The 239,841-nt window shown below is 45.8% G+C and overlaps 1 protein-coding gene across 1 annotated transcript; it reads left to right on the plus strand.

Annotated features, from left to right (window-relative positions):
• The first annotated feature begins 15,856 nt into the window (after positions 1–15,856).
• FOXK2 (forkhead box K2) lies at positions 15,857–232,371 on the plus strand. The gene is made up of 9 exons (XM_030208025.1): positions 15,857–16,494; positions 56,342–56,536; positions 89,479–89,626; positions 96,070–96,216; positions 143,204–143,397; positions 184,204–184,379; positions 196,363–196,659; positions 207,326–207,535; positions 230,665–232,371. The coding sequence occupies exons 1-9, from the start codon at positions 16,178–16,180 to the stop codon at positions 230,841–230,843; spliced, it is 1,863 nt and encodes a 620-aa protein (XP_030063885.1). The 5' UTR covers positions 15,857–16,177; the 3' UTR covers positions 230,844–232,371.
• Positions 232,372–239,841: the final 7,470 nt, after the last annotated feature.

Here is a 239,841-nt window from a genome sequence, read left to right on the forward strand (position 1 = left end):
ACAGCAAGAGGAGGACAGTGGTTGGAAGTCATGCTATGTCCTCCCCCTCTGTCTTCCTAGGCCTGATTGTTAACTTGAACCGGGCAACCAAGGAGAAGGCTGCTCGCTGCCTGGGTATGGTGCAGATACCTTTGTTATTTTAAAAATAGAGATCTGCACCATACCAGGCATGTGAGATGTGAGAGCTAAGGCCATCATCAGACAAAGCAGGAGACACCCTGTCAATTTCCACCATCCTATCTCCTTCTCTATCCCATTCAAGCTGGCTCCCCCCCCTCCCAAGTTGTTAATCTCCCCCATCCTTCCTCTGGAGGCTTGCTTGTGGTGCCACCTATTCAAGTTTCTCTCATCACCATATAGCTCACAGTGAGTTTGAACTGCATGGTGCTCTGTGGGATTTGGGCAGCACACAGATATTACTTTATGGAGGTATGCCAGCAGCAAGTCTAAGGGAAAAGTGAGGGGAGAATGTGCACTGGGGAATGAGTCAGGGGGCCACACTTAGGGCTGATGGGGGTGAACATTGGTCCCCAGGCTTTGCAATAAAGGACACTGGTATAGAGAGCAAACTGGGGTGTGTGCCTGAAGATAATAAAGTGGAAGGGGGCGGCTGGAATTTGTAAAATAAAGCTGTGGGAAATATTTCCTCAATTATTACTTTAAAAGGAGTGAAGCCTGTGAAAACTGGGATTACTTTAATCAGTGGGATTTGAATTAGAGACTTAAGTATATGTATTGTTAAATAATTTCTGGTTTTTAAAAGAGAAAGAATGTAATCAGATGTATTATTTCTAACTAATATTGGACAATAAGTATGTTTTCAATTAAATGATTTGACTATACACCGTATTGGCCTTGAAGAAGCCAACCAGATGATCAATGTGGAATAATGAATTAGATGAGTAATATCTGGGGATAATCAGGTTAATAACACTTTTTTTTCTGTTTACTGTTTAATTGATCTCCTTGTCTTGTTTCACTCTTCCTATTTAGTGGTCTAAGGAAGAGAATAGAATTACCTGACTGAAATAATTCCTATATATTACTTTCTCTGTATTTCTGGCAAGTTGTTTTACCACTTGTAAAATGGTTATAAATAAATTTAAAAAATAGCTGTGGGTGAATGTGTGTGGGGGGAGAATGACAGCTCAGGCCAAGAGCCTGGAAGGGGGAAAATAAGGGCTGGGAAGTTTGGTGCAGAGAAGATGCAGAAGGTGAAAATGCGACCTAGAAGATTGAGAGAACTGGGAACAGGATTGAGAGTGCTGAGATGGGTAGGGAGAGAGAGGAAGTTGAAGAATGGAGGGTGCTAAGGGTCTTGCTAGGGCCTCCCACTTAGCCATCTATCCCCCCTTCAATCCATTCAGAACTCTTCTGCACGTCTTATCTTCCACCTAGACCGATATGCTCATATCACCCCTCTCCTCAAGTCACTTCACTGGCTTCCGATCAGGTACCACATACAGTTCAAGCTTCTCCTACTAACCTACAAATGCACTCATTCTGCAGCCCCTCACTACCTCTCTACCCTTATCTCCCCGTACGCTCCTACCCAAAACCTCTGCTCACAGGACAAATCCCTCCTCTCTGTTCCCTTCTCCACCATCGCCAACTCCAGGCTCCGTCCTTTCTGCCTTGCCTCTCCCTATGCTTGGAACAAACTTCCTGAACCCATACACCAAGCCCCCTTCCCTGCCCATCTTTAAATCCTTGCTCAAAGCCCATCTCTTCAATGTCACCTTCGGGACCTAACCATTTCACCTCTATCCAGGAAATCTAGACTGCCCCAATTTGACTGTCTTTACATGTTGTCCATTAGATTGTAAGATGACTGCACATGTTGTCCTTTAGATTGTAAGCTCCTTTGAGCAGGGACTGTCCTTCTTTGTTAAACTGTACAGCGCTGCGTAACCCTAGTAGCGCTTTAGAAATGTTAAGTAGTAGTAGTATGATGGGAGAGGGGGGGGGGGGGAGAACAAATTAGAGAGCAGAGTGGTAAAGGTGGCAGGTGGAACCTGACAGTAATATGCTGGCGAGGGCCCAACCTCAGGAGGGAAAATTTGGCGCTGGGAAGGTGTCAGGTAGTATATTCCAGACACTTTAGATGGGGGAAATCCTACAGGAAAACAAATACAAAATATGGGCAATTTTAAAATACTGTACACCTCTTTAACATGATTGTATTAAGCGGTATATCAAATAAATCCAATCCACAGAATTTTCTTTTTTTTTGGGGGGGGGGGGGGGTAAGAGCAAGGTTAAAAATGATAAAAACTACGGTTACCATATTGCTCCAGAAAAAAGGGCAGCTTGAGCCAGGCCAGGTTTTACTTCCATAATTGCTTTTATATGCTGGCATACGGTAACCCTACTAAAACTCCATCACCAAGCTGCCTCCGGATGTATAAAATACCATAGACCACAGCAAAACATGCGCAAGTATAAAGAAAATGGCCTCCCGCATAGGAAATTACAGTGTTGGAACTGCAGTGCTGCTGCCTAGGCAGCGGCGCAGCGCACGAGAGCACAGCGTCACTTCTGTGCCCCACCCCTACTCCTCCCGTCCCTCAATGTTTACAAACAAAGCTGCTGCCTCGCTCAAGTGCCCGGAAGCTAGTATGACGTCATCGCTGAAGCACGTGTCTCTCCTCCGCTGCGCTGCCTCAGTCAGTCAAGCCTTGACTTGTGGGAAGGAGTGAATGGCGCGTGATGTTGGATCTCAAGGAGGTTTTATGATCAACCTCCTTGTTGGCTCTGCACCTTCTCTCCGTGATATACGCTACCCCGAGACTCGCTCCGATCGCGGCGGGACGACTCCCAGAAGGAGTTGGACGCCGGAGCATGCTGGGAAGCCGGGAAACAGGGGCTTGTGGAAAACCGACTGCAGGCATTTGTGTTGGAAACAAAGGTGGCCTGGAGTGTTTAGGTCCCTGGATTGGAGTTTTTCCTGAAGCGATGCAACTATCTGTCAGCGCTTTCTGATGCAGTTTTTTTTTTTTTTTTTTGGAAATGTGCTGCTTGATTGTCACACGTTAGTTTTAAGGCAGGACACTCTCCCTTCTTTTATTAAAATCATGTTTATTTTCTAATTACCCAATTCTAAAATGTCAGAGACACCAGGGGTGGCTCATCCCCAGGCTGGAGATTTACCACCTCAGTGCTTGAGTTTTATGGCCAGTGAGTGACGTTTTTCTCACGGACCCCAGGCATTTCTAACACCAGCTCCAACAGATGTACATTCCAGAAATTGCAATATTCTAGTTACTAAATATGATATAAAATTATTTTTTTTCCATTTTCTGGTCATTTATTTTATTTTGTGGTCTTTTTATTTTCTTATTGTGTTTGTCCCAGTCTCTGGTTTCTGGCTTCCTCTATCTTCTGCTTGGTCTCAGTGTCCATTTGGCATTTCTTCTCTCTCCATGTCTACCATCCATCATCCCTCTGTGCCCTATCCACTTTGTCCAGCATCTCCCTTATGTCCCTACCCCAGTCCTTCTGCAATGGTATCTCCCCTCTCTGTGTTCCTGTTTTTGACGTCCAGCATTGTTCTTCTACATCCATATCTTCTTCAGGTGTCTGACATCACCCCTCTCTATCCCTATCCCCCCCCCCCCCCCCGCCTCCCCAACAAATCCAGCAACACACCTCTGTGTTCCTCTCCCCATGTCCAGCTTTTCCTCTGGACCACTACCCTCCCTTCTGGGGTCAGCATCTGTCCCTCTCTCTTCCTTCTGCTCTCCTAATATTACCCCCCCCCCCCCATGTGGTCCTTTAAAATTGCCATCGGTTGCTGGCTGTGGCAGCACTCAATACAGGTTGCCAAGTTAAAAGTCAGGGAAATAAAACAGCAGAAACACACTGATCCCTACTTTTAAGATAGCAAAGATATCTGCACCGTACTCAGGAGGCCTTTCCTCTATCGTGTCTGGCCCGCTGGAAACAGGAAGTTGCTTCAGAGGGTTGCGATGTTGCAGAAGGAAGGCCCCATGGGCCAGCTGGAGGTAGCCTGTCTTCAACACTGCTACTGCCAACAACTTACAGCAAGTTTAAAGGACCACCCAGGGATGAAGTGATGCCAGGACTAAGGAAATGATGCTGGTATCTGTGGAAGAAAGAGGGAGAGATACTTGCAAGGTGCGGGGGGGGGGGGGGGGGGGGGGGGGAAGAAGAGAGAGAGAAAAACCTTTCTGGATTTCCATGAATGGAAGCAGGAGGAAGGGAAGAGAGAGAAATGCTAGTGAGCCAATGTGTGAGAGGAGGGTAGTTTGCAATGTCAGCTACAGAGAATGGTGCCTAATGCGTGTGACTTGGCATGTCTGAAATGCTTATTGTCTTTTAAGAAGATTAACATATAAACAGAAAATGATGGCAGATAAAGACCATACAGCCTATCTGTAACAACTACTAAGCTCTGTTATCCCTTCCTCTCTTTTAGAGATCCCCTATGCTTGTCCCATGCTTTCTTGTATTCAGATACAGTTCTCTCCATCACCTCCATTGAGAGACTGTTGAGTGTATCGTCTTTCACCTTCATCCTATGCCCTCTGGTTCCAGAGCTTCCTTTCAATTGAAAGAGGCCTGTCTGCTATGCATTTATGCCAAAGAGATATTTAAATGTCTCTATCATATCTCCCCTCTTCTGTCTTTATTCCAGAATGTACATATTAAGATCTTTAAGCTTGTCTCTATACACTTTATGATGAAGACCACTGATCATTTTTGTAGCCACTCTCTGGATTGACGCCATCCTATTTATATCTTTTTGAAGTTGAGGTCTCCATAACTGTACACACATCTCTAAATGGGTCTTACCAGAAGCCTATAGAAGAGCAATACTGCTTCCTTTTTCCTGCTGGCCATTCCTCTCCTTATCGACCCAAGTATTCTTTTGGCTTTTGCTGTCGCAACCTGTTTGGCAACCAAATAGCAAGGGGGCATGTTGTGGGCCCAACATTAGGACAGCCAACAGCAATAATCTTATCTTAGGGCCTTTTTTATCAAGCTGCACTAGCGACTTCTGGTGCGGTAATACCAACAAAGCCTATTCACTTTGGGCTCCGTTGGCATTGCCGCACGGGAACTGCTAGCACGGCTTGATAAAAGAGGCCCATAGTTCTTATAGCTCACAGAATACCTATTCAACTCATCGCGGATAACAAACTAAAAGGAACTAGGACTAAAACAGCCCTGAAAATTACAAGATACTTTAGTTCTTTCAATAAACCAAAAGCAGATCAAGGCTTTGACAACAGATGCTTTTTGTGAGCTTTTGTTGTGGAAAGAGTATAGGGTAGTAGTGTAAAAACTTAGGAGTCAGCAGGGAACATCTCTTTTGCCATGTCTTCCTCCCTACCATGTCTCCACCAGCATGTAGGCGGGAGGGGCATCTCAATTTACTAAGGCTGTTTCCCATTCTAAGGTAAGGTGCAAAAGCTTAATACATTGGGCCCTTAATGTGAAACTGCACATCACTGGAAGCTAGCAACAGTGTCCCTTGCCCCCCCCAAATAAAAATAAAAAGTGTGCTGTCAGCAGGCTATGATCATCCCCCTGATAGCTCTGCCCAAGATGTTTTGCCTCTTTGCTTCATCTATCACTGTGGCCTAGGCCCTGTCAGTTTATCTGTGAGTCCCTCTCCCATGCCCCCCACTCTGTCCTCAACCAGTCTGTCTGTCACCCCCTCTCCCAGCCTCAGATGGTTTGCTCTCTCAGTCATCCCCTCTGCCCTCAGCCAGTCTGTTTCTATCATTCAGCTCTACCCCCTCAACTTAGTATTCCCAGTCCCTTTTGCCCCCTCCTCCTACCATTTTGAAACAGAGAAGTGTGGTAGCCGTGTTAGTCCACTCTTAAAGGTTATCAATTTCCGATCTGACGAAGAAGGGCAACCTTCAAAAGCCAATCAAGAAATGTATTAAGTTATGTCCAATAAAAAAGGTATCATCTTATTTTCTTTTCCATGTTTTATTTTGTTTGATTTCTATTGATAACATTTTGAAACAGGAAATGGAGCTTGGAAGACTGGGCATCCAGATGGCAGCTGAAATTTAAGGTGGTCAAATAATCTTAATCATAGTTACTTGAGGTTCCCCTTTAAGAGTCACCACCCAAGAAAAAAATCTAGAAGTCATCATGGACAGTGCGTTGAAATCTTCTGCTCAGTGTGCGACAGTGGCCAAAAATGCAAATAGAATGCTAGGAATTATTAGGAAAAGTATAGAAAATAAGACAAACAATATTTTAATGCCTCTGTTTCACTCCATGCTGCGACCTCACCTTGAGTATTGTGTGCAATTCTGGTTGGTGTATCTAACAAAAGATTTGGTGGAATTTAGAAAAGGTTCAAAGAAGGGCAACCAAAATGATTAAGGGGATGAAACTCCTCTCATATGAGGAAAGACTTAAAAGGTTAGTTCTCTTGAGCTTGGAAAACGTGGCTGAGGGGGGATATGACAGATAGACAGATAAATGTGAACTATTGTTTTCTGTTTCAAGAAGTACAAAGATGAGGGGACAGTCCACATTGTCACATGTTTACATTTTTTTAAATGAATAGGAAAACATTTTTTTTTTACGCAATGAATAGTTCTGGAACTCATTGCTAGAAGATATGGTAACAGCAGTTAGCATATCTGAGTTTAGAAAAAGGTTTGGACAAGTTCCTGGAAGAAAAGTCCATAATCAGCTATTAAGATAGATATGGGTAGTATGGAATCTTGCTACTCTGAGATTCTGCCAGGTACTTGTGATGTGGATTGGCCACTGTTAGAAGCAGGATACTGGGCTAGGTGGACCATCGATCTGACTCAGTATGACTATTCTTATATTCCTGTGTTCTAAGTGTAACATAGTAAGTGATGGCAAATAAAGACCTAAACGGTCCATCCAGTCTGCCCAGCAGTCACATTCATTATCGATTCATGATTAAATCAACAATAAATTAGATATATGCTTTATCACGAGTCTTTCTTTGGCATTTCTGGGACATAGACCGTAGAAGTCCACCCAGCTCTATCCTTATGTTCCACCTATTGGAGTTGCCACCAAAGCCCACTCCAAATCCGTCTTGTCATTTGCAGGACCCTGACCATAAAAGTCTGCCCAACATTGTCCTTGGTTTCAGCTACTGAAGTTGCCATTGAAGCCCTTTCCAGCTTATCCTAAACAGGATTGCCATATACAGACAGACGTACAAAGTCTGCCTGGCACTGGCCTTAGTTTTTTTACAGCCAGAGTAGCCGTCCAAGCGTCACTTGCACATCCACCCCCTGCAGCCATTTAATTTTTTTTTATTTTTGTTTTCTACCATCTATTTTCTAAATAGAGGATCTCTCTCTGTGTTCATCCCACACCTTTTTGCATTCCATCACTGTTTTTGTCTCTACCATCTCCCTCGGGAGGGCATGCCAGGCATCGACCTCCCTCCTCTTCCCTTTTGATGCAGCAATGCATCCTTCTGGCTATGGCCACTGCTTTGTCACACTGTTCACTTTAAAGTCCTCGGACACCATCACCCCAGGGTCCCTCTCCCTTTGAGCTCAAGCGCCCTCCCTGTGCCAGTAGATGGAAAAAGGGGCAGAAAGAATTGGCAGTACTGAGCATATTGCAAGTCCTTGCAACCCAGAAGGAAGCACTGTAGTCCACTGTCTCACCTGCCCCATCCCTTACCCCAGATTCTGCCAATGAGCCACCAGCAGCAGGGTGTGGATTGCCCTTCTCTCCTTAGTACCTACTGCAGGTGGCACTGCCACTGCTATTTTTGTGCTTCTTAACCAACAAAAAGGGAAGCAGCTGCTGCAGGAACATATTGGAGAGTACTTGCTGCCACCCTCAAAAATTGGTCATCTGAAGCAACTGCCTCACTGTGCCTAATGATAGAGCTGGTCCTAGACAGATGTGGTTGGCAACATTGTGGAGGCGGGGTGCTTGGTGTGGGGAGATAGGCAACTGTTGCTACTGTTTCACCCCTCTCATTCAGAACGTTATGGAATAGCCGTAATAGTGGAATAACAAATGTCTCTGGTACCCAGTTGCCAATGTTTGTATGTGCATCCTTCCCTCCCCTGCAGCCACCCAATCGCAGCTGGTGACATGTCTGGCCTAGTGCTTCTCTAATTTGCTCTTCCCATGTGGTTCACAACTTAATAAGCTGTTTGGCCTGCATGATGCTCCATAGATTTCTACAGCATATCCTATGATTTAAACAACTTTGACCAATGCAGGAAAGGCACTGGCTACAAGAAGGGTGAGTTAACACATTTGGCCCAACATGTCATTTATGTAAGGTTGCCAACTGGTCAGTTCTTAGCTGGCCTAGTCAGTTTTTCAATGGCCTGGTGAGCTGTTAGCAGACCCCAGAAACTGGCAAAACAAAAGCTTTTTTTTTTTGTCCCTGACATTGTGGCCCTTCTCTATCCACCTCCTGGGTCCAGCCAGCATGTCTCTCTCTCTCTCTCTTTTCCCCTTGTCCCATCTACTCCTCCCCCATTACCAAGTATAGTGTTTCTCTCCCCTCTTTACGAGTACAGTGCCTCTCCATAGCACATACCCTCCCTCCGGGTTGTCCAGGCTTTCTTTGATTTCCAGCAGCAGCGGTGGCGATTAGGACAGCCTGCCTCTGGCCAGCTTCAGGACTTTCCATTTGCTGCACCCTGTCTCTTTGAATGCAACTTCTGTTTCCACATGGGTGGGATGTGGCAGAGGGAAGGCCCTGATGCTGGTCAGAGACTGTCGTAATCGCTGCCACGGCTTCTGGTGAGTGAGGAAAGTTTGGAGGATCAGGGGAAGTGATGGAGAGATGCTAGACTCATGGTGAGGAACACAGAGGGGTGATGCTGATCATAGGAGAAAGAATAGGGGCACAGAGGGGGAGATGCTGAACAGGGCAAAATAGGGACACAGAAATACTGAATTTAAGGAGCGGATAGGGACACTGAGAGGGGCAGATGCTGAACATGAGTGGAGGACAGAGGAGGGATGCTGGGCAGAATGCAGAGGGAAGGTGGACATGGAGAGAAGAAATGTCAAATGGACAGGAGACACAGGAAAAGCAGAGAAATGCAGAAGAGACACTTGGACCAAATCAAATGGAAAAATAAAATGCACAGTCTACAAAGGTAGAAAAAAGTATTTTATTTTTAATTTATTAATTGAAACATGTTAGCTTTGGGAAATGTGCATTTCTATCTTGCATTTAAATTTTCTGTTTCTCTAGTATTTCTGTATATGCAAGTCTGACTTTTTGAGGTTTACAGGTTTTTTTTGCCCTCTCTATTACTGATGTGCTCCCGTGTTTTATATTTGCTGAGGGGCTGTCTGTGCTTTGCGTTTGTGAACAAGGAATAGTATTCTGCTAGGCTGTAGTTTCTGTGTAGATATCTGTAGCAGTCCTGTTTTTTTTTTTTCACATGATGGTGTGTTGGTGTTTTAGTGTCTGGTGTAATACTTACAGTGGTACCTGCTCACGGGTAAGTTTGTTGCTCTTTGAGTCCTGAGAGTTAATGCTGTCCTGGTATAATAAGGTTCTGAGTGTGTTTTTGCACAATTTTATGCTTAGTGTTTTCCAGTGGAGGGATTGTGTGTTGGCCTTACTGAGGGTACATTAAAACTTTATATTAATTTTAGTTTGTCATAACATTAGACAGGGTTTGTGAAATAATCATAGAATATACATACATTGTGTGCAGTGTTATCAGCTAATTTATTTATTAGGATTTATTTACTGCCTTTTTGAAGGAATTCACTCAAGGCAGTGTACAGTAAGAATAGATCAAACATAAGCAATAGGCAATTACAGCAGTAACAATAAAAATATGGCATGGTATACTACTTGCATTGACAACACAATATGTAATAGAACATTATAATTGGTAGTGAAGGGTAAGGCAAAGTTGTAACATAGATGAGTAAGAAGGTAGGAAGAATTTGAAAGTAAGGTGACTGATTTGAAGAAAGTTGCACATGAGGTCAGAGAGATGGTTAAATATTATCTCAGTTAGGCTATGAGTGGATAAACAATTTAGCAACTTGAGATGTCCTTGCTGAGACCACTATTGGATACTGAGCACCATATTCAAAATTATATTCAAGCAATTAAAGGTTTATTTAATATTTTGTTTAGGTTAGTTTTATTTATTGCTTTTGACTTATTTTTGTTTTCTCATCTATAAGCAAGGGGGCAGAGGAATTGCTAGGTACTTAAAGGAGCCAGGGTTGAGGAAATCAGGGATGACCCCCCCCCTTACTCCCCCAGTGGTCACTGAGTGCCTCCCACCTCCCAAAAATGTGAATAAAAATAGTACTTATCAGCTTCTATGACAGGTTCAGATGTTATGGCCAGGTCTATTAGAACAACAAGCAGGTCCCTGGAGTAGAATAGTGGTCAGTGTGGTGCATTGTTGAGAAGAGGACAGGCCCATATTGCCCTCTACCTTTTACACTTGTGGAAAGTGTGAGCCCCCAAAACCCTACTGTACCCACATCTAGGTGACCCTTTCACCCATAAGGGCTAATGTAGTGGTATACAGTCGGGGGCAGTGGGTTTTGGAGGGCTCAGGAGACAAGATAAGGGAGCAAAATTGAGAGGTATACCTGGGAGCATTTATATAAATTTCACAGCAGTGCCCCCAAGGGTGCCCCATTGTTCGCCTGGGATGTCTGTGTAACCAGTCCACTAAAAATGTTGACTCCTCCTACATCCCAATGGCTTGATTTTCTCTGTTTTTCACTTGTACTTTTTTTTTTTTTCAGAAATGGCCCAAAAAGATAAATGCACAAAGCACAAAAAGATGTTACGTTATTTTCAGGGGGAAAAAAAAGATAGGTGTTTTCCTTTTTGAATTTGGGACGTTTAGCACAAAACCTCCCAAAGTCCAACTTAGACGTCATATTGAAAATGCTCCTCTCTATATAATAAACACTTACTGTAAGTCACACATTTTGCAGTTTTTTGCTCCAGTTGTACAATTTTTGAGTCCAAACTACAATGTAGAACATTTCACCAATACTGCTTTACACACTGAAGCACCAAATAGTGTATGTAATTTAAGATAGCATACAATTAGCTCCAGGAATTAGTCCAATCTTTTTGTAAACTCAGCCACACTTACTGCTTTTATCACATGCTCTAGCATTCAGTTCAGTAACTTAATTGTGTATTGAGTGAAAAAAATGTTCTCTAATTTGTTTTAAATATGCTACATGGAGGGGCAGTTTCAATATGCTGTCTAAATCTGATTTTGGACATTTTGCGGAAAATGTCCAAAACTTCAGTAGCAAACATGGGCATTTTCAAACCAGAAAAGCGTCCAACTTTTTGTTTTGAAAATGGTCATTTGCTAGATGTTTTTGTGCTCAGTGTGTCTATCTTTTTGGACCATTTTCTAAAAAATAAAAAAAAAAACCTCCAAAACATTCAAGGGAAAACAGCTCAAAAACAAGTTATTGGGTTGTGTGGAGGGCCAGCATTCTTGGTAGACTAGCCACACAGAGATGTCAGCAGAGCAGTGGTGCACCCTAGGGGGTACTGCAGTGCACTTCACATAAAAGGTCCCAGGTACATATCTCACAGTTACCCCTTATATTGTATGGGCACAAAAGCATCAGATTTTGTTGCTTTGTGATAATTGTGCTGCACACAGTGATGATGTCAGGCTAACGTCAAGGTGGTCTTCCTGCCACCAAACACTACCTCTCTGATCCGACCTATGGATCAGGGCATAATAGCCAATTTCAGAAAACATTATCGGGCTCTTGTGCTACGTCATCTGATGAGCGTTATGGATGACCAGACTGGCAAGGATAAACATGCTGTTGAACTGGCTTGTAATCTATCACAGTTGGATTCCCTACATATGTAGAAAGAAGCCTGGAATCATGTTACACAGGCAACCATTGTGAACTGCTACAAGCGGGCAAGCTTTGTTAGGGATGTGGAGTGGGACGAAACAGATGCAGCTGTTGCAAACGCGTCAGATGAACAGGCTATTGACATCCCAGCCTGTGTTACTGAAAAGGAGTTTCATCACTACGTAGCTGTTGATTACGATCTACAAACAGCTGACAACAGCACTGATGTCCAGATATGCGCCTACACGCAGGCAACGGCTGATGATGAAACATGATAAAATGAGCAGCGAGGCACATGCTGACGAAATTCAACAACCTCCTGTCACTTTTGCAAGAGCGCTGGAGAGTCTCAACACTGTGCGGGCCTATCTGGAGGCCACTGGATGTCAGTGCTATGACAGTTTTACCGTCTGGCAGACATAGTCTATGGAACTCACAGACACAAGATTGTACAGAGGACTATGATTACTTCAAGTAAGCCTAACGTCAGTTAATGGAGACTGTATACTGTACGTATAATAAACAGTACTGTACATACGTTTATCAGATGTCAAGCTTCTTTGGGTCACAACGGTTCAGTGCACACTCCGGTTAACTGCATGTATTTCTTTGGTCCCAGACCCTTGCACTTAAGCGGATTGCACTCTATATAAATTTCAGTGGTGGACTCGCCACACAACTGTAAGCAGATATTCAGGTCGGAAAATGTATAAGTTCCACTACTGGCAGAGCCAGTGCAAAGGTTTGAGATGCCCTAGGTAAACCTTCAACTTTGTGCCCCCTTTAATTAACTTTCAGACCCCAGGTCCCCTCCCAGGAGAATTTGTTAATTAAACAGCAGTCTTGATCACCCTAACAACACTCCTCCCAGAATAAATTTGGAAAAAGGAATAAACTGAACGTCAAATTTTAAGTATCAAACTAGGAGCCGTGTTTACCAAGCTACACTAGATGCACATTAGCGTTTTTAGCGCATGCTAAGCATTAGCGCTCGCTAACTGAGTAGACGCTCATAATAGTGGGCATCTACACAGCGCTTGCAAATTTTGCTACACGGTTAGCGTGTGCTAATTTTTAGCGCTTGCTAAAAATGCTTGTTCACCTTAGTAAACAAGGCCCTATGTTTCATACATACAGTATATACATAAATGGGGGCGGGGCAATTTCCAAAAGCTATTTACCCAGATAAATAAACTATAAGAAAATTAGCCCTTTTTCCTGCTAGTCCTTTGTTATGGTGATTGTTAGGACCTAATGTATTGCATTGCTTGCTGCTGCTCTTTGTTGCCTCTTAGAAGCTGCCATCCTAGACAACCACCTAGTCTTGTGCAATGGTCACTCCAGCCCTGTCTTCTGAAAATGCTTGTATAACTTAGAAATGGGATTCTTATCTATTTTGTTTTGTCAAATAACTTTATAAAAATATATAAGTTTTAAAAAGTAATCATTAGATATGTTGTCTATACAGTAATCACAGCTCATTTACAATACATGGTTACATTCAATTGACATTGTTACTTTTCTAAGGAACATATTTAAGCATTTTAAATACATTGCATATGTTTTATATGTCCTAGGTGTTGCAAGGTAGTCTTGATTGGTTTCTGGGATATTGTAGCCTGTTGGTATTAATGCAGTTATCCCCTCTGCCAGCCTAATAAACCCAATTAGTTTTGGAGTGTTCTAGTCTGCCAGTACCAACCCAGCTCCCCTGTGGCTTGCAGTGTCCCTGACTAGAGAAAGTCCTACATCCTCATGATCTCTCCAATCTTTCAGTGATGGTATAATCCCCGAGCACATACTATGGATCAGTTTGCATCAGCCCTGGATGCTTCCCTTTAGACCAACAGTCAGGTTCTAGTGAAGAGAAGCAAAAAAAGAGAGCAGAAGTATCCCCCTAACAACAAGACACAAGCAACCAAAATAAAAGAAGAAGGGGGTAGACCAGTGTGGTTCCAAAACAAATGTTTTGTTGACGATAAAAATAACTTGGCGCAGTCCTGCATTTCGGTGCCACATGCACCTGCTTCAGGAGTCATACAGATTATCTCAGCCACTGATGTAAATTGCAAATCTAAGGGCTAGAACATCCAAAAGTATAGAATCTAATAGTATAGCATCCAGATTGCTGACAAGCAGAGTGCCAAAGTGAAAAACACTTGTCTATTACAACATGTGTTTTTCGATTTGGCACTCTGCTTGTCAGCAATCTGGATGCTGTACTATTAGATGCTCTAGCCCTTACATTTGCAATTTACATCAGCAGCTGAGATAATTTGTATGACTCCTGAAGCAGGTGCATGTGGTGCCGAAATGCAGGACTGCGTCAATTCATTTTTATCTTCAATAAACCATCTGTTTTGGAACCACACTAGTCTACCCCGTTCTTCTTTTATTTTGGGTTCTAGTGAAGAGAAGGCATCTTTGATGCATCAGAACAGGACCAATGGAACAATTTTGGATTAGAAGGGCCACAAAAACCAACCTCTGGACCAACCGCCAAGGTACCTAGTTATTGATGATGTGTTGGGCAAAACTTTGGTCAGACCTTGGTCCCAGTGGCCCACTCCATTTTGCTGCCTAAGCATCAGAGGAGCCTCAAAGTATTTTGAATAGCTCCCATGGTGTGCTTTAGAGTAGTCTATATCATTCTGCTTGATGGGAGATATGTCTCCTTGAGATGCAGTCTTTAAATTCCTCATTTAGGGGGTAATTCCATAAAGTAAGCACTAACATTTCTGCACCAGTCATGTGTGTAAATGTTTAGAATAGTAGTATATATGCCTGTATGTGTGCACATGTGTATGTTAATGCCAGATGTGTGTTTAAGCGCTATTCTCTAACTGTGCATATCTTCAGTACTGTATAGTTTGCACATGGATGTCTGGGCTGAGCATTAGTGGAGCAGAAATATGTAACTTATATAATTTAAGTTACGCACATATCTTTGGAATAGAGGCACACACAACACCACCTGTATGCATCAATCAGGTGCCGTGTCAGAGAATTATCCCCATATTGTCTTCAGTTGTTTTTGTGCAAAGGGGCACTACCGGAATAGGTGATAGGATGACAGGTTTTTTTCTTCTGTTGTGCAGTTCTTCAGGTAATTTCTGTGTCTGCATGTATATCCTTGGAGGTTGTCTTCCATGATGTATGGCCATCTAGGTGCTGCCGTTGTGCAGGTCTGTCAGCTTTCTGGAGATATTTTGCTGTAACATAATACAGGTGGCTTCTGGAAGATTTATTACAAGTTATATGATGTCCTTTGCCTCAATCAACTTATAAATGTTCGTTGGTGCCCAGCAGGCCAGTGTGCTGGACACCAGGTATGATGGGATTGCTTGTGTTTTTTCTATTTTGGGCAATGATGAAATTTTGCTTGGGACAGTTAATATGAAAGTAAAATCTGAGATTGTATTATTTTCCCAGGTGATCAGTCATAATTTTAGAGCATGGCTGCTAGAACTCCACCTGCAGGCACTTGGATAACATAAACATAAAGGGTGGAATTTGTGACTGCTGCACATTATCATAATTTTTCTGCTCGGTTCCAGTGTTATGTAACAGATTTATTTTCATACTGTGGTGATAATATAGGAAGCACTGCCTCAGGTAAATGTAAATAAATAAATAACACATAGCCAGACCTCGGGTAGGGAGCATCTTGGCTAGGGGAAACGGTATAAGTGAAAGAGCTTGCAAGCTAGCTTCCTACACTCTGTAATAATGTATTGTAATACCCACATAAATGTTTTGTTCACTTGCAGTAATAAAAGATAGTTAAAGTATTGCAGCACACTTCACATTCCGCCGCCGGAACCCATTTTGTGTCTAGTCGTTCGACTCCATTCCCCCTTCTCTCGCGATGAGCATCTGTTCCGGGATTTCAGTCTCACCTCAAATCTGTCTTGTTCTTGCGCGGTGCAACCAACCCTCCTTTCCCCTCCACCTCGGAGCTGAGCATAGAGCCTCTTCTGACAGGCCACAGTTTCATAGCTCTACTACTGTCTGTGTTTCCCATTGGCAGTGTTCTGCCGTCCATCAGGTAGAGCCCGCGGCCGGGTGTCGGTCAGGCTAGGCTGCAGCCTTTCCCCTTCCTTTTCTTTCGCTGTGTCTGTGGCGGCTGCGGGTCGGTCGGAGCCGCCAGCGCTGGTGGAGCTCGTTGGCCTCGGCTTCGCCCCGCTCCGCCACCACCCCGTTCCCTGTTAGGCCTGGGGGCGGGGGACTGTTGCAACAGCGCCCGGCTTCTTGCAGCTCGAGCTGTGGGAGCGCCGGTGTGGGAGACGCAGCGTTCTTCAGCAACCCCCCACCCCCCCCCAAAAAAAAGATGGCGGCAGGAACAGGACCAGCAGCGACGGTGAGCGGGGTACCAGTTTCTGCTGTGGCCCGGCTGGAGGGCCGGGAGTTCGAGTACCTAATGAAAAAGCGCTCAGTAACTATTGGCCGCAACTCATCCCAGGGATCAGTGGATGTCAGCATGGGCCACTCCAGCTTCATCTCCCGCCGCCACCTGGAGATCTTCACGGCCGGCGAGGAGGGCGAAGGTGGCGGCGACTTCTACCTGCGCTGCCTCGGCAAGAACGGCGTGTTCGTAGATGGAGTATTCCAGCGGAGAGGGGCCCCCCCGCTGCAGCTGCCCAGAGTGTGAGTATTCCGCGGGGATCGGGGGCCCCCAGACCAAAGCACCTAAGTGTAATATTAACTAATAATCATCTTGTGCAGCAGCAATAGTACTGCAGAGGACGGCGTGTTAGCGCTTATATATATGTGTGTGTTATTGTTTTCTTTTTTAAATCCCAATTCCTGTTCTGTATTCCTCTCGCCGTGCACGAGGCGGAATCAAATGAGCATTAAATGTGCCGGAGACTTGCAAGAGTGTAGGGACCAGTCCTAGGGGAGGCTACAGACGTGGAACCGAATGCTGCAGGTGGTGGGCAGCTCAACCGTGGTCCCATTTACCTTCCCGAGAGCCCGAAGCTCTTTGCATGCCCGGATCGCTGTAAGAAGGCAGGGCATGTGTTGATGTTTGTGGTTGACACATGCTGTAGTGTTTGGGCGGCCCTTAAGGGAAGCGCTTTTACTGTCAGTGTTTAACTAGAGGAATGAGCTGGACGCGCTCTAGGCTGAAAGGATTGTATTCTGAGCTGCTTTGGGTTTTTACTGCATGTTGAATTTTTTTTTTTAATGATTGAAAGCACCGTGCTTTGATGTAAGGTGAACAGTGAATGTTGGAAATACTTTGTGTTCAGTGACTTTATTGTTGGAGTGCTTGAGTGGATTTGTTAGCTAAAATCATTCTTAAAAGGAAATGTGCTACTGCTTTAAACATTCACCTTAGCTGTCAAGCGCGAGTAAGTAGTTTGAAGGAGAAAATGTTTTCTTATCGTAGTATATAGAACACTGGATAAATAAAGCAACGTATGTCTATTGACTTCTTTCAAGATCTGATGTAACTAGAGAATGCTTTTAAAAGCACGAAGTTTACATCATCAGCTTTACCAATGGTCCCAAATTAACCATGTCCTCTATGGAATCAGGTGGGTTAACCCTCCATATTGTACAGATTCTCAGTTTATACCAAAATATTCAGATGCTACACTTGAAACTTTGTCCAAAGGAGAGATTTATGAAATTGCTTCTGTCACATAATAGAAATCATACAGTCATAAATATAGGTACATAATCTCTTATAATTCTTGAGTCCAGGCACATTTTGGGTTTTGGAACATTTCAGAATGATAGTCAAGAAGATTGCACAATTTATCAGTACTAATGGATAAATATTGTTTATTTTCTGTTTCTCATTGTTATCCATTGGGGAATCAGCAGCTTGGGTTAGATGTGTGTTGCATTAGTACCAAATGTGAACACTGGTGTATAAACAACCTCCATGAAAAAAAACTTCTGTTTTCAGAATATTGGATAAGATATTGTGTACCTGTATTGGCAAAACCCCTCCCTAAATGGTGGTGTTGGGGAAGAGATATTGTTAGTAGTTGTATTAAGGACTACTGCTTGGAAAGAAAATAAGGCCTCCCTTCTTCCCATAAGATGCATTGAATGTGCTTTTGCTTCTTTAATGAGACATCTGGGAAAACCAGACTTCCCTTGAGTAAGCTACTTGCTCTGTTCTGCATGTAAAACAATTAGGCTCCCCCTTTCTGGTGTGTTTTCTGATACCCTTTGCCCTACAACCTAATACCTTTTTGTTTTTCCTTTTACCGTCCTATTCAGAACTGGTGTTCTTTTCTATATTCGATATTTTAAATGTACATCACATTATTGCCTAAGGTGTACACAGAGTCATTATGAAGGTTAAGTATCTTGCACATAAACAAGAAATAATTGCTTTTTGTACTTAAAAATCCTGCATTGTTCTTGTATGCTCTTTAGGCATCATGCCTCATCCATATTCCCCCCCCCCCCCCCCCCATTTTGTTCATTTATCTTATTTATGCGTTATACTTCATACCACTTCTTTCATAAAGGCACAAGCATTTGAAATTCTAGGTAACATTGGTCAATATAGTTATGGCCAGAAATAGGTAGAATAGTTGATTACAAACCTAATATTTACATCCTCCTTAAACTGAGTTTTGTTGTTTTTTTTGCTGGCAGTTCAGAAGTAATAGTGATAGTATGTTTTCACTCTGTATTTCAGCAGCTTAAAAGTTAGAATGGCAATTGATCTCCATGATATAATGCAAAAAGAAAAAGGCCAAGCTGTTAAATAATAGAAACCTGTGTAATAAAATATTAACTGTGAAATAGAAAAAAAATGGACTTGCAGGTATATATTTTATTTTCTTTGAAAAAGGGAGAAAAACATGTTTTAAGTTTAGCACTGGGCAAAAATGTTTTTTTTTTTTTTTTTTTTCTGTTTGTGCTAAAAAGTCTGCATTTACCAGTTAGGGTCTATAACTGACTGTGATTACTTTACATACATCTGGTCCCAAGGATTTTGAATAAGAGATTGTGTACCTGTATGGATTTTTATTACTAGTGCATAGTTGTTTTAATTTTGTTGTTGGCTTTTTCTTCCATTTTAGTGCATATAAACAACACGCATTAAAACTCCCTAAACCACGCCAAAATAGAAAACTTAAATTTTTTGCTTTTTTATTTAATTTTGTAAGAGACAGACCAAGTTTTGTTTGCATTTTCAAATGAAAGCATATCTTAGAATTGAAAGTCTGGGTGTGTTCCTTGTTTCCTACAGGTTGAGTTAAGAAAATGCTAAACTTTGAAATTAGAAAGCTTTGCAATTTAAATTCTCTACGCTTGTAGTGTTAATCTATACTCGATGAAATACAGTTATATGCTTTTTGCTTTTCATCCCTTGTATGTTTAGTTTAAGTTGCTTGTTTTCTTGAGTCGGGTATTTACTGTTCAAAATTATAGTATTTGCTACTGTTATGAAAAGTCACAGGTTGACTGATATTTTTTTGTTTGAATAATCTTTATCATAAGCCACTAACAAAATACAAACAGCTGAAGAATGTAGCCCACTTGCCAAAAATTACAAAATCACAAATTACTGTCATGTGGAGGGGCATAATCGAACGGGGCGCCCATGTTTTCCTTGGGCTGTCCTCACAGGACGGCCCCGTGAAGGGCGTGGAAACCCGTATTATCGAAAGAAGATGGGCGTCCATCTTTCGTTTCGATAATACGGTCGGGGACACCCAAATCTCAACATTTAGGTTGACCTTAGAGATGGTCGTCCCTGGTTTTCGGCAATAATGGAAACTGAGGACGCCCATCTCAGAAACGACCAAATCCGAGCCATTTGGTCGTGGGAGGAGCCAGCATTCGTAGTGTACTGGTCCCCCTGACATGCCAGGACACCAACCAGGCACCCTAGGGGGCACTGCAGTGGACTTCAGAAATTGCTCCCAGGTGCATACCTCCCTTACCTCGGGTGCTGAGCCCCCCCACCCCCCAAAAAACCCCACTCCCCACAACTGTACACCACTACCTAAGGGGTGAAGGGGGGCACCTACATGTGGGTACAGTGGGTTTTGAAGGGCGCACATTTACCACCACAAGTGTAACAGGTGGGGGGGGGGGGATGGTCCTGGGTCCACCTGCCTGAAGTGCACTGCACCCACTAAAACTGCTCCAGGGACCTGCATACTGCTGTCATGGAGCTGGGTATGACTTTTTAGGCTGGCATAGAGGCTGGCAAACAATCTTTTAAAAGTTTTTTTTTTTTAGGGTGGGAGGGGGTTGGTGACCACTAGGGGAGTAAGGGGAGGTCATCCCCGATTCCCTCCGGTGGTCATCTGGTCAGTTTGGGCACCTTTTTGAGGCTTGGTCACAAGAAAAAATGGACCAAGTAAAGTCGCCCAAACGCTCGTTAGGGACGCCCTTCTTTTTTCCATTATCGGCCGAAGACGCCCATCTCTTAAGCACGCCCCAGTCCCGCCTTCGCTATGCTTCCGACACGCCCCCATGAACTTTGGTCATCCCCATGACGGAAAGCAGTTGAGGGTGCCCAAAATCAGCTTTTGATTATGCCGATTTGGGCGACCCTGAGAGAAGGACACCCATCTCCTGATTTGTTTCGGAAGATGGGCACCCTTCTCTTTCAAAAATAATCCTGATAGTAGTATTTTTTAGATATAACCCCCCCCCCCCACACACACACACACGCTCCCACAATGAACAGACAATCCATTCAGCATCCAGATCTCCTGTGTTGACTCTTCACAGTGATCCAGACCTAATGTCCACAGCCAGTAACACATTCAGTCCCTCCCTCGCCCCCCAAAAGGGGGGGGGGGTGCGCTCCAGGTCACAAATTCAGCAGATAACTACGTACGTGAGGTGATAGCAGGGATCATACCTGTTGAAACGGCTGTTGCACTTTCAGAGATCGCCAGTTGCATCCAGTCACTTCAGCTTCTTAAGATAATAGCTCATTGATCCAAGCAGTCACAGAATGTGCAGTGTCCTGATGCCAACACTGTAGTGTACACTTATGGGCCGGAAAAAAAACCTTATGTAATAAAATACTCAGACCCAATCTGAGGCCCAGAGAGACAAATTAGGAAACAGGCTGTCAGTCTGAACAGGCAGGCTTTTACCCAAGATCGAGGTCAAATAGGCCAGCTCCCTCACCCAAGACAGCTTTATTAGTGCACATGTCCAAAACATATGTAACAAAGTGACAGGTACAATCCCACAGCGCGGTCAAGCAGAAGTGGGCACTGTACTGGCCAAATAGGCCCTTGAGGTGAGAGATACAATTAAGCAAAAATTTATACTTTTGTTCCTGAAAAACCCTGGAGCGAGTAAGTTGTTAAGATGTTTTCATTAACAAATAGAGGCTATTCCCCGTTACCTGTTCCTCAGCCCACAAACCCTCAGTTCAGGCACTGGCCATAGTTTCATAGTCCCATGGGGGCACCATGCTATGCAAACTGAGCTGATAAAAGGTGAGCCCCACCTTAGTTTGCTTGGTCAAAATTGAAGTTTCAGTAAGCAGATGCGCTGCATTCTCATTTAAAGTTGTAGCATCAAAGGAAGCAATGTAATGATGAACCTGGCAATAAGCAAAGTTGTAGCATCAAGGGAAGCAATGTAATGATGAACCTGGCGATAAGCAAACCAATCAGATCTTGAGCTATCCTCCATCTGGAGAGTCGCAAATGATTTTATGGTGCCCTTCTTAGTTACCAACTACCCCAACATAGGTCAGGCCCTTCTGAGACCATCTCTTCAAGTAGCATTTTGTTCTGTCAGGATCCAAGTTGTTATTACCCCACAATGGGAGTAACATGATAACATGAGAAGAGAGCTTAAGTTGCTTACAAATCCAACACCAGCTCTGTCATATTGTTTTTCAAATCGGATGTGCTTTGGTTGTCACAATATGAGTAGGCTACTTAGCATGCAAATAAAAAAAAGCAGATGGGTAGGCGCAATTAGTAGTTCCAAATTAAACAGAATAAAGTAAGTGGTTTCCTTTAATCCAGTCTGCTAAATGTCTCATTATACAGGCCACATAATAACGGTTCAAGTTAGGTAAAGCCAGGCCTCCCCGGCAAAGAGGTAAAGAAGGCTCTTGTAAAGAAACTCTCGGCCTTTTTTTATTCCACAAAAACTTATGCAAGCTTATCTGAAAAAATTGAAATCACGGTTAGTGAGGTACATTGGAAAGGTCTCTAACGCATACAACCATGTGGGAAATAACACTATTTTATATACACAATACACGCACTAAGAGACAATGATAAAGATATCCAAAGGGCTAGAACATAGTAACATAGTAGATGACGGCAGAAAAAGACCTGCATGGTACATCCAGTCTGCCCAACAAGATAAACTCATAAGTGCTACTTTTGTGTATACCTTACCTTGATTTGTACCTGTCCTTTTCAGGGCACAGACTGTGTAAGTCTGCCCAGCACTATCCCCGCCTCTCACCACTGGCTCTGGCACTGACCGTATAAGTCTGCCCAGCACTATCCCCGCCTCCCGCCACCGGCTGTGCCACCCAATCTCGGCTAAGCTCCTTAGGATCTATTCCTTCTGAACAGGATTTCTTTATGTGTTATCCCACGCGTGCTTGAATTCTGTTACCGTTTTCATTTCCACCACCTCCCACGGGATTCCAAACATCCACCACTCTCTCCGTGAAAAATACTTCCTGACATTTTTCTTGAGCCTGCCCCCCTTCAATCTCATTTCATGTCCTCTCGTTCTACCTCCTTCGCATCTCTGGAAAAGGTTCGTTTGCGGATTAATACTTTTCAAATATTTGAAACGTCTGTATCATATCACCCCTGTTTCTCCTTTCTTCCAGAGTATACATGTTCAGGTCATCAAGTCTCTCCTCATACGTCTTGTAACGCAATTCCCTTACCATTCTCGTAGCTTTTTCTTTGCACCGCTTCAATTCTTTTTACATCCTTCGCAAGGTATGGCCTCCAAAACTGAACACATACTCCAGGTGGGGCCTCACCACGACTTATACAGGGGCAATCAACACCCCATTCTTCTGCTTGTCACACCTCTCTCTATACAGCCCAACAACCTTCTAGCTACGGCCACCGCCTTGTCACATTGTTTCGTTGCCTTCAGATCCTTAGATACTATCACCCAAAGATCCCTCTCCCCGTCCGTTCCTATCAGACTCTCCCCACCTAACACATATGTCTCCCGAGGATTTCTATTCCCTAAGTGCATCACTTTTGCATTTCTTCGCATTGATTTTAATTGCCAAACCTTAGACCATTCTTCTAGCTTCCTCAGATCCTTTTTCATGTTTTCCACTCCCTCCCGGATGTCCACTCTATTACAGATCTTAGTATCATCCGCAAATAGGCAAACTTTACCTTCTAACCCTTCGGCAATGTCACTCACAAATATATTGAACCAAATTCGGTCCCAGCACCGATCCTTGAGGCACACCACTACTCACCTTCCCTCCTCCGAGCGAATTCCATTCACCACCAACCTCTGGCTTCTGTCCGTCAACCAGTTCCTAATCAGTTCACCACTTCGGGTCCTATCTTAAGCCCATCCAGTTTATTTAAGAGCTCCTGTGGGGAACCGTGTCAAAAGGTTTGCTGAAATCTAAGTAGATTACATCCATAGCTCATCCCTGATTCAATTCTCCAGTCACCCAATCAAAGAATTCAATGAGATTCGTTTGGCACGATTTCCCTTTGGTAAAAACCATGTTGTCTCGGATCTTGCAACTTATTGGCTTTCAGGAAATTCACTATCCTTTTCCTTCAGCATCGCTTCCATTACTTTTCCAATAACCGAAGTGAGGCTTACCGGCCTGTAGTTTCCAGCTTCTTCCCTATCACCACTTTGTGAGAGGGACCACCTCCGCCGTTCTCCAATCCCTCGGAACCTCTCCCGTCTGCAAGGATATATTAAACAAATCTTTAAGAGGACTCGCCAGAACCTCTCTGAGCTCCCTCAATATCCTGGGGTGGATCCCATCCGGTCCCATGGCTTTGTCCACCTTTAGCTTTTCAAGTTGTTCATATACACTCTCTTTCCGTGAACGGTGCTCTATTCACTTCAATCTCATTGTACTTTGCACTCCATCGCGGTCCTTCTCCAGGATTTTCTTCTGTGAAAACAGAACAAAAGTATCTATTTAGCAGATTTGCTTTTTCTTCGTCGTTATCCACATAGCGGTTCGCAGTATCTTTTAGTCTCACAATTCCCTTTTTAGTCATTCTTCTTTCACTAATATACCTGAAGAAATTTTTGTCACCCCTTCTTACATTTCTAGCCATTTGTTCTTCCGCTTGCGCTTTCGCCAGACGTATCTCTCTCTTGGCTTCTTTCATTTTCATCCGGTATTTCTCCTCGTATTCCTTTTCTTGAGTTTTTTTCGTATTTCTGGAACGTCAACTCTTTAGCCTTTATTTTCTCAGCCACTTGCTTGGAGAACCATATCAGTTTCCTTTTTCTCTTGCTTTTATTTACTTTCCTTACATAAAGGTTCGTGGCCCTATTTATAGCTTCCTTCAGCCTGGACCACTGTCCTTCCACTTCTTGTATTTCCTCCCAGCCCATCATCTCCTTCCTCAGGTATTCCCCCATTTTGCTAAAGTCAGCACGCTTGAAATCCAGGACATTGAGTTTTGAGTGGCCGCTCTCCACTTTAGCTGTAATATCAAACAAAACCGTTTGGTCACTGCCGCCCAGGTGGGCACCCACTCGGATATTTGACATGCTATCCCCATTCGTGAGCACCAGATCCAGCGTCGCTCCCTCCGTCGTGGGTTCCGTCACCATTTGTCTGAGCAAACCGCTTTGGAAAGCATCCACGATCTCTCTACTTCTTTCCGATTCCGCAGACGGAACCTTCCAATCTACATCCGGCAGATTGAAATCTCCCAGCAACAGCACCTCTCTCTTGTTTCCCAACTTTTGAATATCTGCGATCAGGTCTTTATCTAATTCCTCCAGTTGTTTCGGAGGTCTGTAGACAACACCCTCGTGTACAGAGGTTCTAGCCTCTCGTTTTAAGGTAATCCATATCGCTTCTTCTTCTTTCCCCAGGTCCCGGTCATTTTGGTCGCCGTGATATCATTTCTCACATATAGAGCTGCTACTCCACCTTTAACGATTCTCTCTATCCTTCCTAAATACATTATAGCCTGGTATGTTTGCATCCCATTCATGGGAACCATTTAGCCACGTCTCTGTGATTGCAACAGGTCTAAGTCTGCCTCCCAACATCAGGGCTTGAAGGTCATGAACTTTATTGCTTAGACTGCGAGCATTTGTGGCCATCGCTTCCATGTACATTTCCTGGTATGTGCTTCAACATAGAGAATGTCATGGGGACAAAGGTTGTCCCCGCCCCATCTCTTTATGCAGAAGCCTTGAACACGTGATTTTATATTTAAATCTTTTATTAAAGTATAAAAAGGAACATATGCTGTGTAACTGTTTATAAATCACAAATAGAACACAATAATAACAACAACAAGTAACTATAATAACCCCTACCACCATCACCACCCTTTACCCTTCCAGTTCCACATAGCTGACTTCTACTACCCCAAGGAATCCTAATCCACCCTGTTAAAATGTCCAGGGGTACAAAATACAAACCAGCTCATATGGTTTATTGCTTATTGTCAACAATGCTGCATTGCATCCTCCACTGCCCCAGTCTGGTGCTGCACTTCATCCACCTCCAGACCCATAATGTCCAAGCACTCATATGCATTATCTATCCGTCTATCCGATCAAAAAACTGCTGGAGTGCTTTATTTTTTTTTTTAATCGATAGCTGCTTCTCCAACTGCCTTCTTCTCCATGATGATCTCCACGTCCGTTCCGAGCGACCATGGGGCTTGTCGGGCTTGAGCTCGATGCCATCTTATATGCTGCGGGTTTACCCTCATCTCGCTCCTTGTGCAGAGATTTTGTGACCATAACAGAAGGAACAGCGCGCCAAACCTGTCACTCAGCAAGAGACAGTCCTGATAAGAAACAGCAACTGGTTGGGGCAAAACAACATTGGTACTTGCAAGCTTTTAGAAGGGAGACAAAGAACAGTGCAAATCTGCAACCTCTCAGCCTCATGGTTCCACCTGAAGTTGGTTGGCTGACATTTAAATTTGTATTGAAATACATAGATTGAAAGCTCTGTTTATGGTGCATAAATAGGTCATTGAAGACCTAACCTCAAAAGATTGTCTAATTATTGCGATGTTCCACTATCTAAATTCCCCAATCTCTTCCAGCAGTGTGCATATTAATACTCAGTAGTCCTGTTAGAAATAGGTTTCTGTGTCCTAATCAATGGACAGTTCTGGGATGCCATACAAAATCTATTGTCTCCTTGAAGTCTCAATCAGGAGAATAAAATGTAAGACAATATCAATAAAGTGGGTGTGTGGGTATATGTGCGTATATATCTAAGTCTTAAAAAATATATAGTTGCCAGTGGCAACAGGCATGAATAACAGAAGAGTGATAGTGTACACAGTGGGGACATTGTAAGCCTGTGAGCACACTCTTTCCCATCCCTACAGCAGTTCTACTTTTGACCTCCTCATGGTGCACTTTATAAGCCCTGTGTATTTTGCTGCTTGCACCTGAGTGAGATTGATTAAGAGGAGCTGAAAAAGAATAATGGAGGTAGGAAAGGACAGTTTTTGCTGAGAGGGAGATGGAGAAACTCAGGCAGGGAGATACAGGGTTTGATGCCAGCAAAATGAAGAAGGAGAAACAGAGAAAGGAGATGAAGCATAAAAGTAAAATGGAAAGAAAATCAGGAAAATTATTCATAAGGAAGTAAAAGATTACATTCTGTGTGATAAAAGAAACCCTGCAGATGACACAAGTAGAAAATATTTGGCAATGGTTCCAATATGTAGCATTAAGATGTTAATATCTTAAACAACTAAAAGGTATATGTAATGTTGAGACATTTCTTGATATAAGACACAGCTTTAAGTGGCCCTTTTACCAAGCTAAGGGAAAATGTGTCCTGTGCTGGTAGCGGGGGCTGTTTTTCCAGTGCGGCAGGGCCCTTTTTACTGCAGCAGGTAAAAAAAAAAAAAAAAAAGCCCCCAGCACACATGGCCATGCGATAGGGAGCCCTTACCGCCACCTGGCGATAAGGGCTCCCACAGTAATTGGGCAGCACTACCCACATTGGGCTTACTGCCACTCTGTAAAAGGTACCACAAGTTTGTAGCACCCTGTTTTAATGGGCAATTAGAAAATCTGCTGGTTCCTTCCTTTGGAAAGTAGGATAACATTTTAGTAATCCGAGATCAATGTGTGTATATTTATAAGTCCTCAGCCCTACTTCAGCACTGATAACGTTTGCATTTTTTCTTATCAACGTCAAATTTTCAGGACATGTCAGGGAGTCCAAGAGGGATCCTGGTCTGACTTGATCTACCGATCTTTGATTCCTTGTCATCAGCAGCAGATGAATCCATTACGAATGGATTGTGTCCACCTACCAGCAGGGGGAGATAGAGAACACTGAAAACCATAGTGCCTCTAGGACGGCTAGCTCCATCTGCCTCTCAGTATTTCTCTATCTCCCAGCAAGGTAGGACGCAGCTTGTTCAACTCCTTGAAAATGTCTGCCTGGGGAGGCTCCTGTGCTTGGCCAGTTGAGCTGGGGTGTTGTGGCTGGTGGTGCTCACTTTAAAGGCACATAGGTTTGCCCTTTTACCCATTGTGGATGTAGGCATATAGGTTTGCCCTTTCCCTGCCTTACCCATTGTGGATGTAGGCATATAGGTTCGCCCTGTCCCTGCTTTTCCCACCCTCTACTGCCTCCGGAGTACCTCTGTAGCTGTTTGCCTCTAACTTTCCTCACAGCGTTAAAAAAAAACGTGCTTTTTATGCGCTGCTATTCTGAGGCTTTTATTGACGTGCAGCGTGACCGGAGCTTGGTAGACTCGGTCCTTTGAGGTAAGAGCAGTACTCAGCTTCTCCGGGAAGGGCCCGCGGACGGCGTTCCGATCGGGGTGATTTTGGCGCGAAGCCGTCATTTTGTATTTTATTCCACCGTTTTTTGGCGATGGCTGCTGAGGGAGTTAAGCGCTGTTCCTGTTGTGGCAAGCGCAGATCAGCGGGGCTCTGTAAAACGTGCTGTATAGACGGTAGAGCCAGTACGAGCATGGCGAGCGATGAGTCTTCCCGCTCAATGGAGCTGGCAGCGGGCGCCATCTTGGAAGTGCCGCATGGCTCGACCCCCGCGGTTGCGGAGGAGTCTGTGAGCAGAGGGGCGCCTCGGGCCGAGGCTACCAGAGGAGCTCCATTCCCCGTAGCTCCTAATTCGGAGACAGGAGGTCAGGCTGAGTTATTCTCCCCTGAGTTTGTGCTTATTTTACATAAAGCCTTCATGCTGAAAAGAGCTCTGCCTCAGGTGTCTGACACTGCGTTGCTACCTGGTCTCCCTCCGACTGATGATGGCCCAGGGCAGATGTCAGAAGTGGATGTCCCTGAGCATTGGATGCACGCTAAACATAGACGGGTAAATTCCCCATCGGAGAGTGGCGCATCTCCCTTTCCCCCCCCCCCCCCCATGGTTAGGCTATGAGGACTGTGAGGGATCTGGCAGGCCTTCGTGGTCTGAGGAGCCAGAGGAAAGGTGCCGGTTTGCCACTGGATCTGGATGATCCCACTGCGGTTCGGATTTTCCACCGCGATGAGCTGCCAGCGCTTATCTCTGATGCCTTACAGGCCCTCTCTATTGATGATCCTTTTCAAGGCGAGGCCTCCCTCTGGCAATCCGAGGATGGCGAGTACTAAGAAGCCTGCTCGAGCCTTTCCTTTGCATGACTCCATCCAAGAGCTTATTTTTGCTTGATGGGCTGACCCAGAGGGGCCCTTGAAAGTGGCCAGGGCGATGGGGCATCTTTACCCTCTGAGTGAGGAGCACTTGGCCTGTTTTGGGATGCCTAAAGTGGATGCCTTATTCACGTCTGTGACAAAAAATACCACCCTCCCAGTAGAGGGAGAGGTCGCCCTGAAGGACATTCAGAACCGGCGACTGGAATCAGCACTAAAACGGTCCTTCGAGATTTTGGGCCTAGCCTTAAGGGCGTCTGTTTGCAGTTCTTATGCTGCTCAAGCCTGCCTTTCTTGGTTACAACAGGCAGTGAAACAGCTCGTGGATGGTACAGAGTCCCTCGCTGAGGTTGCACCACGCATGGAGTCGGCCTTGTCATTTTTAGCTGATGCCCTCTATGATCTGGTCAGAGCTTCGGCTAAACAGATGTCTGTGGCGGTGTCCGCCCGCCGCCTTCTATGGCTACGGCATTGGGCAGCTGACATGGCCTCTAAGCAAAGGCTGGTGAAGTTGCCCTTTCGGGGACTTCTGTTATTTGGAGAGGATTGTTAAAGACCTGGGGAATGCTAAACCCCAGCGGTTACCTGAGGATAGGCCACGGCCTTCTTCCAAGGGTCAGGTGGTTCCCTCCTCCTCTAGACCTCGCTTCCGTGAAGCTAGAAGGTATCGCCCGGGGTGCTCTGCTGGGTTTACTCAATGTGCCCGTTTTCAGCAGAAGAACTCCTTTCGCTTGGACAAGCGATCCGCAGCGACCGGTGCTAGGCCTGGAGTTCAAGGGCGACCCTCTCAATGATGGTGCGCCGGTCCACTCCTACTTTACAGCTGTAGGAGGACGCCTTTCCCTCTTTCTAGAGGAGTGAACCAAGATTACCTCGGATCAGTGGGTCCTGGACCTGATCATAGAAGGTTACCGATTGGAATTCAATGCCCCGGTGAGAGACATATTTTTGGAGTCCCGATGCGGTACTGCCGTCAAACGGGCGGCGGTAGAGGAGACCCTACAAGTCTTGTTGTACCTTGGGGTGGTCATCTCTGTGCCTCCCGCCGAACACGGCTGCGGTCATTACTCCATTTACCTTGTGGTGGTGCGAAAAGGCTGGTCTTTTCGGCCCATTCTCGACTTGAAGGAAGTCAACAAGTCTTTGAGAGTGCGGCATTTTCACATGGAAACCCTGCGCTGCATCATTGCGGCGGTACAGCCAGGAGAGTTCTTCATGTCTCTGGACCTAAAAGAAGCTTACTTGCACGTACCTATTTGGCCCCCGCACCAACGGTTCCTCCGATTTGCAGTGTTGGGAAGACATTTCCAGTTTCGGGCCTTGCCTTTTGGCCTCGCCACAGCTCCTCGAACCTTTTCAAAGGTAATGGTGGTAGTAGCTGCCTTTCTCAGGCTAGAGGGTATCCGGGTTCACCCGTACCTCAACGACTGGCTCATCAGAGCAGACTAGGCAAAAGAGAGTCATCATGTCACACCCGTAATGGATCTTATGGCGTCAAGCACAAATGCCAAAGTCCCGTCCTTTTTCAGCAGATGGAGAGATCCTTGCTCGGCGGGGTTGGATGCCTTGACTCAACCCTGGCCTCCGGGCCTCTTGTATGTGTTCCCTCCTTGGCGCTTGATAGGGCGGCTCCTCCTGCGAATTCGGCTACATCAAGGAGTGGTGATCCTCATTGCCCCGGATTGGCTCAGGCGGCCTTGGTATGCGGACCTCCGGCGGATGCTGGTGGAGGCTCCCCTTCCCTTGTCTCTGGTTCCGAACCTGTCGACGCAGGGCCCGGTGACCATGGAGGATCCATGCCGCTTTGGTCTTACGGTATGGCTATTGAGAGGGCGCAATTGAGAGACACGGGCTATTCTAACAAGGTCATCTCCACTCTCTTGCAGGCCCGCAAGCGTTCCACTTCCGTTGCCTATGCTTGGATCTGGTGCCAGTTTGAGGCTTGGTGTGCTTCTAAAGCGATCACACTTTTGTGGGCTTCTGTCTCGCCGATACTTGACTTTCTGCAGGATGGTTTACAAAAGGCTTGGCCTATAATTCCCTGCGTATTCAAGTGGCAGCATTGTCATGCTTTCGGGGGTTTGCCCTTCGAGCCGCTGAAGTGAGCTTTGGAGAAGGATGTGACTCTAAAGACGGTCTTTTTGGTGGCCATTGCATCGACGAGACGGGTATCTGAGCTCCAGGCGCTGTCCTGTCAAGACCCTTTTCTGCAATTCTCAGAGTCCGGAGTAATGGTACATACGGTGCATTCCTTCATGCCTAAGGTGGTTTCAGCGTTTTACCTAAACCAGCCTATCTATTTGCCCTACTTTTACTAGGGAGGAGTTTCCAGAATCCTTTGGGCAGTTGCACCTCCTGGATGTGCGCCGGGCTCTGTTGCAGTATCTGCAGATGTCAAATGCTTTCAGGACCTCTGATCACCTTTTTGTATTGTTGTCAGGTCCTCGCAGAGGGTCTCCAGCGTCTAAAGCCACTATAGCCCGTTGGCTTAAGGAAGCCATTTTTTCTGCCTATGTGCTATCTGGCCGGCCTCCGCCTGACGCCTTTGGCACATTCCACAAGAGCGATTTCTTCCTCTTGGGCTGAGACGGAAGCACTGTCTCTTCAAGAGATACGTAGTGCAGCTACTTGGGCTTCTAAGCTCTCTTTTGCCTGTCATTACAGGCTGGATGTGGCTGCCAGGAGGGACGCGCTTTTTGGAGCACAAGTGTTTGTGCATGGTGTGGCTTGTTCCCGCCCTATCTAGGTATTGCTTTGATACATCCCATTCGTAATGGATTCATCTTCTGCTGATGACAAGGAAGGGAAAATTTCTTTCCTTTAGTCACAGCAGATGAATCCATGATCCCTCCCTGATTGACTGTTTTGTGTTCAGTTTTTCCTGCAGACATGTTCCCTCATTGGGAGAAGTTGGAAAACAGTCTTCAGAATTTCTGTTCTACTACAGGAGGGTGAGTTCGTCCCGCCTTTGTGTTATTGCTCCTGTTCTGGGGCGTTTGTTCGCTGTGAGTAAAGTTCACGTTATGCTACTTTGCGGTTTAACACTGCTTTGGAAGCTTCAAAATACTGAGAGGCAGATGGAGCTAGCCGTCCAGGAGGCACTATGGTTTTCAGTGTTCTCTACGTCCCCCTGCTGGTAGGTGGACACAACCCATTCGTAATGGATTCATCTGCTGTGACTAAAGGAAAGAAAATTACCAAGGTAAGAACCTAATTTTCCTGTGGCCTCCCTATAAGTCAATTGTATAGTAGTCAGCTGCTCTTCTAAGTGTGCATTTCCCTCTTTTATTGCCCGCAGAATCCAGAGAGCTACCTAAGGGTCCCGGTCCGTTGTCTGATGAGGTGCTACTAGTTGGTGTGCCTGGAGTAGATGCACCTTCTAGCATGGGCACACCGTCTTGCTTCCCTAGGTACTTGAGCATGGTGGTCTGCTTGGTATGCTTCAGTTTTTGCTGTGATTTCCATCGCTTTTCTGGTCTCTTTTTTTGTGTTAAAGCTGGGAGGCATACAAAGTTAGGACTGAGAAACTATGAGGTAAGACAGTTTTCGAGGGGCTAGATGATTTATGTTCAGGCTGCCGAGAGATCTTCCAGAATTTGTCCTTACTCAGCCATTAGTATCACATGACCATGCATGCTTGATCCTGATCTGTCTTTGGCATTTTTGGGACATAGACCATAGAAGTCTGCCCAATACTGGCCTTACTCCCCAAATGCTAGAATTGCTGTATAAGTCGGGACTGGTCCTGCCAGGTGAATATACTGTTGTGGTATTATAGAAAGAGAGAAGAAAAATGAAGGCAGATAAAAACCATATGGCCTATCCAGTTTGCCCTTCCATACCATCTACTGGCCCTTCTTCTCCCTTAAAGATCCTATGCACTTGTCCCAGACGTTCTTGAATTCAGATACAGTCTGACTCCACTACCTTTACTGGGAGGCTGTTCCACACGTTTTACCACCCTCCCACACATTTACTACTCTTCCCATGAAGTATTTTCTTAGGTTACTCCAGGGTCTGTCCCCTTTTATTTTCATCCTATTGTAGGAATAAAAAAATCACTACCTAGTGGCAGCACAGAGGTGTAAATTGGAATTATGCACTCTGGAAGTTCATATAATGTTCACACCTCCTAATGAGCAGTCCATGAGTTGTAACTGCTTCTAATCTATGTTTATACTTCATAAAGAGATAACTATTTTTACAAATGAATAAGGCAGAAATATAAGTAAAGTTTGAACATTCTAACAAAAAGCAAAATGTCAGTTTAAAACTACTGGAATATATACTAATCAGACATTAGTTTAAAAAAATGCACAACTCCTTAGACACAATACATGTCACCTGCTTGTTATTCCAAAATGATAACAGATTTTTTGACTATACAACCTGTGTATAGCGCCAGTCTCGCTCCCCAGGATGACTTGAATACCAGATGTTGGTGCTTGCTCTGTGCTCAGGTGTTCAATGAATTGAGTTGATATCAGATGAAAGTTGTAGATCTGTCATTTGATGCTTATGCTTATCTTTTATATCATTTTGTTGTTAGCCATGTCTGATGATCTGATGATATCTCAGAAGGTGATTGGCTTGAGAAACCATAGGAATATATTGAATGTTCTGGATGCGTTCTGGGCTGCAGAGGTCTGGCGGTCAACATGGCTGAAATTCCTTCACATTTCCTGCATTCCTTTGCCTAGCAACAACCAGATAACAGGATCACAGTTCCTTTTCAGACAAGCATGTTTGGACATATTTCCAATAACCCAAGTGTGCAGCAGTCTTTGCTCTGTTCGAGTATGCAGAAGTCTGTCTTTAAAGCAGGCATAGCCAGGGTATCTATATTGGATCATTGCGCACTGCAGGTTTAGTGATCTGAATCAACAGGTATGGCATGGCAACTTCTGTAAATACACTTACTATTTATGGCAGGGGCTGTTATCCCTACACTATGTCCTCTCATTCCTGAGCTTCCTTTCAGTTAAAAGAGACTTGCTTTCTGTGCATTTATGCCACAGAGGTATTTAAACATCTCTATCGTAGCTCCCCTCTCCTGCCTTTCTTCCAGAGTATACATTTTGAAATCTTTTAAGTCTGTCCCCATGAGCTTCATAGCAAAGACCACTGGCCATTTTAGTATCAGCCCTCTAGATAGACTTCGTCCTGTTTATATCTTTTGAAGGTGCTGTCTCCAAAACTGTACACAGGACTTACACAAAGGCATTATCACCTTTTTTTTTTTCCTGCTGGACATTCCTCTCCCTGTACACTCAAGCATCCTTCTGGCTTTTGCTGTTGCCTTTTTTTTTTAACTGTTGATCACCTTAAGATAATCACATATGATCACCCTGCCCCCCCCCCAAAAAAAATTTTTTTTTTCCATTTTTCTTTAATATATAGAAGGACTTCATCCCCTAAACTGTACCTCTCATTTGATATTTTATAGCCCAAATTCATGATCCTGAATTTTGTTTCACATTAAGTCTTAGATGTCAAATTCTGGACCATTGATCAAACTTCACTAAGTCCTTCCTCATGGTATTCCACAGCATCTGGGGTTTCTTCCGTATTGCAGATTTTGGTATCATCCACGAAGAGACAAATCTTACCAGAGAGCCCTTCTGCGATGTCACTTAAAAAATGGTGACCCAGATCAAGCCCCAATACTTGCAGCATTCCACTTTTGACATCCCTTTCTGAATTTAAGCAAGTTTGGTACAAGTGCATAGGATCTCTAAGGGAGAGGAAGGAATAGCAGATGGCATGGATGGGCAGGTTAGATAGGCCTTAGGGTCTTTATCTGCCTTCATTTTTCTATGTATGCTTCCTTAGAGTGAGCCCAGAACAGAAGAGGACAAACCAACCCTACTTAAACAATCCAATCCCTACTTTTTTTTTTCCCCTTAGAGTTAGCTCAATTTACCTCTACCCTTTGTTGCCTTTCACTCCACCAGTTCTTAACTCAGTCACTCACTTTATAAAGAGAGATCCATGGTCTCATTGGAGCCTATTCCCCCACCCCTATTACTGGAGTCTTATATACCAATTTGAGCTATTGGGAACATAATGGGCTAATATAGAGGGGAGTTGTAGATGGATGACTGCTTAGATGTTATTAGACCAGGGGTTCTCATGAGAGATTTCCATACAATGGGGGTGTAATGCATGCAATGCATATTCATTGTGGGTATCCTAAAAACCTGACTGGCTGGGTGTGCCTTGAAGACTAGATTTGAAAACTCATGCACAGGACTGTTGGAGGTCTCTAAGTTGGAGTAGAGGGATGCCTTTTTGGTATCCAGTGCTTTGGAAAATAAGATATGGACATTTACAGCTAGTGGGGGTGATGCACAAAACTCCAGTGTTGTACACAACAGCATCGGAAAACACTGGCTGAACAAGTTGGAATTACTAACAGCATGCACTGGGCAGGGGCTGGGTGCTGCCATTTTGACGAGGGTGGGCCCAAAGGCAGGAGGGAGTAGATGTTCTTCCTGCCTCTGACAAAGGTATGTAGGGGGGTCTTGGGATTTTACTAGAACACCAGGGTCAGTGTTCACTAGAGGGTTGGACTTGGCCCAGCCTGGGGCTCTCCGGGGTTGGGTTGATGGGCCTGCTGGACCACCAGGATATTTTTTAAAGTTAGGGGGTCGGGTCAGGAGGGGGTCCACTAGACCTCCGTGGATTTTCTTTTGTTGTTGTTGGAGAGTTGGGGAATGGTTTTGGGGTAAGGGGCAGTGCCTGGACTTTCCTGTTGGTGCCTGAGCCAATCAGCACTCAGGCAGTGACAGGAAGCACCAGACACTCGGTAGTTTCTAGTCGTTAGGGCAGGTGTTTTGCTATTTCTCTGTGCATTGCACAGAATCGCTAATGAGCTCATTTTAATACTAGCAAGCTTATTAGCATGGACTTTCCATCACTGCTTTGTGCACACTATAGTAGTGGCCGAAAGCTTATCTGCATTACATGCAAAAAAAAGTTTAATTTAGATTGGCTAAAACCAGTCTAAATGAAACATTGCAAGCCCGATTTGCTTTGAGCATTGGGCTCAGAGTTACTAATGTGCACTACCACATCATTCCCCAAGTTATTTTACTGTAGGTCCTGTTTTATTCAGTGGGGCCTAGTTGCAATAATGCACGTTAATGCAGTAGTGCACATTAGTAACTTCAGCTATAAGTTTGTTTAAATGTAGGAATTGCTGTAGTTTTTTTTTTTTTAAATCTTTGTTTATTTTGGATATTTCTTAGGGGTACGATCTTTCTAAATGAGAATCACTAAGTACTTTCCTTTGGTCATAATGTTGCAATTTAACCACATAAAACAAGGAAAATAGAGGATGGACAGAGAGTTTTTTTTTTATGGCCCTAAACATTTACAGAATTTTAGATTATGGGCTCCTTTTACAAAGTGACACTGCGCACTAATCGATATTGCCGCTTTGTAAAAAGAGCCCTATATTAGGTTAATTTTGTTCTCTGTGGGGTATACTGGCTTGTTTGAGGAGGAGGATAGTTAGGCATTTGTCCTTGAGTGATGCCCCTGTATTTGTCACCGCATCTCGAAAAGATAGAATGGAATTAGAAAAGGAACAGAGAAGGGCAACAAAAATGATAAAGGGGATGGGACGACTTCCCTTTGAGGAAAGGCTTATCAGCTAGGGCTCTTAAACTTGGAGGACAGACAGCTGAGGGGAGATATGATAGAGGTTTATAAAATACTGAGTGGAGCGGAACAGGTAGATGTGAATCGCTTGTTTACTCTTTCCAAAAATAGTAGGACTAGGGGCTTGCAAAGAAGCTACTAAGTAGTAAATTTAAGACGAATCAGAAAAAAATATTTCTTCACTCAATGAGTAACTAAACTCTGGAGTTGCCAGAGAATGTGGTAAAAGCAGTTAGCTTAGCAGGGTTTAAAAAAGGTTTGGATAATTTTCCTACAAGAAAAGTCCATTAGCCTTTATTAAGATGCACTTGGGGAAATCCACTGCATATTCTAGGATAAGCAGCATAAAATCTGTTTTGCTGTTTTGGGATCTTGCCAGGTACTTGTGAACTGGATTGGCCACTGTTGGAAACAGGATACTGGGCTTGATGGACCTTCACTTTGTCCCAGTATGGTAATGCTTATGTTCTTATGTTCCCTCTCATGTGTTTACTAACTACTACTACTTATCATTTCTATAGCGCTACCGGATGTACGCAGCGCTTCACACTTGAACATGGAGAGACAGTCCCTGCTCGATAGAGCTTACAATCTAATTATGACAGACAGACATGACAAGTAAGGGATAAGGGTTAGGACAGACAGGACATATCAGGGATAGGGGACAGTTGAAGGGTTAGGTTTAGGAGTTAAAAGCAGCATCGAAGAGGTGGGTTTTTAACATAGATTTGAAGATGGCCAGAGATGAGGCTTGGCGTACCAGCTCAGGAAGTTTATTGCAGGCATATGGTGCAGCAAGATAGAAGGAATGGAGTCTGGAGTTACCAGTGGAGGAGAAGGGTGCAGATAAGAGAGATTTGCCCATTGAGCGGAGTTCCCGGGGAGGAGTGTAGGGAGAGATGAGAGTGACGAGGTACTGAGGAGCTGCAGAGTGAATGCATTTGTAAGTCAGTAAGAGGAGTTTGAACTGAATGCGGAAACGGATAGGGAGCCAATGAAGTGACTTGAGGAGAGAGCTAATATGAGCATAACGACACTGGCGGAATATTAGTCGTGCAGCAGAATTTTGAACAGATTGAAGAGGAGAGAGATGGCTCAGTGGGAGACCTGTGAGAAGCAAGTTGCAGTAGTCTAAGCGGGAGTTGGTAAGAGTGTGGATGAGGGTTCTGGTTGCATACTCAGAAAGGAAAGGGCGGATTTTGGTGATGAAGAAACGACAGGTTTTAGCAGTCTGTTGAATATGTGAAGCGAAGGAGAGGGAGGAGTCTAAGATAACCCCAAGGTTACGTGCTGATGAGACGGGAAGGATGAGCGTATTATCCACAGAAATAGAGAAAGGGGGGAGAGGAGAGGTCGGTTTAAGTGGAAAGATAAGAAGCTCAGTCTTGGTCATGTTTAGCTTCAGATAGCGGTGAAACATCCAGGCAGCAATGTCAGACAGGCATGCTGAAACTTTGGCCTGGATGCCTGCTGAGATTTCTGGTGTAGAGAGGTAGATCAGAGAGTCGTCGGCGTAAAGATGATACTGAAAACCATGGGATGAGATCAGAGTACCAAGCGAAGAAGTATAGATGGAGAAGAGTAGAGGTCCCAGGACAGATCCCTGAGGTACACCAACTGACAGCGGGATAGAAGAGGAGGAGGATCCACCAGAGTATACGCTAAAAGTACGTTTGGAGAGAGAAGAAGAAAACCAAGAAAGAACAGAGCCTTGAAAACCAAGCGAGGATAGCGTATCGAGGAGTAAGCTGTGATCTACTGTGTCAAAAGCAGCAGATCAAGAAGGATGAGGATAGAATAAAGCCCTTTGGATCTGGCCTGGAGCAGGTCGTTGGAGACTTTAGTAAGCGCCGTTTTGGTTGAATGACGGGGGCGAAAACCAGATTGAAGTGGATCAAGAATTGCTTTAGATGATAGGAAGTCGAGGCAACGATGGTGAACAGCACGTTCAAGCATCTTGGATAGGAAAGGGAGGAGGGAGATGGGGCGATAGTTGGAGGGACAGGTAGGGTCCAATGAGGGTTTTTTTAGGAGTGGTGTTACTGCGGCATGTTTGAAGGCATTAGGAACAGTCGCAGTGGAAAGTGAAAGATTGAGGATATGACAGATGAAAGGGATGACAGTGGATGAGATAGTGTTGAGTAGATGAGTGGGAATAGGGTCAGAGGAGCAGGTGGTTAGTTTTGAGGAGGAGAGAAGGAGTGTAGTTTCGTCTTCAGTGATTTCAGGAAAGGAAGAAAAGGAGGCGGGGGTTGGGGGGTTGAGAGAATGGACTAAGGGAGGGAGAGGTGGGGGTGAACTGGTTTAGAATTCAAGTTTAATCTTGACCTTTTCGTGGAAGTACTCAGCTAGAGTCTTCGGAGAAAGTGAGGGGGGAGTTGGAGGAGAAGGCACTTTGAGGAGAGAGTTGAGAGTGGTGAAGAGGCGTCGAGGGTTTGAGCCAAGAGAGTTTGTCAACTGGATGTAATAGTCCTGTTTGGCGAGGAAAAGAGCAGACTAACAATATGACTGCTTATTCTTGTTCATATGGAATGTATTCCTTTTTTTGTTTGAGGCAACACATGTCCGTTTTTTGGTTTGTTTGTTTTTTTAATTTATATTGTTAGTGGCATAAAGAGAATTGAAAGAAAAAAAAAAACTTGGAAGTTGAATTCAGTTACTGTTTTGATTCATTAGGAATTTGAGGAGCCAAAGTGGAAATCAAGGCAATGACCATTGTACTCTAACATTGTTCTGTCTCTCTTGTTTGTTATGCCTCCGACGTTGGGTGTCACATTAGAAACCTCACTAGCTGTTTTCTAATCTTCTGTACTTTTATTTTAATGTCAGAACTAAATTTTGTTGCTATTTTGCTGAGAGAAGAAGTATAGTACAAGCCTACATTTGCTTTTATAAATGTCTTTGTGTTGGCGATGTCTTTGTAGTTTGGTGTTGAAATGTTCTTCTGACCCTTTAGCATATCACTGGTTGCTTTTATACATATCAAAGAAATGAAAACGCAAACTTAAATCTTGTAGCCCACATACCAGATTGCAGGTATAACTGCAGAGTTCATGATTAATGGTAGAAAACACATTTAGTTTTATTTTCTTTTAATAGCAAATGCTGCTTTATATTCAGAAGCTGAGGAGCCTCAAATTCAGAAACATTACATGAATGGTTTTAATGAATCAGTGTCTGGTTTTCCTGCAGTAGATGTGACAAGCAGCTTTATAAGCTTCCATTCGATAACTGCTTTCCAACTCTTTTATGCATTTGTTCTGCTTAGGAGTAAAAACAAAAAGGTGTAGAGCTAGTTTCTACAGTAACTGGAGCCTACATCCTGTTGTTGATTTCATTTCCATTTAAGGTATAAAGTTCTTTGGATTTTCGTTACTTTCCATGTTTTATTTAACATTGTTGGCAACAGGTTTTGTTTTAAAAATTCCACATGGCAAATTCAGTTTTTTGATTATAGTATTCATTTCAAAATTCCCATTTGTACTGGTCAAGCTGGAGAGCAGTCAGAATACTTGTGTATTTATTTTTTGATAGGGAGAAATAAAAAAATTGTTTTCAAGGATATTAATCATTATATCTTCATATCAGAATGTGAGATTCATGCAATGTGAACATAATTCTGAGTTGGGAGAGCTGAAGTGCAGAACCTGAAATGAATCAAATTTAATATAGTAAAAATAGGCAAGGAATGGTCCTCTAGCACTGTCAGTGACATAGTGAACAAGACTTCAAAATCAAGCCTTCTGTCTATTGTTAGTAGGCCTTAGTACCTCCATAGATGAGATGTGCTAACGGCAACTTGCAGAAGAGTGATACTAAGCAATGTAATCATACAACACTTCACTGTTAAAGATCGTATTGGACACTTTTACCTCAACCCAACTTGATTGAATTTTATCTTCCCTATCCCAATACAACATTTTGTACCTATCCCGTCACAGTATTATGTAAGCCACATTGAGCCTGCAAATATGTGGGAAAATGTGGGATACAAATGTAATTTCGAAAAATGTACAGGAATAGAAATATATTTAAACAATGTTTGTCTTTAATTGATATCACATTTCTCCACTAACATATGAAATCTATTATCTTAATACTAAACACAATATTAAACATATTATATCTACATACTACAATTTCCTCTCATAAAATGTCCATATGTTCTTGAAATATCATGTTGAAACTCATCTGTTAGGTAGGTATTCCTTATAATCAACGTCTCAATTATTTAGTCCCATCATGTCATATTGGATTACTTCATAATAATGATAATCCTTCTCCAGCCTAAAACCGCTGGTCGATTTAAATGTTTACTTGATGATATTCATACACTTGTTTCAGTGATTTTATATATGAAACAACAGTTCGCAGCTCTATACAGTGCTGTGTTTCGCCATTGACATCCTCAGGAGCTGTTCATAATTCGCTGTATTAGCGATATATCAATCGTGAATAATCCATTACATTTTTTCAGTGATGGTAGATTATGACGATATTCATCTTAATTTCTCACTGACACATTCCTTCAGACAGGAGACCTATCTTTGTAGGTTCATCTTGTATTCATACATTCAGTGAAAACAAATGTAACAAATAGAGTAGAATCTCCTAGCTGTTTGCTAGTAAGGAAACTTGAGTTAACTGGGCATGCTGCCCGGAAGGAAAAATTCTTATATGATGATTTTCTTTCCTTTAGTCCTAGCGGACTAGGCCAGAACAAATGGGTTAAGTCCATCCACCAGTAGAAGGAGCCAGAACAAATGGGTTAAGTCCATCCACCAGTAGAAGGAGCCAGAACAAAATAGTCACAAGTGAATCGTCCCTTAAGGGAGTAGTGCAGCCATAGAATGTTCAGTATTATGAATAGCCTAGCAGTGGTGTTTATAGATCATACTGCATAGCCCAAAGTAACTTGCATATTCAATACGTATTTATAGCAACATGCAAGGTAAATGTTCAGCTGACATGCAAGTATTTCACTGATTCAGGTACTGCTTGAAAAGGAGTGTGTTAGAAATTTCTGAAAACTGAAGCAGAGGAGTCTGGAAGGAAATAACCAGGAAAAATATGTAGGTATCACATTGGAAATAAATACAATGAGGGAGGTTTGCTGGACTGGTCTGGTAGGACTAAAGAAAAGAAAATTATCAGGTAAGACATAATTTTTCCTCCCTTTTCGTCCATACCTAAACCAGTCCAGAACGAATGGGATGTAGCAAAGCAATGTCCCTAGAAAAGAGAAGGGTGGGGGGGGGGGGGGGGGGGACAAAAACAATGAGTAAAAGAACCTGCAAACCATGGGAGAAACTGACTACAATTTGAAGTGAAGGTGTCATGTATAGACTGTTCTTCTTAACTTGATGTTTAATTCTCCTAGCTCTGGATGGCTTCTATGTCATTACATCTGTATTTAGCCATTTTTCCTCAACTTTTCATGGTACAAATGTAATGACATAGAAGCCATCCAGAGCTAGGAGAATTAAACATCAAGGTAAGAAGAACAGAGTACAAGGTCATAAAGAGGGGCATTTTCGAAAGGGACATCCAAGTTTTGATGAGGACGTCCTTGCAAAACGTCCCCATCCAGGGGCGGGAAAACCCATATTTTCAAAACAAGATGGACATCCATCTTTAGTTTCGATAATACAGTCAGGGACGCCCAAATCCTGAAATTTGGTCATCCTTAGAGATGGTCGTCCCTAGACTTGGTCGTTTCTGATTTTTGGCGATAATCAAAACCAAGGACGCCCATCTCAGAAACTACCAAATGCAAGCCATTTGGTCGTGGGAGGAGCCAACATTTGTAGTGCACTGGTCCCCCTAACATGCCAGGACACCAACCGGGCACCCTAGGGGGCACTGCAGTGGACTTCATAAATTTCTCCCAGGTACTTAGCTCCCTTATCTTGTGTGCTGAGCCCCCCAACCCCCCCCCTAAAACCCACTACCCACAACTGTACACCACTACCATAGCCCTTACAGGTGAAGGGGGGCACCTAGATGTGGGTACAGTGGGTTTGTGGTGGGTTTTGGAAGGCTCGCTGCTTCCTCCAAAAATGTAACAGGTGGGGGGGGGGGGGGGGGGATGGGGCTGGGTCCGCCTGCCTGAAGTGCACTTCACCCACTAAAACTGCTCCAGGGACCTGCATACTGCTATGATGGACCTGAGTAACATCTGAGGCTGGCAATCAATATTTTAAAGATGTTTTTTGAGAGTGGCAGAGGGTTAGTGACCACTGGGGGGGGGGGGGAGTAAGGGGAGGTCATCCCCAATTCTCTCCAGTGGTCATCTGGTCATTTTGGGCACTTTTTTGTGCCTTGGTCGTAAGAAAAACATGACCAGGTAAAGTCGTCCAAGTGTTCATCAGGGACATCCTTGTTTCTTTCAATCATGGGTTGAGGACGTCCTAGTGTTAGGCACGCTCAAGTCCCGCCTTTGCTACGCCTCCAATACGCCCCTTGAACTTTGGCCATCCTTGCGACGGAAAGCAGTTGGGGACATCCAAAACGGGCTTTCGATTATAACGATTGGATGACCCTGTAAGAAGGATGTCCATCTTCCGATTTATGTCGAAAGATGGGTGTCCTTCTCTTTTGAAAATGAGCCCAAAAGTATGCCTCTGAAGTCCAAGACAATGAGGAGATGCCACTAGTTTCGCAATAATAAGAAGACTCTGATTTGAAGACAAGGCCATGTCATTGGATGGTAAATGCCACTGTATTGAAAAAAGGGAGCTGTACCAAGGCATTAAACCAGGAATAGACCGAATAGGAATCTTTTGCCACTGAATGATTATGGTAGATTTGCAAAGCCTGTCAAAGAATTGACCAGAGAGGCGAGAGCATAGGAGCTGGCGCTGTGGGTGCTTGAGCACCCCCAATATTGAGAAAATTCCTTGTACAGGGAGAGGTTATTTCCATTGGACTTAGCACCCCCACTAATTTTGAAAAGTTGGATCCTATGGGCAAGAGAATCCGCTACTGTAATTAAGTACAGATTAGTGAAACTGACATCCTGTTAACAAAAATGGAAGAGCCTAAAACAACTGGAGGTATACCAGTGGAAGATGCCACCAAGGAGCAACAGGCTGCCAACAAAGAAGGCAGCCAGAAGCAATTTTGTAGTCTGTACCCAAACAGCTGCAGTTGCTGAAGGTAATTATGCAGCGAGTGAAACTAGAGCCATCAGGGTTGACTGCTAATATAATATGAAGACCACTGTAGTAGGTAGGTCCAAACAAATAACTTTTTTTTTTTTTATCAGCCGAAGCCTCAAATGGTGAGCATGGCAATTGGTGCTAAACATTAAAGTATGCCCTACAGGCAGTCACAATAGACTATGCTGAAGGTGAAGTTCTTGATGGTGCAGGTGATGCAATTTTTATAGCAACAGGTGGTATACTAGCAGTTGCTGATGCATAGCAAACCAAATAAAGCAACAAGTGTATAGGCAGGTGCTGTTGCATAATATGGAGTGTGCCCCTGAAGCTGTTGCCCAAGGAAGTACTCTGAGGTTGCAGTAGGTATTGCAGTAGGTAAAGCTAAGTCTGAGGCTGCTAGAATTGAAGCCTATCCAAATGAACCTCTGAAGATGAAACATTACGGCTCTTCTTAGGATGCTGGAACAGGCAGGTCTTACTACAAAGTGATAACTGCAAGCACTGCCCTGAGACACATTGGCAGGGTCATCCAAGAGACCAGTGTAACCAGAGCATTAAGGAGGGAATTCAATAAATGGTGCCAAAAACTTGAGCTCTAAGCGCTATTCTATAAAAGGAGCGCACCATTTATAGAATAGTATTCAGCATGGATCCCACGCCGGGCATCGTACTTTTGCCTGCTAAAAGCAGGTGTAAATGCCAGTGCCCAACTTGGGTGTGCTTCAGACTTCTATAAATCTGTGTGCAACTTTTTAAGTTAAAAGAAAATGTAAAGCTTTTCATAAGATACAGGGACTAATTTTCAACATCCAAAAAGTGGCATAAATCTGCATTTGGACATTTTTCTTGCATGAACATCCAAATTAGTATTTTTGAAACCAATTTTTAGATGTTTTTCTATGAAGTCCATCAGAAGTGCTTTAAAATCACAAGGGGTCGTGTTAAGGGTGAGATCTGGGCTTTCCTAGCACTTGGATGTTTTTCTGCTGTAATGGAACAAAAAAGCCCCATCCAGGGCTACTTGGACATTTTGTTCTAGACCTGTTTTATTAACGAATAAGCCAGAAAAAAAGTGCCCTAAATGACCAGATGGCCACTGGAAGGAATCAGTGATGACCTCCCCTTACTCCTTCAGTGGTCACTAACCCCCCTCCCTTCAATCACATGCAAAAATGTGATTGAAAACTGCTTACCAGTCCGTATGTGAGCCTCCAGATGTTATACTTGCGTCCATTAGAGCAGCATGCAGGTCCCTGGTATAGTCTAGGGATAGGTGCAGTGCACTGCAGACAGGTGAGCCCAGGCATATACCTCCCCCCCCCCCCCCCGCCTGTTACACTTGTAACAAATTTGGGTGTGTGATGGTAGTCAATTAATATATCATTATTACAAAGCTGATGTTTGAAGGCGGGGAAAGAAAATTTTCAATCAAAGTTTGACTAATGATCAGCTTTCATTGTATAAATATGGCTGAAACTGGTGTTAATAGGGCAGAAATATTTCATTTTAGCATTTAAAAAGGATTAATACAGGCCAAATAATGAATAACTACTGCAAACTCATGAGCATTATAATTACAAGTGGAAACTGTGAGCCCTTCAAAACCCACTATACCCACATTTAGGTTCCCCTTTCACCCATAAGGGCTATTGTAGTGGTGTACAGTTGGGTTAGTGGGTTTTCGGGGGAGGGGCCTCAACAGACAAGGGAGCAATGATACGTGTACCTGGGAGCATTTATTTGAAGTCCACTGCAGTGCCCCCTAGGGTGTCCCATTACTCTCCTGGGATATCTGTGGCCAGTGTACTAAGAATGCTGGCTCCTCCTACATCCCACTGGCTTGATTTTCTGTGTTTTTCGCATGGATGTTTTTTGTTTTTTCAAAAATAGATCAAAAAGATAAATGCACAGAGCACAAAAACATCTAGCTTTACACAAAAACATTGCATAAGTAATGCCACACTGGGAAAGACCAAGGGTTCATCGAGCCCAGCATCCTGTCCACGACAGCGGCCAATCCAGGCGAAGGGCACCTGGCAAGCTTCCCAAATGTACAAACATTCTATGCATGTTATTCCTGGAATTGTGGATTTTTCCCAAGTCCATTTAGTAGTGGTTTATGGACTTGTCCTTTAGGAAACTGTCTAACCCCTTTTTAAACTCTGCTAAGCTAACCGCCTTCACCATGTTCTCCGGCAACAAATTCCAGAGTTTAATTATGCGTTGGGTGAAGAAATATTTTCTCTGATTTGTTTTAAATTTACTACACTGTAGTTTCTTCGCATGCCCCCTAGTCCTAGTATTTTTGGAAAGCGTGAACAGACGCGTCACATCCACCTGTTCCACTCCACTCAATATTTTATATACCTCTATCATGTCTCCCCTCAGCTGTCTCTTCTCCAAACTGAAAAGTCCTAGCCTCCTTAGTCTTTCTTCATAGGGAAGTTGTCCCATCCCCGCTATCATTTTAGTCGCCCTTCGCTGCACCTTTTCCAATTCTACTATATCTTTCTTGAGATGCGGCGACCAGAATTGAACACAATACTCAAGGTGCGATCGCACCATGGAGCGATACAATGGCATTATAACATCCTCACACCTGTTTTCCATACCTTTCCTAATAATACCCAACATTCTATTTGCTTTCCTAGCCGCGGCAGCACACTGAGCAGAAGGTTTCAGTGTATTATCAACGACAACACCCAGATCCCTTTCTTGGTCCGTAACTCCTAACATGGAACTTTGCATAACGTAGCTATAATTCGGGTTCTTTTTTCCCACATGCATCACCTTGCACTTGCTCACATTAAACGTCATCTGCCATTTAGGTCCTCTTGTAATTTTTCACAATCCTGTTGCGATTTAACGACTTTGAATAACTTTGTGTCATCAGTGCATGGTATGCGATGTATACCTGAGTTTGATTTGTCCTTGCCACTTTCAGGGCACAGACCTGCCCACCACTGTTCTTGTACTAAGATTTCTGAAGCTAACATCGAAGCCCCTTAAAATGTACAATCCAGCCCATCCATCGCTCCATATTGTGACCGCACCTTGAGTATTGATTTCAGTTCTGGTCATCGTATCTCAAAGAGAAAAGGTTCAAAGAAGGGCAACCAAAATGATAAAGGGAATGAAACTCCTCTCGTATGAGGAAAGGCTAAAGAGTTTAGGACTCTTCAGCTTGGAATAAAGACGGATGAGGGGAGATATAATTTAGGTCTACAAAATCCTGAGTGGTGTAGAAAGAGTACAAATTGATTTTTTTTACTCGTTCCAAAAGTACAACGACTAGGGGACACTCAAGGAAGTTACATGGAAATACTTTTAAAACAAATAGGGGGAAATATTTTTTCACTCAACAAAGAGTTAAGCTCTGGAACTCTTTGCAGGAGGATGTGGTAACAGCAGGTAGCGTATCTGGGTTTGAAAAAGGTTTGGACAAGTTCCTGGAGGAAAAGCCCATAGTCCGCTATTGAGATGGACATGGGGAAGCCACTGCTTGCCCTGGGATTTGTAGCATAGAATATTGCTACTATTTGGGTTTCTGCCAGGTACTTGTGACCTGGCTTGGCCACTGTTGGAAAAAGGATACTGGGCTAGATGGACCATTGGTCTGATCCAGTATGGCTACTCTTATGTTCTTATGTAGCAACTAGCCATTTTTGGGAACCCCCCCCCCCCCCCCCCCCAGATGTTGGTCTTAAGGTGTCGTATTGAAAATGCCCCTCACAGAAAACTAATAAAAGTATGACATGCTCTCCAAAATGTAACATATTTCAGCCGTAAACCTCTTCCTCTAAAGCTCCTCCCCCCCCCCCCACCCACACACACAATTCATTGTCCACAACTTTAGGAATGCTTTAAAACGGACTGATCCAAATAAGACTATATTCTGGGCCAAAAATGACAAGTCTGTATCCCAGGCTTCTTGAGAGCATCAAATGCTCCATGAGTAAGGCATGTTTGTTTTTGGTGCCATCTCTTGGTTGGCAAAGACACGGTATGATTCCAAGCTGTGGAAATAACAGACCTGATTGCGCAAACACAGCACTTCAGAAGAATGCATAATTCAAGTCTAAATCCACATTCCTCGGCAAACTGTTCAAGAGGCATAAATCTCTAGTAAAATTGATGTCCACTCCCACAATTCCAGTGAATTCTAGTTTGACAGGACCAAAAAAAACCCCCACCACTTCCAGACATTCTCACCAAATGTGTAAAAATGATCTGACTTTACCACATTGTCTCTAACATGTCAGATTTGCCCTAAGGCCTCTCTTAAACAGAAATTTGTGGAGTTATATACCAATGCATTAATAATTTTAGTCCATTTTCTTTAAGCAAAGCTGAAATTGAAAAGTTAGTAGTTTTAACAATATCAATCCAGTCACTATCAGGTAAAGTCACTTCCAGATCCTGTTTTCATGCATGCAAACTTATGTTTTTTCTTATAACTTTATATAATCTAGAGATAGCCCCTTAGATCCCCACTGGAAGAACTTTGGTCTCTGCTGGATTCCTCTGTCTCTTGTAACCACTGCTTTATACAACTCGGATGACGAACAATGTCAAACACAAAAATGTAAAAAATAAAAATCAGAAGGAGGTAGCTGAAACTCAGATTTTAAAAGGTTAAAAGACATCAACCGCCCTTCATTAAACAGTTGCTCTAAGTAGCGAAGCCCTCTATCCTCCCACAAAGATGGGTCATATTTGGGAACATTACCACCTAACATTAGAGAAATAAGCGTGTACCATGACCTTCACTGCCTCTCAAACCCCCCAGAAACAGTGAGAAACCATAATTTCACAATGTGTTTTAAAAAGGGATTGGTGAGATTCAGACATGAAGTATGCCAAGAGCACCAGTGAATCCCACAAAGTGGCACTCTTCCTACATATATCTGTTCAATCTGCCCAAATGATTTCAGTTGCTCCCATGGTTTCCTAATAGGATCTCAATAGAAATCAAACAAAATAAAACATGGTAAAGAAAATAAGATGATATCTCTTTTATTGGACATAACTTAATACATTTCTTCATTAGCTTTCGAAGGTTGCCCTTCTTCGTCAGATCGGAAATAAGCAAATGTGCTAGCTGACAGTGTATATAAGTGAAAACATTCAAGCATTACTATGACAGTCTGACAGGGTGGGTAGGAGGTATGCATGGGGACATCAAAGCATATCATTGATATTCTAACAGGATGAGTGTGGATAGGTGAGGGGTGGGGTGATCAACAGAGACATACAGCTTTATGGTTTATAATGGGCTAGGAACCCCAGATCCTTGTTAAGTCCTTTCTGTTGGGTGTTAAAATATTCATTCATTCTGACTTCAAAGGTCTTACGTTCTTGTATGGTTTTAAAGTTACCTTTCAGGATTCTCACTGTGAAGTCACTGGTACAGTGTCCTGGTCCTGTAAAATGCTGACCAACAGGCGTGGGAGCCCTACTGGCACCAGTATTGTTCATGTGATGTCATCCACAAAGGAAAGATATTCAACATAAAGGGATCTTTCACTTGCTTATCTTCCAATGTGGTAAATATCATTCAGTGTAAAAAATGTAACGAAGGATGCTATATTGGAGAAACAGGCCAGATGCTTAAGACAAGATTCAATTTACATAGACACCATAGTCCATTGTCGGACCCTCCGACACCATAGTCCATTGTTGGAAGAGTGTGGCACACAGTGGTGAAATGCTTTTTTTTTTTTATGCAATCCGGCCCAGTGGCTTCCAAACAGGGGGAAAGGGAGAGCTAACACAGCAAGCTTACCGATGACAAGGTGGCAGCGCTTTCAAGCCTTGTGGGCTCTACTGTCAGCTCTACGTGGGTGGCGGAGTTACCTCCAAAGTTACAATGGCGATGGAATCTGTTTTGGAGAGGAGACTACTCCCATTAGATACTAAACTTGAGGAGCTGGGTAAAGAAATTGCAACTGCACAGTAGCACACAGGTGAGCTGGTTGACCAGGTTATTTTGGTGGAAGACTCATAGGCCCAGCTTCTCTGGCAGATCACTCTGACAAACTGGAGGACCTTGAGAAACAACCTGAGGTTAGTCGGGTTGTCCGAGTCCCTTGGAGACAGATTTAAGGGGGGTTTTGGAGAACTGGCTGGCTCAATCTCTGTCTGTTCTGACTTGGCCAGACCTCAAGTGGTTATACTTAAGAGTTTTGCTCATAAAACCGTTATGCTACAGGTTCTCCATGGAGGGAAATCTTTGATCTATGATGATTAATAAAATTTTATGTTTTCAAGATTTTCCCACTCAAGTAGCCTCACAGAGAAGTTGTTTTGTTCCGATCTGTAACAAACTGAACGGAAGATTCGGTTTGCTTTAATCTACCGTGCCAGATTAAGGGTCACGTATAATGTCTCCACTCAAGTTTATGAATCTGTCTGCTGCCCAAGACTTCATTAGACAGGTACTGGATGGAGAATCTAATGGTGAGGCAGCCAGACACTGAAGTGGATTGTGGGTGCTTGATCTCAACATTGGATTAGATTTGGCGCATATGCTTGGTGCTAGATTATGATCTGATTGTGCACAAGGTCCCTCAGTTCTGCTCCAGGCTCGAATCACACAGCAGACTAGTGTCAGATGCTTTTCTCCAACGTTGGTGAAGAGGACTTCTGTATGCATATCCTTGTAAACCTCTAATAGAGAAGACCTTGTTGAAACTCTGGCAAGACCGAGGCACCATTTTACTAATCACTCATTGACAGCAACAGATATGGTTCCCTCCTCTTCTGGAGTTGTCTTCAGAAGATCTGTGGAGATTGGACTGTTTTCTGACCATAACATACATACAGAAATATCGATGTAGAAATTTTCTGGACTCAAGGTCTTTCCTGTATCGATACAGTGGAGAAAAAAAGTTTTCAGTATACACTGGAAACACCCTATTTGAAAGATAAACCTTCATAAGTGTAGGGGTCTCTTCCTAATCATCAGTCATTAAAAATAACTCCACGTTTGTTTCATTATTCTTTTTCAAAACCCGCAAAAACAACCTTTTCAGATACAGAATCGGGTGAAAAACAACTTCAAAGTTCCCAACAATTATAGCTTGATACTTACCTTGGACGTTCAAGTCTTAATTTTCTTGTGTGTTGTCACTGTTCAAATGATTCCGTATTACAAATCCCAGCAGGGATCACCTTACTAGGTTGCGTCAGGGGAAAAAATATTTTGAATAGAGTCCTTTCAGTAGTAGCAACCCCCCGCCCCGCAACTTTCACAGATAAATTCAGCTACTGGCTCTAACAAAATGGTGGCTGGCTTTCTTGAAACGCCAAGATTTTATACCTCTACGTTGAATCATGACGTCTAGAATGTAATGACGTATTATCCTGTGGTTGTCACAAACAAGCCTTCCATTCAATGGAAACATTTAAACCTTTAGGTATCACTGTATTCAAAGCAAATATCTATTTCTGCTTGTTCTGACGAAGCAGTTTTTGTGCATCCCCTCTTCTTTCTGTAACTCTTATCTGTTCCAACACTGTACATCGTAAATCAGTGAAAACATGGTGTTTCTCCACGAAATGTGTGACCAAAGGTTCATGAAATTTCTGCACCTGGATACAGTGTCTGTGTTCTATTAATCGCTTCTTTAAGGATTAAGAAGTTTGTCCAATATAGTATAATTTACATGGGCACATTAATAGATATATCACATTCTTGGATGAACAAAATGGTTTGTGTATGAAGTAGATATACTTGTATGCATATCTATAAACTGTTTGATGTCCCACATAATAGAACATAGCAAACAAAATTCACATACTTTGATACCCCATGCCCTTCTCAAACTCGTTTCGATTCCATGTTTCTGCTGTACACAATATGTCATTTAAATTGCTATTACGCTGATATGCAAACAAAAATCTAATTTGCTGAAAACAAGGATAAACTCTGATCATTGAAATATGTTTTTTAACCACTCTTACAAATCTTTTAGTATGAACATTATCTTTCGTTACAAAAGTTAAAACTTCTTCTTTCATCTTCTGTTCAGTTTTTAGGCGTAACAGCTACTCTCTGTGATTATAGAGAGCTCTTTTTTTGGCCTTCTCTATTAACTTCTCAGGGTATGCCCTACTGATTAGTTTTTTAGACAAAACTGTTGCCTGATGTTTAAATTCTCCAGTAGAACAGATTTTACGATATCTCAAGAACTGGGCAAACGGAATGTTGGACTTGCTATCCCATGGATGCATGCTGGTATATTGCAGTAGGGTGTTCCTATCTGTAGGTTTAACATATATACAGACGTGTCCAGATGTCCATTTCTACAGGTGATCCAGATGTCTAAAAAAGAGATCTCCATGTGACTACTTTGTATATCACATTTAATGGTATTGTGACAACTGTTCAAATAATTCACAAAGTGCATTAAATCATCTTGGGTGCCTCTCCAGAGCATAAAAAAGTTGTCTATATAACGCCACCAACATCTAGCAGATCAAAACCATTCAGAGGTATATATCCATTTTGTTTCAAAATCTGCCATAAATAAATTGTGTATGGTGGGGGAAAATGCTGCTCCCATAGATTTGTAAACGTACAAATTTCACCTTTTTTTTTTTTTTTTACAAATAGCAAAGATACGTACCGGTAGCTGGTGTTCTCAGATCCCGTTGTTTGCAACATGTAAAATCTTTTGTCCAGGACAGTTCTCATTTTTTAAGAATGTTGGAATCATTACCAGAAGATTTGGATACTTGAAGCCATGTATGTGTTGAAAAAGGTTCTTGAAGAGAGGCAACACTCACACTTGGTACGCACAGAATTTATTCTAGCCTTGGTCAAAGTGGCTCTTACCCAGAATTATTTTACTTGTGACCATAAATATTATATTCAAAAATCAGGATCTATGGGAGCAGCGTTTTCCCCCAAATGAGTTTCACAAATCGGACAAACTGTTTACTTTTTGGTAAACAGATGCTTGGCCTCATGGCTTCCAAGCCACAATTGCTAGATGGCTGATGGAAACTATCGCATCAGTTTATTTGCTTGCGGGGAAGCAGGCTCCTCGGGTCTTGCAAGCTTGTTCTATGAGGAGGGTGGAGACTAACTTACTGTCTCCGGAAGATATTTGCTAGGCGGCGATGTTTGAAACACTTTTGCCAAGCACCATAGGTTGGATGTTGTGGGGTGCTCGGAACCTAGTTTTGGGCTTCGGTCCTCAGGGTGGTGGCAGCTCCAGGATACCACCCACTCTAGGGATTTGTTTTGAACATCCTGCAGGTTCTGGAATAGTGGGAAACTACATAATGGAAGGAGAAATTAGGTCTTACCTGATAATTTCTTACATTAGTTCTTCCCAATATTCCAAAGGCCCACCCAAGGTTTCTGAGATGTTTAGTTGGTTTGAAGTAATAGGTCAAATAACTGTCACCTTGCATGGTGCTTCCTTCTTATCTCTTGTTCTGCAAGTTGTCCAGAGATGAGAGGTCCACACGTTTGCTGGTGTGGTTTGTGTTAGGTTAACAAATTGTTTAAGGTGGTTGTGTTTGTTCTGTGTTTCTCCATACTGCTTGCCTATGTAAATACTGAGGTGCTGGTCTGGATGCTAAGATAGAGGTGCCTCTGCTCAGTTTTCAGTTCTCTATCTCCACCTGCTGGTTTATTTGTATATTTAAAAACTTAATGTACTGCTCACCTTTACCAGACCAGAGCGGTTTACAAAACAAATATAAAAATCAAATAAAGAAAAAAAAGGAACTACATAAAAAAAACACACACACTCCCAAGATTGCATTCAAAATCCAACATTTAAAGTAAAAAGAGAACAAGTATAAGGTATAAAACAGAGGATATGCCTGTCTTCCCTGCACTCAAGACTACAGATTAAATGCAAGCTTACATAAATGAGTCTTTAATAGTCTTAAACCTTTTATAATTGGCTTCTGCACAGATTTCTTTTGGCAAGTCGTTCCAAAGAGTTGGAGCCAGCCAAAAGAAAGCCCTTTCCCTGTGACTGCCCAATGTGTTCTAGAAAGGGAGGGCACTGACAGCCTATAATGATCTAAGGTATCTCACATGTGTGTACAGCACTGTCCACTTAAATACAGTGGTTCCTGCTCCCATAATGTATAGAAGGGATCTTAAATCTATTCCCGAAAAGTGTGGATAGCCAATGATATTGAATGAACAATGGGGTGACATGGGCAAACAGGGCATTCCCAAGAAGTCTGATAGCAGTATTTTGTAATATTTGATGGGCACAACTATTGCACAGGTTCTGGAATATTGGGAAAGACTAATGAAATGAAAATTATCAGGTAAGACCTAATTTCTCCATAAGGACCTAATAAGCACGTGCATAGTTTTACTTTGTCACTGTTTTTCAAAAGTCACTTTTGTGATTAGGGTTTTTATACAAAGGTATGTACAGTGATATGTTTATACTAGTAAAAAAAGGCCCGTTTCTGGCACAAATGAAACGGGCGCTAGCAAGGTTTTCCTCGGAGTGTGTATGTTTGAGAGAGTGTATGTGAGAGTGACTGTGTGTGAGAGAGAGTGAATGTGCGTGTGTGAGAGAGAGAGTGAGTCTGGGTGCGAGTGTGTCTGTGAGAGTGTGTGTGTGAGAATGAGAGTGTGTGCAAGTGCGTATGTGACACAGTGTGAGAGAGAGAGTGTGTTTCACACAGATACAGTGTGTGCGAGAGAGAGTGTGTGTGAGACACAGACTCTGTGAGACTGAGTGTATGAGACAGAGAGTGAATGTGATACAGTGTGAGACATAGAGTGTGTGAGAGACAGTGTGTGAGAGTGAGAAAGAGAGAGAAAGACATTGACTGTGTGAGAGAGAGAGAGTGTGTGTGTGACAGAGATACTCCCCCCCCCCCCCTCTTGTGTCTGAGCGTTGCTGTGTAGGACGCTGAGCTCTGGCTGTGCTTCAAGGAACTGACCAATCCTATTTTAATAGAATGCACCTCCAACATTCTGAAGCCGAGAAACCTCGTGTGGTTGGTCACTTTTGCTTGTGACGAACCCGGAAGTACGTGATGTCAATTCAGGAGATGGATACAGAGAGCAGGAATGCCTCAGCCATGCAGTCAGCTTCAGAGAGCAGGAATGCCTCAGCCATGCAGTCAGCTTCAGAATTCAAACACGCTTGGGATAAACATAAAGGAATCCTGTTCAGAAGGAATGGATCCTAAGGAGCTTAGCCGGGATTGGGTGGCGGAGGCGGGGATAGTGCTGGGCAGACTTATATGGTCTGTGCCAGAGCCGGTGGTGGGAGGCGGGGACAATGCTGGGCAGACTTACACGGTCTGTGCCCTGAAAAGGACAGGTACAAATCAAGGTAAGGTATACACAAAAAGTAGCACATATGAGTTTATCTTGTTGGGCAGACTGGATGGACCGTGCAGGTCTTTTTCTGCCATCATTTACTATGTTACTATGTTGGAGGTGCGTTTTATTATATAGGATATATTTTTTGGTATCCAAGGATAAGAATACGTCTTTGTTAAAAAAAAAAAAAAAGTTTATAATTAACTTCCTTCAGATATGTCAGCTTCACTATTTCGTCCTTTAAAAAATAGTGTGTGCCCATTGTGTTTAATGGTCAGTGTTGCTCAGTTTGTCATCTGGCAGCTTCTGTGGCTACTTGTGAGCACTAGGGAACATTCAGTTATAGACTAAACTTTTAAACTTATTACTCTTATTTTTCTGTACATGCATTTACAATTAGCTTCAGAAATGAGTCATTTTTAATATAGGTCATGCGTGCATCCAGTGATACATAAACATATATTCCATCAATATATACTGCATGCTCCCAGTGGTTTATGGATCACTGGGCACATGCATGACCTGGTTAATGCTTTTTATAGCAATGACACTATTCACTTACAGGAATGACTGTATAAATGCTGTGCTTGGATTTTGATATTTATTATTTATCTTGTATGTTTCTAATTATTTTTATATACCACATCAGAGGGTTACCACAAAATTTGTACATGTATTTGTTTTTGTGATGACTTATGTTTTTATGATTTTGTATTTTATATATTTTTAGTTTGGATTTATAACTAATTTATATGCTGCATTTGTAAATACATCCCTGAAGCAACGTGGACCACGTTGGGTAATTTCATTAATAATATTTTAAAACTATATAAGAGGATTGGAGAGCAATAGAAAAGGACTGGATGGCACTGCACTGCATAACAATGTCTATGGTGGTAGGTCTTGTGCTCAAAGTGGACTTCTGTTATACGCAGGGTCTGGGGCAACTTTCCTTGTCCTGTAATAAGCTCCGGGTTTGTGCATACAAACCATTTGCTAATATATTTTATTTTTTACCGTATAGGGGGCCTGTCTGGGGGGGTGGAGAGTGAGCGTTCCTGCAGTAATTGGTGCAGCAATGTTAGCACATGAGCCGTTACCGCCTACAAATTTTCACACACTAATCTTTTTTAATGCAACATTAGCAGGTGGCAATTAGTACAATAATTTGAAAATCTACCATTTTAGTGCTACTACATAGGAAAGACCTGTGTAAGGGTGTGCTATAACACTATTTAGGACTCTTTTGTGAAATGGGCCTCTAAGTGTATTGGTGATGAGGTAAAAAGTTTTTTTGTATTGAGATTCCAAGTATGATCAGACTTGGCTTCATTATCTCAATCAGTTACAAAAACAGTATAATTGTGTTTCTAAAGCTTTGGCTTTGAAAAACATTACTGTAGCTATCTGTAAAATCTTATAATTTGCAACGGTAGTAAAGAGGGAATACATTTTTGCAATGTTATGATTTATGCAAATGCAGTCAGTACTTTACGTCCTTCGTAAGTATGTTCTGATGTAGCTTTTTCTTTTGCAGATGCACTTTTAGGTTTCCCAGCACAAACATCAAGATAACGTTCACTGCTCTGTCCAATGAAAAGAAAGAAAAACAGGAGTCCCCAGAGTCCCCAGTGAAGCCTGTGCAGCCACAGATCTCTCCCTTAACAATACACATTCCAGACAACATGGCCCACCTGATCAGCCCTCTTCCTTCCCCCACAGGTACCATCAGGTAAGTGCTTCTTCTGACACAGCTGAATTGCTGAATTGCAAGGTAAGATCTTACCTTGAAGGGATGGGGGTGTGTGTGTTTCAGAAGCATTCTGGAGATCCTCCAATTTACAGGAAAGGTTTTGCCAAAGGACTTGCTGTCATTGCCTTGACACCAGCAGAAAGTCTCGGGGGACTTATGACTTTTGTTTTTTTCTTCCTCCTAGCTGCACATTTCATATTGTTGAAAGTAGCAGGGTCAGATGGCTTGTTAAATATTACTGTAGTAAGGAGTTAATGAGATCAGTTAGAGAATGACACTGGGATAAAATTAGTCCCCGCCCTGTCCCCATGGGTTCTGTCTCCGTCCCCATCCCCGTGGGCTCTGTTCTCATCTTAAGAAGTCTTGAACACTTCTGATTTTATATTTAAATCTTTTTATTAACGTATAAAAAGGAACAATATGCTGTGCAATTATGTATAAATTACAAATAGACAAAAATAATAATGAGCAGCTATAATAAACCCTCCCACCACCGTCCTCTACCCTTCCAACCCCAACAATAGCTGACTTCTACTACCCCAAGGATTCCTAATCTACCCTGTTAAAATGTCCAGGGGTACAAAATACAACCCGTTCTGTATGCCCTAGAGGGCAGAAATATGCCCTATGAAGCATTGTTACGATTTTTTAATCTGTGGATGAATAAGGAGTCATCAACAATCTCCGGATTCAGTCTTCTTCTGTCTTCCACAGTCCCTCCTGCAATAGAAGTTGTCTTCTTAGAAGATGTTCTGGTAACAGGATGTACAGAATACCCCATGTAAATTTTGCTAGCTGTGTCCAGCATGTTTGCTTGTTTTTCCAAAAAATAAAAACATTGTCGTCTGCATCAATCAAACATAAATAACAGTCCAGTTCATTAACAGGCTTCAAAGTAGAAAGTGACACTGGGACAAAGTTTGTCTCTGTCCCCGCCCCCGTGGGGTTTGTCCCCATCCCCGCAGTTACCACAGATCCCCGCGTCATTTTCTAAGATTAGTTGTGCTATTTGAGGACTGCAGGGGTGGCTAGTTGATTCTTTAGTTTTTCATTTCGGTGCCGATGATCAAAAGTAAATGCAGACACTAGAGGCCATTAGTGCTGTACTAGCGCCCGCATTTAACAGAGGGGTGTAGCCCAGATCTTAGTGCAGATAGCATGCAAATGTAGTCAAGCTCATTTACAAAAGGTCATTTTGTATTTCTCCCCAGTAATCAGAAAAGACCATCCGAAATAACGGTGCCTTCCATAGCATCCCGCAGATCAATCCAGAGACTTGTGAGTTATGTCCTTCTGCCAGCAGGTGGAGATAGAGAGAACTTCAGAGTTTTACTATATATGGTCATATGCAGCCACCTTAACCTCGGTATTCTCTCTATTTAGCAGGTGGATGGTCATAATTGTGTAGCTCTGGACTGCTTAGCTCCTGGCCTGGTCCCCCTGGTTCAGTAGAGCTTTTGGGGTTAAGGCGGCCTAAGCTTAGGGTCTAGGTGTACATCTGGTGGCACCAGGTCCTTCCCTTCCTCCCCCCATCGGTTCCCTCCTAGTCTACCTCGAGGTACCTTGACTGAGATTTGCTCTGGCTCCCTCTCCTGCTTATTTAAAAAAAAAAAAAAAAAAAGGCATCTCGCAGCCTGCTCACGTTAGCACAGTGGGCTCATGCCAGTTTATAGTCCCAGCTGTGGTGTGAGGGGTCAAACATGCCTCCAGTAGCAGATTCATGAAGGAGGGGTTAGTATTTTTATGATGGCGGTACCATCATTTCCACTGTGCCACATGGCGAGGCTGAGGTGCCCGGCACTCAATGAAGAGCCAGGTTTGACTGCGATGCTGGCAGTTTTGAGTGCTGGCCATTCTGAAGCTGCGGCTCAGGGAGTAGGGGTAGATTCCTCCCACCCCCCCCCCCCCCCCCCCCACTTGCTCCAGATTTGGTACCTTTGCGGAGTACTGCCTTTCTGATGAAGAGGCCTGAGGGACTCGCAGACCCCTTCCTGTCAGAAGACTCCATTTGGAGTCCTCGGGTCTCCTGCAGCTTCCCAAGCAGCTTCAGCACTGGGGATCGTGAGACTGCTCTGTGGCTTCCCCAAGCTTAATGACTGCAGTTTGGCAAGTAATGATTCCCCGAGGACAAGCAGGCTGCTTGTTCTCACAAATGGGTGACGTCCACGGCAGCCCCTCCGATCGGAGATCTTCCTAGCAACAGTTTGCGCTAGTTCTCACGCGCGCCGCGATGCGCGCACGCGCGGCTGTCTTCCCGCCCGAAATCGCTCGTGTTCGCTAGTCTCCTTTTTTTCCGCGGCTCGGGATGGCTGTTTTTTTTGTCGCTCCGCGCCCCTAGGAGATCCCTCGCGATTCGCGGTCTTTTTTCTCTTTTAAATTTTACCTCTATTTCTAGTGTTGGCCCGTAAGTTTTCTTTCGTGGTCGAGTGTGGCTTTTTTCGCCACCCGTTCGTTTTTTGGTGAGTTTTGGTGCCTTTTTCACCATCGCGGATTTCGATTTTTCCGCCCATGTCATCGAAGTCTTCCAGCGGCTTCAAACCGTGCACCCTGTGTGGCCGGATAATCTCCCTCACTGATAGGCACACTTCTTGCCTTCAGTGTCTGGGGGCTGGGCACCGTCCTCAGGCCTGTAATCTCTGTCTTCTTTTGAAGAGGAGAACTCAGACGGCGAGATTAGCCCAGTGGAACACTTTGTTCGGGGCATCATCCAGCGCGTCGACATTGTCCGTTCAGCGGTCCTCGGCATCGGAGCCTTCGGTACCGCGCCCATCATCGACCTCGGTACCGCGTTCATCGGTACCGGCATAGACATCGAGGCCTTCGGTATCGAAGTCATCATCTGGTGCAGCTGCGAGGCAGGGATCGTCCCGCGTGAGGATGTCGTCGGAGGGTGCTTCGATGTCTGGAGTGCAGGTGAGGGCTGTCCATTCCTCTGCTGGTGGCGGTGAGCCCATGAGCAGGTCTTCACCTGTCTCGAGGGCTCCCACGGTACAGCCCCCCCCCCCCCCCCCGGGATCGACCCTCTTCGGACCCGGACCCGAGGGGACGTTTGGATTCAACGTCTTCCTCTTCATTACCGGGGGGGGGGGGGGGGGTACCGATGCTGTGCGTCGTGCTAAGGCAAAGAAGCACCAGCATCGGTCACCCTCGAAGCGTGGTACCGAGAGCTCTGGGTCGCCGGTACCACCGGCACCCAAGCGTCTACATCGGGAGGACCGCTCACCCTCCATTCAGGAGGTGTCGATGCGCTCCCCTGTGGACAGCCCGGTACCGCCTCCATCCCCAGAACGGATTCGCAGCTCGTCGCCGGTACCGGCCCCACCGCCTTTCTTCGCAGCCTCTCTGAACGAGAGCCTCAGGGCCGTCATTCCGGGGATCCTGGAGGAGCTGTTTCGCCCTTCTCCGGTACCGGGGGTGCTTGCGCCATTGGTGCCGTCGAGTGAGGCGACGGCTGGGCCCTCGTCTGCGGTGAGGACGCCCGCCCCGGTAGCGCTTGCGGTGCCGGCCGCCTCCCAGGAGGGCTCCCCGACGACGTTGATGGAGGGAGCTCCATCGTCTCCACTACGAGAGTTCTCTTCTCGACGCTCCCACCGTGGCCGTGTTTCCACAGAGTCGAGGCGGGCGCAGCTTCGGACCGAAGTCCACCAGCTGGTGTCCGAGACTGATGAGGAGGCCTCATGGGAAGCAGAGGAAGGCGTCGGATATTTCTCTGACGAGGAGTCTGACGGTTTTCCTTCTGATCCTACTCCCTTGCCTGAAAGACAGCTTTCTCCTCCGGAGAGTCTCTCTTTCGCGGCCTTTGTCCGGGAAATGTCTACGGCAATTCACTTTCCCGTGGTCACGGAGGATGAGCCGAGAGCTGAGATGCTGGAGCTCTTGGACTATCCTTCGCCACCTAAGGAATCGTCCACAGTACCATGCATCATGTCTTCAAGAAGACATTGCTGGCGAACTGGGCGAAACCCTTAACTACGCCCCACATCCCCAAGAAGATCGAATCCCAATATCGGATCCATGGGGACCCGAAGTTGATGCGGACTCAGTTGCCACACGACTCTGGTGTGGTGGATCTGGCACTCAAGAAGGCCAAGAGTTCTAGAGAGTATGCTTCGGCGCCCCCGGGCAAAGACTCTAGAACCTTGGACTCATTTGGGCGGAAGGCCTACCATTCTGCAATGCTCATCACCAAAATCCAGTCCTACCAGCTCCACACGAGCATACACATGCGGAACAATGTGCGGCCATTGGCGGACTTGGTGGACAAGCTCCCTTCTGAGCAGGCCAAGCCCTTTCAGCAGGTGGTCAGGCAGCTGAAGGCGTGTAGGAAATTCCTGGCCAGGGGGGTCTTTGACTCTTTTGATGTTGCATCCAGGGCCGCTGCTCAGGGTGTGGTGATGCGCAGGCTGTCATGGCTGCGCACCTCCGACCTGGAAAATCGAATCCAGCAGCGGATTGCGGATGCCCCTTGCCGGGGGGGATAATGTTTTTGGGGTCAAGGTCAAACAGCTGGTTGAACAGCTCCACCAGCGGGATACCGCTTTCGACAAGTTCTCCCGCCGGCCGCCTTCAGCCTCTACCTCTTCGGGTAGACGTTTTTATGGGGGAAGGAGGACGGTTCCCTATTCTTCCGGTAAGCGTAGGTACAATCCTCCTTCCCACCAGCCTGCTGCTCAAGCTAAACCCCAGCGTGCTCGCTCTCGTCAGCAGCGCACGCCTCAGGCCCCTGCGGCTCCCCAGCAAAAGTCAGGGGCGGGCTTTTGACTGGCTCCTGCAGAGCATAGCCGACGTTCCAGTGTCTGTGCCGGACGGCCTGCCGGTCGGGGGGAGGTTAAAATGTTTTCACCAAAGGTGGCTTCTTGTAACCTCCGATCAGTGGGTTCTTCAAATAGTCCGGCTGGGTACTCTCTCAATTTGACCTCAAAGCCTCCAAATTGCCCACCGGGAGCTCAGTCCTTCAGCTTCCAGCACAAGCAGGTACTTGCAGAGGAACTCTCCGCCCTTCTCAGCGCCAATGCGGTTGAGCCCGTGCCACCCGGGCAAGAGGGGCTGGGATTCTATTCCAGGTACTTCCTTGTGGAAAAGAAAACAGGGGGGATGCGTCCCATCCTAGACCTAAGGGCCCTGAACAAATATCTGGTCCGAGAAAAGTTCAGAATGCTTTCCCTGGGCACCCTTCTTCCCATGATTCAACAGGACGATTGGCTATGCTCTTTGGACTTAAAGGATGCCTATACGCACATCCTGATTCTGCCAGCTCACAGGCAGTATCTTCGATTTCGTCTGGGAACACGGCATTTTCAGTACTGTGTGCTACCCTTTGGGCTCGCCTCCGCGCCCAGGGTATTCACCAAATGCCTAGCCGTAGTAGCGGCTTCTCTGCGCAGGCTGGGAGTGCATGTGTTCCCTTACCTCGACGTTTGGCTTGTAAAGAACACCTCCGAGGCAGCAGCTCAGCAGTCCATGCAGGTGACTATTCTACTCCTGGAGCTGCTAGGGTTTGTGATAAATTATCCAAAGTCCCACCTTCTTCCAGTTCAGAAACTCGAATTCATAGGAGCTCTACTGGATTCTCAGACGGCCTGTGCCTACCTTCCAGAGACCAGGGCCGACAATCTGCTGACCCTTGTCTCCTTGGTGCGGGCGTCTCAGCAGATCACAGCTCGGCAGATGTTGAGATTGCTCGGCCACATGGCCTCCACGGTTCACGTGACTCCCATGGCCCGCCTTTTTATGAGATCGGCTCAATGGACCCTAGCCTCCCAGTGGTGCCAGGCTGCTGGGAGCTTAGAGGATGTGGTCCGTTTGTCCACGAGGTTTCTCCTCTCCCTTCATTGGTGGACAATTCGATCCAATTTGACCCTGGGACGTCCCTTCCAGATTCCTCAGCCGCAAAAGGTGCAGACCATGGACGCGTCACTCCTGGGGTGGGGAGCGCATGTCGATGGGCTCCACACGCAGGGGACTTGGTCCGTCCAGGAACAAGGTCTACAGATCAACCTCCTGGAGTTGCGAGCGGTCTGGAACGCTCTGAAGGCTTTCAGAGATCGGCTGTCCCATCAAATTATCCAAATTCAGACAGACAACCAAGTTGCTATGTATTACATCAACAAGCAGGGGGGCACCGGATCTCGCCCCCTATGTCAGGAAGCCTTCAGCTTGTGGCATTGGGCACGCTGGTTCGGCATGTGGCTCCAGGCCACGTATCTGGCAGGCGTAAACAACAGTCTGGCCGACAGATTGAGCAGGATCATGCAACTGCACGAGTGGTTGCTCAGTTCCAGAGTGGTTCGCGAGATCTTCCAAGTGTGGGGCACCCCCTTGGTGGACCTCTGCCACTCAGACCAATCACAAGGTCCCTCAGTTCTGTTCCAGACTGCAGGCCCACGGCAGACTGGCGTCGGATGCTTTCCTTCTGTTTTGGGGAGAAGGTCTCCTGTACGCGTATCCTCCCATCCCTCTGATAGGGAGGACTTTGCTGAAACTCAAGCAAGACAGGGGAACCATGATTTTGATTGCTCCTTTTTGGCCTCGTCAGATCTGGTTCTCTCTTCTTCTGGAGTTGTCTTCCGAAGAACCGTGGAGATTGGACTGCTTTCCAACTCTCATCACGCAGAACGAGGGGGCGCTTCTCCATCCCAACCTCTGGTCTCTGGCCCTCACAGCCTGGATGTTGAGAGCATAGACTTCGCCTCCTTGGGTCTGTCAGAGGGTGTCTCCCGAGTCTTGCTTGCTTCCAGGAAAGATTCTACCAAGAGGAGTTATTTTTTCCTCTGGCGACTGTTTGCTTTGTGGTGTGATGGCAAGGCCTTAGATCCTCGTTCTTGTCCTACACAGACCCTGCTTGAATACCTTCTACATTTATCGGAGTCTGGTCTTAAAACCAACTCTGTAAGGGTTCACCTTAGTGCGATTAGTGCATACCATTACCATGTGGAAGGTAAGCCGATCTCGGGACAGCCTTTAGTTGTTCGCTTCATGAGAGGTTTGCTTTTGTCTAAGCCCCCAGTTAAACCTCCTACAGGGTCATGGGATCTCAGTGTCGTCCTCACCCAGCTGATGAAACCTCCTTTTGAGCCACTGAATTCCTGACATCTGAAGTACTTGACTTGGAAGGTCATTTTCTTGGTGGCTGTTACTTCGGCTTGCAGAGTCAGTGAGCTTCAAGCCTTGGTAGCTCATGCTCCTTATACCAAATTTCATCATAACAGAGTAGTCCTCCGCACTCACCCTAAGTTCTTGCCGAAGGTGGTGTCGGAGTTCTATCTGAACCAGTCAATTGTCTTGCCAACATTCTTTCCCCGTCCTCATACCCGCCCTGCTGAATGTCAGCTGCACACATTGGACTGCAAGCGAGCATTGGCCTTCTATCTGGAGCGGACAAGCCCCCACAGACAATCCGCCCAACTTTTTTGTTTCTTTTGATCCCAACAGGAGGGGAGTGGCTGTCGGGAAACGCACCATATCCAATTGGCTAGCAGATTGCATTTCTTTCACTTACGCCCAGGCTGGGCTAACTCTTGAGGGTCATGTCACGGCTCATAGTGTTCGAGCCATGGCGGCATCAGTGGCCCACTTGAAGTCAGCCACTATTGAAGAGATTTGCAAGGCTGCAACGTGGTCTTCTGTCCACACATTCACATCTCACTACTGCCTTCAGCAGGATACCCGACGCGACAGTCGGTTCGGGCAATCGGTGCTGCAGAATCTGTTCGGGGTTTAGAATCCAACTCCACCCCCCTAGGCCCATGTTTATTCTGTTCCAGGCTGCACTCTCAGTTAGTTGGATAAGTTGTTAGGTCAATCTCAGTTATGTCCTCGCCGTTGCGAGGCCCAATTGACCATGGTTGTTGTTTTGAGTGAGCCTGGGGGCTAGGGATACCCCATTTGTGAGAACAAGCAGCCTGCTTGTCCTCGGAGAAAGCGAATGCTACATACCTGTAGAGGGTATTCTCCGAGGACAGCAGGCTGATTGTTCTCACCTACCCGCCTGCCTCCCCTTTGGAGTTGTCTTCCCTTGTTTTGTTTTTGCTTGATACGGGACTAGCGAACACGAGCGATTTCGGGCGGGAAGACGGCCGCGCATCGCGGCGCGCGCGAGAACTAGCAAACTCTGTTGCTAGGAAAATCTCCAATCGGAGGGGCTGCCGTGGACGTCACCCATTTGTGAGAACAAGCAGCCATTTGTGAGTACAATCAGCCTGCTGTCCTTGGAGAATACCCTCTACAGGTATGTAGCATTCGCTTTATACTGTGAGTGTATTATTAAGGACAATGACTGTGCAGCCTCTTGCAGTTGGGCACTAAGAATATTTCTATTGATTTACCTCTGCTTGGTACCCTCCTCGAGGTGGTTTATGGTGTGTGTGCAACATAAAAGAAAGAGATCAGGTCCTCCCCTAGGTTTTTCACTCTTAACCTCTCTCAGAGCATGGCAGTACACATAGGGGCTCATTTCCAAAGCACTTAGTCTTCCAAAGTTCCATAGAAAAGATATGGAACTTTGGAAGGCTAAGTGTTTTGAAAATATGCCTCATGGTGGTCAGTTTAGTCAGGCTTAGTGCTGTTGATTCCATGTTTCAGGGAGAAATGTTACATTTTGAGTTAATTTCTGAGGGTAGTGCATTCCTCCCAGGTGCACCTTCCCGCAGAAGAACATTATCAATTTATGACCATGTCTTTCGTCTTTTCCACATTACCAAGGACATTTTTTCAAGGTCATGGTGGTAGTGGCAGCTTTCCTTCGTGAGGATGGATTGCAGGTTCCTTGTCATCAAGCAGATGAATCCATTACGAATGGGTTGTGTCCATCAACCAGAAGGAGGAGGTAAAGAGCACTGAAAAACCATAGTGTCTCATGGCCAACCAGCTCCATCTGCCTCTTCAGTATTCTCTATCTCCCCAGCAGGGTGGTCGCAGCTTATTCAGCTCCTTCACAAAAATCTGCTTGGGGTGGCTCCTGTGCTTTGGCCACTGGTAGCAGAGGTTTAGGGGGCTATTGCAGCTCCACTTTAAAGGCACATAGGTTCGCCCTTTCCCTGCCTTACCCTGCCCACGATGTGGATGTAGACACAGGTTTGCCCTGTCCCTGTCTTTTCCCACACTCTCCTTTGTGGATGCAGGCACATTGGTTCGTCCTTTCCCCGCCTTTCCCACTCTACTGATCCTCCGGAGTTGGTAATTTGCCTCTATTGCTGTTACCTCTAACTTTCCTCACACCGTTAAAAAAAAAAAAAAAAATGTTGCGTCGCGCTTTAGTACTGCGATTCCAGAAAAGAGGTTTTCTTCTGATTGTGCAGCGTGACCGGAGCTCTGGGACTCAGTCTGGTGAGGTAAGAGTGTTTTGTAGCTCCTCCGGGGAGGGCCCGCAATCGGGACGTTTTTGGCGCGAATCCACCATTTTGAATTTTCCGCCGTTTTCGGCGATGGCTGCGGAGGTTGTTAAGCACAGTTCCCGTTGTGGCAAGCGCAGATCTGCAGCAGGGCTCTGTAAATCATGCTCTTCAGACGTCAGAGCCGGCATGAGCATGGCGAGCGATGTTTCTTCCCGCTCAGTGGAGCTGGCAGCAGGCGCCATTTTGGACGCACCGCATGGTGCGACCCCCGCAGAAGCGGAGGGGTTTGAAACTGGAGGGGAGTCTCGTGTGGAGGCTAACAGGGGAGCTTCTATCCCCGGACTAGAACCGGGAAGCCAGGGTGAGCCCTTCTCCCCTGAGTTTGTGTTGCTGCTGCATAAAGCATTCATGTTAAGAAGAGCTCTCCCGCAGGGGTCTCATTCTACCCTGCTAACTGATCCCCCTCCAGTGGAGCCTGGCCTAGGATTGCCATCAGGCGCGTTTTCCCCTGACAGCTAGCCGCAAGACAAGCGCAGAAGGGTTAATTCCCCTTCAGAGAGTGGCACACCCCCTTCTTCCCCCCCATCCCCCCCCCCCCCCCCCCCCCCCCCCCCCCCATGGTCAGGATGTGAGGATTCTGAGGGTTCTGGCAGGCCCTTGTGATCTGAAGAGACAAGAAGGTGCAGGATTGCCACTGGATCCAGATGATCCTTCCACGGTGAGGATTTTCCACCGCGACGAGCTGGCAGCACTTATTTCTGATGCCTTGCAGGTCCTCTCTATTGAAGATCCTGGGAGTGGCGAAGCCTCCTCTGTTAATCCGAGGATGGCAAGTACTAAGAAACCTGCTTGAGCCTTTCCTTTGCATGAATCCATCCAAGAGCTTATTTCTGCTCAATGGGCTGACCCCGAGGGGCCTTTGAAAGTCGCCAGGGCAATGGGGCAATTATACCCTCTAAGTGAGGAGCATTTGATGCACCTAGCAGTGCCTAAAGTGGATGCCCTAGTCACGGCTGTGACAAAGAGGACTACCCTCCCAGTTGAAGGAGGAGTCGCCCTGAAGGACATGCAGGACCGACGCCTGGAATCAGCTCTGAAACGGTCCTTTGAAATTTCAGGCCTATCCTTACGGGCGTCTGCATGCAGCTGCTATGCTGCCCGAGCCTGCCTCGCTTGGTTGCAACAGGCAGTGGAACAGCCCGGGGATGGAGCGGAGACCTTATCTGTAGTGGCTCCGCAGATGGAGTCGGCCTTGTCTTTCTTGGCTGACGCCCTTTATGATCTGGTCAGAGCATCGGCTAAACAGATGTCTGTGGCGGTGGCGGCTCGCCACCTTCTATGGCTATGGCATTGGGCGGCTGACATGGTCTCTAAGCAAAGGTTGGTGAAGTTGCCCTTCGAAGGCCTTCTCCTATTTGGTGAGGAGTTGGAGAAAATTTTTAAAGGCCTCGGGGATGCTAAACCCCATCGCTTACCCGAGGATAGGCCGAAGCCTCCCTCCAAGGGTCAGGCGGTTCTCTCCTCTTACAGACCTCACTTCCGTGAAGCTAGAAGGTACCACCCGGGGCGTTCTGCTGGGTTCACTTCTCGTGCCCGCTTTCAGCAGAGGAACTCCTTTCGTTCGGACAAACGTTCCGCAGCGACCGGCTCAAGGCCTGGAGTTCAAGGGCGACCCTCTCAATGATGGTGCGCTGGCCCTCTCCTCGATTCCTGCAATAGGAGGACGGCTTTCCCTCTTTCTCGAGGAGTGGGTCAAGATTTCCTCAGATCAGTGGGTTTTGGACCTGATCAGAGATGGCTACAGAATAGAATTCAATGCCCCAGTAAGAGACATGTTTGTGGAGTCCCGATGCGGTTCTGCCGTCAAACAGGCGGCGGTAGAGGAGTCCTTGCAAGGCTTGATTCACCTAGGAGCGGTATCCCCAGTGCCTCCCGCCGAACACAGCTCCGGCCGTTACTCCATTTACTTTGTGGTGCCGCGAAAAGGTGGGTCTTTTCAGCTTATCCTCGACTTAAAAGAAGTCAACAAGTCTCTAAGAGTGCGGCATTTTCACATGGAAACCCTGCGCTCCGTCATTGCGGCGGTACAGCCAGGAGAGTTTCTCACGTCTCTGGACCTGAAAGAAGCTTACTTGCACATTCCTATTTGGCCCCCACACCAAAGGTTTCTTCGGTTTGCGGTGATGGGAAAACATTTCCACTTTCGGGCCTTGCCTTTTGGCCTTGCCACAGCTCCCCGAACCTTTTCCAAGGTAATGGTGGTAGTAGCTGCTTTTGTCAGGCGAGAGGGTATTCGGGTTCACCTGTACCTCGACGACTGGCTCATCAGAGCAGACTCGACAGAGGAGAGTCATCAAGTTACAGCCAGAGTGGTCTCAGTACTTCAGTCTCTGGGCTGGGTCGTCAATATGGCCAAAAGTCACCTGACCCCCTCTCAATCTCTAGAATATTTGGGGGTCCGGTTCAACACAGCTTCGAGGTTTGTTTTTCTCCCCGAGCAAAGGCGGTGCAAGCTTCAGAACCAGGTCCGTCTGCTCCTGAGGATGCCTCGCCCCCGCGCTTGGGACATTGTCCAGCTGTTAGGGTCGATGATGGCCACCTTGGAAGTGGTGCCCTGGGCAAGAGCACACCTGAGACCTCTGCAGTGCTCCCTGCTTCAACGATGGCCTCCAATTTCTCAGGATTATCAGTGCAGACTCACATGGCTCCCTGCGGCCCGGCTCAGTATGACGTGGTGGCTCTCAGACAGCATGCTGCGGCGAGGAATGCCGCTAGCGCTCCCTGATTGGTGCCTGGTGGTAACAGATGCCAGCCTGAAGGGCTGGAGTGCACACTGCCAGGGAAGACATGCCCAGGGTCCCTGGACACCCGAGGAGTCGGAGTGGTCCATCAATCGCTTGGAGTTGAAAATGATTTTCCAGGCTCTTCTGGCCTTTCACTCGACCCTGGAAGGATTGGCTGTCAGAGTTGTCGGACAACACGACAGCAGTGGCCTACATAAATCGACAAGGTGGCACTCGGTGCAGTGCACTGGCCGCGCAGATTTGCCACTGGGCTGAGCTACATCCACAGTTTCTGTCAGCAGCTTACATTGCAGGTCAGAGCAACGTGCAAGCCGATTATCTAAGCAGGCATCAAATCGACCCAGCGGAGTGGGAACTGGCAGACGAAGTGTTTCTTCAGATCTGTGCCAAGTGGGGGACGCCTGTAGCGGATCTTATGGCCTCGGGCGCAAATGCCAAAGTCCCGTGCTTTTACAGCAGACGGAGAGATCCTCGCTCAGCGGAGTTGGATGCCTTGGCTCAATCCTGGCCTCAGGGCCTCATATATGTGTTCCCTCCGTGGCCCTTGATAGGGCGAGTACTCCTACGGATTTGGCTACATCAAGGAGAGGTGGTTCTCATTGCCCCGGATTGGCCCAGGAGGCCGTGGTATGCGGACCTCCGGCGGATGCTGGTAGAGGCTCCCCTTCCTTTGCCTCTGGTACCGAATCTGTTGTCACAGGGACCGGTGACCATGGAGGACGCCTGCCGCTTTGGTCTTACGGCATGGCTATTGAGAGGGCGCAATTGAGAGACAAGGGTTATTCTAGTAAAGTCATTTTCACTCTCCTACAGGCTCGCAAGCGTTCCACTTCCGTGGCTTAGGCCAGGATTTGGTGCCAATTTGAGGCTTGGTGTGCTTCTAAAGCGATTACACCTATGCGGGCGTCTGTCTCTCCGATACTTGACTTTTTGCAGGATGGTTTACAAAAAGGCCTTGCTTATAATACCCTGCGTGTTCAAGTGGCAGCCTTAGCATGTTTTCGAGGGAAGGTCGCTGGCCTCTCTCTGGCTGCTTATCCGGATGTGGCCCGGTTTCTTAGAGGGGTGCTTCGGCTCCGTTCTCCCGTGCGGGCTCCGTGTCCAGCCTCGAACCTGGGGTTAGTTTTAAAGGCCCTTCAGTGTTCGCCCTTCGAGCTGCTAAGGCGAGCTTCAGAGAAGGATGTGACCCTAAAGACGGTCTTTTTGGTGGCCATTACTTCGGCGAGACGGGTGTCTGAGCTCCAGGCGCTGTGCTGTCGAGACTCTTTTCTGCAGTTCTCAGAGTCCGGAGTTATGGTACGTACGGTGCCTTCCTTCCTGCCTAAGGTGGTTTCAGCGTGTCACCTAAACCAGCCTATTTTCCAGCCTTCCTTTTCTAGAGAGGAGTTTCTGGAAGCCTTTGGGCAATTGCACCTTCTAGATGTGCGAAGGGCTCTGTTGCAGTATCTGCGCATGTCAAATGCTTTTAGGACCTCTGATCATCTTTTTGTCCTGTTATCAGGTCCGTGCAGAGGGTCTGCAGCGTCTAAAGCCACTATAGTCCGTTGGCTCAAGGAAGCTATTTTTTCAGCCTATCTGCTATCTGACCAGCCTCCACCTGAAGCCTTTAAGGCACATTCCACAAGAGCGATTTCCTCTTCTTGGGCTGAAACTGGAGCACTCTCTCTGCAAGAGATATGCAGTGCAGCGAAAAGGGCTTCTAAGCTCTCTTTTGCCCGACATTACAGGCTGGATGTGGCTGCCAGAAGAAACGCGCATTTTGGAGCACAAGTGCTGGCACGTGGTGTGGCTTGTTCCCACCCTATCCTAGGGATTGCTTTGATACATCCCATTCGTAATGGATTCATCTGCTTGATGACAAGGAAGGGAAAATTAGGTTCTTATCTTGGTAATTTTCTTTCCTTTAGTCATAGCAGATGAATCCATGAGCCCTCCCTCAGTGATACATTGTGTGATTGATGTTGTTTTATGTTCAGTTCTTCTTGTAGATATGTTCCCTCATTGGGAGAAGTTGGAAAACAGTCTTCTGGATTTCTGTTCTGGTACAGGAGGTTGAGTTCGTCCCTCCTTTGTGTTAATTGCTCCTGTTCTGGGGCGTTCATCCGCTGTGAGGAAAGTTCATGTTATGCTACTTCGTGGTGCAACACTGCTTTGGAAGCTTCAAATACTGAAGAGGCAGATGGAGCTAGCTGACCATGAGGCACTATGGTTTTTCAGTGCTCTCTGTCTCCCCCTGCTGGTTGATGGACACAACCCATTTGTAATGGATTCATCTGCTATGACTAAAGGAAAGAAAATTACCAAGGTAAGAACCTAATTTTCCCTTCATCCATACCTCGTGATTGACTGATTTGCATTTCTCTGTCATAAGTACATAAGTATTGCCATACTGGGAAAGACCAAAGGTCCATCAAGGCCAGCATCCTGTTTCCAACAGTGGCCAACCCAGGTCACAAATACCTGGCAAGATCCCAAAAAAGTACAAAACATTCTATACTGCTAATACCAGAAATAGTGGATTCTCCCCAAGTCCATTTAATAATAGTCTATGGACCTTTTCTTTAGGAAGCCGTCCAAACCTTTTTTAAACTCTGCTAAATTAACTGCCTTTACCACATTCTCTCTCTGGCAACGAATTCCCTTCTGCCTCGCTTCACCTTATGCCTGGAACAGACTTCCCGAGCCCATACGCCATGCACCCTCCCTGCCCATTTTCAAGTCCTTACTCAAAGCCCATCTCTTCTCCCTTGCTTTTGGCACCTAGCCACTCTACACTGACTACATAGCTTGTTACCTTTAGATTGTAAGCTCTCTTGAGCAGGGACCATCCTTCCCCATGTTTAAACTTGTACAGCGCTGCATAACCCTGGCAGCGCTATAGAAATGCTAAGTAGTAGTAGTAGTTAATTACATGTTGAGTGAAGAAATGTTTTCTCCGATTCATTTTAAATTTACTACATTGTAGCTTCATCGCATGCCCCCTAGTCCTAACATTTTTGGAAAGCGTAAACAGACGCTTCACATCTACCCGTTCCACTCCACTCATTATTTTAGAGACCTCTATCATATCTCCCCTCAGCCACTTTTTCTCCAAGCTGAAGCGCCCTAGCCGCTTTAGCCTTTCCTCATAGGGAAGTCGTCTTATCCCCTTTATCATTTTCGTCGCCCTTCTCTGCTCCTTTTCTAATTCCACTATATCTTTTTTGAGATACAGCGACCAGAATTGAACACAATATTCGAAGTGTGGTCGCACCATGGAGCGATACAAAGGCATTATAACATCCTCATTTTTGTTTTCCTTTCCTAATAATACCTAACATTCTATTTGCTTTCTTAGCCGCAGCAGCACACTGAGCAGACGTCGTATCATCAACGACGGCATCTAGATCCCTTTCTTGGTCCGTGACTTCGAACGTGGAACCTTTCATGACGTAGCTATAATTCGGGTTCCTCTTTCCCACATGCATCACTTTGCACTTGCTCACATTAAACGTCATCTGCCATTTAGACTCCCAGTCTCATAAGGTCCTCTTGTAATTTTTCACAATCCTCCCGCGATTTAACAACTTTGAATAACTTTGTGTCATCAACATTTAATTACCTCACTAGTTACTCCCATCTCTAGGTCATTTATAAATATGTTAAAAAGCAGCGGTCCCAGCACAGAGCCCTGGGGAACCCCACTAACTACCCTTCTTCATTGAGAATACTGACCATTTAACCCTACTCTCTGTTTTCTATCTTTTAACCAGTTTTTAATCTACAATAGAACACTACCTCCTATCCCATGACTCTCCAATTTCCTCTGGAGTCTTTCATGAGGTACTTTGTCAAACGCCTTCTGAAAATCCAGATAGAAAATTGACTAGCATCCTGCATCCAGTTCTGTTATGAACAAATTGATACTCATGTAGCCACTAAAGCCAGACCTCACCAAATCAGAGCCACAGCACCTACTTTAGTGGTCTTGAAATCTACTTTGCTGGACAAACATATGCAAAGCAGCAACTTGGTCCTTGTTTCATGTCTTCACTTCTCACTGGTACGTGGACAATCCAAAATTGGAGATGGTGCATTTGACTAGTTTTGCTTTCCAGCCAATCTATATAATTGTCTCTCATTTCTCCCTGTGACCAGGCTGTAACCGGACAATGCACATTCTGTAAATAAACAGAACAACCTTAAGCTTGGAGTTGACAACTCAGATGCCTGACTTGGTCCTGCTTGTCAATGGATAAAGCATTGTTTTTCCACAGGTGTTTTCCATAGATACCAGGCTTGATATTTCAGAGTTGTATTCATTCTTGAACTATGGAATAAAGGGCTTGAAGAGACTGCTGCGTTTGGGAAGGGCATGCATGCTCACAACTATAAATTGGTTCTGAATATAGAGAGTGCTTCTGTCTCAGTATCCTCAGATTCTTTTTTTCCACATTGCCCACTTGTGTGCCTGGTTAAGTGTAAAATACTTACTAAAGGTATGAAACAATGTTTTATGTGGCTAAATTTTCATACCACCCTGTACTTCATAGGGAGGTCAACTATGGCCTCTGGTGTGCTGGTAAATTTTTAACAATGGGCTCTCTCTCCAGGCATAGCCGGCCCTGAAATTGGGGGGGGGGGGGGGGGGGGAATACATGCCTCTCTCTCCCCTCCCTTGTGCGGGCACACTAGGAATACCTTTGCCGAGCCCCACCAGCCAATAAATGGACTGCCACCATTCTCTGCTGCTTGTTTCTGGCTCTGAGCAGCATGATGGAACCTTCTTGTGCTTGCATGAAAAGTCCCAGCCTGATGCTCAGAGTCAGAAACAAGGAGCAGGGAGCAGCAGTAGTCTATTTACTTGGCTAGTGGGGCCAACATCATTGCCATCAAAGTAAAAGAGAATTCAGGAGGGGGCCCAAGCCCACATTTTGGGAGTCAGTTGTTAAAGTAGCCATGGGGAGGCCTACTTTAACAACCGGCTCCCAAAATTCTTAAAAACTTAACAAACGGCTCTCGCGAGCCCGTGAGAGCCCACTCCAGCACACCACTGACTATGGCCCACCCCAGGAAGATATTTAATTCAGCCTGCCCATACTTAAAAATAAAAGTTTCAAGTCTGCTGTTCTGTAGCTTTGTGGCTTCCCCTGTTAACTACAGTACCAAAATATGGAGTTTGCAGGTGTTTCATATCAACAGGAATAATCATGGTTTCCTTAGCATCCCTCCGGACCGGACCAGGATTGGACTGATGGGTTGTGTTCGCCTACCAGCAGGTGGAGACTGAGAAAAAACTCTGACTCTAGAGAGCCAATAGGAGCCCTGGCCATGTGACCTTAGCCTCAGTATTTTCTCAGTCTCCCAGCAGGTAGGAAGTGAGCCCATTAGTCTCTCTCCTTTTCTCTTTAGATATTACAGATATTTGTGATAATTCTTCTGTGCCTGGAATCTTATTTAGAGGCTTGACAGGGTTTCCTTTCTCTTCTTTCTTTGACAGCCTCGGGGGTGTTAAACTCGGGTGTCTCGAGTCCACCCCCCTTCCTCCCCATCTCCATGGCTTAGCAGGGAAGGGCCGTCCCTTTCTCTGGAAAGGTGTACCGTCTTTGGGAGAGGCAGCTGCTTTAAAAGAATTAAATCAAATAAAAGGAAATTCAAAGAAGCAGCCTTTCTTTCCCCAGACTTCTAACGAGCAGGCAGCTCCAGTGTTTTATTATAATTGAGGGGTTATAAAAAAAAAAAAAGAAGAAAATAATTCAGTGTCTGAGACTTTAAACAGCGATTTTTCTCGTCAGATTTAATTTCCTCCATTTTCTTGCGTTTTGGCGGCGGCAGTTTAAACAAATGAAAAAAAAAAAAAAAAAGAAAGGTGCGAACCGCGTAAGCGCGGCCACCTGTTTTTTCCGATATGGCTTAAAAGTTCAAACAGCTGCTGTCGGTCAGCGTCGCGCAGTTCACGCAGCCGGAACGTGTAAATTTTGCTCTCCCTTCTAGGTTTCTTCGGGTCCGGTGCTGCCTCCGGTTTTTTCGGGGCCTTTTTCGCCGGCTGTTGTTTTTTCGCCGTTCCACTGGGCTCCGCTTGTTCGTGCCACGGGGCCAGTGGCGCGAACGGCGGCCATTTTGTTTCTCCCTCCATCTTATCAGTCGGGGATCTCTCTGCTGAAGGTAAGGCTGCAGTTCATAGAGCAGTTCGGCTCCAAGATGTGTACACTTTTGTATGTGCTGAACGGCGTATTCTAAAATGCTCTTCACATCAGCAGGCAATATTTGGTTGAAAGGGGGCTCCTTTCATATATAGATATATAACAAGCTTTTCTTCTTTTAAATTTCTATGTATCACGGGGCTGTTAACACTAGTTTTTTCTGGTGCTCGGTCATTTTTCATTGCCTGGTGGAAAATCTACATCTTATCATAATATCATAATTCATTTCAAGCATTTTCCTCAATAGCTGTAGTATTATACAGTGTTTTAAGAACTTTAGAAACTTTCTCTATAGGCATAGAGTAAATTTCTGTCTTTCTCATTCCCTGGTGAATAGGACTACATTGTCTAAGAGTCAATTGATTGGTACTTTGCAATTCTGACCATAATATCTTAGTTCCTTTCAAGCATTTTACTCCATGCCTATGATGTTATATAGTGTTTTAAGAACTTAACAGACAATCACTCTCAATGGCTGTAGTGTTATACAGTGTTTTCTTTTTCCGACTTTAAGAAGCCTTCTCTAGAGGCTTACAGTATATTGTTCAGATGCCATGGGGATATATCAGCTCTTTCATATTCTCTGAGGGACAGTTCTGTCTACCAAGCTCCCAATCACTCAGCTGCCTTAGCAGGCATGCTTTATTCATGTCTTCCCTTCTTTTCCAACTGCCTTGAAGCCTCTCATATTTCATTTTAGCTTTCTTCTGGTTTTTACGGGACATATGGTCACTTAGAGAATAAAGTCATCCTTTCACTTAAAGATAGTGGACGGTCCTCAAACCATCTACTCGTGTTTGTCTCTACTCTATCAGTTCAGCATTGGCAGATTATAAACATCCTGGTTTGGTCCAGTATGCCTATACATACCATCTGCTATCTCTTCCTCTTCCTTAGAGACCTGATGTTATATCAAGCTTTCTTGAATTCAGATACAGTCTTGTCTACACTGCCTTCACCAAGTGGCTGTGGCACAACTTCACTTTTTTCGTTACAGGTAATTTCCAAGTTTGTCCTTTGGAGTGAAGGCGCATAGAATGAAAATGAGTGTTCTTTCAATTGGAAGGGGATTCACTCACTTCCTGTGTATTTATGCCATAGGTACATAAGTATGGTTATGCTGGGTAAGGCCTAAAGTCCATCAAGTCCAGCATTCATATCTAATGGGCATAGGTACATAAGTTTTGCCATACTGGGGAAGCTCAAATGTCCACCTTTCTACAGCCAGAACAGCATTAGAGAAAAAAAAAAAAAAAAAAAACCTCTCACGAGAGTATCGAACAGAAATCTCTGCTCCAAAAGCAAAGCTTTGCAGTAATTCTGCAAACTAACGCATACAATATTTGCCATGGCTGTTCACCACTAGGAACACCGGGGACCCTGGGCCTAGGTTCGGTGTTTTAACCTGAAACAAGCTCAACATTCATATCTATTGGGTGTGAGTCTGGTACTACTACTACTACTTAACATTTCTAGAGCGCTACTAGGGTTATGCAGCGCTGTACAAATTAACAAAGAAGGACGTTCTCTGCTCAAAGGAGCTTACAATCTACATCTCAGTGAGGGAGGACGCATGACCGTGGTACGTGGATTACTGGTATGTGGATTAAGAAATTACGTTCATACTGGGACAATTTTTTTCTGTCCGGAGCGTACTACCATAGCATCTATATTCAGAACTTACCCAACTATGGAACGCCATAGAGATAGGGTTGGAGTTTGTAGCCCTATTTAACTGGTGTCCTTGGTCACCCTTCCTCTTCTCCTCAGGATCCAGAGAATGGCTAGTTTTTTGCTTATGCATTAACCGGTCATTTTCAGCAGTACTCTCTCTTCTGTTCTTTTATAGATCTAAGAGGATGTTCATTGCGCTCTTAGGGTCATTTTATTCTTACCTAGACGACTACCTAATTGGAGAAAGTCTTATCAGCAGAGTTCTCAGGTCACGCACCGGGTGTTGCATTTCTTACAGTCTCTAGGTTGGGTGGTGATTGTAGCCAGGCCTCTCATTTGATCTCTCATTTGATCTCTCATCAGATATCTCTGATTTTCTCTTTGTTTAGTCAGGTTGGCACACAGTCTTTTGTCTCCTCTGCAAACATCCCAGTTTATATTTTTCTTGGTGACCTTGGGCCTTCGGCCATTTCCTCGCTCTATTCTGCAGAATGCAATTTTACTTTCTAATGCCCAAGAAGGAATTTTCCTTCATCCTATTGCGAATCTCAGGGTCATCAATCGCGCTATTTAAGTGTCATCTAGTTATCTCAAGAACCTTAGTTCTGGCATTGGGATGCTTCGTGCAGTACACTTTTTGGCAGAAGCTTGTTTGTATATATTTTTTTTCTGGGGGACCTCAGCAATTCGTTTTACCTTCAGGTGAATTTTGTTTTCCCTACTGACAAACAAGGCGGAGAGAGCTATGTTGGTCCTTGCCATGGCAATGGGTTAGGTCATCCGCCAAGTAGGAGTTAAGAGTATACTCTTGAGTTTGTACTCATTTTTTCTTAGTTGTGTCACCCTGCATTTAGGTGAATGGACTCTTTTTTTCAGCCTTACTTCCTCACTGCGACACTTCAGGGCTATCTTTTTTTTGCCTTCAGGCTCACGAACATTTCTTGCTTCTTCCGTTCAGCAACAGTCTTGACGGAGACAGGGACAGATGCCAACGTCCAGCAGGGTTTGTCAACCTTCTTTATGCGTTTCTTCCGTCATCTCACTAGGTGTTTACGCAGAACCAAGGCACCCTTCTACATCCGGACCCCCAGTCACTCAAACTTATGGCGTGGTTACTGGGTCCGCAACATCTTTGATATTTTCGCAGGAAGTACTTCAAGTTTTAATTGCTTCCAGACAGAAATCTACATTAAAGTCCTATGAATCAAAGTGGCGACGGTTCACTCTGTGGTGCTCCTCTCGCCACTTCATTCCACAAACCGTATCCATTTTGCATGTTTTGGAATATCTTCTGCATCTTGCGAAATCTTGTCTGTCTTACTCATCCATTAGAGTTCATTTGGCAGCTCTATCAGTGATGCATGATACTGTTGACAACCGCACGCTTATGCAGCATCCACTGTCAAAGCGGTTTCTTAAAGGAGTCCTGCACCTGTACCCCCCGCTTCGTCCATCAGCTAGGTGAACTAGGTGAACAGACTCTTAAAGTTCTGTTTTCTAGTAGCCATAACTTTTTCTATAAAGTTTTCCTCTTCAAGCAGTGTTTCCTAGTAGCCATTGCAGCAAGTAGATCTATGTGTGGAATACTTCTACGGTTGGTAACTTCTTTTCGGTCTGCTGTAGTTTAAAGTTTTCACCTTTCCCAATCGGTTTTTTCTTATTGGTTTTGTCCTTCTAGCCAGTAGGCGTAAAAGTTTTTCATTGTTTCTAACCTGCTATATCGCGAAGGATCAAGGAAATGAGAATGTCTATTTCTCTTCTCGCTGAGAGGGCAGTTCCACAGCGTATTACAATATATTCCACAACTTCAGAAGTGGGCTCTATTCTTACTACGGCGATTTTTGGTGCACATTGGTAAGTTGGCAACTTAGTCCTAGTTTCATTTTATTTTGCTCATTGGGACACACTACATGTTAGTTGTCGCCAGGTGGACTATGCAGCATGAACATTTCTCTGCAGTTTTCATAGGGTCCCTCCCTTCAGATTACTGCTTTGGTACTTCCCATCAGTCCAATCCTGGTCCGGTCCGGAGGGATGCTAAGGAAGGAGAAATTAGATCTTACCTGCTAATTTGCTTTCCTTTAGTCCCTCCGGACCGGACCAGGCCCCTCCCATGTTCTCTCTACTCTTTAGCTTCTTTTATTAAGTAGGAAGTGTATTCAGTAGGAAGTGTATTCATTCCTTTACGATTCGTGGAACAATACTATATATATACAGAACTTTACGTGGTCTATACCACTTCTCTGGTGGTTGCTGGTGAGCTCAATTGTTGGAATCTATCTATAAAACCTTAAATACGCCATACCACTTCTCTGGTGAGAGTTGTGGCTGAGCTCAGTTGCTGGAATATCTATAAAACCTTAAATATGATTTACCACTTTTCTGGTGAGAGTTGCTGGTAAGCTCAGTTGATGGAATATATATAAAATCTTAAGTGGGCCATACCACTTCTCTGGTGAGAGTTGCTGGTGAGCTATAAGACAAGTGAGCCATACCACTTCTCTAGTGAGAGTTGCGGGTGAGCTATATTATACGTGAGCCATACCACTTCTCTGGGGAGAGTAGCTGGTGAGCTATATTACATGTGAGCCATATCGCTTCTCTGGTGAGAGTTGCTGGTGAGCTATAGTACAAGTGAGCCATACCACTTCTTTGGTGAGAGTTGCTGGTGAGCTGTAATACATATCGGGCCATACCACTTCTCTGGTGAGAGTTGCTGGTGAGCTCTGATACTTGGCATTGCCGAGTGCTTTGTGGCTGCTAGGATTCCATACGGCACAGAAGGTCTTTCTTTCTTTCCTGCTTTGTTATTCAAATACTGAGGCTAAGGTCACATGGCCAGGGCTCCTATTGGCTCTCTAGAGTCAGAGTTTTTTCTCAGTCTCCACCTGCTGGTAGGCGAACACAACCCATCAGTCCAATCCTGGTCCGGTCCGGAGGGACTAAAGGAAAGCAAATTAGCAGGTAAGATCTAATTTCTCCTTCCTCATTTTCCCATATGGTGGAAAGTAGCGTTGGCCGTTGCCTGCAAAGATAGAGAGAAATGCATGTGATAGCTGTAGGGAGGAAAGAATAACCATGGCTGCAGAGGCAGGCAATAGAGGAGATGGCTGTAGCAGTAACCTGCAGTAGCTCACTGTGGTGCAGGAGAAAGTCACAAATGTGGTCCAGCATAATAAGTTTGCCTAACTTTGCTGTGCACTGAAGAAAAGGCATTAATTAACACAGCTGTTCTATGTACTTTTACTGCAGATGTTGCAGGGAGTAATTTTAGAACATATTTAACGTAACACACCCCAAAAAGGTACCAGTATTAAGCCTATTTTGTAGAGGCAGCATAGGTGCTTATGTGACTTTATAAAATAGGCTTCCAGAGCCAGTCCAATAGCACGCAGTGCTCATGCACAAGTTTATATTGACTCTGGAAAAAGGTGTGAATGTGTACATGCATACTTTTATAAAATGCGCTTATATATTGCAATTCCACCCAAACTATGCTACCCAGAAATGCCTAAGTGAAGGTCACACAAAAGCGGGTTCACTTTATGTGCTTCTACATGTTATACATGCATGCAGTTGCACAATTTTATTAAATCCCTTTTCTGCAAGTAAAATTATTTTATAAAGATTTTTACATGCAGCAAAAATTATCAGGTTAACTGGGTTTCAGCTATTCTGTGTTTCCATTTAAATTATAGAATAATAAGTTTATAAAATAAATGCCTTGAATCTATCTTGGGGTTCCATTCTTTTCTTTGGGAGTTAATTAGGCACTACATAAATGACAGCCTTGGTTTCTGGGAGAATAAGAATTTGAAAATCTGGAAGAAAAAGCAGGAGAATCTTGACAGTGGATCCTTAAGTATTTTAACCTGACATCACCGCGGAGACCCAGGCATCGGCCTGTTTATCCGACATTGCGGCATGGATGTCCAACCGTCACCTTAAACTGAACATGTCCGATTCTTCCAGAGGGAGGGAGGAGTCAAGATGGCGCCGACACGCTGAACGCTGTAAACCTGCTCAGAACAATTCGCTGCTGAACTTGATTTTCCCCCCCAAAAAATAATGCCCCATAAGCAAAAAGGGTTGGTGAGAGCCTTACCTTCTCAGGCTCTTACGTCCTCCCCGATGCAGCGAACTCTGGACGAATTTGCAATTCGGCGTCCACCAGGTGATTCGGGAGGAGGAAACCCGCTTGACGCCAGTGCAGGGGCTCAGACGTCGCTGGAAGTTGAGACCTCTTTGTCTCCCCCGACTGTTGGTACGCCACTCTGCCCAGCCGCAATTCGGGAAGGGGTTGCTGAACTACAAGCTCCGGAAGTCGGAGGCGGTGTGGCCAGCGGAGAGGGCCCCCTCCCAGAGTTGGAGTCGGCTGTTGAAGGTAAAACGACGCGGGAGATCCCGCCAAGAGTGGTAACGCTTGACATGCTTTGGCAGTCAATGCAAAAAATGCAAGATTTAATAATAAATTCTACTCAAGAGACCAAAAAACTTGCTAATACTGTAGGCCAGCTATCTCAATCTTTGGATAAGCTGAAGCAAGATTTAAAAGATCAGGAAAAACACTCTCAGGAAGAAGCTGTAAAAACTAATGAAAAATTTATTGCAGTGATGAAAGATAATATGTCTATGCGTCAAAGGATTCTCCGAGGACAAGCAGGCTGCTTGTTCTCACTGATGGGTGACGTCCACGGCAGCCCCTCCAATCGGAAACTTCACTAGCAAAGTCCTTTGCTAGCCCTCGCGCGCCCGCGCGCACCGCGCATGCGCGGCCGTCTTCCCGCCCGAAACCGGCTCGAGCCGGCCAGTCTTCTTTTGTCCGCACTCGGTACGGTCGTGTTTCGCCGTGTCGGGCCCCGGAAAGTTGACCTCGCGCGTCCAAATTGTTTTTTGAGCGTGTTTTTTCTTCGGAAAAGCTTTTCTAAAGTCGGGAAGTGCTCCGGAAACCCTCCACCGGGTTTCGTGTCAATCCTCCCCGTACTTCCAGCTTTTTGCCCCGGTAAGTTTTCTTTCGTCGTCGGGGTAGGCCTCTTTTTGGCCTCGGTCGAGATTTTTCTCCCTCTAAATTTTGGTGCTTCAATTTTCGCCATTTCGGCTTTTGATTTCGCCGGCGTGATTTTTCCGCCCATGACATCGAAGTCTTCCAGCGGCTTCAAGAAGTGCACCCAGTGCGCCCGGGTTATCTCGCTCACTGATCGACACTCGTCGTGTCTTCAGTGTCTGGGGGCCGAGCACCGCCCTCAGAACTGCAGTCTGTGTTCCCTGCTTCAAAGGCGGACTCAGGTAGCGAGACTAGCCCAGTGGAACGTGTTGTTCTCGGGCTCTTCGTCGGCATCGGCACCGGGATCTTCGAGTGCATCGACGTCGTCAGCGTCCAGACCATCTTCCTCGGCCGCCCTTGCATCGAGCGCATCGAGGCATCGGGCCTCTGCATCGGCGCCGAGACATCGGATAGCTGCATCGACGTCGGTGGTACCAGGACCTCGTCTGCTGATGTCGTCGGACGGTGGTGCATCGGGTGGAGTGCAGGTGAGGGCTGTCCATTCCCCTGCTGGTGGCGGTGAGCCCTCGGGTGGGTCTCCTCCTACCCTGAGGGCTCCTGCGGTACAGCCCCCCCGAGATCGACCCTCTTCGGTCTCGGCCCCGAGGAAGCGACGGGTGGATTCGACGTCCTCCTCGTCGGTGCCGGGGAGCTCCGGTGACATGCTTCGGAAGAAGTCGAAGAAGCATCGACACCGGTCCCCTCCCCGCGTCGGCACCGAGAGCTCTGGGTCGCCGAGGGAGTCGGCACCCAGCAGGCATCAGCACCGAGAGGACCGCTCACCCTCTGTTCAGGAGGTGTCGATGCGCTCCGCTCTGGACAGCCCGGAACAGCCTCCACGCCCGGAACAGGTACTGACGTCGACGCCTGCATCGACCTCCATGCCTTTCTCTGCAGCCGCTCTGAACGAGAGCCTCCGGGCCGTTCTCCCAGAGATTCTGGGGGAGCTGTTGCGCCCTACCCCTCCGGTACCGGCGGTGCTTGCGCCTCCGGTACCGTCGAGCGTGGCGCCGGCTGGCCCATCGCCCGGGGTGAGGTCCCCGACGTCGGTACCGCGTGCGGTGCCGACTGCGGCCACCTCCTAGGAGGGCTCCCCGACTACGTCGGCGGAGGGAGCTTCGCCGATGCGGGCGAGGGAGTCTACCTCTCGACGCCCCCATCGTGGACGTGGCTCCACGGAGTCGAGCCGGGCCCGGTTGCAGACGCAGGTCCGTGAACTTGTGTCTGACACCGAGGGTGAGGCCTCGTGGGAAGAAGAAGAAGATCCCAGATATTTCTCTGACGAGGAGTCTGAGGGTCTTCCTTCTGATCCCACTCCCTCTCCTGAAAGACAGCTTTCTCCTCCTGAGAGTCTGTCTTTTGCTTCCTTTGTCCGGGAGATGTCTACGGCCATCCCCTTCCCGGTGGTTGTGGAGGACGAGCCCAGGGCTGAAATGTTTGAGCTCCTGGACTATCCTTCTCCACCTAAGGAAGCGTCCACTGTTCCCTTGCATCATGTCCTAAAAAAGACATTGCTTGCGAACTGGACGAAACCTCTAACTAATCCCCACATCCCCAAGAAGATCGAGTCCCAGTACCGGATCCATGGGGACCCAGAGCTGATGCGCACCCAGTTGCCTCACGACTCTGGAGTTGTGGATCTGGCCCTAAAGAAGGCTAAGAGTTCTAGAGAGCATGCTTCGGCGCCCCCGGGCAAAGACTCTAGAACCTTAGACTCCTTTGGGAGGAAGGCCTACCATTCCTCTATGCTCGTGTCCAAGATCCAGTCTTACCAGCTCTACACGAGCATCCACATGCGGAACAATGTGCGGCAGTTGGCGGGCTTGGTTGATGCTCTTCCCCCTGAGCAAGCCAAGCCTTTTCAGGAGGTGGTCAGGCAGCTGAAGGCGTGCAGAAAATTCCTGGCCAGAGGAGTTTATGACACTTTTGATGTTGCGTCCAGGGCCGCTGCTCAAGGTGTGGTGATGCGCAGGCTCTCATGGCTGCGTGCCGCCGACCTGGAGAATAGAATCCAGCAGCGGATTGCGGACTCGCCTTGCCGTGCGGATAACATTTTTGGCGAAAAAGTCGAACAGGTGGTAGAGTCTCTCCACCAGCGGGACACCGCATTCGACAAATTCGCCCGCCGGCAGCCTTCAGCTTCTACCTCTACAGGTAGACGATTTTTCGGGGGAAGGAAGACTGTTCCCTATACTTCTGGCAAGCGTAGGTACAATCCTCCTTCCCGACAGCCTGCGGCCCAGGCTAAGCCCCAGCGCGCTCGCTCTCGTCAGCAGCGTGCGGCTCCCCAGCAAAAGCAAGGGGCGAGCTTTTGACTGGCTCCAGCAGAGCATAGCCGACATCCAAGTGTCAGTGCCGGGCGACCTGCCAGTCGGGGGGAGGTTGAAAGCTTTTCACCAAAGGTGGCCTCTCATAACCTCCGATCAGTGGGTTCTCCAAATAGTCCGGCAAGGATACACCCTCAATTTGGCCTCAAAACCTCCAAATTGTCCACCGGGAGCTCAGTCTTACAGCTTCCAGCACAAGCAGGTACTTGCAGAGGAACTCTCCGCTCTTCTCAGCGCCAATGCGGTCGAGCCCGTGCCATCCGGGCAAGAAGGGCTGGGATTCTATTCCAGGTACTTCCTTGTGGAAAAGAAAACAGGGGGGATGCGTCCCATCCTAGACCTAAGGGCCCTGAACAAGTATCTCGTAAAAGAAAAGTTCAGGATGCTTTCCCTGGGCACCCTTCTCCCCATGATTCAGCAAAACGATTGGCTATGCTCTCTGGACTTGAAGGATGCCTATACACACATCCCGATACTGCCAGCTCACAGACAGTATCTGCGATTTCAGCTGGGCACACGCCACTTCCAGTACTGTGTGCTACCCTTTGGGCTCGCCTCTGCACCCAGGGTGTTCACAAAGTGCCTAGCTGTGGTAGCAGCGGCGCTTCGCAGGCTGGGGGTGCACGTGTTCCCATATCTCGACGATTGGCTGGTGAAGAACACATCCGAGGCAGGAGCCCTGCAGTCCATGCAGATGACTATTCGCCTCCTGGAGCTACTGGGGTTTGTGATAAATTACCCAAAGTCCCATCTTCTCCCAGTGCAGAAACTCGAATTCATCGGAGCCCTGCTGGATTCTCGGACGGCTCGCGCCTATCTCCCAGAGACGAGAGCCAACAACTTGTTGTCCCTCGTCTCGCGGGTGCGAGCGTCCCAGCAGATCACAGCTCGGCAGATGTTGAGATTGCTGGGCCACATGGCCTCCACAGTTCATGTGACTCCCATGGCCCGCCTTCACATGAGATCTGCTCAATGGACCCTAGCCTCCCAGTGGTATCAGGCCGCTGGGGGTCTAGAGGACGTGATCCACCTGTCCACGAGTTTTCTCGAATCCCTGTTTTGGTGGACGATTTGCTCCAATTTGACTCTGGGACGTCCCTTCCAAATTCCTCAGCCACAAAAAGTGCTGACCACGGATGCGTCTCTCCTGGGATGGGGAGCTCATGTCGATGGGCTTCACACCCAAGGAAGTTGGTCCCTCCAAGAACGCGATCTACAGATCAATCTTCTGGAGTTGCGAGCGATCTGGAACGCTCTGAAGGCTTTCAGAGATCGGCTGTCCCACCAAATTATCCAAATTCAGACAGACAATCAGGTTGCCATGTACTATGTCAACAAGCAGGGGGGCACCGGATCTCGCCCCCTGTGTCAGGAAGCCGTCAGCATGTGGCTCTGGGCTCGCCGTCAGGGCATGGTGCTCCAAGCCACATATCTGGCAGGCGTAAACAACAGTCTGGCCGACAGGTTGAGCAGGATTATGCAACCTCACGAGTGGTCGCTCAATTCCCGTGTGGTGCGACAGATCTTCCAGGCGTGGGGCACCCCCCTGGTGGATCTCTTCGCATCTCAAGTGAACCACAAGGTCCCTCAGTTCTGTTCCAGGCTTCAGGCCCACGGCAGACTGGCGTCGGATGCCTTCCTCCTGGATTGGGGGGAAGGTCTGCTGTATGCTTATCCTCCCATACCTCTGGTGGGGAAGACTTTGTTGAAACTCAAGCAAGACCGAGGCACCATGATTCTGATTGCTCCCTTTTGGCCGCGTCAGATCTGGTTCCCTCTTCTTCTGGAGTTATCCTCCGAAGAACCGTGGAGATTGGAGTGTTTTCCGACCCTCATCACGCAGGACGACGGGGCCCTTCTGCATCCCAACCTCCAGTCCCTGGCTCTCACTGGCCTGGATGTTGAGGGCGTAGACTTTGCCTCTTTGGGTCTGCCAGAGGGTGTCTCCCGCATCTTGCTTGCTTCCAGGAAAGACTCCACTAAGAGAAGTTACTTCTTTCATTGGAGGAGGTTTGCCGTCTGGTGTGACAGCAAGGCCCTAGATCCTCGCTCTTGTCCTACACAGACCCTGCTTGAATACCTTCTGCACTTGTCTGAGTCTGGTCTCAAGACCAACTCCGTAAGGGTTCACCTTAGTGCAATCAGTGCATACCATTACCAAGTGGAAGGTAAGCCGATCTCAGGACAGCCTTTAGTTGTTCGCTTCATGAGAGGTTTGCTTTTGTCAAAGCCCCCTGTCAAGCCTCCTACAGTGTCATGGGATCTCAATGTCGTTCTCACCCAGCTGATGAAACCTCCTTTTGAGCCACTGAATTCCTGCCATCCGAAGTACTTGACCTGGAAGGTCATTTTCTTGGTGGCAGTTACTTCGGCTCGTAGAGTCAGTGAGCTTCAGGCCCTGGTAGCCCAGGCCCCTTACACCAAATTTCATCACAACAGAGTAGTCCTCCGCACTCACCCTAAGTTTCTGCCAAAGGTCGTGTCGGAGTTCCATCTGAACCAGTCAATTGTCTTGCCAACATTCTTTCCCCGTCCTCATTCCTGCCCTGCTGAACGTCAGCTGCACACATTGGACTGCAAGAGAGCATTGGCCTTCTACCTGGAGCGGACACAGCCCACCAGACAGTCCGCCCAATTGTTTGTTTCTTTTGACCCCAATAGGAGGGGAGTGGCTGTAGGGAAACGCACCATATCCAATTGGCTAGCAGATTGCATTTCCTTCACTTACGCCCAGGCGGGGCTGGCTCTTGAGGGTCATGTCACGGCTCATAATGTTAGAGCCATGGCTGCGTCGGTAGCCCACTTGAAGTCAGCCTCCATTGAAGAAATTTGCAAAGCTGCGACGTGGTCATCTGTCCACACATTCACATCTCATTACTGCCTGCAGCAGGATACCCGACGCGACAGTCGGTTCGGGCAGTCAGTTCTTCAGAACCTGTTTGGGCTTTAGGATCCAACTCCACCCCCCGAGGGCCCTGTTTGTTCTGTTCCAGGCTGCACTCTCAGTTAGTTGGTAAATATTTTAGGTCAATCTCAGTTATGTCCTCGCCGTTGCGAGGCCCAATTGACCATGGTTGTTGTTTTGAGTGAGCCTGGGGGCTAGGGATACCCCATCAGTGAGAACAAGCAGCCTGCTTGTCCTCGGAGAAAGCGAATGCTACATACCTGTAGAAGGTATTCTCCGAGGACAGCAGGCTGATTGTTCTCACAAACCCGCCCGCCTCCCCTTTGGAGTTGTGTCTTCCCTTGAAGTGTATTGTCTTGCTACATACTGGACTGGCCGGCTCGAGCCGGTTTCGGGCGGGAAGACGGCCGCGCATGCGCGGTGCGCGCGGGCGCGCGAGGGCTAGCAAAGGACTTTGCTAGTGAAGTTTCCGATTGGAGGGGCTGCCGTGGACGTCACCCATCAGTGAGAACAATCAGCCTGCTGTCCTCGGAGAATACCTTCTACAGGTATGTAGCATTCGCTTTGAACAAATAGAAAACTATAATAGGCGATTGAACATGCGAATTCTTAATTTTCCCAAACCAGTAGGAATGTTACCATATGATTTGTTCAAAAAGTTTCTTGTGGAGAACTTAAAATTTTCAGCTCAAAATATTCTGCCGATAAACAAGATTTATTTCTTACCTACAAAAAAAAAGATCGAGAAGGTGTTTTGGAGGAAGCTGAAGAATTGAATGATATTTCACAGATATTGGAGGACTCTTTGTCCGAGGTGGTAACTAGAGCTACCCTTCTTGTATCCTTTGTATTTGAACAAGACTTTGACGCTGTATTAAAACTTTATTTTAAAAATACACAGCAACAATTTTGTGGACAGAAATTGTGGATATTTCCTGACGTGACTAAAATCACTCAAGAAAGAAGCAAACAGTTTCTGGAAATGAGAGAGGAAACCAGGTCTTTAGGGGCAACTTTCTTACTTGCTTATCTTTGCAAGTGTGTTATAAAATATCTAAATATAAAGTATGTGTTTTTTGTACCAACACAATTAAGAGAATTTATAAATATGGAAAAGCTTGTCAAATGATAAAACCAACATAAAGTATTGTATGGTGGTATTTAGGGCTAGGCCTTTCCTTATATATTTTTCTTCCTTTTATGTTCCCCTGAACAGTTTTGACTCCTTCCTCTTTAATTGTGGTCAAAGGAAGATATGGTGAAATATTAATGATTTTCTTTAGTTAATTTTGTTTCCACTTGAATGTTATGTATTAATCATATCTGTATTTCATGTCGCAAGTATAATGCTTGTAAAATTATGAAAATTTTCAATAAAAAAAAAAAACTGAACATGTCCAAGACCGAGCTCCTCGTCTTTCCTCCTAAACCCACTTCTCCTCTTCCTCCACTCTCTATCTGTTGATAACACCCTCATCCTCCCCGATCCCATCTGCCTGCAACCTCGGAGTCATCTTAGACTCCTCCCTCTCCTTCTCTGCGCATATCCAACAGACTGCCAAGACCTGTCGCTTCTTCCTCTTCAACATCAGCAAAATTCGCCCTTTCCTCTCTGAGCACACCACCAGAACTCTCGTCCACGCTCTCATTACCTCTCGCCTTGACTACTGCAACTTACTCCTCACCGGCCTCCCACTCAGCCATCTATCCCCCCTTCAATCCGTTCAGAACGCTGCCGCACGTCTTATATTCCGCCAGAACCGATATACTCATATCACCCCTCTCCTCAAATCACTTCATTGGCTTCCGATCAGATATCGCATACAATTCAAGCTCCTCCTCCTTACCTACAAATGCACTCAGTCTGCGGCTCCTCACTACCTCTCCACCCTCATCTCCCCCTATGTTCCCGCCCGTAACCTCCGCTCACAGGATAAAGCCCTTCTCTCAGTACCCTTCTCCACCACTGCCAACTCCAGGCTCCGCTCATTCTGCTTTGCCTCACCCTATGCCTGGAATAATCTTCCTTTACCCATACGCCATGCCCCCTCCCTACCCATCTTCAAATCTCTGCTTAAAACTCACCTCTTCAATGCTGCCTTCGGCGCCTAACGGCTTGAGAAATATAGAATGCCCCAGTCTATCCACCCTATCAGATTAACTGTTCACTCGTCCTCTAGATTGTACACTTGTCTTTAGATTGTTCTCTTGTCTTTTAGATTGTAAGCTCTTTGAGCAGGGACTGTCCTTCTATGTTTAAAGTGTACAGCGCTGCGTAACCCTAGTAGCGCTTTAGAAATGTTAGTAGTTAGTTAGTTAACTAGAAAATAATATGTATACATTTATTTTTAGATGTGGTAAATCTTATGGATAAAGGACCTTTATAAATAGCAAATTCACTCCAACCCTATATATATCTTTAATAGTTTAGTTAATATATTTGGTACCAGTTCTTAAGGGAAAAAAGTATGCAAAACCAATTTGTGCGCTATGCACATCACGCCTTTTTTCAAACTGATAACGTGCAGCAGGTCTCCATTGTTGCTGTGTACTTTCAAATGCCCTAAGTTACATCACAGTGAAGAGATGATCTAGGTTTCTTAATATTAGATAACGTACATTTAAAATATTGGAACATCTCTTTATATTACAGTGCTGCAAACTCTTGTCCATCTAGTCCCCGTGGCGCAGGCTCTTCAGGATACAAAGTGAGCCGTGTAATCTCATCTGAACTGCATTTAATGGCTGACAATTCACAGTCAGAAAATGACAAGGAAGCTTCGGGTGGAGATAGTCCAAAGGTAACGTTCACCAAATCAGAACAAGAATTAAAACATGGAGCCAAATGTAGCATTGTCTTGAGAAAAAGCAGTGTTATATTGCCACAAGCCCAAAGAGGAATAATTGACGTGTAAGCTTTTAGGAGTTTCATGTCTGTTAATATTTTTGTTTAAATCTTTGTATGAAATGCTCCTACACCTGTGTTTTCCAGCCTATATTTATCAATAACTGAATGCTTAAATCTGTCTTTAAACTTCTAATTGTATTTATTTACATACATAGGTCCTGGTTTTAAATATGTATCCTTATCCTGCTAGACCAGCTTAAACTAGGGGGGTTATGTCTCTTTAACAGCGGCCTGAACGGTCATTTAGTGGCTCATTTTCAGAGCACTCAGACATACAAAGTACCATAATAACCTATGGTACTTTGTGTGTCAAAGTGCTTTGAAAATGAGCCCCTAAATGACCATTGAATGGTGCTTCCTGGACCACATATGGCACAATTGGAGAGTACCAGACATAGTGTATTTTATTTTGCGGCACTAGCTCTTTGGCATACTATGCCTCTTACTACTCGTGGTGAGAATTCTCTGAAAAATGTTAAGGTCTTATTAGAAACTTGGTTATTTAGGCAGAACTACAATCTCAGGTAACGGGATTGTGGTTTCTGGCCTCCAACAGCATTAATGGATTTGTGACTCTTGGCCCTTTTATGATGGATGTTTGCCTTTCCTATCTTTTTATTGTAGATCCTTTTCAGTTTTATTAGTATGTGCACTGCCTTGTCCTACAAGTCAAGGCACTATAGCAAATTCTGAGTAAATAACAATAAATATACAAAATGGAGGAAGAGAAAAGAAATAAAAGATTCTGATGACATCACCAGTATAATAGGTGGTGCAGCCAGGATCCTCTTCGTGTTCACTGCCTCTAACAGATAGTGCAGGTTGGACTGGCACAGCATGGTTTTTATGATAACGGTCCTGATTTCCTGTGCAAACTAAGGCTAAGGCTTATGTCCAGTGGTTCAGGAGCTGAATTACAATCCTTCTCTTAGTTGAGCCTGGAGGAATTTGCCCCCCCCCCCCCCTTCTGTAGCCCCAAGCCTTGGCCAAAGGTTTTCACTCGACATAGGTTCCTGTGAGGCCTTGCCAGATGGGGTACCTCTCCCACTTTCCTCCCTCTGCAAAAAAAAAAAAAGTTTAAACAAAATAAAATCCCTTAACTTTTCCCTGGCTATTTGGAATAAAGTTATTTAAAAATAGTTTGTCAGGCTGAGGGATTAAATTACATCAGCAACTGTATCTGCCAAATTAAGAACCAGTGAATTCTCTGGCTCTGTTGCAGTACAAGGAGAGAGCTACCTGAAGCGGTAGATAATTCTAGTCATCCTCTCAAGTGGCAGCATTAATGAGAGGCCACTGTGATGCCTCAGTTTTCAATGGGAACAGTAGCCATTTTGTCAGCAGACCAGGATTATTTCATCGGGTTCAAGGAGGATCACATTCCACTTCTTATGGGATTGGAGGCTGCTCCCCCCCCCCCTTCTCTGTGGGAGGTCAATCCCATGGGAAGGGACTCCAGGGAATCCATGAGATGACTCTCAATTGTTTCAGGGCCATAATTCTGTCAGGTACTCATGGAGTGGCTTAGGTGAGTTCTTTCTGGACTCCAGGCCCCTTCCCTCTGTGGGGCATCTAAGCCTTGAGGTTCTTAGAGTTTGACTGAGGCCCAAGATGAAGAACATAAGATTCCTTAGCAACAGATGAATCCAGAGACTAGTGGATTGTGACCATTTACCAGCAGGTGGAGATAGAGCACTGACTTGAAGTGCCTTATGGGACGGAATGCTTCTTGGCCAGTCAGTGTTCTCTATCTCCAGTAGGTGGATGAACGGTCTCTCCCATGCTCCTGGCTTCTTCGGCTGCTAGCTCCTGGCCTGTTCTTGGTCAGTGTAGCTCTGGGGTATGCTGCTGAGTGGTTCCGTCTTTAGGGGGTACACCTGCTCACCCCAGGTCCCTCCACCCCCTGCCACTCTCCTGCCCGAACTCCTTTCTCCTTCCTCACTGAGAGGCAGTTACACAACTTAGTTTTAAAAAAATTAAAAAAAATATTTTAAAAACCTACTTGGATTTCAGCAGAGTGCTGGTTGTCTCTGTCAGTGGGATCAGTCTCTGACTGTTCACTGACCAGTCGGCTGAAGCATACAGTTTACTGTTTTGGAGCAGGAGAGTGCTTGTGGGCACCTTTGCAGCACTTCCACAAGCCACCAGGCAGGACTCCTGACTTAAGTCACTGTGGGATGAGTGTGGCTTTACATTTCCCTCTGACGTCGAGCCATGGTTTTACTTTCACGTTTTTCTGTTTTCATGGCCGTGGAACTTGTGAAGCATTATGGGAAGTGGAAAGCAGCGTCAGGCCAGTGTCCATGGGGTTGTGTCGGCTCCAAGATTTTGGATGAAACCAGGGTTGGTGAAACGACATGAGTTTCCCGCTCGCCTTTTCCTTCTTTCCAGTGCCTGATGTGGCCATTTTGCAGCGCGAGTCAGGGACCTTGCTGACATCCTGGCCCAGACATTTTGTCGAACCATGTGTCATCTTTCTCTGAGGGGCCATGGGATTTTTCTGGGACAGAGGTAGTTGAGCCCTTTTCCCCTGAGTTCATGTTATTAAAGGCATCAAGTCGCAGATCAAATGCCACTCTAGAGCAGACAGCCTTTTCATTGGTGGGTCTGTCCCAGCTGGAACCTGCCCCCAAGCAGCACCATTGCGATTTTGTATCTGAGGAGAGATCTGTAACCCCTCATCCCCTTCTGCTTCTGAAGGGGTTCTTGCAGGTTCTTCTGCTTCTCAGGAGCTGATTGAGGAGGGAGAGCTTTTTTGGAGGAGGCTTATGACCTCACTGTAGGACACACTCTTGGAAGACTGAAAGTTTTGGGTTATCCTTGATTCTTACCTACTTCTGCTTTACTAGCTGCTGCTTTGTAAATAGTTTTGATTGACATTTAGAAATGACACTGGAGGGGAATTCAAAAGTTGAGGACATAGTGAGGCATATTTTCAAAGCACTTTGGGAGGCTAAGTTCCATAGGTTTCTATGGAACTTTGGGAGGCTAAGTGCTTTGAAAATGAGCCTCATAGCATCCTTATAATATTTTACAAGAGGCTGTGCAAATGTAAAATAGCAGTGCTGTACATCCCTCCAAGTCCAGAGGAAATGGCAATTTCAGGAAGCTGGACATGGGGAAAACAAATGTTCCCCCTCCCACATAGATTTGGGAGCAAGTTTCTTAAAGTGCAGCTTCCTCTGCAAAGGTCCTGATCCCATTCACCATTGGCAGCTTCCCCACCCAGCAGCACTCTCCAACCACTTTGACTGCACCCAATCTCTTCCCTCTCCCCCCCCCCCCCAACACATTGAGCCTCTTGGCCAGACTAACCCCCGCCTCCCTGGGGCTCAAGGCCCTCTGAACTGGCTCTTGGTCCACATGTTCTCTCTCCCCCCCCAACGATCCAGTCCCTGGGCTTACTTGAGGATCCCTGGTGTCTAGTGGGGCAGATGTGATGTCCACTCACTGTTGCCTTGTGGCCACCCTGACCTAAAACGCCCATCGAGACCTCTAGTGGTAATACCCATATATGGAAGCCTAACCTTTAGCTGTAATATCGCTCATTCCCTACCCTCCCTATGCCCCCTTGCCATCTGGACACATTGGCTTCCTGACATCTGAAAAACTCCCATTCCAAAATGACATTTAAACACTGGACCTCTCCCAGTGTTTAAATGCTGCTAATCAAAAATCAAAATGCTTATAAAATAAAGGCCTTTTATGTTTTGCAGAGCTGTCTTGGAAAGCTTTTTTGTTTTCTCATCTGTTTCTCCTACTGTGGAGGAGTAGCCTAGTGGTTGGTGCAGTGGACTTTGCTCCTGGGGAACTGGGTTTGATTCCCACTGCAGCTCCTTGTGACTGGGCAAGTCACTTAACCCTCCATTGCACCAGGTACAAATAAGTGCCTTTATATGCTATGTAAACCACTGCTTTGAATGTAGTTGCAAAAACCACAGAAAGGCAGAATATCGAGTCCCATTCCCTTCCCTTCCTCATTGGCATTAGCATTTTTGGCAGATACATGGCTTAGAATGTTCAGGGGTTTTGTTTTTTTTTTCCCTCTACTCCCATCTGGACTGGTATGGCAGGATTCAAGGAAAGGAAATATCAAGTAAGAATTCAGTTCTACCGTAAGCTGAAGGAGTTTTTACATTGTGTATGCAGTATACAGGGCTCCTAAGCTGCACATGTCAAGATATTACTACCATCAGACTCCAAATCATGAACTGTATTGCCTAAGTAAAAAGTATCATCACCCTAAGACAAGTTCTCCTTCCCTCTTCCCTTTAGTCTGATTACTTCTTTCCTCCTCATGCCATGACAGTACAATACCATTATGGCTCAGAAGGGATATTAATTTCCTGTATTCACTTAATTTTTATGCTTTGTTCAGGATCTCAGGATTCTATTAATAGCATCAATATCAAGGTTCAGTGTTCACTTCTAAATACTGCAGCCATGTTATAGGTTTAGAGATTTCTCCCAGGTTGGTGATATAGAAGTCTTAACTAAATAAAATACAGGCCTGTTTACTCACCTAGTGTGGGCCTCATATAAAACTAAAGGATAATACCACTTGTAAAAAGACTGGACTGATATGTGATCATCTCTGAGAAAAGGTAACTAAAGTAGCTGATCCAAAATGTTCAGAATGGGTGACCAAAAAAAAATAAATAAATGCCATTGGTTCATAAGCATTTTGCAAAAGATACATGTTTGAACTTCTGTAACTTTTTAAAAACTTTTTCACATAAAAGGATGAGGGGTTGACTGTTATGTTACAAACTATTTGCGGTAACAGAATTCATTTAAAACCTAATTTTGAAAAAGATTTCTGGTGACTTTTCCCAGATATAGTCACATATAGTGGGTCTCCAGTTTGGCTCCCTGCTATGTCTAGGGTTGGAGATGCTGCAGAGGCATCATTCATAGCCTCAACCCCCCCCCCCCCCCCCACAAAAAAAAAAAAAAAAAGGGAATTGGCAGGTGGGAGTCATGATCATCATTCAAGAGTGACATCTCAGCCCCTGATTGCAGAGCTTTGGAAGGAACCTGGTACCTGACCCCCTTGCCTAGTTCTGAGTCTGCAGTGGTCAGGCTAGGTAGGTAATTTGACAGGGGTAGGGGAAATATCCCTGGGCAGTTATGGATGAAGGCTTATGGTGCCAGGCTCCCTGTCCTGGTTCTGTCCTTGTTCCTATTGGTCTGAAGGTCCAATGAGTAAGAGGATACTGCTGGGCCAAGAAAAAATACTATTGCTTTAGCTAGGTGTTCCTTTTATCCCCTCTAGTTTTTATGTATACATTTATTTAATAAACTTTTATTGGCACTTGCTTGCTCAAGAGGGAATTTTCCGCAGGGTATTCCTTTTGCCTTTTTCTTAAGCTGAGAGGTTCGTATGTTTGTTGTACACTCTGAATGCATTCTAGTACTGTTGCCTCACTTTTCCAATTTTGGGTCTTGGAAATCTGAATCCTTAATACAAAATCGCTGTGTGTTTAATCGCATACACACACACAGTGACGTAGGAAGGGGGGGCGGTCCGCCCCAGGTGCACGCGCTGGGGGGGGGGGGGGGGGGGTTGTCGGCTCGCTGGTTCCCTGCTCTTTCTGCCCCGGAACAGGAAGTAACCTGTTCCGGGGCAGAGAAAGCAGGGAAGCAGCAGAGCCGAAGCAGCTCCCAGTGACGTGCACTGGGGGCGGATCGGACCTCCCGCCTGCCCCCCGCTGAAAGGTAGGGTGCGTTTCGGGGGGGGGGGGTGCACTCTGGAGGGGGGGGGGCGCCGTGCCCTGCACCCGGGGAGGGGGGGGGGGGTGCGCAGCGGCGACCCGCCCCGGGTGTCAGGCACCCTCACTATGGCACTGCACACACATTGAATGTGAGTTCTTATTTCCAACTCCCTTGATAGTCGTATTCCTTAGTGATATTTACATTTTTTTTTCATATAGAAAACAATGCGCACACAGGCAGTGCCATCAATGTATGTGTGGGTTGAGATCAGGGATATGCAGCTGAGGGTCGCAACCAGTTGGATTTGAATATACATGAGAACTATTTGTATACAATGGAAGCAATACATGCAAATTAATTTCATACATATTCAATCTCATGCACATTCATTGTGGAAATCTTGAAAACTTGATTGGGTTGTGGCCCTCGAGGACCGTTGTTAACCACACCTGGTCTAGATAGCTGGGAATCCAACTTAGGACATGAAGCATTGTTTTTCTATGTGAAAGAAAGCCTGATCTTTTAAATTGAGCTGTGAGAGTTTAGTAGAGTAATTGGCTAAACTATGATTCTGCAAATGTGTAAAACATGTTTTTGTTTTTTTTTACCCCTTTCATATAGGATGATTCAAAACCTCCATATTCCTATGCACAATTAATAGTACAGGCAATTACGATGGCACCTGATAAACAGCTTACATTGAATGGAATTTATACACATATAACGAAAAACTATCCCTACTACAGGACAGCAGACAAGGGCTGGCAGGTTAGTATCACTATTTTAGACATACTAATATTTATTATAGTTTTTGCCTTTATATATCAGATTTGTAGACAAAATGAGCTTCATCTAGGAATCGGGGACTAGTCATTTCTGGTAGTGTATCCCAATATGATCCCAGGCAAATCAAGTACATTTTATTCTTCTTCAGTTTACTTAGATTTATTTAGATAATAGGATTAACTACTTTACCTGCCTCCTAAAATTTTCATATGGTATCTTTGTGCTGGCTAAAGATGCGGCTATGACATTTCCTACAGAAGCAGCTGCTTATTATGGGTAGAAAGTGATGGCAAATCATATTTTGTATCCTGTTTTGAAAAGGAATTGTAGAACATATTATGTTAAGGGTCTGCTATAAAAGTGAACATGGTAAAAGTCTGAAGATTTCATTTAATTTATTCAGTTTTCAGTTTTTCCAAAAATGCTCCAAATGGTTACAAAGCAAATTGTAGAACAAAAAAAAGATGTTCTTAATGCGCAGAATATTTTATGGTTAAATTATTTTTATTGCGTTAAAGAAAATATGAACCACATAAACACCAATACAGCCAATAAACAAATACATCAATATATACAGGTTGGTGACCCCCCACCGCACCTCCCCCCAAATCTAAAGATCACCGCAAACATACAGTAGAAATCCTGAGCTCATATGGTCCCCCACTAAGATTAACAACTGTCAACAACCAAACCTTCCCCCCCACCCCCACCTGAGTAGAATATTTTAAAAAGTCAAATTTTTATAAGGTAAATCTATACTTCATGAATTTAGTAGGGATTATTTTGCCCCTAGAAAACCACCTGGAGTTCATCCTAAGCTTACAGTGCTTCAAGTCTCTTATTGTGTATCACACACCGAGAAGTGTGACCAGTACAACGAAATTGTAGTAGTGGACTGATGGGGATGGCTTAGATGATTTAAGAAAAAATCAGTTTGAAAAGTTAGGTCTTCAGTTGGGAGTAAAAGGTGAAACAATTTGGTGATCCTTAAGTCTCAGGAGACTTACCTCAGACTTATGGGGCTATCAGAGCAGAAAAGAACATTGAAGAGGCTTGTTTTGGGCACAGTAAGTAGAGGCATGATGGAGTGGAGGAGTGCCTAGTGGTTGGTGCAGCGAGCTTTGATCCAGGGGAATTGGGTTTGTTTCCCACTGCAGCTCCTTGTGACTCTGGGCAAGTCACTTAACCCTCCATTACCCCAGGTACAAAATAAGTACCTGTATATAATATCTAAACCGCAGAAAGGCGGTGTATCAAGTCCCATCCCCTTCTTCTCTAGTGTGTGCATATCAAACATATAGTTGGCAGTGTTTTTCTTACTCTCCCTGATGAGATTTTCCTTCCATTCTCTAGGTGGTAGGCAGAACTGGCCTCAGGCTCCCTAGAAGATTTTTGCTCAAGCCTCTGATTCCTCTCTGCCTTTCTAGCAGGTAGAATGGCAGCAGCCCCTCCTTTTTCTTCATTATGAACATTGTGGAACAAGCTGGAAATCGATTGTGAGACTAAGCATACAGAAAAAAATGTTTTGAGTTGTAGGGTAGTCCATATATCATCACTAGCACGTTATTTCTTAAGTTACAGGATCTGAGTCAATACGGCTTGTGTTGTGCATTCTAGTAGTAAAAAAAAAATGTACATTCCAGTTTGGCAAGCTAAAACTGTCAAGTTCCCCATGTTTGAGATTTTATCCTAATCTGGCCTTTTCAATTAAAATGTATTTATTCTGCCTTTCTCTAAGGACAAGCAGGCCAAATAATAGTCTCACACATGCATGACGTCATCTGACAGAGCCTGAAGCGAGTGCTGCCTTGCATGAATTTAGACAGTTCTAGCAGCGTCCCACTGCTCATACGTGGGTGTCTTCCTTCTTCCCGCCTAACGTGCAAGTGTAGATCCATCAGTCTGTTTTCCATGAAGCTAGGAGGACACATATTTGCAGTCTCCCCTTAGTGTGTTTTTTTTCCCCTCAACTTTTCGAGTGCCTTCCCATGCAGAGTTTACCCCTTTCTTGCTTATTTTTCTCAACATTTTCTTTTCAGTACCTTTCCCTATTAGAGCTATGTTATTTTCAGCCCTTCAAGTTTTGTTTTTTTCTCATGGCTGTTTAGGCCCACTTAGGCCTGAGCATGGCCTCAATTTGAGTCTAGCTCCTTTTTACTCTCAAAATTGAGGAGTTTAAGTTGGCCACTATTCATTTCTCGATGTCTAAGATGACCCCCAGAGGCTTCAAAAAGTCACCCAACGTAATTGGATGATTTCTATCATGGACCTGCACAATTGGTACTCTCAAAATTGAGGTGTTTAATTTGGCCACTATTCATTTCTCAATGCCTAAGATGACCCCCAGAGGCTTCAAAAAGTCACCCAATGTAATTGGATGATTTATATCATGGACCTGCACAGTTGGTATGTGATGTGCCTAGGGCCTACTCACCAGGCTGACTCTTGTTTTCTCTGTTTGAAAATGCATTTGAGGATACAAAGTGCATCAGGTCCAGCAGGAGAAGCATCAAACTCGATGGCTGCCCATACTACATCCACTATTGGGGGAGTGTACTTGCATTGATGAGGTCTCCACCTCATCAACATCGGGCGCTGATGGCAAGCTCCATTACCACTCAGCATTGGACCAGACACCGAGGACACATATGGATTCACCATTCTCTTTCGCATTCAGGGACCACGATGCCAAGCCTTGAGGGAAGCTTGAGAAGTATTAGCATTGGTCCTCTTCAAAGCACGGTGCTGGGAGCACTGGGGCATCAGCGTTGCTGGTACCCAAAAAGCTTTGGTGCCGAGAAGACCACTTCCTCTCTTTAGTGAAGTGCTGGTGTGCCAGGAGGGTGCTGGTGTACCAGTCTCTGGGCAGTCAGGTTCCCACTTCTAGTTCGACACCAAACTCTTCCTTGGGCTCTCTCTGAACCAGCTTCCCAGCCTTTGCCAATGCCTGCCCTCAGTGAACAGTACCGGGTCAGTTACAGGGAGGAGCTGGTGCAGATGTTCCAACTGCACCCTGCTTAGGCATCGAGGGTGCTTGCGCCAGCTGCAGCTGAACCCTCAGCTTCTTCCTGAGGCCCAGACTCTGCCTGTGGAGCGGTCTTTGATGCTGGGGCCTTGTTGGGCATCAACCCATGCAGTGCCGCTCTCAACATCTGGTGAGGAAGCTTCCTCATAGTCTGAGGGTAGTGCTGTATCTCGGCGCCCTCTGGGGTGTGTGCACAATCCACTGAGCTGGGGCAGACATAAACTTCAGAGTACTCTGAAGAGTCTGATCTGGACCGTTCATGGGAGTCAGAAGAGGATCCACATTACTTCTTGGAGGAGGAGTCCTATGGTATCCCTTCTGATCCTTCCCCACCACAGGAGAGGTGTAAATCTCACCTGAAGGTCTCTTTCACTGGTTTTGTTGAGGAGATGGCTTCTGCCATCCAGTTTATTTTGGAGCCCACAGTTGAAATGCTATTAGTTTTGTACTATGAATTTCCTCCCAAGGAAGAGGTCATAGTTCCATTACACCCTATTCTGAAGGGCATGCTGATGAAGAACTGGGAATGTCCCCCCCTTAGTGCATGTCATACTAAAGAAGGCAAATACAAAATACTGTATCCAGAAGTATTTGAAAGGGTACAACTGCCTCACCACTCCTTGGTAGTCAAATCCATTCTCAAATGGGCGAGAAGTTCCAGGACATACCTCAGCTCTTCCAGGTAGAGAGGCCCAGACTCTGGACTAGTTTGGGAGGGAAGGTTATCAGGCCTCTGCGCATCCAGACCAGCGCTAAATGAGCATTTGCTGAAGTCTCTGACACACAGTGTGCTCAGTCTTGTGGGCACTGTCAATCAGGAGCTGGCCTCAGAGCATCACCAGCTGACGAATAAGCAGCTGGAGTGCAGGACGTATCTGGCTATGGGCACCTATGACACTTTTGATATTGCATCCAGGCTGTCTGCTATGGATGTGGACTCTCTTTTATGGCTACGTGTCTCCGACATGGAACCAGTGGTTCAAGAGAGATTGGCGGACGTACCTTGCTGAGGTGACAACCTTTATGGGGATAAGATGGAAGAGGTTGCTGACATCCATTAAAAAACATACTGATAACATGCACTCCCTCTCTTGGCAGTCTCCAGCTTCATCTTCCTCAAATAGGAGGTTCTCGAGTGGGCCTAGGTGGAGACCCTACTACTTTCAAAAGGTGTAGGTTTCCACCACCTTCCCGCTCTACCCAGTAGTCTCAACCTTGTCAGCCACGGACCCAAAAGTCTCAGCTGGCTCCCCAGTCAAAGTCAGGGATGAGGTTTTGTCTGGCTCTAGGAGAGCATAAGCTGCAGTCCAAGTAACTGTCCTAGATGGCCTTACCAGTAGGGGAGGAGGCTGAATTATTTTTACATCAAAAGTGGTCCTTCATAATTTCCAACTGGTTAGTTGTTCAAATAGTCCATCTCGATTATGCACTAAATTGGGGATAGGATTTGATATACCACCTTTCTGTGGTTACAATCAAAGCGATTTACATATTATATACAGGCACTTATTTTGTACCTGGGGCAATAGAGGGTTAAGTGACTTGCACAAAGTCACAAGAAACTGCAGTGGGAATTGAACCTGGTTCTCAGGCCAATGCACTAACCATTAGGCTACTCCTCAACACATTGGAAGCCACCAACTTGCCCACCGAGAGCATTGTTCATCAGCTTTCAGCACAAACAGCTACTTGTAAAGGAAATCTCTGCCCTTCTACAGGTCAATGCAGTCAAACCTGTACCACCATGGGAAGAAGGGAAAGGATTCCATTTCGTTCCATCCTAGACCTGAGGGCCCTGAACAAATTCTTAGTCAAAAGTTGAGGATGATTTCCATGGGCACCCTTCTCCCCATGATTCAGGAAAAAGATTGGATATGCTCTCTGGTTTAAAGGATGCCTATACCCACATTTCAATGCTTAAGTATCTTGTATTTTAAGCAGGGAAATGCCACTACTAGTATCGCGTTCTTTCTTTTGGCCTCATGTCAGCTCTCAGAGTCTTTACCAAGTGCCTAGCAGTAGTCGCAGCATTGCTATGCAGATGGGAGCGTTTGTGTGTTCCCCTACTTGGACGATTGGCTAGTCAAGAGCACATCACAGGAGGGGGGCACAGGAATCCATGCAGTTAATTATTTGAGTACTGGAGCTACTATGGTGTGTTATTAAACTACCCCATGTCCTACCTGCACCCAGTACAGAATTGGAGTACATAGGCGCCATGCTAGCTACAGTGCAAGTTTGGGCTTTCCTGCCACAAGTAAGGGAGTCTGCCTTGGTTGCGCTTGCCTCACAGGCCGCAGCAGCAAGCAAGTCATAGTTTGGAAGATGTTGAGATTGCTAGGCCACTTGGAGGGACATAATCGAAAGGGATGTCCAAGTTTTGATGAGGACGTCCTCGCTAATTGTCCCCATCCAGGGGCTGGGAAACCCATATTTTTGAAACAAGATGGACGTCCATCTTTCATTTCGATAATACGATCAGGGATGCCCAAATCCTGAAATTTGGTCGTCCTTAGAGATGGTCGTCCCTAGTCTTGGTCATTTCTGATTTTCGGCAATAATGGAAACCAAGGACATCCATCTCAGAAATGACCAAATGCAAGCCATTTGGTCATGGGAGGAGCCAGCATTTGTAGTGCACTGGTCCCCCTAACATGCCAGGACACCAACCGGGCACCCTAGGGGGCACTGCAGTGGACTTCATAAATTGCTGCCAGGTACATAGCTCCCTTAACCTTGTGTGCTGCCCCCCCCCCCCCCCCCAAACCCACTAGCCACAACTGTACACCATTACCATAGCCCTTATGGGTGAAGGGGAGCACCTAGATGTAGGTACAGTGAGTTTTGGAGGACTCGCTGTTTCCTCCACTAACATAACAGGTAGGGGGGGATGGGGCTGGGTCCGCCTGCCTGAAGTGCACTGCACCCACTAAAACTGCTCCAGGTACCTGCATACTGCTGTGATGGACCTGAGTATGACATCTGAAGCTGGCATAGAGGCTGGCAATAAATATTATTAAAGATGTTTTTTGAGGGTGGGAGGGGGTTAGTGACCACTGGGGGAGTAAGGGGAGGTCATCCCCGATTCTCTCCCGTGGTCATCTGGTCAGTTCTGGCACCTTTTTGTGCCTTGGTCATAAGAAAAACACGACCAGGTAAAGTCGTCCAAGTGTTTGTCGGGGACGTCCTTGTTTCTTTCAATTATGGGACAAGGACTTCCTAGTGTTAGGCATGCCCAGGTCCTGCCTTCGCTACGCCCCCTTGAACTTTGGCCGTCCCTGCGACGGAGTGCAGTTGGGGACGTCCAAAATCGGCTTTTGATTATACTGATTTGGACGACCCTGTGAGAAGGACGCCCATCTTCCGATTTATGTCGAAAGATGGGCGTTCTTCTCTTTCGAAGATGAGCCCATTGGTCTCCACAGTGCATGTCATGCCCATGACACATCTCCATTTGAGGGCGGCCCAATAGAGACCATAGGTTCTCAGTGGTATGAGGCCACAGGGATCCTGGTGGATGTCACCTGCGTCTTTCTAGATCTAATTCGCTCCCTACTCTGGTGGACAATTTGGCTGAATTTGATCATGGGACTACAATTCCAAATTCCACAGCCTCAGAAGGCATTGACAGAGAATGCATCCGACCCCGGGTAGATGGGCTTCACATCCAAGAGACATGGTCTGCTCAGGAGACAGGTCTTCACATAAACTTCCTGAAGCTAAGGGCCATTTGGAATGCTCTAAAGGTATTCAGAGATTGGTTGCTGAAGCAAAGTCTGACCTCATAGGTTGCAATGTACTATGTGAACAAGCAGGTGTCGGGAAGCAGTGGGGATATGGCAGTGGGCCAACCTTCACGGGATGGTTCTGCAGGCCATGTACCTGACTGGCAAGGAGAACAGCCTGGGGAATAGCCTGAGCAGGGTGATGCAACTTCACAAGTGGTCTTTCAGCATAGGCATAACCCACAAGATTTCAGAGTGTGGGGCACCCCCTCAGTGGATCTTTTTACCACTCATCTAAACAACAAAGTCCCTCAGTTCTGTTCCTGGCTCAGATCGTTTGGCAGACTAGCATCAGATGCTTCTCTCCTTCTTTGAGAGGAAGGGTCTGTATACGTATCCTCCCATACTTCTCATAGAGAACGTTGTTGAAACTCAAGCAGTTTCGGGGAACTATGATCCCCATTGCCCCCTGTTGTCCAAGACAGATCTGGTTCCCACTTCTTCTGGAGTTGTCCTCTGACGAACTGGGTAGATTGGAGTGTTTTCCAAACCTTATTTCGTAGAACGATGGGTCTGTTGCACCCCAAACTCCTGTCTCTGGACTTTATGGCCTGGATGTTGAGCGCATAAAATTTCAGACTATGAATCTGCCTGAGGGTGTCTCCAGAATCTTGCTTTCTTCCAGGAAAGATTCCACTGAGATGATATTCTTTTAACTGGAGGAAGTTTACCGCCTTGTGCGAGGGGAAGGCCCTAGAGCCTCTTACTTGCCCTACAGAAAAAGTGCTTGAATACCTCCTATACCTCTCTAAATCTGGTTTGAAAATCAACTCTATGAATGCTTACCATCTCCGTGTAGGCAGTATGCCCATCTCTGTACAGCCTCTAATTGTTTGAGTCATAAGGGGCTTGCTATTGACAAAGCCTCCTGTTAAACCTCCTACTGTGGCATGAGGTCTTATTGTTGAGCCACCTAACTCCTATCATCTGAAATATCTGACCTAGAAAGTTGTGTTTTTGGTGGCAGTCACTTCAGCTCACAGAGTTAGCGAGCTTCAGGCCCTAGTAGATTCATCTTAAACAGTTTCATCACCATAGAGTTGTTCTTCACATGCACCCTAAGTTCCTTCCTAAGGTAGTGTCGAGCTCCATCTTAACCAGTCAGTTGTTCTGCCAGCATCTTTCCCTAAACTTCATGTCCATCCTGGCAAAAGTGCACCTTCTATCTGGAGCAGACTAAAGTCCATACAGTCCACCCAGCTTCTTGTTTGTTTGATCTAAATAGGATGGGGATATCCATCAGCAAACGCACACTTTCCACTTGGCTAGCAGATTGTATCTTCGCTTATGCCCAGGCCGCGCTGACTCTTGAGGGTTATGTCATGGCTCATAATGTCAGAGGCATTATATTCATTGGTAGATCACTTGAGAATGGCTTCCATCAAGGATATTTGCAAAGCTGCAACGTGATCTTCAGTCCACACGTTGACATCACACTGCTGCCTTGAGCAGGATAACACGATATGACAGCCAGTTTGGTCACACAGTCCTGCAGAATTTGTTTTGTGTCTAGAATACAATCCACCCTCCTAGGTCTGGTTTGTTCTGTTCCAGGCTTCACCTTCACAACCAGTTTGTAAATAGTTTCAGGTTAACTGGCTTCAAGGCCTCAATGTTTTGAGTCTCTGTTGTCCTGGCATTGTTGTTTTCATTGAGCCTGGTAGCTAGGGAGTCCTACATATGAGAATACATCTGGCATGTTTGTCCTTGGAGAAGGCAAAGTTACTCACCTGTAGCATGCGTTCTCTGAGAACAGCAAGCCAAGTATTCTCATATACCCTCCCACCTCCCCTAGGAGTTTCCTTCTTAAGTTATGTCTTTTGACTGATGGGGCTTATGCGTTGGGCAGGAAGATACCCGTGCATGCATGGTGGGACGGTGCTAGGACTTTCTAAAAGCAATAACTTCTAGGCAGCATCTGCATTGGGCTTCGTTGGATGACGTCATCCACATTTGAAAATACTTGGCCTGCTATCCTCCGAGAACACCTGCTGCAGGTGTATAATTTACTTTTCCCAAGGGTAAAGCAGATAATGTAAAATATGACGTGTACTCTATAGAAGAATAATGCATACATAATTAGAGAAATACACTGAGAATAGGTATGAGTCAAGAACTCTGCATAAAATGATTGTATGTAAAAGATGAGGGGTACATTGAGTGCAAGAACGATGCAAGATACATCGAGCACCAAAATAGGAGGAGGCGAGGACAGCATATAGAGGTAAACCTCTGGGAAGAAACTCTGGTTTCAGAAGTTGGAGGCAGACAGATTAGAGTCTAGGGAATGACCTGGTTAAGTAAGGTAACAAGTTTCTGTGCATAATTTTAGAAATGTGTTTTTAACTGCCTTGCACCTGGAATATGTATGCACGTAACCTTGTATGTTTTGCCAGTGCTGGTGATGGGAAGGACAGAAAGCCAGCTGGGTAAAGTGTGTATGAACGTAATTTCGGTTGGTCTTTATGCTTCAGAGTTATCAAAAATGGAATTACGCTATCTTCTGTTCTCAACTCATTAGGCCCTCTTGAGGAACCAAAATAGTAACTTAGGGAAGATGGCTATAGTATGCTGAGTTAAGTGTGCTTTGCACATCATGACTGAAGAATGGGCAAGTAGAAGGAGGACATTTGTATGGGACTTCAGAAGTCCCTGAAATTGCCTGTTAACAGCAGAGTTCTATGCCAGAGCTGTTAGGCTATGTACTTGCCTTGTGGCTACTGGAGTCCAGTGCAGCCTTTGATTGATTGATTTAAACATTTCTAAACCACACTATCCAATTGTCCTAGGCAGTGTACATCTGGAACATACACAGTGAAAGACACAAAAAACATAGCAGAATACACACAACTACTACAAAGAATCACTAAATGAACTCATCTTTACCAAGACTATCTTGCGGCAGTAAGTAAACTACTCAGGATGATAAAGCCTGAGCAAAAAAAATGATTTTATTTATTTGATACTTGTATGCTACATTATCCAAATACAATTGTTCAGCTCTGTGTGACTTACATAATAGTACACGTTAATGTATAATATGTGTTATGAAAACTGTAAGAGTTAAACATTCTTGAAAAATTAGTGGCAAGGAGAAAGATCTTGGCTATAGCCGATTTCAACGTCTAGTGATGGAATTTATTGGAAAGAAAAGCCTTCAAGAATTTGCAAAAGGTCAGATAGTTACTGAGTTGTCTTCAGTCCTTCAGTTTAGGAAACAGATATCACAACTAAGCTCGCAGGCGAAGTATTCCAAATAGCCTCTCACACACAATCTGAAGCATTGCTGAATGGTTAGCTTCAAGCCTAACGCACTTGAAGGAATGTCCAATAAAAGTTTATCCGAAGAATGCAGACTAGAGATGGCTGATACATATGGAAATGATTATGAATGTAATTCTTGTAAACTGCCAGAAAAGTAGATGGTGTGGGTTATACATTTTATAAATAAAATCTTAAAGATGAAGCTAAAGCCAGGGGTGCATCATTGTTCAAGGCCTTAAAATATCAAGGTCAACACCTTAAACTTAATTTGCCAAAATACAGGAAGCCAGTGCAATTCCTTCAAAGCCAAAGTAATGTGATCAAATTTCAGTAGTCCTGTCAGAAGCTTAGCAGCAGCATTTTGCACAAGCTGAAGAGATTGAATCATCGATTTATAAAGGCCCAAGTACAATGAATTATAATAATCTTCTACCGATAATACCAAAGCTTGCAAAATTGTCAGGAAATTCACCTCAGATAACAATTTCTTCAAACACCTTAATCTGAACCTGAAGAAGACCTTCCTGATGATGTTTAAATTGAAAATTAGCTTCAGAGTGTAGGTATCTTGGGGTTCTATTAGACTCTATCTCAGTATCTGCAAAGCTTACCACACCAGGGCCAACACCCAAGATTTGATTGTTTCAACAAAAACAATATCTGCCTTTTCCCTACAGTCAACCTCAGCCATTTGGTGGTAAACCAGGATCCTAATCAGTGGCGTACCTACATGGGGGCCTGGGCCCCCACCAAACTGGATCTGTGCCCCTGGTTGCTGGCAGGGGTTCCCAACCCCCCTGCCAGCTGAAGTTTTTTTTTCCAGCACTAGTCTCCGGCACCACTGCATTTCCTGCCCTGCTCTCTCTTCCCCTCACCCCAGCCAGCCAAGACATGTGCGGTGGCAGCGGTGCTTCAGCTGGCGGGGGTTGAGGACACCCACCAGCCAAGGTATATGTGCAGCAGCGGCGGCAGTGAGTGGGTGGGGGGGGGGGGGGCGGCAAGGCGTTGGTGGGTGGGGGTGGTGGGGAGGCAGACCAAAATGTGTCCCCTCACTTTGGGTTCTGGCCCCCTCCCACCTCGAGGTCTCACTACGCCCCTGATCCTAATGTCTGCGAGCACATCTTCAAAAAAGACATCACAATTACAATCTAGGTCTCAACTCTATAATTAGTTACACATTATTTTAGATTATATTACAAATTACTCTCTAGTAACTGTTTAACATTTTAAAATATATTTCTTTATTAATAGATCAATACAATTATCCTAAAATAAAATCCATTCCCTTAACCCATAGTTATTAACCAATCCATACACCAATACATTTAAAACCAAACAGTTCTCCACAATACTCTTTCAATACACATTCAAATAGCATATATCTGGCAATCTTTTACATCAATGTGTGATCATAGCTCTTTAGTCATGTGTTAATCCACTGCTCCAGAGTCTCCCACAAGATTCATTCTTGCTTCAAATCAGACTCATTGAATCACCAACTTGTAAAATAGTTCTGTCCTTTTTTTCCAACAAACCGTTGTAACGTTAGTGATAAATCTTGAGCAACCATTGATGATGTCAATCAGCAACATCCAAACTGTCCATTTTCACTATTAGCAGTATCATATGTTCCAGATATATTTTTTGAAAATGTTGTTACATTTGTATTAGAGTTTCAATCTCTCCTGTTCTTATAGTATTCCACCATACGACCAGGACCCAAAAAAGACATCAGAGACAGAACACGTTACTAAGAAAAAAAAAAACTGAATATCATCAGTATAAAGTCGATATTGAACACTCAGACTATAGAGAACACAACAAATCGGGACCAAATAGTATTAGAGTATAGCCGAGAGGGTGGACCCTTGTGGCACACCCGTAGTAATAGGAATCCAAGCTCAGTTTTCTTCACCTAAACAAAAAAAATAATGCTCTGAGAGAAATGAATGGGACCACTCTAAAACTGTACCCTGAATCCCCAATGAATATAATCTACTTAGTAAAATTGTATCAAAGGCCATGAAAATATCCAAGAAAATCGTTAAATATTCCTCACCTCTATCAAATCCAGGATGTATTAAATCAAATACAGATAACAACAACATTTCAGTTGAATGTTTAGATGTAAAACCATATAGAGCCATATCAAGCAAATCATTCAGATCAAGGAAATTGTGCAGTTGATCCAACACAAGCCTTTCCAAAATTTTTGCCAAGAACTTCAGGGTTGAGAGAAGACAATCGCTGAAGGGCGAATAGTTCACAACTTGTTTAGGATCAAGTGCATCGTTCTTCAGCAAAGGACAAACAGATGCGTTTTTCAAAGTCCCAGGGACAATCCCTTCAGATAGCGACTTGTTCATGATAGTAGTTGAAGGGAATCACAAGATGAGAGTTCTGCTGGATGTGTAGATAAAGTCTCAATGAGAGGACTGCTCTCCCATTCTGGTGATAGCTGAGATCAAGTGTAGTGTAGATGTCCCTCTAGAGTTGACCATCCATGAGCCCTGTCAGGAAGTGTAGTGAAGGATGTGGCAGACCTTGGAGATGCTAAGAAGTTTGATAGTTTGGGATCTGCCAGCTAAGGAGGGGGAAAAGTGAAGGAAGACTCTTGTGTGGCGGGGGGCTGGTGAGGCGTTCTGGAGTAGTAGTTTCTGTCTTAGGACGGGTTTCACAATTATTGTTGAAATTCCAGTTGTAGTGGGAAAGTTATGTATAATATCTCCTTTGAAGAAGCCTGCTTTTTTCTCCTTGAGAGTATTTGGCATGCTCTGACTATACTGAAATTGTCTTGTCTTTATTGGGGTTGGTTACTATTAATGTAGGATGCAAGCTCAAGGGACTTGCATGTTGACCTAGTAAGAGGTTCACTAACTTAGAACAGTTTGCATCTCAACTGACATCTGTGCAGATTGGTTTAATTCAAAACAAGAATATTGTGTGCTGTAAGAGATTTGTTTGTGAAGACAAGCAACTTTTCACATCATTATTAGTCTATCTTGGCATTTAGCCTAGATTACTGTTTTCACGTTACTTAGCTCTTTAAACCCCAGCATTAACTTTTACTTTTGAGATCAAGACTTTCTACTCTGTATTGTAGACTGAATGTTTAGTGACTGATGCACATTTATATTTTGAGTTATCACCGTACACCATTATTGTGGAGCCCATTGATATTATTGTAGCTAGAGCATATTATAACTGCTCTGGTTTGGAGTTGTTGGCTACAGATATTGCTCTGGGTTTGGGGGGGGGTGACCATATGCTATATGTACCTTAGTATAGCAGTTAGTTCGCATGCTGTTATTTATAATAGGAATGTACATGCTATTTTATGTAATGTTTTGCCCAAGAAGACCAGAAGAAACCTGGAATCCGTAAACAGTGCAGTCTTTCGATAACATGTGCATTCACACCTGATAGTATGATAGCATTTGGAGTGACTAAAAGGCTCTAGATCCCCTATTACAAGTGCACTAGTTGAGTTCTCCGAGGACAAGCAGGCTGCTTGTTCTCACGACTGGGTGACGTCCGCGGCAGCCCCCACCAACCGGAAGAAGCTTCGCGGGCGGTCCGCACGCAGGGCACGCCCACCGCGCATGCGCGGCCGTCTTCCCGCCAGTCTTTTCTTTTCCGCGCTGCAGAGAGTCGTGCGTCGCCGCTCTCTCTTAGTCAGCCCCGGAAAACGGTCGCGTTGTCCGCGAATTCGCTAATTTTCTGTTTTTTGTTGCCGCGCGCTTCAAACCTTTTTTTTCCTTTCCAAAAAAAAAAAAAAGAAGAGAACGCGCTGAATTTTTCCCTCGTTTTCTAGCGGGGGCGTCGCGTTGCGGCCTTGTGGCCGCGCGGTCGATTTATTTTTCGAGGTGTGATTTACCGCCACCATCGACGACTTTAACTTCGCCGACACGATTTTTCCGTCGATGTCCTCGAAGGTCCCGAGTGGATTTAAGAAGTGTGGTCGGTGCGGCCGGCCTATCTCGCAGACCGACACCCACGCTTGGTGCCTCCAGTGCCTCGGGCCGGAGCACAATATCAAGTCGTGTTCTTTGTGTCTTGGTCTCCGGAAACGGACTCAGGTTGCGAGGCAAGTTCTTCGGGACCGTCTTTTTGGAACTTGCGCCGGCCCCTCGACGTCGACCTCGATGGCATTGGTATCGACGGCCGGTTCTTCGGTACCGGTATCGATGTCCGCGAAATCGGCACCGATGGCATCGACCCCAGGAGTACAGGACCCATCGGCCCGCCGGTCCTCCGGTGACGGTAGGGGTGAGAGGCCGCGTGGGCAATCGGCCCCGGTCACTCCCTGTACTCATGGCCCTCGGGACCGAACCCTGTCCGACCCGGCCCCTCGAGATCGAGGGGGATCGACCTCCTCCTCTCCGTTCCACCTGGCGCCGATGACGGGCACCGCAAAAAACAGAAGAAGCACCGTCATCGGTCCCCATCGATGCGCCCGGCCCTCGGTGCCGGAGAGGAGTCGACACCGAAGCGTCCACTTCGAGAGGAAAGGTCCCCCTCGGTAGTGGAGGTACCGACGTGTCAGGGTCCCAGCACTTCGGTGCAGTCTCCTGGACCCGAGCAGCTTCCGGCACCGATGCCTCTACCGGCCCCCCCCCGTCTTTCCCGACAGCGGGCCTGGACGAGTGCCTCCGAGCCATCCTTCCGGGGATCCTGGAAGGGCTGATGCGCCAGGCTGTGCCGGCGCCGGGGGTGCTTACGCCCTCGGCGCCGTTGACTGTGGCGCCGGCGAGCTCTAGCCCGGTGCTGAGGCCTTCGACATCACCCGCCGCTTGCGGCGCCGGTCTCGACCGCCACGCAGGTGGAGTCCCCGTCGATGGAGGGAGCTTTGTCCCCGACGGGCGCGGGAGTCCACCGCTCGACGACACCGAGGCCTCGGTGCCTCGACGTCGAGCCGGGCCCGGTTGAGGACTCAGTTACATGAGCTTATGTCCGATACCGAGGAAGAGGCCTCGTGGGGGGAAGAGGAGGACCCCAGATATTTCTCCTCAGAGGAGTCTGTGGGCCTTCCCTCTGACCCCACGCCTTCACCGGAGAGGAAGCTCTCGCCTCCTGAGAGCCTCTCCTTTGCCTCCTTTGTCAGGGACATGTCTATTTGCATTCCCTTCCCCGTGGTCTCTGTGGATGAGCCGAGGGCTGAGATGCTCGAGGTCCTCGACTATCCATCACCATCTAGAGAGTCCTCCACGGTGCCGCTGCATAATGTCCTTAAGGAGACACTGCTTCGGAACTGGATGCGACCGTTATCTAATCCCACCATCCCCAAGAAAGCAGAGTCCCAGTACAGAATTCACTCGGACCCAGAGTTAATGCGGCCCCAATTGCCTCATGACTCGGCGGTCGTGGATTCTGCTCTCAAGAGGGCACGGAGTTCGAGGGATACCGCCTCGGCGCCCCCGGGGCGGGAGTCTCGCACTCTGGACTCGTTTGGGAGGAAGGCCTACCAATCTTCCATGCTCGTGACCCGCATCCAATCTTACCAGCTCTACACGAGCATCCACATGCGGAACAATGTGAAGCAACTGGCGGACCTGGTTGACAAGCTCCCGCCGGAGCAGTCCAGGTCTTATCAGGAGGTGGTCAGGCAGCTGAAGGCGTGCAGAAAGTTCCTGTCCAGGGGTATCTATGACACCTGTGACGTGGCATCTCGTGCTGCGGCCCAAGGTATAGTGATGCGCAGGCTCTCATGGCTGCGTGCCTCTGACCTGGACAACCGCACCCAGCAGAGACTGGCCGACGTTCCTTGCCGGGGGGATAATATTTTTGGTGAGAAGGTCGAGCAGCTGGTGGACCAACTGCATCAGCGGAAAACCGCCCTCGACAAGCTCTCCCACCGGGCACCTTCAGCATCCACCTCAGTAAGTGGACGTTTTTCCCGGGCCCGGCAGGCTGTGCCCTATTCTTTTGCCAAGCGTAGGTACACCCAGCCGGCCCGAAGGCCTCGTCAGGCACAGGGACAGCCCCAGCGCGCTCGTTCTCGTCAACAGCGTGCGCCTAAGCAGCCCCCTGCGCCTCCACAGCAAAAGCCGGGGACGGGCTTTTGACTGGATCCACGGGAACATAGCCGCCCTCAAAGTGTCCGTACCGGACGATCTGCCGGTCGGAGGGAGGTTAAAATTTTTTTCACCAAAGGTGGCCTCTCATAACCTCCGACCAGTGGGTTCTCCAAATAGTGCGGTGCGGATACGCCCTGAATTTGGCCTCCCTGCCACCAAATTGTCCTCCGGGAGCTCAATCCTTCAGCTCCCATCACAAGCAGGTACTTGCAGAGGAACTCTCCGCCCTTCTCAGCGCCAATGCGGTCGAGCCCGTACCACCCGGGCAGGAAGGGCAGGGATTCTATTCCAGGTACTTCCTTGTGGAAAAGAAAACAGGGGGGATGCGTCCCATCCTAGACCTGAGAGGCCTGAACAAATTCCTGGTCAAAGAAAAGTTCAGGATGCTTTCCTTGGGCACCCTTCTGCCAATGATTCAGAAAAACGATTGGCTATGTTCCCTGGATTTAAAGGACGCATACACTCACATCCCGATACTGCCAGCTCACAGACAGTATCTCAGATTCCACCTGGGCGCACGGCACTTTCAGTATTGTGTGCTGCCCTTTGGGCTCGCCTCTGCCCCACGGGTGTTTACAAAGTGCCTCGTGGTGGTAGCGGCGTATCTACGCAAGCTGGGAGTGCACGTGTTCCCATATCTCGACGATTGGCTGGTCAAGAACACCTCGGAGGCAGGAGCCCTCCGGTCCATGCAGTGCACTATTCAACTCCTGGAGCTGCTGGGGTTTGTGATAAATTACCCAAAGTCCCATCTCCAGCCAACCCAATCTCTGGAATTCATAGGAGCTCTGCTGAATACCCAGACGGCTCAGGCCTTCCTTCCCGAAGCGAGGGCCAACAACCTCCTGTCCCTGGCTTCGCGGACCAGAGCGTCTCAGCAGGTCACAGCTCGGCAGATGTTGAGACTTCTGGGTCATATGGCCTCCACGGTCCATGTGACTCCCATGGCTCGTCTTCACATGAGATCTGCTCAAAGGACCCTAGCTTCCCAGTGGTTCCAAGCCACCGGAAATCTAGAAGATGTCATCCGCCTCTCCACCAGTTGCCGCACTTCGCTGCTCTGGTGGACCATTCGGACCAATTTGACCCTGGGACGTCCATTCCAAATTCCTCAGCCCACGAAAGTGCTGACGACGGATGCATCTTGCCTGGGGTGGGGAGCTCATGTCGATGGGCTTCACACCCAGGGTCTGTGGTCCCTCCAGGAAAAGGAGCTGCAGATCAACCTCCTGGAGCTCCGAGCGATCTGGAACGCACTGAAGGCTTTCAGAGATCGGCTGTCCTGCCAAATTATCCAAATTCGGACAGACAATCAGGTTGCAATGTATTACACCATCAAGCAGGGGGGCACCGGATCTCGCCCCTTGTGTCAGGAAGCCGTCGGGATGTGGCGTTGGGCTTGCCAGTTCGGCATGCTCCTCCAAGCCACATACCTGGCAGGTGTAAACAACAGTCTGGCCGACAGACTGAGCAGAGTCATGCAACCGCACGAGTGGTCGCTTCATTCCAGAGTGGTACGCAAGATCTTCCGAGAGTGGGGCACCCCCTCGGTGGACCTTTTCGCCTCTCAGACCAACCACAAGCTGCCTCTGTTCTGTTCCAGACTTCAGGCACACGGCAGGCTAGCGTCGGATGCCTTTCTCCTCCTTTGGTGGGGAAGACCTTACTGAAGCTCAAGCGAGACCACGGCACCATGATTCTGATCGCGCCCTTTTGGCCCCGTCAGATCTGGTTCCCTCTTCTTCTGGAGTTGTCCTCTGAAGAACCGTGGACATTGGAGTGTTTTCCAACTCTCATTTCGCAGAACGATGGAGCGCTTCTGCACCCCAACCTTCAGTCTCTGGCTCTCACGGCCTGGATGTTGAGGGCTTAGAATTTGCTTCACTGGTTCTGTCTGAGGGAGTCTCCCGTGTCTTGCTTGCCTCTAGAAAGGATTCCACTAAAAAGAGTTACCTTTTCAAGTGGAGGAGGTTTGTTGTTTGGTGTGAGAGCAAGGCCCTAGAACCTCGTTCTTGTCCTGCACAGAACCTGCTTGAATACCTTCTACACTTATCAGAGTCTGGTCTCAAGACCAACTCAGTAAGGAATCACCATAGTGCAATTAGTGCTTACCATTATCGTGTAGAGGGTAAAGCCATCTCTGGAGAGCCTTTAGTAGTTCGATTCATGAGAGGCTTGCTTTTGTCAAAGCCCCCTATCAAGCCTCCTGCAGTGTCATGGGATCTCAACGTCATCCTCACCCAGCTGATGAAACCTCCTTTTGAGCCACTGAATTCATGCCATCTGAAGTACTTGACCTGGAAGGTCATTTTCTTGGTGGCAGTTACTTCAGCTCGTAGAGTCAGTGAGCTTCAAGCCCTGGTAGCCCATGCTCCGAATGCTAAATTTTATCGTAACAGAGTAGTCCTCCGCACTCACCCTAAGTTCCTGCCAAAGGTGGTGTCGGAGTTCCATCTTAACCAGTCAATCGTCTTGCCAACATTCTTTCCCAGACCGCATACCCGCCCTGCTGAACGTCAGTTGCACACATTGGCCTTCTATCTGGAGCGGACACAGCCCCACAGACAATCCGCCCAATTGTTTGTTTCTTTCGACCCCAATAGGAAAGGGGTCGCTGTTGGGAAACGCACCATCTCCAGTTGGCTAGCAGATTGCATTTCCTTCACTTACTCCCAGGCTGGGCTGGCTCTTGAGGGTCATGTCACGGCTCATAGTGTTAGAGCCATGGCAGCGTCGGTGGCCCACTTGAAGTCAGCCACTATTGAAGAGATTTGCAAGGCTGCGACGTGGTCATCGGTCCACACATTCACATCACATTACTGCCTCCAGCAGGATACCCGACGCGACAGTCGGTTCGGGCAGTCGGTGCTGCAGAATCTGTTTGGGGTTTGAATCCAACTCCATCCTCCTTTATTCTGTTCAGGCTGCACTCTCAGTTAGTTGTTCTTCGTAGGTCAATTTCTGTTATGCCCTCGCCGTTGCGAGGTTCAATTGACCTGGGTTCTTGTTTTGAGTGAGCCTGAGAGCTAGGGATACCCCAGTCGTGAGAACAAGCAGCCTGCTTGTCCTCTGAGAAAGCGAATGATACATACCTGTAGCAGGTGTTCTCCGAGGACAAGCAGGCTGCTTGTTCTCACGACTGGGGTGACGTCCGTGGCAGCCCCCACCAACCGGAAAAGGCTTCGCGGGACGGTCGGCACGCAGGGCACGCCCACCGCGCATGCGCGGCCGTCTTCCCGCCCGTGCGCGACCGCTCCCGCCAGTTCCTTTTTTTCCGCGTCTGGAGAGAGTCGTGCCTCGCCGCTCTCTCTGTTTCAGCCGCCGGATTTCGATCGCGTTTACGCGGATCGTGCTTTTTCTTTGTATTCACTTTGATTAGTTACCGTCCGGTTTCTTTTAAAAAAAAAAAAAAAAAACCCTGCGCGTGTGGAGCATGCGCTCCCTTTTTCCCTCGCTTCCAGCGGGGACGCCGCGTTGCGGCCTAGTGGCCGCACGGTCGTTTTCCTTTTCGTGGTGTGATTTCAGCCACCATTGACGACTTTGACTTCGCCGACGCGATTTTTCCGTCGATGTCCTCAAGGGTCCCGAGTGGATTTAAAAAGTGTGGTCGCTGCGGCCGGCCGATCTCGCAGACCGACACCCACGCTTGGTGCCTCCAGTGCCTCAGGCCGGAGCACAATATCAAGTCGTGTTCCCTGTGTCTCGGTCTCCGGAAACGGACTCAGGTTGCGAGGCAAGTTCTGCGGGACCGTCTTTTTGGAACTTGCGCCGGCCCCTCGACGTTGACCTCGACGGCATCGGTATCGACGCCCGGCCCTTCGGTACCGGTATCGATGCCCGAGACATCGGCACCGATGGCATCGACCCCAGGAGAACAGGTCCTGTCGGCCCGCCGGCGAGGGTAGAGGTGAGCGGCCGCGTGGGCAGTCGGCCCCGGTCACTCCCTCAGCCCGTGGCCCTCGGGACCGAACCCTGTCTGACCCGGCTCCCCGGGACCGAGGGGGATCGTCCTCCTCCTCCTCCATACCTCCCGGCACCGGTGACGCGCATCGGAAGAAAGACAAGAAGCGTCGTCACCGTTCGCCCTCGGTGCATCCGGACATCGGAGAGGAGGCGGCGCCGAAGCGTCATCGTCGAGAGGAGAGGTCCCCGTCGGTCGTGGAGGTACCGACGCGTCAGGGTTCCGGCACCTCGGTGCCGTCTCCTGGCCCCCATCAGCTTCTGGCACCGACACCCCTACCGGCCCCACCGCCTTTCCCGGCAGCGGGCCTGGACGAGTGCCTCAGAGCCATCCTTCCGGGGATCCTGGAAGGGCTAATGCGCCAGGCTGTGCCGATGTCTGTGGCGCCGGTGAGCTCTAGCCCGGCGCCGGGGCCGTCGACACCGCCGCCGCTTGCGGCGCCGGTCTCGACCGCCACGCAGGTGGAGTCCCCGTCGATGGAGGGAGCTCCGTCCCCGCCGGCGCAGGAGTCCACCGCTCGACGACACCGAGACCTCGGTGCCTCGACGTCGAGCCGGGCCCGGTTCAGGACTCAGCTACATGAGCTTATGTCCGATACCGAGGATGAGGACTCGTGGGGGGAAGAGGAGGACCCTAGATATTTCTCCTCAGAGGAGTCTACGGGCCTTCCCTCGGACCCCACGCCTTCACCGGAGAGGAAGCTCTCACCCCCCGAGAGCCTCTCCTTTGCCTCCTTTGTGCGGGATATGTCTATCAGCATTCCCTTCCCCGTGATCTCTGTGGAAGAGCCGAGGGCCGAGATGCTCGAGGTCCTCGACTATCCATCGCCACCTAGAGAGTCCTCCACGGTGCCGCTGCACAATGTCCTCAAGGAGACACTGCTTCGGAACTGGGTGCGACCGTTAACTAACCCCACCATTCCCAAGAAAGCAGAGTCCCAATACAGGATCCGCTCCGACCCAGAGTTAATGCGGCCCCAATTGCCCCATGACTCGGCGGTCGTGGATTCTGCTCTCAAGAGGGCACGGAGTTCGAGGGATACCGCCTCGGCGCCCCCGGGGCGGGAGTCTCGCACTCTGGACTCGTTTGGGAGGAAGGCCTACCAATCCTCCATGCTCGTGACCCGCATCCAGTCATACCTGCTCTATATGAGCATCCACATGCGGACCTATGTGCAACAACTGGCGGACCTGGTCGAGAAGCTCCCGCCGGAGCAGTCCAGGCCTTATCAGGAGGTGGTCAGGCAGCTGAAGGCGTGCAGAAAGTTCCTGTCCAGGGGTATCTATGACACCTGTGACGTGGCATCTCGTGCTGCGGCCCAAGGTATAGTGATGCGCAGGCTCTCATGGCTGTGTGCCTCTGACCTGGACAACCGCACCCAGCAGAGACTGGCCGACGTCCCTTGCCGGGGGGATAACATTTTTGGTGAGAAGGTCGAGCAGATGGTGGACCAACTGCATCAGCGGGAAACCGCTCTCGACAAGCTCTCCCACCGGGCGCCTTCAGCATCCACCTCAGCAGGTGGACGTTTTTCCCGGGCCCGGCAGGCTGCACCCTATTCTTTTGCAAAGCGTAGGTACAACCAGCCGGCCCGAAGGCCTCGTCAGGCACAGGGACAGCCCCAGCGCGCTCGTTCCCGTCAACAGCGTGCGCCTAAGCAGCCCCCTGCGCCTCCACAGCAAAAGCCAGGGACGGGCTTTTGACTGGATCCACGGGAACATAGCCGCCCTCAAAGTGTCCGTACCGGACGATCTGCCGGTCGGGGGGAGGTTGAAATATTTTCACCAAAGGTGGCCTCTCATAACCTCCGACCAGTGGGTTCTCCAAATAGTGCGGTGCGGATACGCCCTGAATTTGGCCTCCCTGCCACCAAATTGTCCTCCGGGAGCTCAATCCTTCAGCTCCCATCACAAGCAGGTACTTGCAGAGGAACTCTCCGCCCTTCTCAGCGCCAATGCGGTCGAGCCCGTACCACCCGGGCAGGAAGGGCAGGGATTCTATTCCAGGTACTTCCTTGTGGAAAAGAAAACAGGGGGGATGCGTCCCATCCTAGACCTGAGAGGCCTGAACAAATTCCTGGTCAAAGAAAAGTTCAGGATGCTTTCCTTGGGCACCCTTCTGCCAATGATTCAGAAAAACGATTGGCTATGTTCCCTGGATTTAAAGGATGCATATACTCACATCCCGATACTGCCAGCTCACAGACAGTATCTCAGATTTCGCCTGGGCGCACGACACTTTCAGTACTGTGTGCTGCCCTTTGGGCTCGCCTCCGCTCCACGAGTGTTTACGAAGTGCCTCGTGGTGGTGGCGGCGTACCTACGCAGGCTGGGAGTGCACGTGTTCCCATATCTCGACGATTGGCTGGTCAAGAACACCTCGGAGGCAGGAGCCCTCCGGTCCATGCAGTGCACTATTCAACTCCTGGAGCTGCTGGGGTTTGTGATAAATTACCCAAAGTCCCCCCTCCAGCCCACCCAGTCTCTGGAATTCATAGGAGCTCTGCTGAATACCCAGACGGCTCAGGCCTTCCTTCCCGAAGCGAGGGCCAACAACCTTCTGTCCCTCGCTTCGCAGACCAGAGCGTCTCAGCAGGTCACAGCTCGGCAGATGTTGAGACTTCTGGGTCATATGGCCTCCACAGTTCATGTGACTCCCATGGCTCGTCTTCACATGAGATCTGCTCAATGGACCCTAGCTTCCCAGTGGTTCCAAGCCACCGGGAATCTAGAAGATGTCATCCGCCTCTCCACCAGTTGCCGCACTTCACTGCTCTGGTGGACCATCCGGACCAATTTAACCCTGGGACGTCCATTCCAAATTCCGCAGCCCACGAAAGTGCTGACGACGGATGCATCTCGCCTGGGGTGGGGAGCTCATGTCGATGGGCTTCACACCCAGGGTCTGTGGTCCCTCCAGGAAAAGGATCTGCAGATCAACCTCCTGGAGCTCCGAGCGATCTGGAACGCACTGAAGGCTTTCAGAGATCGGCTGTCCTACCAAATTATCCAAATTTGGACAGACAATCAGGTTGCAATGTATTACGTCAACAAGCAGGGGGGCACCGGATCTCGCCCCCTGTGTCAGGAAGCCGTCGGGATGTGGCGTTGGGCGTGCCGGTTTGGCATGCTCCTCCAAGCCACGTACCTGGCAGGCGTAAACAACAGTCTGGCCGACAGACTGAGCAGAGTCATGCAACCCGCACGAGTGGTCGCTCCATTCCAGAGTGGTACGCAAGATCTTCCGAGAGTGGGGCACCCCCTCGGTGGACCTTTTCGCCTCTCAGACCAACCACAAGCTGCCTCTGTTCTGTTCCAGACTTCAGACACACGGCAGGCTAGCGTCAGATGCCTTTCTCCTTCATTGGGGGACCGGCCTCCTGTATGCTTATCCTCCCATACCTTTGGTGGGGAAGACCTTACTGAAGCTCAAGCAAGACCGCGGCACCATGATTCTGATAGCGCCCTTTTGGCCCCGTCAGATCTGGTTCCCTCTTCTTCTGGAGTTGTCCTCAGAAGAACCGTGGAGATTGGAGTGTTTTCCGACTCTCATTTCGCAGAACGACGGAGCGTTGCTGCACCCCAACCTTCAATCCCTGGCTCTCACGGCCTGGATGTTGAGGGCGTAGACTTCGCTGCGTTGGGTCTGTCTGAGGGTGTCTCCCGGGTCTTGCTTGCCTCTAGGAAGGATTCCACTAAAAAGAGTTACTTTTTCAAGTGGAGGAGGTTTGTCGTTTGGTGTGAGAGCAAGGCCCTAGAACCTCGTTCTTGCCCTGCACAGAACCTGCTTGAATACCTTCTGCACTTATCGGAGTCTGGCCTCAAGACCAACTCAGTAAGGAATCACCTTAGTGCGATTAGTGCTTACCATTATCGTGTGGAAGGTAAAGCCATCTCTGGAGAGCCTTTAGTCGTTCGATTCATGAGAGGCTTGCTTTTGTCAAAGCCCCCTATCAAGCCTCCTACAGTGTCATGGGATCTCAACGTCGTCCTCACCCAGCTGATGAAACCTCCTTTTGAGCCACTGAATTCCTGCCATCTGAAGTACTTGACCTGGAAGGTCATTTTCTTGGTGGCAGTTACTTCAGCTCGTAGGGTCAGTGAGCTTCAAGCCCTGGTAGCTCATGCTCCGTATACCAAATTTCATCACAACAGAGTAGTGCTCCGCACCCACCCAAAGTTCCTGCCGAAGGTGGTGTCGGAGTTCCATCTTAACCAGTCAATTGTCTTGCCAACATTCTTCCCCAGGCCGCATACCCGCCCTGCTGAACGTCAGTTGCACACATTGGACTGCAAGAGAGCATTGGCCTTCTACTTGGAGCGGACACAGCCCCACAGACAGTCCGCCCAATTGTTTGTTTCTTTCGACCCTAACAGGCTAGGGGTCGCTGTCGGGAAACGCACCATCTCCAATTGGCTAGCAGATTGCATTTCCTTCACTTACGCCCAGGCTGGGCTGGCTCTTGAGGGTCATGTCACGGCTCATAGTGTCAGAGCCATGGCAGCGTCAGTGGCCCACTTGAAGTCAGCCACTATTGAAGAGATTTGCAAGGCTGCGACGTGGTCATCTGTCCACACATTCACATCACATTACTGCCTCCAGCAGGATACCCGACGCGACAGTCGGTTCGGGCAGTCGGTGCTGCAGAATCTGTTTGGGGTGTAAATCCAACTCCACCCTCCAGGACCTGAATTTATTCTGGTCAGGCTGCACTCTCAGTTAGTTGTTCTTCGTAGGTCAATTTCTGTTGTACCCTCGCCGTTGCGAGGTTCAATTGACCTGGGTTCTTGTTTTGAGTGAGCCTGAAAGCTAGGGATACCCCAGTCGTGAGAACAAGCAGCCTGCTTGTCCTCGGAGAAAGTGAATGATACATACCTGTAGCAGGTGTTCTCCGAGGACAGCAGGCTGATTGTTCTCACCTACCCTCCCTCCTCCCCTTTGGAGTTGTGTTTCATATTTTATTGCTTGTCATTCAACTGGCGGGAGCGGTCGCGCACGGGCGGGAAGACGGCCGCGCATGCGCGGTGGGCGTGCCCTGCGTGCCGACCGTCCCGCGAAGCCTTTTCCGGTTGGTGGGGGCTGCCGCGGACGTCACCCAGTCGTGAGAACAATCAGCCTGCTGTCCTCGGAGAACACCTGCTACAGGTATGTATCATTCACTTTCTCCGAGGACAGCAGGCTGATTGTTCTCACCTACCCTCCCTCCTCCCCTTTGGAGTTGCGTTTTTCCTCATTCCTTTGCTTGTCATTCAACTGAGCAGGAACGGTCGCGCACGGGCGGGAAGACGGCCGCGCATGCGCTGTGGGCGTGCCCTGCGTGCGGGACCTCCCGTGAGATTTTTGCTCCGGTTGGAGGGGGCTGCCGTGGATGTCAACCCAGTCGTGAGAACAATCAGCCTGCTGTCCTCGGAGAACACCTGCTACAGGTATGTATCATTTGCTATCTCATCAGATACTTTGTCATACAGTTTCTGAAAATCCAGATACACTATGGTACGCATTTTCAAAGCACTTAGACTTACAAAGTTCCATACGTTACTATGAAAGTTTGTATGTCTTAAGTGCTTTGAAAATACGCCTCTATATCAAGCAGCTCATATCTTTATACGTGTCTGTTCATGTCTTCAAAAAATGTAACAGATTGGTGATGCAAAAATTCTTTGACTTAAATCCATGTTGGTTTTGTTCCTTTGAGTAATTTCATTCTTCATAATATTTCTTCTATTTTGTTCAGCACTGATACCAGTATTACTGATTTGTAGTTTCCCATATAACTTCTATCTAAAAAATTATTTGTGGTAAGTTGGCCGCCCATTAGTGTTCAGGTACCATAGATTAGACCAGACCAGCGGTTCTCAGCTAGTATGTTGTGACACACTAGTGTGTTGTGCAGGGCTGGCGACATGTGGTCACTTTTTGTTTTTGACTTTTTAAAAAATTTTCCCTCAACTCTTCCTCCTCCCCCTCCCCCCCTTCACTTTTTTTTTGGCTTTCAATAAATTTTCTCTCTTAATTCTCCCCCCCCACCCCGTGAGTAAAACAGCTCTGTCTCGCAGCCCCCTGCCACCCAAGCAAATCTAGTACTTATCCCTGATCTTCCCTCAGTCCCAACCCCATCCTTCAAACTTCATTGCTTGTGCTGCAGCAGCTAACGTGACACCTGGTCCAACCCAAAGCCTTTTTTCGTCCAGGTCCCGCCCAGGCATAAACAGGAAGTTTTATCAGCGGGGTGGGACTTGGTCAGAAGAGGCTCTGGATTAGCCCAGACATGTGTTAGCGCTGCCGCAACTGGGTAAGTAATGCAGTGTGGGGAGGAACTGAGGGATGATGAGGGAGAAGTGCTAGACTTGTCGGGGATGGGCTGAGGGAGAGGTGCTGGACCGGCTGGGGGTGGGGCTGAGGGAAATGTGCTGGACTGGCTGGGGGTGGGGCTGAGGGAGAGGTACTGGGCTGGAGAAGGAGGCTGAGGGAGAGGTGCTGAACAATTAAGCTGCACTTTTTGGCGGGGGGGGGGGGGGAGAGATAGAGGAGACAGGGAATTGCTGGGCCACTATAAGGTTGGAGGTGAGAGGGAATTGCTATTCCATAGGGGTGGAGAGGACAGGGAGTTGCTGCACCATAGGGGTAGAAGGGAGACAGGGAAATGCTGGACCATATTTATAGAGGAGAGAGAGGTGAGAAGCAGGGAGATATTGAACCATAGGAGTACAGGAAAGAGAGGGATGGGGAAATAGGGAGATGCTGGGCTACAAGTGTGAGTGGAAAAGTGGAGATGCTAGGCTACAAGGATGTAAAAAAGAAGAGAGGGGGAAGATAGTGGACATGGTGGAATCATGTAGGAGAGGCCATTGATGTCAAGGAGATGAGTGAGAAGAGGATGGTAAGTACAGGAGTGTAGAAGTATAGTGATGTGGAGTGGGTGAAAGTTATTTTCTGTTTTTGCCTGCTGGAGAGATAGCACTGATACTGACCTGAATTAGATGTTAATTAAGGTGTGAGGAAGTAGAAAATTTGCAAAGGTTACTAGGGCATTCTGATTATTGGGTTAGCTTCAAAGGATGTTTGAACCAGTCCCCTTAGAATCAAAACTATATAGAGAGGAAAGGTCCCACAACTTTCTTTCTGAGAAGTTCTGAGAGAAGAGGACATTTCTCCAGGTAAGTAAACATTATTTTGCTCTGTGGATCAGTAACTTAAAGAGTGTTTAAAAGAGAAATTTTAGGTTATTGATAAGACATCAAACATATAAATGGCAAGAGGCGTACTCACTCGCAAATGCGCAGTAGAGACCCTCTCTGTCCCGCCCCCGCGTCAATAAGTGATGACGGGGGCATGACAGAGAGGGAACCTGCAAGTGAGGGAACCGCCGTCGCCACCACTCCCCCCCCCCCCCAGGTTTGCCGCTACCACTCCCCCCACCCACCCTCCACCCGGCCCGGGTACCTGGCTTCACTATTCAAACCGCCGGAACGCAGCACACAGCTCATCTGAGCTGCCGTTGGCCTTCCTTACCTGCCTGTGTCCCGCCCTCGCCGACGTTACGTCACACGAGGGCGGAACACACGCAGAGAAGAAGGAAGGCCGACGGCAGCTCAGATGAGCTGTGTGCTGCGTTCCGGCGGTTTGAATAGTGAAGCCACGTACCCGGCCCGGGTGGGGGAGGGGGAGGCGGCGGCGACGACGACCTATCCGGGGGGGGGGGCCTTTCAAACCCCCCCCCTTCCTTTACTAGCCCGTTTTTACGGGCTCAACTGCTAGTAATTAAAAGAAAATAAAAAAAGCAAACTTTATTAACTAGGCTGCATACCTTTTTCCCCATAGTTTTAAAACTTGAACTTTCTGCTACAGCATTAATAGCCTATAGAAGACACAGCAGGGCCTAGTTCAATCATTCCCACCCACTCCTAGCACAGCTCTTCATTTATAGTCAGTTATTCTAATTAGGATAACAAGAGGAGAGTTTTCATTAGAGTTTTAATTATATTAGTTTCTGAGAAGCAAATACTAAATAAAATTACACATTATACCATATAATCTTAAGTCTCTTTATATTAATCTAATATCCCTAGTTTTAATTAGACAACTGTATAATACTAAGATGCGGACAACAGGCCAGCAGTGAGAAGGATATTAACCAGTGTTCTGCATTGTGTCACATATGATTATCTCCCAGTTGGTGAGTTTATATGTGTGTGTTCGATGCAAAAAGCTTCTAGCTTTCAGAGATTAAGTCCGTTCTCTTGAGGCTAGAGTAGCAAACTTGGAGGCGCTTAGGGAGACAGACAGTTACATAGAGGAGGCCTTCAGGGACATTGTAGAGAAGTCCGACCTCCTGTCTAGCAGCCCCTGTGCTTCCTTGGAGGAGGGAGGTCTCCTAAAATGAGAGCATCACCCTGGTGAAGTTGGAAGTAATGGACAAATACAGAAGAACAAAAGCCCTCCGCAACGAAAATGCAGGAAAACACAGAGTTGGAAGTAATCCTGTAGCCAAGACCAGCCCACCAGGGGATGAAATATCATCTCGTACCAAGGAAGCGTCTCCAAGAGTTTCTTCCTAGGAGGGAAGGGTTAGGATGGCTATTGTAGTTGTGATTCAATTATTAGGCATGTAGATAGCTGGTTGGCTGGTGAACATGAGGATCGCCTGGTCACTTGCCTACCTGGTGCGAAGGTGGCATTCCTCACACATCACCTAGATAGGATTTAGATAGTGCTGGGGAGGAGCCAGCTGTCTTGGTACATGTGGGTAGCTATGACACAGGAAAATATGGGAGGGAAGTTCTGGAAGCCAAACTTACTCTTAGGTAGAAAGCTGAAACCCAGATCTTTCAGGGTAGCATTTTTGGAAATTCTCCCTGTTCTACACGCAGGAGCCAGGCAGCGCTCCGAAGTCTCAATGCGTGGTTGAGACGATGGTGCATCCTCATCTTTCCACCAGCCATTTACGTGTCTAATGATCAAATCACCAATTTTAATGGCTGTCCCAAGCCTTTGTTCCTGGGGATAGATCCAGGGCCGTGCCAACATGGTAAGCGGGGTAAGCACCGCAGGGGGCGCCTGTCTTCAAGGGCGCCGCTGCAGTGCTGCCCCGCCTCCCACCTACCTTTTAAAAAAAAATGTTGTGAAGCCGAGTTGCAGGCAGTGCCTCGCGTCTGCCCGGCTGCTTGTAAAACAAGTAAATCTCTTCTCCTCGTCATCGTCGGGCCTCACTGTGTCCTGCCCTCCTTTGAGGTAACTTCCTATTTCCGCAAGGGTGGGACACAGTGAGACCCGATGATGATGAGGAGGAGAAGAGATTTACTTGTTTTACAAGCAGGGCAGACGCGAGGCGCTGCCTGCAACTCGGCTTCACAACATTTTTTTTAAAGGTAGGTGTCACACTGCACTCCTCCTTCTCCAGGCTCCATCTTCCTTTTCCACTAACCAGTTTGGGGATTAAATAATCTACAGCTGTGTAAATTATTTGAATCCGGGAAAAAAAAAAACCATTAGGGGAGAATTCCACTCGGTAATAAAACAAAAATGAGGAAAGGGGACTGGCAGCAGTTAGAGACTGCCTGCTCCACGTGTTTGGGTAATAGCGCCCGTGTCTGTCTTGTGCTTTTGTTAGAGAGGGTGTGTTGGAGGGGGGGACAGCAGTGGTTAATGTTTCCAAAGTGGCCTCAAGTGGGAATGAGTCTGGGACACTTTACTGAGCCGGCCCAGACCTATTGCTGCCGCTTCAGTGCTCAATGGGCTCCCAAGGAGGGCTAACTCTCCTTCTTAAAGTAGATTTAGCTGCAAATTGCTCCACATTTCCCGAAGATTACAGCTGTTGTCTTTTCCTTTCTCTCCTTTAGTTTCTCTTCTTGACTGATTTGGGAAATAGCCCTAGGCGGTTGCTTTTTGTTTGTGTGTGAGCTCAATCACTTAATTGCTTTATCTAAACACAAAGCTTTCTCTTAGAGAGCTGTAGGGCCAGAGATCCAATTGCGGAGATAACCACCTCAGATTTATCCCGGGCAAGGGCAAATAATGTTTGTAGAGTCTGATTTCTTTTTTTTTTTTTGAATTAGAATAGGAATACATTACACAAATGAAGTGAAATGAAAGCAAAATAACTTTTCCATATCATCAAGCTGATCAATCCATAGACTGGTGGGTTGTGTCCATCTACCAGCAGGTGGAGATAGAGAGCAAACTTTTGCCTCCCTATATGTGGTCATGTGCTGCCGGAAACTCCCCAGTATGTTCTCTATCTCAGCAGGTGGTGGTCACACACAGCAGCAGCAGCTCTGGCTAGGCCTCCAAGCCTAATTTTTAGGTTTTGTTGAGTGCCTGGGGTTGAGGGCTCTTTTGAGCAAGTGCAAACCTGGTGGTGCCAGGTCCCTCCTTTTCTCCCCCCTCCCGCTGGCTCCGTTAAAAAAAAAAAAAAAAAAAAAAAAAAAAAAATTTTAAACGTCTTTAAAGGCGTTTATTTCGACGTTTATTTAAGCGTCTATTGCAGCTACTCACTGGGACACCAGGTCGTTACAACTCGGAGCGGACAGCAGGTAATTTTACCTTTTTATAGCGGGCGGGGGTTCCCCGATTCTTCTCCTCGTGGCACATGGCGTCGGAGGGCGAGGGCGCAAAGGGTCGCTCCCCGGGTCGCTTGAGCGCTTCTAGAGGGGATGCGGGGGTCTTAAAGCCTGATTCGCCCTTGTTGGGTGGCAGTTTCGTGACCGATGAATGTCCCGGTCCTTCCTCCGGCGTGGCGGTTTTTCCCGCCATAAACGCCCATCCCCCGCTCCTCGCCTCCGCCATTTTGGCCGGCCACGCGGCTCGGACGGCTTCTTCTTGGGCCGCCCTTGAGGTTGGAGACATTAATGCCATGAACGCCCTTAATTTGGGCGACGGCACAGAAGCGGCTAAAGTTAAGAGCCGTTCTTCCCGCGCGGCTCCTTCGCGGAGTTTCGCGCCGGACGCCATTTTGGATGCGCAGCAGGCCTCTCCCCCGCTGTTGCGAGCGCCGGTTGAGAGTGCGCCTAGGGCTGTTGCCCAGGCTGCGGAAGTGCACAGTCTGGGGGGTTTCTCCCCCGAGTTTGTTTTGCTGCTGCATCAGGCCTTCCTCATGCACAACGCTGCCCCCGCTCCCTCGTCTGGTAAAGAGGTTGAGGTTCCCAGAGGTAAACGCCCTCGGGTTGATTCCCAGGCCTTGGAGGAATTTGTCTCCTCCGATGTAGATGAGGGCAGCGTGTCTGAGGTCTCCCAACGGTCCTTTGCGGATTCCTTGGAGGAGACGGATCCCCGCTCGGATGGAGCGGATGACCCCTCTGCAGCGCGGCTTTTTCGCCCAGAGGATTTGCCCAACCTGTTGTTACAGGCCATGGACACTTTGAAGATTTCCTCTCCGGAGGACGTCTCTCCCTCAGCCCCTGTTGGCTCTGCCATTATGCTGGGGACGAAGCGCCCGCCTAGAACCTTCCACGTGCATGATGCCATGCACACCTTAATTTCGGCTCAATGGGATGTCCCAGAAGCGAGCCTTAAAGTGGCTAGGGCTATGTCCCGCCTCTATCCTTTGGCTGTGAGTGAACGTGAGGCCTATCTGTGGCCTACCGTGGATTCTTTAATCACTGCGGTGACTAAGAAAACGGCATTGCCGGTGGAAGGTGGCACGGCCCTAAAGGACGCCCAAGACAGGAGATTGGAGGCGGCCTTAAGGTCGTCCTTTGAGGCGGCTGCTTTAAGTTTGCAGGCCTCAGTTTGCGGCTCCTATGTGGCCAGGGCGTGCCTGACTATGGTGCAGCGGGCTTCCCCCTCGGATCATTCCTTGAGGGATGATTGGCCAGCCCTGGAATCGGGCTTAGCCTATGTGGCAGACTTGCTGTATGATGTCTTGAGAGCCTCAGCTAAAGGCATGGCTCAGACAGTCTCTGCGCGGCGGTGGCTTTGGCTGAAACATTGGTCTGCTGACCACGCCTCTAAATCCCGCCTGGCTAGGTTGCCTTTTAAAGGCAAGCTGCTCTTTGGGGTCGAGCTGGACAAAATCGTGACCGATCTCGGCACATCTAAGGGCAAGAAGTTACCAGAGGTCAGGGCTCGGGCTAGTGCTCGTCCCCGGTACCTCCAGAGGACGGTTTCAGGAAGCCCGTCGGTACCGCCCGGGCAGGTCGGGTTCTTCTGCCCCCTCTTCCTTTAAGAGGCATTTCTCCCCCAAGCAGCGTTCCTTTCGCAGAGACCGCCGTCCCGGAGGTGCTCCCTCCGGTCCTCCCCCAGGGTCTCGTACCCAATGACGGGGTCTTGGTCCACGCCCCAGTGCAGATTGGAGGACGGCTGTCCTCGTTTCTGGGCGAGTGGACCACAATAACTTCAGACGCTTGGGTGCTGGAAGTCATCAGAGACGGCTACAAGCTAGAGTTCTGCCGACCCTTAAGAGACGGGTTTGTACTCTCTCCCTGCAAGTCTCCGGTCAAAGCTGTGGCAGTGCAGCAGACTTTGGACAATCTGATCCGCCTGGGTGCGGTCGTTCCGGTGCCAGAAAGTCAGCTTGGCAAGGGGCGTTACTCCATTTACTTTGTGGTACCAAAGAAAGGAGGTTCTGTCCGGCCTATCCTCGACCTCAAAGGGGTCAATCGGGCCTTGAAAGTGCGGCACTTTCGCATGGAGACTCTCCGCTCTGTTATAGCGGCAGTGAAGGCAGGGGAGTACCTGGCTTCCTTGGACATCAAGGAAGCGTACCTGCATATTCCCATCTGGCCTCCTCATCAACGCTTTCTGCGTTTTGCAGTCCTGGGCCGACACTTCCAGTTCAGAGCCCTCCCGTTCGGGTTGGCTACTGCTCCGCGGACCTTTTCCAAAGTAATGGTGGTCATAGCGGCCTTCCTGCGAAAGGAAGGAGTACAAGTCCATCCTTATCTGGACGACTGGTTGATCCGAGCCCCCTCTTATGCAGAGTGCGGCAAAGCTGTGGACCGGGTAGTTGCTCTTTTGAGCTCCCTGGGATGGATCATCAACTGGGAGAAGAGCCAGCTGCGCCCGACTCAGTCCCTGGAGTATCTGGGAGTTCGATTCGACACCCAAGTGGGCAGAGTGTTCCTGCCAGACAATCGGATTGTCAAACTTCAGGCTCAGGTGGACCAGTTCCTGGTAGCCTCTCCTCTTCGGGCTTGGGACTATGTGCAGCTGTTGGGCTCTATGACGGCCACGATGGAAGTAGTGCCCTGGGCCAGGGCTCATATGAGACCACTACAACACTCTCTGCTGCAGCGCTGGACTCCGATGTCGGAGGATTATGCGGTGCGTCTTCCCTTGGATCCAGCAGTGCGCAAGGCGCTGAGCTGGTGGATGCAGGCAGACAAGTTGTCTGCAGGAATGCCTCTGGTGACCCCAGAGTGGATTGTCGTCACGACGGACGCCTCATTGTCGGGCTGGGGAGCCCACTGCTTGGGAAGGACAGCGCAGGGGCTCTGGTCTCCTGCAGAGGCGAAGTGGTCTATCAACCTCCTGGAACTCAGAGCCATTCGGTTGGCGCTTTTGGAGTTCATCCCGGTACTGGTGCTGAAGCCTGTACGGGTACTGTCGGACAATGCCACGGCTGTGGCCTATGTCAACCGCCAGGGAGGTACCAAGAGCGCCCCTCTAGCCAAGGAGGCTATGAGTCTATGCCAGTGGGCGGGAAGCGAACCTGGAACAGCTGTCAGCGGCCCACATTGCCGGAGTCATGAATGTCAAGGCGGACTTTCTCAGTCGCCATACCTTGGAGCCCGGAGAGTGGCAGCTATCTGCTCAGGCGTTCTTGGACATCACGAAGCGCTGGGGCCAGCCGAGCCTAGATCTGATGGCGTCATCGGCCAATTGCCAAGTGCCGCGCTTCTTCAGCAGAGGACGGGACCCTCGATCCCTGGGAGTAGATGCTCTTCTCCAACAATGGCCGACACAAGAGCTTCTCTATGTGTTCCCACCCTGGCCCATGTTGGGCAGGGTCCTAGACCGGGTGGCAAGACATCCCGGCAGGATAATCCTGGTGGGTCCGGATTGGCCCAGACGTCCCTGGTATGCGGACTTGATCAGGCTCTCAATCGACGATCCTCTGCGGCTGCCAGTGGAGCAGGGCCTGTTACATCAGGGTCCCGTGGTGATGGAGGATCCCTCCCCCTTTGGTCTTACGGCCTGGCTATTGAGCGGCAGCGTCTGAGGAAGAAGGGCTTCTCAGACAAGGTCATCGCCACTATGCTGAGAGCGAGGAAACGCTCTACTTCTACTGCTTACGCCAGGGTTTGGCGTATCTTTGCAGCGTGGTGTGAAGCAGGCTCACTTTCTCCCTTCACTGCTCCAATTTATTCAGTGTTGGCGTTCCTGCAAGAAGGTCTGGACAAAGGCCTGTCGCTCAGTTCCCTTAAGGTCCAGGTAGCGGCTCTGGCTTGCTTCAGGGGCCGCCTGAAGGGTGCTTCCCTGGCTTCCCAGCCAGATGTGGTGCGCTTTCTCAAGGGAGTTAATCACCTGCGCCCTCCTCTGCACTCAGTGGTGCCTGCGTGGAATCTCAACCTGGTGCTAAGAGCATTGCAGAAGCCGCCGTTTGAACCCTTGTCGAGGGCATCTCTGAAAGACCTGACGTTGAAAGCAGTCTTTTTGGTGGCTATCACTTCAGCCAGAAGAGTTTCCGAGCTCCAGGCGCTCTCATGTCGAGAGCCTTTTCTGCAGTTCACTGAGGCAGGAGTGACTATTCGCACAGTGCCTTCCTTTCTGCCCAAGATTGTTTCTCGCTTCCATGTGAATCAGCAGCTCTGTCTCCCTTCCTTCGTAGGGAGGACTACCCAGAGGAGTACTCTGCTCTTAAATATCTGGATGTGAGACGAGTCATCATCAGATACTTGGAAGTGACCAATGATTTCCGGAAATCGGATCATCTGTTTGTCCTGTTTGCAGGTCCTCGTAGGGGTCTGCAGGCTGCTAAGCCTACAGTGGCAAGATGGGTCAAGGAAGCCATTGCAGCGGCTTATGTGGCCGCAGGGAAGGTGCCGCCTATCCAGCTGAAGGCTCACTCCACAAGAGCTCAGGCGGCCTCGATGGCAGAGGCCGGTTCCGTCTCCTTGGAAGAGATATGCAAGGCGGCAACTTGGGCTTCGGCCCATACATTCTCCAAGCATTACCGCTTGACTGTGGCTGCTCGGGCGGAGGCCCGGTTTGGAGCTTCAGTGTTGCGGTCAGGGATTTCTATGTCCCGCCCTGGGTGAGTACTGCTTCGGTACATCCCACCAGTCTATGGATTGATCAGCTTGATGATATGGAAGGTAAAATTATGTATAATCATACCTGATAATTTTCTTTCCATTAATCATAGCTGATCAATCCATAGCCCCTCCCAGATATCTGTATTGTTTTATTCTGGTTGCATTTCAGGTTCAAGTTTACTCTTCAGTTACTTCAGAAAGACTTCGTGTTCAAGTTTTTTCACTTGGATTCTTCAAGAGTTAAGACGAGTTTGTGTTACAGTGAGCTGCTGCATTCCTCTCCCCTCCGTTTTACGGGGCTGGATTGAGACTTATAATTCTGCCGGCACTCCCTCCCGCTTCGTGCGGCTGTAGGGCAGTTTTGTACCCCTCCCGCTTCGGCGGTGTTCGGGTCAGTCAGCTCCTCCCGCGGTTGCGGTTGCAGGATAAGCCAGATCCCCCCGCATCGGCGGGTGTGGTGTCCCTCCCCCGCTCCGCGGGGATGAGCTGGACGGATTCCCCTCCCCCACTTGTGTGGGGATGAGCTGGGTTAATTCCCCTCCCCCGTTTCGGCGGTGGTGAGCTGGGCAGAGTGTCCCTTCGTGGGTGTAATTCTCTAAGTGCTGAGTCCTGCGGATGGAGCTTTGATATCGACATACTGAGGAGTTTCCGGCAGCACATGACCACATATAGGGAGGCAAAAGTTTGCTCTCTATCTCCACCTGCTGGTAGATGGACACAACCCACCAGTCTATGGATTGATCAGCTATGATTAATGGAAAGAAAATTATCAGGTATGATTATACATAATTTTACCTTTATGCTGAGGGTTTCAGTGATGGGCTGCAAATTATCGTTGTCCGCTGCAAATCTGAGCTGGGAGTTGCAGAGCTGAGGCCCGCAGTGGCTTTATCACTGAAGGAAAGCTCTCTGACCCCATGCTGAAACCTTCCCAGCTTCCTAGTAGTGAATAATAGCAAAGACCTGCCACCAGACATAAGCTGTGGGGTACAGGAAAGCCACGGGGTAGAGTAGAGATACATAAGTACAGGCACATCATCATTGAAAAGGCTGGAACTGTACATAGGGACAGAACACTGTTGAGACTGCTGTACCTGTAAGCACAAGGTTAACATCCTTCTGTGGGGGAGAGGGCAGGGACTTGTGGAAAGGTCTGGCACACACAGGGACCTTAGAGCTAGGTTAGTGTGCAAACATCTGGACTGGAGACTTATAGCCCATGGATTGTCTATTATAAGCAGGGGATGTCTGGTGTTACTTACTCTCAATCTCCTATAAAGGGGGTGCCTGGTAGAGCTGTTTATTTATTTACTAGTAAAACAGACCCGTTTCTGACACAAATGAAACTAGCTAGCAAGGTTTTCCTCGGAGTGTGTGTGAGAGAGTGAATGTGCGAGTGTGTGTTTGTGACAGAGAGAGAAAGTGAGACCGCTGGGTGCGAGAAGAGAGAAAGGAGATGCCACGGGAGGTGGGGGGGGGGGGCACCAACTGATAGTCTGCAGGGGGGCACCAGAGACCCTAGGCACGGCCCTGGATAGATCCTGTGTGTGAGAAGATACTACATCACCTTGAGGACAGGATTGCTTCCAGTGTGATGTTCTTTTTAAGCTTCTGGTAGCCAAAATCTTGATGATACTCAAAAGATGAGGGAACTAGCATACCTACAACTTTTTGCTGGCCCAGACTGATTTGATTTTTGGCATGTTTTGTTTCTTAAGCTACAAATCAAGTTGGGAACTTCCCTTTCCCCTAACTCTGTTTATATAGACTTTGAGATTGTTGTTACACCCCAGTCACTGGCCTTCAGAGTCTGGACATTGAGGAGTACCTATATTTCTCAGTTCCTCCAACAGATCTGTCTAGTTCTTGAAAGTAGTACAGCAGACATAAGTATGGTTCTTAACCAACTGCTGATAGCCCAGTTAAGCCATTTGCATTTTGTGAGCTATAGTGCCTGATATCACATTTTTATTGTGGCAACCTGTGCAATTAATGAATTTCAGGCTGTGGTGACTTAACCACCTTTAAACCACATTTTATCATCACCGTGTAGAGTGCCACATACATCTCCAGGTTCTACCTAATGTGGTGCTGGACTGCTACTTTTTTCAATTCATCATTTTCTAGCCTTGTTTTCTAGGCCCACATATTCATAAGGGTAAAAGATCTCTGTAGATCAAGGCCATGTTTTTGCCTGCATTTTTCTAGAGATGTTTCTGGAGTGGGATTAGGTCAAGGGAGTCTGTGCATGTAGTTTGTATTTTCAAAACAGTGTGTTTTGGTTGAAGAGAGGCTTTGGAGAAAAAGGAGGTACAAATCTCTGCGTGCAATCTTCCTTGGGAAATTTTAAAATGAAAGTATATATGTATTTTTCCTTTGCAAACAGGTAAAAGTGTCTTCAGTTTTCAAAATTGCCCTCAATGTCCACCAAATGTATCTTTTGACTTTGTCCTGGAATTACAGTAACAAAATGCATAAATTCTGATAGTATCATATTTATACCCTGTGTTATGACTAGACTGGGGGGGTTTCTGGTAATGTCAGAGGGAGACTTTTATTTTGAATGTACTGTAAGGGAGGAGGTTGAGGGTTATTTCTTATAAGGGTGGGGGGTGCATTTGTTGAGGGAGCCAGTCATTTTAGAAAGCAGCTTCCAAGTCTATCAGGAGGTGGGAAGTACATTTTGTTTCCCCAGGTCAAGCTTTCTATAGTCACTGCCCTCTGTGGATGTGGAGGGGCTGGAGCATGTAGCCCAGCCCATATTTTACAAAAGGCTTTGGCAGAGCCTCCTGTAAACCAGTCCTTTCTAAAATACTGTTCTATATAACTAATGTATAACTGGTCCCAAATGACCCATCTACTTGTTCAGAACATGTATATTTTAGTAAATATTCAAAACAATTCATCCCCTTCATTAAAAAGAAGAAGAAAAAAATCTTTGAAAACTTAACTGAGACTATCTTCAATGGATTTCTTCCTTCTCTAGGCTTCAAATATAGACCTAGAAGTTGGTCTCAAAAATGTTCTTTTGTATTCCTCTTATTATAATATTCAAAATAAATGTACTATGTCTAAATGTTTTGACTCAGAAAAGTTCCTGAAACTGGAGCTAGCAATCTGCAAAATAAAATGCTCATAAATGAAAATCATCAAAATCAACCTTTCAACAAGACATAATTACTACTACTACTACTTAACATTTCTAAAGCGCTACTAGGGTTACGCAGTGCTGTACAGTTTAACATGGAAGGACGGTCCCTGCTATCTTAAACAGGGCTAGCATCTTATTCATCTCAACGTACCACTGGAACCAAGATGCTGTTATAACGACAGGGGAACCAGAAATAGTCTACATGACTTCAGTATATTCATTTAAACTAAAACTAAAGGAATTAGGAAAACGTTCCAGTAATTTTGTTCAAGCCAGAAGGTTCACTCTTTCATCTGGAAATCCAGTGCAGTTTGGGATTAAGCAAAATACTATTAGTGTTTCCCCTGAATTGGGGTGCTGTGGAACAGCCAAAGCTGGGAAAAAAAAGTATTTATTGAAGTATGTATGTTTTCAACTGTTAAAACATGTGGAGCTTTAGTTAAAAGGTATAAGATTATCTATATTAATAATTCTCACCTCCAATTCTGAAGCTCACAGTGTGGCAGGGAAACACTGAAGCCCTGTTCTGTTGTTGCCTGTCAGCACCACTCTCTCACTATCACTCATACACCCGCCCCCCCAGCCACGCCCCTTCCGGACATAATTCTCTACCTGAACGTTCCATTGAGGCCACAAGCTCCTGCCACTTCCGTGAAGGGTTCGTAACTTCATGGTGGTGAAGCCTCTGTCTGTCACGCCCTCGCATACAACGTCGTTACGTCAGGGGCGGAGCCATTGCGCCAAAAGCGTGACGTCACCACCAGAGCCAGAGGAACAACAGGAAGGCAGGCGGAGCCATTTGGTGTTACGTCGGGTCGGACCCATTTTGCGAAAACCGTGACGTCGCGACCACAGCCAGAGGAACAACAGGAAGGCAGGCGGAGCCATTTCGCTGAACACGTGACGTCGCGGACGCAACCCCCTGCCTCACAATGACCTCCCAGTGCGCCGGCGATACACAAATGGCACCCACCACGACCTTTGAAAACACGATGAAATGAAACCTGCTCATCCTGTTTCCCCAGGTATGTTAGGTGCGTCGCCCTGACACGAGGGGGGAGCAGCGGTATTCACGACCTGCATCGGGGTGGAAAGGGGGTGCAGTCGGTGCGGACACTCGAAACCTTACCCTCAAATCCCCTTGCTAGCGCCTGTTTCATTTCGCCCAGAAACGGGCCTCTTTTACTAGTAAATATATATTTTTTAATCTTATGGTGGTTAATCCCAGAGGAGTCCTGTGATCAGTTATATCACTAGCCCAGTAAGGTGGATATTGAGTGCTAAGACAGATTCCTCTTTTTATTACATAATCTGCAAGGATTGTTCCTTGTGATTACTTAGGCTTATATTTAGTGAAACCTGTTTTGCCCTCTGTTTTGTACTGGGAGGAGGCAAAAAAAATTTCTTAATGGAAAAAAATATATTACCAGCCTGTTGGCTTTTTGCCTTTTCTTTTTCTGTTGCAGAGAATTCTTGGTAGAGTCTGTCTGACTCAGTGAATTTGCTTATCTTCAGATAACACAAAGGGCCTCTTTTACTAAGGCACACTAGGGTTTTTAGTGCACGCTAATGCTGGCGCGCCTTAGTAAAAGACCCCCAAAGTTGCTTACTGGTACTTTTGACAGGTGTTTTGTGAAGACAGCAGTTTCCCAGTCATATAAATTCTCACACACTCTTTTTGAGGGTGATCTCTGCTGCAGTCAAATGTAAATAGAACTGGGGGGAATTGCTTGGCCTTTGCAGCACAGGAAACGCAATGCATTGGCAATGAAAAACACTTGCCCCTTCAGGAAAGCTCTGGAAGAATCAATTCAAACAGTACCAAGCACACTCAGTTCTTTGACTGGTGAGCTACTATCTTCAGGAAGCTCCTGTTAACAGGTAAGAAATAACTGAGTAAAATGTTGTCTAGGTTTTGTTAAATCTTAAGATAATATAAATGTATATATTTTTGTTTTTTTTTGTTACATTTGTACCCCGCACTTTCCCACTCATGGCAGGCTCAATGACATCTTAACAGGTTTATTCTCTCATATACAAAAAAAAATACCAGGTATTTTGGGTATTAGTTTTGCTTGTGAATTCAGCGCACATAGCCTTGAACATTGAGGCAGAAATCATGTTAGTTGGTCCGTACAGCCTGGGGATCATATCTACTAAAAGACACTTGATACCCTGGCAATGTTTTTACTCTAAGAACCTTTTAAAAGTGACAGTTTATAATAGCAGCAGTGATTGTTTCCTGTTCATTATTGGCTCTGGAGGGTTGAAGCTGAACTCAGCATTAACACAGAGGAATGCCCTCCTTCATCAATCAAAATTGCCAAAAGGGTTTACCATGCATTTTCTAGTAAAATGTGTAAGACTTGAGGGAAATGTCAGTGCTGTATTTTCTGTACCTGTTTATGGAAGAAAAGTTAATTGAAATATTTAGTATTAGCACAGCGAAGATGACAAAATTGTATAGCATAATGCAGAATGGTGCTAATAAATCCTTTTAATTTAACCTAAGCATGACTTGACACGGGATGTGTTTCGGTGCCTTCATCAGAAGCCTAAAAACAAAAATCAAAATTACATACAAATAATAAATATTCAAGACTAAAAGCTATTGTAGAAAAATGAGGTTTCAGTCAGAATACAAGTATAAGCCATCCAGAAAGGAAAAATATAAAATGAACAGACATATGAGCACTTATATGTACCTCTGGAAATAAATATCCCACAGAGAACCCAGGAAAATATAATAAGTATGTCACCAAGTATTTGGAAAGTGAATATAAACAAACCACGGAAAAGGTGGAAAATATATACCACAAATGTATCTCAATAAAAACAGCACCAATGTGTTTATTTTTCATACAGTGAATGTATGAAGCCCAAGAAAGTGTAATAACAAAAGAAAAAGAGGCCAAACCACAAATATATACGTGATGTCACAAAGTGAAAAAGCAAACGTTATTTTGCTTCTAACCATCAACGTGTATCTAGAGGGACAGAAAAGTTACCGTAATATTAAATTCATCTGGCTCCATTAAGGGCCCCTTTTACCAAGCTGCAGCAAAAGGGGGGGGGGGGGCTGCGCTGGCATTGGCACATGTTTTTGACGCAAGCCAAAGCCCCCTTTTACTGCAACTGGTAAAAAGGTAGTCTTTCTTTGCTGCAGGAAATGGCCATGCAGCAAGTAAAGCACTCGTGCGGCCATTTCAGGGAGAACCCTTACTATATTTTTGTAGCACCGGATATGATGACGCGCTAGGGATGGGAAGTACCACTGGGCTGCTGTGGTAGCCCGGTGCTACTTTCTGTTTAGTAAGCCTGCATTGGGCTTACCGCTGCTTTGTGAAAGGGACTCTAGGTGACTTAATACCAAAGAAATAATGCCTAAATTAGAAAGTGTGTAAAACTAATTAATTGTGAAACATTAAGTAGAGGAGTGTGGTAGCCGTGTTAGTCCACTCTTAAGGTTATCAATAGAAATCAAACAAAATAAAACATGGAAAAGAAAATAAGATGATACCTTTTTTATTGGACATAACTTAATACATTTCTTGATTAGCTTCGAAGGTTGCCCTTCTTCGTCAGATCGGAAATAAGCAAATGTGCTAGCTGACAGTGTATATAAGTGAAAACATTCAAGCATTACTATGACAGTCTGACAGGGTGGGAGGATGGGGTGGGTAGGAGGTATGCATGGGGACATCAAAGCATATCATTGATATTCTAACAGGATGGGTGTGGATAGGTGAGGGGTGGGGTGATCAACAGAGACATACAGCTTTATGGTTTATAATGGGCTAGGAACCCCAGATCCTTGTTAAGTCCTTGGGTGTTAAAATATTCAATCATTCTGACTTCAAAGGTCTTACGTTCTTGTATGGTTTTAAAGTTACCTTTCAGGATTCTCACTGTGAAGTCACTGGTACGGTGTCCTAGTCCTGTAAAATGCTGACCAACAGGCGTGGGAGCCCTACTGGCACCAGTATTGTTCATGTGATGTCATCCACAAAGGAAAGATATTCAACATAAAGGGATCTTTCACTTGCTCATCTTCCAATGTGGTAAATATCATTCAGTGTAAAAAATGTAACGAAGGATGCTATATTGGAGAAACAGGCCAGATGCTTAAGACAAGATTCAATTTACATAGACATCACATGAACAATACTGGTGCCAGTAGGGCTCCCAAGCCTGTTGGTCAGCATTTTACAGGACCAGGACACTGTACCAGTGACTTCACAGTGAGAATCCTGAAAGGTAACTTTAAAACCATACAAGAACGTAAGACCTTTGAAGTCAGAATGATTGAATATTTTAACACCCAACAGAAAGGACTTAACAAGGACCTGGGGTTCCTAGCCCATTATAAACCATAAAGCTGTATGTCTCTGTTGATCACCCCACCCCTCACCTATCCACACCTATCCTGTTAGAATATCAATGATATGCTTTAATGTCCCCATGCATACCTCCTACCCACCCCCACCCTCCCACCCTGTCAGACTGTCATAGTAATGCTTGAATGTTTTCACTTATATACACTGTCAGCTAGCACATTTGCTTATTTCCGATCTAACGAAGAAGGGCAACCTTCGAAAGCTAATCAAGAAATGTATTAAGTTATGTCCAATAAAAAAGGTATCATCTTATTTTCTTTTCCATGTTTTATTTTGTTTGATTTCTATTGATAACCTTGTGAAACATTAAAACCCGACAGTGTTAAGCATACCAGATTCTGTTTGTTTACTCACGAAGCAGTGCTACGCTGGCATATCCTGAATAGTGCTGGGACAAGGTCCTAGTTGCTCTTAATTTGGATGCTGGGCATATTCACATTGATGTCAAATGACCCCTGACGTAGGCGCTGTGCGCCAAAATACGGCCCGTGTCGGGTCATTCATGTACAAGATTGAATCTTTGGTGTACAAGACTGATCTACGCTATGTAATAAAAAGCCTTGTCCCATTTTTGAAGGCTCTTGGCACATCTTTTTGTGCTTTGGACCTTCTCTGTGCTGTTCATTACATTTGCATAGTTTGCCTTTTTTTATGCCTTTAAGCATATTGTAATCTAGTTAGGTATGTCTAGCTCGAGATGTGAGGTTACTATATACATTTCTGCTCATGTTGCTGGTTATATGCACAGTTGTAAAATGTATAGCAAAACATATATCTGGTGACACAATATATGTTAAACCAATGACATGCACATCAAATTATAAAAACACATATATCTCCAAAGGTAATGCAAATATTATAGAGTAATATAATACTAGTAATCTAAAGCATGTTCATTCTGTGGAATCTAAGTGGGCCTTATAGGAAGGGCCTAAGGTCTAATTCAAGGTTCAAACGATACAGGCTTACTGTGTTGAAATGAAAAAAAAAAAATATATATATATATACTGTAGTTCCACAACAGCTGATCAACATCACCTTCTCTCAATCTTGTGCATATTTCTTTTAATTACAATGAATTGCAAATCATATATCAAGTGGTAAGCTTCATACCAGTGGGTCACCAGCGGGGCCAATTGGATATTTCTACCCGATAGGATATTTCTACTAATGCTGCTTTGATGTTCAATCATCCTGGTCTTGACCATCCTCTTGATCTTCCCTATATATAGTAGCTTACATGGGCAAACAATGACATGTTTATGTGGAGTTACAATCTGTTGAGTGTTTTGAGAAGATGGTACGATTGTTGATCGGTATGAACAAATCTATCTAATATCGGGCATTGTCTACAGATGGTGTATATATGATAAGGCACATTTGAGCCAGACTTTTTCCTGGTTAGATTCCACAGTTTAGGTTACTAGTTTTACGCCATAATTTTTACATTACCTTTTGAGATATTTGTTTTTATAATTTGATATGCATGTCCATTGTCTGTGGTTTAACATATATTGTGAAACCAGGTGTATGTGTACATTAGGCCGCTTCTTTTTAAGACAGTTGTTTGCTGTATAAAGCTTGTACTTTTAATGAATTACCAGGTACATGTTGTTTTGATGATAGACTGCATGATTTTAAAACAGTAGTTTGTGGTACAGGGTTTTGTTTATTTACAAATAGCTCATAGCACATTTAATTTAATTGTACTGTTGGCAATTTTATTGTCTTCTTATTCCCTGTTTTATATAATTCAGATTTTCATTGTGACGAGTGTTCTCTTATTTATGTTTGCACCCCTCTACTTTTCAGTCCTATGCTGGCATACCCATTGTTTTCAGTGTTGTTTTGGGAGAACCTTATGTTGGCATCTCGCACACGTTCTAATGAGATTCTTTTCATCACCGAGAGGAGGACCATGTATTTTTTTATATAGTTTTTATATATTTTTGTAGGTCATGTCTGACATTTTTATCTTATTTTTCATTCACATAAATATGTGTACCTTTTGTAAGGGCGCACAATTAGTGCTTATAGTAATACCACTATATGGGCTTGACACATTAGAACATGCTGTCTTCTGTACAGCACTTTTATTACTATGAGAAGAGACGTGGGGGCTATATTTTAGGCTTTGTACAGCACTTGTGAGAAATTTTGTGACAGCCTTGGTTTTAAACACTTATTTTTTAACTGTTGCCTACATTCTGTATTCTTTAATTTACATAGGATATACATTTTACAACTGCATGTATACCAGCATTAGGAGCAGAACTGTATATAGTAGTAGACATACCCACCTAGATTATTTTTCGCACAGTTTGCCTTTTTTATGCCTTCCAGGCATATTGTAACAACACATTTTTTTATAACAGCATAGGGGCGTGTTGTTGTTTTTTTTTTAACAGGATACTTGAAGTCCAATCTTCAGTTTTAATAGGTGGTTGTTATGATTCTCCCACATTGTTTTGATTTAAGATTAGCCAAGTTGACGATGTACTTTGGATCGTGGGATCTCTATAGAGAATAAGCCTTTGATTCTAGCATAATACAACATGAATTTTGTTCCCGCCAAATGAACATCAGTCCAAATATTAGCTACTCTTTTTTAAGGAAGACGCCAAGCGGGACTGCTTCCATTTTGATGAAACCGCAATCGGTGCAACACTTGGCTAGCTTCAGCAGAAGTGGTGAGTATATTTGGCTATCTCCGGATTTAAAGGTCTATTTTAGAACTACCATGTAGAGCAAATATTTGCTAAGAGGTTTTTTCTCTCTTTATATTCTAGCTGTGCATCGAATTGACTCTGTTTTTGATCAGGTATGCTTAACGTTGCTGGGTTTAAATGTTTCATAGTTTTAGACACTTTTTCTAATTTAGGCATTATTTCTTTGGCATTAAGTCACTAAACGGATCCCGAAGAATGTAATATTATGGTAACTTTTCTGTCCCTGTTTTTACTGAGATACTGTGACTTAACAGGGGACTTATGTCTGTGACTTATGTGAATATATGATGTATTTATTCCCCAGTTTATTTCCCTGGTTTGGCCAGCAGATCATGACTGACTTTTTTTTTCTTTTGTTATGGTGTTACAGAAGTGACAGTTTGTTCCCGCCTAAGCTGTGAGGTAATCTTTAGTCTCAGTATGGGAGCACAGAGGTAAACACCTCTGTCCTGAGACCCTGCTCAAGGCTTGTGAGTAGTTAATTTCCTAAAGCTTCCCAGGTGCTACCCAGGTAGTGACAAAGTGTTTAGATAGTTTTAATATTTATCCTTATTCAGTTACCTGTTATTGTCTGTTACTTTTCCATCTGTTTTATATGGTTCACTGTTCTAATTCTGTGACAATAAACTTTGTTAATTTATTGGCTCTGTTGTCCTGGACTGACTAAGAATCCTGGTGGTTTGTGTGTTGAATCTGTGGGTGCTTTCTAGGAGCTGTGGGACCCCTGAAAGTGTGGTCCCAGTAACCTAGAAATCACCGGGCAATAACTTGAGAGTGGGAAGCTCGGCCAAAGGCAAGTGGGATCCAGTCGGTGGGGTAGAGGGTGCAAGAGTAGAGCTCATGCCCAGGTGCGGGCAGAGCCTCCAGGTGGCCGCAGGGTTCACCCCAGGTGGGTGCTCTGGCATTTTTATGACAAGATACATTTGTGGTATATATTTTCCACTTTTCCAGTGGTTTGTTTATATTCACTTTCCAAATAGTTGGTGACATACTTACTATATTTTTCTGGGTTCCCTGTGGAATATATTTATTTCCAGAGGTAGTGTCCATTTTAATATTTTTCCTTTCTGGAAGTCTTATACTTGTATTTAGACAGAAACCTCATTGTTCTACAATAGCTTTTAGTTTTTAATGTTTATTATTTGTATGTAATTTTGATTTTTGTTTTTAGATTCCTGATGGTCTAGTTGGCCAAAACATGTCTAGTCATGCTTAGGGTATAATAAAGGACTTTATTAGCACCATTGTGCTGTGTGATTTTTGTCATCTTGCTTTGAAGTTATTTGTGCTCTCTGCGAAGACCTATTCTTCTGGTTTTTTTTTGTCCTGTTTAGTATTAGCTGCGTAATTCATGTTTTTTTTGTTTGTTTTTTTTATGTACCATAGAATTCAATACGTCATAATCTCTCCCTGAATCGCTATTTCATCAAAGTACCACGCTCCCAGGAAGAACCAGGCAAAGGCTCATTCTGGAGGATAGATCCTGCCTCTGAAAGCAAACTCATAGAGCAGGCATTTAGGAAAAGAAGGCCCAGGGGTGTTCCTTGCTTTCGAACTCCTCTTGGACCCCTCTCTTCTAGGGAAGAGCACCAGCAACTGAAGTCCTTTCTTGGTTTCCAGTGGTTTTTGCTGTAATAATTTATTTGATTATCAGTAGTTGTAAATTCCAAGCAATATATGCAGTTACTCAAGCTACAATAAGGTGTAATTATGGCATGGTATTCTTAGGGCTCCAATAGTGAACAAGATTCGATGTGAATGTGAGCAGGCTACTTTTTCAGAAAGGAGATATGGTTCAGTAGTTCAGTTTGAGTTGCCAGGAGAACTTCTGGAATGCAAATTATCTTCTCCCCTTCACCCTATTTGTGGGCAGGTCACTGTTTCCCTGTGCCTAAGTTTACCAAGCTATTACTGGGTGGTAGTTTTTTCTCTCTCGTTTCCTTCTTAGAAAGTGGTCGTGTAGTACAGAAATGTGCTGTCTTTCCATCTATCTCATCTAGTCAAAAACTCTTCAACACAATATCAAAATCTCTTTAAACAAATCATTGTAGAATGTAATGTATATGATAATGGGTCCTCTTACAATATAAAAAATGCAAAAAAAGGAGGAAAAGACCTCAAAAGATCAGGTGCTCAAGTGAACTTGATACTTTATATATCTTGCATAGCACCCACCGAGCCACTACATCATCATTGGCCAAAAACCTCCTTGTAGTTATTTTAATGCCCAGAAAACATCTTGTCACTCAGTGAACAATAAAATTATAGGCTTGTGCAAAACAAAAATGCATATAGAAAATTACTTAGCTTCTTGTTTGTTGATCAAGTTGCAAGATTCTCAGTTATGTTACTTTGAGAATCTTGCATTACATTCTACAGTGATTTCCATCTATCTCAACAGGTGCATGGATACTTATTAAGCATTAAGTTGTAAACATATCCTACCAGGATTCCTGGTTTGTTTAAAGGTACTTTATAAATTCAGGTTCTGTCTAAGCAGGATTGAATCAGCACACAAGTAGGTGATGCCACAGGAATGAGCAGCTCTCTGAACGCTGTGACATATTTTGTCCTTGTGTATAGTGGTCCCCTTGCACTTTCAGTTTTGTTTTTATTTTTATTTGTGTGGCTGAATAAATATGAAAACAACTCGACCTTTTTTTTTTTTTTTTTTTTTACATTTTCCACTAGTTTTTCCTTGTTTTCTTTGCATTAATCTTTCTTAATCTCCAAGTGGGGCCTCACCAACAACCTGCACAGGGGCATTAACACCACCTTCTGCTGGTTATGCCTGTTGCCAGTGCAGCCTAACATTCTGGATTTGGTCACTGCCTTCACATTTTGTGCCACCTTGAGATCCTCAATACACCATCACCACCAAAGTCCCTCTCCAACCTGCAACAAGGGCATTACACCACCTTCTGCTGGTTAGCCATTGCAGTGCCAGCCTAACATTCTGGATTTGGTCACTGCCTTATCACATTTTGTGCCACTTTACACTATCACCCCAAAGTCCCTCTCCAACCTGTGCTTATCAGCCTCCTCTCCCCCTATTACATTTCAGTGCTTTGTGTATCTGTTACTCCTCCAAGTGCTTCACTCTGCTGTCTTTGCATTAAAATTCCATTCACTGCCAAACATTAGACCATTCTTCTAGATTTTGTGGATCACTTCTCATGTTTTCTCTTCCCGCCAGTGTGTCCATCGTTTGCAAAATTTCATATCATCTACAACAAAGGCAAACACTTTCTTTCTCACAAATATATTAAATAGAATCAGCCCTAGTACCGATCTCTGAGGCACTTTGCTACTCACCTTTCTTTCCTCATTACCATTTACCCTCTGTGGACCTATCAGTCAACCTATCTGATCCATTTTACCACCTTGGATCCCCCAAACAGCTCGTTTTCTTTATGAGCTTCCTATGGGGATAGTATCAAAGGCTTTGCTGAAATCTAGACTACATCCACGTGCATTTTTATTAAAGAAGTTTTAGGACCTCTGAGGAGATATGCTTTCCAAAGGATTGCTTCTCAGCTGTTGTACATAGTGCAGTATACACATATATTGCTTTAGAACGTACAAGGGCATTCCTCTGCCCTTCCTGCTAGGACTCAAACTGGACTAACTGTCATTTTATCTGAAGCAGATGACTGTGAAACCTACTTGATTTGTTTAGCTTATGATGTATTAGATGCCTGATATACATTTTACAGTTTATTGAAATAGTTGATATACCGCCATATAGAAGTGCCAACATAACAGTTTACAGTATCCATTATAGATTAGCCAAGTAATGCAAAAGAAAGGAAAGAAAAAAAAAAAAAGAATCTGAGTGAAAAGAAGAAAATTTACAATTCATTTATAGAGTTGAAGTAGATACATAATCTTAGCATCTGACCAGGTGCCTTACCTGGCTGGAGGCTTCAGGGCTCTGATTCTGTTCATACTAAGATGGCAATACATTTTTGGTGACAAGGATTGGAAACAGTTCATGCAGTCAAAGACAATAGTACTACATTGCAGCATATTTCTGCTGTAACATTTTAGCCTATGTCCTCCTCTATAGGAAATGAACACAACCTAATATTGAAGAGCTTCTCCTTCAGAAAATGAGCTGCCTTCCATTCCTAAGATAAACACAACAAGCTCAATGTCAGTGTGGAGGAGTGGCCTAGTGGTTAGAGTGGTGGACTTGGTCCTGGGGAACTGAGGAACTGAGTTCGATTCCCGGCACAGGCAGCTCCTTGTGACTCTGGGCAAGTCACTTAACCCTCCATTTCATCTTTTTGACTGAGTGGTCCAAACATGGTCAGCTTCTTTACTAACCCACATACTTCTTTGCCTTCTAAAGCTTGGGTTCAGTTATTCTTTTCTGAATCACAAAAGGGAATGAGGACACTTGGGTGTTGCACATCCTTCAGTTCTGGATATCGCCTCTTCATTGTCCTTCCCTTCTCCCCACTTGACAGTGACCTTCGAGTTGATCTCATCTTCCACAGTCCCATATCCAACTTTTCAGGAAGATCTGCAGTGGAATGTGTTAAGTACAAGAAATTAATTAAGGATTCTACTCCCAAGTATTTTTAATTCTGAAGTTGATTTCTTTTTTGTTTGTATTTTTTTTTTTTTTTGGGGGGGGGGGGGGGAGCTATATCCCATTTTAAACATCAGGGGCCTCAATATTTTCCTTCCCCAATTAAAATTTTCAAATGAACACCCTTCTCTACTGACCAAAATGAGAATGTGTTGGTTGCTAGATCTCAAGCATGCTTACACACACAATCCATTAATTCCAATTACAGCAATACCTTTGTTTTCGTGGTTCAATACTTCCATTATCAATGCAAAGTGTCCCCCCCCCCCCCCCCAAAAAAAAGCCTTTCTTCAATTCCAAGGGTATTCTCCAGACATCTTATGTAGATGAACTACCACAACTACAAGCAAGACTCCTGGTGTTCCATACCTCAGTTGACTTCTGGCACCCTCCCTGAATCTATCCATCTTCCTCAGAGATGTTACATCTTCAGACATTTGCTTTTCTCATCAGTTTTGACAAATCAACTTTGACCCAATAGTTGCCTCTCAGTAAACATCTCCCCAAATGTTCATGTTTCAATAATAAAAACCATCTCTGCTTTAGCATCTGAATCGTATTATATAATTTAACTTTTTTCTGATCTAGCATTTTTCCTGCAGTACATTGTTCTGAGAATTCTGCCCAAGATAATCAATCTTTGCTAATTCTACTCCCCTTACAATTAAACCCGTCTTTATAGATTTAGAACCTCCCACTGGAGACTAAAGAGAGACCAACTAACCATCAGTCCTTTTCACCTTGCTCTGTATGAAGGTGAATAACCAAAAGATCCTCCATGATGGCCATGTCTCATCAACTGGGAAATACTCTCCTCTTTAGAAAGCTTTCTTCTTTTACCATCACACATTAATCCCACCCCCCACAGTCCCTACCTATTAACTGCATGATGACTCACAGATCTCAGCACTAAAAACTCACATCCAGCCCCATGCTTTGTCCTACATAAAGTGCCATGCAAAGAGATTAGGTCTTTTAGCACATGTGGTCATTTGGTTGTAAATCCTGATGTGCCTCATAAAAGGGATGAGATTAGCAAAGACGATTGATAGGTCTTACTATCATGGGTTTTTATTGGCAAAAGAAAGATTAGTCTCGCACCCTCCACTGTAGTGAAATGCTGTGTGCAAATGAAATTCCAGTTGCTTCATACTTTTTTTAAACAATAAAATGTATCAATAGATATCCAAATCACCACCAAATGAAAGGATTGACCATAGATTGCAGGTGAAGAGGTCTGAAAAAGGGGGGTGCCTGCCATTGACAAGTTGCTGCCTCTGGCATTGGGCAGCTATTTCACGTGGTGGCCAGTTGATGGCCTTATCAAAGGCATAGGATCAATTAAAGCATTTGAGTTGTATTGACTATCACTGCAGGAAATCAGAGACAAGCAGAAGGAACTAGGCATGGTTCTCGAAAATCTGGGAGAGAGAACTTTTAGGAGTACCTGCTGTATTTGCAGTATTATATCATTCAGTTCCATGGTGCATGGTATTTGTATTAGTAATTGTAAAAAGCCTTTAAAAAAATAGGTCTGGCTTAAACTGAAAGACTGTTTTCCTCGTTTGGCTTGTGTATGCTATCAATTTTTAAGAAACACAACTAGAGCCATCATCATGGAAGGATGGTGTCTTTGGTGGCTAGGGACACCTAGTTTGCATAAATTCCTAAAAGAAAAGCTCATATTGACCAAAATATATAGTCGTTTGTTGTTTCTTGCTGTGGCACACATTTATATCGGTAGCACAGAGCTCTGATCCTCAAGAGTTGTAGACCTAGTTTTTCAGGACATCTATAATAGGTTTATTGGAATATTCTGTTTACTAAGGAAAGCAGAGCTGTTTGCAGCCCTCAGGGGGACCAATGCTGTAATTCTTTGGTTGCAGTTCACATCGGTAACTAAATTCAAATGTAATTCCAAATCCTAACCTCCATACTAGAAAACAGTAACATGTAAAGATAGGAGCACACCACTTCCTCTTAAATGCCCTTCATCTCCTTTTCCCAAACCTTCTTGATCCTTTGCTGCTGCCACCTCCTGTCAGACTTAAGCCCAGGTTGGAACTGTTGAATTAAGAAGAGAGTGACAGGTTAGGGGGGCTGTTAGAGAAAACAGGTCACAAATTTCTTCCTGCCCCCAAAACAATTGCTAATTTGTGTGGGAGACAGAGGTAATATGTTTAGTTACTCCCACACAGATCTAAAAACTGATTAGAACAGATTGTTAGAGTAACCAAACATATTAGCTCTGTCTCCCCAGTGGAAAGACACATCAAGTTCAAGACCAGGGGTTCCAAATTAATAAGACACCCTTCTCCCCCCCCCCCCCCCCCAAAAAAAAAAAGGCCTCCTTGCATTTCTATGGGAGAATATAGAAATGATACACTGCGCAGAAGTTAGGGAATTGCACCTTTCAAACTGCCTCTCCCGTATTCTCTACTTTACAGTTCAGACACAACCAGAGCCTAGATAGACATGCACATACGTACATATGTAGGGATTGGAAATGTTTCAGCGAGAGACACTCTGCATGTTTTCCCTATGGCCCTCGCTTCTCCTATGCTGCCCAAAGCCTTATCCTGTTAGTCTGGTTCTTAAGAATTCAAGTGTACATTTCATTTTCTTTTTTTGTGAGACTGAGCCATATAGCTTTCATAATAGCTGATACAATACCTAGTAGCTGAATGTTGTGTAGTTTGGTACTGATTGTTTGTGTAATGTGAACTAGTGGTGGTGAAGCATGGGCGCACCTTTTGCTGTGGGACCATGACACCTTGTGGTTAGACTGTAAAATCTTTCACGCACTACTCCTTGTAGTTCTGTACCGGGCAAGATGTGAAACCGGTCTATAGTTTTCTGGTAATGAAGGATTCAAAAAAGCTTTCTCCAGGATGGGTCTCGCTACAGCTATTTTTCATTAAATTGGAGCTTGAAGTGAGACTAATATAGATAAGACAATGGGATACAAAGGTTTAATCATATATATATATGATCTCTAAGTACAATTAGAGAATCAGATGTAGAACTGAAGATATGAGGTACTTGCCTCAAAAGTTTTTTGTGACTACAGTTAAAAGATTAAGGGCCTTCTTATCAAGCCGCACTACTGGTTCCCACGTGGCAATTCCGATGGAGCCCATTCAGAGTGAAAGGCTTTGTTGGCATTACCGCACTGGGAGCCACTAGTGCAGCTTGACAAGAGGCCCTAAATGCTTCCCAGCTAACACCCAGACATTGAGAAATGTCTAACCTTTCATTCTCCATCCAATTTCAGGGGGAGATAGTGAACACGATGTAGAAGTAAAAGAATCTTGCAAATTGCTAACTTTCTCTGCAAGGTAAACAACCAGTTGGTCCACTGATACTGCAGTGCAGAGCAGTTTGATCACCTCTTCTCCTCAACTCCCTCTGTCACAGCCATGCACAAAACTGTCATATGCACACCCCCCCATTTATATATTTGTAGCCTTGAGAAAACAATCCTTAGAGGTTTATTCCAGTAGGAATTGTTCACAGGTGGCAGGCTATTAATCTTGCAGGGTACTTTAGTCTTCTCTCCCTTCATGCACAAAAGCATATAAAATATATAGATGATATAGATGTTCACTCTGTGTTCCAGCACAGCAATGTGATGAGTTCACTGAACAGTGAGTTACTGTACTGCCGGTCTTCAAACATAGCCCTGACTTAGGAGGACAGTTCTCAGTGAGGGAAGAAAACCAAAATAAGTCCATCAGACAATAAGACTCCCTGCTGCAGCAGTTTAAACAATCTGCCACAAATAGTAAATATTTTCCTTTTAATAGAAACCTGGTTTGCTTTTTTTGTCCAGGTAGCTGAGCCTGGCTATTCCAGTCTTCTAACCACAAAGTTCCGGCAGGGGATCAGCCCACAGTCTATGCTTGATCCCTGGCTTCTTAAAGTCTTAAATGGCACAAACATAAGTATATCTTCCCTTTAGGTTGATTTTAAACCTTGTCTTTTCTCTCATTAAGCTCCAGGAGAGGACTAAGTAAGAAGGCTGTACCACCCACTGCAACTCTTAAAAGACTGTTGCAAACCACCTGTTTAGGTGCCCTTTTAAAGGGGAAAACAATCCTCTTATGTCATTACCTCTTATTTCTCTCCTTAACTGCAAAGATTTTTTTAGCTATGATTTGCAGTATATCAAATAATCTTCCTCCAGATCCCTTTCTTTCTTTCCTTTCTGCCTGCTCTAACTTGTCTTCTGTTTCCAGGGAACTCCCCGTCACACCTTCAGTGTCCCCTCCCCCTCACCCAAATGTTGAGTGACTGCTCTTCTGGGATTGGGCCACAGGTTCCCTAAACGTGAGAGACCTTTGCCTGTTCCTGTTCTTGGGGCAATGTGCCCTATACTTCCCCCTCCTGTAGTTTCTTCCGCTCACTATTTTTGCCACAGTATTAAACAAGAGTCTGGCATCTCCCCTCCCCCCCCCTCCCCCCAGCACACACGGTTTGGAAATAATTCCATGAGGCATGCCCCACCCCTCTACTTGCTGGCTTGACTTAGGGCTAGATGCACTAATCAATTGTTGGAGCCCTTCTCTTACCGATTCCCTTAGCGAATTGGTAAGGAACGGGCATGCCAAGACCTGTCGTTTCTTTCTTTACAACATCCGTAAAATCCGCCTCTTTCTTTCCGAGCACTCTACCAAAACCCTCATCCACACCCTTGTCACCTCTCGTTTAGACTACTGCCAATCTGCTTCTTGCTGGCCTCCCACTTGGTCACCTCTCCAATCGGTTCAAAACTCTGCTGCCCGTCTCGTCTTCCGCCAGGGTTGCTTAACTCATACTACCCCTCTCCTCAAGTCGCTTCACAGGCTCCCTATCCGTTTTCGCATCCTGTTCAAACTTCTTCTACTAACCTATAAATGTACTCACTCTGCTGCTCCCCAGTATCTCTCCACACTCGTCCTTCCCTACACCCCTTCCCGTGCACTCCGCTCCATGGATAAATCCTTCTTATCTGTTGCCTTCTCCACTACTGCCAACTCCAGACTTTGCGCCTTCTGTCTCGCTGCACCCTACGCCTGGAATAAACTTCCTGAGCCCCTACATCTTGCCCCATCCTTGGCCACCTTTAAATCTAGACTGAAAGCCCACCTCTTTAACATTGCTTTGACCTCGTAACCACTTGTAACCACTCGCCTCCACCTACCCTCCTCTCCTCCTTCCTGTACACATTCATTGATTTGATTTGCTTACTTTATTTTTTGTCTATTAGATTGTAAGCTCTTTGAGCAGGGTCTGTCTTTCTTCTATGTTTGTGCAGCGCTGTGTACGCCTTGTAGCGCTATAGAAATGCTAAATAGTAGTAGTAGCATGCCTCAAGGAATAGGAATGCAAATGAGCTGCTCGTTGTAGCTCACTTGCATTCTCTATTCCGTCGTTAAACAGTCGGATATCAGCCGGTCGAGCATGCGCAGAGCAGCCAAGCGTTATGGTGGCTGCTCTGCGCATACCAAGGACGTCCTTTATGGACGTCCTTCACCATAAAAAAAAAAAAGCTCCCTGTAAAAAGACGTTCCTTTTTTTTTTTCACTTTAAATATTTTTATTAATGATGGGGAGCTATGGCACAAGAGAGGATGGTCTCAACTGCAAGAATGGGTGGGGACAATCAAACTTTGATAGAACGGGTGATAGTTGGGGAGGGGGGAGGAAGGGAGGGAGGGAGGGGGTGGTAGGGAAGGAAGGAACGGAAGAGGAGGGCTAGAGGGGGAAGTGAGGCAATTATATGCTTGAACAAATTTAAGGGGGTAGGACAGAGCTGAGGGTGTAGACCCTTGTTTATAGTGATTGGGACTTGATAGTTCAATTTCACCATAAGGGTGACTGGGTTGTTGTTTGTTCTTTTCTGTTATATTATATGGATGTCCAGTATTTTAGGTTAAAAAGACGTTCTTTTACAGGCTACAAGCTAATGTACAGTTCAGAGGCAAGAGAATAAAAATTAACCTGACGATACGGAGGAGCCTTCCAGCCCAGAAATATCGGGACATGAGAGGACACAAATCAAAACTTTTTGGACGTCCCTCCCTCCAGGTCTCTCTCAGCCAATCACAGCGCGTTTAGCTGATACTAGTAACAGGTCAACACGCTGGGATTGGCTGAGAGAGACCTGGAGCTGATCAGTTATGCTATTACTACTTGTTCTGGAGTGCTGTGTTTTGTTATGCTGTTTTGATAAATGTTCAATAAAGACTTCATAGAACTTAAAAAAGTGGAAAAAAAATCCAAGTGTTCGTCTTTTTTTTTTTTTTTTTTTAACAAAACTATTAGTGGGATTTGAACCCACCACCTCTGGATTACAAGACCGCTGCTTTAACCACTCAGCCACAACTGTACTTACTTGGATGTCCCTCCCTTACTTCCAGGTCTCTGAGCTGAGTGAAGCACGGCCAAAAAGGACGTTTTTATTATTGCGGGATTGAATGTCCAAAAAAAGTCTGCAGCATCGGAGCCTGTTTGATTTTTTTAATAAAGCTTCGCTTAAAAAAAACCCCAAAAACATCCATTTTGGGCGCCCCCCCCCCTGCAATAATAAAAACGTCCTTTTGGACGTGCTTCACTCAGCTGAGCTAAACGCGCTGTGATTGGCTCAGAGACTTCCAGGTCTCTCAGCTGAGTGAAGCATGGCAAAAAAGGACGTTTTTATTATTCCGGGGTAATGATGTGTAAAATACAGCCTGCAGCATTGGAGCCGGATTGATTTTTTTTTTTTTTTTAATAAAGCTTCGCTTCAAAAAAAAAAAATCCATTTTGGGCAGCCTCCCTCCCCCCCCCCCCCCCCCCCCCCCCCCCCCCCCCCCCCCCCCCCCCCCCCCCCCCCCCCCCCCCCCCCCCCTCCCGGTCCTTTTTGGCCGTGCTTCACTCAGCTCAGAGACCTGGAAGTAAGGGAGGGACATCCAAGTAAGTACAGTGTGGCCGAGTGGTTAGAGCAGGGGTCTTATAATCCAGAGGTGGCTGGTTCAAATCCCACTAATAGTTTTGTGTAAAAAAAAAAGGACGAGCACTTGGATTGTTTTTCCACTTTTTTAAGTTGTATGAAGTCTTTATTAGTACATAAGTACATAAGTAATGCCATACTGGGAAAAGACCAAGGGTCCATCGAGCCAGCATCCTGTCCACGACAGCTGCCAATCCAGGCCAAGGGCACCTGGCAAGCCTTCCCAACGTTACAAACATTCTATACATGTTATTCCTGGAATTTTGGATTTTTCCAAGTCCGTTTAGTAGTGGTTTATGGACTTGTCCCTTTAGGAATCCGTCCACCCCTTTTTAAACTCTGCTAAGCTAACCGCCTTCACCACTTTCTCCGGCAACGAATTCCAGAGTTTAATTACAGTTGGGTGAAGAAAAATTTTCTTCGATTTGTTTTAAATTTACTACACTGTAGTTTCATCGCATGCCCCCTAGTCCTAGTATTTTTGGAAAGCGTGAACAGACGCTTCACATCCACCTGTTCCACTCCACTCATTATTTTATATACCTCTATCATGTCTCCCCTCAGCCGGTCTTTTCTCCAAGCTGTATAGCCTAGCCTCCTTAGTCTTTCTTCATAGGGAAGTCGTCCCATCCCCGCTATCATTTTAGTCGACCTTCGCTGCACCTTTTCCAATTCTACTATATCTTCTTGAGATGCGGCGACCAGAATTGACACAATACTCAAGGTGCGGTCGCACCATGGAGCGATACATCGGCATTATAACATCCTCACACCGTTTTCCATACCTTTCCTAATAATACCCAACAGTCTATTTGCTTTCTTAGCCGCAGCAGCACACTGAGCAGAAGGTTTCAGTGTGTTATCGACGACGACACCCAGATCCCTTTCTTGGTCCGTAACTCCTAACGTGGAACCTTGCATGACGTAGCTATAATTCGGGTTCTTTTTTCCCACATGCATCACCTTGCACTTGCTCACATTAAACATCATCTGCCATTAGCCGCCAGTCTCCAGTCTCGTAAGGTCCTCTTTGTAATTTTTCACAATCCTGTCGCGATTTAACGACTTTGAATAACTTTGTGTCATCAGCAAATTTAATTACCTCGCTAGTTACTCCCATCTCTAAATCATTTATCAATAAAGTGACGAGCACTTGGGCGGTTTTTTGGGTGTAGAACAGCCATAATGGCCGTCCATGATAAGCACTTGGCTGTTTTAGCCCCCCCCCCCCCCCCCCCCCCCCCCACCACCCCCCCCCCCCGATTTTTTTTTTTTTTTTTTTTAACATTTTAATAATTTTTCCAATCCTGCGCAGCCCCAACGAGAGGTACAGACCTCTCGTTAGATTTTCCAGTGTTAAGGGAATCGGAAAAGGTTAGTGCATCTCATTAACAATAGGGTTTCTACACGATTTGCTCATCTGCATTCCGTTTCGTTAGCTGCTACTGTCATGGGGAAAAAAGTGTTTAGTGCATGCCAGGGTTTACTACTTGCTCGTTAATGGCTTGTTAAGGGCTTGTTAAATTTAGTGCATTTGGCCCTTAGTGATTCAGATGTGTTTCATTTTCTTGTGAATTGAACTGTGAAACTTAGTGACTGAATCATTAAAACTCTCAGAGCCAGATGCACTAAAGTCGTCGGTAATTCCCGTTCCCTACCGATTCCATAGCGAATCGGTAGGGAACGGGAATGCATCAACGATAGGGAATGCAAATGAACTACTTGTTGTAGCTCAGTTGCATTCACTATTTTTCTCGGTTGCCAGTCGGAGAATCAGGACGTCCCTTTCGATTATGCACCTCTTCCTGGTCTCTTCAGCCAATCAAAGCGGGTTTAGCTGAGTGTTGTCAGCGAAACGCGCTCTGATTGGCTGAAGAGACCAGGAAGAGGTGCATAATCGAAAGGGACGTCCTGATTCTCCGGCAACCAGGAAAATAGAAAAATTTTGCTGTGGAGGGGTAAGTGGCGCGGCGAACACAAAATAGAAGGGGGAAAAAAACACGAGCGCCGGCAGAGCGAAAACCGGCAAAAAAAAAAGACGTCTCTCACAAGCGCAGGGAGAGTACGTCCATAAGGATGCCCCTCACATGCGCTCCCTGCTTTTGTTTTTTCTTTTTTACCTTTTTTGGGGGGCCCTTTTCCTTTCCGATTCCCTCACAGGAGCCCTAACGAGAGATGCAGACCTCCCGTTAGGGTTCCTACGGTAAGGGAATCGGAAAAAACGGTAGTGCATCTCATTATAATGGGCTGCAACGGTAGTGCAGCTCATTATAATAGCTTTTGAATAATTTGCATTCCGTTTTCGTTGCCTGTTACCGTGGCAGGGAAAATGCCCTTAGTGCATGACCCCGGTAAACTACTTGCGTTTTAAACTGGCTGGAAGCAGTTTAAAATGCAAGTTGTGGGCTCGTTAGGTTTAGTGCATCTGGCCCTCAGTGTTTGCTACACATATTGACATCTAGTGATTGAACCATGTAGTTTGCTACAAGTTCTTAACCTTACACTGCTACCTATGCTGAAGAAACATACCTATTGCCATGGAGTGATTGAACCATGTAGTTTGCTACAAGTTCTTAACCTTACACTGCTACCTATGCTGAAGAAACATACCTATTGCCATGGCTGAATGGTACCCTGTAGTCAAAAACTGTGAAATACTTCCTTAAATCTGTTAACAAGTGATCTCTGATAGACAATCCACATTTGGTTTCATTTTATTTTTTCCACACCAATGAAATGTTTGGATAGTACTCCCTTCAGGCTGTCCCTTTCTTCTCTCCTGGACAGAGAGAGATAGCATAGATGCACACAGAGTGCTTGTAAAGAACTCTTATGAGTCACACTTTTTTTTTTTTGTTACATTTGTACCCCGCGTTTTCCCACTCATGGCAGCTTCAATGCGGCTTACATGGGGCAATGGAGGGTTAAGTGACTTGCCCAGAGTCACAAGGAGCTGCCTGTGCCTGAAGTGGGAATCAAACTCAGTTCCTCAGTTCCCTAGGACCAAAGTCCACCACCCTAACCACTAGGCCACTCCTCCACTGTTGCTACTATTTGAGATTCTACATGGAATGTTGCTATTCCACTAGCAACATTCCATGTAGAAGTCGGCCCTTGCAGATCACCAATGTGGCCGCACAGGCTTCTGCCGTGCAGGACGTCAGACTCACAGAAACAGAAGCCTGCGCAGCCTTCTACATGGAATGTTGCTAGTGGAATAGCTGAAACCACTTAAATCTCCACACCGCAAAATCTTTGGTAAATATAATCACGCTCTTCACAAATCCAAAGATAAGAACTGTGTGTGTGTGCAAACAGCTTATCTAAGAAATAATTGTATTATGTATTTAGTTTATGGTTTTTTTATGTATATATATGTATATATTTTTTAGGAACCCTCGGACGAAACCACTTTAAGGCAACTTCATTGTTTTATGCCTAGTGGCATAGTCTCTCTTCATTGGGTCATCCTTTTATGTGACTATTTATAAATGCTGTTGCAAACACTCACTACAAGGTGCTCAAATATATACGTGCTCTAATGAAAAATAATGAAATGAAAAACTTATCTTCAATGCCACTTCGTATTTCTTGCTGTTGGAGTCCACTTAGGCTTCCCCTAAATTACGCCCGACGCCGCGGGTTTCACTGCTTTCATCAGGGACTCGGGTTAAAATGGCCCGCTTTGAATTCCCAACAGTCTATGCACATCGCTTCTCGTAGCGCTCTCTGCTGTTCTTCATAGGCGCCGTTTTATGACTACTAGATGCTGACGCATCGCATCGACGTCACTGTGAGGATAAAGATCTGACGTTGATGAAATAAATTCCCCTCAGTGCATATTACAAAGACTGGAATGAATGTAGATCTCACTATATATACATAATTATGTTTATTTATATATTTATAATTTATAACACTCAACTGGTCCAACTTCACACTACTAAGATCAAACATGAAAAAAAGGTGGTATCGAAACTATAAACATGTTATAATCAAATTAAATCATGGAATTCCATTCCACAGATTCGTTCAACCCACATGGACTGATTGTATGTAACCTGTGTATCCACCACTGTTCTCTCCTAGTTAACGCTGTAATCCGGTCACGTCCTCCGCTCGACTCTGGCACCTGTTCAATGATGAACCATCTAAGGTCCATAAAAGTATGATGATATTGTAAACAATGAGGTACTAGAGGGGCCGATAACGTTTGGTTTTTCAACTTACTTTTATGTTCTATGAGTCTTACTCTCATAGTCCTCATGGTCCGCCCACATACTGTAAAGGACACGGGCAATATATTATATACACCACATACGATGAAGGCAAGTGGTGTGCTGTTCCATTTTGTACGTGCGTTGGGTATTAACATGAGTCCATTGAGTCATCGTGCTAGTTTGAGCACAAATTGGCATTGTCCACATGGTTGATGAGATCCAGATGTTGTTGTTTGGAGCTCCGAAGAAAAATGTGTATGTACCAATTGATCTTTTAAATTTCTACCCCTCGTATAAGCAATACAGGGGTACTCTTGAAACACTGGATGAAAAGTGAGCACCTGCCAATGCTTAAAGATTAACTGAGCAACCGCGGGAGCCAAAGTGGAAAAACCCAATACACAAACAGTTTTGTCCATTTGTTCTTTTTCTTTATTCAATAACAGTAATGCACGCTGAGCGTACCAAGCTCTTTTATATGCTGTTGTATACACTTCTGGGTGTACCCTCTTGCTTGTAACTTCAATGTAAGCATACGAGCTTGATCTTTAAAGGCTTCATCTGTAGAGCAGATTCTACGGAGACGTAAAAAACTGACCTATCGGGAGGAGACCACTTCAATTTGTGTGGATGATGGCTATGCCATGACAAAAGAGTATTGCGATCAGTGGGTTTATGATATACTGTAGCATGCAATTGCCCGATACCTTATAAATCCAGGAATCCAAAAATGAGATGTTGGTGGGACTACTGTTAAGCGTAAATTTTAAATTGCTATCTAAATTATTCAGCCATTGTAAAAATTGCTCTAATTGTTCCTGAGTACCAGTCCATAGGAAGAATACATCGTCAATAAAGCGAAGCCAGATGGTAATATTGTCCTTATACCAGTGTGACTGGTATAGGTTGTCTTCCTCAAATTGGCTAACATACAAGTTGGCAACACTAGGAGCCGCTGCGGTGCCCATTGCTACACCCTTCTTCTGTAAGTAAAATGTATGATCAAATTCAAAATAGTTGTTCTTAAGCACCACGCAGCAAAGGCCACCAGTAGGTCAGTGGAAATTCTGTCGTCTGTACCTCGATCACTAAGGGTCTTCCGTACTATCCCTAAAGCAGCCTCCTGAGGGGATATTTGAATATAAAGCCTCAATATCCAATGTCACAAGGAAAACCGTCGGGATACATACCCTATATTCTCCACATGCCTCAAAAAATGAGCTGTATCTTGTATGTATGATCTGGCCAATTTGACATACGGCTGAAGAAAATGATCCAACATCTTGGATAATGGTTCTAAAACTGTGCCCGTAAGAGACACTATCGGGCGTCCCGGGGGTTGTATCAAACTTTTATGTACCTTAGGTGATTCCTGGATTATAAGGTATCGGGCAATTGCATGCTACAGTATATCATAAACCCACTGATCGCAATACTCTTTTGTCATGGCATAGCCATCATCCACACAAATTGAAGTGGTCTCTCCCGATAGGTCAGTTTTTACGTCTCCGTAGAATCTGCTCTACAGATGAAGCCTTTAAAGATCAAGCTCGTATGCTTACATTGAAGTTACAAGCAAGAGGGTACACCCAGAAGTGTATACAACAAGCATATAAAAGAGCTTGGTACGCTCAGCGTGCATTACTGTTATTGAATAAAGAAAAAGAACAAATGGACAAAACTGTTTGTGTATTGGTTTTCCACTTTGGCTCCCGCGGTTGCTCAGTTAATCTTTAAGCATTGGCAGGTGCTCACTTTTCATCCAGTGTTTCAAGAGTACCCCTGTATTGCTTATACGAGGGGTAGAAATTTAAAAGATCAATTGGTACATACACATTTTTCTTCGGAGCTCCAAACAACAACATCTGGATCTCATCAACCATGTGGACAATGCCAATTTTGTGCTCAAACTAGCACGATGACTCAATGGACTCATGTTAATACCCAACGCACGTACAAAATGGAACAGCACACCACTTGCCTTTCATCGTATGTGGTGTATATAATATATTGCCCGTGTCCTTTACAGTATGTGGGGCGGACCATGAGGACTATGAGAGTAAGACTCATAGAACATAAAAGTAAGTTGAAACCAAAACGTTATCGGCCCCTCTAGTACCTCATTGTTTACAATATCATCATACTTTTATGGACCTTAGATGGTTCATCATTGAACAGGTGCCAAGAGTCGAGCGGAGGAGCGTGACCGGATTACAGCGTTAACTAGGAGAGAACAGTGGTGGATACACAGGTTACATACAATCAGTCCATGTGGGTTGAACGAATCTGTGGAATGGAATTCCATGATTTAATTTGATTTATAACATGTTTATAGTTTCGATACCACCTTTTTTCATGTTTGATCTTAGTAGTGTGAAGTTGGACCAGTTGAGTGTTATAAATTTATAAATATATAAATAAACATAATTATGTATATATAGTGAGATCTACATTCATTCCAGTCTTTGTAATATGCACTGAGGGGAATTTATTTCATCAACGTCAGATCTTTATCCTCACAGTGACGTCGATGCGATGCGTCAGCATCTAGTAGTCATAAAACGGCGCCTATGAAGAACAGCAGAGAGCGCTACGAGAAGCGATGTGCATAGACTGTTGGGAATTCAAAGCGGGCCATTTTAACCCTGAGTCCCTGATGAAAGCAGTGAAACCCGCGGCGTCGGGCGTAATTTAGGGGAAGCCTAAGTGGACTCCAACAGCAAGAAATACGAAGTGGCATTAGAGCACGTATATATTTGAGCACCTTGTAGTGAGTGTTTGCAACAGCATTTATAAATAGTCACATAAAAGGATGACCCAATGAAGAGAGACTATGCCACTAGGCATAAAACAATGAAGTTGCCTTAAAGTGGTTTCGTCCGAGGGTTCCTAAAAAATATATACATATATATACATAAAAAAACCATAAACTAATACATAATACAAGTATTTCTTAGATAAGCTGTTTGCACAACACCACAGTTCTTATCTTTGATTTGTGAAGAGCTAGTGGAATAGCAACATTCATGTAGAATCTCCAATAGTATCTATTTTATTTTTGTTACATTTGTACCCTGCGCTTTCCCACTCATGGCAGGCTCATGCGGCTTACATGGGGCAATGGAGGGTTAAGTGACTTACCCAGAGTCACAAGGAGCTGCCGTGCCTGAAGTGGGAATGTACTCAGTTCCTCAGTTCCCCAGGACCAAAGTCCACCCTCCTAACCACTAGGCCACTCCTCCACTCTACTTTGTGCTTTCCTCACTCCTATTTTATGTGCTTTCCTCACTTGTCTTCATTCTCCTTTCCATCTGTTTCTCCATCTTCTCCCTCACACTATTTTTCCAGTCTCTTCTTTGATCAGTTTCTTCACATTTTTTTCTATCTTCACATCTGTTATTTTGCACCCTCTATATCATTTTCCCCTATTTCTGATCTTGCACTTTTCCACCTCTCTATCTACCAGCTCTCCATCTCCTATTTATAACCTCCTTGCCCACAATGTCATCTTCTCAGCCATATCTTCCACTCAGTCATTTTCATTCCCATCTTACGTTCTTTCATGTTCATGTTGTCTTCCTTCCTAGCCTTCCATCTTTTTCATTCTGCTTTCTCCATTCTTCTGTCCCACCCTTCACAGTCCCCATTGTCTTTCCATCTGTTTCTTACATCTGACTCTCAGCTAACTTCTTTTGTTGTATTCCCAGGTTCCCTTGATAATCTTCTGTCTCATAGCACCCTTCTTGGTCTTCCTGTTTCTCTGTTAAACAATAGTGGTAGAGCACACTATAAGGGAATGGATACAGAGGATTTTCTTGTTAACAAGAGTGCCTTTCCTTCTCTTCATTCTTAGAGCCAGTGTGCATTTTCAAAGGATGCCTCAGAGGATTAGCCATATGGCAGACAATGAAATCGTTCTCCCTTTCAGTCCTCATGATGCCATTGCCATGTTACACCCCTTCCTTTTTCAGTTAACCTGTATATGTGTCCCCCTACAACTTTAGGTTACACAAGAACTTATGAAGGCTGTGTGATAAGTTGGACTAATCTATTTGTGAAGGAAACCTCAGCTAGAAGTTGAGATCTTTAATCCAAAACTGAATCTTTGGATTTGGGATATCATGAGCTTAATTATATATATATGTATATAAATACTTCTAGAAAGAATATGCACTCCGTAGGCCAGTACAAAGTCCAGTTCTTATTATTTGTGCCACCAAGGAGTTAGACTTCGGAGTAGCATAGTTTGAAAAAATATAATTAAAATTATGGAAAGGTGGTAGATGCATGAAATAACTTCTAGAGAAGACAGAGGAAAAAAGCAAGCCATAGTGCTGCAGCTGCAGCACAGCAATAACAGCAACTTCAAGTAAATATTCTGTGTGTGTCTCCCTGCCTTTGTTCTGACAGGTTGAGGTGGGTGGGGTGGGGTTGGGGAGCACGCCTCTTGCACAGATTTCCATAGTTCTTCAAGGACAAGCAGGACCGTGAATCCTGATAGATGGGATGATGTCACTGAGTGAGCGTAGTGCTGGAAACAGTCCCCCAGCAACTCTTTCTAGAACCCTTTGGGCCATTTCGCTGTGCATGCATACCTATTCATCCCCCCACCACCACTACCACCACTGTCACGCAGGACCTTTTTCAGTCTAATCTTTTCCACGGAGCGGACCTACTGCCTCAGTGCCTCAGTATTATTTTCACTTAAAATCAGCCTGTCATGTGGTCTTTCATGGTTACTCATTAGTTCCATAGTTTTTTGCCACATCTTTTAAGTTCTGTTTCTTTTTTTTGCATCAGCTGTGTGCGCCCCTTTTTCAGCCTTGAGCAGGGCATTTGTCACCAATGAGTCATTTCATTTGAGTTATTGATTGAAAAATTATTATTCTGCAGTTCAACATGTCCAGTGCTTTTGATGCCGTTGATCACGATAGTCTGCTTAATCTACTTGACCATTTTGGAATATATAGTAGAGTACTTCAGTGGTTTAAGGGATTCTTTATCTCAAGACACTACCAAGTAAAACAATCTGGAATAATCTCTCTATGGTACTGCGGTTGTACCTCAAGGCTCTCCTCTTTCTTCTGTTTATTTAATATAATGATGGCCCCACTAAGAAACTTACTTGTTTCAAATGGTTTCCATTCTTTTATGTATACTGACGATGTTACAATTTACATCCCATTTGCTCATCATGTTAATGAAATAAAACCAAAAATCAATCAGGCCTAGACTTAGTGGAATCCTGGGCCAACAATTTCAAACTCAACTTTAATAGAGATAAAACCACATTATTAATTTTAACTAATCCTTATCAACCGATTCACTCAAGTCATTTCATTATTGAAAGCAAACTATACACTTTGGAGACCATCTAAACATTCTAGGAATAACAATAGACCAACAACTATTTTACCACTCCAGTTATATTTAAATGTACTTCTACCCTTATCCTACTCTGTATTGCTCTCTAGAAGCTGTAGTCTCATCCCCGGAGACTTTTCAGCCTCATTGGGATTACTTCTCTCTATATGCTACTATATATTCGTCCCAGAGTTGTATTCTCTCTTCCGGAGCCTTATCAGCTTCCTTGCACCTACTGTTACTCTATTATCCACTCTGTATATATTTCCGGAGTTGGTACTCTCCTCTCCGGAACCTGTAAGCCACAATGAGCCTACTGCTATGCGGGAAAATGTGGGATACAAATGTAATAAATAAATAAATTATTTGAACCACAAGTAACTACAATAGTGTCTAAAATCTTCAACTCCCTATGGAAATTAAAAAGATTAAGACCATACTTCTCTAACTCAGTCTTCAGATCCCTTACTCAATCACTAGTACTAACTTAATGACTATTTCAATGCCATTTATGCAGGTCTAAAATCTTTTCTAATCAAATTATAAACTGCTCAGAACACAACTACTCGTCTGGTACTTAGAGCTCCCCGATAACTCCAAAGCAACTTTTCTATTAAAACTTCACTGGCTCCCAATTAATGCCAACATCATATTCAAATTATGTACATTTGTCTACCAAATAATCTATGGTTTATCTCCATTTTATATGCATGAAACATTGAGAAACCGACTAGAGAGTCTTTTGCTCTTCATTACCCACAATGCAATAAAATTAAATATAAAATAATCCATATTGCCGGTTTCTCATATCAGTGTACCAGGATTTGGAATTCAGTACCCAAACAACTATGACACGTAAAAGAATACTCTCATTTTGTAAAATGCTAAAAACATTCCTGGTAAAATCGACTGATGGAAGAAAACCAACCTAATATCTAACATACCACAAATTCATGAGCTTTTTGTGTCCATTACCTATTACCCAATGTTTCTTCAATTACATTGGCTATAACCAAGTTACATTTGTATATTTTACAAACTGTATGTTTAATGTAATCTAGTAATTGTATAACTAATGACTGTTTAATGTAAGCCACATAGAACCTGGACTAGTTTTGGGATAATGTGGGATATAAATGTCATAAATGAAATACAACTAATAAATTTCACTGCAGCTGTATTTCTGGACAAAATGTCCTAAAAGAAATCTCCCAGTGGCTTAAAAGGTGTTCTGTTGCACAGGAAAAATATCCTTTACGCAAACCGACTCATGGTGCCTTGAATGCCTGGGACCTGACCATGGTCATTGTCATTATATTCTTTATTCACAGATGTCAGAGAAATTCATGGTAGACAAAGCAGAAAGCAAACTTTTTGGTGATCAAGACCAGGCCAGCAGCATGGGAAACTTCAGTCTCCATGGGTCCAAGAGCTGCATCAGATGCTGGGGATGCATTGACATAGTGTCTCAGTCACCCTCGACATCAAGCATAGGTAGAGCCCACAGGGAACTGTCATTTTCTGATTCACACCTGAAGAGGAGGAAGGATTCAACCTTTTTTGCATTGTTGCTAAGGGAGCATGATGTAAGACATCAGGTTGGAGACCAAGGTGCCTCAGCATTGCGCCCTGTCGAAACATGCACTGAGGGACCCAAGGTTACCAGTGCCCTCGTCGTGAGGACAGAGGGTGTTCCGGCCTCCAGAGATCCTAGACCCCTGTTCCGAAACGACAAGTAACTCAGTAGGATATGACAACTCTTACTGTGATGCCCCCACGTTTGTCTGTGGCAGCCTTTGAGGGGAAGCTCTGCAGAAGTTTGAGGAATGAGTGGATAGTTGCTTTGCTCGACACAGTGCTGCAACTTTTCATGTTACTTATGTTAAGGGCTGGAGGGATTCAACTAATGCTTGACACCTATGCCCTGTCTGGTAAAGATTCCTGGAGGAAGCTCGATGACAGTGTCAGCTGCACTAGTGTCTGTTTCCAGTGCATTGAGGAAGAAAGCTTCACAGACACTGGGAATCTTTGGTGTCCTCTATATTGTAGGATGCCTGACCGTTCTGTCAGCAGTGTAAGAAAGACGGAGACGGACTTCAGCAGCTGAAATTTTCAATGAGTTTGAGTCAGAGCGCTCCTGGGAGTTGGATGAAGAGCCAGGGAACTTCTTGAAGGAGAGGTCCCCTGGTCACTCCTCACTAGAGGAGTTCGTTCATCGATTTTATAAAGGATTTGACTCAGGCCATTCCATTTCAGTTAGTGACTGAGGGAGGAGCCCAGGGTAAAAAACATTGAATATCCAATTCCCTTGACTCCCCCATGCCCCCCAAAGAAGCTGTAACAGTGCATATTCACAAAATCCTGAAGAATGTGTAAATAAGAATGTGGAAGACCTGCCTGCCCCCTGTATCTCTTAATAAGGTCAACTCTATACATAAGAGTCCAAAAGGCTTCTGGATTCAAGAGGCAGTAGCTTCCCCACCTAATCCTCTCTCAAAAGAGCCAAGAGTTCCAAGACTCGTTCTTTGGTGCCCCCTGGAGGGAGGCTCCAACATTGGAATTTTTTTTTTTTTTTTGGGGGGGTGGGGGTGGGGGAAGTTGTTTCAGAATGCTGGGATCTTGGCCTACATTGCATCCTCTATCAGCTCTTCATGTGTGTATACTTATGGAACATTGTGCACAGTGTTGTACAGTTGCGGACACCCTTCCTAGAAATAAGGCTGAGGAACTAGCAAGAGGGAAGAAGTGTGGAGAACACATAGTCCAAGTGACTGATGATATTTTTGAAATGGCATTAAGGGTGTCTGCCATGGGGACTAGCGCCCATATACTTTTGTCTGTGAGCCCTCAGACCTAAGATGTGCAGGAAAAGCTTACTGATGTGCTGTACTATGGAGAGGATCTGTCTTTAGAGGTAAGGTTCAGGAAGCTGCTACTTCCATCAAGTAGCATGACAACATTCTTAAGACCCTCTCCATGCCCACTCCTGAGCCAGACTCTTTCTCTAGAAGGTATTGGAGCAGAAGTCAATGTGGAAGTCCTATTACTCTCATAGGCAGGTATAGGTATCCTCCACTCTCGTGCTTCTCCTAGTCTCAGGGTTCTCACTCATAGTTCAGATGACAGAGGACCCAAAATTCCCAACCTGTGTTGCAGCCAAAATCGAGGATGGAGTTATGACTGTCTCCATGAGAACCTAGCCTCAGTTCCAGTATCTATTCTGGACAGCCCACCTGGAGGGGGTGGCTAAATTTCTTCACAAACAAGTTTTGCCCCTTATAACATCAGGCAGGTGGGGGGTCTCAAAATGGATAGGATACCATCTTCAGTTGGTAGGCCAGCATTTAAATTGCGTACTGAGAGTATCAAGGTTCATCTCTCAGCATCAAGAAATGCTGTATTTACAAAGAACTTTTCTTCTGACCTACAAGCCAGTGTGGTAAAACCCATTCCAAAGTAAGAAAGAAGGTAGGGATTTTATTCCAAATATTTTCCGATCATGAAAAAACAGATGGATACCAACCAATCCTAGACTCCAGGACCCTGAACAAATATTTCACAAAACAAAAGTTAAGAAGGATTTCTTTAGACTCCCTCGTTCCACTGCTTCAGAAAGGGGACTGGCTATGTTCTCTGAATCTAAAGGCCACTTACACACATTCAGATACATCCAGGCCATAGGAGGTATCTGCCATTCATCATAGGAAAACACCACTACTAGTACTGCATCCTTCCTTTTGGCCTCAAGTCAGCCCCTCGAGTATTTACAAAATATTTAATGGTTGTTGCAGCATATCTGCACAGACTGGGGGTGCATGTGTTTCCCTATTTGGTCAATTGGCTGGTCAAACACACAATTTAAGAAGGTACAGAGATCTGTTTGCTCTACCATTCGGGTGCTGCAGCTACTAGGGTTCATCATAAATTATTGCAAATCACATCTAAACCTGATTGAAGAACTGGAATTCATAGGAGCCTGGTTAGATACGATTCAAGCAACTGCCTTTCTTCCATAGCAAAGGATAGACATCCTAATTTCCACTGTGCAGGAAATTCAGGAGTCAGCAAGTTTCAGCTGGTCAAATGTTGAGAATGCTGGACCATATGCTATCAACTATTCTCGTCATTAACATGGTATGCCTCCATTTGAGGCAAGCTCAGTGGACCTTATCTACCCAGTGTAATCAGTCTATAGGGAACTGACAAACCAACCAATCTAATTTGGCAAAAGAAATCCTCTTCCAAATTCCTCTTACTCAGGAAACAGACAAATGTCACCTAAGCTGAGCTGGAGGGCTCATTGGATGTGCTGACAGGACTTGCTGTGAGGAGGAATGTACTAGTGAATGTTTGCCTGCTGAGAAATTGTGTTCAAACTTGGAGGAAGGGGAAATTGGAGTTAAATAGATAATTTTACTCTTATTATTCTGCTTATTTCAGAGGCAGTTTATAGTATAGGTTTGATAAAAACAGAGCACAGCATAGCTGGTAAAAAAAAAAAATCTGGTTACAGTTTGACTCCTACCTACCCCATGTTGCTTTTTTTTTTTTTTTTTGTTACATTTGTACCTCGTGCTTTCCCACTCATGGCAGGCTCAATGCGGCTTACATGGGGCAATGGAGGGTTAAGTGACTTGCCCAGAGTCACAAGGAGCTGCCTGTGCCTGAAGTGGGAATCAAACTCAGTTCCTCAGCTCCCCAAGACCAAAGTCCACCACCCTAACCACTAGGCCACTCCTCCGCTCCACTTCTTTGTCTTCAGGCTTTTTAAGCCAATTAGGGCACATTCATCAGCCAGTGCTTAGTTCATAGCATCAAATATAACTATTTTATTTATTTATTTATTTATTTATTTATTTATTTATTTGAATTTTGGTTACACCTTTTTCAGTAGTAGCTCAAGGTGAGTTACATTCAGGTACACCGGGTATTTCCCTGTCCCTGTAGGGCTCACAATCTAAGTTTGTGCCTGAGGCAGTAGAGGGTTAAGTGACTTGCCCAAGATCAGAAGGAGCAGCAGTGGGATTTGAATCTTAATTTAGAGGATTTGGTGATCCTAATGTTGTTAATTTCATAGAATGTTTACAATTTTGTAATCTCAATTTGATGAACAGTGGTCCAACACACGAAAAGGGACATGTTCTTGATTTTTTGATTAGTAGTTCGACTCTTCTGATAGATTCTAACATCTTGTCTGCTGTTCCATGGTTGGACTACACTCAATTATTTAATTTTAACTTGCATCTCAGGAAACCATTTAAATACTCCAATACAAAAATTATTTTGACTAGGGGGAAATTGGTAGTAATAGCTGCTGGTCTGAAATGCAATTATGTCTTGCTTCTCCAAATCTTAATAACTCTGAAATCTTGCTGGGATTTGGCAACTTTATCTGTTTTGGATAATATATCTTGCAGCATAAAAAAGTAAGTTCTCATAAAAATTCACCATGGTTTAATTCTGAATTAAAAACCTTAAAATTTATGTCGAAAATGTGAAACATTATGGTGCAAGACCAACAAATTAGAAGACAAGCTGGCATAGAAATCTATCTTTAAACAATATGAAAAAAAAGTTATTAAAACCAGGAAAAAGTATTTTAGCCAATTGATACATGAGGGTAGCATCAATAGTAACAAACTTTTTTCATTGGTGAAATCTCTTCAACTGTGTCTAATAATTCTTTAGATTCTTTTATGTTTGTTGTACCTTCGGCTCAAGATTTAAAATATTTTTTTTTCCATAATAAGGTATTAAAGGTCCATGCTGATGTATTGGCCAGCACTATTGATAAAACAGTTTATTCACTCAATTCCTCTTCAGCTTTGTTAGACGGAGTGAAGTCTGATCAAACTAAGGAAGTTTTTACAGCGTTGACGTCTATTTTTACTGCTAATTTGTTGAAGAAATGCTTTCTCAATGTATTTAGATCATTGTCCTGTTTTTCTTTTTTCAATTCTGCATTTTATTATTCAGTGGTTAACAACAGAGCTTAATCTTTTGTTGACTAAAGGTTTATTACCGGTTGATATGGGAAAAGTTATTCTTACACCTATATCTAAAAGTAAAAACTGTGATCTTTCATTACCTTTTAATTACCGGCCTATCGCAAGTATACTAATTTTTACAAAGTTAATTGAAACTCATGTAAGTACAATTGTATTGATAAATTTTCTTGTTTGCATCCACCTCAGTTTGGGTTTAGGGCCTCCCATAGCACCAAGACACTTCTTTTGGGTCCAACTTCATATGTAAAAGAGTGGTTTTGTACTGGAAGGCAGACTATTTTATTACTGTTTGATATTTCTGCGGCATTTGATGCCGTAGATCATTCTCTTTTACTTAGCTAGCAGATAGAGGGCTCTGTTTATAATTGGTTCAAAGAATTCTTGGGAAATCATATGTATAGTGTAAGTTTTCACAAAAAATGATCTTGTTACTAGTCATCGGGCTTCCTGCTCTTTCCTGTTTTATTTAATGTTTTAATGTGATCTCTAGGTCAAATTTAATTGAATGTAGATGAAAGACTTATGCAGATGCTATTTTCTTACTTGTACCAGTCCCTGATATTATTTCTGATATATCAGACATAATTATTAGTGGAATAAATAGAATACAAGAGTGGGCATTTGTGAACAAATTGAAATTAAATTCAAACAAAATTAAGGTCTTATGGTTTAAAAGACCAGAAGATAAAATTCTGTCCACTATAAGAATTGCAGAAAATAATGCTTTAAAGGTTGAAACGGAGTCCTGAGTTTTGGGAGTCATACCTGTTTCTTCATTATCTTATCACTTACAAGTGAATTTTTTTATGGAAGAAAATTTGTTTGAAATTGAGACAACTAAGGTTAATACAAGCATTCTTCACCAAAGATACTTTTACTTGTGTAGTTCAAATGTATTTATTTTAGCGCATTTCTACCCCACATTTTCCCACAAGCGCAGGCACAATGTGGCTTACAGTAGTGCATGAAACAGTACAATAGCAAAGGTAAAACATAGAATGACAGAATTGACAGAGAAAGCATGGAAAGGGTAAACTGTCCAGCATGAGCCAGTGGGTCAGAGTCCCCCGTCAACCGATAACAGGAGAGTCAAATTGCTGGGCTTGGTAGGGAGTAGGCTTTTGAAAATAGGAATGTCTTTAAGAACTTCTTGAATAGTTGATAGTCAGCTATCCCTTTTAAGTGCTTCGGCTGTTCATTCCAATTTTTTGCGCTGGTGTACGGGAAAGTCGCAATCATACGCTTGTATCTGACTTTCTCCGAGGACAAGCAGGCTGCTTGTTCTCACTGATGGGTTGACGTCCTCGGCAGCCCCCTCCATCGGAAAGTTTACTAGCAAAGGCCTTGCTAGTCCTCGCGCGCCCATGCGCACCGCGCATGCGCGGCCGTCTTCCCGCCCGAAACCGGCTCGAGCCGGCCAGTCTTCTTTCGTCCGCGCTCGGTACGGTCGTGTTACGCCGTTCGTGCCCCAGAGAGTCAACCTCGCGCGTCCTTTTCGACGTGTTTTTTTGCTGTTTTTCCTTGAAAAAGTTCGGGAAGCGCTCCGGTAGTGTTCCGGAAGACCCTTTCGGGTTTTCTGCCCTTCCCGTATTTCTCAGTTTTTGCCCCGTAAGTTTTCTTTCGTTGTCGGGGTAGGCCTCTTTTGGCCTCGGTCGAGATTTTTCTCCCTCTAAATTTTGGTGCTTCAATTTTCGCCATTTCGGCTTTTGATTTCGCCGGCGTGATTTTTCCGCCCATGACATCGAAGCCTTCCAGCGGCTTCAAGAAGTGCACCCAGTGCGCCCGGGTAATCTCGCTCACTGATAGGCACTTTGCGTGTCTTCAGTGTCTAGGGGCCCAGCACCGCCCTCAGAACTGCAGTCTGTGTTCCCTGTTACAAAGGCGGACTCAGGTAGCGAGATTAGCCCAGTGGAACGTTTTGTTCTCGGGCTCTTCGTCGGCATCGGCACCGGAGGCATCGAGTGCATCGACGTCGTCAGCGTCCGGACCATCTTCCTTGGCTGCCGCTTCATCGACTGCATCGAGGCATCGAACCTCTGCATCGGCGCCGAGGCATCGGGCGACTGCATCGACGTCGGTGGTACCGAGACTTCGTCTGCTGATGTCGTCGGACGGAGGTGCATCGTCAGGAGTGCAGGTGAGGGCTGTCCATTCCCCTGCTGGTGGCGGTGAGCCTTCGGGTGGGTCTCCTCCTACCCTGAGGGCTCCTGCGGTACAGCCCCCCTGGGATCGACCTTCTTCGGTCTCGGCCCCGAGGAAGCGACGGATGGATTCTACGTCCTCCTCGTCGGTGCCGGGGAGCTCCGGTGACCTGCTTCGGAAGAAGTCGAAGAAGCATCGACACCAGTCTCCTCCCCATGTCGGTACCGAGAGCTCTGGGTCGCCGAGGGATTCGGCACCCAGCAGGCATCGGCACCGAGAGGACCGCTCACCCTCTGTTCAGGAGGTGTCGATGCGCTCCACTCTGGACAGCCCGGAACAGCCTCCTCGCCCGGAACAGGTTCTGACGTCGACGCCTGCATCGACCTCTCAGCCTTTCTCTGCAGCCGCTCTAAACGAGAGCCTCCGGGCCGTTCTCCCAGAGATTCTGGGAGAGCTATTGCGCCCTACCCCTCCGGTACCGGCGGTGCTTGCGCCTCCGGTACCGTCGAGCGTGGCGCCGGCTGGCCCATCGCCCGGGTTGAGGTCCCCGACGTCGGTACCGCGTGCGGTGCCGACAGCGGCCACCTCCCAGGAAGGCTCCCCGACTACGTCGGCGGAGGGAGCTTCGCCGATGCGGGCGAGGGAGTCTACCTCTCGACGCCCCCACCGTGGACGGGGTTCCACCGAGTCGAGTAGGGCGAGGTTGCAGACGCAGGTTCGTGAACTTGTGTCTGACACCGAGGGTGAGGCCTCGTGGGAGGAAGAGGAGGTCCCCAGATATTTCTCTGACGAGGAGTCTGAGGGTCTTCCTTCTGATCCACTCCCTCTCCTGAGAGACAGCTTTCTCCTCCCGAGAGTCTGTCTTTTGCTTCCTTTGTCCGGGAGATGTCTACGGCCATCCCCTTCCCGGTGGTTGTGGAGGACGAGCCCAGGGCTGAAATGTTTGAGCTCCTGGACTATCCTTCTCCACCTAAGGAAGCGTCCACTGTTCCCTTGCACCATGTCCTAAAAAGACATTGCTTGCGAACTGGACCAAGCCACTAAGTAATCCCCACATTCCAAGAAGATTGAGTCCCAGTACCGGATCCATGGGGACCCAGAGCTGATGCGCACTCAGTTGCCTCATGACTCTGGAGTTGTGGATCTGGCCCTAAAGAAGGCTAAGAGTTCTAGGGAGCATGCTTCGGCGCCCCGGGCAAAGACCCTAGAACCTTAGACTCCTTTGGGAGGAAGGCCTACCATTCTTCTATGCTCGTGGCCAAGATCCAGTCTTACCAGCTCTACACGAGCATACACATGCGGAACAATGTGCAGCAGTTGGCGGGCTTGGTTGATGCTCTTCCCCCTGAGCAAGCCAAGGCTTTTCAGGAGGTGGTCAGGCAGCTGAAGGCATGCAGAAAATTCCTGGCCAGAGGAGTTTATGACACTTTTGATGTTGCGTCCAGGGCCGCTGCTCAAGGTGTGGTGATGCGCAGGCTCTCATGGCTGCGTGCCGCCGACCTGGAGAATAGGCTCCAGCAGCGGATTGCGGACTCGCCTTGCCGTGCGGACAACATTTTTGGAGAAAAAGTCGAGCAGGTGGTAGAGTCTCTCCACCAGCGGGACACCGCATTCGACAAGTTCTCCCGCCGGCAGCCTTCAGCCTCTACCTCTACAGGTAGACGATTTTTCGGGGGAAGGAAGACTGGTCCCTATGCTTCTGGTAAGCGTAGGTACAATCCTCCTTCCCGACAGCCTGCGGCCCAGGCTAAGCCCCAGCGCGCTCGCTCTCGTCAGCAGCGTGCGCCTCAGCAAGGCCCCGCGGCTCCCCAGCAAAAGCAAGGGGCGAGCTTTTGACTGGCTCCAGCAGAGCATAGCCGACATCCAAGTGTCAGTGCCGGGCGACCTGCCGGTCGGGGGGAGGTTGAAAGCTTTTCACCAAAGGTGGCCTCTCATAACCTCCGATCAGTGGGTTCTCCAAATAGTCCGGCAGGGATACACCCTCAATTTGGCCTCAAAACCTCCAAATTGTCCACCGGGAGCTCAGTCTTACAGCTTCCAGCACAAGCAGGTACTTGCAGAGGAACTCTCCGCCCTTCTCAGCGCCAATGCGGTCGAGCCTGTGCCATCCGGGCAAGAAGGGCTGGGATTCTATTCCAGGTACTTCCTTGTGGAAAAGAAAACAGGGGGGATGCGTCCCATCCTAGACCTAAGGGCCCTGAACAAATATCTCGTAAAAGAAAAGTTCAGGATGCTTTCCCTGGGCACCCTTCTCCCCATGATTCAGCAAAACGATTGGCTATGCTCTCTGGACTTGAAGGATGCCTACACACACATCCCGATACTGCCAGCTCACAGACAGTATCTGCGATTTCAGTTGGGCACACGCCACTTCCAGTACTGTGTGCTACCCTTTGGGCTCGCCTCCGCGCCCAGGGTGTTCACAAAGTGCCTAGCTGTGGTAGCAGCGGCACTTCGCAGGCTGGGGGTGCACGTGTTCCCATATCTCGACGATTGGCTGGTGAAGAACACATCCGAGGCAGGAGCCCTGCAGTCCATGCAGATGACTATTCGCCTCCTGGAGCTACTGGGGTTTGTGATAAATTACCCAAAGTCCCATCTTCTCCGTATCTCAAAAAAGATATAGTAGAATTGGAAAAGGTACAGCGAAGGGCGACGAAAATGATAGTGGGGATGGGACGACTTTCCTATGAAGAGAGGCTGAGAAGGCTAGGGCTTTTCAGCTTGGAGAAGAGACGGCTGAGGGGAGATATGATAGAAGTGTATAAAATAATGAGTGGAATGGATCGGGTGGATGTGAAGCGACTGTTCACGCTATCCAAAAATACTAGGACTAGAGGGCATGAGTTGAAGCTACAGTGTGGTAAATTTAAAACGAATCGGAGAAAATTTTTCTTCACCCAACGTGTAATTAGACTCTGGAATTCGTTGCCGGAGAACGTGGTACGGGCGGTTAGCTTGACGGAGTTTAAAAAGGGGTTAGATAGATTCCTAAAGGACAAGTCCATAGACCGCTATTAAATGGACTTGGAAAAATTCCGCATTTTTAGATATAACTTGTCTGGAATGTTGTTACGTTTGGGGAGCGTGCCAGGTGCCCTTGACCTGGATTGGCCACTGTCGGTGACAGGATGCTGGGCTAGATGGACCTTTGGTCTTTCCCAGTATGGCACTACTTATGTACTTATGTACTTATGTACAGTGCAGAAACTCGAATTCATAGGAGCCCTGCTGGATTCTCGGACAGCTCGCGCCTATCTTCCAGAGGCGAGAGCCAACAACTTGTTGTCCCTCGTCTCGCGGGTGCGTGCGTCCCAGCAGATCACAGCTCGGCAGATGTTGAGATTGCTGGGCCACATGGCCTCCACAGTTCATGTGACTCCCATGGCCCGCCTCCACATGAGATCTGCTCAATGGACCCTAGCCTCCCAGTGGTATCAGGCCGCTGGGGGTCTAGAGGACGTGATCCACTTGTCCACGAGTTTTCTCAAATCCCTGTATTGGTGGACGATTTGCTCCAATTTGACTCTGGGACGTCCCTTCCAAATTCCTCAGCCACAAAAAGTGCTGACCACGGATGCGTCTCTCCTGGGATGGGGAGCTCATGTCGATGGGCTTCACACCCAAGGAAGTTGGTCCCTCCAAGAACGCGATCTACAGATCAATCTTCTGGAGTTGCGAGCGATCTGGAACGCTCTGAAGGCTTTCAGAGATCGGCTGTCCCACCAAATTATCCAAATTCAGACAGACAACCAGGTTGCCATGTACTATGTCAACAAGCAGGGGGGCACCGGATCTCGCCCCCTGTGTCAGGAAGCCGTCAGCATGTGGCTCTGGGCCCGCCGTCTCGGCATGGTGCTCCAAGCCACATATCTGGCAGGCGTAAAACAACAGTCTGGCCGACAGACTGAGCCGGATTATGCAACCTCACGAGTGGTCGCTCAACTCCAGAGTGGTGCGCCAGATCTTCCAAGCGTGGGGCACCCCCTTGGTGGATCTCTTCGCATCTCGAGTGAACCACAAAGTCCCTCAGTTCTGTTCCAGGCTTCAGGCCCCCGGCAGACTAGCATCGGACGCCTTCCTCCTGGATTGGGGGGAGGGCCTGCTGTATGCTTATCCTCCCATCCCTCTGGTGGGGAAGACTTTGTTGAAACTCAAGCAAGACCGAGGCACCATGATTCTGATTGCTCCTTTTTGGCCGCGTCAGATCTGGTTCCCCCTTCTTCTGGAGTTATCCTCCGAAGAATCGTGGAGATTGGAGTGTTCTCCGACCCTCATCACACAGGACGAGGGGGCGCTTCTGCATCCCAACCTCCAGTCTCTGGCTCTCACGGCCTGGATGTTGAGGGCGTAGACTTTGCCTCTTTGGGTCTGTCAGAGGGTGTCTCCCGCATCTTGCTTGCTTCCAGGAAAGACTCCACTAAGAGAAGTTACTTCTTCCATTGGAGGAGGTTTGCCGTCTGGTGTGACAGCAAGGCCCTAGATCCTCGCTCTTGTCCTACACAGACCCTGCTTGAATACCTTCTGCACTTGTCTGAGTCTGGTCTCAAGACCAACTCTGTAAGGGTTCACCTTAGTGCAATCAGTGCATACCATTACCGTGTGGAAGGTAAGCCGATCTCGGGACAGCCTTTAGTTGTTCGCTTCATGAGAGGTTTGCTTTTGTCAAAGCCCCCTGTCAAGCCTCCTACAGTGTCATGGGATCTCAATGTCGTTCTCACCCAGCTGATGAAACCTCCTTTTGAGCCACTGAATTCCTGCCATCTGAAGTACTTGACCTGGAAGGTCATTTTCTTGGTGGCAGTTACTTCAGCTCGTAGAGTCAGTGAGCTTCAGGCCCTGGTAGCCCAGGCCCCTTACACCAAATTTCATCATAACAGAGTAGTCCTCCGCACTCACCCTAAGTTCTTGCCGAAGGTTGTGTCGGAGTTCCATCTGAACCAGTCAATTGTCTTGCCAACTTTCTTTCCCCGTCCTCATTCCTGCCCTGCTGAACGTCAGCTGCACACATTGGACTGCAAGAGAGCATTGGCCTTCTATCTGGAGCGGACACAGCCCAACAGACAGTCCGCCCAATTGTTTGTTTCTTTTGATCCCAATAGGAGGGGAGTGGCTGTGGGGAAACGCACCATATCCAATTGGCTAGCAGATTGCATTTCCTTCACTTACGCCCAGGCTGGGCTGGTTCTTGAGGGTCATGTCACGGCTCATAATGTTAGAGCCATGGCAGCGTCGGTAGCCCACTTGAAGTCAGCCTCTATTGAAGAAATTTGCAAAGCTGCGACGTGGTCATCTGTCCACACATTCACATCTCATTACTGCCTGCAGCAGGATACCCGACGCGACAGTCGGTTCGGGCAGTCAGTTCTTCAGAACCTGTTTGGGCTTTAGGATCCAACTCCACCCCCCGAGGGCCCTGTTTGTTCTGTTCCAGGCTGCACTCTCAGTTAGTTGGTAAATTTTTTAGGTCAATCTCAGTTATGTCCTCGCCGTTGCGAGGCCCAATTGACCATGCTACATACTGGACTGGCCGGCTCGAGCCGGTTTCGGGCGGGAAGACGGCCGCGCATGCGCGGTGCGCATGGGCGCGCGAGGACTAGCAAAGGCCTTTGCTAGTAAACTTTCCGATGGAGGGGGCTGCCGAGGACGTCAACCCATCAGTGAGAACAATCAGCCTGCTGTCCTCGGAGAATACCTTCTACAGGTATGTAGCATTCGCTTTCCTACTGCTGGGATAGTGCAGACAGAGAAAGTTGCGCGATGACGACAGAGCATTTCTAGGGGGTTGATCGACTAGGCTGAGTATGTACTCTGGGGCCTCTCCGAATATGATCTTGTGCATTAAAGAACAGATCTTGAAGTTGATGCGATCTTTGACAGGGAGCCAATGCAGAGCGAAACGCAAAGGTTGTGCATGAGCAAAGCACGATTTGCCTAGAATTAATCTAGCAGCCGTGTTCTGGGCTGTCTGGAGCTTTCTTAGTAAGTAGTCAGGGCAGCCTCGTATATCCTGCTGTAGTAGTCCAGGTGAGAAAGGACCAGCCAGTGAACGAGAGTACGGAAGAGATCTCTTGGCAGGCAATTTCTAATACGCTTCAGCTGCCACATTGCAAAAAACATTCTCTTCACAACAGCCTTCATTTGATTCTCCATAAGCAAGTGGTTGTCTAGCTCTACCCCAAGGATTTTCAGGCTATTTAAGATGGGAAGCTTAAAGACATTGACATCTAGTGAGGTGGGAATGATTGTGTTGAGACAAAAGCAGAAGACAATGTGTTTTGTCTTCATTAATCTTGAATTGAAATACATTTGCCCAAGAGGTTAAGATGGAAAAGCTAGCCTCGATCTTCTCATGGATCTCTGTCAAAGTGGAGGTAAAAGGGATGTAGATGGTGACATCGTCCGCATAAATAAATGGGTTAAGATCCTGTCTGGCAAGCGCTTCCGCCAGACAGCATCAGGTTGAAGAGGGTCGGAGAGAGAGGAGATCCCTGGGGTACTCCACAGTGAGATTCCCAAGGTGCAGAAATAGTTGAATTGGCTTTAACTTGGTACGTTCATGAAGCCAGAAAACCCCTGAACCGGTGAAGCACGTTGCCGCCAATTCCAAAAGTGTCCATAAGGAAGGTTAAAAGCTCATGGTCCACCATGTCAAATGCACTGGACATGTCAAACTGTAACAATAATATTTTCCGACCCAAAGAAATTTCTCTCTTAAAATTTGACATAATGGTAACAAGGACTGTTTCAGTGCTAAATTGTGGACGAAACCCAGATTGAGAATAGTGTAAGATGTCGAATTTAGTCAGATAGTCCATGAGCTGCGAATGGACTAGACTCTCCATTGTTTTGACTAATAAAGGAATTGACGCCATCAGGTGATAGTTGGAAACAACATCCACTTTGATTTTTGGGTTTGTAGGAATAGGCGTTAGGAGGATATGTCCGTGCTCTGAAGGGAAGAGTCCGTTGCCAAGCATGAAGTTTAAGTAGATGGTAAAATCCTCAAGGAAGCAGCGTGGGCCAGTTTTGAGCAAATAGTTCAGACAAGTATCAAGGCCACAATGCTTTTTAGCGAACTTAGAAAGTGTTCTTGAAACTTTGTCGACTCGTACATGAGAAAGTGGACCAGGATGGATTCGCTGGGCACACTTCAGTGTTAATATTACCCCATTTAGATTATTGTAATGTCTTATACATAACGTTTAATACTAAATATCTTAAGAAACTTCAGCTTATGCAGAGAATGGCGGTGAGTTTGATCTTTAGGGTTAATAATTTGCCAGTGTTTCTAATTATATGAAGAATTTGCATTGGTTGCCAGTAGCTGAATGTATTCGATTCAGAGCTTTTTGTATTTTATACCAAGTAATTCATGGCCTGACAGCCTTCTCTTTTGATCAATTCAATCTCTACATCTCTATTTTGCTCTTCAAGATTGATTAAGCAGTTACTTCTTTGTCTTGTGTATTTTGGTAAGATTCATTTTTTTTAGTATTTAACACTATTTTTGGAGTTGTATTGATACCCTTATGGAATTCTCTTCCAATTGATATTAGAACGAAACAATTAAGTTTTAGGAAAAAATTGAAAACTTATTTTAGTATGTGCTATTAGTCTTCATGAAATTTTATTTATATTTTCTTCATAGATAGTTCTCTTTGTAAATCACAATGAACCCTTAATCAGGGGATATAGTGGTTAATAAGCATAACATTGACATTGGATGTCAAGACCAGTGCTCTAACCACTAGGCCACTCCTCCACTAGTAAGCTTAAGAGACATTATTTTAGTTTATGTACTCTTACTTCCTAAGTAATTTAATAGCCCACCAATACTAAGATGTAGGCAGCAGTCTAGCAGCGTGATGAGGGCTGACAGTCTTTTGCATTGTCACATGTATGATTATTTCCCAGTTGGTGAGAGGCTGTATGTGTGCAAAGAGCTCCTAGCATTCAGGAAATGAGTACAGTCCTTGAAGGCTAGAGTAGCAGACTTGAAGGAGCTGAGGTAGACAGAAACGTATGTGGAGGAGATCTTGAAAGATATAGAAAAGAAGCCCCACCTCCAATCTGGCAGAATGCGTGCTGCTATGGAGGACAAAGTCACCTGAAAGGAAAGCATCACCATGGTGTGGCTTGAAGTGATGCTGTGGCTAAGACCTGCCCTTTGATGGATGCATTATTCTCTCACACAAGGAGGATGAGTCTCCAAAGCCATATGCCCAGGAGGGAAGGGTTTAGGACTGTTTCTGTAGTCCATGATTCAGTCATTAGGTATGTAGATAGCTGGATGGCTTGAGGATGTACAGATCACTTGATAACGTACCTTCCAGGTGTAACGATGGCAGACCTCGTATGTAAAACAAAAAGGAAGTCATATATGCCAGAAAGGAACAACAGCCAAACAGAGGGTGGAGAGAAGATGCGTGCATCGATGTGCAATTCAACAGATGGCCTTTATTGAAAGGACCTGACATGGTCACTGTGTTTTGGCTCTATAGCCTGCATCAGGAGTCCAGAATGCTCAGATTGATGTAGCACTGAGAACAGCTTTCGACTGGAAGGGCAATCATAGAATCCTATAAATGACATGCACAGGGAGCATATAGCCAACCTTCAATGCAGAGCATAAAAATGCAAATAATAGCTTATCGTGTGAACATCCAAAACATGGCTGTCTTGGTACGTGTGGGTACCAGTGACATAGAAAAGTGTGGACTTTCTACCTAAAAGTTGAAATCCAGAACCTCTAGAGGAGTTTTCTCAGAAATGCTGCCCATTCCATACGCAGGACCCAAGAGACAGGCAGAGTTCTGGAGTCGTAATGAATGGATGGAAATGACAGTGCAGGAAGAAGGGATATAGATTTGTTAGGAACTAGGCAATATTCTGGGGAAGGGGGAGCCTATTCTAAAAGATGGTCTCCACTCTAGCCAGGATAAAACCAGGCTGTATTTATAAAGAAGAAACAATAACTTTTAAACTAGAACTTGGGGAAAAGCCACCAGTTGCTCAAGAGTGCATGGTTTGGAATAAGATATCTGAGGGATATCGAAACAGGGAAGTTAGGGCACCCTGATAAATAGGTTGTGGTAAAGGCAAAAGTAGACCAGATGGCTTTAAAAGTTACTGTGAACTACTAAGCACATTATTAAGAAAAACAAAAACTTTGAAGTTTCTGTACATAAATACTAAAGCCTAAAAATATTTTATTATTTTTGTTATTTATTTAGATTTGGTTCACACCTTTTTCAGTAGTGGTTCAAGGTGAGTTACATTCAGGTACACTGGATAAATAAGATGGTAAAGTTAAAATATGTAGCTTTAAATGAAAAATAGATATAATGGACATCTGAGACATGATAGAAGGGTGATAACTAATGGAACACTGTCATACCTGGATACTAATTATATCGTAGTGATAGGACGGCTTAACTTGGTCATGGGGACTTGAATTAGGAAGCAAAATATACCTTACAATCCTTATGGATAGAACTTCCTTGTGTAAAAGCGAAAAGAATAGTGATAGGGGTATACTACTGTCCTCCTGGCTAGAATGAACTGACAAATGTTGAAATGTTAGCAGAAACTAGGTAACATAATAATGATGATTTAAATTACCAATAACAAAAACTAGGAATGGCAGTCAAATTCAAGAATAAAGCGGAACAACCTGCCAATCAGTCTTGTAAGCCAACAGGTATACCTGGGTGGAAGCTTAGTTTACATGGATTTAAAGGTCTATTTCAGATAAACTTTTGGATAATTTGTTGTTTTGATGTTTTAAGTTGGACATTTAAGACTTTTCTAATATTGAACAAGTTTTGAGTTTTGTCTTGAAGCCAGTCAATATATGGTAGTAGGTTTTTAATATCCCTTTTGGATTTTTCTTCAACATTAGTGGATGTTATAAGTAGAGTTTTTTTTTACCACTGTTAAGACCGATGATTATGAACATAAAAGTAACCATACTGTGTCAGACCAATGGTTCATCTAGCGCAGTATCCTGCTTCCAACAGTGGCCAATCCAGGTCTCGGGTACCTGGCAGAAACCCAGATACCAGCAACATTCCATGCTACCAATCCCAGGGCAAGCAGTGGCTTCCCCCATGTCTGTCTCAGTATCATTTAGTATACTTAGTGTTGATGTTCACTCTAGGTGTTGAACTCTGAGGTTCTTTGTTTTTGAAGTTTTGAAATTGCAGTTTGTCCTCGTTTTAGTGTACCTGTTGGCTTACAAGACTGACTGGGTAAATGTAAAGGCCAGAGCATGCTAGGGAGATAAATTACCTGGGTAAAAGAAATGACTTCCTCATGGAGTAGCTGGTTAGGAACCAACAAGAGGAGGAGCAATTCTAGATCAAGGGGTAATGGTTCTGGGGCCGCTTGTAGCAAGTAATTTTGTTTTCTCCAAGGAAAGCATGACTGTGAATCCACACTCAGACTCCCTAGCTAAAGGCTGCCTTCAACTGAAAAAGGGAAAGAACACTACAAAGGCAGACACCAGTGATTTTGGTGACAACAGGCTGTATTTTTTATTTTTTTTTTTTGAAGACAGCCTGGACCTGAAAGTGAAAGTCCTGGTTGGAGGGGGGAAAGAGATGGAGTTGGATTCAATATCCCAAATAGATTCTGTTAGTCTGCCTGGCCAAACCTACTGTTGCATCTGGAGTCCTATTCTAAAGCAGTAGTGGGATGTCAATGTATGCATAGGTGTCCATGTTGCAGCTCCACAAATCTCCCCATTGGAGGCTGATTTCAAGTGGGCTATTGATGCAGACAGCTCTGAATTTTGAGCTCTGGTATGGTAAGGACTGCAGGACTTGAATCCTCATAACTCTCCCACCTCCTCCAGGAGTTATATTCTGTTATCTAGTAATAGATTGAAGAGGTCCTATGTGACAGTGGCAGGCATAATGAGATGTCTCAAATGCTTCTAGAAAGAATTGCTGGGAACTTTTTCCCCACACCAGACTGTGTTGGTGACATCTCCCCAGTGGTGTGCTGGAGCCGGCTCGCACTGGCTCTGCTGAGCCGGTTGTTAATTTTTGAACTATTTTGCGAGCCGGTTGTTGTGCTGTCAGCAGGGACTTGAATACTTTTTTTTTTTCACAAATTGCATTGTCCCCTGCCCCCCCCAAAACACTTGCACCGTCTGAATTCCTGATTCTCTCTCCCCTGCTGCTGCCCTTCCCACTGCCCCATGCGTTGAACTTTCACTTTCTTCCCTCGCGCATTCCACTCCCTCTCCCTGCCTCCTTCCTTCAACCTCTCTCTCCCCCCCCCCCCCCCCACAGCCGCAGTTCGCCAGACTGGACCGTTACCGTACCTGCAGGCAGTGATTAGGACAGGATGCCGGCGTCGGGGTCCTTCTGCTGCCACGTCCCGCCTACTCTGATTCAACTTGCTGTTTCCGCGTAGGCAGGACGCGGCAGGCAAAAGACACTGTCGGGACCAAGAGGTTTGAAGTGATGATGAGCTGCCTATCTACTCCACGGTAAGCAAGGAAACCAATTTGTTTAATCTCTGTTTTCACTACCCCACACAGCTGTCATCTCCTTTAGTGTACACGCAAACCAAAGCAAGCAAACCTATGAGCTGCTGCAATGCTGCATCCACGTTGTCGTTCTTTATTTTTTGTCCATCTGCAACAAGTCTAAAGCTGTTTCAATTGGATAGTAGTAGTGCCTTAAAAGATAGAGGTAAAACGTTTTTTGTTTTTTTGTTTTTTTTTTACTTATTGGACTGCTTTTTAATTTATTTGAAAGCTTCCCATATGAAATAAATAATTTGTTTCATGCAGATTTCTTTTGTTTAAACATAAATGGGCCATAAGCCCCTAATGCAGCCCATTGGTTTTCTTATATTTTGTTCTTGTGATAAATTATACTGTGCCAAAACTGAAAACTCTTACCTCTATCTGGTCGATAATAAAAGGAGCTCATTGTGAACACTATCCACCCTAAAAGGTTGTTTTGTGGTTGTACATGAAGAATTATGATATTGACTAAATACATGTATGTGTGTGTCCCTAATCCTGCATCCTAAGTTTATATAATCCTTTCAAGAAATCCAGTTAATCTTTTAACTTATTAGTGGAGCATAACCGCAGAGTCATGGTATGGTCACATTTTCAATATGGTAATACTAGCGCCCATTTAAGGAACAGCCAGGTTATTTTGAGTTAGTCTTCACTGGACCAAACTTGCTTTCCTTGTGCCATCACTATCCAGCAGGTAGGCAGTGTCTTAAAAGATGGAGGATAAAGGATTTTTTTTTACATTAAAAGAAGTTAAATTTGGATGTAAGGATTGTCACGCTCTCTCCCTGGGTATAGGCAGCTCTGCAAAAAAATTGGGGGAGGGGGGGCGCAGAGGTGGACCAGGGAGAGAGCCTGTTAAAAATTTACCAGCACACCACTGCGTCTCCCCATGCGTGAGGATTCAAGTAACTTTGCTTAATGGAAAACCCATGCATAAGGAAGCAGGGCACCACAGAGCCTGCCAGAACATGAAGGCAGGCCCTGCACTGAATTTTCACTTGCTACTACTCTTGTAGCTAGCATAGGAAAATGAAGAATGCTGATGGTGAGGGGGATCAAAGGGAGGGTCTGGAAAGCAGTGATCACAGGTGTATAAAATATACATCTGGCCCTAGGGAAAAGAGCAACTGGTATTGCACTAGCAATGAAATTTAGACTAGATGGGCCTTAAGGTACCTTATCTGCTATTATATTATGTATCTGCTAGAATAGTGGTTCTCAAACCTGTCTTGGGGGACCACCAGCCATTTGAGTTTTCAGGTTAACCCTAATGAATATGCATAACTGATTTGCATATAATAGAGGTATTGGCACCCAAATTTCTCTCATGTTTATTCATTGTGGATATCTTGACAATTCAACTGGACTGTTGGTACCTCAGGACAGAATTGAAAACCATTGTACTAGAAGTGTCTGGTCCCCTGGTTTACTGCAGTTGATTTTCCAGGATGTAAGGCTTAGTTTTAATTGTATGGGCAAATAATAGGCTGATTTAACTGTTACCTTAATAACTAGCTTCTTTCTTTTTGAACCTGTAGAAGTGCACCAGCTTCTCCCAATCATTCTGGAGTGTTGTCTGCCCACTCCAGTGGAGTCCAAACCCCAGAAAGCCTCTCCAGGGAAGGGTCTCCTGTCCCCATGGAACCTGAGCCAAGCACTATACAGCCAAAACTAGCAGTAATACAAGAAGCACGATTTGCACAGAGTGCGCCGGGTAAGATATTAAAATCTGATGACTCTTTAAACATGATATAATTGGTAAAACAATATGGCATTAATTTATCAAAATACCATGGCTGATGGTTTAGGTAAAAATGAAAATGTGGAAGATTATGTATTTGAGAGAATCGCAAAATAGTAGGCACCACACTGTGGTCTCATTTTTATATGTAGCAATACTGCAAAATGCCCGATATTAACAAAGTAGTTATATTCTTATATTCTCCGAGGACAAGCAGGCTGCTTGTTCTCACGACTGGGTGACGTCCGCGGCAGCCCCCACCAACCGGAAGAAGCTTCGCGGGCGGTCCGCACGCAGGGCACGCCCACCGCGCATGCGCGGCCGTCTTCCCGCCCGTGCGTGACCGTTCCCGCCAGTCTTTTCTTTTCCGCGCCTGAGGAGAGTCGTGCCGTCGCCGCTCTCCCTTCGCAGCCCCGGAAAGACCGTCGCGTTTACGTGATTTTGTTTAGTTTTGTTTAGTTTTTTGGTTACCGCGTGCCCCAGTTTCTTTTCTTTAAAAAAAAAAAAAAAAAGCACGCGCTCCTTTTTCCCTCGTTTCTAGCGAGGGCGTCGCATTGCGGCCTTGTGGCCGCTGCGATCGATTTATTTTTTCGAGGTGTGATTTCCGCCACCATCGACGACTTTAACTTCGCCGACGCGATTTTTCCGTCGATGTCCTCGAAGGTCCCGAGTGGATTTAAGAAGTGTGGTCGGTGCGGCCGGCCGATCTCGCAGACCGACACCCACGCTTGGTGCCTCCAGTGCCTCGGGCCGGAGCACAATATCAAGTCGTGTTCCCTGTGTCTCGGTCTCCGGAAACGGACTCAGGTTGCGAGGCAAGTTCTGTGGGACCGTCTTTTTGGAACTTGCGCCGGCCCCTCGACGTTGACTTCAACGGCATCGGTATCGACGCCCGGTCCTTCGGTACCGGTATCGATGCCCGAAAAATCGGCATCGATGGCATCGACCCCAGGAGAACAGGTCCCGTCGGCCCGCCGGTCCTCCGGTGAGGGTAGAGGTGAGAGACCGCGTGGGCAGTCGGCCCCGGTCACTCCTTCAGCCCGTGGCCCTCGGGACCGAACCCTGTCTGACCCGGTTCCTCGGGACCGAGGGGGATCGACCTCCTCCTCCTCCATACCACCCGGCACCGGTGACGGGCACCGTAAGAAGGCAAAGAAGCACCGTCACCGGTCGCCCTCGACGCATCCGGCTCTCGGTACCGGAGAGGGGTCGACGCCGAAGCGTCCGCGTCGAGAGGAGAGGTCCCCCTCAGTGGTGGAGGTACCGCCACGTCAGGGTCCCAGCACTTCGGTGCAGTCTCCTGGACCCGAGCAGCTTCCGGCACCGATGCCTCTACCGGCCCCCACGTCTTTCCCGACAGCGGGCCCTGGACGAGTGCCTCCGAGCCATCCTTCCGGGGATCCTGGAAGGGCTGATGCGCCAGGCTGTGCCGGCACCCCCGGCGCCGATGACTGTGGCGCCGGCGAGCTCTAGCCCGGTGCCGAGGTCGTCGACACCGCCGCCGCTTGCGGCGCCGGTCTCGACCGCCACGCAGGTGGAGTCGACGTCGATGGAGGGAGCTTCGTCCCCGCCGGCGCGGGAGTCCACCGCTCGACGACACCGAGGCCTTGGTGCCTCAACGTCGAGCCGGGCCCGGTTCCGGACTCAGCTACATGAGCTCATGTCCGATACCGAGGAAGAGGCCTCGTGGGGGGAAGAGGAGGACCCCAGATATTTCTCCTCAGAGGAGTCTGCGGGTCTCCCCTCGGACCCCACGCCTTCACCAGAGAGAAAGCTCTCGCCCCCTGAGAGTCTCTCTTTTGCCTCCTTTGTGCGGGATATGTCTATTTGTATTCCCTTTCCCGTGGTCTCTGTGGATGAGCCGAGGGCTGAGATGCTCGAGGTCCTCGACTATCCATCACCACCTAGAGAGTCCACCACGGTACCGCTGCACAATGTCCTCAAGGAGACACTGCTTCGGAACTGGATGCGACCATTATCTAATCCCACCATTCCCAAGAAAGCAGAGTCCCAGTACAGGATCCACTCTGACCCAGAGTTAATGCGGCCACAATTGCCCCATGACTCGGCGGTCGTGGATTCTGCTCTCAAGAGGGCACGGAGTTCGAGGGATACCGCCTCGGCGCCCCCGGGGCGGGAGTCTCGCACTCTGGACTCGTTTGGGAGGAAGGCCTACCAATCCTCCATGCTCGTGACCCGCATCCAGTCATACCAGCTCTATACGAGCATCCACATGCGGAACAATGTGAAGCAACTGGCGGACCTGGTCGATAAGCTCCCGCCGGAGCAGTCCAGGCCTTATCAGGAGGTGGTCAGGCAGCTGAAGGCGTGCAGAAAGTTCCTGTCCAGGGGTATCTATGACACCTGTGACGTGGCATCTCGTGCTGCGGCCCAAGGTATAGTGATGCGCAGGCTCTCATGGCTGCGTGCCTCTGACCTGGACAACCGCACCCAGCAGAGACTGGCCGACGTCCCTTGCCGGGGGGATAACATTTTTGGTGAGAAGGTCGAGCAGCTGGTGGACCAACTGCATCAGCGGGAAACCGCCCTCGACAAGCTCTCCCACCGGGCGCCTTCAGCATCCACCTCAGCAGGTGGACGTTTTTCCCGGGCCCGGCAGGCTGCGCCCTATTCCTTTGCAATGCGTAGGTACACCCAGCCGGCCCGAAGGCCTCGCCAGGCACAGGGACAGCCCCAGCGCGCTCGTTCTCGTCAACAGCGTGCGCCTAAGCAGCCCCCTGCGCCTCCACAGCAAAAGCCGGGGACGGGCTTTTGACTGGATCCACGGGAACATAGCCGCCCTCAAAGTGTCCGTACCGGACGATCTGCCGGTCGGAGGGAGGTTAAAATTTTTTCACCAAAGGTGGCCTCTCATAACCTCTGACCAGTGGGTTCTCCAAATAGTGCGGTGCGGATACGCCCTGAATTTGGCCTCCCTGCCACCAAATTGTCCTCCGGGAGCTCAATCCTTCAGCTCCCATCACAAGCAGGTACTTGCAGAGGAACTCTCCGCCCTTCTCAGCGCCAATGCGGTCGAGCCCGTACCACCCGGGCAGGAAGGGCAGGGATTCTATTCCAGGTACTTCCTTGTGGAAAAGAAAACAGGGGGGATGCATCCCATCCTAGACCTGAGAGGCCTGAACAAATTCCTGGTCAAAGAAAAGTTCAGGATGCTTTCCTTGGGTACCCTTCTGCCAATGATTCAGAAAAACGATTGGCTATGTTCCCTGGATTTAAAGGATGCATACACTCACATCCCGATACTGCCAGCTCACAGACAGTATCTCAGATTCCGCCTGGGCGCACGGCACTTTCAGTATTGTGTGCTGCCCTTTGGGCTCGCCTCTGCCCCACGAGTGTTTACAAAGTGCCTCGTGGTGGTGGCGGCGTATCTACGCAAGCTGGGAGTGCACGTGTTCCCATATCTCGACGATTGGCTGGTCAAGAACACCTCGGAGGCAGGAGCCCTCCGGTCCATGCGGTGCACTACTCAACTCCTGGAGCTGCTGGGGTTTGTGATAAATTACCCAAAGTCCCATCTCCAGCCAACCCAGTCTCTGGAATTCATAGGAGCTCTGCTGAATACCCAGACGGCTCAGGCCTTCCTTCCCGAAGCGAGGGCCAACAACCTCTTGTCCCTGGCTTCGCAGACCAGAGCGTCTCAGCAGGTCACAGCTCGGCAGATGTTGAGACTTCTGGGTCATACGGCCTCCACAGTCCATGTGACTCCCATGGCTCGTCTTCACATGAGATCTTCTCAATGGACCCTAGCTTCCCAGTGGGTTCAAGCCACTGGGAATCTAGAAGATGTCATCCGCCTCTCCACCAGTTGCTGCACTTCACTGCTCTGGTGGACCATCTGGACCAATTTGACCCTGGGACATCCATTCCAAATTCCGCAGCCCACGAAAGTGCTGACGACGGATGCATCTCGCCTGGGGTGGGGAGCTCATGTCGATGGGCTTCACACCCAGGGTCTGTGGTCCCTCCAGGAAAAGGATCTGCAGATCAACCTCCTGGAGCTCCGAGCGATCTGGAACGCACTGAAGGCTTTCAGAGACCGGCTGTCCTACCAAATTATTCAAATTCGGACAGACAATCAGGTTGCAATGTATTACACCAACAAGCAGGGGGGCACCGGATCTCGCCCCTTGTGTCAGGAAGCCGTCGGCATGTGGCGGTGGGCTTGCCAGTTCGGCATGCTCCTCCAAGCCACATACCTGGCAGGTGTAAACAACAGTCTGGCCGACAGACTGAGCAGAGTCATGCAACCGCACGAGTGGTCGCTTCATTCCAGAGTGGTACGCAAGATCTTCCGAGAGTGGGGCACCCCCTCGGTGGACCTTTTCGCCTCTCAGACGAACCACAAGCTGCCTCTGTTCTGTTCCAGACTACAGGCCCACGGCAGACTGGCGTCGGATGCCTTTCTCCTCCATTGGGGGACCGGCCTCCTGTATGCTTATCCTCCCATACCTTTGGTGGGGAAGACCTTACTGAAGCTCAAGCAAGACCACGGCACCATGATTCTGATAGCGCCCTTTTGGCCCCGTCAGATCTGGTTCCCTCTTCTTCTGGAGTTGTCCTCAGAAGAACCGTGGAGATTGGAGTGTTTTCCGACTCTCATTTCACAGAACGACGGAGCGTTGCTGCACCCCAACCTTCAGTCTCTGGCTCTCACGGCCTGGATGTTGAGGGCGTAGACTTTGCTGCGTTGGGTCTGTCTGAGGGTGTCTCCCGTGTCTTGCTTGCCTCTAGGAAGGATTCCACTAAAAAGAGTTACTTTTTCAAGTGGAGGAGGTTTGTCGTTTGGTGTGAGAGCAAGGCCCTAGAACCTCGTTCTTGCCCTGCACAGAACCTGCTTGAATACCTTCTGCACTTATCGGAGTCTGGCCTCAAGACCAACTCAGTAAGGAATCACCTTAGTGCGATTAGTGCTTACCATTATCGTGTGGAAGGTAAAGCCATCTCTGGAGAGCCTTTAGTCGTTCGATTCATGAGAGGCTTGCTTTTGTCAAAGCCCCCTATCAAGCCTCCTGCAGTGTCATGGGATCTCAACGTCGTCCTCACCCAGCTGATGAGACCTCCTTTTGAGCCACTGAATACCTGTCATCTGAAGTACTTGACCTGGAAGGTTATTTTCTTGGTGGCAGTTACTTCAGCTCGTAGGGTCAGTGAGCTTCAAGCCCTAGTAGCTCATGCTCCATATACCAAATTTCACCACAACAGAGTAGTGCTCCGCACCCACCCAAAGTTCCTGCCGAAGGTGGTGTCGGAGTTCCATCTTAACCAGTCAATTGTCTTGCCAACATTCTTCCCCAGGCCGCATACCCGCCCTGCTGAACGTCAGTTGCACACATTGGACTGCAAGAGAGCATTGGCCTTCTACTTGGAGCGGACACAGCCCCACAGACAGTCCGCCCAATTGTTTGTTTCTTTCGACCCTAACAGGCTAGGGGTCGCTGTCGGGAAACGCACCATCTCCAATTGGCTAGCAGATTGCATTTCCTTCACTTACGCCCAGGCTGGGCTGGCTCTTGAGGGTCATGTCACGGCTCATAGTGTCAGAGCCATGGCAGCGTCAGTGGCCCACTTGAAGTCAGCCACTATTGAAGAGATTTGCAAGGCTGCGACGTGGTCATCTGTCCACACATTCACATCACATTACTGCCTCCAGCAGGATACCCGACGCGACAGTCGGTTCGGGCAGTCGGTGCTGCAGAATCTGTTTGGGGTGTAAATCCAACTCCACCCTCCAGGACCCGAATTTATTGTGGTCAGGCTGCACTCTCAGTTAGTTGTTCTTCGTAGGTCAATTTCTGTTATACCCTCGCCGTTGCGAGGTTCAATTGACCTGGGTTCTTGTTTTGAGTGAGCCTGAGAGCTAGGGATACCCCAGTCGTGAGAACAAGCAGCCTGCTTGTCCTCGGAGAAAGTGAATGATACATACCTGTAGCAGGTGTTCTCCGAGGACAGCAGGCTGATTGTTTTCACCTACCCTCCCTCCTCCCCTTTGGAGTTGCGTTTTCATGTTGTTTCTTGCTTGTCATTCAACTGGCGGGAACGGTCACGCACGGGCGGGAAGACGGCCGCGCATGTGCGGTGGGCGTGCCCTGCATGCGGACCGCCCGCGAAGCTTCTTCCGGTTGGTGGGGGCTGCCGCGGACGTCACCCAGTCGTGAGAACAATCAGCCTGCTGTCCTCGGAGAACACCTGCTACAGGTATGTATCATTCACTGTATATAAACATATTTTTATACAAACCAGTGTTTCCTGATCCTTTCCTGGAACTTCATCTTAACCATTCTTGTTTCCAGGATACCCCAAAGGGAATATCTACATTTATTTTGTTGCACTGGAGACTGAGTATTTGCAAATAAAGCTTATGTGAAGTTCCAGGACCCATGGTGAATGCTGCATACAGAAGCAGCAGCATTCACCACAACTCCCAAAGATCTTTTTAAAGACCACCTCTTCTCAGGTTTCACCCATTGAAGACCTAATTTTTTGAAACATAAACCAAGACTCCCGAGGAAGGCACAAACATGGTATCTCGTTGAGTCGTCATTTATTAAAGTTGATTACCCTTTTCCAGCATCTCTGCTCTGTTCTGAAGAGCCTGACTCAAATCCCACTTCTTGTTTTCTCTGAGATCCAAAGGGTACCATTTGGATCGGTTCTTTTAAAATTTGCCAGTCTTGACTTTCAAAATGAAAAGTACTTCACCGTTGTAAATTCATCCTCACGTTTTGACTGTACATAGCTTACCTGTATGGATTTACTTCCTCAGAAACCTAATCCTGCTCTATATGAGTGCCTTTAATTGTGGGATTAATGAAATGAGTTGTAATAAGAGACTGCTGCTTAGTGCTTGAGATCTGTGGTGACAGACGAAACCTATTAGAGCGGTGGTTCTCACAGTACTTTATGACCCACCTGAGAATTTGCAACACCATTTGGGGCTGCAACTATGCATGGGGAGAGAGGGTCCAATCATCTACCCAATCAACCAAACCTGGGCAAAGGTGTTGTCGGGCTGCATAGGCTGATGGGACTCTATAACAGACTGCATGAGCTTGACGGAATGCTGGGACTGTGGTACCATCATCAGCTGGTGCTGTCAGTATGCTTAGAGCAGGAGGAATTGTAAACCTGAGGTTATGTATATTTTAGAGCCATTAAAATAGTCACAACCTGTAAAAGTTTGGGAAGCACTGTATTAGAAAACTCTGAAAAGCCTGTGAAGCTGGCTGTCCATATAAGAACAATAAAAACTAAAGTTGAAAAGCCTGATATTCTTGTTTTATATTAATGATTTCAAAGTAGTGTCCATTTTATAAATCTTAACAGTGATATGACAAGTATGATCATGGTGGCCTTGAACAGGAATATTTCCAGGCTATGGCTGTTACCTGCCAATAAAGGGCTTTAAAACTGGCCAGCACATTTTATTCATTACCACATCAAAGGGAACAATATCATGCTTATACACTTAGGCAACTATGAATTTTGTTAATCCTGCAGCTTGAGGCCACCTATTCATGTGATACATTAATGACTTTTGCCATTAGGAAATATTTTTAAAAAGACACTATTTTGATCATATATGGACAGTATCCACTTGTCTAGAGATTTCTGCCTGGTTGATAGTAATCATCACAGGTGCCTGATCATAAGAAAGACAGGTTACTAATTGAGGTTCCTTACAGCATCACCAGATTGGCTTCCATGGTGGTCTTACCCCAGATCTATACCTTCTTGCTGTAGGAAGAAGTCGGTCTTCTCCTGCACACCAGTACAATAGAGCCGGGCCAGCCACAGGAGAAGACAGGTCTTCTACTCTAGGTATTTCCTGATTCCCAAGAAAACAAGAATCTTATGCCCCATTCTGGGCATTGGAGATATCCAGTTTTTCTTTGCAAGGATATCAATAGAAATCAAACAAAATAAAACATGGAAAAGAAAATAAGATAAAATTTGAGATGAACACTCCTCCCTCCATTCTCTCATTCTTGAAGCAGTTAGATTTGGCTATATACACAGGGTCTTGTTGCAGAAGATAGTTCAATTCCTGTTTCATACAGGCCACTATCAGTACAAGAGATTCCCTTTCAAACTTTCATCAGCCCCCCAGAGTCTTCACAAAATGCCTCATAATAGCTGCATTTCTGTACAAGTGAGGTTACCTATGTGTAAGCACTCCACCTCCATTACTGACTCCTGGCAGTGCCCTTCATAAAAGTAACTCTAACCCCTGGAAGCAAAACAGTTTGCCTTCTATAGAGTCTAGGCTTATCAACTTCCAGAAATCAGCCTGAACTTTACTAACAGAATTTCATTTATAGGTATGATTCTGGACAAATTACAAGAGAACACTTTTCTGCTGTTGAACAGCTTGCAATGCCTTATCTTAATGTCTGCAACATATAAACTTCCACAGTGGTCAATGCTGTGGCCTACTCACAAGTGCCGGGTCATATGGTTGCTGTCAAACATGTTCCCTTTGCTCACTTGAAAATGAGAGAGTGGGATCTCAAGTTCCAGTGGAAGCAGCATACCCAACCTTTTCTTCATCCTTGGGTTTAGCTACTAGCTTTGCTGTAGTGGTAGATATCTGTACCCAGCCTGACTGTAGGTGGTGTTCTGCTCTGCCTAACAGATTCCAGCACCATCTGGGAGCGCACGTAATGCTCCACTTTACCCTGGGAACATGGTCAAAGTCTGAAAGGCTTCTCAACATCAGTCACTTGGAAATTTGAACCATATTTTATGTTCTTCATGTCATCTATAAGACAGACAACCAAATGGCCCTGTTTTATGTAAACGGCAAAGATTTTGGACTCTGTCATGGCCACTTATCTCCCTGACATTCAGGACCAGATATCCAGTTCTTCAACCTCATCAGCGATTAGTGGTTGGATTGAAGAATCCTACACTTGATTTTTCAGACTTGTGGAACCCCTCAAATAGATCTGTTCACCAGCAATGAAACTACTGCTTTATTGTTTAATAACTTTTCCCTGGACTTGGCCTCTAATCTATCCACTCCCCCTCATTCTGCTCACAGCAAAGATCCTAATCAAGTTTTAACAGAGATGTGGCACCATGATTCTTTTAGCGCCATACTGGCGTATCAAAATTGGTTCTCCTACTAAAATGGCTTGGTATTCTGCCCTTCTGAGGGCTTCAGATGTTTACCTCTTTGATCGCTTAGAATGAGGACTTCTGTTTCATTCCAGTCTCAAATTGCTAGCCTTCGTGGAATGAAAATTAAGCAGCATTTAGTCTCTACTCTAGGACCAAAATTATTATTCTAATAATACATATGAGGGAAGGAAGAAAAACAATTTTCTGTCTGTTTCACATTGGCCATGACCCCATTTGTTTGTCCTCCTATCTTGGCACTATTTATGCTCTTTCTCCAAACGTCTTCCATAAGAATGTCTGTGCTCCCTCATCAAACACTGATGTAGGAGCTTCCTTTGATACAGAACTTTAATGTAAACCTTATTATTATTTACAAAGTCACCAATAGAGTCATCTTTGCTCACTTGGAAAGTACTCTTTCTAGTAGCAGTTACTTAGGCTAGAGGAAAAATTAACTTCAAGCCTTAGTTACCTAGGAACTGTACATTCAGTTTCATCAAAAGTTAATTCTTCAAAGTCATCCCAAGTTTTACACAAAGTGGTTAACACCCATCCACATCTTTAATCCCAACAGAATTAGCATTTCGGTTGCCTGTTAGACTTGATCAAATTGGCTTGCATCCTGCATCCAGTGCTGTTATTAGCAAACTGGTGTTCCTCTAACCACTAAAAGAAAATCCTGTTGTGGTTGTCCTGAAGTCTGTATTCTTGGATATTGTTTGTATAGTAGTGATCTGGTCCTCACCTTCACCTAATGCTGCTGTTTGGACCAGTCCACAATAAAAGTAGTTGAGCTGTGTTTGCCAAAAACAATCAGTCCATATGAATTTGCAGCTCTCATCCTGATGTGTGGGCTGCTCCTGAACTCTCAAGGACTATCACTAACCACACCCTCTCCAAAAGACATTACATGATTTGATACCTTCTCCGGAGTTGCCCCTACACTCTTAAATGCACTCCTTGAAAGGCTCTGCTTAACACTGGACTATCTCTACTTCAGGAAGCAGGTGAATATATGGCTCCTCAACCAGGCCTTTAATGGAAGACGTAACTAACTTGTTTGTCTCACTCACACACACACACACACACAAGGAGTGACACGGGCTGCACATACTGCAGCAGGACATGTTTATCCAGTCCTACTCTGTCTGAGATACTGCTTAACCATCTCTCTGACCACATGTGGAACTTTCTTTAAATTAGTCACCTTACTTTCTAATTCTTCTTACTCTCTTACATATCTATATGTTCCCTCTTTGCTTTACCCTTCACTATCAATTAAAATGTTCTATTATGTATTGTGTTGACATTATAAGTAGTATACTATGCCATGCTTTGTATTGTTATTTGAATATTTTACTGCTGTAATTGCCTATTGCTCATGCTTGATCTATTCTTACTGTACACCGCCTTGAGTGAATTCCTTCAAAAAGGCAGTAAATAAATCCTAATAAATAAATAAATATGGACAATGTGTATTTAGATGAGGAGCTATGGACATATGGGGTCCCCCACATGTGGGGGGCCTGACTCATTCTTGTTGATGGGAAAAATATTGTTGCTCACCTATTTAACAGGTGTCTTCCTTAAATAGCAGGATTTTATCAGGCACATAATCCCTTCCACCCCTATCACCTGAGAGTTACATTAATTCTTGAAATAACAATATGTGTGGAAGTACTTCCATGCTCAGAACTTTACAGTAAGTTTGGGAGCTCTGGGAGAACCGTTAATCCCAGTGAGCATTCCTGATCATTCTTGATGTCTACAGAAAACATCTGCTATTGATGAACAGCGTTGCTATTTCCTTAGATTACTGTTGGAGTCTGCTCCTTTTCATCCTATGACCACTTGTTCCAGAGCCTCCTTTTCCTGTGAAAAGGCCTGGATCCTCTGTATTACATTTTGGAGAGAAATTTAAATATGACATCTCCCCTTTCTGGCCACCTGTTTCAGCCCATCTAGCATTTAGTACTCATATGGGAAGAAGTAGAGATAATTCTACAATATAAGAAAATACTAAAGAAGTTGGCCCATCTGGTGTGTCCAGATCTTTTCCTTTTCAATGCTTTGGGTAGATAATCATATAAATCTATAATTAAACAGCACCATTTCACCCAATGTTTTTTTATTCATACTCGACTCTGTTACAACTGCTGCTCTCTGCAGCTGTTCTAAGCACATCAAAATTCTTTTACTGTGCAATCTACCACCAAACAACACTGCTGGTAGGTTATTCTAGGCATTGTTTGTTTGTTGTTGGGTTGTTTTTGGGTTGTTTTTTTTTTTGGTCTGTATAAGTATTACACATAATCCAACATTTCAGGCCCCATTCCCATGTCTTACCAGCAAGCTATTTAATAATCCAGAGAGCTACCAAAGCAGTGGTGATATGGTTGTAATTATAGCTGCAGCTTTCTTAGCAGCCATATTCAGCTGTACCACTACCCTGCTCATTAGCTTGTATACTCTCCACTTTGGCCATCTAAAGTACTGTACAACTAAGGAAACACTCAATCCCTTTCTTTCATTTCTTCTCCAGCAAGTACATTTTGCGTGTAGAAGATGTGTATTATTTCCGTTGCCCTTCTGAACAGCCTGCTAGTACACCTCTTGCAGTAATCTGAGGCAGACATACTCTTACAGTGATTCAATCAAAGTTAATCAACTAAAAGAGTAGTAACTACTGAGTGCATGGACTAAGGTTGAGCCATGGTTCCTCGTTTTCATGAAAAGCACTGTTACAGTTGCTGCTTAAGTTTGAAAAATAGGATAGTTTAATTTATATGTCTTTTTTTTCCCCATTTGACAGGATCACCACTTTCTAATCAACCAGTTTTAATTACTGTGCAACGGCAGCTACCACAAACTATCAAACCTGTCACTTATACTGTTGGAACGCCTGTAACAACCTCAACATCTCAGCAACCTGTTGTGCAGACAGTTCATGTTGTCCACCAGATACCAGCTGTGTCAGTCACCAATGTGACTGGATTAGCACCAGCAAATACATACACTGTTGCAGGACAGGCTGTAGTCACACAGGCTGCATTGATGAGCCAGACCAAGCTAGAACCTCAAGAGAATGGAGACCACAAAGAAGTAAAAGGTGAGCCCTGACTGCTGAGAGGTTTGTTTTCAGCAGTGTTGTGGGTGGCTTTCCTTTGATTAATCCACTGAGTGCTATCTCGTGGCTTTTATGTATAGGAGCTGCTCTTAGCTTGCTTCCTGTCTTGCTGTGATCAGGAAGTTATCTTACATGGCTTCTTTCTGTCTTTTCCTATGCATTGGCTCTCAATATTGCTTTCTGTTTGCTATGTATAAAGAAGACATTGCATATGAAGACTTAATTTCATGACCTCCTTTGGCTGAAATAGCACAGTGCCTTTTTTTTTTTTCTTTCAAGAAGCTGATGCTTTTATTTGTACTTCGGCAGCAGTACTGTCCTATGGAACAGGGACTGAGCCCATATCTTTTGCACTGACAGAGCCCTAACACTAGGCATTCAGGATGAAAAAAGTTTGTCTTGGTGGAATGGGGGTGGGGGTGAGAGGGTGTTGGAACCCCTTATCCGCCTCACTTCTGCTCTCAGCAGTAGCATCTACCTTGAGACCTCTATCCCAACATGCTGCCACCTTTGCATCTCCCCTGTGGCTTCCTCCCTAACCTACTGACACCTCCACATTTTCCCCTTGGCTGCAGCAGTGAAGAAGAAAGGATGAGCTCTGGCTGGTCCCAGCTTTCTGACACGACCCTCTGGTGCATACTTTTATGTCAGAGGGGGCAGGTCCAGCAGTGTAGGTTCCCTAATTGCAACCTTCCCTTTACCTCTTGACACCACTAAGCCCACTGCTTATGCTGCTGTTAAACCTGCTGCTTCCACTCTCTCTGAGAGTAAGCTCTCTGTATTGGCGGAGTGGAACCAGCAGAGCTAATAGCCTGTATGTAGGAAAATGGCCCCATGCCTCTTCCTGGTATGTTTACTGATGTCATTAATGACCCAGGATGGTAGCAAGAGGGGGAGGGAGGGGGGGAAACGAGAAAGAGAGCAATACTGGGTGGGGGAGGGGAACAGGGGAGGAACAAGGTGATGCTGGATAGAAGAGAGACAAGGGGAATGGAAAATGGGGAGAGAAAACCATGGCTAGTGAGTGGGAGGGAACAGAAAGGAGATGTTGGATGAGGGAGGGGAGAGAGGCTGAGAGGAGATGGTGTGGGAGGAGACAAGGGAGAGAAAAATGTTGGATAGCTGGGGAGTGATACAGATGTTGGGTGGCAGGGGGAGAGCGAGAGAAAGACAGAGGAGATGCTCTGGATGGCAAGGGAAGAGTTAGACAACAGGAGAATAAGAGAAAGGGGAAGGGCCTGGGTAGGAGAAAGATAGAAGTTGAGGAATAGCCTAATGGTTAGTGCAGTGGACTGGGGACCTGAGTACAGTTTGCACTGCATCTCCTTGTGATTCTGAGCAAGTCACAGCCCTCCATTGCCCCAGGTACAAAATTTTAGATTGTGAGGGACAGAGAAAGTATCTGCCAATAAAAAAAAAATGTGAACAGCTTTGGTTGTACCACAAGATGGCCACATATCAAATCCATGCCTCTTATATTGAAAGCTGTAGGTAGATGCAGAGAGGGAGACTGAAGACTGGATAGTAAGAATGAATGAAATCTGAATGGGACAGAGGAAGAAAATTAGAAGAAACCTAAAAGGAAAAGATCAGTGTCAGAGACAGATGTAGGGAAGGCAGTGAAGAAGACAGGAGGCGAGAGAAAAATGGCAAATAGGAAACCCTGGAAAGAATTATGAGAAGGCAGAGGAAAGCAGAAACCAGAGACTGGGAGCTACACAACTAGAAAAATTAAATAGCCAGACAGCAAAGGTAGAAAAAATGTTATTTCTAATTTAAAATAAAGTAGTGAGGTAGCCATGAGAGGCCACTCTAAAGGTTAATAAATTAAATAAAACAGAGAATATAAGGTGATACCTTTTTATTAGACTAAATGCATTTTTAAAAAAAATTAGAATATACAGAGGGAACAGACATTAAGTGCAGAAAAGGGAAAATAGCTGTTCAAGTGTAGTTAAGACAAAATGGCAAGCTTACATGTATTACCATAGAAAATAATTTCTCTATGGAGGTGGTAAGATCCTAGTCTTCTAAGGTTACTCAATCATGGTTTCCAACAAATCTAAAAAGTTTTCTGTGGACTTCATGAGTTTGTACAAGTCTGTATGAAAGAAATATCATGGCACACTTCAGTATTCAGCCATGCTTCGTGTTATACATGAAGGCATACTTCTGCATAGGCATACTGCCAGTGTTTGGTTTTTAGTGCTGTATACCACCTTGGGTGACTTTCTTTAGAAAGGCAGCAAGTAAAAACAGAGTTGGAGCTTATAGACTAATGAGAGTAACAGAAGTTAGATAGAAAAAAGGTGGCTAACAAGAAAAAATTGCACATGAAATAAAAGATGCAGAAAAATTATTTCAGCAAGAGTAGTCATGGATAAGTAAGTCCTGCTACTGTATATGCAGCTGGTGTTAATTTTTGATGTGTGACTAGTTAGTTGCTTCTTTCATTAAAGGCTTGCGAAAAAATCCAACTGGAAAGAAGACGTTGATTTGAAATAGCCTAGCTTCAGTGTCTTCTAGAAGGGAAGGGGAAGGGATTGGATTTAACTCATGCCTTGTTCAGTTGTAGCAAGTTCAGGTATAGTAAGTATTCTCTCATTATCCCTGGAGGTCTTACAGTCTTAAGTATGTACCTGAGGGAATGGAGGGTTAAATGACTTTCCCAATGAGGCATATGAATGGCATTAGAACCCAGGCTTTCTTGGTTTTCAGCTTACTTCTCTAATCATAAGCTGCTCATCCCTGTAGAGGTTCAGTGTGACCACTCCAGACTTCTGGTAGCTGGTAATGGAACCCACATGAGAAAAGGCAGTACTAGACCTGGTGCTTAAAACTGGAGAGGCATTAGACCACAAAGAAACAGACGTGGAGTGGTCTCAAAAACCAAAGAAGGGAAAAACCTGGTGGCAATTATTTTGTGAACACTTTATTAAAATTCAAGCGAATAAAACACCCAGCATGGCCATGTTTCATCCAAATGCTTGCATCAGGGGTAAAAATACTAAAACATAAATTCAAATCAATATATTTGTTTTGTTTTATGACTGTATATGTTATGGTCCACAAAGGATAAATGTGGAATTCAAATGCACTAAGGGCTAGATTCTATATATGGTGCCTGAAAATTCTGGTTGGGAAAAAAATTTGCCTAGGCATATTCTCTAAAGTACGCCTATATTTTATAGAGTAGGTTTAAATTTTCACATGGTTATATAGAATACGCTGAGCATCTCTCCACGCAACCAAATTAATTATGGACATTTGCGCCATGTTTACTTGGCATAAATTTCAACGCCTAAATTAGATGCAGAGCAGGTGTATTGTATAACAAAGTGCATACATTTTAGAAACGCCCATGTACCGCCCATAGCCACACCCCCTTTTCGACTATGCAACTTAGAATTTAAGTGCACCCATTACAGAATATGCTTAGAAAGTTGTGCATGTAAATCTTAATGCCAATTAGTGCTGATAATTGATTGTTAACATCCAATTGACAGTACTGATTAGCTAGTTAACCAGTAAGTTACGCGCATTGTTATAGAATCCGCTTCAATAAAATCCCAGGGTAAATACATAAATCTGACAGTGACAGCTAATGGTTAGATATATTATCCCATTTTTCATTGTAGCTCAAGGCAAGTTACATTCAAGTGCAATAAATATTTCCCAGTCCCTAGAGGGCATATAATCTTTGTAACTGAGGCAATGAAGGTTAAGTGACTTGCCTAAAGTCACTGCAGCTGCAGTGGGATTTGCACTCTGCTTCCCTGGCTCTCAGCCCACTGCTCTAACCATTAGGCTACTGATGGGCCACTAGCTGATCCTGCTAGCCCCTTTTTCATTCTTTTGTCCCTTTTGGACTAGTGCATTAAAACAGCAATGCCTAGGATGTACTTTGACACTGGTACTCTACCTACCACTGCCTTGCATAACTCCATACCCCAGGAAAGAATAATTAAATGAAATATAAAGAAAGTACCTAATACATACTAAATAGATACACAAGATCATACATAAGCAGAGGACTTGAAAAAGATTCCATGAGCTATGTTCCACATGCTTTTCATACTTTTTTTTTGTAGAAATGTATTTTTAATGAGCCTGGTTGCATTTAAGGAAGACCTAATGTTTTAGGGGGATTTTAATCCTCATTTCTCAAAACAGACAAAAATAAATCAAATACAGCCATCAATGATATAATCCATATTATACTTATAGAATAAGTGGTTATTTTTTTCCTATTTGCATTCTATCATATAACATAGGAACATAAAAATGATGGCAAATAAAGGACACGTGGAGGTGCATTTTCGAAAGGGACATCCAAGTTGCGATTTGGACGTCCTTGCAAAATGGTGAAATCCAGGGGCGGAGAAACCCGTATTTTCAAAACAAGATGCATGTCCATCTTTTGTTTCGAAAATACAGTCAGAGACGTCCAAATCCTTAAATTTGGACGCCCCTAGACATGGATGTTTGTGACTTTCGGCGATTTTTGAAACCAAAGACGTCCATGTCAAAAACGTCCTAGTGCAAGCCATTTGGGCATGAGAGGAGCCAGCATTTGCAGTGCACTGGTCCCCCTGACATGCTAGGACACCAACCGGGCACTCTAGGGGGCACAGCAGTGGACTTCATAAAGTACTCCCAGGTACATAGCTCCCTTACCTTGTGTGCTGAGCCCCACATAACCCACTACCCACAACTGTACACCACTACCATAGCCCTTACGGGTGAAGGGGGGGCACCTAGATGTGGGTACAGTGCGTTTGTGGTGGGTTTTAGAGGGCTCGCTGTTTCCTCCACAAATGTAACAGGTGGGGGGGGGGGGGGGTATGGGCCCGGGTCCGCCTGTCTGAAGTGCACTGCAGTACCCATTAAAACTGCTCCTGGGACCTGCATGCGCTGTCATGGACCTGAGTATGACATCTGAGGCTGGCACGACATATTTTGAAAGATATTTATTGAGGGTGGGAGAGGGTTAGTGACCACTGGGGGAGTAACAGGAGGTCATCCCCTATTCTCTCTGGTGGTCATCTGGTCATTACGGGCACCTTTTTGTGCCTTAGTCGTAAGAAAAACAGGTCCAGGTGAAATCGTCCAAGAGTTCGTCAGAGACGTCCTTGTTTTTTTCGATTATGGGTCAAGTACGTCCAAGTGTTAGGCACGCCCAGTGGTGTGCTGGTAAATGTTTAACAGGCTGTCTCCCCGGTCCCCCTCTGCGCCCCCTGGTCCCCCTCTGCGCCCCCCCCCCCCCAAATTGCAGAGCTGGCTATGGCTGGGGAGAGAACCTGGGGGGGGGGGGGGGGGGAGGTGGCGGCAATGCATTACTCCAGGGGAAAAAAATTAAATGATCCCAGGTTCCAATCTAATTCATGTTTAATGTGGGATAAAATGCTATAAATAAGTAAATAAATATAAACTTTTAATGTTGAGCACCTGATTCTCAAAGTGAACATATTCCAAACACTATAATGAAAATAAAATGATTTTTTTCTACCTTTGTTGTCTGGTGACCGTTTTTCTGATCATGCTGGCCCAGTATCCGATTCTCCTGCTATCTGTGCTATCTGTCCTCTTAATTCCGTTTCTAGGGCTTCCTTTCCATCTATGTCTTTCCTTTCCTCCTTTCTTCTTCATTTTCAGTCCTCAGCTTCTGCCTATTTTCTTCATCCATGTGCAGTTTTTCTCCTCTCTTCCTCTTCCCTCCCCTCCATCCATGTCCAGCATTTGTTCTCTCTCCCCTCCTCTCCCCTGCCCTCCATCCACCCATGTCCAGCGACCCTTCTCTCTCCTGCCCTCCATGCACCCATGTCCAGCAGTGACCCTCCTCTCCCCCCTCCCCTCCATGCACCCATATCCAGTGACCCTCCTCTCCCCTGCCCTCCATGCACCCATGTCCAGCACTGACCCTCCCCTGCCCTGCCCTCCATGATCCACCCATGTCCAGCAGTGACCCTCCTCTCCTCTCCCTTGCCCTGTATGCACCAGCGACCCTTCTCTCCCCTACATCCACCCATGCCACCCCCTCCCGAGTTGTTCAGCAAATTCTCCTTCCTCCCTCCCTCCCTCCCTCACCGACCCTGCCTTGGCCATCAAATATATTTATTTGTAGCATTTGTATCCCACATTTTCCCACCTATTTGCAGGCTCAATGTGGCTTACATTTGCCGTAATGGCGAGTGCCATTTCCGGGTAACAAAATTACAATTGGTGTTGCATTAAGGAGCAAACATACATGGTAACATTCATGGTGTATACATACATGGTAACGTATATGGGACATAGTGTATGTGGTACAGATCATTATATATATATATATATATATATATATATATATATATATACATCATGTGATACATACATGGTAAAAAATAAAGGTAGTTCAAGACGTTAGTTCATTGACTGTTCAGCATAAAGATAAAGAGGTAGTGTTTGATCAGTAATCGTAAAAAGGTTGAACAGTCAAGTGATTGAAGTTCGCATTTGTATAGATCATGTATAATGTTAATATTTAGTATTTATGCTGGTTGTTTGTGGTAGATCTTCTTGAAAAGGTCTGTTTTTAGTAGTCTCCGGAAGATGGTTAGGTCTTGTGTTGTTTTTACGGCCTTTGGTACTGTGTTCCATTGCTGCGTGCAGATGTATGAGAAGTTGGATGCATATATGGATTGTATTTCATCCCTTTACAGTTAGGATAATGGAGATTGAGAAAGTGTGTGATGATCTTTTTGCGTTCCTACTAGGCAATTCTATAAGATCTGACATGTAGGTTGGGGTTTCTCCGAAGATGATTTTGTGGACTAGGGTACAGACTTTGAGTGTGGTGTGTTGTACTTGGGTACTCCAAAGAGGCTGAGTATTGTGGGTATGTTGTGAGGGGGGTGGATAGTGTTTGGTGCATTAGGGATAGTATGAAAGCTATTAGAATTAGTTTGTTGAAGATCATTTTGTTGTGTCTGGGTTTTTTTTAAAGAGTTTTCTGGGTTTGTGAGGGATGAGTTTAGGTTGTCTTCAGATCATGTGTCTTGTCTGGCTCAGTAGCCTTGATTCCTTAACTCTAGGGTTATTCACTATCAATCAATCAAACAAACAAACAAATAGAGAAGGCAGCTTCCTTATACCTGCCTGCCTGGCCTGCTGTGCTTAGAGGCATATGTACTTAGCCTTGCTATTTGTGGTTTTTTAAAGAGTGGAAGGTTGATTTGCATTTATGGCAGTGTACTATCTAGAGAGATGAAACTACCTTTTTGCACATGTTCTCCGCTGCTCCTTGTTTTCCTTCCGTTCCCTCGCTGTTCTTGTAGGTCCGGCGAGCGAGTTGGGAGGGTGTGCCTTCTCTGCTCTGCCATTCCCTGGAGCCACCGCTCCGCTCTCCGCCGGTACCTGTTGGACCCCAGCACCGATCTCGTTTCGACGCGTGTCTCCAAGATTTCGATCTGGAGGGTAGGCCGCCTTTACTCTGCTGTTCCCCGGATCGACCCAGTCACTCTCAGCCATGCCTACTTCGTTTCGCCACGCGGGTCTCCTAGGATCAGATCAGCTCCCCGATCTCGGCAGCGGGATGTCTGCCCTGCGTTGGTTCTCCGCCGCTCCTCAGTACCCTTCCTTGGCGGGCGAGTCGTGGGTATGCCGTCTCTGCTCAGCAGCCGTTCTCCCCCGAACCACCCAGCTCCTGTCAAACGGTGCCTGATAGAAAGAGCGATTGGGTTGTAGGTAGGTCTCAGTCCTTTCTGGCTGGGCTTGGTTCACGGTTTTATTGTTCCGTGACCTTTGGGATTCGGCTGTTGTTTTGTTGGGCCTGCCCGCTGCCATCGCTGAGTGACTCTCCTCGCCGCCGCCCGATCGTGCTTCAGCAGAAGTATCGCGAGGCCACCTCTTGAAGTCTCGGTGGCCATTTTTAAAGCGTGAACTGGCAGCGGGAGAGAATCACTCAGCGATGGCAGCGGGCAGGCCCAACAAAACAACAGCCGAATCCCAAAGGTCACGGAACAAGGCAGGGTTGGTGAGGGATCGGATCCGGAGGGAGGGAGAGCCGGCTCGCCCTTTCTAACAACCGGCTCGCAAGTCCAAGCAAAATTTAACAACCGGCTCTTGCGAGCCGGAGCGAGCCGGCTCCAGCACACCACTGGGCACGCCCAAGTCCCGCCTTCGCCACGCCTCTGACATGCCCCCTTGAACTTTGGCCATCCTTGCAACGGAGTGCAGTTGGAGACGTCCTAAATCGGGTTTCTATTATACCGATTTGGACGTCCTCTTTCGAAAATGAGCCCAATTGTCTGTTAAGTCTGCCCAGCCATACCAACTATTAAGCTCTATAATCCCCTTTTCTCTGAGAGGTCATCTGTGCTCGTCTGTACTTTCTTAAATTATTGACTGTTGCCTCCCTTGGGAGGCCATTCCATGCATCCACCACCCTTTCTATAGAGAAATATTGCTCTAAATTACTTCTGCATCTGTTCCCTTCCAGAGCTTTCAGTTGAAAGAGGTCCGCCTCCTGTGCATTTATGTCATGAAGGTTTTCAGATGTCTCTCATTTACCCCCTCTGCGGCCTTTTTTTCCAAAGTATGCATATTGAGATCTTTAGTCATTTTATATATTCTCTATGATGACCACTGAGCATTTTAGTAGCTGCTCTTTCAATATAGTTTTGAAGGTTTGGTCTCCATAACTGTTAAGTATTCAAGATGAGGTTTGACTATAATCTTATACAGAAGCACTTTCATCTCTTTTCTCATGCTAACCATTCCTTTCTTTTCCATTCACATCCAGGCATCCTTCTGGCTTAGTACCTTTTCTATCTGTTTGGCTACCTTAGCTTCATCAGATAGTTCCTCTTCTCTCCCCCCCCCCCCCCCCCTTAGCCTCCTTTCATACATAGTAATCATTTATAACCATTTATATATTTAACAATCTATACTAAATCCTAAATTAACTAATACTATAGACAGTACATCAATACTAAATACATGTCACTTCATGATAAATATTGCCTTGCATTAATTGGTGGTATTATCTACCAAACAATTCATGAAGAATATTTAATGCAAGTAGTCATTTTTTTATTTTACAATTTTTATAGATGGGAGGATTGGGATAGTCAGAAGTATCCTTTAGGGAGGGAGAGCACTGCTGAAGCCAGTTCCCTTTAAGAACCCATGGGGGTGAGTATGACATTGCCAGTCCTGCTCGCAGTAAAGAGAAGACGAAAATTGCTAGTTTGGATTTCCCCCATAGTGACATCGAACAATATCTGTGGCCTTAAAAGTTCACCTGGTGATGATATGCGGTTGCAGGTGCATGCACAAAGGGGTTCAGGGCCTGAGAGATGAGTAGTATTGTGGTCAGACTTACGGGGAAAAGAAAATTTAAATCAAAACTGGTAGGGCCTCCAGTATTGTACAGGGCCCCATGGATCAACATGCAGTTGCTTCAGTCAGACAGGGGACTCTGTGGCTGTTAACACAGTAGAAGCTCTCTATATATCTCAGATTGGCTGTACCCCTTATTGCAGTGGTTTGGGTTGCAGTTGGTCAGTTTCTCCAGGGAAACAGTGGTTAAAGTAAAAGAGAATAAGTAGTTTGTCTATGTGGAAACTCATATTTGAGACTCAGATTGGAACATTGTAAGCTAATGTGGCTAATATTAAACTTGTCTATATATTGGCAGCTTGAATTGGCTGATAATAGGGCTAGAATTAAAAATTTACCTTTCCTAAATTTTCCCAGGACTCACTGTTGTCTGCAATTGAGCTTTTGCAAAACTTTATAAAAATGTTTTGTGGTGTGATTTTTTTTGACTCTGCTAATGATGTTTGTTTTTGTAAAACTGCTTATCTATGTTAAGTTTGAGAGGGGTTTTGATGAAATGGTATTACCTGACCAGTTTAATTTGGCATCTTTTTGTGAGTTATCATTTTTGATGCCATATATGCTAGGGCTACTGTTTTGATGACCACCTCTCTAGAATCAGATTTTTGAATAAACCATGGTGGTGATAAAAGCCTATTTCATAAAAATTTGGATTCTTTTTGTGTGTGTGTGGGAGATCAAAGGATATCCATTTCCTGATGTCTCCAGAGCTATGCAGGTATGGAGGAAGGTGTTTCTTCAACATAAGGACAGAGTGTAGGCTCTGGGTTCCACTTTCCTTGCAAATGTTTAGTTATATTTGCGGGGAAATGGATATCTCTTTTAGAACCTGACCAGCTTGAGAAATTTCTTAGGATTGTTTGGTAATGTTACTTTCTTAGCTATGGAATAGGAGTGTGTGGGTTTAGGGAATATATATATATATATATATATATATATATATATATATATATATATATATATATATATTTTTTTTTTTTTTTTTTTTTTTTTTGGGGGGGGGGGGAGGGGGGGGTCCAAAATGGACTGGTTGAAATATCCCTTATTAATGCAATCTCTCTCCAAAACTTGAGCTCAATTGATATACATACTAGTTTGTGGTATACAGTAAGTAGTTCTTTTTGTCCAAATATTTGCTTGTTAAATGTAAGTAAAAATTTTTTTTTTATTCTTTAAAAAAAAAAGTGCTTACAGAACTATGTGAGACTTAATTTTAAAATCTTGTTCTGGCATCAGATTTCTCATCTGTCTTCTATTCTGTTTACAGTTAAAGTAGAACCTCTCCCTGCTATTAGCCATGCCACAATAGGAGCTGCTAGTCGTATCATTCAGACCTCACAAGCTGCACCTTTACAGACGGTTACTATAGTACAGCAGGCACCACTGGGCCAGCACCAGCTACCAGTAAAAACTGTAACACAAAATGGGACACACGTGGTCCCCACCACCACAGCGATGCAAGGACATGTCAATACTGGTAAGAGCTTTTTATGTCTTGGAAAAGGTTTGGAAGTTGTTTGCCCCTTCCCACCAATTTTTCCTTGAGTATTCTTTATGGCACTGCTTTTGCTAATTCAGTCCAGAACATCATCAGTACATGTACTACTGGAGTTTAGCTGTTGTGGTTTATCTAGCTACTGGCTAAGCATCTTTGATAGTTGTAATTCAGAGCACCTAAAAATTTATTTCCTTGTACTATTAGATTTGAGGCTTCTGCCTTTCTCTTCCTGGAGCAGTAGGCAGGGATATCTTGCTGGTTAGGCCTGGAAGATGGAAGATTTCTTTGAAATTGGGCATTTCCTGCCTTCTCTGGGCAATTCTGATATCTTTAGCCAGACCCATGACCTCAGGTGGGATACAGGTTCACAACAATAGGGGCCCAAACAAGGCTACTTTGTACCACAGCACACACCTGTCAATTCAGAGGGTTGGCCATTCATTAATTGCTTTTAAAATGAACAGCACATTAATTTTATTTATTTACTAGTAAAAAAGGCCCGTTTCTGGAACGAATGAAACGGGCGCTAGCAAGGTTTTCCTGGGAGTGTGTATGTTTGAGAGAGAGAGAGCCAGAGCGAATGTGCGGGTGTGTGACAGAGTGAGACTGTCTGTGTGAGAATGAGAGTGTGTGACAGGGCCCCCTCCCCTGTTCCTAATGCCCCTCACCCCGTTCCCTCCCCTCCTTTTCCTCCTTCCCACACTTTGGGTTCCTTAAGGCTTTCAAAAGTCTATGTACCTCCGTGGCCCTAACGCCCAGTATCCGGATACCCCACCGCTTTCCTCCTCACCCCTCCCCCAAGATGTAATACTTTCACGTACTTCATTTTTAAAAAAAAAAGTGTCCTATCTACCCTGTGTACAAATGCCCGGCATTCAGATTGTGTTCCTCTCATAAATTTTCATTTCTTTCATTCATTCAGAACTTGCCCCCCCCCCCCCCCCCCCCCCCCCCCCCCCCCCGAACACTTTTGGTTCCTTCAGTCTTTTAAAACTCTCCTATGTACCCTGTGTGCTAATGGCCAGCATTCAGATTGTTCCCAAATGTTCATGTCTTTCAGTGGTCCAGAACTCCCCCCCTCCCCCCATTTAACACTTTCGGTTCCTTCAGTCTTTGAAAACTCTCCTATCAACCCTGTGTCCTAATGGCCAGCACTCAGATTGTTTTGCTTTGCCAAATTGTCTGTCACTGATGTCACTGAGGTCAGAGCATGCCTGCCTAGCAGACCACTTCCGGCAGGCACGGTCCCAAGCACATCCTGTTGGAGGTGAGAATTATTATATAGGATTTGCTACATTTGTATCCCACATTTTCCCACCTATTTGCAGGCTCAATGTGGCTTACATATTACCGTAAAGGCATTCGCCAAGTCCGGTAGGGGACAAATACAAAAGATGTTATGGTGGAATAGGGAAGATAAGATTCAGGCATAGTGTTAAGTTTCAGACATTTACATAGAGAGATGTGGGAGCCGTGTTAGTCCACTTTTAAAGGTAATCAATAGAAATAAAAGAAAATAAAACATAGCCTATGGAGTCCCACCTGATGAAACTGATTTTGGTGACTGTGTCTAATTGTTTTGAAGAACTATTTGATAACTAATCTTGAATGACTCCTCTATTCTGTCGAATTAATGGATTTCCTTTTCTCCTTTTATTTGTTTGTATTTTTGAATTGTAAACCTCCTTGGTCCGTTGTGTACAATGTAGCAAATTTAAATAAACCATGGTTTCAGGCATAGCTAATCTCAGCCCAAATGTATAGGGTCAGATTAAAGAGGTTAAAAAGTAAAGAATTGGACTTCCAGTGGAGCCATGAGGCAGAGCAGACACTGAATAGCGCTGCTGTCCACTTCCCACCTAAAAAAAAAAAAAAACACTGCAAATAACCTGAATTAGCCTACTGACTACCCATCCTGTGTGGTTGGCTCCCTTCTAAGGCTCTCATCTTGTGTTTATGCTCTTGGGGAACTTTTTCCTGCTGTTATGGTGGCGAAAGACTTGCTCAAAGGACGCAACAGGAGCCGAATTATTATTAGCACTTGTATAGCGCTACCAGACGCACACAGCGCTGAACACCTGACACAAAGAGACAGTCCCTGTTCAAAGAGCTTACAATCTAAATAATACAGACAGACAAGACAGTTACGGGTGAGGGAAGTACTGGGTGAGAAGGAAGGAAGAAGCAAGGGGAGGGCAAATGAGTAGAGGCTAGGAGCCAAAAACAGCAGTGAAAAGGTGGGTTTTCAGCATGGATTTGAAAACAAGTAGAGATGGAGCTAGACATACAGGTCCAGGAAGACGATTCCAGGCATAAGGTGCCACAAGAGAAAAGGAACGAAGCCTGAAGTTAGCAGTGGAGGGAGAAGAGGGACGACAAGAGCGATTTGTCCAGAGAGCGGAGTTCACAGGTAGGAATGTAGGGAGAGATGAGAGTAGAGAGGTAATGGGGGGCTGCAGAGTGGATGCATTTAAAGGTCAGTAAGAGAAGTTTAAACTGTATGCGGAAGCGGACAGGGAGCCAGTGAAGTGACTTGAGGAGTGGGCTAGTGTGGGTATAACGATTCTGGCGGAAAATAAGTCGTGCCGCAGAATTTTGGACAGATTGGAGAGGAGAGAGATGGCTGAGTGGAAGACCAGTGAGAAGTAAATTGCAATAGTCCAAGCGAGAGGTGACAAGGGGGTGGATAAGGGTTCTGGTAGTATAATCAGAAAGGAAGTTCAGTTTTGGTCATGTTTAGCTTCAGATGGCATTGAAACATCCAAGCAGCAATGTCGGACAAGCAGGCTGAAATTTTGTCCTGAATTGAGGTTGATATTTCAGGGGTGGAGATGTAGATCTGAGAGTCATCTGCGTAAAGATGGTATTGAAAGCCATGGGAGGAAATCAGGGTACCAAGGGAAGAGGTATAGATGGAGAAAAGGAGGGGTCCAAGGACAGAACCCCAAGGCACACCAACTGAAAGTGGGATGGAAGTTGAAGAGGATCCACCAGAGTGAACACTGAAAGAACGAAGCGAGAGGTAGGAGGAGAACCAGGAAAGAACAGGGCCCTGGAATCCAAGCGAGGACAGCGTATCCAGGAGTATAGTGTGGTGGACGATGTCAAAAGCAGCAGATAGGTCAAGAAGGATAAGGATAGAATAGAGACCTCTGGATTTAGCCAGTAGCAGGTCATTAGAGACTTTGGTAAGTGCAGTTTCAGTAGAGTGAAGAGGGCGAAAACCAGATTGAAGTGGGTCAAGAATAGGTTGTGAAGAAAGAAAGTGAAGACAACGGCGGTGAACGACACGTTCTAGTAATTTGGAGAGGAAAGGGAGATGGGGCGATTGTGAAAATCAAGATGGCGTGCTACATGCACACCCAAGCCCCTTGTTGAGCTCAGAATGGGCTGCAGAAATAATCTCTGAAGTGAAAGCCACTATTGATAAAAAAAAAAAATTACAACAGTTCTTTGACAAAATTGATAATGCTCATGAGCACCTAGATAGTTTGGGCGTGGAAGTTGAGGCACAGCAGTGAACTGGTGTGGGGGAGACTAGGCAAGATACCTTGGGTAAACTGCGTAAGGCCCTTGCAGACAAAATTAAAGATCTGGAAAATCAGGCTAGACGTAATAACCTGCGCCTGGTAGGCATTCCGGAGAGTGTTCGAGGGGGGATGTATTGCATTATCTGGAGACTTGGCTATCACAGAGTTTGCACCAAGTGTGCGCCATGGACTGTTCTGTCTGGGGGCCCGCACACCCAAGGGTTCCAGACCGCGTGTGGTGATCTTAAGGATCGAACTTTGCCCACAAGGTGGAGATATTGCAGGTGCTATGAGCTGGCAAAACTTTGCAAGTGGATAATCACATCTGGAAAGCGGCCTGCTTTATCCATCTACATCGGAATCTGGAGCCTGATTTGGTAGCTTGGACAAATTAACTTTCTCTACAGCCTCTATCAGGGGGCCTGCGACATGTGGTCTAGATATTTTAGTGTCTCATTGGACAGATTATGGATATCATTTGAGGAACTCGATGAGGGACCATTTTTTTGCTGGCGTGGGATTTTTTGTTTTGAGACCTTGCTAATGTTACATTACTGTGTCGCTTTTGGTTTGATTGCTGTGTTGTCTGGCGAAGGTTTAGATATGGGGATGGTCAGTGCATATGAGCTTTGATTGGAAGGGTGTTGGTTCTTGCGGGGGAGTCCTATGGGTGTGTGAGAGATGGGATTAGGGTTTTTGGGGGGGGGGGTTGGGTGGGAAGGTTGTTTGGGGGTTCTAAGTTGTACTTCAAGTTCGCTTGTGTGGCTGGCTGCGAGCATGGTGTATCTTGTTAATGGTTTATGGTATAATGGGGGGAACCTGGTGGAGGATGGGCACCGGGAAACTCTGGGAAATATGTATTTCTTGTTTTGGATGAATATTATCATTGTGCAGTGGGAACCTCCTTGAGGGTTTGTTCTTGGAATTTGGCGGGTATTCATTCACCCAATAAGAGAACAAAGATCTTCAACTTACAGGAGTGGAAGAAAAAGCATGTTCACGTTGCCTGTCTTTAGGAAACCGACCTAAATGATGAGGAACATCAGTAATTGAAGCATAGTTGGGTTGGGGCAGTACATTACTCATCAGGTACTACCCATAATGCAGGGTGGCATTCTTGATAAGTAAATCAATATCATGTCAGAATCATAAGGTGCTGGTGGGACAGGAGGGCAGATATATGTTGGTCCACTTGACTGTTCAGAGCTCAGATCTGGTCTTTCTTAACGTCTGTGCCCCCAATGCTTTGCCCTTTCGGTTTTTTTAGACACTGATTAAAGCTGTGGTGTCATATCTACATTTGCCTCTTTTAGTTCTGGGGGATTTTAATATTGCAGTGGATCTTTCTGTGGATAGGAAGGGTGGAGGGGGCCGTATTGATCTTAGACCCAGTTGGGGCCTTCAGTATTTTTGCAGTCTTAGATCTGGTGGATTTTTCATCCTTTAGATAAAGATTGTACCTATATTGCTAGGGCACAATCGGTCATGTCCCTCATTGACTATATTTTTGTGACATCCCCCCATTTCCATGAGGTTACCGAGGCAAATATAGATCTTCCTACACTCTCGGATCATTCCCCTATCCGAGTTGATCTGCAGGGTGTACTCGCTGAGTTGGGGCCCCAGACTTTGGCATTTTCTGTCTTATTTATAATGGGATTCTTCCTTTAAATCTTATCTTGCTCAGAAGTGGCACCACTATTTAGCAAATAATGAGTGCCATACCTGGGACCCCATATTATTTTAGGAAACAGCGAAGGCTGTTCTGAGAGGGGAAACCAATGCTTATGTGTCTGCCAGGGGACAGAAGCAGGCCAAAGATTTATTGTACTTGGAATGTCAGGTTGACTGTTGTAAGAGGAAGTGGATTTTATGTCCTTCACTAATGGCCAAAGACAATTTACAAGCCACTAGGGTGGCCCTCAATTCCTTTATTCATGAATAAACCATTAAGTTTCTTGTGTATTATAAGCATAAGATATATCGGCGTGAGAATCAGACTGGGAGGTTGCTGTTCACTTAGTCCATCCTTGGGAGGGCCCCCGGTTTTGAAAAGGTATAGGTCATCAGGGTAAATTAGAATCTAATAAGGAACAGCTGATACATTTGTTTTCCCAATATTTTGCTCAATTCTATCCGCAATCCTCTGTCCCAATTGAGACTGTTCAGTCATATGTCTCTTCCTTGACTTTACCTAGGATTGATCCACAGGCAGCTGGGCATTTGCATGAGCTGATTTCAGGTTTGGAGATCTTTCAGGCCATAAAACCAGGCCCCTTTGGCGAAGACCCAAGGCCCTGATGGTCTAAGTGCCGAATTTTCTAAACTCCTGCAGAATCATTTTTCGTTACCTCTGGAGGCATATTTTGGGCAGGTATGTGATACCGCTGACTTTCTAGCTCATGCAAATCGTTCAGTATAGTGGTCCTGCCTAATCCTGGTTGCGATTCAACTTTGCTGAACCCATTTCCCTGCTCAATTTTGAAATGAAACTGATGGATAAGATTCTAGTGACTTGTGTAATGGGCCTGCTGCTTGATTTTATCCATCAGGATTAGGTGGGCTTTGTAAAATCCTGACAAGTGGTTTGGAATGTTTGTAAGGTTATATATGGCTGCTGTGGGACAATGTGCTACTGGAAATATTCCTGTCTTTTAATTAGTTTGGATGCCCAAAACATTTGACTGTGTGAATTAGGACTATCTGTTTCTTTTACTGGATAAATATGGATTAGGGAGGTCCCTTTCTGTATATTGTATTTTGTATACTAACCCTCTGTCGGCGGTGCTAGTCAATGGAAGACTGTCGGATTATTTTTCTTTGGTGTGGGGTACCCATCAGGGGTGCCCTTTGTCGCCTCTGCTCTCTGTGCTTGCTCTATTGATTACTCTGTGGGCAGATTGAGAGGTCCAGTGGCCTTACAATTGGGAGGGAAGTTGTAAAGTGCATGCTCTGTGTTCTTACATATCCAGCCCAATCATTGAGGAGGCTTTTGCATTTGGTACACTCTCATGGCATGGTATCTGACTTTTCTCTTAATCTTAGCAAATCTGAGACCATGGCCCTGGGAGGGTACCAAAATGCTGATTGAGGTAACCAATTTACATTGAAGAAGGTGCATAATAAAGTATTTGGAATTTTACTTGACCAGTAAGATGACAGAGGCCTATCGGGAAAATTATACTGTAGTGCTCAAAAAGACTTTAGATGTTTTTGCTTTGTGGGCACCATTGCTACTGTCCCTCACAGGCCGAATAGCTTTATATAAAATGGTATTATTTTTGAAATGGCTCTGTCTTCCAGACTTTTCCCATATACCTTACTAATCGGGATGTGGCTGTTTTTCAGAAGAGTCTTAACAAATTTCTGTGGAATAATATGAGGCCTAGAGTTTCCTTATCTCAACTATCTCTGCCTTTTGAAAAGGGAGGCTTAAAACTATCTGATCTACGACGCTATAATATGGCTTTCTGTTGTGTGACACCTAGTGGACTGGATAAAAGGAACTGCTCATTTCACCCCACCAACACACCTGTTGTACTACCTTCATACCTCATACTTTACACGAGTGTTGACTACTGCAGCACATCCCAACTTAAAAAGTATGAGCCAAGGTTGGTAATGGATTTGTAAGCAGTTGAAACTTCCCTCTTCCTCTACCATATTGCTCCCTTTTTGGGGCAATAAAGATTTGGATCCTGACGTGACAAAGCTATATTTAAGACATTGGTCTCAATGTGGCTTAAATTACATTTGTGACTTGGTGACTGATGCGGGATCCATAAAGTTCTTTGAACAGATTCAGGAGGTGGGGGGGAGGGTCTTCAGGCTGGTGACTGGCTTTCTTACCATCAGGTGCACCACTATATGAGTGTGCTAGATACTTCCACTTTGAATGAAGATGCTGTGGTCTTACTTTCTGAAACTTTGCTCTTATCCCAAACATCTAAAGCAAGTCTCTCTCTTTATCAGATCAGCTTACGCAGTCTGGCTCCTGCTTTTGATTACATTGCCCTGGCTGACGTTGATCCCCAGTGTGCCTGTTGAATTTATAACTTGAAGTATTGACATCAGGGAGGGGAGGGAGGCGCTAGGGTTTTGATCTGCTGTTATTTGCCGATCAGACTGCCATGAAGAAACAACATGTGTGATCTGATCCTTTGTAGTATATGTGTTGGTGGTAGGTAGAGGGCTCTCCAGTCCATAACGTCTCTCTCTTTCTTCCATAACTCCCCTCCACTCCCTAGGTCCAGTATTTTTCTCTTTTTTTTTTCCTACCCCTCCCACAGGTCCAGCATTTTTCTTTTTTTTTCCCTTCCCTCCTCCTCCTCCTCACAGTTCCAGGCCTTTTCTCTTTCTTCCCTCCCTTCTCCCCCGAGTGAATCTCTCTCTCTCTCTCTCAACCCCCCCCCCCCCCCCCCCCCCCCCCGTTTACCTTAAACCGCAAACTACGTCTCCAAGGTAGACAAACTGAATTCTGTGGTCTCAGGACTTTAGAAGTAGCTCAGATGATCTTTTGTAACATAGTAACATAGTAAGATAAAGACCTGTACAGTCCATCCAGTCTGCCCAACAAGATAAACTCATTTTACATGGTATGTGATACTTTATACCCGAGTTTGATTTGTCCTTGCCTTTCTCAGGGCACAGACCGTAGAAGTCTGCCCAGTACTGTTCTTGTACTAAGTTCTGAAGCTAACATCGAAGGCCCTTAAAATTTACACTCCAGCCCATCCCTATCTATTCAGTCACAATCAGGGCATACACCGTAGAAGTCTGGCCAGCTTCTGTTATGTTTCCAATTACCGGCGACGCCACCTAATCTCCGCTAAGATTCCACGGAACATTCCTTCTAAACAGGATTCCTTTGTGTTTATCCCATTCATGTTTGAATTCCATTACCGTTTTCATCTCCAGCACCTCCTGTGGGAGGGCATTCCACATATCTACCATCCTCTCCGTGAAAAAATACTTCCTGGCATTAGTCTTGAGTCTGCCCCCTTCAACCTCAATTCATGTCCTCTCGTTCTACTGCCTTCCTGTCTCCGGAAAAGGTTCGTTTACGGATTAATACCTTTCAAATATTTGAATGTCTGTATCATGTCACCCCTGTTTTTTCTTTCCTCCAAGGTATACATGTTCAGGTCAGCAAGTCTCTCCTCGTACGGTTTGCAACGCAAATCCCATACCATTTTCGTAGCTTTGCACAGCTCCCAGTCTTTTTACATCTTTAGCAAGATACGGCCTTCAAAACTGAGTACAATACTCCAAGTGGGGCCTCACCAACGACTTGTAGAGGGGCATCAACACCTCCTTTCTTCTGCTGGTTATGCCCCTCTCTCTTCACTTTCAGATCCTCCGACACCTCCGACACTTTTTTTTATATATAAAATTACTTTTTATTGTGCTGTGTCAATCAATCTCCCTATCCCACAACAAGTAACCCCAGAACTCTTTACATACTAGCCCAACAGATGCTCACACTCACAACTACCATATTCATACATTCAAGCCCACCATTAATAGTGATCACAATGATGTTTCAAATTATATAGAGTTCAAAATTCAATTTAGATATGGTCACTTTAAATCCATATAGAGCCGAACATGACTCTGTGGCCTGTGTTTCTAAAAACACTTAATTGTCCATGTCCTCTGTATAACACCGACCACAGTACTTTCAATGTAATGAACAGTGCAATGAGATGCTGGGTAAAAAGGATGTTACACTCCTTTCGCCAATAAACTGGTTGCTCTTTAACAAAGCCACAGCGTCGGGCTAGAGCTAGGCTACTGGAGGAACCATTAAAAGTTCAAACATCAATTTCTTCTTAACTCATCCTGGTCCTCAATGCAAGACCGCATTTCGTCAAATTCTTCATCAGGAGAACCAAATCACGCAATCTGTTGAATAAACATATACCAAAACTCTAGACTTAACACATCTTACTAGTGTATATATTTTCTCATAGACTATAATCACATGTAAACTATACGTGGCTGCTTACCACTGGGACTGCTCTCCGAGACTGGGTTACCAGATGGTACGTAGGAACGTAATGCCGTATCTTACAACGCATGGATTAAATATCTGACCGGATGCCGCCCTTTCATTGACGTCATGAATCTATAGCCATTCAACCTCAAGATTTAAACCCCAAGGGGCTACCGTGTTCCACTGAAATATGTATCGTTGTTCTATATTGAATAATTGGGCACTCACATCTTCTCCCCGGGTCGGAGGTGAGATTTATATTAATGCCAAACATCTAAGGTTTGGCAATTAAAATTCAATGCGAAGAAATGCAAAGTGATGCACTTAGGGAATAGAAATCCACGGGAGACGTATGTGTTAGGCGGGGAGAGTCTGATAGATACGGGCGGAGAGAGGGATCTTGGGGTGATAGTATCTGAGGATTTGAAGACGACGAAACAGTGTGACAAGGCGGTGGCCGTAGCTAGAAGGTTGTTAGGCTGTATAGAGAGAGGTGTGACCAGCAGAAGAAAGGGGGTGTTGATGCCCCTGTATAAGTCATTCTCCGAGGACAAGCAGGCTGCTTGTTCTCACGACTGGGTTGACGTCCACGGCAGCCCCCACCAACCGGAACAAAACTTTGCGGGCAGTCCCGCACGCAGGGTACGCCCACCGCGCATGCGCGGCCGTCTTCCTGCCCGTGCGCGACCGTTCCCGCTCAGTCTTTTCTTTTCCGCGCTGGAGAGAGCCGCGTTCATCTCTCTCTCTCTCAGCCCCGGAAACCAGATTGCGCGTTCACCGCGAGCTTTTCTTCGTTCTATTTTCTTCATTTTTCTGTTTTATTTTGTTTTAAAAAAAAAAAGAGAGAGTACTTTGTTTTCCCTCGTCGTTTTAGAGGGGACGTCTCGTTGCGGCCTTGTGGCCGCGCGGTCGATTTATTTTTCGAGGCGTGTATTTTACCGCCACCATCGACGACTTTGACTTCGCCGACACGATTTTTCCGTCGATGTCCTCGAAGGTCCCGAGTGGATTTAAAAAGTGTGGTCGGTGCGGCTGGCATATCTCACAGACCGACACTCACACTTGGTGCCTCGGGCCGGAGCACGATACCAAGACGTGCACCTTGTGTCTCGGTCTCCGGAAACGGACACAGGTAGCGAGGCAAGTTCTACGGGACCGTCTTTTTGGAACTTGCACCGGCCCCTCGACGTCTACTTCGACGGCATCGGTGTCGACGGCCGGATCTTCGGTACCGATGTCCACGAAATCGGCACCGACGGCACCGACCCCAGGAGCACAGGTCCCGTCGGCCCGCCGGTCTTCCGGAGACGGCAGGGGTGAGAGGCCGCGTGGGCAATCGGCCCCTGTCACTCCCTCTACCCAGGGCCCTCGGGACCGAACCCTGTCGGACCCGATCCCTCGAGGCCGAGGGGGATCTACTTCCTCCTTTTCTATTCCACCAAGCGCCGATGACAGGCACCGAAAAAAGGCAAAGAAGCACCGTCATCGGTCGCCCACAGCGCATCCGGCTCCCGGCGCCAGGGATGACTCGACGCCGAGGAAGCAGCAGCGCCGAGAAGAGAGGTCCCCCTCTGTGGTAGAGGTATCGTCACGCCAGGGTGCCAGCACTTTGGTGCCGTCTCCTGGACCCGACCAGCTTCCGGCACCGACTCCTCTACCGGCCCCCTCACCTTTCCCGACTGCGGGCCTAGACGAGTGCCTCCGAGCCATCCTTCCGGGGATCCTGGAAGGGCTGATGCGCCAAACTGTGCCGGCGCTGGGGGTACTTGCGCCCTCGGCGCCGTTGATGGAGACGCCGGCGTGCTCTAGCTCGGCGCCGAGGCCCTCGACGCCGACGCTGCTTGCGGCGCCGGTCTCGACCGCCACGCAGGTGGAGTCGACGTCGATGGAGGGAGCTTCATCCCCGCCGGCGCGGGAGTCCACCGCTCGACGACGCCACTGAGGCCTCGGTGCCTCAACGTCGAGCCGGGCCCTGTTGAGGACTGAGCTGCAGGAGCTCATGTCTGACACCGAGGAAGAGGCCTCGTGGGGGGAGGAGGAGGACCCCAGATATTTATCCTCAGAGGAGTCTGTGGGCCTTCCCTCCGACCCCACTCCTTCACCAGAGAGAAAGCTCTCGCCACCTGAGAGCCTCTCCTTTGCCTCCTTCGTCAGGGATATGTCTATTTGCATTCCCTTCCCCGTGGTCTCTGTGGATGAGCCGAGGGCTGAGATGCTCGAGGTCCTCGACTATCCATCACCACCTAGAGAGTCTTCCACGGTGCCGTTGCACAATGTCCTCAAAGAGACACTGCTTCGGAACTGGTTGAGACCATTATCTAATCCCACCATCCCCAAAAAAGCGGAGTCCCAATACAGGATCCACTCGGACCCAGAGTTAATGCGGCCCCAATTGCCTCATGACTCGGCGGTCGTGGACTCTGCTTTCAAGAGGGCAAGGGATACCGCTTCGGCGCCCCTGGGGCGGGAGTCTCGCACTCTGGACTCGTTTGGGAGGAAGGCATACCAATCTTCCATGCTCGTGACCTGCATCCAGTCTTACCAGCTCTACACGAGCATACACATGCGGAATAATGTGAAGCAACTGGCGGACCTGGTCGACAAGCTCCCCCCGGAGCAGTCCAGGCCTTTTCAGGAGGTGGTCAGTTAGCTGAAGGCGTGCAGAAAGTTCCTGTCCAGGGGTATATATGACACCTGTGACGTGGCATCTCGTGCTGCGGCCCAAGGTATAGTGATGCGCAGGCTCTCATGGCTGCGTGCCTCTGACCTGGACAACTGCACCCAGCAGAAACTGGCCGAAGTCCTTTGCCGGGGGGATAATATTTTTGGTGAGAAGGTCGAGCAGTTGGTGGACCAACTGCATCAGCGGGAAACCGCCCTCGACAAGCTCTCCCACCGGGCGCCTTCAGCATCCACCTCAGCAGGTGGACATTTTTCCCAGGCCAGGCAGGCTGCGCCCTACGCCTATAACAAGCGTAGGTACACCAAGCCGGCCCGAAGGCCTCATCAGGCACGGACAGTCCCAGCGCGCTCGTTCCCGTCAACAGCGTGCGCCTAAGCAGCCCCCTGCGCCTCCACAGCAAAAGCCGGGGACGGGCTTTTGACTGGATCCATGGGAACATAGCTGCCATCAAAGTGTCTGTACCGGACGATCTGCCAGTCGGGGGGAGGTTAAAACTTTTTCACCAAAGGGTGGCCTCTTATAACCTCCGACCAGTGGGTTCTCCAAATAGTGCGGTGCGGATATGCCCTGAATTTGGCCTCCCCTCCACCAAATTGTCCTCCGGGAGCCCAATCCTTCAGCTCCCATCACAAGCAGGTACTTGCAGAGGAACTCTCCGACCTTCTCAGCGCCAATGCGGTCGAGCCCGTACCACCCGGGCAGGAAGGGCAGGGATTCTATTCCAGGTACTTCCTTGTGGAAAAGAAAAGAGGGAGGATGCGCCCCATCCTAGACCTGAGAGGCCTGAACAAATACCTGGTCAAAGAGAAGTTCAGGATGCTTTCCTTGGGCACCCTTCTGCCAATGATTCAGAAAAACGATTGGCTATGTTCCCTGGATTTAAAGGACGCATACACTCACATCCCGATACTGCCAGCTCACAGACAGTATCTCAGATTCCGCCTGGGCACACGGCACTTTCAGTATTGTGTGCTGCCCTTCGGGCTCGCCTCTGCCCCACGGGTGTTCACGAAGTGCCTTGTGGTGGTCGTGGCGTATCTACGCAAGCTGGGAGTGCACGTGTTCCCATATCTCGACGATTGGCTGGTCAAGAACACCTCGGAGGCAGGAGCTCTCCGGTCCATGCAGTGCACTATTCACCTCCTGGAGCTGCTGGGGTTTGTGATAAATTACCCAAAGTCCCATCTCCAGCCAGCCAAATCTCTGGAATTCATAGGAGCTCTGCTGAATACTCAGACGGCTCAGGCCTTCCTTCCCGAAGCGAGGGCCAACAATCTCCTGTCCCTGGCTTCCCAGACCAGAGCGTCTCAGCAGGTCACAGCTCGGCAGATGTTGAGACTCCTAGGTCATATGGCCTCCACAGTTCATGTGACTCCCATGGCTCGTCTTCACATGAGATCTGCTCAATGGACCCTAGCTTCCCAGTGGTGCCAAGCCACCGGGAATCTAGAAGATGTCATCCGCTTCTCCACCAGTTGCCGCACTTCACTGCACTGGTGGACCATTCGGACCAATTTGACCTTGGGACGCCCATTCCAAATTCCACAGCCCACGAAAGTGCTAACGACGGATGCGTCTCTCCTGGGGTGGGGAGCTCATGTCGATGGGCTTCACACCCAAGGACTGTGGTCCCTCCAGAAAAAGGATCTTCAGATCAACCTCCTGGAGCTCCGAGCGGTCTGGAACGCACTGAAGGCTTTCAGAGATCGGCTGTCCTGTCAAATTATCCAAATTCGGACAGACAATCAGGTTGCAGTGTATTACATCAACAAGCAGGGGGGGCACCGGATCTCGCCCCCTGTGTCAGGAAGCCGTCGGGATGTGGCGTTGGGCTTGCCAGTTCGGCATGCTTCTCCAAGCCACATACCTGGCAGGTGTAAACAACAGTCTGGCCGACAGACTGAGCAGAGTCATGCAACCGCACGAGTGGTCGCTCCATTCCAGAGTGGTACGCAAGATCTTCCGAGAGTGGGGCACCCCCTCGGTGGACCTTTTCGCCTCTCAGGCCAACCACAAGCTGCTTCTGTTCTGTTCCAGACTACAGGCACACGGCAGGTCTAGCGTCGGATGCCTTTCTCCTCCATTGGGGGACCGGCCTCCTGTATGCTTATCCTCCCATACCTTTGGTGGGGAAGACCTTACTGAAGCTCAAGCAAGACCACGGCACCATGATTCTGATAGCGCCTTTTTGGCCCCGCCAGATCTGGTTCCCTCTTCTTCTGGAGTTGTCCTCCGAAGAACCGTGGAGATTGGAGTGTTTTCCGACTCTCATTTTGCAGAATGACGGAGCGCTTCTGCACCCCAACCTTCAGTCTCTGGCTCTCACGGCCTGGATGTTGAGGGCGTAGACTTCGCTTCGTTGGGTCTGTCTGAGGGTGTCTCCCGTGTCTTGCTTGCCTATAGGAAGGATTCCACTAAAAAGAGTTACTTTTTCAAGTGGAGGAGGTTTGTCGTTTGGTGTGAGAGCAAGGCCCTAGAACCTCGTTCTTGTCCTGCACAGAACCTGCTTGAATACCTTCTGCACTTATCAGAGTCTGGCCTCAAGACCAACTCAGTAAGGAATCACCTTAGTGCGATTAGTGCTTACCATTATCGTGTGGAGGGTAAAGCCATCTCTGGAGAGCCTTTAGTCGTTCGATTCATGAGAGGCTTGCTTTTGTCAAGGCCCCCTGTCAAGCCTCCAGCAGTGTCATGGGATCTCAACGTCGTCCTCACCCAGCTGATGAAACCTCCTTTTGAGCCACTGAATTCCTGCCATCTGAAGTACTTGACCTGGAAGGTCATTTTCTTGGTGGCAGTTACTTCAGCTCGTAGGGTCAGTGAGCTTCAAGCCCTGGTAGCTCATGGTCCGTATACTAAATTTCATCATAACAGAGTAGTGCTCCGTACTCACCCTAAGTTCCTGCCAAAGGTGGTGTCGGAGTTCCATCTTAAGCAGTCAGTTGTCTTGCCAACATTCTTTCCCAGACCGCATACCCGCCCTGCTGAATGTCAGTTGCACACATTGGACTGCAAAAGAGCATTGGCCTTCTACTTGGAGCGGACACAGCCCCACAGACAGTCTGCCCAATTATTTGTTTCTTTCGACCCCAATAGGAAAGGGGTCGCTGTCGGGAAACGCACCATCTCCAATTGGCTAGCAGATTGCATTTCCTTCACTTACGCCCAGGCTGGGCTGGCTCTTGAAGGTCATGTCACGGCTCATAGTGTCAGAGCCATGGCAATGTCGGTGGCTCACTTGAAGTCAGCCACTATTGAAGAGAGTCGCAAGGCTGCGACGTGGTCATCTGTCCACACATTCACATCACATTACTGCCTCCAGCAGGATACCCGACACGACAGTCGGTTCGGGCAGTCGGTGCTGCAGAATCTGTTTGGGGTTTAAATCCAACTCCACCCTCCAGGACCCGAATTTATTCTGGTCAGGCTGCACTCTCAGTTAGTTGTTCTTCGTAGGTCAATTTCTGTTATACCCTCGCCGTTGCGAGGTTCAATTGACCTGGGTTCTTGTTTTGAGTGAGCCTGAGAGCTAGGGATACCCCAGTCGTGAGAACAAGCAGCCTGCTTGTCCTCGGAGAAAGCGAATGATACATACCTGTAGCAGGTGTTCTCCGAGGACAGCAGGCTGATTGTTCTCACCTACCCTCCCTCCTCCCCTTTGGAGTTGCGTTTTTACTCATTTTTGCTTGTCATTCAACTGAGCGGGAATGGTCGCGCACGGGCGGGAAGACGGCCGCGCATGCGCGGTGGGCGTACCCTGCGTGCGGGACCGCTCACAAAGTTTTGTTCCGGTTGGTGGGGGCTGCTGTGGACGTTAACCCAGTCGTGAGAACAATCAGCCTGCTGTCCTCGGAGAACACCTGCTACAGGTATGTATCATTTGCTTTGGTGAGGCCCCACCTGGAGTATTGTGTTCAGTTTTGGAGGCCGTATCTTGTTAAGGATGTAAAAAGAATTGAAGCTGTGCAAAGAAAAGCTACGAGAATGGTATGGGATTTGCGTTACAAGACGTATGAGAAGAGACTTGCTAAACTAAACATGTATACTCTGGAGGAAAGGAGAAACAGGGGTGATATGATACAGACGTTCAAATATTTGAAAGGTATTAATCCGCAAACGAACCTTTTCCGGAGATGGGAAGATGGTAGAACGAGAGGACATGAAATGAGATTGAAGGGGGGCAGACTCAAGAAAAATGTCAGGAAGTATTTTTTTATGGAGAGAGTAGTGGATGCTTGGAATGCCCTCCCGCGGGAGGTGGTGGAAATGAAAACGGTAACGGAATTCAAACATGCGTGGGATAAGCATAAAGGAATCCTGTGCCGAAGGAATGGATCCTCAGGAGCTTAGTCAAGATCGGGAGGCGGGGCTGGTGGTAGGGAGGCGGGGATAGTGCTGGGAAGACTTATACGGTCTGTACCAGGACTGGTGGTTGGAAGGCGGGGATAGTGCTGGGCAGACTTGTACGGTCTGTGCCAGAGCCGGTGATTGGGAGGTGGGGCTGGTGGTTGGGAGGCGAGGATAGAGCTGGGCAGACTTATACGGTCTGTGCCCTGAAGAGCACAGGTACAAATCAAAGTAGGGTATACACAAAAAGTAGCACATATGAGTTATCTTGTTGGGCAGACTGGATGGACCGTGCAGGTCTTTTTCTGCCGTCATCTACTATGTTACTATGTATTTTATGTTTCTGATTGATCCAGTGGGAAACCAACTGAGCTTCTGTGTTTAGATTTTTCAAATTGCTAATGTGTTCCGCTAACCTATTTTTTAGTATTCTTTTAGTGTGGTCAATGTAATATTTTCCACACGGACACATGATGCAGTATACAACCCTCTCACTATTACAATTAGTATTGGATTGTAATTAGAAGAACCTGTTGGATCCCGGAATCACAATCTAATTTGTGATCATGGCATATCTACAGTAAACACACCTCCCACACGGGGAGTGCTGTCCATCAAATGTTTGTGGGGTAGATCTTTTTAATCACCCAAATTTGATTTGCGACGATATGCCACCTTGGGGTGTTCTTTGAACTCCAAATGTACTGCCAACACGTGCCAGTATTTGTGAATCACTTGCCCAATTTTGGGTGCCTGGTGGGAAAACGGAAGAACGCATGCTAAAGATCTGGCCCTAGATGTTTGTTTAGAGGATAACAACCAGGCTCTATGGGCGTATCGTGCTCTTTTATATGCCCTCTTAAGAATATGCATAGGGTAATCTTCTAGAATCCATTATTTTTCCTACCACCGACGTGAGACTTACCGGTCTGTAGTTTCCCACTTCTTCCCTGTCTCCACTTTGTGAAGAGGGACCACATCTGCTCGTCTCCAATCTTGCGGAACCTCTCCCGTCTCTAAAGATCTATTAAATAAATCTTTAGGAGGTCCCGCAAGGATCTCTCCGAGCTACTTCAGTATCCTGGGATGTATCTCATCCGGCCCCATATCTTTGTTCACCTTCAGATTCTCCAGCTGTTTATAAACTCTTTCTTCTCCTCGGCAGCCAACCACTGTCCTTCTCCAGGATTTTCCTCCGTGAACACCGAAGAGAAATAATTGTTTAGCATGTTCGCTTTATCTTCATCATTTGCCACATAGCAATTCTCATTATCTTTCAGTCTCGCAATTCCAATCCTATCTCTTCTCCTTTCTCCAACATATCTGAAAAAAGTCTTGTCACCTCTCTTTACATCTTTAGCCATTTTTTTCTTCCGCTTGTGCTTTCGCTAGCCGTATTTCCCTCTTTGCTTCTTTCAGTTTAATCCGATAATCTTTTCCGTGAGCCTCTTGTTGCGTTCTTTTGTATTTCTTGAACAAATCCTCTTTTGCTCTTATTTTTTCAGCTACTTGTTTGAAGAACCATATAGGCTTCCTGCTTCTCTTGTTTTTGTTTACTTTCCTCACAAAAAGATCAGTTGCCATATTTATAGCAGCCTTTAGCTTGGACCACTGTTTTTCTACTTCTCCTACGCCTTCCCACGCCAACAGCTCCTCCTTCAGGTATTCACCCATTTTATCAAAATCAGTATGACTGAAATCCAGTACTTTGAGTTTTGTGCGTCCGCAGTCCGCCTTCGCCCTTATATCAAACCATACGGTGTGATGATCACTATTACATAGGTGGGCACCCACCCGGATATCGGAAACACTACCTCCAATAGTGAGCATTAGATCCAGCATCGACCCTTCCCTCGTGGGTTCCGTCACCATTTGTCTGAGCAAGGCACTTTGACAGGCATCCACAGTCTCCCTACTTCTTTCCGATTCCACAGACGGGACGTTCCAATCCACATCAGACAAAACAGAGAGTAGGGTTAAATGGTCAATATTCTCAATGGAGAAGGATAGTTAGTGGGGTTCCCCAGGGGTCTGTGCTCGGACCGCTGCTTTTTAACATATTTATAAATGACCTGGAGATGGGAGTAACTAGTGAGGTAATTAAATTTGCTGATGACACAAAGTTATTCAAAGTCGTTAATTCGCAGGAGGATTGTGAAAAATTACAAGAGGACCTTATGAGACTGGGAGACTGGGCGTCTAAATGGCAGATGACGTTTAATGTGAGCAAGTGCAAAGTGATGCATGTGGGAAAGAGGAACTCGAATTATAGCTACGTCATGCAACGTTCCACGTTAGGAGTCACAGACCAAGAAAGGGATCTAGGTGTCGTCGTTGAGGATACGTTGAAACCGTCTGCTCAGTGTGCTGCTGCGGCTAAGAAAGCAAATAGAATGTTAGGTATTATTAGGAGAGGAACGGAAAACAAAAATGAGGATGTTATAATGCCTTTGTATCGCTCCATGGTGCGACCGCACCTCGAATATTGTGTTCAATTCTGGTCGCTGTATCTCAAAAAAGATATAGTGGAATTTAGAAAAGGTGCAGAGGACAATGAACATGATAAAGGGGATGGGACGACTTCCCTATGAGGAAAGGCTAAAGCGGCTAGGGCTCTTCAGCTTGGAGAAAAGGCAGCTGAGGGGAGATATGATAGAGGTCTATAAAATAATGAGTGGAGTTGAACAGGTAGATGTGAAGCGTCTGTTTACGCTTTCCAAAAATACTAGGACTAGGGGGCATGCAATGAAGCTACAATGTAGTAAATTTAAAACGAATCGGAGAAAATGTTTCTTCACTCAACGTGTAATTAAACTCTGGAATTCGTTGCCAGAGAATGTGGTAAAGGCGGTTAGCTTAGCAGAGTATAAAAAAGGTTTGGATGGCTTCCTAAAGGAAAAGTCCATAGACCATTATTAAATGGACTTGGGGAAAATCCACTATTTTTGGGATAAGCAGTATAAAATGTTTTGTACTTTTTTGGGATCGTGCTAGGTATTTGTGACCTGGATTGGCCACTGTTTGAAACAGGATGTTGGGCTTGATGGACCTTTGGTCTTTCCCAGTATGGCAATACTTATGTACTTATGTAAATCTCCCAACAGTAGCACCTCCCCTTTCATACCAATCTTTTGAATATCTTCTATCAGATCCTTGTCTAACTTCTCCTTTGCGCAGGAGGTCTGTAGATAACTCCCGTGTGGATACAGGTTCCGTCTTCTCTTTCCAGGACGATCCATAAAGCTTCTTCTTTTCCCCAGGTTCCCCACATTTCAGCTGCTCTGATATTCTCTCACAGAGCCACTCCTCCACCTCTTCGGCCCTCTCTATCCTTCCTAAAAAGATTATAGCCCAGTACGGTCACATCCCATACATGAGCATCGTTGAACCACGTCTCCGTAATAGCAACAATATCCAAGTTTTCTTCAAACATCAGGGCTTGAAAGTCTTGAACCTTTTTACTTAGACTACGAGCATTTGTGCACATAGCTTTCCATGTTCTTAGTGAGTTTGGGTGGTTTTTTTATATTTACATGACCTTTCCCTCTGGTTTAAATGTCTAGAAACATACTGTTGGAATTTCTCCCCAAGGATCCTTTTTCCCATCACAGAAAGATGTAGCCCATCATTACAGTACAGCCTATTATTTTGCCACGTATTACCCCATTCTCCTATGTATCTAAAACCTTCTTCTTTACACCAAGACTCAAGACACTTATTGAATTCCTCTGTTTTGCGTAGTCTTTCCTCTCCCCTCCCCAACATAGGAATTACTTCAGAAAAAGCCACAGTCCGAACCAAAGATTTCAGTCCCTCCCCAAACTTCTGGAACGCCCTCTGTGCTGTAAACTTGCTATTGTTGTCCAGGTCATTTGTCCCCAGGTGAATTACATCAGCGTTGGAAGCCTCGCTCTCTTCTTGGATCACTTTCAGTATTTGGTCTATATATCTTGTAGCTGAAGATCCTGGAAGACATTTAACTATGTTGGAACCCCTGAACTGTGCTCCTAAGTTTATGCCTCTGATAATGGAGTCTCCGAGCAGTAATAATTTTCTGCTTTTCACAATTCTGTCATTAGTTGGGGGATGTTTCTGGGGTTGTGCTATTTTCATTGCCTTTGGTTCTACCACAGTACTTCATTTTTCGCTATCATAATGATGCAACACTGCAAAAGAATTTGACGGGCAAAGCTTGGAAGGGCGAGTTTCTGTGTCACAGATCTTCTTAGTCTACTAGAGCCTACTGTGACCCATCTATTCCTCTGATGTTTCATTCTCTGAGGCAGTGGTGGTGGTAAATTAGCTGGGAAATGAGTAATCCTGGACACTTCTTCAATTGTAATTCCTTCTTGAGTTTGTTGATCTCTTCTTTCAAGGCTGATATTTGGAGACAAATAGGACAAGCTCTGAGGTTCCAGATAGTTTGCCTTAGGATTAAAGCAGAACATATATTAGTTTGCCTTAAGATTAAAGCAGAACATATATTGCAGTGAATGAAGGTCATAATGATGTGATTCACACGTGTGAAAAGGTGAACTATGAGAGGGAATAACAAGAATTAGGATTGGCCAGTTAGGTGTAATGAAGATACTTGTCCCTTGATTGCCCTATATAAAGGGAGTTTAACTAGGGGTGGGTGGGACTAGGACACAGGTAACCTCAGTTACCAATCAAACCGAAAATGCCCAGTGCTGCTCCCAGCTCACAAGGTAAACTTAGGTTCTACTACCCAGCTCAAAACAAAATTGCTCCTCCTCTAGAGCTATGAGTCACCAGATGCTATGTAACCAAAATTGATTGAATTAAGTCTCTGGCAGTGTAGATTCAACACACAATTCTAATGAAAACAGACACCAGATTCAATGTCGCCAGATTAAGTCACAGGTTTAAAACACTTGGCACAGGTTAAGACACAGTTCCAATGAAAACACCTTTAAGACAATTCCATCATAAAAAGATGAAATCACTAGCACAGATATTCAAAACACAGTTCTCTAAAATCCCTTTAAAACAATGCCAGCATAAAAATATAAAATCACAGTGCAATATAGGCAATAGGATAGAGACAGATAAGAAACTTATAGAGGTCAGATCCTCTGCAAGTGAAATGACAGGGTTTTTTGTGTTAATAGGATAGAATAAAAAGGGGGTGAAATAGAATAAAGGAGTCAATAGTTTATCAGGAAGATATTAAGACCAGGACACAGGTAACCTCAGTTACCAATCAAACCAAGTCTGAAAATGCCCAGCGCAGCTCCCAGCTCACAAGGTAAAGCTCACAAGGTAAAGGTGAGTGGTTGTGTTAAAGAATAGAAGGGTGCCTTGGTTATGCTCTAGGGCAGGGTCACATGTCAAACTAGCCTTGGATGCCTTCATGCATACCCTCCAATTGTGTTCGTAACCAAGACTGTCTTGAAGTTCAACCAATATCAAAGAACCATGATTCTCATAGACTCCTACTGACCCAGGCAAGTAGGCTACTTCCTTTTTTGGAATTTTCCATAGGATCTCTCAAGCTGTGGTATTCCTCAGCATTGATCACTCAGGCTCAGAGAACACCGTTACATCTCAGCTTTAGAACCCTCTCCCTCAGAGCATGCATACTGAAAGGATAGCCCTAGCTACTCTGAATCTGCTTGATGATAGCATTTCAGACATCTTGTTGACTTTCACGAGAGACTCTGAGATGGTCTTAACAGTTTCAGGTGGAAGAGGTTTGCCATCTGCTGTGATGGAAAGACCATAGTTCCTTTTTCCTGCCCCATGCAAGAGCTGAATACCTTTGACATCTTTCTGGGTTAGGTTGAAAAAAAACCAACTCATTAGCGTTCATCTCAGTGCAATTAGTGCTTATCACATTTTAGAAGGTAAAGTCATTTCTGCTCAGCCTTTGTTCTCCTTGATGGTTTATTGCATTTTTTTTGTCTGGATAGATTTTTATTATTATAAGCATGAATACTGCAAACATTCTGACAACTCCAATCGCCAATAAACCTGGCCAACAAAAAGACAGATCTCCTTAACCAATCTGAAATATCAGCTGGATTGATGACTTTTTACAACAAAAAGACAGGCCACCAGACAAGCAATAAACTAATAACCAGTGTTCAATGAATGAACTTTTTATTTAAGTAGACTAATGTGAAAAAGATTTCCCCCTCCTGATTTCCCCTGATGTTACATACAAGTGTGGTTTCTGATCTTTAAATAAAAATGTAATACTGCATTAGCTAAAGGGAACCTGAGTGAACACCACAACAGTTTTTAAATTATTACTTCATTTATTTAAGGAACAGAGTTATCCAATGTCCATATCATCCTATGGGTAGCTATGACAAGGGCTGGACTTGGGTGGGGTGGACTGATGAAATAGAGGGAAAACCTTGGGTAGTAGAGCCTGATTGCATGTGGTGCCGTAGTATAATAATGGCTGACTCTGACTGAAGAAGCTACTGGGTCCCAAAAACTTTGTATTGTGTTCCAAAATATTGTGAGGGACACCAAAACACTTGATTTTAGTCCAGTATTTGACCTGCTTTTTTTTTTATCACAGCTGCATCCAGCCCTTTACATATGCTAGCTACTCATGCATCAGTGTCTGCGTCCCTTCCGACAAAGCGTCAAAATGGAGACCAGCTAGAACAGCCTGAACTGAAACGAATCAAGACCGAGGAACGAGAAGGCATAGTCCTAGCAGTTAACATGGACAACACCATCTGTGGCAAGGAGTGAGCCAAACAGCCAGAAGTAGAAACTTTTCACAATTTTGATTTGTGTGTGTTTATTTGTTTTTGCTTTTTGGTTCTGTTTTTTTTTTTCTAATTATTTTTTTTTAAATAAAACACAAAACAGATATTAACTTTAAGGTGCCAAAAAGGAGATCCTTAATGTACCACCCAGAATACTGGGAACCATTCACACCCAGGTGGGTAAATAGGCCCTGTGAAAACAAAAACATAAAATAAAAAAATTATATTAAAAAAAGGGAATATATATATAAATATATATATTAAAAAAAAAAAAAGGACTTAGTGAACTCTCAGCACTGAAAAACAAACTGAAACACAGGTGGCCTTAATGCTGGCAAGCAAACACATCTAGAGAAGTCTGATGGAAAAGACATTGCTTATTCCAGAGGCTGTACCTCCTACTGAACTACCTCAGTGTACACTGGGACACGGAGGGGCTGGCACGGACACATCTTTTAAAAGAAATCTCCATGTGATTATTTTAAGGACTGAATACATCAGTGTCTATGGCAGCATGATAAAGCGCTTAGTGTGTGATCTGGTTAAAAAAAAAATACCATGATTGTATATTCCTCAAAGGGAACAAAGGCAGGAGCCAGTTGGTCTATCCTGGCAGTGAGCCTTTCAGATATGACCTACCTAATCCAGATGTTGGTAGATATACAGTATTTTTGTCGTTCACATGTGGATTTAGAAATTCTTGGGGTTGTGTTTTTTTTTCTCTCCCCCCCCCCCCCCCCCCCCCCAATCGCTGTAAAACAAGCCAGGAATGAGGGTGGGAAAGGAAAAGGGGGGTGGGGGGTCTCTTAACATTTCAAATCACTCCATAGCTCTGCTGGAAAACCTTGATTTTGCATCAGTTTTTGATTTTACATTTTGGTAAAACAATGTAGTTTTTTACTTTTCATTTTTTTAGCAATAGTATAATTTTTTTTTGTCTATCCAGTTTAAAGTCTGATAAAGCTATTTTTACACAGCAAGTGAGTTTTTCCTCTCCTCCCCCACCCCATCATATTTAACTGTTCCATGATTAAAATGTAGTCATCATTTTCCATGCATAGAGCTGATCAGCTTTCTGTTTGGGCTTGCATGTAAATGAGATATTACGTGACATACAAAGAAAGCACTGCTAGAGAATCCAGCGCAGCAACACTCACCTGCAGCTCGCTCACTACCTGTTACTGTGTTTCTTACAATTGTGCTGAATTTGACTGTCCTTGGTTAATATCATGAATGTTTAAAAAGAAGATGGTAGTTTTTGCCCTGGAGGGAAGATAACATCCTGGGCATCAGGGAGTAAAGGAAAGAGGATAGTTAAGGAAAATTTACTGTCAAGAGGTATAATTGGAATTTTTAGATGTAAACACCCAAATGTAGAATCTAATCTGCCCAGTTTCCAGTATTTATTCTGAAGACATTTATGGCACACAGAGTTTCTGTGGTGGTCTTGGGCAGTAGCTGTTGTTTTCTAGCAGTGGCTACTGTACTTAATAAAAAGTTTTAAAAATCCATGTTTAGTAGTTGATAGCTGAAAATGTGCTGTAGTGGTGGTTTCTCTTTTGTGATGAGTGAAAATTGATCAAGAGCTGACTTCATTTTTCTCTCTTCATAGTTTGTCAAGGGTAACTATTTTGAGTGTGTGGAAGGGAGCTTGATCAAATTAATAAGTTGGTTTACTACATAAGGCCTATCTGGTATTTGAGATGACATACCTTGGATGACAGTCATGACCATATATGTCGGTGCTGTCAGCCTATATAAAGCTGTGAGTTAAAGGCTTCATCTCACTGCACCTCCTTGCTGTAATTTGTGGAGGGAAGGGGGAGATGTTAATTGCATTTTTTTCTTCTCACCTGCTCCACATTTTAAAAACCACCTCCTGTAGGCTTCTGATATGAATGGATGCAGGATTGGCGGCTGGCACTATGAGTCTTCACATCAACCTGGGAATTAGGTCCCCCCCCAATTTCTATAGCGCTTCTTCACACTATTCCAGAACTTGTGGTTGGTTGTGCCCATTGAGTAGACCTGCAGCTCTTCAGTATTCTCTATCTCCAGCAGTGGGATGGTCATAACTGGCACAAGTTCTGTGAGGAGCTGCTCCTGGTCCAGGTGGTGAGCTGGCTCCTAATTGAGCATTGCAGCTGAAGTACTTGTTCCTTTGCCCAATTCCCCACCCCCCCCCCCCCCCTTCACTGGGGACATCACATTCAGCATCCTTGCATTCTTAAAAAAAAAAAAATCCCAAATCGGAAAGCAAATGAAAGTGTGGCCTGGGAAGGCTTCAGTCAGGCTCAGTTACCTGATGGGCTCCCTGCTGTGTTGCAAGTTGAGTGTAGTACACTCATCTTCATCAGTGGCAGATAGGCTGAGTTCTGAGGTGAGCCTGTCAGCTGTGGTAAATCAGACCTGGTTATTGGGGGTCTGTGCTGTATGGGGGAAGGCTGCCTGTTCAGCCCCAGCTATGGTGACTACCCCAGCAGAGGCATCCTCCTTTGGGACAGTGTTCTGCATGTAAACTAGGCTCAGTTGTTGGTGAACACCTCAGATGAGGGCACCACACAAGAGTCTCTCCCACACCTGGTCCCTCAGGAGCACTTGGATTCCTCAGACGCGCCTGCTGCTTCCTCGCCCTGGCACAGCATGGCAAAGTCAGCCATTTTGCAGCTGCTGATACGTTGGCAAGGCTGCACAGTGGTGATTGCCATGCTTTTCCTGAGAGAGGAGTTGGGGCTTCAGCAGCATACAGGGGCGCCTCTGTCACTGGGGCAGATGTTCTTGCCTGAATTTGTAGTGCTGTTTTTTTTTTTCTTCACCTGGCCTGTCTCCTGAAGCAGGGGCCAGTCCCTGCTGCTCAGGCTCTGGGCTTCTCCAGTAACCCCAGCTCCTCCTCAGAAACAAGTCTATTTGGAGGATTTATTAGAGCCAGGATCTCTTCGCTCTCTGACACCGTCAGATGCGGTTTTGATGGGGCCAGAGGAACCCTCCCTGAGAGAGTTGTTGGAGGAGGATTATGACCCACAAGGTTTTGTGTCTTTCAAAAAAAAAAAAACAAAAAAAAAACTCAGCACCTGCATTTCTGAAACATTGCCTGTCCTATCGACTACTACTACCTACTGAAGACCTCTCAGCTTCTTGCCAAGAGCCTCTGGCTCATAGAAACATGACGGCAGCTAAGGGCCCATCCTTAGTACTACTACTTACCATTTCTATAGCAACCACTAACTCTTCCTTTCCTAAGGGCTCCCACATGCTTGTTCCCCGCTTTCTTAAATTCTGACACAGTCCTTGTCTACACAACCTCCACTGGGAGGCCATTCCATGCATCTATCACCCTTTTTGTGAAAGAGTATTTTCTTAGATTTCTCCTAAGCCTATTTCCTCTTAACTTCATCATATGCCCCCTCAGTCCAGAGTTTTCCTTCAGTTGAAAAAGGCTCAGCTCCTGTATATTACCACCACTGAGGTATTTAAATAGCTCTATCATCTCCCCTCTCTCTCTTAACATAGTAAGTGGTGGCAGAAAAAGACCTGTACGGTCCATCCACTCTGCCCAACAAGATAAACTCATATGTGCTACTTTATATGTATACCTGACCTTGATTTGTATCTGCCATTTTCAGGGCACAGACTGTAGAAGTCTGCCCAGCACTAGCCCCACCTAACCACCGGTGCTGCCACCCAATCTCTACTAAGCTTCTGAGGATCCATTTCTTCTGAACAGGATTCCTTTATGTTTATCCCACGCTTTTTTGAATTCTGTTACTGTTTTCATCTCCACCACCGCCTTCCGGAGGGCATTCCAAGTATCCACCACTCCTAGCATAAACATGTTGAGGTTCCTATGCCTGTCCCTATATGTTTTATGACCAAGATTGCTAACCAAGTTTGTAGCCGCCCTCTGGACCGACACCATCCTGTTTATTTCCTTTGTGTAAGTGTGGGCTCCAGAATTGCACACACTACGCTAAATGGAGCCTCACCAGAGACTTATATAAGGGCACTATCACCTCTTTTTTTTTTTTTTTCCTGCTGGTCATCCCTCTCCTTATACAGCCAATCGTGCTTCTGAATTTGACCATTGCATTTTCTACCTGTTTTTCCAGTTTAAGGTCATCAGACATAATCACCCCCAAGTTCCTTTCTCCCTTTGTATACAGAAGCACCCCCCCCCCCCCCTTGTTCATTTGTCCTTAGCAGCATCAAAGCCCACCATTGATTGATGGTTAAAGGAGGCCATTATCTCAGCTTATATTTTGGCAGGGATGCAACCGCTGGCCTTGGGGGCACATTCTATGAGGTGTATTGTAGCTTTGTGGGTGGGGACCCAGTTGGTCTTTCCAGCTGATACTTGTAAGACAGTGACCCGTGCATCGCTACACACCCTTGCTAAGGATTATCAAGTTGATGTGGCAGCTCATTCTACAGCAGTTGTCAGCACTGTGATGTTGCACCAGAATCCTGGCTTCAGTAGGGATTGCTTGTGGACATTAACAAGTTCTGGAATAGTATGAAGCAGTGCTACCGAAGGAGAAATTGTCTCTACCTATTTTGTTCCCCCCATTAGTGCTTTACACTATTCCAGAAGCCCACCAGTGATTTTGCTCATTCCTCAAATTAAGGGTTCTCTGCCCACACTTGTTGGAGGAGTCATTTTATATGGGTCAGGTTCAAAGTTGTTGAGTTGATGCGCTGCAGGTTCACACAGGGCTTATAGGACACAGCATGATTTTGTGATAGGCACAACTACCCTCAAGTTCTGGAATAATGTAAAGCACAAATAAAAAGAAAATTATCAGGTAAAACATTAATTTCTCCTTATTTTAGTCAGTTAGTGAACGATAGCCCCTTGGTTGGGCTACTGCTTTTTTAGCCTTACACTCAGGGGTCTTAAAACTGTCCACCAAGACTGACTCCTTACTATCCAGGAGTTGCAAAGGCTGTGACTCTTGCATCCCCAACTTAGGCAGCTGGGTATTTAAACCTAGGGTATGCCATGGTACTACAACAGACCTATAAGGCCCACTATTACTCCTTCTGTTTATGATGTACACACCACTTGGTCAAGGAGACAGATCTCTACAGTTGATGCCGCCTTTCTGTACATGTTCTGAAACGGCATTATAGGCAACTAGAAATGGGCAACAGCTCCAGGGGCTCCCATGGTCCAGGCCTCTCTTCCCCTTCTCTCTCCCCCACCCTTCCTGGTCTTCTTTAAAAGTGTATTTCCATTCTTAGAGGGGCCCCAGTGTACGAGCCAGCCTCACAAGCTTCCTCTGGCTGCTCTGAAGATTTCTCTCGCTGTTGCAATCTGCTCCCCTGCTCCTCCCCTCAGTTTCCTGTTTCTGCCTGGGCAGATCACAGCAGAGAGGGAAAGTGTTGGGGCAGCTTGTGAGGATGGCTTCTGCAGCAAGGCCCTTCTGAGAAGGCAAGGAAGGGAGATGGAACAAGGTGGGAAAAGAGGGGATTTGCCCTGGGCCCTGCTGTATCTTAAACCAGCCCCAATGGGCAGTGCTATAATACTACCCATGATTCCTGGTCTTACCAGAGACTTTACTGTTGCTAGAACAACCAGCTAGTTCTTTTAAAATTGGTAGAAAGTCAGTCATATTAATCTGAATATTCAGTGAATATAGGCCTGTGGGGAAGTTTACAGTAGGCACAAATCACAAGCACATTTCTGTCCATTTTAACAAGTTGGTTGTAGTTAAGTCCTTTTTGACTAATTTTATTGTTCTGTTCAGCATCGTGTATCCCCAGTAACAACTTAAATGTCATTTTAACACATTACAGTTGTTTCCTGAGATGCTATTTTCATTTTTTTTAAAACAAAAAGTACGTCTGTACATTCACAGCTCCCCCTATATTTGAGTCACACAAATGAGCATCTACAATCTTTGAGATAAAAGTAAAATAGCTTTGAGCATCCGTAATAGATGCCTTATTTAGAAAACCAGCCCACGATATGTCAAGGCAGTGTGCTGCACCCCTTCTGCATAGATTGAAAACAAGAACCATCTTCAAAAATCCCTAATTCTTTCTGTAAGAAACTACCACTCATGATTTTATAGCCATCTATCATATTTGACTGGCTCTGGGAACCCACGACTAAAATCACCAGAAACCAAACAAAAAAAAGTTTTAATGGGTTCTATTAGAGCAAACTGGGGGGGGGGGGGGGGGCACATTGAAAGGATGCAGTTTGGACAAAGTTATATAAGTTCAAACACGTGATGTTTGGAACCAGCACATGAAAATTGTTTTCCCACAGTCAAATTATAGCATAAGCACATAAGACTAGCCATACTGGATCAGACTAATGGTCCACCTAGCCCAGTCTCCAGTGCCCAACAGTGACCAATCCACGTCACAAGTACCTAGCAGAAACCCAAATAGTAGCAACATTCTATATCCCCTTCAGCCCTCTCTTCTCCAAGCTGATGATACAGCAACAGAAGGTAAGAGAATTAGTATGGGGTGACACTCAAAGGGTATATTTCAAGCACACATCCTCTAACTAGCAGAGATCCTCAAGCTCTCCAAGCTGAAGATGTCTGTTGTTGGGTTTGTTCCCTAGTCCCCCACAGATACATCTCCAACATAATCAGCCTTCAATAAAGAGATGTAAAAGCTAGGAAAGTAAAGAATAGGACAGTTCAGCAGCTGCTGATTTGTAATATCTTTAATTCTTGTTAGAAAAAAATGGACCTGAAAACTATGCTTTGGTTGGAAAACAAATCACACAGCTAGTTTGCCATACCATCCTTATTTATAACCTGCCTTTTTAGCCCAAAGCAACTTACAAAGGTAACAGTGTAGAGCTACATGTTATATATATTCAATGTCTTCAGGTTCCTTTTACAACAGTAACAGTAATCTCAAACTGGAAAAGTAGCCCTTTCTCAGGGAAATTAGCACCCATAATTAAAAATAGTTCTAGCAGAATTGTGCTCAGAGTGCTAACACTTTACCACAAGAAAAGCTTCTAGATTTGGGCTTTTTAAAGCCTACTTTGTGAAGGAAGAGAAGTAGCTTTTAGAAATGCACTAGGAGTGTACATTATTCCTTACCCCAATAGTTGTATTTACTGATTCACAATATTCAGGGGTTCTGTATTCTGGCAGTTTTTTGTTTTTTTTTTAATGTACACACATTCTTCAATATAGCATTTAGGGAACTTTTGTATTTAATGCTGGATTTTTAAAACATCATGGTTCACATTTTGTCTTAGTGAAGAGATGGCTATTTATTAAGAACAGTCACTGTTGTCGGCCCAAAGGCCCATCAAGTGCTGCATCTTCTCTTACAGAGTGACAAATCAGGGTCAAGGTATTGGCTGGAGCCTAGTTATTCCTGAAACTCAACTATATTGTAGCCCTTGACTGAAGTTGGGCACCCCCCTGCCCTAATCCATGTTGCTACTGTATTTTTCACACTTTTAGAAGAAAAGGAGATTCTCAACTATGCATCCCTTACTACACTATCATTTTGTGCTTCTCCCATCCAGTGCCTGAATCTTATTATTAATGGGGATAACAGATATGAAAATATCAATAGCTTCCAAACTGGACACAAGGACAGACTTTTTTTTTACTAGTTCCTGTAGCATTTGTTCCCCTTTAGTAAGTGCTAGCCTACAGCAATTTACTAAGCTGCTCTTAATAGAGTCTACAATTATTAAATGAGCTCATCTGCAATCAAAGAATAATTAAAGCATAGGGATTACTCTTGTAATGAAATGTCTTATTTGGCTTCTGCCACTGGGTGACTGTCTCTCTTATATCCAGAGTTGGCTGAGCTGTTACTGACAAGCTGCAGCTTCCAGTGGTGGCGATAGAGAGCGATGTGGGAAATGTATCACTGCACTTCTAAGGAAATAAAGAACTTCTGGTGGAAAATATCAGTATCTGTTTCCAAACTTACTAACAGTTGGGAGTTCTTCCTTTTACCAGTCAGAATCCTTTAAAGAAATAATTGCAATTTTAGGTTTATTTGAAAGTTTGAAAACCAGACTGTTATACAAAACAGAGAAAAAAAAGTCAATGTTGCCGAAAAAAAAAAATGTTTCTTCTAACCCTAACCCTTCACTACTCCCAGAAGTTAGGTCATGGACAAGCTGCCACTGCCCCCCCCCCCCCCCCCCCCCCCCGACATCTAAAACCATTTAAACAGAAATCTCTTTTTAAGGTGGTGTGCATCCTTAAGTGCTTGGGAAAGAGCCTTTACAGGTGATGGTGGTAGTAAAGTTCAGAATCGCTACTGCTGCTGGTAGGGGGGACACAAGCCCATGCATTGGGGCTGCTGTAGCAGGATTTAGGTGAGATTTATTTATACATGTTTAAAAAAAAAAGGAGAAAATGTAAAGGAAAGGAGCTTAACCAGTCTCTACTTCACCATCAGATACTTATTTTTACTCTTGTTGGAATATAAATTTCACAAGTGTATATATAGACAGTGGTGGTAGTGAGAATAAATGTAGGTCTTGCTCAAAACTTAATAGCAGTGTAGTTAGTACAAAAGGAAACTTATGTGGATTAAAAAAACATGAACATGCCATAAATGAGTTTTGTTGGCTGGGGGAGAAGAAATGTAGTTTAGCTTACACCTGTCAGGTTAAGGTGCATAGTTGGCTGCAGTATCTTTCTGTTCCTGGAGGGTTCACAACCTAAAGAATTTGTCCCTTTCCTAGGGATTCTTGCTGAGTTACACCAGTGTTTTCCAAATCCAGGCCTGGAGTACCCACTTGCCACTCAGGTTTTCAGGATATCCACAATGAATATGCATGAATTTGATTTGCATACGCACAATGTATGCAAATCAAATTCATGCATATTCATTGTGGAAATCCTGACTGGCAAGTGGGTACGCCAGGACTGGACTTGAGTTACACTATAGCTGATTCAGGTTAGAGGCAACAGTGTGGCATGCACTAATGTTCCAAAAGTTAATTTCTCCTCTTGCAGGGGTGCAAGGCTCATGTT

Source organism: Microcaecilia unicolor, chromosome 6 (genome assembly GCF_901765095.1).
Source record: "Microcaecilia unicolor chromosome 6, aMicUni1.1, whole genome shotgun sequence".
Taxonomy (NCBI): Eukaryota; Metazoa; Chordata; class Amphibia; order Gymnophiona; family Siphonopidae; genus Microcaecilia; species Microcaecilia unicolor.

Coding starts and splice junctions, on each gene's coding strand:
- FOXK2 (XM_030208025.1), top strand. CDS start 16,178: ATGGCGGCAGGAACAGGACCAGCAGCGACGGTGAGCGGGGTACCAGTT. Junction 143,398..184,203: donor CTTGGACCCCTCTCTTCTAG/GGAAGAGCACCA, acceptor TTGAACCTGTAG/AAGTGCACCAGCTTCTCCCA. Junction 184,380..196,362: donor ATTTGCACAGAGTGCGCCGG/GTAAGATATTAA, acceptor CCCATTTGACAG/GATCACCACTTTCTAATCAA.